The sequence below is a fragment of the Mchenga conophoros genome, linkage group LG16, assembly GCF_057382185.1.
Source record: "Mchenga conophoros isolate Kocher_MC1m ecotype Shallow Benthic linkage group LG16, M_conophoros_male_GT1.1, whole genome shotgun sequence".
Classification (NCBI taxonomy): Eukaryota; Metazoa; Chordata; class Actinopteri; order Cichliformes; family Cichlidae; genus Mchenga; species Mchenga conophoros.
Window position 1 is genome coordinate 19,386,322 of NC_140541.1, and position 232,292 is coordinate 19,618,613.

Below are 232,292 nucleotides of genomic sequence, written 5' to 3' on the forward strand. Positions count from 1 at the left end.
CTTTCTTAGAGCTTGTGCAATAGTAGAGAAACATCACAGTTAAAGCTAAGCTAGTGTTTTTCCGCACTCATGTGGATGAATATCTCCGTCATTACCGTAAATCTTGACACAGGATTGCAAACAGTGACGAAATATGTTTAATAAAGGCATATTTGAGGTTTGCGGTTGTTCCTTTTGTAATGTAAAGTAGCATCCCTTTGTTGTGGTGCAGTCATTACACTGATCCATCACTTTCATGCTCACTTACACATCTGCATGCAACTATAGCTGTTTGCAGGCCATAATCATCAGGAGTGTCCAGAATTATACATTCTAAAGTGTCATATTTGACATTGCACAATGGCGCACACGGCGCTCTACAAAAGGCAGAGGATCTGATGCCAACTAACAGCTGAATCACTAGTTTAATCATTAGAGCACATTGATCTGGCCTTGTTGCATTTAGTTTCATCCGTTTACTCCCTTGCTTAGTCACAAAGGACAAGGACTGGCTGTACACTCGGGGAATATGAGTCCATCAGTTGGGAAATATATACAAAATACTTGCTAAAACTACCATAAAGTATTTCTGTTGATCTAGAACACAAGTGCAGTAATCCAGATTGCTATAAATATTGTTTACACGGTTACATTAAAATCATCAAATTCAAATAAAACCACCTAAATAACTTAACTTAAATCTAGGGATGAATGTTTTAAAAACACACTAATGCAGTCTTGAGCTACGGGCAATACTGAAACAGGATTCTACTCCACAGTATTTCTCCTCTTTATCTTTCTATTGTGGAGTTTGCGTGTTCTCCGTGTGCCTGCATGGGTTCTCTGCAGGTGCTCCAGCTTCCTCCCACAGCCCAAAGACATGCATGTTAGATGGTTGTTCTAAACTACTGACTGTGGGTGTGAATATGTAAGTGAATGAAGTCTTTCTCTCTGTGTGAGGCCTGTGATAGACTGTCCAAGGTGTACTCTACCTTTCTCCCTATGACAGCCGGAATAGTCTCCAGCTCTTCAGCTCTCCTGTGATCAGCATTGTATTGGATAAGCAGTGAAAAAAAGTAACGAATGGATGCAAAGTCCCTAAATCCTTTATAAAGTATTTGTTACATCTATACACAAACATGTTTATTACCTGCCTTAATATGATCCACACTGTGGCCAGCTTCGGTAACATAAAACTCCTCTTTGTGAACATAAGCGTGTGCATGGACAGTAGTGTATTCTCTCATCCATGTTCATTAATGTGTGTCTATGTGTTATACGCTGTGTTATTTCAGGAAAGGGAGGAGGGACATTACTAGAACAGGGAGTGGTTGTACTTGCAAAGTAACCCCTCGCTGATCAGAATGCGACTTACTGTTGCTTTCTGTCACACTGATTAATGTCCACATGAACGCTGACCCTGATGTCACTTGTTAAAGGGCTCTTAATAAGGAGGTGATCTGGGGAAACTGGGTAATGAAGTGTGGACCAGAGCATGGTAAATGGCTAAAGTGGAGCATGACATCATCGCAGTGATGTCAGGGTGACGCACATCACAAAGCTTCATTAAAATTCCCCTCATTCCAAAGCTTTTCTCATGAGTGAAAACAGCTCTGGAGCTTGGTGCTGCATGCTGGGACAGGCTCCGTGGAGTCTACATGGCAGCACTAAAAGCTGGAAAACAGCACTATTCGGTAATGGCCAGTTAATAAACACATTTAGTAATCGCTGAGTAGACCTATGTCTGTTTCAGACATCGGTTCCACTTCAGCTGAAAGGCAAATGTTGCACATCTACTTTTTGTCCTTTGGATAGAAATAGATGCTGATTATTGTATTATTGTAGCTGTGAATATTTATATTTGGACTTATATTCACCATATTTGTCATTCTAATAGTTTACTAATGCTGAAGATACAGTGGTAGCAATGCCTGTTTTCTTTGTTAGTGTGAATAAAATTCTACCTTTTAATGAAGTCCTGAAAATGTACTACTAATACTATTGATATTATTATTATTATTATTATTATTATTTATTATTATTATTATTATTATTATTATTATTATTATTATTATTATAGTTAATAATTGTGAATATTTACTGACCTGGTGCTCTAAACTAAAGGGATAAACTGGCATAGATATATTGAACAACCATAATGCTCTTTATGTGGTTCAGGATTGTCATAAACATGACATCATGCGATAAACCTAGTGCGCTGTGGTCTATAGCTCCCCCCAGTGTGCGGAAATAATACTTCAGAAACAAGCCCAAATGATTTGCAGTATATGGAGAAAGCACCTGCCCTGTGTTTGTGTAGACAATAAAAAGCTGTATGGGTTTTGAAAGGATAATAATTATAATGCTAATAACATTAAAACGTGTTTTTGTTTACTTGTTTGTTTGTTTTAAACTAAGTGTGTTGGTAGCTGTTTGTACCTGTTAACAGCTGTCAGCGCTGTGCCTGTATGTATAAGTTATTGTTATATGCTGCCATCTAGTGGTAAGAGTAAATATGTGATAAGTCTTCTTTCTTTTTCTTTTTCTTTTTGCCATTTCAGTGATATATTTACCTAAATTCTAACGTTAGACGTAAACTATTTTGGATACAGCGTCTTTAAAGGTTGTGGTGGGTGGCTATAATCATTTTGTACTTATCCCTATAGTTTAAAACTATACTATAATATAGTATTTTATTTTCATCTGGGCCACCCTCACTTACAGACTGAATTAATGAAAAAGTACTAACTATTAAAGGCTGGCAAAGAGTAGTGTTGGATCTCGTGCCATTGGAATATCTTACAAGGTGTGGAAACCATACTTGAAGTATGTGGATCCTCATGTCTCTAATATTATGCTACAAGGATTCTCTTGAGTGTTCAAACTGCATTTTACTACTGGGACCACAGGTATTGTACTGTATTGTATTTCTTTTTTCTTTTTTTAGATGGATCTGGGCTGGTGTTTTGTTTTGTGTTTAGTTTTTGGTTTGTTTGTTTGTTTTGTTTTTTATTGCTCTCAACTGTACACTATATTATGTTATGTAATTATGGATTGTTTGTGAAAATGAAAAAACTAAAAAAAATATTGTATTCATAATAATAATAATAATAATAATAATAATAATAATAATAAGGTAATACTAGAACTAATAATGCTTAAAAATAAAATGAAATATACAGCTTTAAAGGAAATCATTTGTTTCAGTCATTTTTGTCAACACAAAATGCATCTGTTGGGCTGTCACCATGATACTGGATTAATTGTTTGATCTGTCTATTTGTTGATGAATTATGCCACATAATCTATATAAGAAAACCTACTGGAAATTTAGTGACACTAAACAGAACTGAGAAAATAAAGTGTGGCACTGAACTCTTCCACACCCTTCAAATCCGAACCACTCATCCCAAAACTGTATGGCCACTTCATTCCAACCATGAGACAAAATTACATTGGAAAAAAGCATTATCCTCCTCAGTGCTGCACTGTAAATATAACTGATGTTAAATACTATAATAAGGTGCACTGAAAGCTCTTGTGCTAATTATAGCATGGACTCTCCTACATTTGCCTCACAGTGGTTTGGTCCATTGCCAGTCATTCACCAGAGCCCTTGAGCAGAAAGGGAAGGGAATTAGATAGAAATAGTTCCTGTATACGTGCTCAGCAGGAAATTCAGGAAATGAACAGAGTTGTGATTTATTTGTAACTCTTAGTAGTAAATAAATCCACAGTGATATTCACATTTAATTACATCTATTTACGTGTTAACTATTTGAAAATAAGTAAGAACAACTAGCCTCACTTGACCTCATAATGTGTGTTACCATGGATTAAAGCATGGTGCTGGGTTTTTTTTGGTGGGGGTGGGGGGGAGGGGGTATCGTGTTTTTGGTGATCAATAGCTGTCACACAATGACAGGAAAGGATTGTGGAAACAACAACCCTCCTCACCCACCAAGATATTTTAGTCCCATCCACAGTTTGGCAGGCCAACGGGATTCTGGCCCCTCGTGCATGTCGTGCTCTGATTTATGCTGATGAACTTTGGTAGGAGTCACAGCGTCCCTTTGTGTAAATATAACTGCTATAAATGTTCATTTGTCCTTCTGTCAGTTGAACACCAAGAGGAGTAGAGAAGTTTTTAAGAAGGTAACTGGTTTTTAAGTCCTTATTATTGCTTAATTTATTTTAAGATAGGTATTTCCTGAAAGTGTGCTCATTTCTCCTGTGGGAAACAATGAAATCATCTTATTTACCTTATCTTATCCATTATTGATATATTGTGATGGATACTAATAATTTATTTCAAGACTGATTCATTTCTGCCTACCCGTTTTTTGTCCATTGTGCTTTAACTAATCCAGTGACTCAGATATACAGAAGGTGGCATAGAGGTGACTGTCAGTGATTGTGAACTGACTGGATAATAAATTCAGTACATTAACGTGATGATAAGTGTGTTAGAGAATATATTCTATACTGTGAATAATAATATAAACATGAAATATTTCAATTTAAAACAACTCTAATATCAGTGATTTGCAGGCGAAAGACATTCATTGGCTGACATGCAGAGATATGTGCTATTATAACTCATCACATCTACTACAGGTAGCATTAAAACACAATAGGAATGTCAACAAGGATGTTCCTAACCCCCCAAAATAATGCCTATGTATATAATTTATATTTTTGGTTTTTTTGGAGAGTTATATGTTTATGTACTATTTGTTTTTTCACGCTGCACTCAGTCATCACAAAAAATGCATTAAGTAAATCTCAGATAACTGAGAAAAATGAATGATATGTGTCCTTTCTCCCATCGTTGTCCTCTTATAGTCTCCACCCTTGTTTACTGAGCTGCGTGGGGATGATCTGCTCACTCAGAGATATGAGTGTGTATGTACAGACACAGAGGGGGAAAATATAGTTTGCATAAAGCATTTGACCTTGACTTTCATTGTTACTGCCAAAAATCAAAGTAGACCTTGAAAAAAAATCATGAAATCATATCTAGTAATATATCATATGACAGAGAAACTGTATAACACAGCTTTTATTTTTTCACCAAAACAGGCTGATGTCAGCAGGCTGTACTAAAAAACATCATAAAACATCAAAGTTTTAGTATAGCCCTTGCTCTTAAGTGGGAATTAAGCTCTCTGAGTGCTCTTGTTGATACAGTCCACCATGTATTACAGGCTCCTGGTCTAACGTAAAATCTGGCACTCGACAGTGACCAGAGAGGAACGCGGGGAAATCGGGAATGTGACGTCCAGTCCGCAGTTTGCGGCTCTCTCAGCGGTTCTCGGGTTTCAGCTCGGCGCGTGCTCTACGCCTCCTGCTTTGTGTTGTCAGGCAGAGAAAGACGCGCCATTCAGGGTGGCGTGTGTCCTCGTGCACGGTCGCAGAGTCGGCGCGGAGGACTGAATCACATCTAGTTAATTTACTCTCTCCTCTTAAATAGTCGACTAATATTTATAATTTCGTTACCATGTCGGTGGGAGTGGAGTCTGGATTCTCAAGCGAGGAGGTCTTAAACAGCCGCTTCCCTCTCCATCGGGCTTGCAGGGATGGAGACGTCGGTGCCTTGTGCTCCCTCCTTCAGTGCACATCAAACCCGGCCGACCTCACGGTGGAGGACACTTTCTACGGCTGGACGCCCATACATTGGGCTGCTCACTTCGGAAAGGTATCGCTTCTGTCCGCCCGGGTTTTAGTTAATGGATATTTTTTTTTGGCGAAATGTTATCCAGAAGGAGCGTCGTCGCTCTTCGACATCATGAGGCTCGTCTCGGCCATTTCCTGATGTTTCCATTAACTGTTAGCTGATGAGACGAAGAAGCAGCCGTCCCTGAGTGCAGGCAGACAATGGACCGTTGAAGTTAAAGCGATACTTTTTAAAGCTAGTTTTCAATGAATTGTATTAGTATGCGCAAAATTGTAGGTACGTTTTTACCTAGTGTTGAACAAGAACCCTATTAATATTAACTAATGGCTTTAGGCGATAGGTTTAACACGAAATTCTAGCATTACAAGAGCCACAAATGTTAGCTAACGAGCAGTTAGTTAAATTGGATGTAGCCTCGCGGACTGTAGCAGGTTTGCGGCTAAAAAGGGCGGTTATTCAAACTGCTTTCAAGCCAACTCCCGGCGCTAATGACTCATTTTTAATGAAGCGTTTGAGTATAAAAAACACTCGTGGTAAGACTTGTTTAACAAACTGCACATTAGAAAAGAATAGGCCTCACGTTTGTACAGAGACTGGATTCATACCCCGAGGCAAAGCTTTGATAATTGTGCCTCGAAAACCCAGTCAGCCCACATAGGAGCGCTTCATTTTTGCCCTTTTTCGGCTGCTGTAACACACTTGTCTGTACCTGCCCTGTCTCAGAATGCAGGTAATGGGCCTGTCTGACTGTATGTGCATTGCACTTGTGTCTTCACAGCTCGATTGTGTGATGCGTCTGGTTCAGGTGGGCTGTGGTGTGAACGCGGTAACCTCCAGGTTTGCACAGACGCCCACTCACATTGCTGCTTTTGGGGGCCACCCTGAGTGTTTGTTATGGTTGCTTCAAGCTGGTGCAGATATTAACAAACAGGTACGATATCAGACCCACTCTCATCCTTTTTCACAGAGTTTCCTGAAGTGACATGTAGACTGCATTTGTTACAAAGTGGGACAAGAGGAAAACATAATTTAAAACAAAAAAAAAAAAGGGACAATGGTTTTTATGTGAAATGAAAAGGAAGCAGGGGAGGGGGCGAGTGAAAGGAGCGTGAGGGGTTGAGCTCAGATAATCCCATTGAAGAGGATAATTCTAATTTGGGGTCACGGCCCTGGCAGTGTTGCTGCTCACTCCTCCATTTGTCCCACCAATGCCCTCACATTCCATTTTATTTATTTATTTCTTCACCATATTTCCCGAAGCAGCCACTGTCAGACTGTTGAGTGCCTCACTCATCCGTCTTTTCCTCTCCGTGGGATTTCATACACAGACAGGCTCATGCGCTGAGGCTATATTTTATGCTCCACTGCACTACTGAGAGGAATCAGATTAGTGGGGCACAGTGACATAACATATTGTCGTAATCAGGAACCACATTGCTTTGCAACTCCCATTGAATCTGCTTAGCGTCTGTGGAAATAAACACAAGGGAAAGTTCTCAGATTTGCGGACCTTTTCCTCTTGAGTGTGTAGCCTTTTAACTTTCCTGGGATTGGGCAGTAGGAAAGTGTGATATTTGAGTGCAGCCTACGTTGCATTGTGGTTGGAGAAAGCTGCCTCACTCCCCCCCCCCCCTCTCTCTCCTCTTTCCTCTGCTGCACTCTTACTAATGTGCAACTGTAAATGTGTGTGGGCGGCAGTAATGTCTGGGTGAAAAGTTCAGGCTCTGCCCTGCAGCGTTACACCCTTTTATAATATCCAGTATGTGCTTAGGATGCAGTAATATGTGATACATTTGATAAATACTTAATTGGTAATGTCTGTCTGATACATTCTATATATAACTGCGGTCTCTTGTCATCACTCAGGACTATGTGGGCGAGACGCCCATCCACAAGGCTGCTCGCGCGGGCAGCCTGGAGTGTATCAACACTCTCTTGATTCAGGGAGCGAAAGCTGAGTAAGTCCTGTGATCAGTCCTGTGTCATCATTTCTTTTCCTCTGTACTATCCAGCAACTTAGTTACACCTTTACAAGGGATCGCCACCAAACTCACATCAGTACAGTTGTTAAGTCTAAATGTTTTATTCAGTTTCTTCAAAGCTGCAAATATGTGATCTGCAAAATTAACAGTGCAGGTCTTAAACATAAATTTGTAGAAGGTGCAGAATGTAATTACTAAGATTAAAATTTTTGATATTATATTAGCTCCAGCCAAAAGGAATGCTGCTCTAGAAGCGGTTACTTTACTTTAAATCAGTTCAGGTTGTGTCTGTATATAACTTTAAACAAGATTTGAGCAAAGGACTGAATTAGTCATTTAGCTCAACAAAATAAAATCAACTTTGTTTTATTGTTCATGGGTTCATTAAAAATGTACACCAGACAACTGTGTAGACAATTACATCCTTGAAAATGTTTTTAGAAGTTCTAGAGATGCATTTTGTGAAACGGTAATAATATAGCAAAGTTAGCTTGCTTGACATGTTAAACATTAACAGAATTGGTGGCGCTTCCTTGAAAATGTGACACATTTTGTTAATCCTTAAAAATTGTTGTTTTTCATTGCAACAATTCGCATTAAGTTGCTCTCTGTGTGTAACATTATCAGATAAGACATATTCCACAAGTGCCTGCTTGTGTACTTGAATAAGCAGACGTTTATTACCTTTATAGTCTGCTACACTTTATGTGTGTTACAGTAAAAGTTGATTATTAACTCTGCACGGCGTCTTTCATCTAGATGGCTGACTTTTTCAGTCCAGCACGATTATTACACAAACATTAGGGCAACTTAATGTAAAGGTTGATAAACTGTTTAATTAGTAGGCCATGTTGCATGATCTCTGTTAAATCTAGAGTGTGGTTTTCTTTGTTAACATTTGTTTTAAAGATTTGTGTCTTAAATACACAGCTTAACTGGGTGACCAAATGCACATTGCTTTTTTATCTGAATACCTCTTTACTGTCATTGTGGAAAGGCTGTAAGGTGTTGCATTGAATGAAAATGCATTGATTAGGTGGCCGTGTTTGGAAATGCAAAATCTTTTTTTTTTTTTTTAAATTTTTGCAAGATTGTTTTGGCTGCTTTCATGTCCACCTTTTTCAAGGATCATTAAAATTAACAATAATATCTGCATTGAGCAGATAACAGAGTTAGATATAATAGATCTTGCACGATAAATTTAGCTTATTATTTTAGGAGGTAGACATAATCTCCTCTTGTAGTAATGATCAGTCACACCTTTACAGTTGTTTTGCCAACATACCCATTTATAGAAAACATTGTTATCACTGATGTTCGATCTGACACATGAACAAAGAAGTGAGGCAAGACTCACTTTTCCTGTTTGTTAAATTTAGCTTCAAGACCAGCAGGACTTGAAATAACAACAGCTATATCGTTAGATCATAGCTGTTACTTTCCTAAAGGTCATGTGAATAAGCCTAATGAATTAGGCACCCAGTTTACATACTCACAGCTTACCTGTGTTATCCAGCTGTAAAACAAACAAAACAAAAAAAAAAGCCTTGAGTTGCTTCTCACTAAAGTAGGTTACCGGGTTTGTAAGTAGCTTTTTAATGCACAAAGAAATTAAAAGTTGCTGCTTACTTTAGTCTTAGGAGTTTAGATGTTAGACTCAACATGTTTTATTTGTTTTTGTTTTTCAATTATGAAGTCTTGCAGCTTCATTTTCTGCAACATACTGCCTGCCTTTTCTTTGTGATCCCATTAGAGAACAGAAACCCCAAGCTACCAAGGAGTTTATATGTATGTTAATTTTTTTGTAGTCTAATAAATCTTTGTGCACCAAAAGCTCTCTGTAAAGAAGGTAAATCCCACCATGAAGCAGTAAAAGTGAGCTTTAGGTATAACCATGACAATACTGAACATAATCTGAGAGCAGTGCTGACTTTGGGCCTTGTTTCAGTAAAGGAATGCAAACAGTGCTCACACGCCTTTTCAAAAGGTCTTAGAGACACACACACCATGCATAATCTGTTCCGCATAGTTTCACAGAGTGCGTGTCCCAGAGTCATAAAAAACACTCGATGGAAATTAAAAACACTTCATTTTCTCCTTGTATAAACACCCTGGTTGCTACGGTTGCCTTGGCAAATTAAATCCACTGCTTTCATGTAGAGAAGCTCAGCAGTGGTTCACGCAGTGTGCATTTGGTTATCAGCTGATGAGTATTATATTTTTTGATGAAAATGATATGTGATTTTTTTGTTTTGTTTTGTTTTTCTCCCTGCAGATCACAGATATTTAGTTTAGTTTATTATCAAGTTTGTTTGTTTTTCATTTTATTTAACTTATGACTCAGAAATGTAGCGGGGGCGCAGCTGGGGGGAAGACTAAGGCACAGCAGGTGGGACTGGGGCTCATGACAAAATAACAAATTTCAGCATCAAAGGGCTTTCAAACATCTGCTAACAAAATATTCCAATGCTAACAAAGGTTGACAAAGAAAATAGTCTGCTGTCATGTGCAGTAAAGATTTGGTGGCAAGGCAGCAAATGAACCTTGACGTGATAATTATTCAGGCAATCAGTCGTTGGTAGCACTCATGGTGCATTATATCTGATGCATAAGAGAGAAAATATTTTGCTGGGAAAAGATTTTTGTTTATGCAGTTTATACTATAATAATACAACTCTGCAATACATAGTAGTCTACATCATATACTACTATATGAACTAAGTTGTGTTCTTATGCTTTTAGTTTTTATACCCTAATTTTTAGTTGTTTAATTCAAAATATGTGTAATATACAAAGTCTAAAATACTGTGTTGATAATCTTCTAATTTGAATCTGTTAGTCAGGACAAATAGCTCTAAATCCACTCATTTAGAGCTTTGGTAATTTTTTATTATAAATGCTGTTATTGAAGTCAAAGTTTCTGCATTTTCTTTTTGGAAGTTAGCTTGAACATTGAGTCTACTCTTTGAGATCTATTACTTGAACATCCATCTCCATGTCACATTTCTTTCATGTCAGATTAAAGCTCCGTGATAGGCATCTAAACACTTCTTTTGCCCTCCGGTCCACTCACTGCATTATGGGAGCGAAGCTTCAATAACAAGCACGTTTTTACTGTGGAGTGTTTTGTACAGGACCTAAGGCAGTAAAATGGATTTAGTGGATTATGAATGGTTTATTCTTAATGGAAGCTCACATCAACATTACCATGGTTATAAAAGAAAAGCAATGCCTCCAAATATTTTCACAGAAGCCTTTGAGAGTACATTTTTACAGCAAAGCGGCTAAATTATATTTCACGCAAACAGGATGTCCTTGTCACATTGATTATATGAACAGTGAATGAATGAATGAGTTTTATTCAGTCGCTTAAATCTACATTTTTCATTGAGGATTTTCCTCAGTGGGCTGTTCATCTTCTTGGCTTTGTTTTATGCTTGCTTTGTATTACATCCTCTTGAACACACTTGTCATCTGAGATTTCCTTTTCAACGGGGAGAAGTAATTCATAAATGATAAAACTGTAAGCTTTGACTATATGTCAGAGCATTTTGCAGCTTTGACTGTTTCTGCTTATCTTCACATTTTCCATGTGGAAGAAAGAAGAGACACAAGAAGAGTGTGATGTACTCATTTGATTCATTAGAAGGAAGTGCTCTTGAAAGGCTTGAATTATGTATGAAATACTTTCATTCCTTTGGCCGTCACCTACAGATGCTTTTATGCACCTTTCTTTTTTTTTTTTCTTTTTTTTTAAATGAGTGGGAACAACATTAAGTCCACCTAAACCTGAGGTTTGTGTTATTTTACTCAGTGGTGTCATGGTTGGATACAACTTGGGTCCTTCTTGAAGCATGCCTTGACGCTCAGCAGGCATTTTGGCAACACCTCTGTGCAAGCGTTTCTGCTTTAGTCTAAAGGATTGGGTTGACAGTCATAACTTTTACATAATTCCTTACTGGAACATAAAAACGATTAAATAAAACTCTTCAAAACTTTCCCCAGTGTCACAGTTCATCATGGTTTTATTTGTAGCTCTGTCCCGAGTGCTGACAGGATCAACATCTTTGGCTGTTTGCGCCAAGTCACTTGAACGAACGCCATCTTAAATCCTATTATAAATACACTACCAAGAAAAATGATAAGGACATCTATAAAGTACTCGTAGAACCACTCATAAAGTAGATATATGGTAACTAAATAAATCGGACCCAGCTTTATAAATATGAGCTTTACTTTTTGAAATCCAGTATTTAATTAGAATCATAAAACCAATGCTCTGATTTTGCTCTAGAACGCTAAAATAAACTTAGCACTAAAACTATATAGACTTTTTGGGGGGTAGATTTCTAAGAAATTCTTTTTTGTCATGAGCCTCAAACTGTAAAGGTGGTCCAGTAGCAAACTAGCAGCAGGTAGGCCAGTGCTTAGAGGCTGCCGGTGATGAGCGTAGTGCAGGCATGCTTAGAGCAGCTGAGTGAGATGGGTTAGATTTGCATAACATCATGTACTGAACTGTCTAATGCTAACATCATCCTGTTGCAATGGTTATTCACTGTCATTTCACTGTACCAAATATTTTACGTTATACACAGAAATGTTTTCTTTTGTATGTCACAGTATTAACCCTATACAATATCATAGTCTGTTTTGACTTCTAATCTTTGTCACCTTTTCCTTTATGAAAGTGACAATAAGTTTACAAAAAAAGTTTTCTATACTGTTAACAGAAACAGAACCGTACATCTTAATGTTTTGCAGCCATTGAATTGGAAATGACTTGGTTTTTTCAAGTAATCCTAGAAAGGGGGAGAATAGACACTGCTGAGTCTGCCCCGTTCCCTGGGATAGCCGCACTGTTGTGGCATTGAGTGTTCTCACTATCGCTTCCTATCTACACACTGGCAAACTGTTGAGGTATTTCTTGCGGTGATTGGTTTTAATGCTAGGTTTTTTAATAAATCAAAACTAAAGTTTTAGACCTGCATGCTTTGCTTATTATCCATGATTGTTCCTGTATTTAGCCTCTTTTTTTTAATTTTATGATTTGTCTTTATTTTGTGAACTAACCATAGGAGTCCTTTAAATGGACAGGGTTAATCACGTGAGTCCCATGTCAACATGTAGCATGATAATAGGCTGCCTCTGGAAGGTTAGACAATAGTTAGAGAAGATGCATATTGTGTGCTTAGGACCGAAAAGCAAAGCATACCAGGCATTTACAAAGAATTAACGCTTCCTTTTTTAAGTTGTTTTTTTGTTTTTGTTTTTTTGTTGTTGTTTTGTTTTTTTTTTTTCTTTTAAGCTATACACAGCTATCCATTTTGTTGGATTAGTGATTACCATAGATGTCAGGTCTCACTAAAGGAATAATGGTTTAAATAATTAAGGAAATAGAAAAGGGGCATATTGTTTCAGTTATGTGGAGGGCGATGTTCAAGCTGAGATTTGGTTTGGAAACAAGTCAATGCTGGAAATGAAGCCAGAGGGTCAAATAAAGAAATGAGAGAATTAATTTGCAGCAGACTTTATCTGAAAACTTGAAATTTGCACTTATAGTCAGGCATTTAAAATGCCTGGCACTCATGAGTGTCTAATGTTTAGCTTCCTCCTTAAGAGATCCACAACATATACAGACACATAAAAAAAATCACTGCACCTATAACCTCCTCCCTATCTTTGACCAACCCCACAGAAGAGCTGCAGTAATCTGCGAGTGTCTCTGCAATCACTCATTTGACATTGGATATAAGATTTCAAAACGAGGAGCAACTTTAATATCTTAAGTGCTTGAAAAGGGAGAGGAAATCTCATTTGGGGATTGTTGAGGTGCAATTTCACCCTTGTCCAAAAAAAGGCTTAACCACTGAGTTCCTCTAGACAAGAATTAGGGCAAGTACTTGTTGTGCCATTATCATACAATAAGTGGACATTAATGATTAAGATTAGAAGATGTTAGATTTTTATCACAGTAACAGTATGTTATTCTGTGTCTATCTGGTCCACTGTTTACTTAGGGAACTGTTTGTGTTCAAAGAGAGACAAATTTTAACATTAAATTCTTATTTAGTATTATACATGAGAATTTCTATTCCTTAGAGTGAGACTGATCCATCTACCATTTAACATGTAAATGATATTCAGTTAAAGTGTAACCTCTTGGATTAATCCTTTGGAAGCGTTAATTTTGAAGGGGACGGGTAATGTGCAACAAGTTTATTGTGTGATTTTTACTTGTTTGATTTTTTTATTTTATTTTTTTTAAATCTTCAATTCTTTATAAAATGTTTTTTTCACATGCACTAGTTCTTGAAATGTTTATTTCTGCACAACTGTTTAGATAAAAATGCAGAGAACGAGCAGTTTCTACACCTCACGAATGACCAAACAGCAGCTGTGTGCTTTAAATCCTGCCTCTTTGTGTGGAAGTTAATATCACCTGGTTTTTAATTTAACACTATAAACGCAAAGTTCAATGAAACAAAATGTATTCCTAAAATTTCGGTAAATCATTTTAGTCATGCATGAAACGACGTGACGATTGCTTTCAATGTTTTTCCTGTCGTGTTTTTAAAAAAAACAAAAACAAAAAAACAGTCCAGAGTCAGATGTGGGCCAGCGCTCCCAGTTCTTTGACAAAGACTGAGCTGTTTGGTTAGAGAACTCATTTCACAGCATGATGACATTTAGGCCCCGAACAACGGCAGTATTGTTTTTGTAACTGGCTGAAACAGACAAAAGAAATTTCCATCATTAAGCTGCAAGAAATGCTTTGGTTGGTCGATTATTTTCTGTATCCTTCAGCAGAATGATCATATTTTATATTAATAGCACCTTTTTTAAAATATAGTTTTTATTTTATTCCTGTGTAGTTTTTTCTCCTTGCTGTCCACATTTTACCTGCAGGTGAAATTGTTTCCACACTTTAATGCTGTTTGAAAACTGTAAATTTGTGAGGGGGAGGGGACACAGTGCTGTTTGCTCATTCATTACTGCTCCCAGAAAGTTACTTTATCACTGCTGCAACTGGCTATGGTTAACACAGAGTGCACAGACTACTTAGAGTTATTTTATTATGTTTTTTTTTTTTTTTTTTTTTTTTTTTTTTTTTATTCTCTTGCTCATTTTTCTTGAAACAACATGAGGACAAGTTCACTTTAGCTTCACATTCTCAACAAAAGAAGAGTGGTGTTGCTTGGGTGCTGCAGTTCGACCTTGATTTGTTCTCGCCCTAATCGTTCACTCTCTGGAGTTTGTTCTGATGATTGCATCATAGTCTTCACCATCTTCTGATTCTCTGACTCATCTCTGGGGATTTCGTCACTTTGCCAGTCTGTCATTTTCTTTGCTGGCTTTTCCACGTGGACATTGACACAGAGAAGACAACATCACTGCGCTTTTGATGCGGCTTTGCAGAAATCCTTGAATTCTATCGGCGCTGGAGACGTGAGATGACAACCACTTCTCATTCTTCGCAGAATGCTCCTTGATGTAGCCCGTTTGACGCGGTCCACGGATGTGATCTCCTGTGGATGCAGCGGATCATTTCATACATGTTCAAGTGCATGTGCTCAGCTGTCTTAACCATGTCCGTTTGCAGCAGACGTGTTTCCTTAATTATGTGGAAACAAGTGAAATCTTTAAGATGCAGATGATCCCAAAGGGATCAGTCGTCATCTGTCATGAAGATGACGAAGAGGATGTGAGAGAGGGTAGAGCAGCACAGGCTATTTCTATACATCTGTGTTCGTGTGTGTGTGCGAATATTTGCTTAATGAGTGTGCGTGCGTGTGTTTATGTATGTATGTGCGTGTGGGGGTGTGTGTGCCTGCGTGTGCGTGCTTGGGTTTGTCTCATTTTGTTTGTGTTTTATTTGTGTAAATGGAGCATACAGTGAGTGTTTCTAACACTCCCTTTTCTGTTGTGCAGTATGAGGAATGCCAGTGGGCTGACTGCTGCTGACCTGGCCCACGCGCAGGGATTCCGGGAGTGCGCTGAAATACTCTCCAATGCCCAGAACTTCCAACAAAACATGGCTCAGTCTCATAACGGGGTTTTTCTGAATGGCATGAGCCAGAATGGGTGCCACACTTACCCCACCATCCAGGGACGCAGCTTCTTGAATGGTATGCCCAACAGAAAAAGGTCTTTCGAAGGCATGGAAGCAAACCCTGGAAAGAAGGCTAGAACTAACGGTAAGTTACTAAGCTGATCAGGTCTGTTCAGATACTTTTTTTTTTTTTTTCTCTTCTGTTACCTTTTAAAGGAAATTGAAACTTTCAAGACATTATTACCCCTCAGCCATAAAAGGTTGATGGCATAGTGTCATGCACACCAAAGTTTGTGAATGCAATAACTCGAGAACGAGACAGTATAGGATTTTGAAATTGATGCCATCGAGTTCAAATCTCAGTGACCTCGACCTCAAGGTCAAAGGTCAAGATAATCTGAAAACCAAGTGAAGTAGGATTTTGAAATTGATACCATCAGTGTATCTAGGAGATTAAGGGGGTAGGTCTCTGCAGGTATTTACTTTTAAAAAAATATTTTCTGAAGTCTTTCCTCCAAAGGGTCTTGTTAGACTTAATTCACATTTTATGTGAGTCACAGCAATAGTGTGACACAGTGACTCTTTATTGATTATAATTCATTTTCCTGATATTAATTGATAATGTTGAAACACCAAAGGATGTTGGGTACTCAAACTTCTTTTTACACTCAGCTGTTTAATTTATTTCTAGCATGAATGACAACAAAAAATAATTCAGTTTTGGTGAATTGGAGATCAGCAAATTGTCATCTACAAACTATATTCTTCCTTTCATCACATGACCAAGTGTCTGCATGTATTTTTAGGACAAAATCTGGGTTAATTGTATCTTCTAAGCAAATCTTTCTTTAAATGGATGGATGGAAACATGTCCTGGCTCTCAGCTCACTGATTTTTCCACTCGTCTTGGCTCTCAGGTTTTTGTGTGGAACCCAAATTGCTTAACGGGAATGGGCCACTAGATGGAGCTGGAGATGCGCAGATGGAGAGCATGAACATGGAGCTGGCAGCGACTGTAACCTCAGGTGGGCCAGGAAGCTTTGCATTTGGGATGAATGGGGTTGCACCATCACAAGGGCCGGGGCCCATGGATCAGGGGGGACCAGCCAGGTCGAGCCCCACAGCTAAAGAGCTGGAGGTCATCACTGTGGCGTCGATGCAGACCCCCTGTCGCTGCACCAACTCTTATGCCTACTTGTAAAGGGCTTGTGTGTGAAATGGCACACGCTAATGTTCCCATTTGTATGTTTGTTGTACGTTTCCTTTTTGAGTAATGCAGATATCGAAATACATTTGTTTTGATTTGGTGGAGAGCTTCCTTTGAAAGATATTTAGCTGTGTGCGTGCGTGCGTGTGTGTGTTGTATTTTCTACTTTTCCATGTACCTGATTATACTCTTAAGGAGAAAGGCATTAATATGTGTTTGTTATACAGATATGTAGTCAGTGCATACGTCGGATTATACTGACCGTTCTCGTGTAATGCTTACTTTTTATTAGGTTTTAAATAAAAGGATGATTTTGTTTTGCACAATTATACCACGTTGTTTGCATTAAAAGTGCAAATGTTTATATTGGCTTCATAAAAAATATTTAGTCATGTCTTATTATAACGCTTATAAACTTGTGCATTATTGTATAATAAGGAAAACTTCATTTGTCACCTGATGTTGTGAACACCAACCTTCTGCTGCCAACACCAAAAAAAATAGTAATGTTTGAGTTTGTTTTTCTCCCAGTTTAATAAATCAGTAAATATTGTTGATTTAAAATAATATTTAATAGGTGACATTTATTTGAAATTGGTACCTAAGCACTTTTTAAAACATACATAAAGAAAGTCTCTGGAAATTTCGCATTTTATATTGAAGAATGACTTTATGCCAAAGCATATCTGAACATGAATGTAGCTTTTAAAATTTACATAATTCACTGTGCAGCTTTCTTGGAGTTTCTAGATGCCCTTTAGTAACATTTACTGGTCCATAAGAGTAGAATTTGTTAACCCCTCTTTTTCACCTTTGTCAATGATTGGTCTGAAATATGATGAATGTTTACTGTGTGTGTGTGTGTGTGTGTTGGCGAACTTTTAAGGTAACTAGCAGCAAGGCTTGCATTTGCGTGTGTTACAGAAGAATACCCAGTGTGTTTTTTAAATTAATATCAGGCCATATTGCAATCGGTTGTTATGTACAAACAGTCCTGCTGAAAAAAAGTTTGCATGGTTTTTTACACTTTGCAAAAAGCCTTATTTGTTAAGCTGCGTTAAGTAATCCAAACGGTAACTTAATGTATGCTGTGTTCAAATTTTATAGACGCTGGGGGGATTCTTTCTGTATTTTGTAGTACTATTTCATGTTGAACATGGTTTTTGTTTTACGTGGCAGAAGGTTTGAGTGTGTAGTCTTTGAATCTGGGGCATCAAATGTTTTGAGTACTGAGCAGATTTAGCTTTGTACTTGACTGCTTGACATCATTAAATGTGTATAAAGTTTATAAATGTGGCCTTTGTTTTCTTGGTGTATCCTTGTGCTCTTTTTTTTTTTTTTTTTTTTTTTTTTTTCTCCTGTCTCACAACATCTGTGTTTATTTATTTATTTTTAAAAATGCTTACATTTTTCAGATGATTGCAAATACAGTGCCTTTGACATTTTTTACAATTCTGCTTGTGATGTTGGGTCGTGGAGCTTAAAAGACTTGTGATTTTTCTTGTGAAATGACACAGAACTAGGTCATGGTGGTACAACGCAAATTGTATGTCAGAATTACTACAGATCAGGACGTGACCTATTTTAAAACAAGGTCTCAGGTCAAAACTTTTGAGATTGCATAAACCCGTGGAGTCTATTTCGCAATTTATTGATCTCTTTTTTTTTTTTTTTTTTTTTTTTTTAAATCCAAAGAGTTGGATACCACTTGATGTGTGTTGAAAGCTGGCCATGTAATAGACATTATTTTTACATGGCTGCTTACAGAATTGTAGTAAAAAGAATTTTAAATAGTTGTGCAAAACAAAATCGCCCCCTGCCTCGTTTGTTCTCTATTAGAGTCAGGAACACGATCAAAAAAATTTGTTTGCCCTTTTGACTATTTGTTTCATTTACAGTGGCAGGTGAAAGACACTGTGAGGACTTTTTCTCAAATGGCCCAACAGCAGAAATCCTCCTTGACCACCACATCCACAGCGGCTCACCTGAGATCATTAGCACTGGAGGCAGTCAGGTGGAGCACCTGAAGTCTGTGAAAGCGGAGCAGTTCTATGACCACACCCTCTTCAGCACCATGCTTCTTTACCATGGATCCTAAAATACAAAAGTGATCTTCCTGACACCTCTTCCTTTTTGCCTGAAACTCATCTAAGCCTAAACAAGCATTCATTCGCCTTAAAGCCACAGAGTGGTCACGATCATTGAATTTCTTTGTTATTAACAGCAGAGCCATTGTTCTGGATGGGTCTGAAACTGCATTAATAAAGCAGCGTAAAAAGTGGATTTTTGTGTTGTTAAAGACAAAAGTTAATGTTTAGTTCTTGTTGTGATTTATGCTACAAATAGCAGTTTTCTTTGAATACACTAAAGTAAGCATTTGAGATGAACCACTGCCAGTGCTGAAATTTTGTTTGTCTCAATATGTTAAAAAATGGAAACACATAAGATGTAATTCATTAAAAAAAGGTTTTCCAAAGTTTGATTTTTCTCCGTACATCTTGTTCTGCTTCCTGCCATAGATGGCTTATGAAATAATGTGTGTAGAGAATCATGGTATCCTACTTTCTTTTTCTATCCATTAGATATATACATTAAAAGTTATTGGTGTGCTCGCTTAATACAGAAAACTGCTTTAAAAGTTGCACTCTCACGTGCTGGCACAGCTGTCATAGGGCCGACCTTCATCATAGCTGCTCAGCACAAACTTCCCGTCATCGAGGCTACGTCACCGTGGCCACGCCCCGCGCCACCCGTAACTCGAATGGGGTGGGAGTTGATTCCAATCAAATAAAATATTGTATTAGATAAATCTATCGTGTTGAAAGGAAGTACCGCGTTTTTATAGAAACTACTTATGCTAACAACACAAAATGTCTACTGACATTTTCATGCTAGAAATTTCAGGTTTGCTTAGTAATAAATCGCAGATGTCCCCCCCCCCCTTCCTTCTTGATGTGGTATCGTCCTGTGTAAATCTATGTATGCAAACCAGAGCGTCATATTAGCTTTATAGGACGACGGAAGAGTCGGGCTCCCATCTGTAAGGTTTCTGTAACGTTCTCAAATTACATTAACTATAATATAGGCAAATAAGCTCCTGTCAACTATTTTGCCTTGTCTGTACGTATTCTTCAAGTTAAGCTATGTCAACCCCGGCCAGAAGAAGACTTATGAGAGATTTTAAACGGTGAGTTGGTGTACAGGAATTATGCCGACATCGTTAGCCGTTTTGTCAGCTTGTGCTAGCCCGACATAGCTAATCGCTGTTTTTTTTAGGATATAGTCAATTTTAGGAGTTTCCTATGTAAAAACAACCACAAGGCAACCGCTATAGATTATCGTATGCTTCTGCGAATGTGAATCATTTATGTGAAGTATTTTTTTTTTCAAAGCGCTTCGTCTTTCCGTGACGCTAACGGATCTAGCTAATGCTAGCAGGTTGGTTTACTAAGGCTTCTGTCAACGTACAGCTCGTAGCTGACTCTTTAAACCTTTTAGCTTTGAATATGCGTGAGAAATGGCCGGACGGACATTTTTCATGGTTTAAACATTTTTTCAACGCATTCAACCCCAGTACTCCACGAATGTATTCCTTCCGTTTATCTTATATTTCCGCTTCATAGTTGCGTTGTTGACCAGCACAAACGGTTCGACATCCCCACGGTCTTAAACTTACAAAAGTTTGAGTTAATGGGGCAAATAATGACGCCAAGAAGCGAAACAGAATAAAGTTAGATTGTTATGTAAATTTCCGAGTAGAAATCAATATGTCAAAGGTGAGAAACAACAGTAAAACAAAGCGAATGCCAGGCCGTGTATTGGCCTTCAGGTCCCTTTATAACCGTAATGTAACACTGCCCACGGAAAATGTTTTGGGTTTTTTTTTCTTTGTAAGCGATCCTAACTGTTTATCGTAGTGAGTTACTGGACCTCTTCGGGGTCCTTAAACGTGTTTTGAGCTCACTGTAGCCTCTGGTCTTTTGATTATGTCATATTTGAAATATCAGGATTCAGGAATGTGAGCAGGTATTTCCAGGTGTTTGGGAGGAATATGGTTTGGTGTAGCCCAAACCTATTACTGATATGGCTTTTTAATTTTTTTCTTTTATTCATGTTTAGTTTCATCTTCAGTGAATTTTGCGGTTTTCTGGGTATTTTGTATTTTCATTGTGTTTTGTATTTTTATCTTTATGTGGAGGGGCCAAGATTTAAGTTCCGAATAAACACAACACTTTGTGAAGGCAGGTGACTCAGTTATGTGGAGATAAGTGCCAATAAATGGGTAGTGATTGAGCATCTCACAGCAGAACAATTATATAATGTTTCTGAGGCTTCATTGCAAGTTAGGTAGTTATGGTAATTTTAAATTTTAACAGCTAACTTTGAGCAGGCACAATATAAGCATCGTTGTCGCTCATGATGTAACTAATTCTGTATTTAGTAAATAACAGTTCCTACCGTTTATCATTAATGGCACTGACACATTGTGTTAGGAAAAGGAAACCATGGCAACAGCTGTGTTTCCAAGTATGGTATGTTTGTTTGACCTTATAAATGTGGGTGTGGTTAGACAATGAAAGGAGACATTTGATTGTGAAATACACCTTTCTGTGGACTCAGTGGAGAAATACAGTCTCTGGTCATTACCTTTGAGGCCTTGAAACTTTGCTTCAGTGTATTTATTTACTTAACCTTTTGGGTATGCAGTCTACAAGAGGATCCTCCAGCTGGTGTCAGTGGTGCCCCTTCTGAAAACAACATCATGGTGTGGAATGCAGTCATTTTTGGGTAAGAAATTAATTTGGTTCTGAAGTGTAGATCTTATTTTTGTGTCTGAACAAATGACAAAATATCGCTTTTCTCTAAATTCGCAGCCCTGAAGGAACTCCCTTTGAGGATGGTAAGTACCCCACTGTATATGGAGATAGATAAAGTTAAATGTAGTAACTTAATCAAAAATCTCACTGAATAGAATTAATTGAAAGAGACTCCTCAAGTCACATCTCCACAGTGTCCTCAGTTGGTCCAAAATCTCATATGTGTTCCTTTGTTTCAGGTACATTTAAACTCATCGTAGAATTCACAGAAGAATATCCCAACAAACCCCCTACAGTGCGATTTGTGTCAAAGATGTTTCATCCAAATGGTAAGAACATGATCACCTGCTGCCTCGTTATAGTGTTATTTGTGGCCTGTTAATAATTGTTTTTTCTCTACAGTCTACGCGGATGGCAGTATATGTTTAGACATCCTACAGAATCGTTGGAGCCCCACTTATGATGTGTCTTCTATTCTAACATCTATCCAGGTAAGAAGTGTCAATATTTAACAATAAAAGAAAAGATTTCATTATTATGGCATATTATTGTTAATTTGATTATGGAAACATTAAGTGCATTTCCAAATCATTGTGGCAATATTCCATCCATCCATCCATCCATCTTCATCCGCTTTGTCCGGGGCCGAGTCGCGGGGGCAGCAGCCTAAGCAAAGAGGCCCAGACCTCCCTCTCCCCAGCCACCTCCTCCAGCTTATCCGGGGGAATACCAAGGCGTTCCCAGGCCAGCCGAGAGATATAATCTCTCCAGCGTGTCCTGGGTCTGCCCCGGGGCCTCCTCCCGGTGGGACATGCCTGGAACACCTCACCCAGGAGGCGCCCAGGGGGCATCCTTGTCAGATGCCCGAACCACCTCAGCTGGCTCCTTTCGATGTGGAGCAGCAGCTGCTCTACTCTGAGCCCCTCCCGGATGGCCGAACTTCTCACCCTATCTCTAAGGGAGAGGCCAGCCACCCTTCGGAGGAAGCTCATTTCTGCCGCTTGTATCCGCGATCTCGTTCTTTCGGTTACTACCCACAGCTCGTGGCCATAGGTGAGGGTAGGGATGTAGATCGACCGGTAAATTGAGAGCTTCGCTTTTACACTCAGCTCCCTCTTCACCACGACGGACCGGTGGAGCGTCCGCATTACTGCAGCTGCAGCCCCAATCCGTCTGTCGATGTCCGGCTCCCTTCTCCCATCACTCGCGAACAAGACCCCGAGATACTTGAACTCCTCCACTTGGGGCAGGAACTCATCCCCGACCCGGAGTGGGCACTCCACCCTTTTCCGGCTGAGAACCATGGCCTCAGATTTGGAGGTGCTGATCCTCATTCCCGCTGCTTCACACTCGGCTGCGAACCGTTCCAGTGCGAGCTGGAGGCCCTCACCCGATGAAGCCAACAGAACCACATCATCTGCAAAAATCAGAGATGAGATTCTGAGGCCACCAAAGCGAAAGCCCTCCGCCACTTGGCTGCGCCTAGAAATCCTGTCCATAAAAATTATGAACAGAACCGGAGACAAAGGGCAGCCCTGGCGGAGCCCATCACCCACCGGGAACGAGTCCGACTTATTGCCGGCAATGCGAACCAAGCTCTTGCAACGGTTGTATAGGGATCGAATGGCCCGTAGCAATGGGCCAGACACCCCATATTCCCGCAACACCTCCCACAGGACACCCCGAGGGACACGGTCGAATGCCTTCTCCAAGTCCACAAAACACATGTAGACTGGTTGGGCAAACTCCCATGCACCCTCAAGTATCCTGGAGAGGATAAAGAGCTGGTCCAGTGTTCCGCGACCAGGACGAAAACCGCATTGTTCCTCCTGTATCCGAGGTTCGACTAACGGACGAACTCTCCTTTCCAGCACCCTGGCATAGACTTTCCCAGGGAGGCTGAGGAGTGTGATCCCCCTGTAGTTGGAACACACCCTCCGGTCCCCTTTCTTAAAGATGGGGACCACCACCCCGGTCTGCCAGTCCACAGGTACTGCCCCTGATCTCCACGCAACATTGCAGAGGCGTGTCAACCAGGACAGCCCTACAACGTCCAGAGCCTTCAGGAACTTGGGGCGGACCTCATCAACACCAGGGGCTCTGCCACCAAGGAGTTGTTTAACTGCCTCAGTGACCTCGCCCCCGGAAATTGGCGGGTCATTCCCCTCATCCCCAGACTCTGCTTCCTCCTCGGAAGACGTGTTAGTGGGATTAAGGAGGTCCTCGAAGTATTCCTTCCACCGCCTGACAATTTTCTCAGTCGACGTCAGCAGCGCTCCGCCAGCACTATACACAGTGCAGGTAGAGCACCGCTTTCCCCTCCTGAGACGTCTGACGGTTTGCCAGAATCTCTTCGAGGCAGTCCAAAAGTCTTTTTCCATGGCCTCTCCGAACTCACCCGAGTTTTTGCTTCAGCCACTGCCCGAGCCGCATTCCGCTTGGCCTGTCGATACCTGTCGGCTGCCTCCGGAGTCCCACAGGCTAACCAAGCCCGATAGGACTCCTTCTTCAGCCTGGTGGCTCCCTTCACCTCTGGTGTCCACCATTTGGTTCGGGGATTACCACCACGGCAGGCACCAACCACCTTGCGGCCGCAGCTCAATGCAGCAGCTTCGGCAATGGAGACGCTGAACATGGTCCATTCGGACTCAATGTCCCCAGTCTCCCTCGGAATGCTGTTGAAGCTCTGCCGGAGGTGTGCGTTGAAGATCTCGCGGACTGGGGCCTCTGCTAGACGTTCCCAGCACACCCTCACTACGCATTTAGGTGCACCAGGTCTGTCCAGCGTCTTCCCCCGCCACCTGATCCAACTCACCACCAGGTGGTGATCAGTTGACAGCTCAGCCCCTCTCTTTACCCGAGTGTCCAGAACATATGGTCGCAGGTCTGCGATATTATAATATATAATAGAAATAATATGTATATATTTCTCTGAGAAACGAAAAGCTGCTACTGCAAATTCAGGCTCATCCACTGAGACTAAGTTTAATGTCAGTGTGTAGGACTGCAGCTGACCACCCACTGATTGAATAATCTCCACTCATATCATGTGAACTAAACAAATGTCCCAAAGTGTAAGCTTAAACATATCGGTAACATCTGAGAATTTCTGAATATTATTTTCTTATATAGCAACTCATTTATAATGTAGTGTTGATTCATTAAGTGCTGTTAATACATGAAAATAATCAATATACAAATGATAGATTTAAATTTATGATTAAATTCAAAAGATTAGAGATTTTAGTTTGTAAAAGTACAGTGGCAAACTGGAAAATTCTCAGTATTGTGCAATAACATTGAGTAGATGAATAAGTTGATTCAGGTTTGTTGTTTTCCATTTAAATATTCTTGCCTTCTGTATTAATCTTCTCTCCCCCTGCAGTCCCTGCTTGATGAGCCAAACCCCAACAGTCCGGCCAACAGCCAGGCAGCTCAGCTGTACCAGGAGAACAAACGGGAATATGAGAAACGCGTCTCTGCCATCGTAGAACAAAGCTGGAGAGACAGTTGACCTGATACTTGTGATTGCTTCTCTCCGTCCATTGTTAAGCTGTGTGTGCTGCAAGTTTTAGTGGAATAACTCTTAATTTTTTGACCCTCCCCTCTTTTAATTTTAAGCTTTTATGCACTTTACCCTCAACTTTCCATCATAAAACATCTTGTTCCTGCCCAACAAAGAGGGCCTTTTTTTTTTTTTCTATTCTCGCCCCCTTTTTAAGTTCATCAGGGGAAATGTGCTGAATCTTGCCTTGATGTAATATCATTATGGACTTGAGGGCCATTACTTAAAATCCTGGTGTGTTCCAACTTGCTCTAATAACTCCATGATTAATTGTTTTGTGTCTCAAGAGGGTACATCGTTAAGTCATGGGTCCTTTTCTGTTGTGAGCCTGATTTGTTGTCAGTTTATTTTCATAAGGCAGTTGGATACTGAGCAGCCTGATTATCACAGACTACAACTAAATCACCTTTACACCATGTCCTTTGCTGTGTTGTGAACTGTTACATGCATGACGGAGTGTATTCACTTTCCCGTTCACTTGTGTATATAAGAAACCTGCAACTGAAATTATGTACAGATTTTGCACTGGTTGTCCCCCATGTCACCTTTTCCAGTACTTGTAAATAATAAAAAAAAAAAAGGCAAAGTCATCCCTGTATGGACATGCATTTTCTTTCAAGTTGTTAGTGCACAAGTTATTTTACTTTCCAAGGTTTGAGCATAAATGCTCGTAGCAACAACGGCCACTTGCGTAGGGTACGTCGTAGGCTCTACGGAGATTCGTAGTCAGTCTAAATCAGGCCTTGTCTGGGAAAGTGGATCACAGTAAAGCTAAAGTTCTCATAAGATCTGTTTCTAGAGATGGTGATGCCAGAAAATCCACTATATATGGTCTTATTTTGAGATCTTTGTTGAAACAGCAAAATAAAATTATATATTCAATATAAGTTAAAATGCACTCTCAACTGACAGTTCTTTATGCAATACTGGAGAATCATTAGCTTTTACCTAAAACTCATTAAATACATTTTAAACATCTCATTTTATCATAAAAGTAGCATCCATGTTGCTCTTGTACAATGTTCTAGTGAAATGCAGTAAGCCGCAATTCAGTTGTAATTACAGATCAATGATTACAGAAAATGATGCATCTGAAATCATCACACAGTGAACTTTGAGTGTTGACTATAAAGTAGTGTTGAAGAACACAGAATTCATGTTTCTACTTTGTTTTTTATTTGAGTTTATATAGTTAAGCTTGTGATGTTGCATGCAAGATGAACACAAAGAGGGATGATGTGCAGGACAGCTTGTTACAAACATGCACATGGTTGTGTACTGTACTACAGCTACTGTTTGTAAACAACCAGGAGATGGCATTCTCGTTTCTCAGGTACACAGCTGTTACAAAAATAACTATTTACAACACCCCTCTCTTCGTGGATTTTTTTTTTTTTTTTTTTAGCAAACTGTTAACTGGAAATGAAGGCTAATATAGATAAAATTAAATTTTTCACACAGGAATGTTCATGGGGCCAGGTGAGCTACCTGTTGTAGGCTCTCTCCTTCTTAGCCCTTTCTAAGGCCTTGTCCATGGTCTTCTCGTTTTCGCCTCTACACTTCGGGCAGTACCACTTGCCTTTAGGCTTATGATGGAGCCCGACGCAGGAGAAATGAAACCACTCAATGGGACATTCGTCATTATCGCAGCCAATCATCTCGCCGTAAGACACCTGTTCGCACAGGCAATATGTTGGCTCATCCGGATCGATGGGCAGGTCTGGAGGAGACACTTCTCTCTCTGATTTTCCTTTTGACCTTTTCTTTTTCTTGGAAGATGTTTTGGCCTTCTTTTCCCGAGACACCCCCACTCCCACTTCCTCAGCATGATCCAGACCCCCGTAGCTTTCCCGATTTTCTCCATTTTTCTGACGTCGTGAGCGTTTCCCTCCCGCCTTTTCTCCACCACCTGAAGATGATGTGACCTCATCACGCTTCTTGTCGTGGTGACTGGGTTTGCCCACAGTAACTGTAGCTGATGTTGAGGACATCAAAGACGATGCAGTGGTTGTCATGGAGGTGGCCGGAGGAATGTGACTTTCTGGGATTTCTTGAGAGGAAAGGAGTAGTTCTGAATGCCAGTCTATTTGTCGCGTTCGGTTCTCAACCAGCTCCACCTGGAAAAAAGAAAGAACATTCATGTTTTGTTTTTTATTTTTTCCAAGTTCACCTAATTTATTTGACAATGTAGACTAAACCATCACACTTAAATAATCCTGAATACAAATCTATGTGAGAAACCCCAAACTACATCAGTATCTGCCATGTCTGTGCCCCGACAGAGCCAATCAACAGCTGAACCTGAAAACACATGAGCCATGTTGCTTGAACTTGCACGAATAAAAGCTTTTTAAAGGACTCTCATTAATCATCGTGAAGCCTAAATCCTTTTTGGTTTATGTTTTTGTGAAGAGACAATCTGTAGCTCCCTTGGATGCACTGTACGTTTTAAAAAGCCAACTCTGATTAAGATTTGTTGAACATAAATTTTGCCTTCTTTGCTGAATTAACTAGAAAGAAGTTCATGCTTTCAGCAGTTTAGGCTTAGCTGACGTCTAGGGGCTTATAAATGTTACTATAAACAGGTTTACACAGGGTAAACCTGTGTTTGTAGAGGGAGGGATGCGTGCCAGATGGACTAAAAGGATTTTAGCAGCTCTGTATCTGTCCTTCCCTGCATGTCATTCCCTCTGTACCCCATTTCCTGTTTATCGCTACTGTGCTATCCATATAAAGGCAAGAGCCTGAAAATAGTTTAAAAATATATATATATAAATGTGAATGTTCATAGAGAAATTATTATCAAAGCTATCCACTTTAATTATGTATCACAAAAGGAACACAACCCAACTGAACTTTGACATACCAAACATGCCAAACAGGAAGGTCAAACATAGTGTTGTGTTTCTGGTAACTGCCTAGCTTGTATCTACAATAGAGTTATTTAATGTTTACTGCTGGAGTCTTGTAAATGTTTAGATTTTTTTTTTCTTTCTTTCTACAACAGATTTCCAAAAAATGTAAACATAAAGCTCATTCAGTCCTGATACAAAAGATCCATAAAACCCATTAATCAGGGTAAGCGTTCTTGTCACAGAAGAAGAGTAACGTAGATTCATCAATACACACATTAAGACCCAAAAGCTACTTTTTTGTCCAGTTTTTCTTCCACGTACCATTTGACCAGCAATCTGGATCTTTTCATCTCCAAGCTCCTGACTGCGAATTAGCGCCCTCTGAATAGACAACTGAAGCTTGCGCCTCTGAAGGGAGTCAGATTCACGGCGATACCGGTCATAAGCATCATCAAGCTCCTTCAGAACATCTGACCAAAAAAAAAAAAAAAAAGATAAGAACAGAACAGAAATACACCCCATGTTCAATAGTATACTTGTTGTTAGTCTTTTTTTTAACCCTCATTAAAACAGACGGAGCAGCAGCATGACTACAGGTTGAAAAGTAAGAAAAATGAATCATTGCAATCTTTTGTATTACTTTGGATTTCTTTCAGACAGTTGACATTATGTCAGGCAAAGTTAACACTCAAGCATTACTACTACATTACAGTTTTCATCATCATCATCATCATCATTTATTTATTTATATAGCACTTTAAAAACACACCTGGTAGACCAAAGTGCTGTACACTACTAATATGCACAAAATAATAAAACCAAACATAGCAATAAAGTTAAAAAACAATAAAAATGTCAGTTACTCACAGAGTTAAAAGCCAGGGAATAAAAATAGGTTTTTAATAAAGACTTAAAAACTGGCACTGATGCAGCCTGTCTAATATGGAGAGGAAGGTTATTCCAAAGCATCGGCGCGGCAACAGAGAACGCTCAGTCTCCTCTAAGTTTCAGCCGTGACTTTGGGACCGAAAGCAGCAACTGCTCAGCTGACCGAAGGGAACGAGTGGGGACGTGGGGCTTCAACAAGTCAGACAAATAAACAGGTGCCAGACCATTTAGAGATTTAAAAGCCAATAAAAGGACTTTAAAACGGATCCTGAATTCAATTGGAAGCCAGTGTAAAGAGGCCAAAATCGGAGTGATGTGATCAAATTTTCTTCTGCCAGTTAAAAATCGTGCCGCAGCATTTTGCACTAATTGCAAGCGTGACAAAGTGCCCTGCCCAACCCCTGTTAAAAGAGAATTACAATAATCTAAACGTGAGGTAATAAAGGCATGAATAACGCTTTCCAAGTCACGCTTGGAAAGAAAGGGCTTAACCTTTGATAAACGTCTGAGGTGATAAAATGCTGATTTTACCACCCCGTTTACATGGTCATCAAAGGTGAGTGCAGAATCAATTTTAACTCCGAGATTTGTGATCGAACTCTTTAGTTGGGAAGTCAAAGCTGCAAGATCAACATCCAGAGTATGAGAAGAACGATTTGGGCCAAATAAAATTGCTTCTGTCTTCCGATCATTAAAATTTAAAAAGTTTTTTGCCATCCATGCTTTGACATCAGTAAGGCAGTCAAGCAGAGGTCCAGTTGGGAGACTATCAGAATGACTAAAAGGTAAGTAGAGCTGGCAGTCATCTGCGTATAGATGGAATGGCACTTTATACTTTCGGAAAATCGCGCCAAGAGGCAAGAGGTACAATGAAAACAATAACGGCCCAAGAATAGATCCCTGTGGCACACCCCAAAGCAGAGGGGCCACAGAGGATGAAGCCGACCCCAACTTAACACAAAATGTCCTATTTAAAAGATAGGACTTTAACCACAAAAGTGCCGAACCAGTAATTCCCACACAGTGCTGTAAGCGGGAGATCAGCAAATCGTGATCCACAGTGTCAAATGCAGCTGTCATGTCCAACAAGACCAGCACTGCATATTTACCACGGTCTGTCGCTATCAGGATGTCATTCATAACTTTTACGAGGGCTGTCTCCGTGCTGTGGAATGGCTTAAAGCCGGACTGAAAGATTTCTGACAATTTAGAGTCATTCAAGTAGTCCATCAACTGAGTATAAACAATCCTTTCCAGAATCTTACTAAGAAAGGGAAGCTTAGAGATGGGTCTAAAATTTGATATGACTGAACTGTCTAAGCCTGGTTTCTTAAGTAAAGGATGTATGACTGCATGCTTAAATTCCCTAGGTACTTGACCAGACAAAAGACTAGTATTAATAATGTTCAGAATATGTGGTCCGATGATAGGAAATACCTTTTTTAAGAAAACGGGGAGGAACAACGTCATTTGGAGAGCCACACGGTTTAGCATTCAACACAAGTTTCTCTAAATCAGATAAAACAATTGGTAGAAAAGCAGAGAACAGACTTGAGCAAGAACCATGCATGGCTGGGTCAGCAATAGGTAGAGTCAGAGGTCTCAAACTAGCAACCTTGTCCACAAAATAATTAAGAAACTTATTGCACATAGCCGCAGAAGAGTGCAAAGAAGAAGAAGAAAATCAGACAGGGGTCTTTGTATTTTCAATGCAACTCTGTCCCTTTTTTTCGTCATTGTGTGGAAAATTGTCCTACTCAAAAGGCTGCCCTCAATCTTTTTTAATAATACCAATATTGACTAAGTAGTTTTTATTTATACACTTAAACTTATTTGACTTAGGCACAGTTGTTACATCAAAGAGTAATCTTTACCTTGATACTTGGCATCAATTTCCTTCATGAGGGACACGCTCCTTTGCAAGTCAAAAGGAAGGGACTCCACAAGGTCCAAATACTCCTCCACATAGTTCACAACAACGTGACCTGGGTCACCATTGGTCGGGTTCAGCATTGCGGATCCGTTTCCCCGCCGGCGCACTCCTACACCAGCACCTGTCAACAACATTAGCTTTTTCATTGATGAATCTAATACTCAAGTTTGCAAGTAAATATTACTTCACTGCCTCAAACGTTTTTGATTGAAGCATCATAACGTGTGTTTTACAGCGTTTTCGTCGTGTTTACTAACACCTGTAATCAAGAATCAGTTCTGGGCTGCAGACATACAGAAGAGAAGACAACTGATCTGCAGTCAGCCATACTGATGAAATTGCTACGTGTACTGCGAATGTGCCAACTGTTAGCTAACTCGAACTACCAATGCAGGATCTGCAAAGAAATACAAGACCCGGTGACTTCCGCTGGATAGCTGATAACTTGAAGTTGCTCGTATGGGGTGTCCTTACTGCAAGGTCTTCACAACTACAACGGAGCAGACAACTGTAATGCTAGCTAGCAGTGTTTCCCGGGGAACTGTAATCATTTTGGCTATGTGGAAGAATCACAGATGGATATGCTAACACAAAGCCTGCCACAAACAACAGGACACAAGTGAACTGCTGTGTTTGAATATTTCATCAAAAGCAGCAGCTGCCCTGTCGTGTCTAATGTTTGCCAAAGCTAACTACAGCAGCTATCCTGCCCTGCTGCTGCTGAGTCCATTTTAACGACAAGTAACGATACCCAACTTTTTCCAGTTTGCAAGTTTATGAATCTCTCAGTCTGCACCACACACTTATGAAAATGGGATTTTCAAAATGTGGCGTTAACTGTGGAACTCGCTGCTAAATGTTTTGGAAAGTTACATCTTAATGTGACAAACAACGCTTTGAACAACGGTCACCGAAGTGAATACGTTTCACCTTCAACACATTAAGCACCCACTGAACATTTACGGACAATTCTAGCTAACACGACGCGGACAAACAGAATGGTCTTTTACTGCTTTGGCACTTTAAAGTGGTCTTGACGCGTTGGCTTCGGCGTGTCTGTTAGCTGGATTAGCCGACTAGCTTATAACAATACTAAACGAAATTCAGCTCCAATCCTTACGGAAATACAGAGCAGATACCTCGCCACACTCATTCAGTTGCCATATAAGCGGAGGGTGAGTAAACTTACCTGTGAATACTCCGAGTTAACCTTACAGACTCTGTGATGCTGCTGTGGGTCTTGTTGCTAACGCTAGGTAGTGTGTGTGTGTAACTACGGTGGACTCGCAACAACGGAGCTAGCTGTTGGCTAATTCAGCTATGCGCATGCGCCGCATACTTTACACGAATCACACACGCCTCACTCTTCTGCTTTTAGGTTTACGATGCTGCAACCAACCAAAACACTTTGTTGTCCAGCAGGTATCGGTTTTCATGGACTTTACAAGTTAATATTCCCCACTGACTCTATAAAAGTCACGTTTTCTGCAGTCACTCACCCAGTAATACTTCCATGATGGCTTTTAAGAACTTTGTCGAAACAAACAAACAAAATCACATTTATAATTTATTTCAAAACGTATACAGGTTTCTGGTTTAGTGTGAGCCCATTCATCCTAATGTCTCAGTCTCTTTGGTGGGCTTGGTGAAGGCATTCATTATTCAACTAGTGGTTTTCTTTTTGTTACTTTTCCATTAAACACAACACAAACAACATGTCAGTGTGTATATTTTGCACCAAATTTCGATTCCGGGTTCAAATCAGTCATTAAAATTCAGCTAAAGAAGAACATTTCTTTCAATCCCAAAAAGGTTACGTTAGGAGCGTAAAATTTATTCTCTTTTTACAACTGTTTGCATCGCTGACTGTTTTTAGCTTTCGAACAGCTTTTTGAAGGCTGAGCTGATCTCCTGGATCATGTCTGACGTGGTGGTGGACCTGCCGTGCCGCTGGAATGCTTGACTGTTGCACTGCCTGGTGAGCGAACAAGCACCAAATGCAGCAACCACTGAGGGATTCATACTATAGGGGAGCAAAGGGAAAGAAGAAGGGGAAACAAAAGAGAGAATATACATCCAAATAAAGTGAACACGTACATTTCTCTGTGCAACATCACACTTTATGCATTCATTACATAGGAAAAGCCAAAAAATCATCGTGAGAAGTGGTCAGAACGTTTGGTGATAATTTTTATACACTCTCAGCATGTAAATCAGTGCACTCTGTAGGTAATGTGTGTAAATATATTTTTAAAAAAAACTATTTTTTATCCATTGAGCCCTGAAAAGCTTGGCCTATACATTCATTCAAACATAGCACAAAAAGCAAAAATCATGCCTTCACCTTCTGATCATTCCTGCTGTGGAAGCAGCATGGGCCCAGTGTGCCAGCACTCCCATAGATCCAGAAAGGAGATCCCCCTGTCCACCGCATCGTCTCCCGCTGCCTTCTAAATTGCATGAGTACACTACAAACAGCAGCACACGACACAGCGTCACAAAAGGAGCTCCGAAGCATCTGAGAATAAACAGAGTGAACGATCAGCCGGAAGAAATTAAAGCACGTTCTGTTTGATGCCAACCTTTGCTGCCATCTGTGATGAAATCCTGCTCCCCCTTCAGCACCAAGGTGAGGTTGCCCATAGCTACACTGAGCTGCATGACGCTCCGCTGATAATCACTGCTGTCCATGGGCTCATGGTGCTAATGCACACAGACAACGTAAAAAGACACACATCAGCATAGAGGATCACATGTTATTTGCTGTCAACTAGTGAGTGGGACTGAAATGTGCCAAGAAACTTACCAATGCCTCATACAATCGAGTGAATTCCATGAAGTTAGGCGTAAGGATGCCCTTCTGGTACCCTTGGATAACAGATGGTTGCTGTGTAACCAGCCATAATCCATCCTGTTAAGAATGATCAGACACACTATGTATGACTTAGCAAATGAAACACCTTCTGCTCCACATCTGGGACTTTATTTTATCAAGACTTACTGCATCAATGACTATGGGGATATCTCTTGCTTTCGACTTCTCAATGACCTCCTGAAATAGAGAGAGAGAGCGAGCACAGGGTCTGTCTTTAATAAGCCTTCCGTTGGGGTGGGGGGAAAAAAAGAAGTAGTAATTTATCAGCCACCAGTAACACTTGTGCTATAACAAGTGCTAGCAATAAGACTAGTCCGCCATGCTTATGTAGAAGTATCTAGCAGAGTAGCCGAGACTGTGTTAAGCGCAAGGAAGAATGAATGTGCTCCACGTGCCTTTGCTGTTTTCAATAATAAGTCTTCTCTTCCTAAGCCTGGTCCCACCACAAGTCCGTGTAGTCTTGGAAGCCATTTTTCTATTTCTTCCACTGCGTTAGGACTGTCCCTTCATTCACACACATACACACAGATTGTCAGACATGCTGGAATGCACAATTAATCCCAAATTTTCCAATTAGTTTGCAAGGAAAACACACACACACACACACACACACACACACACACACACACACACACACACACACACACACACACACACACAAAGTGAAGACTGATAACACTGTAACGGGTCTCTGAAGTGAGCAAACACAAATAGAAAGCAGTCGATGTTAATGTTTTCTGTAAGTGCCTCTTGTAGAGAAATGAGCCTTTTAACATTTTTTTGCTATAACAAGCTAATAATGGCTTTCTAAGAGCACACTGGCACAGGCTCACCAAACTGAAACGCAGTCATTAATGTTACTGTAAGGTTCCCAAGCCGCTCCAGCCACGACAAGTAAGCGTGAGCTGTGAAGGTTTGTACTGTCACACTGACAGAATACCCAGAATTATGACACTACCTGTTCATGATCTGACAAATGTCAGAAATTTAAATATTTAGGACAGTGATTACAGAATCATTGTGAGAAAGCAGCGTGTTAATTATAACACGCAACGTTTAATACAACGGAGTAGAGTGATGATAGTGAAATGCAGAATTTGGCTCCAAATAACATTACAACTCACAACAAAAAAAGAAGACGTGCGCAACTATTTATTTTGAAAATCTTATGCCTCGCCACAAAGCCTGGGTAAACTTTGATGTTTTTGCTTGCAATAACACACTGTGTAACATTTGTGAATGCATCCAAATTGTTTTGAAGGAAGGAAGGTTCAGGGCTGAAGCAATTAGCATCATGGGCTCATCCGGTTAGAATAAGAAAAAGCAGCCAGAATTATTCTCAGGGTTCTCTTTTTATTCTCAAATAAATAAGGCAAAGAAGGAAGGAAGGAAACAAAGACACACATGGACTGCTCTCTCTAAAAAGGACATAAAGTATGATTTAAGTAATTCAAAATGATACATAAACTCAGGAGACTCAAAGAGAAACTCACCTCAGCTGCCGCCCCATGTGGGAGTGAAGAAAGAGTGAGGGGTAGGTGAGTGCAGTCCTTATATACTGTGTGACATATAATGTGTGACAGGTGAGTGCAATTAAGGCCAAGCACCACACCCAATCAAAGGTGAGGAAAAGAAACAAGGTGCATCTGGTGAAGTGAATGTGCTAGAAGGTGAGCCTTTACAACACAAATACCAGTGCATAATGCTAATAAATACACACCATTGCACTCTCAATGATCCAACTGCTACCAGCTACTTCAAATCCTACAGAAAGATTATTATTGGCTCTGTACTTACAGAACTGGATGGACTATGAGCTCAGGGCTGTATGATTTGATTACAACTGCAGCATCTTTGGTGCAGAACACGTGAGACAAGTCAGCCCCCTGGAGATGAGAAAAAAACATGTATATACAATATACAATTAGAAAAAATTTTTTTAAAAATGAATGGACAAAATTGATAGTCAAGCTTTACTGCCTACCACTTTTAAAGCAGAGATGGCAGCAAAGTAAGGAGCTCCAGTGTAGCTTTAGAGATTAGAGATGAAGAGAAATTAGGGCAAATGTTCCACTGAATTTGTTTTTTTCTTTTAAATCATGCAGGAATCTTTTATGCAACATACTCTTGACATCCTCCAATGATCCCAATACGTCCATCTTGTCCCTTGTGTTTTTTGGATGTCAGCGGAGGGACTATGTTCTTTACCAGTGGCAGGATGTCATCCTCCATACCTCTGTGCGACGTGGAGCCCAAACCGTAGAAGCGCTCAAAAACTGAGGAGATAAACAAAGTGAGAGTGTTCAGCGTACGAGCGAGTTTCAAACCACTGTGGTCGACAACAAAAACACACTAACACGATCCAAAATAAGAATAATAACTGAGTGTGATCTTTCACGTTACAGCTAATCTGCCTTCAGGTTTCTCTCCACATCAAGGCTTCACGCGTAGCGCCGGAACTAAATACCTAACGCCTGAGGGTCTGCGCTCAGAAATGGATTCTGCTGTGTGAGAGAGTCTGTCTGGGGCGAAGGGCGTTTGGGGTGACCGGAGTGGCCACGTGTATGCGACGGGGAGGTACTGGAAATGACCGGAGCGCGGCCAGGATTCGCCGTCTTGGACGGAGCGGATGCTGAGCCGGAGGAGGAGATGCTGGCGAACATCTGGCCAAGCATCTGAAGCATCTGCAGTTCCCGGGCATGCTCAGCTTCCCGGCGCCGGTCTTCTGCTTGCAAGCGCTGCTCCTCCATCCGGTAGAAGTTGTCCTCGGCTTGGGCGCTCTGCTCCAGGAACTGCTCCATCAGCTTCTCCATGGGGAAATTGGCGCGTCGCTTCCTGGGCCGTTTGGGCGCTCTGGCTGACAAACAGCTGGCCGACTGGCTGGTGTTAGGCGGCTTCGCACAAGTCCCTGAAGTGGAGAAGGGTGTGACATTATGTTAGCACACATACTCGAGTCACACTCGAGGCACTGAAACATGATAAAGCCACGAAAAAGTGATAGTGGATAACGTTGGACTCACCATTACTCCCCACTGTCACTTTAACCGGAATGGGGATGGGAACAGTTGGGTATTCCAACTTGACTTCAGTCTCAGCGGGATAAGGACACTCCCCTGTGCTCTCAGAGTAAGCATCCTGAGCATCTTCCCCATCCTCCTCCGGGCCATCGACGGCCTCCTCTCCTCCCGCACCGCTGTCTATAAACTCCTGGGCGTCCAGACTCGGCCGGTTACTCAAAATCCTCTCCATGGTGTCATAAAACTTGCAGATCTTGTGATACTGCCCATTATTCCGCAGATTGCCCTCCTTCGCCAACAAGTACTGCCTCTTGAGGCTCTTGATCCGCACCCTACACTGCTCGGGCGTCCTTTCAAACCCCATGGCTCCCAGCCTCCGGGAGACGTCGCGGTACACGAAGCTGTTTCGGAAGTTTCCATCCAGCGCCGCCTGGATGTCCTGCTCTCCCCAGATGTTCAGCAGCGTCCTCGTCTCCACGTCCGACCAGAGGAAGCCCCGCGTTGTGTTCGCTTGCATAGCTGATCCAAAACAGGCCGTCTCCCGGCGTAACCTCCACCCCCGGGGAATAAGTTGATTGGAGATGTTGACACTGCGGATTATGACGGCCGTTTGCTCTGGGTCTCTGCGCTCAGCCGCATCAATGCCGCGGACCACCGTCAGCCCAAACAACGACAAACGGCCATTTCGCTAGCTCAGAAGGACCAGCCGGGGTAATAATTTTGGTCTTAAACTTGAAGATCATCACAACGTGTGCAGGTCAAACTATTTGTTAGCTAGCTAAAAGCCTAGCCTTCTGTGTTTATCTCATTCGTGTCGTCAAAATGCGTAGCTCTGGGATAAACCGACAGGAGATCGGCTACAAGAGCCGTTTTCAAGCGGTAACACTACATCGAGTAAATGTCCAAACTGACCTCTGATCAGTCCTTTGAGGTTAACTTCACCTTTCTCCGCCTGGTCCCCCGCCCCGCGAACGCATTTCTGCGGGGTCCTAGAGACCCACCTTTACAACGAGCCAAACTGTCAGCTGCTCGGCCAACACGGAGAGCACTGGACGACTCTAACGGCTCACCTAACGTTACAGTCTAAGGCTAAGTTTTAATGAAGTAAAACTTTGAGATAACGTCAGTCTTTTTTACCTTTCTCGTTTAAACAGGCCAAGGCGGCGATAAGCGACAGTGCAACTGGGATCGAGCAAAAAGCGAGCGCTTGAATCTGTTGAGGCATGCTCTCATTGTTTGTCTGACTGCAGTCACCCACTCTCGGAGCTTTATCACGGGCTGCACAGCCCTCTGTGGCACTCAGCTGTCCTTACCTAAACTTGAGCTGCGCTTCAACGCCGACAAGTGAACGCAAGTTAGTCTGATCATGAGGCGCCCTATAACCCAGCGCAGTACTACAGGAAGCGTGTGATGCCTTTAAAGGCTGCTCGGACACTCCTACATCCAAGTGGGCTGAGGGTGAAATCTGCTGTCGACGAGCCATCAAACCGGAAGCAGGTTTAAGCATGCGCTGCTTCAGCAGGGCCGGATTCTGAGACAAGCCCTCCTCCATAATAAAATGAAGCACACATCAAAATACACACAGAAGAGTAATAAGGTGCAGATGTTTTTAAGTTTATTTGCAGTTTTCATCTATTTGTGCTGATTTTAAGTTTTTTTCCAGCCATATTGCAAGTATAACCGTCTGTTTGCCTCTGTTTTTAGAAGTTTTGTATTTTTTAATACTCATTATTCAACCCCTCTGCCATAAAGAACTCTTCAGGAGGTCAGTCCTACTATGCACTATGAAAGTGTAGAGGTGGTAACAGGCGAACACACGTGAACTGTCAGGCACGAGATTCCATACACACATAATTTTAGAAGCATGTCAAAAAAAATATTTTACGTAGAAAGTGTAGCCTATTTTTATTTATCAAGTCTTCATTTCTAAACAAATATAATATCACCCTTAAAACTACAATTGAATTCATAGATTTAATGCATAAATTAAAATATTTTGTAACTGTAACTGTTTATCTAACTTTCTTCTAGTTATTGTTATATTTATTGTGAATAGATCACATGTTTCGATCGAAGCAGAAACATGATTGTTGAATATTTTTTACTTTCTTACAAATATCAGTCTACATTTTAGGCAGGCCATTGGCATAAAGTGAATGAATATTTATTTCTCAGCTAATAATTATAATCATCATCATCATCATCATCATCATGTTTTTGGTCCAGATTTTAAAGACCACATTGGCATTTTTTAGCCATTTGTCTCAGCCTGACAACAAAAAAAATATTTTTTAATCCTCCAAACTAACAGAAAAACACAATTAAGCGACACGTATACCACTAAGAGAGCGTAAAATCCCAGAAGAATGTGTGTTATGCTTAGTTTGAAAACTAATACCCGCCCACCGACTAATTACAAATCGGAATTATAGACAGTTTTACTTTTCTCCCTGGGTTTTGTCTGGTAGGCATAAAACAACTTCAGGCTTGACCACTCAAATCACACTTAAGCCTTGGAGACTGCTACTAACACCACACTAAAGGCATAAAGATAACCATAAGGAATGCTTTGAGGAGAGGTATATTATGTAATATTTGCTGTCAGTGCATTTTAATGAAAGAAGAAGAAGAAAATCAGACAGGGGTCTTTGTATTTTCAATGCAACTCTGTCCCTTTTTTTCGTCATTGTGTGGAAAATTGTCCTACTCAAAAGGCTGCCCTCAATCTTTTTTAATAATACCAATATTGACTAAGTAGTTTTTATTTATACACTTAAACTTATTTGACTTAGGCACAGTTGTTACATCAAAGAGTAATCTTTACCTTGATACTTGGCATCAATTTCCTTCATGAGGGACACGCTCCTTTGCAAGTCAAAAGGAAGGGACTCCACAAGGTCCAAATACTCCTCCACATAGTTCACAACAACGTGACCTGGGTCACCATTGGTCGGGTTCAGCATTGCGGATCCGTTTCCCCGCCGGCGCACTCCTACACCAGCACCTGTCAACAACATTAGCTTTTTCATTGATGAATCTAATACTCAAGTTTGCAAGTAAATATTACTTCACTGCCTCAAACGTTTTTGATTGAAGCATCATAACGTGTGTTTTACAGCGTTTTCGTCGTGTTTACTAACACCTGTAATCAAGAATCAGTTCTGGGCTGCAGACATACAGAAGAGAAGACAACTGATCTGCAGTCAGCCATACTGATGAAATTGCTACGTGTACTGCGAATGTGCCAACTGTTAGCTAACTCGAACTACCAATGCAGGATCTGCAAAGAAATACAAGACCCGGTGACTTCCGCTGGATAGCTGATAACTTGAAGTTGCTCGTATGGGGTGTCCTTACTGCAAGGTCTTCACAACTACAACGGAGCAGACAACTGTAATGCTAGCTAGCAGTGTTTCCCGGGGAACTGTAATCATTTTGGCTATGTGGAAGAATCACAGATGGATATGCTAACACAAAGCCTGCCACAAACAACAGGACACAAGTGAACTGCTGTGTTTGAATATTTCATCAAAAGCAGCAGCCGCCCTGTCGTGTCTAATGTTTGCCAAAGCTAACTACAGCAGCTATCCTGCCCTGCTGCTGCTGAGTCCATTTTAACGACAAGTAACGATACCCAACTTTTTCCAGTTTGCAAGTTTATGAATCTCTCAGTCTGCACCACACACTTATGAAAATGGGATTTTCAAAATGTGGCGTTAACTGTGGAACTCGCTGCTAAATGTTTTGGAAAGTTACATCTTAATGTGACAAACAACCAGTGTTGGGAAGGTTACTTTTAAAATGTATTCCATTACAGAATACATGCCCTAAAATGTATTCTGTAACGTATTCCGTTACGTTACTCAATGACAGTAACGTATTCTGAATACTTAATATATTATCATGCTTTTTACAACAACGTGAATGTACTATTGCTGTGTGATTTATTACTATTACTGAAGGTCCGCGACTCCGAACTGTAGTAAAGGGACCTCTGACTGATACGGCGGAGTCCCTGTCGGCTCATAGCCGAAAAATAGCTTTACTTTGTTGTGTGGGTCAACTCTGCTTGCCAGAGACAGAGAGAGGCGTTGAAAGACTGCTCCAACGGAACTTATTGTTTTCGGAGGAAAACACTAACACAGTGTACAGTCGAGCTTACTTACAACTGGGCTCGTCAGGCACTCTTCTTGGCTGAAGTGGTTATTATTATATTTACATGCTTCCAGCTCCCGTTTTTCCTCGATGACAACTTGTACCTTTCCACTCCCCTTTTTCTCACTGCGGTAAAGTGAGCCGTCATTTGTGAGCCGCGGTCAACCCAGCCGCCTCCTATCCGCCGCATAAATTTCCTTGCGCTTTTACACCAGTCTTTACGGTAGCGCCTTTTCGCTTTATATCCTGATTGAAAGCCTAGACTCGCGCGCGCGTGCACGCGCGTGAACAGTCGCACGCGCGCACACAAATTACAATGGAACAGCCCAATACAGCCATCGTGACAGTCTGGTTGTATATTCAAAAATTCATTAAAAATCATTCTTAAAAGTTGATGCCAAGCTTTCAACACAATCCTCTTCTCGGACACCTACTTTACCTCTGGGCCAGGTTTTACCCAGATTTACTGTAATATTACTCAGAAATCACAGTAAACTCAAATTCAATGCAATACAGTCAATGCACTACAATTATGTTTATTTCAAAAATTCATTAAAAGTCATCCTGAATAGTTGAGGTCCAACTTTCAACACATCCCTCCTCTGGGACACCTACTGTACCTATGTGCCACGTTTCATCCAGATTTACTGTAGAATTCCTCAGAAATTACAGGAAACTTATATTCAATTCAATACAGTCAATACAATACAATTATGTCAATTTTCAAAAATTCATTAAAAATCATCCTGAGTAGTTGATGTCCAACTTTCAACACATCCCCCCCTCTGGGACACCTACTGTACCTGTGTGCCAAGTTTCATCCAGATTTACTGTAGAATTCCTCAAAAATTAAAGGGTACTTGTATTCAATGCAATACAGCCAATACACTACAATTATGTCAATTTTCAAAAATTCATTAAAAATCATCCTGAGTAGTTGATGTCCAACTTTCAACAGATTCCTTCTCTGGGACACCTACTGTACCTGTGTGCCAGGTTTCAGCCAGATTTACTGTAGAATTCCTCTGAAACATTTCTTCAATCTAATACAGTCAGTACAATAGAATTATGTCAATTTTCAAAAATTCATTAAAAATCATCCTCAATAGATGAGGTCCAACTTTCAACACATTTCTCTTATGGGACACCTACTGTACCTGTGTGCCAAGTTTCAGCCAAATTTACTGTAAAATTCCTCAGAAATTAATTCAAACTTCTGTTCAATCCAATACAGCCAATACACTACAATTATGGCAATTTTCAAAAATTCATTAAAAATCATCCTGAATAGTTGAGGTTCAACTTTCAACACATTTCTCTTCTGGAACACCTACTGTACCTGTGTGCCAGGTTTCATCTCAATCCGCTGCATCAATAATTGTTTAATATTGATGGATCAAAAGTGCTGCGGAGAGAGTCATGACAGGGACTATAAAGAGACAGCATATTTGCTTGTCTTCACTGACTAGCTTTGAAATCCAGATTTTAATTTTAGAATATTAGGTGTACTTGTGGTTTGTATAGAATTTTAATGTTGAACAGGAATCAGAGTCTTCATCTCCCATCACCAGTGTGTGAATGGGTGGATGACTGGATATGTAAAGCGCTTTGGGGTCCTTAGGGACTAGTAAAGCGCTATATAAATCCAGGCCATTTACCATTCAAAATAAGAACACCAGGAAAGGAAACAGGGAGGGATAACAGAAACACTAAACACAAGACCCAGCCCCTAAGAGCGAATACAAAAACAGAAGAAACTAGAAAATAAACTCAAAACACTGATTCAGCAACCCAGGACCATGACAATTACAAATGTTCATAGCAAAACTAGGTAAGCATATTCTTACTGTTATAACAAACATAACTTTTTAACAAATCTGTATTTTTATTGCAGCGAACAGGTAAGGTTAAAGTTTAACACTCACTTTTGAGATTTGCAGACAACATGAAAAAACGGGGATCCAAACACTGTCTCGCAGCCTTTTCTATTAAAATACCACATGTAGCACTAAATCCGGTATCTGAACATAGTGAAATGTCTTCATTTGTAACATATTTATGGCTGTGATGAACCAGCATCTCTCTCATGTGTTCTACTACGTGTGACATGACGGTCATGAGTCTGCACACAGACGTCGTGTCGATGGCGCTGTGGTGAGGTCAGAATAACTAAGAGCTGATTACGCTCAAAACTGAGACTTTTTTTCTGATTGTAAACAGCCTTGAAAGTTAAATGTTGCTACCAGGGGCGTCATAGTGGAAGCAAAAGTGATGCTCAGATAAAGACACCCAAGGAGCCAAAGGAAGGAGGCAGCCGCAGGTCTCTCTCTCTCAAGGATGTAACACAAGATGAGCTCATACAGTGGAAATTAAACGTTATTAAAACAGCAAATATATTTTATCGGTGTGGTTGGTTTTAAGGCTGATTTAAAAAATTGCGTTCTTTTCTAAACAGAGGAGAGTTAAGCTTTTTTCATTATATATATATAACACAGAAAATGAAGACGTCATTTATTCATTGTTGAAAATCAGCGCAGTTTCAAGTAAACTGTGTGTCGGAAACATTAATAGATCAGTTCGCCCGCTTGTTTGAAATATTATGAGTAAGCCACAGGACCACAGGCAATAATCTGGGAGTGGGCAAAAAGACGTGATAGAGGCGGATGGAAGTGAAGAGAGCGTGGAAAATAAAGGTTTTCTACCACAGAGAAGAGCTTTTGCGTAAGTGGTGAAAATGGTTTTCGGCCTTTTTCAAACATTAAAGGAAAGAGAGAGTCGGGCCATGACGTCAGAAACTCTGACAGCCCGTTCTTTGTGGGCGTTACCTATTTTCAATGAGCCAATATGGAACGCTGTTGTAGGCGGGGCCTGGTTCAAAGATGAAAGGCAAGAGAACCAGGCCGTGACGTCACAGTCAACTCAAGTCTATAAATTGCAGGTGAAACCCACATTGGACCAGCACGTTTCTTACAGTCACGAGCGATACACTGGATGAGATTTTGTTCTGCGACCCTCAGTCATATTTGAATGTCTTTGTAACATCGTAGCTTAAATGTCAAAAACGAGTGACCAACAAGCAAAACCAGAATTAGTGTGCACTCTGCCAGAGAGCACACTGGGCGACCTGGAGGTCGAGGAGGAAGAAAATTTAAAAGTCCCAGAAGAGCAGAAAGTGGTGAAGGACACGAAAGAAATGCAGAACAAAGTGGACGAGCAGACAGAGCCATTAGCCGAGGCTAAGACAGAGAAAAACGACACGGCAACCCCAGATTCCTCCTCAAAGTTGTGTGTCAACAAAGTTGTTCAGTTGATGGTTTCAAACGCCACAGAAAAAGCTGAACTGAACCAAGTGAAAAATGCACTCGAAGAAACGGCCAAACTGGCAAAGAAAGAGTGTGAAGAGGCCAAAAAAGCAGTGAATGAAGCACAGGCAGCACTGTCAGAGGAGAAGACAATGATAGAGGACGCAAAGAGACAAACTGAACAGGAAAAACAAGTGTTAGAAGAAGTGCAGTTTGTATTCAAAGATGAGACCAATCGGGCTTCAGCTTCAGCTTTGGAAAAGACACTGAAGCTGCAGAAAAAGGTGCGCGTCAACTGGGTTATTCAGTTGGTGGTTTTACTGGCCAAAGAAAAAGTCTCCTCCAAATACAAGATCTTCACAGAGCGCCTCACTCCTAACTGCATCAGCCATCGTCTGATTGAGAAAATCTGGCCTGAAGTTGAGGAGAAACACTTGAATTTATCCCACGACAGCATTTTTAATGTGGGCAAGGCCATTCTCAAGGATCTTTGCAACACACACAACTGCAAAGAAAACCTTTTGATTTTTAATCTGAGGGAGCAGCTTGACAATATTACCGTCTCAATCTTCACCAAACACCTCTTGGCATTACCACCAAGAGTACTCAGTGTCTCTAAAGACAGGCAAGAGTACAAGGAAGTTGTAAAAAATGTGACCAAAGATCTGGTAATGCACGCCATGAGCGAAGGAAATGAGACGATGACACTGAATCCAGTAGCATCCGAGTTTATTGTAGAGAGGCTTTTCCAGAAGATCTGGGACAAAATTTTGTCAAAAAAGTACAAAATGTCCTTGGAGAACATTGGAGAACTCGCCCTGACAATATACAATGAACTCCATGACAGGTGGGATTCTCCAATGCTCTTAATGTGGTCAAGAAACCCAGTAATGGATGAAGCAATCGTCAGCAGCTTCAAAAAACATGCAAAATTGAGGAGCCAAAACATCATCTTTAGGGCTTTCTCATGTGCACGCTAAAATCGAACCAACACGTGCATGTGAATATTCATTTCAATTGGGCTTTCTAAATTTAATTTTGAAACCAGAGTGGTTAAAAATCACTACTCTTCTTCTCCCAACTTCCTTCCCTCATCACCAACTGGCCGAGGCAGATGGCCACCCCATCCTAGAGCCTGGGTCTGCCGGAGGTTTCTCTCTTTTAAAAGTGAGTTTTTCCTTCCCACTGTCGCCAAAGTGCTTGCTCTAGGGGATTGGAGTCTTTGTGCATTATTGTAGGGTCTTGACTTTACATTATAAAGCACCATGAGGGAAGTGTTGTTGGGATTTGGTCTGTTTCTTAACTCAAAAAGTCCAGTTACAACAGGACATTTTGAGTTAAAAAACAGAAAAAAAATAAATAAATAAAAATGAAAAAAAAAAAACCTTTGCATTTGTGCTTTGTTTCATTTACTATTTAAGAAGTTTGTTCTTCCTGCAACTTTTAAAAACAACAAACAACAAATAGCTGAGCTGTTGGATTTACTAAGTGCATCCAAGAATACAAACAAGCAGTCCTCACACACATTTGAGAAAAACTGAGAGACCTTTGAATCTTTATAGCTTACTGAATATTCATCTCTTTACTTTGTCTGCATGTGTCCACTTTTTTTCTTTTTCTATTTGTATTATTCTCATTTCAAAGACATTCAAAGCTGTTTGGAGACATGCAGAGTTCCTTAAAGATGAACCTAATATAATTACACGAGTTGTTTAACTGAGGTAATCACTCTTTCCCCCACAGTCCTACGATTTTTCCCTTTTTCTGTAAAGCAATGCAAATACATTTTGAATACTTTCAGTCAAGTATTTAACATTCATACAGGAATAAACTACAACAGAAACACAGTCACAAATATAGGCATTAAATATACAGACACCATATTTACATACACATTTAGTACAAATATAATGTTTAAAAGGAGTCTGATTCTTCAACTGATAAACATTTGTGTAGAATATATATGAACTGGAAGTGCTGGGTATACAAGTCTGGCCTAAGTCTTGGGTCAGAAAGACTGCAGCAGTCCAGGAGTTTAGTTCACCGTCTTTAATGAAGCTTCACAGAAGAACTGGTTACAGCAGGGCTTGCCATGATTAATCCAACCGTGATACAGCCAGATATGCACTTATAATTGTGGCAGATGCAGTATAGGTGACTATAAGCATGGTTGTCTGGAAACAGAAACAGGTAATACTATAATTAGTAGGGTCCACAAGGGGTCGCTGTAAGACCAGAAGTTGGCTAAATAGCACATATCTTCCCAGTTGCTAGTACTAAGGCAAGAATGTGGCAAGCTAACAAGAGTTAAACTAAACAATAAACAACAGAAAAATCCTTTAACCGCGGGATGTAATCATTGGAGGAGATTCTGGCAGCAATAATTAAAGCTGACACGGGCTCTTTCACAAAATCAGGAGGATGTGTGCTCATCTTCCAGCACCACACAGCACAGAGGATGCAAATATCACTCAGTATAAACCGGTGAAACGGCGCAGTCCTGTACCGCGTCTTCACCTCGGCAAAATTAAACCAGTCGAAATACCAAATGAGGCCAACAGTGGCTCGATGAAGCCATTCTCCACAAGGACTTTCCATGAAGTTCGTCTTGGCTGTGCAAGCGAAGAAGAATAAAACTAGCCAAGTGCAGATGAAGTGAGCGAAGATGAACCAGGGGAGCACGGAGGCGAAAAGAACGAGGGCAGTGAGACGACAAGAAATGAGTACCAGTGTCACGGCCTTTTAAGTTCTGGCGTTTATTTCGTTGAAAAATATAAACAAAAATCAACCCAATAATTTCAAACATAAACGAAAGTTAACTTAATCTTGGGGCTCAAGAGTTGGGAGTTCGCCTTGTAATCGGAAGGTTGCTGGTTCGAGCCCCGGCTTGGACCGTCTTGGCCGTTGTGCCCTTGGGCAAGACACTTCACCCGTTGCCTACTGGTGGTGGTCAGAGGGCCCGGTGGCGCCAGTGTCCGGCAGCCCCGCCTCTGTCAGTGCGCCCCAGGGTGGCTGTGGCTACAATGTAGCTTGCCATCACCAGTGTGTGAATGGGTGGATGACTGGATATGTAAAGCGCTTTGGGGTCCTTAGGGACTAGTAAAGCGCTATATAAATCCAGGCCATTTACCATTCAAAATAAGAACACCAGGAAAGGAAACAGGGAGGGATAACAGAAACACTAAACACAAGACCCAGCCCCTAAGAGCGAATACAAAAACAGAAGAAACTAGAAAATAAACTCAAAACACTGATTCAGCAACCCAGGACCATGACAATTACAAATGTTCATAGCAAAACTAGGTAAGCATATTCTTACTGTTATAACAAACATAACTTTTTAACAAATCTGTATTTTTATTGCAGCGAACAGGTAAGGTTAAAGTTTAACACTCACTTTTGAGATTTGCAGACAACATGAAAAAACGGGGATCCAAACACTGTCTCGCAGCCTTTTCTATTAAAATACCACATGTAGCACTAAATCCGGTATCTGAACATAGTGAAATGTCTTCATTTGTAACATATTTATGGCTGTGATGAACCAGCATCTCTCTCATGTGTTCTACTACGTGTGACATTGTTAAGAGATTTTCTACATTATACACTATAACTAAATCTCTATAATACAATATAATCAAGTAGGCCTTATATTCTAACCAAGTGTGCCTTATATTTAGTGTGTTCATATATTTTCACATAACCAAGCCTATTGTTGAAGAATCAGCTAACCAAGTTTATTGTTAAAGGAAAACTGATACATTCCTTACTTAAGTGTTTGAGATGTTTTGACAGCATGATATAATGATGCATTCTTTCCTATAATGTCTGTGATGTCAGATAAAGCATGATATACTACTGTATTTTTAATCCCAGTGTGTGAAAGATCAGATAAGCTGATTTCATGTTTAACCTCTTCCCTGACTGTTAAAAAGAGGAAGTACTATGTAACCCATTTTTGCCTTATAAATAAAGCAGCGAGCCTGTGCTCGGTGTGGTGTCTTCTCAGAGAGACATTCACCCGTGCGCACGTTTTCTAATTACTCTCTGAGTTGGTCTGCAGTTGTCTCATTTCTCTTACTTGTGTTTTGAACAAATGTCTACCCCTGACAGACATGACGGTCATGAGTCTGCACACAGACGTCGTGTCGATGGCGCTGTGGTGAGGTCAGAATAACTAAGAGCTGATTACGCTCAAAACTGAGACTTTTTTTCTGATTGTAAACAGCCTTGAAAGTTAAATGTTGCTACCAGGGGCGTCATAGTGGAAGCAAAAGTGATGCTCAGATAAAGACACCCAAGGAGCCAAAGGAAGGAGGCAGCCGCAGGTCTCTCTCTCTCAAGGATGTAACACAAGATGAGCTCATACAGTGGAAATTAAACGTTATTAAAACAGCAAATATATTTTATCGGTGTGGTTGGTTTTAAGGCTGATTTAAAAAATTGCGTTCTTTTCTAAACAGAGGAGAGTTCAGCTTTTTTCATTATATATATATAACACAGAAAATGAAGACGTCATTTATTCATTGTTGAAAATCAGCGCAGTTTCAAGTAAACTGTGTGTCGGAAACATTAATAGATCAGTTCGCCCGCTTGTTTGAAATATTATGAGTAAGCCACAGGACCACAGGCAATAATCTGGGAGTGGGCAAAAAGACGTGATAGAGGCGGATGGAAGTGAAGAGAGCGTGGAAAATAAAGGTTTTCTACCACAGAGAAGAGCTTTTGCGTAAGTGGTGAAAATGGTTTTCGGCCTTTTTCAAACATTAAAGGAAAGAGAGAGTCGGGCCATGACGTCAGAAACTCTGACAGCCCGTTCTTTGTGGGCGTTACCTATTTTCAATGAGCCAATATGGAACGCTGTTGTGGGCGGGGCCTGGTTCAAAGATGAAAGGCAAGAGAACCAGGCCGTGACGTCACAGTCAACTCAAGTCTATAAATTGCAGGTGAAACCCACATTGGACCAGCACGTTTCTTACAGTCACGAGCGATACACTGGATGAGATTTTGTTCTGCGACCCTCAGTCATATTTGAATGTCTTTGTAACATCGTAGCTTAAATGTCAAAAACGAGTGACCAACAAGCAAAACCAGAATTAGTGTGCACTCTGCCAGAGAGCACACTGGGCGACCTGGAGGTCGAGGAGAAAGAAAATTTAAAAGTCCCAGAAGAGCAGAAAGTGGTGAAGGACACGAAAGAAATGCAGAACAAAGTGGACGAGCAGACAGAGCCATTAGCCGAGGCTAAGACAGAGAAAAACGACACGGCAACCCCAGATTCCTCCTCAAAGTTGTGTGTCAACAAAGTTGTTCAGTTGATGGTTTCAAACGCCACAGAAAAAGCTGAACTGAACCAAGTGAAAAATGCACTCGAAGAAACGGCCAAACTGGCAAAGAAAGAGTGTGAAGAGGCCAAAAAAGCAGTGAATGAAGCACAGGCAGCACTGTCAGAGGAGAAGACAATGGTAGAGGACGCAAAGAGACAAACTGAACAGGAAAAACAAGTGTTAGAAGAAGTGCAGTTTGTATTCAAAGATGAGACCAATCGGGCTTCAGCTTCAGCTTTGGAAAAGACACTGAAGCTGCAGAAAAAGGTGCGCGTCAACTGGGTTATTCAGTTGGTGGTTTTACTGGCCAAAGAAAAAGTCTCCTCCAAATACAAGATCTTCACAGAGCGCCTCACTCCTAACTGCATCAGCCATCGTCTGATTGAGAAAATCTGGCCTGAAGTTGAGGAGAAACACTTGAATTTATCCCACGACAGCATTTTTAATGTGGGCAAGGCCATTCTCAAGGATCTTTGCAACACACACAACTGCAAAGAAAACCTTTTGATTTTTAATCTGAGGGAGCAGCTTGACAATATTACCGTCTCAATCTTCACCAAACACCTCTTGGCATTACCACCAAGAGTACTCAGTGTCTCTAAAGACAGGCAAGAGTACAAGGAAGTTGTAAAAAATGTGACCAAAGATCTGGTAATGCACGCCATGAGCGAAGGAAATGAGACGATGATACTGAATCCAGTAGCATCCGAGTTTATTGTAGAGAGGCTTTTCCAGAAGATCTGGGACAAAATTTTGTCAAAAAAGTACAAAATGTCCTTGGAGAACATTGGAGAACTCGCCCTGACAATATACAATGAACTCCATGACAGGTGGGATTCTCCAATGCTCTTAATGTGGTCAAGAAACCCAGTAATGGATGAAGCAATCGTCAGCAGCTTCAAAAAACATGCAAAATTGAGGAGCCAAAACATCATCTTTAGGGCTTTCTCATGTGCACGCTAAAATCGAACCAACACGTGCATGTGAATATTCATTTCAATTGGGCTTTCTAAATTTAATTTTGAAACCAGAGTGGTTAAAAATCACTACTCTTCTTCTCCCAACTTCCTTCCCTCATCACCAACTGGCCGAGGCAGATGGCCACCCCATCCTAGAGCCTGGGTCTGCCGGAGGTTTCTCTCTTTTAAAAGTGAGTTTTTCCTTCCCACTGTCGCCAAAGTGCTTGCTCTAGGGGATTGGAGTCTTTGTGCATTATTGTAGGGTCTTGACTTTACATTATAAAGCACCATGAGGGAAGTGTTGTTGGGATTTGGTCTGTTTCTTAACTCAAAAAGTCCAGTTACAACAGGACATTTTGAGTTAAAAAACAGAAAAAAAATAAAAAAAATAAAAATGAAAAAAAAAACAACAACTTTGCATTTGTGCTTTGTTTCATTTACTATTTAAGAAGTTTGTTCTTCCTGCAACTTTTAAAAACAACAAACAACAAATAGCTGAGCTGTTGGATTTACTAAGTGCATCCAAGAATACAAACAAGCAGTCCTCACACACATTTGAGAAAAACTGAGAGACCTTTGAATCTTTATAGCTTACTGAATATTCATCTCTTTACTTTGTCTGCATGTGTCCACTTTTTTTCTTTTTCTATTTGTATTATTCTCATTTCAAAGACATTCAAAGCTGTTTGGAGACATGCAGAGTTCCTTAAAGATGAACCTAATATAATTACACGAGTTGTTTAACTGAGGTAATCACTCTTTCCCCCACAGTCCTACGATTTTTCCCTTTTTCTGTAAAGCAATGCAAATACATTTTGAATACTTTCAGTCAAGTATTTAACATTCATACAGGAATAAACTACAACAGAAACACAGTCACAAATATAGGCATTAAATATACAGACACCATATTTACATACACATTTAGTACAAATATAATGTTTAAAAGGAGTCTGATTCTTCAACTGATAAACATTTGTGTAGAATATATATGAACTGGAAGTGCTGGGTATACAAGTCTGGCCTAAGTCTTGGGTCAGAAAGACTGCAGCAGTCCAGGAGTTTAGTTCACCGTCTTTAATGAAGCTTCACAGAAGAACTGGTTACAGCAGGGCTTGCCATGATTAATCCAACCGTGATACAGCCAGATATGCACTTATAATTGTGGCAGATGCAGTATAGGTGACTATAAGCATGGTTGTCTGGAAACAGAAACAGGTAATACTATAATTAGTAGGGTCCACAAGGGGTCGCTGTAAGACCAGAAGTTGGCTAAATAGCACATATCTTCCCAGTTGCTAGTACTAAGGCAAGAATGTGGCAAGCTAACAACAGTTAAACTAAACAATAAACAACAGAAACATCCTTTAACCGCGGGATGTAATCATTGGAGGAGATTCTGGCAGCAATAATTAAAGCTGACACGGGCTCTTTCACAAAATCAGGAGGATGTGTGCTCATCTTCCAGCACCACACAGCACAGAGGATGCAAATATCACTCAGTATAAACCGGTGAAACGGCGCAGTCCTGTACCGCGTCTTCACCTCGGCAAAATTAAACCAGTCGAAATACCAAATGAGGCCAACAGTGGCTCGATGAAGCCATTCTCCACAAGGACTTTCCATGAAGTTCGTCTTGGCTGTGCAAGCGAAGAAGAATAAAACTAGCCAAGTGCAGATGAAGTGAGCGAAGATGAACCAGGGGAGCACGGAGGCGAAAAGAACGAGGGCAGTGAGACGACAAGAAATGAGTAGGGGAGACCGGGGATAGTTGTAACGTGGGTCAGTTGTAACACTTCCAATTTCTCCAATCAGGGCTAAGTTTCAAATAATGTGACTCATCCTGTGCATGCCCAACTCAGTTCTGCTATCACATGTGAAAAATCAGCACATTTCGTCAAACACAGACAATTTAACATGAAAAAAAGTAATTTGTATGCCAAAAAGTAAGTTTTTCTACTTTATTTCAATGTTTAATAGCATTATCTGCTTTGCAGTTAAACTCATCAAACTTAAATTGTGTTATTTGTATGTCTATGGGGATATAATCTGTGTAAGTCTTTAGTGCTAATGTTTTAGCCGTTGGCTGTAATGTTAGCTAGTTCATGGCTGTAGGAGTCTGGGTCAATTGTAACAATAATGCAGATGTTACAACTTACCACACTATTACTTTAACTTATATTAAACAAGTTGGGGCAACGACATCAGCAGAGAGAGGTTCACTGGTCGCATTTGTATATGCGGTTAATGCCATTGGCAACACAATTCCTCCACTGTTTGTGTTCCCACACATACATTATGCAGACCTCTGTGTCAGAGATGGACCAGTAGGAAGTACTGGTAGTGGAAATAAATCAGGATGGATGCAAGAAACAGATTTCCTCATCTTTCTGAAGCACTCTGCAAACCACACCAAGGTAAGCCAGGATAACAAGTAATGGAATTGCGATGCTGGTGAACAACTACATTTTTTCAGCTTCATTGTTATGTTCAAAATTGGTGCAAGAGTTGTAGGTTATAATGCCCACTGAGCCAATGAGGCCAAACTCAAGGAAGACAAACCAAAATTAATGAAATATTCAGTTGCAGAAAATTCCATAATTTGTCTTTTTTGGGGGGTTGGAATATGTTCAAAAGTTAGATTTCTGCATTCTGTCACACACACACAGCTACATAAATGGATGTAAGTGCATTCATGTGTTGAATAAACAAAGATTACATGTTAATGTTTTGTTAGTACCCTTATTTCATTGTGTTACATTTCACCCCAGGATGTGTTACAACTAACCCAGACTATGGGGTTAATTGTAACATTTCACTCTTCGTGTTTGAGACCATACCATGCAATGGGTAATTGTGCTGCAGAGAAAATAGCTGCACTATTTAATAGCCGAGACATGTAAATACTTTGCATTACATTTTGAATCCACTACCTTAAAAGAGCTCCAATTTACAGACAGAAATGTCAAAAATGTTACAACTATCCCCCGTCTCCCCTACCAGTGTCACGGCCTTTTAAGTTCTGGCGTTTATTTCGTTGAAAAATATAAACAAAAATCAACCCAATAATTTCAAACATAAACGAAAGTTAACTTAATCTTGGGGCTCAAGAGTTGGGAGTTCGCCTTGTAATCGGAAGGTTGCTGGTTCGAGCCCCGGCTTGGACAGTCTTGGCCGTTGTGCCTTGGGCAAGACACTTCACCCGTTGCCTACTGGTGGTGGTCAGAGGGCCCGGTGGCGCCAGTGTCCGGCAGCCTCGCCTCTGTCAGTGCGCCCCAGGGTGGCTGTGGCTACAATGTAGCTTGCCATCACCAGTGTGTGAATGGGTGGATGACTGGATATGTAAAGCGCTTTGGGGTCCTTAGGGACTAGTAAAGCGCTATATAAATCCAGGCCATTTACCATTCAAAATAAGAACACCAGGAAAGGAAACAGGGAGGGATAACAGAAACACTAAACACAAGACCCAGCCCCTAAGAGCGAATACAAAAACAGAAGAAACTAGAAAATAAACTCAAAACACTGATTCAGCAACCCAGGACCATGACAATTACAAATGTTCATAGCAAAACTAGGTAAGCATATTCTTACTGTTATAACAAACATAACTTTTTAACAAATCTGTATTTTTATTGCAGCGAACAGGTAAGGTTAAAGTTTAACACTCACTTTTGAGATTTGCAGACAACATGAAAAAACGGGGATCCAAACACTGTCTCGCAGCCTTTTCTATTAAAATACCACATGTAGCACTAAATCCGGTATCTGAACATAGTGAAATGTCTTCATTTGTAACATATTTATGGCTGTGATGAACCAGCATCTCTCTCATGTGTTCTACTACGTGTGACATGACGGTCATGAGTCTGCACACAGACGTCGTGTCGATGGCGCTGTGGTGAGGTCAGAATAACTAAGAGCTGATTACGCTCAAAACTGAGACTTTTTTTTCTGATTGTAAACAGCCTTGAAAGTTAAATGTTGCTACCAGGGGCGTCATAGTGGAAGCAAAAGTGATGCAGATAAAGACACCCAAGGAGCCAAAGGAAGGAGGCAGCCGCAGGTCTCTCTCTCAAGGATGTAACACAAGATGAGCTCATACAGTGGCAATTAAACGTTATTAAAACAGCAAATATATTTTATCGGTGTGGTCAACACGTTCTCACTCCCAACTCGTCAAACGTGTGACGCATGGTCAGGCTCCCTCTGCTGCACTTATGGACGCGCAGGGTACCCCCCTCGCGTCGGGAATTGACGTGAAGGGTCCTCCGATTGAAGAGATTGCCGCGGAAGAGCCTGTTGTCCGTATATTTCCGAAATCACATTGTAGTGACGTATACTGAACACAATAAATTATATAATGTAAACAACTACCTGAAAAACAGGTAGAACGATACTTTTGTATGGTTTATTGCATTTATGGAGGGAGTGATGTATGCTGGGTAATGGCACAGCTAGCTACTGGGTGACTTTATTCACCCACTTCGGCTGTTATCAGTCCATACAATGGGCGTTATTGGCACAAATCAGTCCCATAGATATGGGCCATCTCCTGCTAGATTGTTCAGAAGGTTGTTCTCATCCATCCAGATGGAGGATCACTAACAGGAGCGTGGAAGACTCCAGAATCCACTCTGGCTGGAATCCGGTGGATATGCAGTGTTTACAGGTAAGACCATTTACACGGACAGCATTTATAGAATGACTATTAAAAGGCAGCGAGTGTCAGTAATGTTAATGTGGTTATGTTAGTAATACACAGAGTGCTAATATAACAGCTTTAAGATGCATTTGTAGATATTATTACGTGTTTTACCGTCTTTATGGTGCTAGCTTAAAGTTACGGTGTAAACGTTATTCTCCCTCCTCGCGCTCACAGACACATAACGTGTATGGCAGTCCACTCTCCCTGCAGCACGGACTACACTGCCCACGATGCTACATTCTTTAGAGCTATGCTTGTAGCATTCTGCCCGTTAGCTTAGCACAACAACAACGAAAAGGCGCTCTCTCTCACCCAGGAAACACACAATCGCAGAGAGAGAGAGAGAGCGTCGCCCTGTAACCATGGCAACCGTAACGCTGCCGCCTGGAACAACAGCACGTAGCTGTCAAACAAAACCCAAACAGTCCTGACCCGCGACAATATGAAACAGGAAAGTACCGCCGTGTAATCCATTTATTTCAACAAAGTAACTGTATTCTGAATACCACCTTTTAAAACGTTAACTGTAACGGAATACAGTTACTCATATTTTGTATTTTAAATACGTAACGGCGGTACATGTATTCCGTTACTCCCCAACACTGCAAACAACGCTTTGAACAACGGTCACCGAAGTGAATACGTTTCACCTTCAACACATTAAGCACCCACTGAACATTTACGGACAATTCTAGCTAACACAACGCGGACAAACAGAATGGTCTTTTACTGCTTTGGCACTTTAAAGTGGTCTTTACGCGTTGGCTTCGGCGTGTCTGTTAGCTGGATTAGCCGACTAGCTTATAACAATACTAAACGAAATTCAGCTCCAATCCTTACGGAAATACAGAGCAGATACCTCGCCACACACATTCAGTTGCCATATAAGCGGAGGGTGAGTAAACTTACCTGTGAATACTCCGAGTTAACCTTACAGACTCTGTGATGCTGCTGTGGGTCTTGTTGCTAACGCTAGGTAGTGCGTGTGTGTGTGTGTGTGTGTGTGTAACTACGGTGGACTCGCAACAACGGAGCTAGCTGTCGGATAATTCAGCTATGCGCATGCGCCGCATACTTTACACGAATCACACACGCCTCACTCTTCTGCTTTTAGGTTTACGATGCTGCAACCAACCAAAACACTTTGTTGTCCAGCAGGTATCGGTTTTCATGGACTTTACAAGTTAATATTCCCCACTGACTCTATAAAAGTCACGTTTTCTGCAGTCACTCACCCAGTAATACTTCCATGATGGCTTTTAAGAACTTTGTCGAAACAAACAAACAAACAAACAAACAAAATCACATTTATAATTTATTTCAAAACGTATACAGGTTTCTGGTTTAGTGTGAGCCCATTCATCCTAATGTCTCAGTCTCTTTGGTGGGCTTGGTGAAGGCATTCATTATTCAACTAGTGGTTTTCTTTTTGTTACTTTTCCATTAAACACAACACAATTTTGCACCAAATTTCGATTCCGGGTTCAAATCAGTCATTAAAATTCAGCTAAAGAAGAACATTTCTTTCAATCCCAAAAAGGTTACGTTAGGAGCGTAAAATTTATTCTCTTTTTACAACTGTTTGCATCGCTGACTGTTTTTAGCTTTCGAACAGCTTTTTGAAGGCTGAGCTGATCTCCTGGATCATGTCTGACGTGGTGGTGGACCTGCCGTGCCGCTGGAATGCTTGACTGTTGCACTGCCTGGTGAGCGAACAAGCACCAAATGCAGCAACCACTGATGGATTCATACTATAGGGGAGCAAAGGGAAAGAAGAAGGGGGGAAAAAAAAAGAGAGAATATACATCCAAATAAAGTGAACACGTACATTTCTCTGTGCAACATCACACTTTATGCATTCATTACATAGGAAAAGCCAAAAAATCATCGTGAGAAGTGGTCAGAACGTTTGGTGATAATTTTTATACACTCTCAGCATGTAAATCAGTGCACTCTGTAGGTAATGTGTGTAAATATATTTAAAAAAAACTATTTTTTATCCATTGAGCCCTGAAAAGCTTGGCCTATACATTCATTCAAACATAGCTCACTCCTTGGCGGCCGCTTATCGGGGCTTGGAACCTGGGGCTCGCTCGGTCCACTTCGGAGGTGGGGTGCCCCCGGCCTCTCGGCCTGGGGCTCGGTCACTCAGGCACAGCTGGCTGCCGGCGGAGCTCACGGGCGCGTCACTGCAACTCCCCCTAGCTTCTGCTCCGCGGCTGCTGAGTGAACCCTCATCTGGGACTCTCCTCAGCTCTTACTGGGACAGTGGCGCGGCTGCCCCTCTGTTGGTCTTCCATGGTCTCTTGTGTTCTGGGGGCCTCTGGATATCTGGAGTTTTGATCTCCTCCATACCTGCTTCATACCCTGGAGGACGGGGCTGTGGCCCCTCCACACTCCCTAGCAGATCGTTACATGGAGAAACCTTTGGAATACAAGCACGCTGATCCACACAGGTATGCACACGGGTGTTCACTGCTCGTAGACTTAAATTACACCTTTCTTGGCCGCTACTTCGAAGCACAACTGTCCTGCGTGCTGCACAACAACATTGAATATTTAGTATTTACTGCTGTTTACACTTAGCTAGATTAATGCGATGGTGTTGTGTTTAGTATGTTGCTTTGTTTTTTTTGTTTTTTTGCTTGTTTTCTATTCTTCTCTCAACAGGTGATCCAGGAGATTTTTACTTTTTTTTCTCCCCCCCTTTCTCACTGTCCCTCTCCCCTTCTGTTTTTCCTTTCCTTCCTCTTTCTTTTCCTATCCCTCACGCATGTCTGTCCCGTCTGTAACATCTGAAAATAAAATATAATAAATAATAAAAACAAAGATCGACCAAATGGACCAATACGGCAATGCCACGATGATCCATTTGGCAAAGTAAATCCATTGGGTATCCTTGTTGGTCTTCAGACAACAATTCTGATGGCTAAAGAACCAAATGGGACAGGCAAAAAAAAAAAAAAAAAAAAAAAAAACATAGCACAAAAAGCAAAAATCATGCCTTCACCTTCTGATCATTCCTGCTGTGGAAGCAGCATGGGCCCAGTGTGCCAGCACTCCCATAGATCCAGAAAGGAGATCCCCCTGTCCACCGCATCGTCTCCCGCTGCCTTCTAAATTGCATGAGTACACTACAAACAGCAGCACACGACACAGCGTCACAAAAGGAGCTCCGAAGCATCTGAGAATAAACAGAGTGAACGATCAGCCAGAAGAAATTAAAGCACGTTCTGTTTGATGCCAACCTTTGCTGCCATCTGTGATGAAATCCTGCTCCCCCTTCAGCACCAAGGTGAGGTTGCCCATAGCTACACTGAGCTGCATGACGCTCCGCTGATAATCACTGCTGTCCATGGGCTCATGGTGCTAATGCACACAGACAACGTAAAAAGACACACATCAGCATAGAAGATCACATGTTATTTGCTGTCAACTAGTGAGTGGGACTGAAATGTGCCAAGAAACTTACCAATGCCTCATACAATCGAGTGAATTCCATGAAGTTAGGCGTAAGGATGCCCTTCTGGTACCCTTGGATAACAGATGGTTGCTGTGTAACCAGCCATAATCCATCCTGTTAAGAATGATCACACACACTATGTATGACTTAGCAAATGAAACACCTTCCGCTCCACATCTGGGACTTTATTTTATCAAGACTTACTGCATCAATGACTATGGGGATATCTCTTGCTTTCGACTTCTCAATGACCTCCTGAAATAGAGAGAGAGAGAGAGCACAGGGTCTGTCTTTAATAAGCCTTCCGTTGGGGTGGGGGGAAAAAAAGAAGTAGTAATTTATCAGCCACCAGTAACACTTGTGCTATAACAAGTGCTAGCAATAAGACTAGTCTGCCATGCTTATGCAGAAGTATCTAGCAGAGTAGCCGAGACTGTGTTAAGCGCAAGGAAGAATGAATGTGCTCCACGTGCCTTTGCTGTTTTCAATAATAAGTCTTCTCTTCCTAAGCCTGGTCCCACCACAAGTCCGTGTAGTCTTGGAAGCCATTTTTCTATTTCTTCCACTGCGTTAGGACTGTCCCTTCATTCACACACATACACACAGATTGTCAGACATGCTGGAATGCACAATTAATCCCAAATTTTCCAATTAGTTTGCAAGGAAAACACACACACACAAAGTGAAGACTGATAACACTGTAACGGGTCTCTGAAGTGAGCAAACACAAATAGAAAGCAGTCGATGTTAATGTTTTCTGTAAGTGCCTCTTGTAGAGAAATGAGCCTTTTAACATTTTTTTGCTATAACAAGCTAATAATGGCTTTCTAAGAGCACACTGGCACAGGCTCACCAAACTGAAACGCAGTCATCAATGTTACTGTAAGGTTCCCAAGCCGCTCCAGCCACGACAAGTAAGCGTGAGCTGTGAAGGTTTGTACTGTCACACTGACAGAATACCCAGAATTATGACACTACCTGTTCATGATCTGACAAATGTCAGAAATTTAAATATTTAGGACAGTGATTACAGAATCATTGTGAGAAAGCAGCGTGTTAATTATAACACGCAACGTTTAATACAACGGAGTAGAGTGATGATAGTGAAATGCAGAATTTGGCTCCAAATAACATTACAACTCACAACAAAAAAAGAAGACGTGCGCAACTATTTATTTTGAAAATCTTATGCCTCGCCACAAAGCCTGGGTAAACTTTGATGTTTTTGCTTGCAATAACACACTGTGTAACATTTGTGAATGCATCCAAATACCAGTGCATAATGCTAATAAATACACACCATTGCACTCTCAATGATCCAACTGCTACCAGCTACTTCAAATCCTACAGAAAGATTATTATTGGCTCTGTACTTACAGAACTGGATGGACTATGAGCTCAGGGCTGTATGATTTGATTACAACTGCAGCATCTTTGGTGCAGAACACGTGAGACAAGTCAGCCCCCTGGAGATGAGAAAAAAAATGTATATACAATATACAATTAGAAAAAAAAATTAAAAAATGAATGGACAAAATTGATAGTCAAGCTTTACTGCCTACCACTTTTAAAGCAGAGATGGCAGCAAAGTAAGGAGCTCCAGTGTAGCTTTAGAGATTAGAGATGAAGAGAAATTAGGGCAAATGTTCCACTGAATTTGTTTTTTTCTTTTAAATCATGCAGGAATCTTTTATGCAACATACTCTTGACATCCTCCAATGATCCCAATACGTCCATCTTGTCCCTTGTGTTTTTTGGATGTCAGCGGAGGGACTATGTTCTTTACCAGTGGCAGGATGTCATCCTCCATACCTCTGTGCGACGTGGAGCCCAAACCGTAGAAGCGCTCAAAAACTGAGGAGATAAACAAAGTGAGAGTGTTCAGCGTACGAGCGAGTTTCAAACCACTGTGGTCGACAACAAAAACACACTAACACGATCCAAAATAAGAATAATAACTGAGTGTGATCTTTCACGTTACAGCTAATCTGCCTTCAGGTTTCTCTCCACATCAAGGCTTCACGCGTAGCGCCGGAACTAAATACCTAACGCCTGAGGGTCTGCGCTCAGAAATGGATTCTGCTGTGTGAGAGAGTCTGTCTGGGGCGAAGGGCGTTTGGGGTGACCGGAGTGGCCACGTGTATGCGACGGGGAGGTACTGGAAATGACCGGAGCGCGGCCAGGATTCGCCGTCTTGGACGGAGCGGATGCTGAGCCGGAGGAGGAGATGCTGGCGAACATCTGACCAAGCATCTGAAGCATCTGCAGTTCCCGGGCATGCTCAGCTTCCCGGCGCCGGTCTTCTGCTTGCAAGCGCTGCTCCTCCATCCGGTAGAAGTTGTCCTCGGCTTGGGCGCTCTGCTCCAGGAACTGCTCCATCAGCTTCTCCATGGGGAAATTGGCGCGTCGCTTCCTGGGCCGTTTGGGCGCTCTGGCTGACAAACAGCTGGCCGACTGGCTGCTGTTAGGCGGCTTCGCACAAGTCCCTGAAGTGGAGAAGGGTGTGACATTATGTTAGCACACATACTCGAGTCACACTCGAGGCACTGAAACATGATAAAGCCACGAAAAAGTGATAGTGGATAAGGTTGGACTCACCATTATTCCCCACTGTCACTTTAACCGGAATGGGGATGGGAACAGTTGGGTATTCCAACTTGACTTCAGTCTCAGCGGGATAAGGACACTCCCCTGTGCTCTCAGAGTAAGCATCCTGAGCATCTTCCCCATCCTCCTCCGGGCCATCGACGGCCTCCTCTCCTCCCGCACCGCTGTCTATAAACTCCTGGGCGTCCAGACTCGGCCGGTTACTCAAAATCCTCTCCATGGTGTCATAAAACTTGCAGATCTTGTGATACTGCCCATTATTCCGCAGATTGCCCTCCTTCGCCAACAAGTACTGCCTCTTGAGGCTCTTGATCCGCACCCTACACTGCTCGGGCGTCCTTTCAAACCCCATGGCTCCCAGCCTCCGGGAGACGTCGCGGTACACGAAGCTGTTTCGGAAGTTTCCATCCAGCGCCGCCTGGATGTCCTGCTCTCCCCAGATGTTCAGCAGCGTCCTCGTCTCCACGTCCGACCAGAGGAAGCCCCGCGTTGTGTTCGCTTGCATAGCTGATCCAAAACAGGCCGTCTCCCGGCGTAACCTCCACCCCCGGGGAATAAGTTGATTGGAGATGTTGACACTGCGGATTATGACGGCCGTTTGCTCTGGGTCTCTGCGCTCAGCCGCATCAATGCCGCGGACCACCGTCAGCCCAAACAACGACAAACGGCCATTTCGCTAGCTCAGAAGGACCAGCCGGGGTAATAATTTTGGTCTTAAACTTGAAGATCATCACAACGTGTGCAGGTCAAACTATTTGTTAGCTAGCTAAAAGCCTAGCCTTCTGTGTTTATCTCATTCGTGTCGTCAAAATGCGTAGCTCTGGGATAAACCGACAGGAGATCGGCTACAAGAGCCGTTTTCAAGCGGTAACACTACATCGAGTAAATGTCCAAACTGACCTCTGATCAGTCCTTTGAGGTTAACTTCACCTTTCTCCGCCTGGTCCCCCGCCCCGCGAACGCATTTCTGCGGGGTCCTAGAGACCCACCTTTACAACGAGCCAAACTGTCAGCTGCTCGGCCAACACGGAGAGCACTGGACGACTCTAACGGCTCACCTAACGTTACAGTCTAAGGCTAAGTTTTAATGAAGTAAAACTTTGAGATAACGTCAGTCTTTTTTACCTTTCTCGTTTAAACAGGCCAAGGCGGCGATAAGCGACAGTGCAACTGGGATCGAGCAAAAAGCGAGCGCTTGAATCTGTTGAGGCATGCTCTCATTGTTTGTCTGACTGCAGTCACCCACTCTCGGAGCTTTATCACGGGCTGCACAGCCCTCTGTGGCACTCAGCTGTCCTTACCTAAACTGGAGCTGCGCTTCAACGCCGACAAGTGAACGCAAGTTAGCCTGATCATGAGGCGCCCTATAACCCAGCGCAGTACTACAGGAAGCGTGTGATGCCTTTAAAGGCTGCTCGGACACTCCTACATCCAAGTGGGCTGAGGGTGAAATCTGCTGTCGACGAGCCATCAAACCGGAAGCAGGTTTAAGCATGCGCTGCTTCAGCAGGGCCGGATTCTGAGACAACAAGCCCTCCTCCATAATAAAATGAAGAACACATCAAAATACACACAGAAGAGTAATAAGGTGCAGATGTTTTTAAGTTTATTTGCAGTTTTCATCTATTTGTGCTGATTTTAAGTTTTTTTTTCAGCCATATTGCAAGTATAACCGTCTGTTTGCCTCTGTTTTTAGAAGTTTTGTATTTTTTAATACTCATTATTCAACCCCTCTGCCATAAAGAACTCTTCAGGAGGTCAGTCCTACTATGCACTATGAAAGTGTAGAGGTGGTAACAGGCGAACACACGTGAACTGTCAGGCACGAGATTCCATACACACATAATTTTAGAAGCATGTCAAAAAAAATATTTTACGTAGAAAGTGTAGCCTATTTTTATTTATCAAGTCTTCATTTAAATTAAATTAAAATATTTTGTAACTGTAACTGTTTATCTAACTTTCTTCTAGTTATTGTTATATTTATTGTGAATAGATCACATGTTTCGATCGAAGCAGAAACATGATTGTTGAATATTTTTTACTTTCTTACAAATATCAGTCTACATTTTAGGCAGGCCATTGGCATAAAGTGAATGAATATTTATTTCTCAGCTAATAATTATAATCATCATCATCATCATCATCATCATCATCATCATCATCATGTTTTTGGTCCAGATTTTAAAGACCACATTGGCATTTTTTAGCCATTTGTCTCAGCCTGACAACAAAAAAATATTTTTTAATCCTCCAAACTAACAGAAAAACACAATTAAGCGACACGTATACCACTAAGAGAGCGTAAAATCCCAGAAGAATGTGTGTTATGCTTAGTTTGAAAACTAATACCCGCCCACCGACTAATTACAAATCGGAATTATAGACAGTTTTACTTTTCTCCCTGGGTTTTGTCTGGTAGGCATAAAACAACTTCAGGCTTGACCACTCAAATCACACTTAAGCCTTGGAGACTGCTACTAACACCACACTAAAGGCATAAATATAACCATAAGGAATGCTTTGAGGAGAGGTATATTATGTAATATTTGCTGTCAGTGCATTTTAATGAAAGAAGAAGAAGAAAATCAGACAGGGGTCTTTGTAGTTTCAATGCAACTCTGTCCCTTTTTTTTGTCATTGTGTGGAAAATTGTCCTACTCAAAAGGCTGCCCTCAATCTTTTTTAATAATACCAATATTGACTAAGTAGTTTTTATTTATGATTATTTCCCAGCAGCATATACAGCCTATACACTTAAACTTATTTGACTTAGGCACAGTTATTATTATTATTATTATTATTATTATTATTATTATTTTGTTCCCACTGTCCACTAGAGGCCGCCCACGTCCTCCACCTGGAAGACACGGTTCAGAGCAAATTCTCCTCGTTGGTCTGCGGCTCGTCATCTACTTCCTGTTTTACCTCAGTGACTTTTTGAAGTTCGGACTTGGACAGCAGATTTGAGAATGAGCTAACACCGGATAGACACGTTATCAGAAGTGAACTTTCGTTCAGAAAATGACGTTTGTCAGAGGAATTCGCGACCAGCCTGCGGTGTTTTTCACGAGTTAGAGCGTGTCTTCGCTCCGAGCGTCAGAGAAATAAAATAGCGGGACCCGAACAAGCCAGCGTCATGCCCGAGGTGTCGAAGATGAAGAGGCCTGACGTCAAGGTTGTTCTCCTGGGAGACATGAACGTGGGGAAGACGTCGCTGCTCCACAGGTACATGGAGAGGAAGTTCAAAGAGACCGTCAGCACCGTCGGAGGGGCATTTTTCCTCAAACAATGGGGACCTTACAATATCTCAATATGGGACACAGCTGGTAATCCATCCTTTACTCTACCCTCTTTCCCCAATGTTTACTCTAGACTCTTAACGTGCCTTCTTCCGGTGGTTCAGTGCCTTTGTTTACCTGATAAGGAATGATCCGTTCATCTGAGGTAATCACTGCCATGTGACCTCTCTGTCTGTTCAGACGGCCTAAGCTTTTAGTCTGACTTTTATTCGCTTTAGTCACTTTTTAAAAATATTTCCAGAGTCGATCTTATCGTAAAAGCTGACCGAGTTCCTCAAAAATAAGCATGGTATTTATTGATCTGTGGGTAGATAGGAAATAAGTGGAGTTTTCATTTGGTCTGCATGGAAAAAAAGTCCGTTTCACTTCCCCTTCAAGGGACTACTTTAATATTTAAAGAAAATACGACTTTTAAGTGACATATTAAAGAGATTTCTACCATTTAAAAAAAAAAAAAAAAGTCAAGATAAGGAGTATTTCATGTTACAGTACAATCATGATGCGTTACTCACTATTATGATGTTATCACAATACTGCACTGTAAGCATGATGTATTAAAAGCGACACCAGGATATCTTTGCAGTTAGTTGGGCTCAAGGGAGAAAAATGCTTCGGGGAAAAAAAAAAAACTAAAAGTAGGGATTAATTTCTCATTTATTCATTTATTTGAGAATCTCAACCACGAGGAATCCTGAAGAAGTAACTTTCGTATATATGGTCCCACCAACATCAGAAACACGGACATCTGTTCTGGGTATTATGCAGTATTAACGGTAATTGTGACATAAAGATCTGTCAGTCAGCTATTCTGGAAAACAAACCAGTTTTTCGTCTTTCTTTCTTTTTGATAAGTGGGCTTTCAAAGAGCAAGAGAATATCAGTTTTAGTTTGTTATCATCACAGGTAATGGCAGATATTTTAGTCATGAAGAATCAAAAGTGTATTAATAATGAATGTAACTGATTAAAGTAACACACACAAAAACTCCCCCACAAAAAACAACTTCTCTCTTTAAAACTCAAAGGTGCTGCCAGAAAATCACCCACTATGCAGACAAACACCCCCTGGACAAACCCCACATGTTTTTACATGCTGGCCTTTGTCCTAATTTACCGAAAATGCTCCATTTCTTAAATCAGTTCCCATGTTCACCTCCTTTGTGCTGAACAAGGAAAGAAGCATGTTTTGTCTTGACTTGTGTTGCTCAATTTGTGCAAGTGTGACCCGATAGAGAAATATCATCTGGGTACTTCTGCAGAAATGGTCACATGTATTTGTACGAGGCTTCAGAAAATACAACCACTGCTTTTCTGATTTGGTGGAAAAGTGTGAATAAATTTGGAGCCCCTAAAACTAGACTGTGTGTGTTCAATTGTGCTTTGGGCTCCAGTGCTTAGGGTATTTTTCTTTATTTTTTTTAATAGTAATTTTTTACCAGAAAATTAAACTTTACATTTTATATGAAGAATGTCAAACTTATTTTACATTGATTTTAGCTGGGCAAGACCAGTGAAACTCCCTTTTCTGTCAGTGTAAAGAAGCTTAAGTTTACATTACTGAGCTATTTTAACATAAGAACAAGAACTGTGATTTTTTTTTTTTTTGGGGGGGGGGGAAATTCTCAGTTTTTCTGTTTGATTAAAAAATGCTGCTTTGGGCTTAAATTATAAGAAATAAATGTGTGAAATTATAGAAAAAACTCCATTAGCTCAGTGTGCAGACTAATGGACACTGTAATTAGAAAATTAGAAAAAATTTTGTTAATTGATAATTTATTTTTTTAACGCAACATAAAAATCTGAAATTAGTATAGTAAATATTGAAAAAAAAACCTATAGCTTTCTAGTATTTCATTGTTTATCTATTACTTACTTCCATTGGTGTAGTATGAATCGTCATGGGAACGTCTTTTCTTTACAGTAGGAAAAGCTGAAAAAAGAATTCTAAAGTCTACAATTTATGTCATCCTTCAAAATTTCAAAAGCCGTTCAATAGGAGTGTTTTGCAGGCTGATTCTGGACCTTGAGCCTTATGTTTGGCACCCCTGTTTTACATGTTATGTGTCTGAAATTGTTCACTTATTGGACAAACAGCCACTGAAGTTTTGATTTGAAATCAAAAGGAAAGTTTTTATTGTGACTCTGTAACCTGAAAATGAAAGTATTATTAGTACAACTCCAACAGTTTTCCTGCTGACTAAACTAAAATGATTACTGATTGAGTTAAATGTAGGTCAGTCATTATATTTCTGTCTGTGCAGTGAAATATAGGTCAGTTCTTCAGTTATTTGTCCTTTAATAATGCACCAAGTGAATAACGCCCTTCATTATAGAGGGTTTCTCATAGGCAGAGCCAGCTTGTTTTTTCTCTGTGATATTGAATATTGTGTCACAGTGTATTCAGATAAACTCATTTGGCCTTTTCTGTTGGTCGTGACAGGAACAATCCAGTAACTGCTGGTGAATAAGCTCGGTGCTGACTGTATTCAAGTGTTGTGTAAACAAGAATTAGGGCAAACCTTCTTAGGCAAATATGTACTTCACAGAAATGGAGCTGGTGAACCATCGAGATAAGGAAAGTCTGGCCATGTCACCAGTGAGCCATTTCCTGGCTGTGTTCCCCAACTCCACAACCTCTGTGTCAAGTCCCTGTTGAGTGCAGTTAGCGCTGAGTCGTTTCAGTTGTTGCCGATATTTCGGTATACACCACAAAGCTGTGATAGTGTGGAAGTCTTGAGTGCTGTTGTTCTTATTTTTGTTAATCCGTGAAACTCTAAGCTGGTTGCTTCTTTACTAGTCTTTTCAGTTACATTCTGTTGTGCGGGCCTTCATGCTGTCGGGCCTCTTCCTCTTAAAAGTCACATGATGAAGTTATGACAGGAGGAATTGAGTCCCCGTGCTTTAACATGTCTTTTCCAAAGTTACATGTAGCAGTATTTTCCCAGAGAAGCAGGGGAGCTGAGTAAGTTGTTGTACATTCCTGCCATTTGAGCTGACGAAATAAAAAAGAAATTTCTTTATTTGTCAATGAGAAGGGGGGTGAAAAAAAAGTACCGTTTGCTGCTTTTCTTTTTCATATATGAGTCTGTCATCAGTATCTTTAAATGATGGCTAGGGAAAACAAACTAATAAATCATCAATCACTTGATAAAAAACACAGCAGATGCATAAATACTGCTTCCAGGTTTTGTATAGCAAAGTAAGCACACTAACAAAACAGCTTTGCTATAAATCTGTCTTTGTGAGGGTTAGCATGTTCAGTTATTTCCTGGAATGGATTGACAAAGGCTGCAAAGCACGGTGGTTAACACTTTCACCTCAAAGCAACAGCAAGGAGGTCTGCATGTTCTCACCGTGTCTGCGTGGGCGGTTTTTTAGCCCCGCGGTCAACATGCGACTTGTCCAGGATCTACCCTGCGCTCTCGCCTGTGATAGCTGGGATGGGCTCAAGCCTCACTGTGACCCTGAACTGGATAAGCAGAAAAGATGGATGAATGGGTTTGATTGGGGCACTTCCTGTTCTTGATGGTAACTTTTAAGGCAGTAGATTGTGGTGGTGTTGAAGTGCAGCATTTGCCTTCAGCAGCATTACATTCCAGACCGTTTAAATCCACCCACTCCTGTCAGTTGACTGATTGGCATTCTAATATAAAACGACTGTTTGTGAATGGAAAAACACACACACACACACACACACACACACACACACACACACACACACACACACACACACACACACACACACACACACACACACACAAAAACTGGTCTCAGCGATCTTTTTAAGAGGAGTTTGGGATTAATACCTTTGTCAAACATTGAACTTACGACGCAGCCTGGCTTTGGTTGCCTTGTCATATTCCATCTTATACAAACATATTTTTTATGTCGAAGTACTGCAGAACCACACTGTTTAGCTCGGGTGTCATCTGTTTACTTTCCCCCCTCACTTGTTTACAACTATCAGAGGGAGAGAGAGGGGGCTGCAGTTATCCTTGAACCACTAACTGCCGTTCTGCCATAACAAAATAAGAATAATATGTTCAATCAAATATTAATTATGCAAGTTCATTGATGTTTAAACATCTAGTTACGTACATCTTACTAGTCTCTAGTAATGAAGTTAAATTCAGTTTTATTTATATAGCGCCAAATCCCAACAGTCGCCTCAAGTTTCATTATATCCTAAGGTAAAGACTCAACAATAATATGAAGAAAACCACAATTAGTCGACCTCCTGCCCTTAAATTGTGGGTTAGGCTAGAAGGAAATATGAAAAGCTGCAACATGCAACAACAACAAACATCCCAAAATATCTCAGTGCACTCACTTGTAAAACAGTGCCCCCCGGTGGGGAAGGTTTTTGTTAAAGTCTGTAGAGGTTAAAGTGCACTGGATTCACACAATGCGCCCTTTCAAGCATTCTGCATATTTCAATAACAAAGATTGTTTCTGTTTTCAAACTGCTGACTGTCACACAATGTCTTTCCGTTGCTCGTACAGAAAATCTTTTTTCCTTTTTTTAAAAAAATGAGTGCTCGTGGTGAGTCGGTACTCACTCTTTTGACCTGCCTTTGTCTCCTCAGGCCGGGAACAGTTCCACGGTCTGGGATCCATGTACTGTCGAGGTGCAGCCGCAGTCATCCTCACTTACGACGTCACCAACTGGCAGAGCCTAGCTGAGCTGGAGGAGCGCTTCCTGTCCCTGACTGACACCGCTAACCATGACTGCATCTACGCCTTAGTGGGAAACAAGGCGGATCTCACAGACTCCAAAGCCCAGCTATGCCACGACTCAGATGGCCTAGTCAAGGACCGAACTGAGTGCAACCAGGAGTGCGAGGTGCTGTCTGGTTGTCCCACGCCGCCGGCCTCCCCTACATCCCTACCTGGCGTGATGCTTCGCAAGCAGGTGATCAATGAGGATGCAGTGGCTCTTTATGGGAGAATACTGCGCTATAAGGGCCTGGAGGAAAAGAACAGCTTGCCAGCAGAGAAGATGTGCTTCGAGACGAGTGCCAAGACCGGCTATAACGTGGACACCCTGTTTGAGACGCTGTTTGATCTGGTGCTGCCTTCCATTCTAAGGAAGAGGCAAGAGAATCAGAAATCTCCTACTGTGGATCTAGAGGAATGCAGGATGGTCGGCAGCAAGAAGGGAAGATCTGGCTGCTGTTAGGGGCCAAAGAGAGGTGAGGAAGAGGAGGCGGAGGCGGAGGCCACCTGTAGGCTCATTTTTAACCAAAGGCAATCACCAGGATAGTCTGATGACCAAATGCATACTGTGATGGTACTTTTCCTTTCTTTTTTCTTTTTTTCCCCCCTCTTGCCTTAACTGAGACCAAACCGTGTTAATGACCTCTTGGTAAAACACAAATCTACACTTCTGATGCTGTGAAGATCATAGTGTCCAGAGAGATTTTTCCCATGTTTCTTTGTAAGGAAGGGACATAAAATGCACGGCGCATTATCACTCTTTGTTTCTGAAACTTTCCACTTTAATGACTCGAACTGCACTAATAGCCCAAACGTGCTCGTGAGGACAGACATCACTGCCGTTTGTCAGCGTTTCGCCACCAGAATTTCACGCACATGTAACAGCACTAATTAGTTAGGCTGCACGTTGCACTGTTTATGATGAATTTTAAGGTTTTATTAATCAGACTTTAAAGTTCTGTCACTGTTGAAACTGATCTTTATATTTTATCTGCACTTTTTGGAACTTTTCGATGAGTGTATTTAAAAATAAATAAATAAATAAAAATACAGGTGTTCGAATTTTTAAGCATTCTGTCGTAATAAAGATTTTTTTATTTTGCACTTTGCAGTCTGCTTTGTGAGATTCAGAAGGACAATGACACACAAGTGTAACAAACAACATTTAATCTTTCCGATCCGATGAAATAATCATGTTATAAAAACACTATAATTATATTACAATTATATCAGATGTTGTCAGTATTTTTCTGGTCTAATAATTATTTCTTAAGAAGTGCATGTAGATGAAATAGAATCTTTTCTAAATTCTGTGAAACGCTCCTATCTAACAAAGGGTCAGTGACAGGAGCAAGGATCGGCTATGGTCAGACCTCTGTGTTTACATTCTGTCCTGATGGCGTAATCCAGAGGCTAAAAGTGTAAAGGAAAATGATGTAAGTAGTACTAGATTGGATATACATTTAAAAAACTTGCAGGGATGGGGTCAAGTTCATTCAGATAGTAAAAACGGTATCAGTGCATTGTACGAACGCGTCAGGAAAAGTTACGTGGCTCTGCAGAAGTTGACAAAAGCAAGCTAACAGTGCATGGTAATTTTATAAAACTCGGCTTTGTAAGAGTAACTGAAAAGAAGCAGGATAACCCTTTCAAAAGTATCTACAAACACGTGTTCATGAGCTCCAATAAAACCCTTCTCACCTTCATGTGGCTGAAAAGCAGTGTTAGTGTCTTTATGTCGGGCTTTAAATCCTAAACAATAAGAGCATGTAGTTAAACTAAGCATTGCATACATATGTGCATCTTTGGTTCAGCTGTAGTGTATGGTCTCTGATAGTTAACAATGTGTCATAGTAACTGAGGTAATAAGTTAAAAAATGAAGCACCAAACTACATTTAACACAAAGATGATGTTTCTCCACAATACTGCCGTTCTCACCGCCTCTTCTTATTTATCTACAGTGTAACTCAAAGCTCGAGGCATCTCAATCATCAGTCATTGCATATCTGAGCTCTGCAGCTCAGGGAAACAAGTTTCCCCATTGACAGTGATCTACATTTTCTGGATCCCCTGTTATCTGATCGGTTTTAGTATTAGACCGCTGTCAATGTGAAGTCTGCTGTTGAGTCTTTCACAAGTTCTTCATGCAGACCTGGCAACGGCTGATGCGTGACAGGAGCTGGCCTGCTTTTAGCGTCTCTGATGACGGCTCAGAGTGGAACTGCTGATCTATGGAGGTTAGCCAGAAGCTCTGCTTGTTAGCAAAGTAGTGGCAAGTGCCTTTGGCCCCGTTGCACTCGATGAATGGTGTTGTGCGGAAGTCCTCCAGGCACGAACCGGGCGACGACAAGGACTGACCTCCGCCTTCGTTTCCCGCTGCGGTGTGCTGCAAGGACAAAGGTGAAAGGAAATTTTAATCAGGCAGATGAGAAGTCGAGTTGAACAATTGAAAATGTGTTTTCTCTGTCAGCAAATCCAATAATATTAAAATAAAGTCAACCAATACAATTGTTTTGGGGCCAGGGCTGATACTAACACCAGTTACTGGGAAAATAATTATGTGTATTTCTGTAGAAGTAGGACAAGATATACATCAATCTGTTCTGTTAAAAATATTTCCTACATATTCTGACTTTTAATTATAGAATTTAAACATATATTGGAAACTCTGATTTCTTGTCATATGTGAAGAATGGGGCCATAATTCAGAAAATAAACATCCTGCTGCTTTTAATAAGACTTAAAACTAGAAATTCAGACCATGAATGTAACAGAAATATTTACTAAGGTCAAAGTTCACACTTTTCTGCACAATTTGACTTCTTTATGCTGGCTATTAGAAAAAAATGCATGTTGGTTGCAAGATGGTTTAGGAATTGGATTTATGGTTCAGAAAGCCACATGCTACTCTACAACTATGCTACTTCTCTGTCTGCACATTATCCCAGACACACACACTGTAAATCAGACTTCTGGAACCTGAACCTGAAACTCACCATGAGGAAGGAGTAGCCAATCCACAAGCTGCGCCAGCCTGCAGGACACTGTGGGATGGTGATGTCCTGACTGTGCACTGCTATTGCAACTGATGGAGCTTCACACACTGAGCAGCGGCTGATGTATGGTTTTATGCCGCCCTGCTCGACAGGCATCATAGGAAGCGGGGCAGTTGTTGACAGCCAGTAGGATTTGTCATTTCTGCTGGCGTAGTAACAAATGTCTCCTGGATTGCAGTAGAGGAAGGGCATGGTGCTGAACTTTGAGAGGCAGGAGCCTGCCAAACCTTGAAAAAACAGAAAATACAAACACTTTATAAAAATTACAGGAATTTCTGGCTCCTTTGAAGAAAAATGTAAAGAAATTAAATCACTAAATATCACACAAGTGAAAAAAAAAATCAAGCTATTACATATTATATAAATATATAAATTTACGAACTTGTCATGTATAATAAGAAGATGGTATTTTTTTCTTCTTTGAAAGGTTCTGTCTGTGTGGTACACTTTAAATCTGCTAAATAAAACTATTTAAAGTAATCTGACAGAATCTGTTGGTCAACATTTTAAAAGCAGCCTTAAAATAATCAAGAGGTTCATTTCTATCATGCAACACCATCAGGAAGTTACAAATAGTGAAACATTGCTTCTGCATGACAGTGACCACAAACATGCAGCCGCAGTTGTAAAGAACAACATTCAGCACGAAGAAGCAAGTAAAACTTTAACACACATTAACACATGTAGAGTAATTTTCACACTTAGGATGACTTACCAAGGTCCTGGTTGTGGGCCTTTTCCTGGCCCTCGAGGTACAGCAAGCTGTAGCCATCCCACAGTTTAGCCATACCCACGGGACACATGGGTATCTGATCGGACTGACTGTGTTTCACCAGCAAGTAACCCACACTGACACTGCGGCCAGGCATGCCAGGTAAACCGGAAATTCCCGGGTTACCGTGGTGACCTAATGAGGAATGAGGAGTTCATTCGGTGGTCTTATAACCTACTGAGGTGATGCATTCACATACTCAGTATACCTGAATCATTCAGTATTTCATATATGGCCTCAAGACCTGTTAACTATCTACTCTATGATATTACGATAATCCAATCAGACATTTGACATTTTTTCACTAAATCAACACTCACACAATGTTATAGTTCACACCTACTTTAAATCTTTTAATCCAGGTTTTATTAAGCTAATTCCAAAATATCAGAGTATCAGACGCACCTTCCATGCCCTGTAGACCAGGGTGGCCAATTTGTCCACCTTCGCCACGCAATCCAGGGATTCCCGGTCTACCACTGATCCCTGGCATTCCTTTTTGTCCAATGGGTCCCACGAACCCTGTACAGAAACAATATCTATATGTATTAATTGGGCCCGACAATTTTTAGGAATGGTCAACAGCAAAAGTTTTACAATAACTAACCTTGATCTCCAGGAAGACCTTGTGCACCTGGGTCCCCTATATACCCCTTGGGACCTCGGATACCCTGTGGTCCAGGAAGTCCCCTCTCTCCTGGAATTCTGATGGAAACTGGAGGAGGACCCTGGTTTCCTGGAGGCCCAGGAAGACCTGGAAAACAGATCATATAACAGTGAAGACAAAAAGAAAACGAGCATACATGTACCCACACAGGGTATGATACCTAGAGGTCAGTCAGTATATTATGACTCTATAATTAACCTGGAAGTCCAGTGCTTCCTTTTGGACCGACTGGCCCTCTTTGTCCCTTTACACCAGTCTTGCCAGGTAATCCCATGAATCCTTGCTCTCCTTTCATTCCTGTAACAAAAAAAGCAGATGAAATTAATCATCATAATATGCCTTAGCAGGACCGTATGGGGCATCTTTGGCACAATCTTTTTGTAACTTAAGCTTCTTTGTGTGATTTTTAGGTAATTCAACAGTATTTCTTTGACCTAAATTACTAGTAAGAAGTCTACCGTCCCAAAAAACTGATAGTCATGTGAAAAAGAAACTTTTCACAGGAGTGCTGTGAGCACCATTACTGCTTCCATAGGAATTAGGAGGGTAAGTAGCAAATGCACTTGATTAACTGATCACCGGGGAGTGTGACCACCTCTAAAAAGCAGACATTTAGGCAGTTTGCTGGAATGGAGTTTGAGTTAACACAATCTTCCCAGGAGTGGGCATCCCTGCAACTTTATCCTGTTTCAGACTGTGCAATGCTTAGAGAAACTCCAAAAAAACAAGACTACATCTCAGACCTCATTTAGCAAGCTAAATGTTAAAGTTAATGGCAGAATAATTAGAAAAAGACTGCACTAGTATGACTTGTTTGGTTGCCAGAGAAAAATTATTTTCTCTAAGAACATCACCATATGACTTAGGTTTGCAAATTTACCTCTGAATGCACACAAGACTTCCGGAACAATGTCCTTTGGACAGCTAAACCCAAAGTGGAAGTGTTTGGCCATAATGCACGGCACCACATTTGGTGATAACCTAACCCAGCATATCAACAAACACCTCATACCCACTGTTAATCACAGTGGTGGAGGGGTGAGGATTTTGGCTTGTTTTGCAGCCATGACGCCCTGTTACTTTTCAGTCACTGAACTCCTCTGTGTACCAAAGTATTCTAGAGTCCAATGTGATGCCATCCGCCTACCAGCTAAAACTTGGTTGAAAGTGGGACATGCAATAGGACAATATCCCAAGCAAACCAGTAAAGCTACAGCAGAATAACTAAAAAAAAGAAAGAAAAGAATCAAGGTGATAAGTTGGCAACACAAATGGAGAGCTTTGCATTAATGAATACCTGCAAACCTGAATGAACTGAAGCAACGTAAAGAAGAAGGGGCCAAAAGTCATCCACAGCAATGTGTGAGACTGATATAGTTGCACAGACAAAACTGTACTGTTGTGACAAACTCTAGAAATTAAATAATACTGTTGCAATTCCATTAGCTGATTATTTGACCATGTACACTCATGCAGTACTAATTTAAACACAGTTAAATGTTTTAATTTAATCCGTACCTTTCTTCCCAGAAATACCATTTGACCCTATGTATCCAACTGGACCTTGATCTCCTTTAATTCCTTTCCTTCCTGGGAATCCAGGAAAGCCATTTATTCCTGTTACACCCTGCTCTCCTGGGGGAGCGTCCACACCAGAAAGACCTCTGTTTCCAGTGAAACCTGGAAAATACGTCAATACGGGTTAATAAATACAGATAAATTGAAGACAAAGCATCCCAGTGTACTGGTGTGAAATAACAATGGTTTCCTTTCACAAAACTGAATCTTTTTTACCTTGGTATCCTTTAGGTCCAGCAAAGCCAGAGTCCCCAAGGGGTCCCCTTCTGTCTGAGTTCCCATTTAATCCTGGGGGGCCACGGAATCCTGGTGGGCCAGGTTGTCCTTGATCACCTGAATGGATGAAACATGGGATTGTGTCAGCTTTAAGAAAGTTGAATTGTATTACAAATGGGTCTTATTAATGCATGGCGGTAGAGACTAACCATGAGGTCCCTGGAAGCCTTTCGAACCCAGTGCACCTGGAGAACCTGGCTGGTTATTAGGGTCACCGCTGTCTCCCTTCTGTCCTTTAATTCCCGTCTCCCCAGCAGGTCCAGTGATGTTTGGACCTGATGGAAAAAGCCAGGAAATGTGGGGTTACTAAAGTTTTTGCAACACAGAAAAAGCAAGACATATCTTTCATTCTGTTTAGGCTGGATTTAATTGTTGCTTTAATGTCTATGAATACACAACCAATGAAAGACAAAGACACATTTTGATATTATGTTTAGAGTCTAACCCCCAGCTTGTGATGCTATTTTTTGCTATTTTGGATGTTCTTTATCCACTATCCTTTGTGTATCTGAAGTAGTGGTTGACCTTTATTTTGAAATATTAGTGGTATATTCCAGTAGAGGTATTATACTCTATATGTTTTAGGATTGCACACATGGAAAAAATGTCCATGAATTCTTGGAAAATAGTACCTGGTGTTCCAGTGAAACCCTTCTGCCCTTTCAATCCATCTAATCCATCAAGACCTTTTGGGCCAGGAAGACCTGTACACATTTTCATAGTACAGAATAATATTGGAGAAAACAGGCATGTAGTTTGAAGAGAAAGAACAGGACAGTTATCTGACCTTTGACACCCCGGAAGCCAGGAATGCCTGGTTGGCCCTCTTGCCCAGGAGAGCCTGGAAGGCCCTTTTGACCTTGATTACCAGACGTTCCCTTCTGCCCATCCGATCCTATGAAATATATACATGTAAATGCAGTGTCATGCATATATAATATCTAGCATTCAAAACTGTACAATTAAGTGGTCAGTGTGAGTGTGTGTTCTACCTGGAAATCCTGGTAATCCCAGAATGCCTGCCTCTCCCTTCATGCCTTTAATACCTTCAAAGCCAGGTATACCTCTGTCCCCAGTCGTTCCAGTTAGTCCTGTCTGGCCTTTAAGAGGGATATTAAATCATTTAATTTCAGACCATCACTAGTTAACAATTGCTAATCAAAACAAGAAAAGAAGAAATTTGATGAGCTACAGTTTGTACCTGGCTCTCCTATAAATCCATCCTCTCCTCTCAATCCAGGAACTCCAGGAAGGTCTATACGAGGGCCTTTCTCACCTGTGAAATTTATTACAATTTAACACCACATACAAATTTCCCTCATGATCACTATAATCAGTGTTTAAATCTCAGAATGTCTGAAATTAAAGTTCCTGGTTGTACCTCTGTCTCCCTTCCTTCCTGTTTCACCCGATGAGCCATAGGCACCAGGACTCCCTTTAGTTCCCTAAAAAAGTTATATGTGGACAATTAAAAACACATGCGCACACAGGAATGATGTCTGCGAGAAAAGAAACGCGCTGAACATGCAGGTAAAAAAATGAATTTTTACAGACGAAGCTGAAAATATAAATTTAGGATTTAAAGAAGTTCTCAAACCATTCAGGAAGGGAAGATAGAGAAAGAAATTGTAAAGATCAGAGGGTCAAGATACATAACTAGACTTTATCCTGGATCAGTTTATCCTGAATCACTTTACACCTGTTTTTTTTATATTGCACTCCAATAGTATCCTTGAGCCTCACTGTCTCTAAATCACACTCAATTATATAAAACTTTTAAACAATATTTTTCTTTGAAAAAGTACTACTTCTATAGGAAGTTTAGGGAACTTTAGCTTTTAGCTGCTAACTGCTCCACTATATCCACCTACTAGAATCTAGCTGCACCTGTCTGCTGTTTAGCACTGATGTGGTGGGAGTGGGGGGTGTTCTGTGGCTACATAGAGCTAAAACACAGACATAGAGCTTGATCGTGTTACTGTGAAGTAAAATCTTTATATACAGGGAGTGCAGAATTATTAGGCAAGTTGTATTTTTGAGGAATAATGTTATTATTGAACAACAACCATGTTCTCAATGAACCCAAAAAACTCATTAATATCAAAGCTGAATGTTTTTGGAAGTAGTTTTTAGTTTGTTTTTAGTTTTAGCTATTTTAGGGGGATATCTGTGTGTGCAGGTGACTATTACTGTGCATAATTATTAGGCAACTTAACAAAAAACAAATATATACCCATTTCAATTATTGATTTTTACCAGTGAAACCAATATAACATCTCCACATTCACAAATATACATTTCTGACATTCAAAACAAAACAAAAACAAATCAGCGACCAATATAGCCACCTTTCTTTGCAAGGACACTCAAAAGCCTGCCATCCATGGATTCTGTCAGTGTTTTGATCTGTTCACCATCAACATTGCGTGCAGCAGCAACCACAGCCTCCCAGACACTGTTCAGAGAGGTGTACTGTTTTCCCTCCTTGTAAATCTCACATTTGATGATGGACCACAGGTTCTCAATGGGGTTCAGATCAGGTGAACAAGGAGGCCATGTCATTAGTTTTTCTTCTTTTATACCCTTTCTTGCCAGCCACGCTGTGGAGTACTTGGACGCGTGTGATGGAGCATTGTCCTGCATGAAAATCATGTTTTTCTTGAAGGATGCAAACTTCTTCCTGTACCACTGCTTGAAGAAGGTGTCTTCCAGAAACTGGCAGTAGGACTGGGAGTTGAGCTTGACTCCATCCTCAACCCGAAAAGGCCCCACAAGCTCATCTTTGATGATACCAGCCCAAACCAGTACTCCACCTCCACCTTGCTGGCGTCTGAGTCGGACTGGAGCTCTCTGCCCTTTACCAATCCAGCCACGGGCCCATCCATCTGGCCCATCAAGACTCACTCTCATTTCATCAGTCCATAAAACCTTAGAAAAACCAGTCTTGAGATATTTCTTGGCCCAGTCTTGACGTTTCAGCTTGTGTGTCTTGTTCAGTGGTGGTCGTCTTTCAGCCTTTCTTACCTTGGCCATGTCTCTGAGTATTGCACACCTTGTGCTTTTGGGCACTCCAGTGATGTTGCAGCTCTGAAATATGGCCAAACTGGTGGCAAGTGGCATCTTGGCAGCTGCACGCTTGACTTTTCTCAGTTCATGGGCAGTTATTTTGCGCCTTGGTTTTTCCACACGCTTCTTGCGACCCTGTTGACTATTTTGAATGAAACGCTTGATTGTTCGATGATCACGCTTCAGAAGCTTTGCAATTTTGAGACTGCTGCATCCCTCTGCAAGATATCTCACTATTTGTGACTTTTCTGAGCCTGTCAAGTCCTTCTTTTGACACATTTTGCCAAAGGAAAGGACGTTGCCTAATAATTATGCACACCTGATATAGGGTGTTGATGTCATTAGACCACACCCCTTCTCATTACAGAGATGCACATCACCTAATATGCTTCATTGGTAGTAGGCTTTCGAGCCTATACAGCTTGGAGTAAGACAACATGCATGAAGAGGATGATGTGGACAAAATACTCATTTGCCTAATAATTCTGCACTCCCTGTAGGGACTGGCTTCAGCACTACTGATGGTAGGTGCATTGTCTGCTAGCAAATGCTGCTAGCACTAGCCGTGGTGAAAACAGTGCATGATGAGCTGAACGGGCCTTTTACATCACCTGTACACTAGTGCAAGGGGATAATTTTTTTAGAGCCAGGGATGCTAGTATTAAGTCTGCAGTTTCAAACTTTTTTTCACAACTTAGATGAGCGCAGGAAATATAAGCGAGTTTAACAAAAGCATACTTATAGAATGTTCATGTACAGCACTAGCAAAGTGTAAGGTGCACGGGATAGATGTCTCATAGAGATAAAGTTGGACATTCCAATAAGTCAGTTACTTCAGCTGACTTGCTTTAGAGCCTTCCTCAAGTGAGTATTGGAAGACTTCCACATCTTGGTGCTGACTTCTTCACTCAGACCTGGATGTTGCCCCTTGATAACTGAATTACATTCATTTTATTGATAGTTTCACCTTTACACCATGCATTCCCCCGAAACCAGTAATTCCTCGGTTTCCAGTTATCCCTGGCATTCCTTTGATTCCTGGTAGCCCCTGTGGACCTGGATCTCCTTGATATCCTTTCTCATTGCTGGGGTCCCCGGGGAAACCATGGGTTCCCTCCTCCCCCGGCACACCGGGAAAACCCTTAGAGCCTTTGGAAAAGAGTAAGATGTGCCAAAGTTAGGGGTGAGAGAGCAGAGGAACTGAGACAAAAGGAGGAAATGAATTTTGATTTGAGCTTCACACCTCTTGCCCCAATGAAACCTTGATTTCCTACAGGTCCACCCTCTCCCTTGAGTCCTTTCATTTCAACAAGCATCTGTGGAGGAACTTTTGGTTTCTCCCCAGGAGGACCTGTCAGACCACGATCACCTAGCAGACAGTTGTGGTCAGTTGTTGAGTTTTTGTCCAGTTTCAAAACAGCTCAAGGAATCTACAGGTGCCAGTCTCACCTTTTTCTCCACCTTGGCCTTTTATTCCTTTTAGGCCTACTTCACCTTGCAGTCCCGACTCTCCTTTCAGTCCACTGTGGCCCTTCAATCCGAGATCACCACTACGACCCTCAAAACCTGACATGCCATGTGACCCTTTGTATCCTTAAAATGGAGGAACCACAGAACATTTTGACAAATGGTGGGCATGTTCACATAATTTATTTTGTGTTTCTTTATGGTCTTAAGCATTTGATTAATTAAGAAACAAACCCTTCATTCCTGGAACGCCAGGGCGTCCATTTAAACCGGGAAATCCTGGATCACCAGGTGGACCACTCTCTCCGATGACGCCATCATTTCCAAATTCCCCTGGGATACCTTTTAAACCAATAGGTCCTGGAGGACCTGGGTCTCCTTCATTTCCCCTCTCTCCAGTTAAACCTAGACAACAAGACATAAGAGGGATGTCAGACATAAATGTGAAGATTTGTGGAAATGTACACCTGTGTGTATATTCTTCTAACCTGGGTGTCCAACTGCACCATGTAGCCCTCGGGGACCTGTCCTCCCAGGATCACCAGGATAGCCAAAATTGCCATCTGGTCCAGGCTTTCCTTCCTCCCCCAGCAGCCCTGGAGGGCCAAACTTACCCTTTAAGCCAGTCATACCAGGCATGCCACCCATTCCTGGAGAAGTAGATGGATATAAACCATGAATCATACCTATCAAATTAGGGATTTGAAAAAATGAAAAAGAGAAACTGCTTACCTGGATAACCTGGTTCTCCTTGTTCTCCCGATAGGCCTTTAAACCCTCGAAGTCCAGGCAGTCCTGGGTCTCCAGGTGATCCAGGCATTGCATCCAAGATTTCTCCATGAACACCCTTTTCACCCTGTGTTCCATGCCGACCAGACATACCGGATGAGCCGGCCACTCCTACGGAGCCTTTACTGCCTGGGGTTCCCAAGTCTCCACGAGGGCCTGTAAAACCTGTTTAAAGAACCAACAAAAGAAAATATAGACTAAAGATAATATTTCAACCAACAATTAGAACAGTTCTATCTACAGGACTATTGCACAGTTGGGGCCAGATTTACTAAACGGGGAAAATTAGCATGATGCTACAGTACAATCTCAAAAAAAAGGGCTGATGGGAGTGCAAAGGTCTGCAGATGATCTCCTAAAAATGCACAAATTAATAAAGTCATAGCAAGTTCATCAACAGCAACCAACACAATGAACAAAAAGCAGCTCAAATTAGTGGGTCAAAAACCTGATAAGAGAAAAGGTTCAAAGAAACTAAAAGACTGACACTATGCCTCTTAAGGAAGTACCAACAGTAGCCTTTTAACACCAAAAGAAGGTTTTGTGCAAGTGTATACTGTTACTAAAACTGGCCCTTGGGATTTTCTTATCAGTCTTCACCTGGTGGTCCAGGGGGCCCACCAATGCCTTGATCTCCTAATTCTCCTTTCGTTCCCCTTACTCCATAGAAACCCTGTGGTCCTTTTTGGCCAGGAAGACCTGTTGGATTGAGGGTAAAAGAAGGTATCAAAACATAGTTCCCCTGCAAGGAACAAAGCATAGCATCAGGGTCTTGATATTTTACCTTTAACTCCTGATAATCCAGTAGGCCCTGGAAGTCCAGGTGATCCAGGAGGTCCTACAAATGTATCGCAAGGGCCTGAGAAGAAAATAACAAACACGATATTCAGGACAAGATTTTAAATGTGCGTCAAAGTGTTTGGAAAGAACTACTTTGGTGAAGGTGAACTTTTACTGCTGCCCAGCGTGAACGGTTTTGAGAAAGTGACATTATCTTTATCCTTACATTAGCTGGTGTCTGGACACACTGAAATATTTTAAACATTTCATAATTCATCATGCATCCCAAACAAATAACCTAGAAGCAAAGCACAACAGAGTAGTCACAATCGAAGCAATAAGGTGAAAACGTTGTTATGCCAGCTACCTGTTACATCCACCTGTCCTTCTCCTCCTGTCAGACTACAGCCGCCTTTCAGTTGCAAATGAGGGAGAATGAAAGAGAGAGGCATTCGAAATAAGAGTTATTCAAAAGCACAAGCATTATCTCAAACAAGCTCGGCTGCAGCTGGTTTGAGAGATGGAGCTCCTGCAACAAAGAGATAGCACGAGGCAAAGGAAGAAAAGTCAATAAAATGGAAAACAATCTACATGCATCGTCCTCTTTTAAACACCGGCCATTAATCGTCATTCCCATTTGACTTCCTTGCATTAAGTGACAAAAGAGAATATTTTAAAAAAGACAAAATAAAATGTAATATTTAGTAGAGTGAAAATGAGTAAAATGCCTGTAAGGAGACAAAGCCTTAGAGGAGATATATGCAACACCACAAATAAGACAGAATAGAAGTAGGTAAGGAGGCAGCTCATTACCTGGACTGCCTGGTGTTCCTGGACTTCCATCATAGCCAGTGAGACCGTCGTCACCAGGTAAGCCACGCACACCTTTGACACCCTCAAGATTTAGACCTGGTTCTCCGCTCAACCCTACAGTGCCCGGTCGACCAGAAATACCTGGGAAACCTTTGTCCCCACGTTCTCCCCTGGGTCCTTCTCCCTATTTATATGGACCATCACAATCACTGCATTTTAAGATTGTTGGTACTCAAGCGAGGCAAGTAAAGGGAACAAATGAGCAACAAATAGTTTAGGATAAGATGCAAATCACAGAGTAGGAGACTTTTTTAAAGGTAAAGACAATGTGAAATAGTGATGGACTCACTGGAGAACCTCGGTTGCCAGGCAAACCAGCCTGACCGCTTCTGCCTGGAGCCCCAGGTGCTCCTGGCTCACCATCTTTTCCTAAATCTCCTGGGTCACCGTGATGTCCTGTTGGGAATACAAAGACATTGCCAGGCATGCAAACAACCACAAACACAAATAAACATGGTATTTCTTTTCTTGCTCACTTGTAACTCTACTGTTGATCTGAAATAAGACAAAAATAAGATAAGAGGCACCTTTCTCTTTGGCGATAGTTGTGTCCCCCTTACGACCTTTTGGGCCTGACAAACCATCGAGCCCAGGAAATCCCTATAGCACAAGAGAACAAAGCGGAGGGGAATAAGGAGATGTTTGGGGTTTTTTTTTGTCTGTACAAGTAGAGTTTGTCTTTTTTTTTTATTTTGCCTTACTGCGAACCCTTCGTCTCCTTGGAGACCTGGATCTCCTGGATCACCTTCCTGACCAAACTCTCCAGTCATCCCCGGATCGCCAGGATCACCGGGACGGCCGAGTAAACCAGGTATAGCATTTACAACGTTGCACTGACATTCTCCATGATCACCTAAACGTACACAGGAGGAAATTGTTCTGATTAAATGACTGCTTTTTTATTTATTTAGAATATTAACAGTTTAGAAAACTACTACTTCACCTTTTGGTCCTTTGGAGCCTGCGTTTCCAGGCCTTCCTCTCTCACCTGGGGCTCCCTTGTGGTACTCTCCCCCTAAAGGCAAATAAAACTATAATACATAAAGATGTAACAGATTTTACAAACAGAGACAACAATAAAAGTAACCTGATTCCCTCACATGTCCCTTTTGGTCCAGGAGGGCCCATCTCCCCGCTGCGCCCCTTGACTCCCTGTGGTCCTGCACTGAGAGCAGGGCGTCCTGGTTCACCTTGTTGGCCCTTGTCTCCTTTATCTCCAGCAAAACCTTCTGGCCCGAACAAAACGAAGACTGATGGAAACAAACAACGTTTTCAGAAGTTATTTCTGTGGTTATAACAACAGTCCAGGAGTTTTGACATCGGCACACGCCTCCTATCACAGTGGTACAAATATAGTGTTAAAGTTGCTTAAATCAGGGGTGTCAGGCTCCAGACCTCAAGGGGAGGCGTCCTGCAGGTTTTAGATCTCACCCTGGGTCAACAAACCTGAATAAATGATTAGTTCATTACCAGCCTCTGGAGAACTTCAAGACACGCTGAGGAGGTAGTTTAGCCATTTAAATCAGCTGTGTTGCATTAAGGATACATCTGCAGGACACCGGCCCTCGAGGTCTCGAGTCTGACACCCCTGGCTTAAATCATTCCAATTTCTATTAACTTTGGAAAGTCAAACAAGGAATTCTCAACCTATAACATCAAATAGGGTTACCTAGTAGTTTCATATGTAAAAAAAAACAAAACAAAAAAAAACAACAGCTATTTTCCAAGTTTTAGTTTTAAGTATCAGGACATGATAAAAAGCAGGGCTTTCCAGATTGATTTATTGATTTATATACAACCAAAGATGAACAACAACATAGCATGTATTACAGAAAGCAAAAGCTGCTGTGTGAAGAACTAAGTACAACCTTACTGCCTCCATAGGAATTACAAAGGTAAGTAGTAGGCAGGAGCCAGCAAATTAACCCGAATGTCAGAATACAATGTTCAAAGAATCAAACAAACCCAAGAACTCAGCCTCCACAGACCTCAGTTAGCATGTTAGCCGTTAAAGTTCATGACAGTAGAATAAGAAAAAGACTGCAGGTTTCTTTGGGAGAGTTGCCAGGAGAATGCTTTTCTCTTTAAAAAGAGCATGGCCGCATGACTTTGGTTACCTTATCATTGGGTGTACTTCATCACACACTGCTTCTGTATTTTGGCTCAGTGAAAGAGACCTGGACTGCATGGCTATTTATATCTCTTGTCCTTCATCCGAAGCACTGAGACGATATCACTCATTTTGATTGACGCTACTTTTCAGAAGTGAGCACAGCAGGGCAGACAGTTTTCTGAAGTATGTAGTAGGAAACACTGTCATCAAAAGGCAAGTGGAGGTTAACCCATTCCCATCTTTTTCTGCTTAGGCTACGCCCAAGGGGAAAATGTGAGTCACCACAAAGTCACAAGTTAGGCAGATTTTGACAGATGGTTCCTCCACAGTGAAAACGCAACTCCAACAAGGCCTGGGAAACTAATACTACTACTGTAACTGGGTGAAGGTGAAGGTGGTAGAGGTGGAGTTTTTGGCCATTTTATTTCTCCATATGACGTGAAAAGGGAAACTACTTATGAGTCTTACAAACAACGTGTGACTCAAAAAGGCAAATGCTGATCTTTTACCACATCGGTAGAAACCTGGTGGTGCTTACTAGAGAGAACAGCAGCTGAAATGATAGTTTTATTTTTTACAGTTGTTGGGATAGAAGAAGGGAGTACACAGAAGATTATTACAAAGGCCCATAAGACCAGCTTCCTAAGTTTGTGTTTATTGATGTTAGTTATATCAAACTCCAGGCAACCGGCCAGGGTTTTTAACGTTTCCCACACTTTCCCGTCAAAACACAATAACAGAATCTTTGCCCCACATAGTTTTTTGGGATCTGTTCACATGATCCTTTTAAGGCCTGAACCATGAAATAATTGCCAGAAAATGCAGGCATTTTTTTTTGCAATTTAGTCCTTAAAATCTATTGTGCTGTTTCTTTCGATTTTTCAGGGAGAAACAAAAATCACACTGATAATGTAAAAGCCTCAAAAGCTCATATGTCAAATATGATATACTTGGCTTTAAAGGGCTGTTCACGTGTTAGCAGGTCGAGCCACAAATAACCAGTATGAACGTGCAGCAGTCAGCTGCTCTTTTCATAACAACTGCGATGTTGTTTAAGTCAAAGGTTTCGTGTCCTTCGAAAGCTTCTGTTTACATACCTTGTTGTTCTTCAGAGGCAGGAAGTCCTGGCAGACCAGGAACACCTTGGTCTCCAATCGAACCCCTCTCTCCAGGTAAACCTTTCTCACCAGGAGGACCGGCTTATAAAGTCAAAGAAAACACAGGAAGCATTTTTTAGCATTTACGCAAAAGGTAACATCAACAGCTTCCAGGCATGGTTTGCTAAGAAATCATTCAGACAATGGTAAACCAAACTCTGTAACACTGTTCGTATAGAATTAGTCTTTGTTGCGTTACTTAATAATACTGATTTCAGTGTCACTTTATTAATGTTGGACCATCTTTGTTTCCATGTCAGTATAACTAACATTTCTAATGTACCCTCAACCAGATGCCATGAACAAATGTTGTGTTGACATCCCTCCTGGACAAGAGCCTTGACTGAAATCTGAGCTCATGTAGACTACAATAACCTTCTTTAGAGTCACTTGACCTTTGACCTTAGTAAACTTGCCTCATTCCATTGAGTGGCTTATCAGCACAGTTTCGGATTTATCTTAATCAAAATAATTTTTCTGGTTTCCACTGACTCATTATTTGACTGTTTCTCTTGTGTTAGTTACTTACCCGCTGAGTCCCAAAAAGGCCCTTGTGAAATCACCTCTCCTGGGTCACCAATAACACCCTGAAACACAAATGCATCCTAAGTCTTTCTGTACTCCTCGGTACTTCAACTAATAAGATATTTGACTGTCTGTGTGTGACTGTCACGTGCACATTGTGCTGTTTTTAATCACAATATCATAACTAAGCCATTTATTCTAAATAACTGTCTACACCTTCTGTTGACCAGTCATTTAGAAAAGAAATGAAACAGCATCAGGTGCTCACCTTAGGACCATCTCTGCCTCTTGGTCCTCTTTCACCGTAATCACCCTACAGAGAGATGTGATTGTCAGATTAATAAACTGTGTTTTATATTATTTTAAGAATACAACCATAACGTGACATCTCTTTTTACCTTTCGTCCAGGTCTTCCATTTGCACCAGGTGGACCCTAGAACAGAAACCAAAGCAGCAGATGACATAACAGCAGGACAAAGGAAAGTGGTTTGATAGCATGTTTAGAAGTATGCTGAGCTAACCCGTGGTCCAGGCATTCCTTTTATTCCACGCTCTCCTTTGTTGTCTGCCTGAAATCACACAAAATAAATCCAGTTAATTAGAAATAATAATAATGATGAACATCGCACTTACGTGGATGTGTTATATCTGTGTTTGTGATCTAAATGTGTATGATGAGTCATTAGTGGTAACATACCAGCGCCCCTCTTTCTCCTTTTACACCTTTGTCTCCAGGATGACCCTAAAACAAAGTATTTTTATGATATATGTTAGTGCTTGTGACGCTCCCTCTTATTTTATCTTCAAAGGTTTATGAGCAAAAATGAGGACCTGAAATTCAGTTGCATTGAACAGAACTTGCTCATGTGTATCGTTTCCTGGAGGCCCTGGGGGTCCAATTTCTCCCTGTGGTGAGAGCATACATACACAGAACTGTTAGCAGCAAAATATATGAAAAATATAAAAATATATTATACTTCATCCTTTTCTCGCCGTTTCCCCTTTCTTAAGAATGGCTTCTTTACAGCCAGCCTGTTTCTTAAAGATATGAATTTTGTTCACCTCCTGCAGGCATCCTATTTTGTCCTCCACTAGTCCAGTTTCTTAAAATTTTTAAGGACATCCTGCTGAGATATGACACGTAATATTTATTTGGTAATAACCTTGCTGATGCAAAATAAACCCCAAACTGTTATGCCTGGCAAACTGTTTTATCTTTGGCATTTTTCTTCATAAATCCATTCAAAGAAAAAGGAACAAACGATGTGATTTTGTGGCAGGTTGTTAGTAACAAAGTGCCTAAACATACCATTACAGTTGGTTCTCTGCTACATTTTCTGTTATGTGTAAACACAACAGTGTCATGGCTCCTGTGTCATTGACACAGTGTTTTGAGTTTTTTATTCTTTGTTCTGGCTTAAGAGATTTGCTGCTGCGTTTTCGGTGTTCTTGTAGTTATGTTTTTGGTTTTGCTGGAGCACTACGTCTTTGATGGTGATTGAGTCCTTGAGTTTCTGTAAATTTCTATTTCCAGTTAGTGTTCTGGCTTTTGTTTTTTGTTACTTTTTTTTTTTAGCCAGCCTGTGTTTCCTGAGTCTTGTCTTGTCTAGTCTGTCTCTTTGTTTGTCACTTCCTGTTTTATTTTGCTAGTCTTCGTCTCATGTGCTTCACGTTCAGTTTTGTTCCCTCCGTCTTATTAGTAGATTCTATTCAGTTGTGTTCCCTGGTGTCGCTTTTGTGCCTTATTGCCTTGTGTGTATTTAAGTGTTCAGCCTTCCTCTGTTCTTGGTTATGTTGTTGTCAAACCTTCCCATAAAGCTGTGTTTCCTGTGTGTTCTGCGTCCCATTACAGATGTATAGGTTAATTCAGTGTTTCCCAACCACTGTGTGAAGATTATCCAACTTCACCTGATTGGTATTATAAGTGAATGGTGTGTAGTGACAGGCAGAACAATTACATTATCTTCCACTTGAGGGCAGTACAGCTGCTTGTTACAGTTAGGTGGGTAGCCAACAGAAAAGACTGTTTTCTACAGTCATTGGTTGGCAACTGCCAGTAAAACAGAAGAAGGCGACTAAGAAATACAAAAGTACATAGCCATGCTGCGAGTGAGACAACGTCACAGGTAATGGCGATGGATAATTATTTGAAGATGATGTGATTAGTCTGACCTGGCTCAACTAAACAGGCCCAGGGTTCACACCAAGTAAGTAAAATGAGAGTAAATTTTCATTATATTTCAATAAATATACTTTTTGTGACATTTTTGTTTGCTTGTGTGCCGTGTGATTTTTCCAATGTGAAATATGTGTTGTGGCTCCAAAAGGTTGGGAAACACTGGGTTAGTTTACGCTCCAGAGTTCGCCGAGTGTCATAGTGTAATGTTTTGAAGAGATTTCTGCGTTAAAGCCACTTTGGGTCCACCTTTACTTGCCTCACTGCTGTTAGGTGTCTTTTTTATGTCTAATTGACTAAAAAACAGAACCACATTCCTCTGAAAATGGTCAGGTAAGGAGATTGAGTGAAAACGCAGCCAATGTCCCAAACAAACAAACAAACAAACAAACAAACAAACAAACAAACAAACAAACAAACAAACAAACAAACAAACAAACAAATAAATAAATTTCAGAGAGCCTGGTGAACTCTTGTTCAAGACTATTTTAATAATGAAAAACAAAACAACCTCTAGCTTCTTGCAACACAAATATAAAGACATCAGTGGTGCCACCAGACTGTTGCACAGTCCTACTTAGAAGATAGATTTACTACAAAATACCTTTTTTTAAAAAAAACTTTTTTCTTTGATTTTCATTGTTTTATGATGTAACACTGGATATTTTCCCTATAAAAGCTTTTAAAAATCGATCACTACCTCACACTCTTAGAGCAGAATTGCTTCTGTAGCTGTGCTGCTAACACTTCACCAACATCTGTCCCCAGTTTGAAAATGAATCTGTATTTATGTAGCTGCCAGACAAATATTCAGGAATTAAAAGAAAAAATACTGGGATGCATATACGTTTTTCACACATTTACAGTTATTGAAGTAGCAACACACACACACACACACACACACACACACACACACACACACACACACACACACACAAATGATCACTCACTAGATCTCCTCTGAGTCCCTTAATGACTCTGGTCATCGTACCCTGTCAGAAAGAAAACATAATTTGAATGTTTATTTTAAACACATTACATTCACTCACTGGTCACTTCATTATGTGCACTTTATCCAGTGCTCATTAATTAAAACATCTAATCAGCCAATCACATGCCAGCATGTATTCAAAAATGAAGACATGACAATCTGCTCAGATATAAATGTGTGATACTATCATATCACTATGGAGCAAAATCTCTGAGGGATGTTTCCAGCACCTTGTTGAATTTATGCAATGAAAAATTGTGACAATTCTGAAGGCAAAAAGCCTAATGACGTGTCTACATAAGTGTTTATTTAATATTGCTGCCTTACCTTTGGTCCAGGAGGACCTGGAGGACCTGGGGGACCCTGGGAGAAGACAGAAGGATATTCGTATCAATCACGTTACATAATAACAGGTCGGAAACTATAAAATAACAACTAAACTAATGAATTGAAAGATGTGAACCTTTGGTCCTTGCACGCCTCTGTAACCTCTTGACCCTGGATCTCCTGGAAACCCCTGAATAAAAAAAAAAGGATCAAATCGCAGATCTTTGGGGGACACTGCAACCAGATAAAAGTAATTTTCTAGGTTCGTTAAAGGATCTTACAAATGCTCCATCAAATCCTGGTGTGCCGGGATCACCCTGAGGAGGGACGGTTAAAGATGCATAAAGTTAGTAAGTTTGATATTATATGGATTAAGTCTTGTCACGCCATGAATATAATGTGTTACACTCGGATGTTCTCCTTAAGAAAAGGCAGGTTTGGTGTGGAGTCCTCTTTCTCACCCTGAATCGCCGCATGTACACACTGATCTCCAGATTGTCTCCCTTCTCTCCTTTCCTGCCTGGTTGTCCCTGAGAGTTGAAAACAAAATATACAGTAACTTACGGGACATCAGTCTCTTTGTATTAATAACTATCTAAGCAGACTTGGCATTACGCACAGGAAAACCTTGGGAGCCTTGAGAGCCGGGAAATCCTGGTGCCCCTGAATCTCCATGAGTCCCGTTACAGCCATCTGCACCTGGCTTCCCTCTGGGCCCAGCTTGTCCTGGGTGTCCCTGCAGAGAGAGCGACACAAGCAGAATCAACACTGTTTTCCTTCTCTCACCCCAACCAGTCGCGGCAGATGGCCGCCCTCCCTGAGCCTGGTCCTGCTGGAGGTTTCTTCCTGTTAAAAGGGAGTTTTTCCTTCCCACTCTCGCCAAAGTGCTTGCTCATAGGGGCTCATATGATTGTTGGGTTTTTCTCTGCATGTATTATTGTAGGGTCTACCTTACAATATGCAATAAGTGCACTGAGGCAACTGTTGGTCTAATTTGGTGTTGTATACATTATTTTGAATTCAATTAAACTGAACACTCTCCCACAACGTTCATCCCGACAGCATGGTGTACTCACAGGAATACCGTTGATGCCAGAGAAGCCAGGTATGCCAGTCATTCCCTGTGGAGCAACAAGAATTGCACATTAAACAAAATAGCTGTCATTGTCATGTGTTTAATAGTTTACAGAGATGAGACATGAGCACTTACCACGCTTCCTTTAGGACCTATGTTTCCATCACGACCACGGTCGCCTTTCTGCCCCTTTGGGCCTTGGATGCCTTCATCTCCTGTTCGCCCAGGTGGCCCCTGTGGGCCCTGCGGACCAAGAGGCCCAGGACGGCCCTGAAATTGGAAAGATAGGAAAAACAGAGTTGATAAATTTGAAGTCAAGGATGCAACACATCAAATAAACTTCATATATGAAAAAAAAACTTTTAAGAATAAATTGTCAGTTATCTTCTTTTGTTTCAGTCATGACTGTTAAAGCTAACACTGGTCATATCTCTGTTAGCAACAAGGGTGAGAGCAAAGAAATCGCTTACTTACCTGGTTTTAATTCCATAAGGAAACAAAATAATGAGAATAAGACAAGTGTTATCAAGAGATACAAAAAAAACAAAGGCACCAAAGCATCACAACAATGCAACAGAAATGTGTCAAGCTGCATTCTGATTCAATAATAATTCCCAGTGTTTCTCTTCTCCACACTATTTTTTATTTTTCAAACTTCCAGTTGGAATTTTGGTTTAGATCACCAGGGGGAGACATACACTTCCCCATCTTTTTCCGTACCTTTCCCCTTCTCTTTACACCCACCCAGTGGCTAAACTTTATACTGCAAATACCCACTAACATGCCTCTTCACTCATGTTAGCTCTTTTTAACTTTAAATGAACAGACTAAACCACACTCACAGAAATATCTGCCTGGAAACAGTTCAAACATGATAAACATCAGCTGGAAATGTGGCACGTGCAGGACCTTCTAAGAGAGCTTCTAAGAGCTGTGCACACTGTTATTTTAGGACAGCGATAGGGCAGCGAGGAGATTAAGTTAATGTAAATAAAGCCAGACTCTGTTGTCAAATGTCTCAGTAATGAAAAGAGAAAGGGCAGTTGAAATGGCTGTTCAGCCATATTCAGAGCGTTTGAGGCTGCAGACATCCCCCTAATCTGCAAGCTAAATATAACAATTTGATTATGATACCCAGAGTGACGAAAGGGAAAAGGCAAGCATCTCTCTGGGAGAGCCTCCCAGAGGCAGAAGCATCTGCAGCTGAGAGTCTGCTCCATTATTATTATTATTTATATTCCTATCTCCTGAAAGTGACCTCAGAATAACTGTTCACGTAGGCGTGTTAAGGCACCCTTAAAAAAAATGGAAAACACAGCACTTAATCTCATCACAGTGCATCATTACAGTTATTCACACACTCGAGGGAGCTGCTCGATGGACCCGCAGAGTCAACGATTATTGGTGGGAAGAAAACTGAATAATATGAGAGGAGTACTTTAAGAAGGGGTCATAAAACACGTGAGCATGGGGATACTATGGGAACTTGCTGTTTTTGTATGATCCTGGAGTTCTGGGTCAGTAAGTGGTGCTCTCAAAGGTTTGGAGGCCAAACAGTATCCCTGTGAGAACCAACAAACACAGTGACGTTGTTTGTCTGCTGACAGAAGTCCTTCGAGCGGCGTTACATGCAGCTAGAACCAGCGAGCCGAAAGGAATTAATAAAAACGCAGGGAGCCTAAATAGTGTCGCACAAAAATTCAAACAAGCTCAAATCAGATGCAGAGAGTGTGAGAAAAAGCCTCGGCCGAACTCGTGTAATTGCAACCGTAAACATGCAGCATGTGCATCCAGTGTGTGTGTGTGTATGTGTGTGTGTGCGCGCGCTTTGCCTGTGGGCGGATTTTTTTAAGCAACCAGGTGTGTGCTTTGTCTGTGCACATTGATGACCCAGCAGGTGTTGCCTATAGAGCACAGCATCGACGACAGTCCTGTCAAAACCATTCACACGCAGCCTGAACCAGGGCCAGCGTGATAAACACTGCTCTGAATTTTACATTTACTTTTTTTTGTTTCCATTAACTCTGCACATACACACAGATAATAAGCATAGTCCTCATGAAATGAAGATTAACTAATTTTCTGAAGACAAATGGTTCTGGCAAACCAATAGCTGTCTCAAATATGTGTGTGTGTGTGTGCACGAGAGGTCCTTGTCTAGAAAACTTGTATAAACTTTGTGCTCTGCTTTGTATCTGTCAGCATGGGCTAACAAGAGAACCGATAAAGGATTTTTAGAGATCGAAGAAGAAGAGTGGTACAGTGAAAAGGATGCCACCATAATGCTTCTCACTTTACCTTTGAAAAACTGGATCAGGTATACATTTGCCTTTAGATGTGGTTGCGTGGTTGTCAGAGCTTGTCAGTTGTAGGGATGTTAAAAACTCGCGTAAAGCAAACAAACCACACCTGTTCCACATCACATACAGTAGCCAGTTCATTTGGACGGTAGAACTACGCCATTTCCTTTCTCCCTAATTCTCAAATGCACTAAAAAGTCTCCCTTCAGTCCTCCCCACTTGTTAAGGAGAGGTCCTCCACACTGTACCATTTCCTTCACACATCCATACTCCCCATTCTTATCTACTCTCACTACTTCCACCCTTCACTCCCTCACCTCCTCTCCAAAGCTCTCGAGTGTTCTCCCTTTGCATGTCTTCTTCCCCTGCTTTGTCAGTCTGCCTGCCCTTCCTGTCTCCACCGGGGGAAGAATGACCAAGAAATCAGCCGCTGATAGAGACCATGAATACATGCACAGGCAATGCCGGTCAGCTTAGTTGTCAACTCCTCTCCCTTTGAAGGCTGGTCATAACTTCAGCAGAATATGAAGCTCAGGAGACCTGTCTCTGAAATAATGGCCGTCTGCGCTGCTTTAGTTTTCTTTCTATCACAGACATACGTCATACATCTGGACTCTGATCTCGTGAGCTCCACAACGCAACATGGATCACAGCTGACAAGTATTTCTTTAACTTCTGATTAGAATACTCTACACCTAAAAAAATAAATAGATACTGCAATGAACTCCCCAGAAACTCTGTTGTAGTGTGAATTAAACATACACGAAAGACCAAAAGATTAAGTTCATTAGTCAATATCAGAAGAGTTATTTCTACTCAAGTATTACCAATAATAGCAGCAACTATGAGAGTTCACTCTAAATGTAGTTTTTTTCTACTGTGGCTCAGGTTCAGTTATTAAATGATCAAATGAGGTCACAACAACAGATAACAGTGAACTCTGGAGGTTGTTAGAAGAACTATTAACTAAAACCACTTTGACTGTCTACAAAATTTAAGTCTTTCAGTCGTATTATTAGGCTCCTTGTCTTTTATTATATCCTCTTGTTTTTAAAAAAAAAACCACACAAACAAACGGCAGATTAATTGTTAAACTAACTGCATTAATTTTATTCATTTTTATGAACTGAGCTGAATTCTTCACATTAAGCTCTGTGCCTTTCTTTGTGTTATCTGTGTTTTGCCCATTTTTGCTTGATGATACAGCATCGACTCTAAATACAGCTTACTACGCTGTATGTGGTGATTTTTGAAAATTCATGGAGCAGGCGTACTAGGAGGCTGAATACCCTCATTATTCTAATTAGAGGTAATACAGCAGATCTAAACCACCAGAGCAAGAGCCTTGGTTTAGATGTACGTGTAGTTTGTAGCAGTTAGTGTAAATTATCGTCGTCAAAAGAAAAGATTTCATAGGGTCAAATAAACAACAGAAACTGAAACATGGGAAAACAGGTGAAAAGGAGTTGAAAGGAAATACAGACGACAAAATACAAAGTAAAACAGTAACACAAAGAGTGATAACGAGAGCGCGCAAAGAAACTGTGGTTGTCAAAAATTCCAAAAGGAAAACTGTGATAAGCAATAAAAACCTGATGGCTTCAGTCACTTCCCACATCGTTTAAGGGGCATAAACTCATTTGCACGACTGGAAACAAACACACACACATGCACAAAGCAGGTCATTAAAACATGTCACATCAGAATCTATTTGGAGAACCTTTGTGCTCAATCAACAGCAGAGACTTTCTAGAGGTTACAAGCAAACCTCAAAAATATGCAATGCACCTGATCATGAGGCGCTGTTGACCTGCGGAGGTGCGGGTGTGGATCAGCTCGTCTTGGTGAAGTCTTACAGTCAGAAACAATTAAAAGCAGCTGTTCACATAATTTTTTACACAAAAACTCATTTTCCCATTCGCTTTGTGAACTACTTGAGCCCCTTTGGGTGGTTTTCAAGAAAATTTAACAATGCCCCTGTGCCTCGCTCTCAGTTTTATTGCATTGTTTTCATTGGAAATGCTTCTTCAGCTGAAGCTGATATTCATTAAAACCTGTTCACAATGAAATTGTGGAATAGAAAATTAAATATAAATTAAATGAACACCATCTGAATTGATGAAACTACAGGTGAAAGCTACACTCAACTGCTCTCTTATTATTTTATGCCAAGTGGCCTTCCTTATCCAGCCCCAAAAGTGATTTGTGTCTTTGTGTCCCAGGATCAAAAAAAGGATCGCCACTTAAAGAGCAACTACCTGATCTTTGGTAATTTAGCATATTTCTTGCTGCAGTTATTTAGTGTACTATGCACTTCATGATGTCATCTCTCCTCTGGCCATGCCCACCCACACTCATCAGCGCTGCAGACTTCAGCCAGAGATGTCAGTGACACCTGGAAAGTTTAAATATTCATCAGTCACGTTCTCCGGCTTCATTCCCACTGCCAAACATCTAGCCTGTATGACACTTCACATGTGTTTTTGGATTTCCCATTGCCATATTAGCATCCACATCTGCTCCACTGCTTTATCTGTGTAAGCTTCAGCGAGCAACTTTATGATGTATCACTTGTATCAAGAAATCTCTGAGAAAATCCCTCCTCTTCACATGCTGTATAAAATGCCGTAACCCCGTCTGCGTGCACGGGTGTGTTTACATTTCTCATTCCTAAACCACAGATCTATTAAAAGTTCCCCCGTCTGACACCATAAATTTCATCTGGGTCCAGACTGTCCCCTGGGGTGGACAGTTTTGGAACGACCCATTAAGAACAGGATGGGAACGCACGGCCCGATATGCAAACCTCTGACATCCGAGAGGAATAAAACAATCAAACAACTGGCCGGAAGCTTGCCCTGTTATTCCATCTGTTTGTCCGTCCGCAAAAACTGGGAACTACGAGGGAGATTCCCTAATTTTACATATGAAAAGAACATCTAATTAAAGATGAATTTTTAAGACAAAAATCATCAGCAAAGTCATGACCAATGACACGAACAGCAGTTACAGTTCGGCTCTTAAGTTTCTGGACAGTTCACGGTTTCTGTACATCACCACACTGGATTTTAGATCAAACAGCCAGGATGTGATTCAGACTGCAAAAGTAATGCAGTGATTTTATGCATGTTCCCTTTCTTCATAGCCTCACAATTTATTAAACAAATTCATAATGTTTTTAATATTTGAATGAAAATCATTCGCTGTCAACGACTGCCTCAAGTCTACAAACCAATGACATCACCAAATACTGCGTTTCCTCCCATGAGACCCTCTGTCCGGCCTCTTTTTGCATTAATTTTGTATCTAATAACTGAGAAGCACGCTCTATTTGGGTTAAGATCAGTTGATTGCAATCAATCAAAGGCTGTAACCTTTCTTTGCCTTGAGAAGCTCTTGGGCTGCTTTTGCACTTTACTTTGGCTCTCTATTCACTTGGACTGTGAACTGCAGTCTTATCAGTTTTGCAGTATTTGCCTGAACCTGAGCAGAGAGTATATCCCTGCTACTTCTATTATTAATATTAATAAACACCACTGACACGGTTCCACTGGCAGCCATAACACTGCACACGCCCATGCCATAACACTGCCTCCACGATGTTTGAAAGATGATGTGGTATGCTTCAGATCACAAGCTGTTTCTTTCCTTCTCCATAATTTTCTCTTAAAATCACTCTGGTACAACCCATGCGTCCTCTTTTCAGAGTTTTTCTGGCAAAATCTAATCGGGCCTTCTGGTTCATGAGTGTAAGTGCAGTGCGTAATTGGTGAACTTTCAACCCTCTGAAAATGGAGGACTGTGTGTGTGGCCCAGTTTCCTAAACAATGAATACAAAAGTTTTATAAAACCTCCATGAATAATGATTATAAACCCAGTGTGGTGGTGCACGGATGCAAAACTATGCCATTATCACCAAACCTATGGAGCTGTCATCCCTGATGGACAACATCTCCCACCCCATGCAGCAGACTGTGACAGCACTGAGCAGCTCCTTCAGTGGGAGACTGCGGCACCCACGGTGTGGGACGGAGAGATTTCGCAGGTCTTTCCTCCCCACTGCTGTCAGACTCCATAATAAAGACTTTAACTGATCAAGCACACACATCCATACATATGCAATAATACTAAGTGCAATAATCCTTTCTGTCATCGTTGTATTTTTACTCAGTTGTATATAGTATTTGTATTTGTATTCTATTTTTATCTTATTGTATATTTATTTTATTTTATTCTACTGTATATAGTATTTTATTTTATTCTATTCTGTACAGTTGTGTACTGTATTTATTCTTATTGTATTCTAATTTTTGCCTCATAACTTTTGCACTGTCCACTTCCTGCTGTGACAAAACAAATTTCCCACGTGTGGGACTAATAAAGGTTATCTTATCTTATCTTATCTAACTCTACGGCATCTTAGAGGAAAACAACAATGAACAGAACGCCACTAAAAATTTCAAATGTACCAATTTTACTTAAAAGCTTCCTGTTTCATTCTTAGTTTCCTGTCATGCTGAAGGTACAAAATGCTGCAGATATTTAACAATAATCAACGGCTGCTGGGTTTAATGAAAACCCTTCTATCTGCAGCTTACATGTGCACATATATTAGCAATTTTCCAAATGAACTGTTCCCACACTTGCTTCCACGTCTGTTTTTCATCTACACTGGGTATCCATTGAGTTCTGCCTTTACACCATCACCAACACTGTTAATGTCTCATGTCTAACAGTTGGCTTGCCCTCCTGATGGTTGTATATAATGTATCTTCTCAGAAATAACACCGTAATCCAAACAGAAACTGTTGTGGACGATGCTATGCAGCACGATCTTTTCCTTCTGACGTCGACGATGGGAGCTGACAACCGTGTCCTGCTTCTGAAACATCTACGGGTCCTACAGAGTGGACTTTTATTACATTCACACAACACTCATTTATATAAACTCTCCCTGGCGAGAGCAGGTATCTACGCAAGCTGCCTCGAGCAGGAGTGCCAGAGTAATGAAAGTCTGCAGCGCTAGAGAAATAACAGTTGGTTCTGAGGAAAGGGGATGGATTAAGGCCCGGGTTTGACGGAAACAAACAAATTTGTATGTCAATCAAAGATATCTAAAGCCAAGTTTTTGCAGCTGTTCCTGAAAACATCAATGTGGCTCACTGTTACCACCAAGATTTGTAGTCTAATGTAGTCTAAACTTTAACAGAAACTGGCTATAGAAAAGTCAAATGGATACATATTTCATACTCATAGGAATATAGAATAGATAACTACTGGTGCTAATGCTCCATTATTAACTTTTCCTTTAAAGCATTCACGATATCACACAGCTCTCTGCAACAAATGACAGAGGATCTAAAACTGTCCAAACCCTCCTTATTTTCTCACCACCTTAAATGGCTAATCGCTCCATGAGAGGAAGTGAGTGTTAGATTGCTAGTTTTAGAAAGATCCACAATTCTCAGATGCGGCCCTCTTAACTCAAGTGTCCGACAAGTGTAAGAACAAGTGGTTTACTCCACCCCCATTCACTTTGTTTTTAGCACTCTGAAGGAAATGAGCAGCTGCTCAGCCCTTCTGAACTTATCAGCTATAATAAAGGAATGAAAGAAGAATGGAGGGAAGGAATTAAGGGTATAGTACAACAGCTAAGAAGAAAAGAAGGAAGGAAAAGTGGTGTGAAAAAGGGAGGTAGGAGGAGAAAGGTTAAAGAGTGATTTAAGAGCAGAAGAAGAATGGAAAGATGGTGAAGTTTAATGTTAGGGAGTAAATCATTTAGAGCATGTAAACACTGAAGTCTGCCCTCTTTCTCTGACTCCCACAACTGGACTCAGATACTTCAGTTGATTCAGTCCCTCTTCTGTTACCCTCCTCGCTTGTTTTTCTTGGACACGTTTTTCCTGGACTCATTTCCTCAGGAGTCGCATCCCTTATGCATGATACCCCGGAGGGAAGCGGGGCCCGGTCTGTGGACAGGGATGAGGGGCTCTGCTTGGAGGACAGAAAGGGACCAGGAACTGGATACCCTGAGGAGGAGTCAGGCAGAGTAAATAAACATCTGTAGATGATGTTTAGATATCTATTAACGTATGTTTGGATCTCCTGGCTGCAGTCAGGGAGGTCAGCTTTTTGTAGCCCCTGCTGGAAGAAAACATCCTGCATCTAAAAAGCCCTTATGGCCACTTTAGATGAGAGCGGTTTTAAAATGATGCATTAGGAGTTAAGAAAGGGTTCACGTGGTGCAGCGACATGTGAAAAAAACAAAACAAAACAAAAGTCTAATGAGGTCTTTTACATGAGAACGTTACAAGCTTTGCTGCAATGGAGACAAGCCTCCAGCCAAAATTCAGAGGACATCTAAACTCGAACCCTCATGTTCTCAGCTGGTCTCCGTGACTCATCCTCTAAAAATGTCTCTTACGCTAAGACAAAGAAATGAAACAGAGGGATGAATACAGATGACGTTCGGAACATCGGTCATTTGTTGTCATTTGTTTTGTTTCTCATGGCTCCTCTTTGTTCAGGACAGAAGACCAGTTTACATTTGAATTAATGTGTTTAGACTCTGAGATAATTTCTGCATGCACATGGGTCCCTCTTTTGCTCTGCACGTGCATGCAAATGTGCCAGAGATCTGACAGCATCCAGTCCATACAGGGTATTGCTAATGACCACTGGTTAAACTGTGTGAGTGTGAGAGAGAGCTTGCATGTGTGCTAAAGGGTGTATGGTGAAGATCAAGACTTGAGAGAAGAGGAGGGGGGGGGATCTCAGGCTGAGAACAGAACAGCCCAGACCTTGCGCTATCCCAGGGGTCTCAGGGGCCCGACACCTGCGCCATTGCCTCATATATAAGGAATGAAACGTCTCCAATCTGCGGTCCAAGCTTCGTGTGTGTGAGCCAGACACAGCTGCAGTCTGTGTGTTTGTGTGAAAATGCATGCGTGAAAGAGCAATATTGGGTCTGCAGTCTTAAACGAGGTGTTGCCCTCACCTCAGAGATCAACCACCTGTGTGTGTGCGTATCGTGTGTCTGCCTCACTCTGACCGCATGTCTGCCACTAATGAGGTCCATCCCGGGTGTGACACCCCTATAATCCCACTGTTACATTTATCACTATGATTATAATGCCATTACAGCTTCCACACAGTGGACTTCCCAAGGTGCACCATGTGTGTATAAAACTTTAGAAAGGAAAAGTCAATTTCCTCAGAAACGCTGCTGTCTGACAACGTCTAACCCCAGGGCACAAAGTTATGTACAGAATATTTAATTATATTTGCAGTCTGAGAGGCCACACGAGCGATAATAGAAGCAAGAAAGTTATTTTACCCCAAAGTTGACATGACTGATAAATAAAACTGATAATAAAACATATTACTGAGAAATCAGGTAGGGTACAAACAGCAGTCATAACTTCTAATTCTAACCAGCGCAGGAATGATTGGATGAACATATCTGTTGCTTGGACAAAATGGGCATTTTCATGATGCTCTAACAACATTATCTAGGGGGGATGCTAACATCTATCAAAACTCATAGTTATTAAGACATTTAATGGAAAACTGACAATGTCTGCTACACTACTCTGGTATACTCGAAATGTTTTCTGGTAGGTCTAAAGAGGAAACTCTATCGAATGGCCATATTATATACTCACCAATCACTTTGTTATGTACACTTGTTCAACTGCTTATTAACTCAAGTATCACATTAGCCAATCACATAGAAGTAACTCAATGCATTTAGGCTTGTAGACTCGGTTAAGACTACCTGCTAAAGTTCAAAGCGGCAGAAGGTTGATTTAAGTGACTCTGAATATGGCTTGGTTATCAGTGTCAGAGAGGCTCACACCAACAATGGCTGGTCAGAGTAATTCTGAAACTGCTGGTCTACTGGGAATTTCCCACACAACCATCTCTAGGGTTTACAGAGACTGGCCCAAAAACGACGAAATATCCAGTGAGCGGAAGTTCTCTGGGATTTAATGCCTTGTTGATGCCTGAGGTCAGAGGACAACTGCCAGATGTGTTTAAACTAATAGGAAAGAAACAGTAACTAAAATAACCACTTGTTACAGCCAAGTTATGCAGAAGAGCATTTCTGAGGTCACAACTTTGAAACAGGTGGGCAACAGCAGCAGAAGACCACACTGTGCCACTCCTGTCAGCTAAGATCGGGAAATTAAATTGAGGCTACAGCACAGGTTCACAGAAATACATGCATATATGGATAATAGAAGATTAGAAGATTTGAGAAACGATGGCTGACCTGATGAGACCCTGGTGCTGCTGCAACATTCGGATGGTAGGATCCGAATTTGGCGTAAACAAAATGAAACCAAGGAAACATCCTGTTTTGTATCAGTGGTTCAGGCTGCTGGAGGTGTAACGATGTGGGGGATATTTACATGGCACACTGTGGGCCCCTAAGTACCACCTGAGAATCATTTAAACATCACAGCATACCCAGGTATTATCATCACAGTGTACCTGTCTTCTGATCCTGCTTCCAGCAGAATAATGCACCATGTCACAAAATTCAAAACATCTGAAACTGGTTTTGATGCGTGGCAGTGAGTTCACTGTACTCAAATAGCCAACACAGTCACCAGGTCTCAGTCCAGTAGAGCACCTTTGGGATGCAGTGGAAAGAGAGATTCACATCGGGAGTGCATGTTATGATGGGCTCATCCAAGCCAGTGAGTTCAAAGTGAAAGATCCCAGGTTTGATCCCCAAAGACAAAATCCCTGAGGGTCAGAAAGGGTACTTGGGATAGAAAGCAAATATGCTAGCTTAGCAGTCTGGTTTGTGGACAGATGCTTTCACGCTGTGTGGTTCCAGTTTTACCTTTTTTTATGGGACCACGAAAACCAACTTTTTGAGCACATCAGCTCTTCGTCAGACTGGAGGACAGATGCTCGCAACTTCTTCTGTCTGAAACAATATGTTTGCAACTTTCACGATTTTTGTCTACAGTAAGAAACATAAACGTTTGCTCACATTTGGAAGTCTCCCGCCCCCGTTTGAGTGTTTTTTCATGATATTTGGAAACGTGTGAGTCCACTCCGAGCCAGTAAAATTGACTGTGTTTATTGGATTGTGCGTCCACCTGCTTTAGATCTCAGAGAACAGAAGGCGGGCAGGAGGAGGTTGGAACTGGCACAACTATTATCCCATTAGCTGAATAACACCACTCTTAACTTTTGTTTGGCTAACCAAATCTACAGTTAGACAAAGAAAATCCTAAAAATAATTGTTGTAACCTCTGTGTATTGTGTGTATGTTTTAGCTTAATGGATATAGCATTTTTCATAAATGTTATGAGTGCTGATGAATAGTTAAATACTAACAAAAAAAGACACAGAAATAGAAGGTTCCAGATCTGCTAAATTAGATTTATAGTCAAACTCCCAGCTGTGATCTTGGCCTTAGCTGACATGGCGGTCAGCCAGTCAAATAACTATCAGGGATACCCATGTAATCCTCAGGGTCTCATTCTGCACCTGCAAAAAAATTTCCAATTGGCTGAGCCCAGAATCCAATTTGAACTGAAGAATGGAAGATTTTTTTTCTTTCTTCATTTTCCCACGTGGGAATCTAGCACCCGCTGCCATTTCAGCTGCATTTGGTGGATAGGGCAAAGATCCATGCATGTGTGTGTGGTTTACTCACTTAATAGTTTATTGCATAGGTTTACGGTAAATTATAGCAATTTGAGAGCCTGAGTATGAGTAAAGGATGGGAATGTACCTTGACCTTAGGTTATGGGGGGGGGTACTCATATATTACACAACATTTACACTGCGATGTGGGGCCAAATTTCTCACATCTCTGGACATGTATTTGTCTTAGAAAATGCTGTAGGAATAAATATGAAACTACTTGGAGGAGATCTAATAGTTTCCTCAGCAGCCCACCCCCAGTGTAGGTTTCACAACAAGGCCTGATGGAGAACACATGGCATCGTTGCTGTGACCCAGAAAAACTGGTCACATTTTTCCTACAGCCCTGAGACCTTTCATCGCCAACCATAACAATTCCTGACCCCGCGTTCCTATCATGAGATTACAGTCCAGACAGATGTGATCGTGGTGCGAGTCTGAATGTCCTTTTCAGTGTAACTCAGCAGGGGATGGACGGCACCGGAAAGTGTCCACTGGAAAATAATTGTCCCAAAACTGGTATGAGGCTTATTTCAAGACACAAAGTGACTCTGATGTCCAAAATTTTAGAAAAAAGGGTGAAAGTATGCTGAAGTTCACAGTTCCAGCAGCAACATGAAACAGAATATCTCAAGGTAATTTGTCCTTAGGTATACTCAAACCATGTGTTGGCTGGTGATAACACAGTCAAGCTACAGATGGCAACTAAAAGAGCACTAGGAGGGAGTGTCTTCTTACCAAGGCCAACAACCTATAGTGAAAATTAATTTCATAAGACTGTGATTTCCTTCCATGATGAGGAAACATGACCTTTGAATGAGTTCAATTTGCCAGAGGTTTTATGCATCTGTCCAAATAATTCCTAATCCTTCTGTTGTTCCCTTCTCATGCCGTGTAGATGGACTTTCCAGTGATGACAGAAGAATTTACTTAATTTCTTTAAATTTATTGAAAAAGTGAACTTTTGAATTCAGACTGAGGCAGAAAAAAGCAGGATTTCTTAGCTTGTTTACTAAATACACTCAACAAAAATATAAACGCAACACCTTTGTTACTGCTCCCATTCCCCATGGGATGGACGTAGAGACCTAAAATTCATTCCAGATACACAATATAACCATCCCTCCCAAACAGTGGTCACAAATCAGTCCAAATGTGTGGTAGTGGGCACATCTGCTATATTGAGATAATCCATCCCACCTCACAGGTGTGCCACATCAGGATGCTGATCTGACATCATGAGTAGTGCACAGGTGTACCTCAGACTGCCCACAACAAAAGGCCACCCTGGAATGTGCAGTTTTGTCTCACAGCAAAATGCCACAGATGCCACAAGCAATGAGGGAGCGTGCAATTGGCATGCTGACAGCAGGAATGTCAACCAGATCTGTCGCCCGTGCATTGAATGTTCATTTCTCAACCATAAGCCGTCTCCACAGGCGTTTCAGAGAATATGGCAGCACATCCAACCGGCCTCACAACCGCAGACCTCGTGTAACCACACCAGCCCAGGACCTCCACATCCAGCAGGTTCACCTCCAAGATCGTCTGAGACCAGCCACCCAGACAGCTGCTGGAACAATTGGTTTGCACAACCAAACAATTTCTGCACAAACTGTCAGAAACCGTCTCAGGGACGCTCAACTGCATGCCCGTCGTCCTCATCGGGGTCTTGACCTGACTCCAGCTCGTCGCCGTAGCAGACTTGTGTGGGCAAATGCTCACATTCGATGGCGTCTGGCACGTTGGAGAGGTGTGCGCTTCACGGATGAATCATGGTTCACATTGTTCAGGGCAGATGGCAGCTGAGAATGTCCCAGTTCTTGCATGGCCGGCATACTCACCGGACATGTCACCCATTGAGCATGTTCGGGATGTGCTTGACCGGCGTATACGACAGCGTGTACCAGTTCCCACGAATATCCAACAACCTCGCACAGCCATTGAAGTGGAGTGGACCAACATTCCACAGGCCACAATTGACAATCTGATAGACTCCATGCGACGATGTGTTGCACTGCATGAGGCAAATGGTGGTCACACCAGATACTGACCGGTTCTGGGTCCCCAGACCCCCAATAGCGCAAAAAACTGCACATTCCAGGGTGGCCTTTTGTTGTGGGCAGTCTGAGGTACACCTGTGCACTACTCATGATGTCAGATCAGCATCCTGATGTGGCACACCTGTGAGGTGGGATAGATTATCTCAATATAGCAGATGTGCCCACTACCACACATTTGGACTGATTTGTGACCACTGTTTGGGAGGGATGGTTATATTGTGTATCTGGAATGAATTTTAGGTCTCTACGTCCATCCAATGGGGAATGGGAGCAGTAACAAAGGTGTTGCGTTTATATTTTTGTTGAGTGTAACTGCCAATAGCAGATTTTTCTGTCCTGTAACAGAAGTTACTACGGTGGCATATATTGTTTCCTGCAACTGGTCCGTCAGGGTTATTGCTTTCCCAGAAACACTTCCCTTGTGCTTTTGGAAATCTGTTTTTTTCCTATTTCTGTTTTGTTTTTTCCTATTTCCGTTGCTTTTGCAGCGTTGTTCTTATTGCTGGTGTTTTCTTAAGCTGCAGTCTGTTTGGCCTCTCAGGGCCACCGTAAGTTACTATGTACATGTGCTCAAGAATAAAAGCTGGTAAAGCTTCAGGACAAAGTCAAAAATGAACACTCTTGCTAGAACACAAGGAAATATTTCTTCTTGGAATTTAGTACATAGTTAGATTTACTACTGAAAGGTAAACTTTTCTGTTAAGATTGGACTCTTTCTCATCTTATCTGTGTTTATTAGTATACTATATATAGCTGGTCACTAAAATAAAGGGGTTAGATGTCCTTTATTTTATGTTTTTCTCCAAACGGTACATTTTCACTCCACCATTATGGAAACAAAGACATGTTTTTTAGGTTTACGGGTGATTCTGAATTGGCTGTAGGTGTGAACGTGAGCCTGAATGATTCTCTGTCTCTCTGTGTTAGTCCTGTGATTAACTGATGACCTGTTGAGGACGTACTCACACAGAAATGACTGAAATTAAAGTTATTTTGGTCCCTGCCCCCCCCCCCCCTTTTTTTAAAGATAGTGGTTTCAAAATAAGTAGCAAAAACCTCCCTTTTCCCACATTTGCTGCCAACTGGCGAGACTCAAGGAGGACTCTGTTACTAAGGAATCAATCAATATCTTCCTCACTGCAATACTTTTTAATTTATACAGGTATATGAGTAAGTATGTGTCAGTGTTGATGTTTCGCCCTGCCTTTATGTATGTGCACAGTATGTGTACACGAGGCCCTCCTTTGTACACAATAGACATCCCATTCCTAAAAGCAGTTATCTTCCCAAAACGTGAGAGTGAGACACGTTTTAAGGCTCCTAAAACTGGACCCCGTCTGGTTAGAGGACAGCGGGTCAGTAAAAAAACAAAAAAAAAAAACAAGAAGGAGACATTTTTGTTTTTGCAGACCCAGAGAGAGACTTGGTTAGAAAAATATGATTTGATCTTGTGATGTTCATTATGTGAATTATAGACCGCATGTTTTGTCCTGTTCGTTGTCCATCAGAGTTCTCTTTCTGCTGTGAAAGTTCGGATAGCTAATTCTGAATGAAACCATCATTTAAAAACTGCACTTTGTTTTTACTTGCCTTACCCTTGTCTAATGTTAAAATTTCTTTAATGACCTGAAACATTTAAGTGTGACAACGATGAAAAAACTGGAGTCTGGATTATTTTGTAACCATGTGTCAGCTACATACAACAGGTGGTTGTTGTCTGTTTGTCAGGCTCTTTCACACAGGGCACTCGCAACCTGTGATCCCTGCTGAATTCCTCTTTCCAAGAATCTTAGGAAAATAAAATCCTCCCATCCAAGAGTTTTAGTGATAGCAACAGGTTTTTGCTTCCCTCCCCTCCCATCTACTGCACCATTACTCCACAGTTAGTAGCTCTTTCTTTGACAAGGTCAGGGCCAGTGGAGAGGGACTGCGGGCATGGATGAGGCTCCTGATTGCAGGTTTGAGGAAAAACTGCCATTACAAATCATGTAAGAAGCTACAGCATGTTACTAATATATACTGGAAAGATGCCTCTGCCAGTAAATATGCTCACTAACTCACCTCCCATATCCTCCTATCATTTAGGCAGTCATGTTTGATCTGTGTTACTGACCACTGCTGAAAAATTCAGCTCTGAGAGCTCAAATAGAGTTCATAATTATGTAAGTTCAAGAGTTTATTCTGAAGACAAGGTGCAAGAAACACATCCTTGCTTTTACCATGAAAGTGTGTGCAAATGTCATGATATTGAGGAGTCACAAAATGATGATGACGCCTGCAGCATTCCTGTCAGTGGCCATCCCTAAGCAGACAGGAAAGTATAAAACAGGCTCGGGTACTAGATTAAGAATGTAGGTATGCACTTGTTTTCATGGAACGAGGAAATCTTAACCATTTATAGATGAAACCAAACAGAGACCAACTTGTTCCCACCGACACAGAGGGCGTCTATATTAAAAAAAGATCAGTGGACTGTCATTGTGCTCAGTTTCCTCAGAATATGTCATTTCCTTTCCTTCTTCAACGCATAACAGTGTTTCTTATGGTGGAAAGGACACCATGTCTCCCAGCATACTGCCTCTAATGGTTTCCAAATCGTGGCTTGTCTTTTTTTTCTTTTCGATGCACGTGTTTCTCCATGTTCATCCCTCCCAGCACTAAACATATAAGTGATCTGTTAAAAGTGAGCATGTGTGTTCAGTTTCTAATGTCATCCTGGTTCTCGAGGCATTCAAAACCATAAAATGGATTCTTTATAACCCCAACTAGCTTGCACAACTGCTTACACCTTTATTTGATCACACTGTGATTACACTTGTGCTCATGTTCCTCGGTTATAAAGCCAAGTCTTGGGAATTACTTCAAACGCTTTGCGGTCCTAACTTATTTCCTCATTACTAAAATTTAGGGTACTTATTTGCCAATTTTATTACCATTCTCATGACTGGAAATGAAAAAAAAAATCCACTAATGACGCAAAAGAACAATGAGGACTTTTGGAAGCACGCCGTCTCCGCTCTCAGAAAAGCCCTGAAATTAGCATATTTAGTCTAACCCAGAATCTCTTTCATTCTTTGAGTCTCTCTCACGCTCTCTCTGTCTCTCATGTCTGTCTGAACTTTAACTTTATTGTTTCCCTTTTGCATTGCTTTCATCTTCTGTTTTTATCTTAAAAGATAGCATCTAAAACCTCCATTCTATCTGAAGCCGCCAGATGGCGATAGTTATGGTTGGAAGAAGACTTTTGCTCCAAGGGTAAACGGTTTTCTGATGCGACTTAACACTTTCCTGCTGAGTTCATGGGCTCAGTTATTCATTTTGGGTCATACTGAATTAAATATTAAGTCGGTTTTTATAAATTTAGTCAACAAGTTTTAAAATATGAGGATTATGTGAGGTATAAAACACACACACAGCATGCAGTTTCACAAACACGTCCTGGTTTGGCAAATACGATGGCGTACAAACGTTACCGAAGTGAGGCTTTGGCATTTGTTTAGTCCTGTGATGAAATCTGAGATTCAATTTTTATTTTCTTAAAACTAGAACACAAACAACACTGATGTCACAGGAGAAGTTGGACAAAAAATGATTCTGCTCCACTAACGCATCATGTTGACGCAAATGGCCGCCATTTCTCTGTTAACAACCATTGTCCAATCGCGACAGCTGTGTGAAATCGCAGCCAAAGCAGACAGCTGCACAGGATGACTCGGACCCATTCAGTGAAGCGCTCTTCTCCATGACTTGCCTCAGGGGGACGTTTTCGGAAGAAATGTTTTTGGAACGAGATGCAGGAGGGAGAAACAGATCTGAGGGGGCCTACCTACGTTAGTTTCTAGTATGTTCATAGACAAGTGCAACAACTGGGGTGAAGCAAAAACCTCTGCAACATTTTGGATGTGTTACAATATGCACAAAACAAAAACAAGGACAACGTAAAATGCCTGTGTTCTTGGAAGTGGAGTCTAGTTTCCTCTGGCTTAGAGACCGCTTGTCTTTGGCGAATGTTTGTGTAGTTCATCTCTCGCAGACCAGGATGTCTGATCTGTGATATTTTTTCTTGTTTTTACAGTCGAAGCACAAACTATGCCAAGGAAGGAAAACAACTCACTGTCTTAGCACTTACAGCAGCACTGGACAATGACAGTTTTTTCCTTCGCTCCTGGTTGGCACAGTAAATCAGTGAAAGACAGGAGGAAGCCAAAGTGGTCTGCTGATCGTCAGACTTATGAATCCTTCAGACGCGGAATGTGGAAGTTCCCACTCTGGCTTCTTACAGGCTTTCCTGCATCCACAGCAAAGGTCAGACCGACTGTAAAGCTGGTCTGGTAAATTCTTAGTGGATGCCAAAGTCAAGTTGCATGAAATTCCTGTTGTCAGGTCCTGTTGTCATCTCCCTCAGGAGGTGTTCTTTCTCGCAAGGGGGAGGTTTTACAAGTCTGGATTTTCAGTAAATGGTCTTCACCACATTAGAGAGCTAAGCTGGGACGTTTATGGATCCTACGAGCAGTCTTCGGAAGAACAGAGAAACAAAAGGAAGCTGGCCAGTTAATCATCTGGAAAGTTCGTCTTTGAAATGCACAAAAATCCGAAATGTCTTTTGAGTATTTAAAAATGCGTTCATGGGCAGGATGGTGTTCAGGGAGAACTTTAACAGGGGGGTAAATGAACATTTATGAACTTGAACACACTTGTGTCGCTATGATGGATGTGGGTGAACAGAGCCCAGGACAGAGATTTGAGTGCACATCTGTGGTTAGGTGAAGGAGACAAAAACACTTAACTGAGATGGGGAAATACTGTGGTTTTGTTAGTAAAATGATCTCAGGTCACAGTTCTCAACCAACAGATCCTTGTTTGAGGATCTCCGGATGAGCTCAGTATGTAACTAAGATTTTAGAGGAATATATGTTGATTCCTCTCTAAGCTTGTGGAAGCTCAGATAACCCATGAAGCATATCTTTACATCCCACTTAATCCAACTGCTTTATTATTAAAAAAAACTTTTTTGCAGAACAAATGAAATCACGTCTCTTTCAACACCCAAATATGTGTTTTCGTTTGCTGTGGAAAGTAGACGCTGGTTTTTTCAAAGCACTGATATTTTAAGAAGGTAAAGCCCCTGGTGTAATAATCAGAAAGCCATCTGATGATTTGTGCAGCATGTGTCAGAAGCAAAAACAGCATTTAGTCATGCAGAAACCCCTGACACGCTCTGAGCGTGTTATCTCAATGTGTTTAGTCTATGTCTGTCTCTCTGATTTAAAACCCTCTCTCATTTTTCTCTTTTGCTCTCCCTCACTTCAGACACTTCTTCTTCCTCTCTGACCTTTTCTTTCACAGAGGTTAATGATGTGAAATTCAACTCTTAGACTAGAAGAAAGGGTGATAAATATGTCAAACTAATGACTTACAGCAGTGCGATCCTCCATACGGTGAAATAGTCTTAATAGACTGATTATCTGATATGTTAACTTTGCATTGTTGTGACACTTTGATTCCCCACAACATGACTAGAAGGCTATGATCGGGCATGACACTGATGTTGAGTTGAGCTGGAAACAGTGACCACCTCACATGACACAAGGGTTATTACCCCATCGTGGCTGCTGTGCATCCACAGCACCCAAATATCAGGCTAACCTGATATTTATTCAAAGTTGAATTGATGCTTGTGGTCCAATTAAAGGGAACTTGCTGGGGGTTCATTTACAGCCCTGATTTTCACAGGATTCATAGGTTAGAGAAAATCATATTTATTTTATACTGGCCCCTATGCAGCCTGTCAGTTCATCGTTTCCTGAGACTTAAATACACCATCATGTGTGATCATGGCCTTAAATGGTATTCCAGATTGAAAAGCAGCTGGTAGAGCTGGTTAACACTGAAAATAAAAAGGGAAAAGACAGAGACAGAGAGGGAGGGAGAGAGCGGTCTTTGCAGAGCTACTTGGAACAGTAGTTAATGTAGGAAACTTACCCTGGCACCCTTCTCTGGGAAACATTTACAGCCTCCGCTGCAGTCTCTTCCACCACAGGGGACATTGTGCTTCTTCCCACCCTGCAAAAAAACAAAACACACAAAAAAAAGCCCACATTACATATTGTGCACTTCAGGAGTGACTATCTGTGTTTGTGTACGCTGCTGATCACGCCAGCACCTCTGTTATATCAGCACGGATGACTGTGTATACTACTGTCTGCACAGTTGTGTATCTAAGTGTTTTCTGCAGAAAGGGTATTTTGGAAATGGCTCGAATGAGTCACAGAGGACATTCATTCATAATGGATGGTCGTCTGTTTATGAGAAAAAAAAAAGAAGGAGAAGAAGCTGGGTCCAGCCACAGACGGGAACAATCTGCCCTTAGATGTCTGCATACCAACCAAGCCACCCACCATCACAGGCTCATCTGTCCTAGACATGACACAAGCACAACACAGACCAGAAGAAAGAAAGTGAAAGTAGCCACTCCCCAGCTTTGCCAACCCACAGGTCAGAGGTGGCAAGACCCTAAGCTAACTGAGAAAGCTTGAGGCATTAATCAAGTCAGAGCTGAGGCTGATACAACTTCACATTTATCTTGTGCTTTGAATAAAATCCCCATTCACGGTCTAATTCGAGCACATATTGCCTCTGAAGCAGAAACATTTGAACTCCCGACAAAACCATGAACACAACATAACATGTACAGAACCACACCTCAAGCCTCGATACCTCAAAACGTGGACTTTAAAAAAATCTGCTCAATTTGAGATCACTAATTCAGCTGCTCTTTTTATATATTTTCAAGTTCATTTGTGATGCCTTAAAGCACCCAGCACTGCTTCCATTGAACTGTATGATATGAATAGAGCAGTTTAAAACGTTCCATTAAACTTCTACCCAGCAAGGCCGAGAGTAAAACAAATCAAACCAACACAGAAGGCTTGGTTGCTGTATTAACTCCAAGGTAGCAATGTTTAGGGAACTAGGGTAAAAGGCCATTCAGTGGCATTTTAGTAGCACATACAGATGTTACAGAAACTGCCATGTAGCTGATGTATTTCATGACGTCTCACACTCCCTACCTACGTCCTCCACCCACACACCCATACCATAGCCTGCTTAAGCCTCAAATGCCTCAATATCCCCCCTCTCTGTCGTAAAAAAAAAAATCTAAATGAGGACTTTATGCCCACAATGGCAACAAAGTGGCAGATAAAGAATCAGAATGATTCTCCTCCTTAGTTTGACAGCCGATCCCAGCAGCCCTATTTACAAAGGCCACATTGAGACCTTGTTCATGCACAAAGACCTTCTTTTACCATAGAGGCATCGTCCTTTATTGGTCCCCTATCTCCAACAAAAAGACCCTCTTCCTCTCCCTTATGGAATGCACAAGGCTGCATTTCTTTGTTAACAATCAGTGGATCTGAGGAGTTCCTTTCAAACCACTGTTTGATGCCTCAATGGATTTAATTTAGCCTGCATGTGGTGTCAGACTCCAGCAAACTGCATGCTTTCCTTATGCCCCACATTTCATCTGATTATTTGAAACGCAGTATATCCACATCAATCAATCCCATGCAGAGGGATTACCTGTATGACAGGAATTTTTTTTTTTAATTTTAGGAAAAGAGACATGAAAAAGGAAGGTGATTTCAATCAGAATAAGGATGTAACAGAGTCATGGAATGACCTTTCTCCACATTAGGGTGGAAGTCCAAAAGCACAGACAATAGATTGCGTCATCTCCAGATAGACTCACAAAGGAATGGGTCCCATATAGGCAATTACACATTGTGGAGCAATGCACTATCAATTCAACCTTAGGTTACAGGCTCAAAATAGCTGATGGCCGTTTCAGCAGAGGACAATAGGATTGCGCTACAGTATCCTGTTTTCTCCACCCACAGTCACAATAACCCGCAGTTTGTCAAATCACCTTTTCCATAGCTTTTGCACGCCTTGGAAACTGAGTTCATGATAATGTGCAGGTGCATTTGTTTGTATCCGTTCAATCCCACTCGAAATAGTGGAACAATAACTCATCATATCAAAAAATACTGAGACATGCTTGTCTCAAATTATATTAAGAAAAAAACAAATGCAACATACTTTCACTAAACCAGTAAGTTGATAGCAACGCTATCCCAAAGTGTGTTTGGGCTCACTGTGTTTGGACACAGCCAAGCTGTCTCTAGACTTGCCTCTAAAAGTCATGTGCTTCCAAAATAACTGTGGTGTAGTTCATTTGTTTTTCGAAAAGCATAAAAGAAGAAGTGCAAAGCATTAATTTGTTGTAGATTTAAGTAATATTTAAAATCTACTACTCCTACTGCTGATGGACATGGGATCTCTTTTAAGAAGCAATCGACAGAATATAGTAGCACAAATAGTAACATATGAAGACAAAAACCAACAATTCCCTATTTACCATATGAAATGTTGCACTAGATCACACCATATCAGAAAAGTAACGGATAAATCCAGACCACCATGCAGCATGGCCTACGCATGGAGAGAAATGATCTGCCGTTCCATCACCTTGAATTAATGAGCAATCAAATCTGATAAGCACATTAATACATATTAGTGTCGCATGAGTTCTTTGATGTTACCAAATAATGTCATCCCAGTGTCGTAAATGGTAAAAAAAAGAAAAAAAGGTAAATGGCCTGTATTTGTATAGCGCTTTACTAGTCCCTATGGACCCAAAACACTACATTCAGTCATTCACCCATTCACACACACATTCACACACTGGGGATGGCAAGCTAAATTGTAGCCACAGCTGCCCTGGGGCGCACTGAGACAGTAAGAAAGACAAATTCAATTCTGATATATTTTACAGCAACAATTTACTTCAAGCAACAGTCACCTCAATGGGGTTTATGTTGTTTGGCATAGACCCAACAGTATTAGAAAGAAACCCCCCAAATTACACGACCCCGTATGATCAAGCAGTTGGTGACAGTGGGAAGGAAAAACTCCCTTTTAACAGGAAGAAACCTTTGGCAAAACCAGGCTCAGGGAGCAGCAGCCAGCCACTGTGACTGGTTGGGGGTGAGGGGAGGAAGAAGCAAGGAAAGGTAAGAATTTTTCAAAGCAAATCAGATATCAGATATTGGATCTACACATGATGTGTTGCTGAATTGTGTTTTGCAAAACACAATTCGAGTTACAGTAATGAACTATGTTGGACTGGTGCAGAGCAGCTGGTGGTGTTCATGGCCATTTTAGGTGGCATCAAGGGTAGCAGACCTCGAGGTAAATTTAAGATGATAAAGTTGGTTAGATTCACAAACTTCCTTGTCGATCTTTTTACAATTGCTTTATTGTGCCTAGGGTTTGTTGCGGAAATTTTGCTTATCTTGTATAATTCAGCTCCACAAAGACCAGTGAGCATCAGAGCGCAGATCAGCTCATCAGAGTCTGCACACAAAGAAAAACTGACTGGTTTTTGTTATAAGTAACTCCTTTACTGTAATCATAAGTCTCACACCCAGGCATGATAAGCAAGAATGAAACAGAAACAGCTCTGCACATTCAAAGAGCAAATGTCTCTCATTAAAGAACACATCAATTTTATTCCTTTTTTCAATTCACAAAATGCTTTCAGAGTACAGATGAAAACCTCTTCCCATGCCTTTGTTATGAGTGCTGTCACACAACAGCACATATGACATGAAACAATTCCCGTGAGCCACAGCTGTTCCTTGAGACCCGGTTTACTTTGATTGGTGATCCGCGGCTTCTCGTTTATGACTGCAGTCATGATCATCTTTTATGTTCTGTGAACTGCTTTCAGTGGTCTGCTCAGCTTCACAATTACAATCACGTGTGTAAATGTAAACAGTGGTTCCGCAAAAAAGGACGCCCTCTTAAGATATAAATGAAGTTCTGCATTTGTTTATAACACTCAGACCACACACGATTGAAAAAACAAAAGGTTCTGTCTGACCGAGTAGTAACAGACAGTTTTCCACTCCTGGTCCTTTGTCTCTATGTGCCAAACAGAGCCCGACATTTTAACGTGACATACAATTAAGAGATCTTTCATCAGAAGTAAATGATCAATTTGTGCTTAAAGAAACACATTTAGTAAAAGCCACTTGCCTGGTGTCCTGAATTACCAACACTCAGTACCTTAAACCAAATTTATAAGAATAAATAAATCCATATAACTTGAATCAGTCTGGAGCCATTGATGGCTTATTTTCATATGTAGATCAAGTTTCAGTGAACAGAGCTTTAGGGGTGAACATGCAAAGCTGCTGTGTTCATAAAAATATTTTTTTCTCTGACGAAATTTGTAGTTCTTGTTGCCTCCCTCTTCTTTATGGAGACTGCAGAATTGCATCACTCTAATTGTGCACCAACTCCTTCAAAATATGTGAAATTAGTGAAACTGAACCAGCTGGGTCAACATCACCCTATCATGCTCATGTTTTTCTCTCATACTTTGGCTTGGATTATTACATACACAGTATTTTCAGAGGTATTTTCATTATTTTAGCCTATTTTCAGAGGCTCAAAATCAACTGGATAGTTGACCGATGAGCAGTTTCATGGCCAGGTGAAGAGCTGAATCTGATTGTTTCCTGTTCCCTCATTATTTCTTAACAAATGAAGCAGGTGAAGGACCTGGAGATGATTCCAAGAGCTGGACTTTCATTATATCAGGTTTTTACTGGAATTTTGAAAAGGTCCAAAAATATATAAGATCCAAAAACAGCCAATATAATACTTTTGTCAAACATCTAGGAAATAAAGCTGAAAGTTTGCACTTCGGTCTCATTTTTAGTGATTTAAAATCCACTGTTGTGGTGTGTAGAGGTCAAATTTAAAAAATAAGTCATTCTCCAAACCTAAACAACCTAAACTATAGGTAACTATAGTTTAGGTTGTTTAAGACGACACTACAGGTTTAAGACGACACTACAGTGGTGGGTCTTATCACCAACAGTGATGAGACGGCTTACAGGGAGGAGGTCAGCGCCCTGACCCACTGGTGTCAAGACAACCATCTCACCCTCAACGTCGCAAAGACAAAGGAGTTGATAGTGGACTTCCGGAGGTGCAGAGAAGTACACACCCCCATCACCATCAACGGCGCTGCTGTGGAGAGAGTGAGCAGCTTCCGGTTCCTTGGTGTACACCTGGCTGAGGATCTTACGTGGTCAGTACACACAAACAAAACAGTGAAGAAGGCGCAGCAGCGCCTCTTCTTTCTCAGGAGACTGAAAAGATTCGGCATGAGCCCCCGCATCCTCAGGACCTTCTATCACTGTGCCATTGAGAGCATCCTCACTGGATGCATCACCACCTGGTATGGCAACAGCACCGCCTACAACTGCAAAGCTCTCCAGCGAGTAGTGCGGTGCTCTGAACGGATAATTGGAGGTGAGCTTCCCTCCCTCCAAGACATCTACAGGAAGCGGTGCCTGAGGAAAGCGGGGAGGATCATCAAGGACTCCAGTCACCCCAGCCATAAACTGTTCAGACTGCTTCCATCAGGAAGGAGGTTCTGCAGCATCCGGTCCCGAACCAGCAGACTGAGAGACAGCTTCTTCCATCAGGCCATCAGACTGCTGAACACGTCATAGACACCTCAGCTTCACTACTGGAACTTCAACATTATGCACTCCATACTGTATATAAATGCCACTTGTTTTGCACATATTCAACTCTGTATATTTTATATATTTTATTATTATTATTATTATTATTATTTTATTTTATTTTTTTACTATTTAATTTGTAAAAATGTGTATACACACACACACACACACACACACACACACACACACACACACACACACGTAGGAAAATATTTAGTATACACATCCAGAAATGCATACACTATTATATATTGTACATATATTTATTAGTTTCAGGTTGGCCATTCTTGTATTTTGCTCGTTTGTGTTGTTGTGTTTGCACATCTCTGTTGCTTGTGGGGCTCGCACACAAGAATTTCACTCGCATGTGCTGTGCCAGTGTGCCTGCACATGTGATGTGACAATAAAAAGTGATTTGATTTGATTTGATTTGTAATGTCTATGCGGCTTTTACACATAGTCACTGCACTTAATATGTTGTTGCATTTCTACAGCACCACACTGTGGTCCGCCAGCAATTCAAATGTCGTTTACATGCATGTCTGTCCTGAAAAATACAAAGTACTCTGCTTAGTAAAAACTCTGAAGACCGAAGATTAGTGTCATCCATTCACTAGTGTTGAATAATTACCATGAGTGGTTTTTGGAGAACATTACTACAACAAACTTGATCTTTGTAGAAAAGTTCACTTCATTTTACCCCAGACATTACTGTGAAAGTTGGATATGATTAGCATATGAATTCTTGGGTTGAGCAGAAGATTAGGAAGAAAAATGATGAAATCTCTTCTATGTCCTTATAAAATTTGATGTTAATGCCATTCTGAAGTAGAAAACAAGATTTTTGATAACTGGTTTAGTTGTTTAATTAATATTGAACTGTAGTACAGAGAAGGTGAGATAGTGTAATGTGCCGACCCTCTTGCCAAACTTAAAAATTGCTATGGTCAAAAAGTCAAATTGCATCATTTAGTTAGACAACTTTTAATAACTGCAATTAATTGCATTAACTGAATCTAACAGATTTCTATTTGTGAGCATTTCCTCTCATCTTGTTCACTTGTGTCGACTACAAAACAATCAAATCCTGTGTAATCAGTCAACACACTTTTTTCTAAACCACTTATCATCCTGTACTTTATAAAGAAAGCAATCAAAAGTCATCACAAATTCCCAAGAACAAACCAGATGCTTTAAAAGTCATGCTTTCCTGAAAACCATCTGTCCAAATCTCGTAATTCAATGAACTGTAACAGTAAGTAATAAAATCAGTTATCGAAAACGTCGCTGATTAATTGGTGAATCTTTTAGCTTCCAGCAAGTCACGCTGCACCACAATCTCACAGCTGAATCAGATGTGTTGTTGGTTGGTTTGTGGGCAGCTTGACTCACCACAGTCTCGGTTTTTCCCCTGTTCCGTATATGTTAGTTTTACCACAGACAAAACCGCTTCTTAGCACTTCCTGTGAACGCCAGACGCAGCCAAAATCAACAAAGAAACTCAGGCGGGAGGACAGGATGATGACAAGACAAAAAAAGATGAAGGAAAATACAGACAAAACAAACTGAAGGCGAACTATAAATAAATATGCAGAGAAATAATGTCGGACTTAGGCTGAAATTAGAGACGCATTCTTATCATTTTGGCCTCCAACCTGCAGCACTAAAGAAACCACAAAGATCAGGGGTTGATTTGTGGTATTTTAAAGCAATCAGCAGTCCACGTGACTGATGCAATGAAACGCAATGGACTACTAAGCTCTATAACCTTGAGACAATTTAATGTGCCCCCAAAACAGAAGGAAACAGAGAAATTCAAGTCGAGATAATCTTTTAAACATAAGTTAGTGCAGATAAGTGCATGAGGCAAGCATCAGCGGATTCCAAGAAATGCAGCATGAAGGCAGACGTGAGTGTGCACAGCTGGACATTCCACTTCTCCCTTGCATATTTTCCAGTGAAACATGCAAACAGAGTATTAATAGGAAAAAAAACATGAATAAAAATACGGTGAGAGATGTTGCCTGACTAGAGCAAAAGTGATAAAGCAGAAATTCTTCTAAAACATACTTTTTACACTAAAGGGTTTTTAGCACTCTTGCTTATTAGATCGCAACTATTTCATTAAAATATCTAAACATCAACCAGTCACCACTGATGGCACAGGAAGATTTTGGGTAATAAAACAGCAAACTCCCTTTGAGCTGGTTTCTCTGTATCAGAGGTATCAGATGATCAGAGGTCACAGCCTGCTGCAGGATGAGCCTTTGATCTTTGGCCTTGGGCTGGTGTTAACACACTATGAGGAAAACTGAGGACAGAGGTATAAAATATGGCTGCTGTGATCACAATAATGAAGAGTCAACAGAAACTAAATCCTCCCAAAAGGGCCATAAGTGTTTTTTTTGTGGGATGTTTAACACAGGCTTTGCTTATTCTTAATATTAAGGATTTGACCTTTCCACTTTGACCTTAGCCAAGGAGCCAGATGCCCGATCCCACTACTGAACTTTGTAGATGCTACACTCCTGTAATTACTGTCTGCTTTGTTAGATATTCAAACAGATGCCTTAACTGCCACAGATATGACTGATATCTCAGCGTCTGGGAAAATACACTGATGCTCACGATAGTTTTTCAGTATAAAAAGAAAAACAGATCAAATAACATCCTGAGCATTGTGAAATTTCCTTAGCAGATAAGATGAAGATCACACATTAAAGCATGTTCCAGCTGCTTATGTTCATTCTTTAAGAGTTTGTATGCAGATCTTTCAGTTTGCTCAAAATAAGCAGTGCATCATGGTGCTAAGTGCTTATTTTAAGTGCTTATTTTCCCTCATGCACCTAAATTTACAGAATTCACTTCTACCACTGGACATGAGAATAAAGAGGACTATCATCACCAGCAACAGTGCAAAGTGGGGAAGGTGGAGTCAATCTGCAAGATGAGCAATTAACTGGTGGCTTATTCTTTTATTTATTAATTACAAGTACTTGTCTATTTTGCAGAAAACGTAGTTCAATCTCTACTTTGAGTGCTTTAAACACATTCAAAGGTCTGGCTTTATTAAGGTATCATCTCAAACAAGTAATTCAGAATAACTGTTCACTGTTAAGATAAAAAAAAAGAATTAATAAAATATAGTATATTTTGTAATCTAGTGTTTGACGTTGGTGTAGACAAGACTGGTTCAGACCATCCTAAACATTAAACAACAGCTATAGCCAGCCATCTCTGACCAGTGCCTTCATGGCATATTACAAACATGTTGTATATATTTGAATTCCAATAAAGTGCGTGGCTACAAGAATGCTGTAATATCATTATTACACGTAGAGATTAGATATAATATGTGTGACCTAGGAAAGAGCACATCTATAGAAATGCATCTGTTTTCACTACTTTCATGCTTCTGCGCTCCCTCCTGTGTGTCTGTGTGTATACATTTGTACAGTGTCTAATCGCTCACTGTTACGATTCCTCAAGGTTGCAGCTGCCATTCATCACACTAATGATGGTGACGTTAAAGAGAAAGCTCAAGCCCGTGAACTTGAAACACCTGGCCATAAGTTCACATGAATCTGTGATGGAAAGATGCTGCGTGAAATGCCTTGATGCATATTTGTACTATATCAGTGCTTGCTGTGATACTCCCTTTGCCAGCAGAGAACCATCTCAGTGACGGATTCTCTGGAAGCACACAAACTGGAGTCGACCTTTAAATGAAGAGCAGAGCCCGACTGATATACATATGATACCATATATCGGCTGAAGAATTTTTTTTTTCATTTCAGACACATGAAACACAACAGATTTTCCTAACGTTTGTGATGAGTATTTATTCATGATTCCTTCCGAAGATAACTTTTTAAATTTAGTTTATCGGCTGTTATAAATGTCAATACCAGCATATCGACAAATCATATCAGTTGATATCAGAGCTCAAATCAAGCGGTAACTTAAAAGGAGACTTAAAAGAGGACAAAAAGTTGTGTTAAGGACATGTTATGGAATCTTGTTTACAAAATTTTAGGTTTTATTTCAAAATTGCAACTTAAAAGCACAAAATTTGTATCTATTTCAATCCAAAATCTTTGCTTATGACTGGCAAAAAACATTTTTTCTTCAACTAAATTAAAATTTTGTAGTCATTTCATCGTGCCCAGAGTTTTGGTAAATACTTGCATTATTAATGAGTGTAACATAGGTTGCTGATACATAGAAATGTTTTGCTAACCACTGAAGTAAATGAAACAATAACTTGTTCATTCATTCTTTAAGTTGAATTGCAGTCTCTTTGGTTATTTCACAATCTCTGTAGACAGATATCTGTGTATGAATATGTAAAGTTTAGCAAAGATCAGGATTTTTTTGCCTTCTGTTTGTGTATCTGTCAAATATCCACTGAGCAGTCATGTGTGAGCAGACTTTGGTTGCATGCAGGTAAACGTGTGGAGACCAAACGGAGGATACAGTGCAGCGAGAGTAAAAGAACAAATATTCAAATATTCGGTGGTCTATCATCTGGTGACAATTTAAGCTTTTATTTGTTTTTGTTTTTTAAATTAATCTGCTTTTATAAACAAAGCATGGCACACAAAAAGGAATGTTTTCATCAGATATCCGCTATCTGGATATCCTCAGCTGTAATCTCCAAAGACCTTAGTTATAACTTAACTTTTCATGTCAAGGTCAAAAGTAACCATCCAATTTTAGCAGTCTACCACATTAAATGGTCAAAGTGTAAAGAGTAGCATTAAACATCAGCACGCTAGCATTGTCATAAGGATTTTAATAGCATGCTAATAATAGTTGTCAGGCAAAGCTCCAACCTTACTGAACCACGAGACTGGCTCTAGACTTTAAGTCATGTTAAAAGTAATTTAGATGAAGAGTACGGTAGCACAGCATTTGTTTATATTCAGCCTTTTCTTGTTATTTCATCAGCACACTAATCCAAACACTGTAAAACTATTTAAAATCAAAATACTTCTGTTAGTGCTCAGTCTCTTAAAGATTTCACATGTGGATTCTTCTGTGGAGTTTAAACCTCCAGAAGTGCTTAAAACACTATCAGTGTGGGCCGATTCCATCTGGCTAATGCTACGGCCTGTTGAGAGAAGCTGAACAATATCTTGATTCACTGCCACGCTGTTTGAAGCCTCCCTGTAGTGTCAGTGAATCCAGGACAACAAAAGAAAGAATTTGGGTGAAGACATTTGTGATTCACTGGATAAAAAGAGAAAAGACACATCTCCAAAATAACGCCCGTGGCTGTGAATGGGAAGGTCTAAACATAAAAAAATCTGAAGTGGGCTCAAACATAAAAATGAAAACCAAAGACCAAAACATGCTGGCTGGTGCTGCTGTCTGGCTGTGTGACTCCTATGTGCTGTACTGTTCATGAGTCTGTAAAATTCTAAATGAGCTTAATCTCTGTTTAAATGAACAATACAGAAACTTTCCTCTCTATTTTTTCTTCAGTCAGGCTGTTCTATTTTACCACAGTGCAGTTTTAACCAAAGATCTGATGGCTTAAAAAGTAAGGCAACATGTCAGCAGGGCGAGTTTATACAGCCAGTGCAGCTTTGTCTTCCGGCAATAGTCCAGCACTGAACAAAATCAAATAATCAGATTTGAACTGTAACACAAACACATATACATACATCACATCCAGAAACAGGAAAATCAAAACATCAAACATCACCATGTTTCTTTTGGCATAGTGATAACATTGGCATGTCTTGATATAACACTAAATGTCCCAAAAGAACAATTATGCCCCAGTCACTGTTTCTTTCCTCTTCAATAAACACTACAACTTGTATACATTATCGCATCTCTATAACTAACTGTGCTTCCTGTTCCGTCACCAACTTCCTGCAGCAGAGCTAAATTCCCCCGTGTGCACTCACAAACCCCCAGAGGACATGTACATCTACAGAACAGGAAAAATTAAAAGAAAATAGGAACATTTTAACACCATAGATCTGTGAGAGCAATGAGCAAAAAGAAAGATAGGACAAACACTGAGAAGAAATAAAAGAGACAAGCAGTAGTAGTCTAGTACAACAGGTATAGCACAACAATACATTTAAAACTGAATAGCAACTTTGTCAAAAACTTGTTAAAACTGAGGTCTTTTGATAGAAGGCCTCAAATGGCACCAGCTAAAAGACAGAGCCAACATAATCAAAGGAAGGGCAAGTCAGCAAGTTCATCTGGCTACAGAAAATCCAGATCCTATTTCAGAATCAGAATCTGCCATCACCAGCTCCTTATGCGAGCCACATCTGGAACCTAAAACAGCAACTGTTTTACCTGGATTTCACCAATCGCTGGAATGTCAGTTACACAAGAGAAGAAGAGAGAATAATTGCACTTGATGGAATCAGTATATAACTAATAAATGTGTGACTGATTGATTTTAGAAGCATGCTACACAAATGGAAATTCAAGTAGTGCAACAGTGAAAATGACATGCAGGGGCAGAGGGACAGATCACTCAGCAGAGAACAGGATGTGAAGGAGAACATGAACTGAAGCAGGGGGACCTGAAAGCAGCAGGACAAACTCCCACTATGAGGCTGGGATCCAGTGTAAACACAGCTCTGGTTTCTGCTCCATGCTTGACAAACTGGGACCTTCCCCCTCCTTAACTGGTCTTGGGTCAAATGCAGGCTTAACTCCATTTCCCAGTGGGCCACTCTCCTAATCAGAGCTTCCTGCTACATACTGAGCTAAATCAACCTGGGATTATTCCAATTTCTGTTCTGGACCTCAGGGCTTACAGGTCAGGCTTTCAGACTTTGGTGTGTTGATACTTGTGCTGCTCATCAAATGACATCAATGACAGACATCCAGATGGGGAGATCCATGCAGCAGCGTCATCGCTCGAGAGGATTGAGAGTAGCAGGGTTTGTTTTCTTCTAGTTCTTTTTATGAGGAGACCAGAACCAGACTTAGTGTTAGGATGAAGGACAGAGGAGGTAAAGTGAGGAATAAAAAAGCCAAACAGAGTGTAGTCACGCTGAATAAAATGATAACTATACATTTAACAGATTACATGTACAACATTTAAGCAGAGAAGAATCTTTGTTAATAAGTAAAAGGGTAAGAAATTATAAGAATTTTAAAGGAAACAAAAATGCAAGTATCAAACTGCATTGCATTACAGTATATTCATAAGTTTCTGAGACATGTCATGCACTGGTACAACCTTAGTGGTTTCACTAAGAGAAAAGTGAGATGATCACTAAAATTATCAAGGTTCATTTTCTGGGAATTATGCATATCTGAGCCAAATTACACGGCAATAATATCCCAAAAAAAGAAGAAGAAGAAGAAGAAGAAAAAAAAACACAGACAGGGCATTGGAGAGACAGACAAAATTGGACATGGTCATGTTATCACAAAGCGCATTAACTTTGCTAACATTCTTCCCATGACATGAAGTAATGAAGTCTAATCAATTACTGCACAGCTGGGATGGAAATTAATTGTCTATGACTTCCTGCCAGAAGACAAAACACAACAGTGAGATCAGAGGCTGGAGATGCCTGAGATCATAGTTAGATACCACCTGCAAGATTTGATCAAACCTACACTTCAGTGCTTTACCCCCCCACCCCCCTCCAAAAAACCCATATATCAAATCTAAGAGTACAGCTCATTGTCAGCTCGTTGAGTAGCACTACTTCTACAAAGAGGAAACAGATGACTGTCACAGTTCTGGGTCGGTTCGACCCAGCATTTTGAGTTTCTGATGTTTTGGTTTATTTTTGCACTATGGGCTGCCCTTTGATACTCTTGTGCTTTGATTGTTATTGGAATTCTAGGTTTCTGTTTATTCGTGTTTAAGGATTTGTTGCCTCATGTATAGTTTGGGTTCCATGCGTTATTTTCTGTCTGCCTCTCAGTGTTGAGTCTGTGTGTGATGGTTTCTGGTTTCCTGTTTTACTTTGAAAGTTCATGTCTCATGTCAGTGTGTTCAGTTTTACCTCTCCCCTTTCTCGTTAGCCTGATTTCTCCCAGCTGTGTCTCCCTCTTGTTGCCCATTCCCTGATTACTCCCCTGTGTATAAAAGCCCTGTGTTTTCCTGTGCTCCCTGTTGTGTTGTACCTTCAACTTGCTGTGTGTTCATGATTTCCAGTTCTCCAGCACCTCAGTTTAGAGTTTTGTTTTGCTTTTCTGAGTCTTATTTTATGTAGAAGTTTGTCCAGCAATAAAGCTGTGTTTTCAGTTTAAATCTCGTCTCCAAAGAGTCCTGCATTTTGGGTCCACCACTCCTGCCTGCCTGCCACACAGCCAACCATGACAGACGACAAATGTAGGAGGAGGGCACAAGGGGGTGGGAGATGAAATGTGAAGAAGATAAGCTCTGAGAGGAAGAGCGAGGACAAACTGCCTGGCAAGGGTCCCTTTCAGAGATGGATGAAGAGAGGAGACAGAAGACAAGGGAGATGAAAACCAGGAGCTGGATGAGGCTATAAAAGGAAGTTAGGGACAGAGTTATACTGAGAGGATGAATTCTGGGAGGACGAAGGCTTTAGAATTCCTTCAGCACAGCCTGATTGGACCCCTGTGCCCCTCAATTAATCACTGCAAGATGGAGTAAGGGGCAAAGGACAGGGAAGATATATGCACAGTGTATAGGGACTTTCCAGAGACCACATCCAAACTGAATTGATATCCAAACATTTTCTTATGGTACCGCTTCCTCTGTGGCATAATCTTATACAGACAGTATTATTACTGGGCCAAATTTTAGAATATACTTCCACAGTAAATATATTGGAGGCATCTGGAGATACAGAATAAACCATTTGTGAATGCTACTGTAGATCTGTGAGAAAATCTGACGAATACAGAACGACAGCGAGTTTGTGTTCGAGTCTGCACTGTAGTGTACACGAGTCGGGTTTGTCTTCACGCTGTCACGCATGACTGGGATGAAAATGAAGCATGACTGGTGATTATCCATGTAATCAAACCACTGGTATCCCTATGTAGCGTGGCTTGTATATTGAACTTCTTCGTCATTTAAACGTCTAAATAATCAAACACACACATAATTTAAAAATTTGTTGTGCCAACAAAAGCATCGAAGGTCGGTATAAGACAACCTTTATATGCATATGTATACTTAGTAAACAAGTAATTTAAGTCATTTCACATTTTCCCACAGTTTAGTGCCCTTAGTTTTTATTAAGAGAGGTCTGGAAAGTCAGTGAAGCAGCATGGATCGGTGTTCAAAACTGAAATCACCACATGAATATTTCAGAAAAAAACATCATTTTTTTCGGCCTACTTTACAAACAAACTGTGATTTAAGTGTGTTTAAAGAGTGAGAGAATTCCTTGGATTGGGAATTTGTTTCAAAACTCTCACAGTAGTTTATTAACCATAAAGTAATCTTCACACTACTAACTCAGACTCCTCTTCTGTTTTGCCTGATGCGTAATGTAAAGCATGAACAGGACAGAATTTATGCTGCGAATATGTTTTTTATAAACTCTGGAGTCCCGAAACTATGTGGGGTCCAGCAGGGCCGTAAAGAAACTCTGACATATTCAGCTCCACCCGGCTTGCTTTTCCTGTTTAGAGCTTCTCTGGATCATCTATTTTCTCTTCGCTCGATTCTGAACTGAAAAAAACTTTAGTCTCACACATTCACACACTCCTGCCAACGAGAGATAGCAAACTGTCTGACTAATTTAAGACATGTTCCACCGCCCCACAAGCATCTCCTTCATACTTATTCACTGTCCTTGTAATCGTCTACCACTCTGCTCTCCTGTTTACGAAGGAAAGCTGAACACCAGTGGTGCAAGCAGCCAAGCGCACCAGAGCTTTCCTCATGCTTACAATGCACAAATGCAAAGGCTAATAAAACAATCACCAACATAAAGCCACATTTTTGTAAGGCCAACTTCAGAGGAAACAATACTTAAGCAAACAAAAGACCCACGTACTCTGCATCCACTCACATGTGAGCACACACGCACATGTCTGCCTATCAACACGAACCCAACACCATACAAAGGCAAGGAGGTCACGAGATGTGGAAACCACTTGTCACCTCTGCTTCAATCTTTCTTGGCACATGAGACAAACACACACACACACACACACACACACACACACACACACACACACACACACACACACACACAAACAGCTGTGACAGGGAAGCCCCACACATGGACTTCTCATCTGAGACTGTGGCTTCCTGCTTCCAGCACAATGGGCTCTTCCCCTGATTGTTACAGCCGGGCACCTTCTATGTCAAAGCTGCTATTTTGGCAGTGGATGTGTTAGCCATATTTTCAAACCCTTATCACAGGCAGACATCTTCTCCTGGCCCGGACACCCACCTTCCTCTCCCGTGAAACAATCCCACTTGAGAGGTCAGTCACGTGTCCGCATTTCAGTCACGTGGCAGTCATTTATAGCAAGCTTAAAACCTTTCCTTGACTGTCATGGCTGTATAAGTATAAGTGAAAAAGAGGGGGTAATTGGAAAAGCAGATGGTACTGCTGGGCTTCCAGGTACCGCAGCAGTGTGGGGCCAAAGATGTCTCCTACACAGTCACACATCCTCTGCCAGCATCAGCCCCCGAATTCCATCACATGTTGAAATATATACTCAAACACCCTGGAATGAAACCCTCTCAAAGGGACGTATTTGAAACATCCTGTTAACATTACTCTCTCAAGAGCCTTCCTTCTTCCACCAGCAGATCTGGTTAAAAAAAAATTGTGCGCAATATTTATCTGCATGTAAGAAGCCTGGGCTGTAGCAGTGACTGCCCGCGCAATTCTTTTTTTTTGCACTCATAAGTGTGGAAGTTAAATTTTCCCACCAAAGGATGTGACCTCCATGTCCAGTTCATGAAAATAATAATAATAATAATAATAATGGATTGGATTTATATAGCGCTTTTCAAGGCACCCAAAGCGCTTTACAATGCCACTATTCATTCACTCGCACTTATAAAATAGAAACTGTCCCTGTGCAAGGTGAGAGGACATGTGTTGTCCAAAGATATTTAAAATGAGATTAGATGCAATAAAATGCAATAAATGCACAGGCATGCATCAGTCTCTCCAAATGGGCTATTTTGATAATTATTGTGCCAGTGTTTTGAAGTTTCCCTTTCAAGGTCATCTCCAGGTGCAGCTCTGGACAACTTCCAAATCACTCCACAGAAGTCCTGTTTTTGTCCACTTGCTTGAGACCTCAAACTAATGCAGGGAGGTAATATGAACTTTTGTGTCAAACTGACTGATCATCTCTTTGTGGATCACAGTGATAATGAGTGGATATTCAGTGGCTAGGCCCGAAGGTGGCCATCAGACCAAGAGTAAGACCTCCAGCGTGCTGGAGCCAGCATTGTTTTTGACATGAATATGTCACAGTGGTGACCTACTGTACTCTATCTTCTAGAGCAGGGATGTCAAACTCATTTTACATCATCGCTCATGTATAGCTCACTTTGTACGTGGAGTGAACCAATGAAATTCCCCTTTCTGTCAGTCTAAAGAAGTTTATCTACAAATTTAATCCTTGAGATATCTTAAAACAAGAAAAGGTTTAATTTCAATATTAAATCTCAGTTTTTCTGTATGATGAAGAAATGCTGCTGCAGTAAAAAAAAGAAATCAGTCAGGATGACTCTTTGGGACTACATTGTAAGAAATAAACTTACTGCAGACCCATAGTTAAAACAAAACAAGAATACAGTTTTTTTTATAGTGGATATTTTAAATTAATTCCTTCAGTGTAGTATGAATGGCTGGGCTGTATAAAGGTCCAAACTTTATGAGATTCTTCACATTTTTCCTAAATCATCCTCTGGGCCAAATTGGAGTCTTTTCCAGGCTGATTCTGGCCTCTGGGCCTTATGTTTGACACCACTGTTCTAGAGGCATCTGAGGGACAACGTTGTGTTCGAACATCTTGAACTGTGGTCACCAGAAGCCAGATTAGGCTCCCTGCAACTTTTTTCTCTTCCACAAAGTGAATTAAATTTGAAATGTCTGAAGACACTGGAGATGCAGGACTTCCAAGGAGAAATATAAAAGCAAAAGCTGTACAAAAACAGTGCAGGGTGGATTAAGGCGACTACCTTGGAGGGGCCTTTAGGCTTTGTGTTCACACACTGATGTTAGGTAACCTAAATCTATGGATCTTGAAGAAGCACTTACTGAGTAATAAAAAAAAAACTCAACAAAAAATATGAAATGTGATTTTAAAAAAATTGAACAGTGTCCCCTAAAACTCAAAAACCTTAACTTGGGTGATCCCTCTTTCACGATCTCCTTCTCAGACATGTCCAGACAACCTCCAGCACAGATGCTATTTTTAGATCACTTCCACTTGACCTACATGTGCTCGCTGTTTTGCCTGACATTCACTGTAATGTCCTGAGGCATCTGGGGGAGAACATTCAGCAGAAACAGTCTGAATTCGGGTGCCTTTTCAAGATTCTCTTCCCTGCCACTTGGTATATTTCGAAAGTGAATGAGTGGAAGGATCATTGGTTTGACACACTGAAGGAGATACAGCGTGCGCTACAGAGCCACAAGTACACAGGAGAATAACAGGACTTCTGTGGAATGATCTATAAATAGCAGCTGTTCTGGAAACTGTGCAGAGGTGCATGAGTAGGAGATCTTGAACAAGTGGTCAAATTTAGATCAGGCAAGGTTTTTGATTTTTCAAGGGCCAACATTTTTGATTAAACCTTATATTGATGAATAAGAACTGTTCGCTCGCTGCAAGCTTGCAGTTTCTCATTACAGCGCGTCATGTAGCTGGAGTCGAGTGTTTTAACCAATGCATGAAACTATGCATTTTTAGACATAAGTTGCAAAGGCCGCCGTTTTCTTTGTGAGTATTTATTACACGCGTACTGCGGGGAAAAGCCTGTTCTAACGTTTGAGTCTAAGGTTTATTTTTTAGCACCTGGCGGCTCTTTTTTTAAATTCTCATCCGTAAATAATCTGCTCTTTCACGTGATTCAGTTTATTTTGAAAAGTCTCAACAGGATCTTGAGCTTTATTGTGAAAGGTTTATGTGGAACATAAACAAGCGGACATGCGATGCTGTTACTGTCGTTGTTGCTAACAACGATGCATAAAAACAGGCACTTGTCTGTCTGTAGTGTGGTTATACAAAATATAAGAGAAAGAGAGAACTTTAAAAAATTAATATAGCCACTACAGTGACCATCAAAACGATGAAAAAATATTGCCGTAAACAGTTTATTTTGCGACACCACAAAGCAAACGATAGCGTAAAATGAAACAGACGTTTTTATATCGTCATCCGATATATATCGTTATATCGAACAGCCCTAAGACAGATTGTGAAATAATGCACTTCAATTGCATGGAAAGGTAAGAATGATTTGCAGCAGTGACTTTCAGAATGTATGCTTTTATCATCATGGCAAATTAGATCACGCCCACGTTCCTCTATCAGGGAGCTAACACAACACCACTGACTATAACGTTTGCTGGTTTAGCATACCTTTGCCTTTAGTCACACCACAACTTAAGGAAATCTGCTTATTTGCAAGCAGAAAAACACAAAAACTCTGGGAATAGCAAACGAAATCTCATGTACCAAAGTTTTAACAGGCTGGGGAATTCCAAGTGCAAACGTAACATGGAGACAGATGGTGGGAATCAGTTGTACAATGATTTTGTTTAAAGGAGTGAAATAGTCCCGAGGGTGCGATTTTCATATAATATTAAACAGAAACATATTTTTCCAGATCTAGCTGGGATTTGGGGAATTCTGTGTCAAATGGAAAACATCATAGTGACATGTAGTTGGTAACCGTTTCCCCTAAACCTCGAAAGATGTGAAATATCTTCAAACACCTCATTACCTACAAGCTATAGCTACTGACAGTGACTCCTTACTATGTTTTCAAAAACTTCTGTAATGTTTGAAGATGGAAATATTTCGCCTCAAAAAAATGTTTATTGCAAACTGTTTATCCAGTTTACTCGTCTGCAAAGAAAACATGGATATCGTCAAACTAAAATTAGCCGGCTGCAGCCCAGCATCCCTGCCTCGGAGAAAAAGCCTGACAATACACAGAGGAGCTGAGCCGTGTCACACGCTTCTAATCAAGCCCTGACCAAATCTGATAAAAGCGAAAGACAACGGGACCTTTTCATCACTCGATAAAATAACCTTTTATCTGAGTGCCTTGAGTTTGATATTAAAAAACTCAGAGAGCCGCCAAACATCTGATATCATGCGCCAGCTGAAGTCAAAAGAAACACACAGACACACACGCGTACCGAACGCTTACACAAACAGTGTGCACATGGACTCAGCATCCCAATGGTGCACTGTAAAAAAAAAAAAAAGAAAGTTGCAAAACGTTTTAAAAAGGTTTTTAAAAAGGCCAAATTAACCAACAATGAAAGTTTTTTAAATGTACTCTGCAAAGTGATGATTTGGTGCTTTTTATAACAGTTGCATTTAAGATTAAGTTAAGAAAATGTGATTTGTTAAATTGTTGTGTATCTTATTCCAGAAGCTAATCAGGGACAGCTTGCTCTCACTGGGAGTCGAACCCACGCTCTGATCTTTGAAAATGAACTCACCAACCACCTTTATCGTCTAAACACATTCACTTTGTCTCAGCTCCCAGCTCAACAGCTCTAGTTCCAGATAAATGCAGTGCAAACACAATGTGCAAAACTCACAAGCGTAAAAAAATTCAACTTTTAATTTGGGTTTTTAAACAATGAAAGAAAAAATAAAGCAGACCCCGCAAGGTCTGGAGAAAGAAAAGTAATATGTGTTATTGTGGAGTCTTCGCCCCTTGAGGCAACTGTTGTTGTGATTTTTTTATAGGCTATACTTTGGCTCTGGAAAATCTGGGTGATGGTGTTCACTCGTAGGCGGGTTAAAGTGTGAAGATGCTTCCTTGCCCGTGTCAGCAGCCAGGTGCAGATCAGATTTGCACGTCTACATTTAGGAGTAGGACAGTAAGAATGATAGTTCCTTTCTTCGATCTCAAATTCTGGACTAAACATGGAAGTCCACGGAGGATCCACAGAATGGGGCCCCACTGACCAAAGAATAAAAGTGCAGATGCTGACATTCATGTCATGTCCAACGTCAAGACCTCACACACGCAGAAATTATGAAGCAGTGTTTAAAACTTTACCACAGAACCACAAGCATAATTTTAAAAAGTGCTTCCTGCACCACTGAGTTTCATAGGCTTAAGATAAAATGACAGCTCTTAGGAAGTTGCTCTGCTTATAGTTAAACCTGATGAAACTTTATATTTGTTTTAGACAACTCAAAGCAGAGGCTGAGGTTTGTGGCTTTTACCCCAGATTTCGTAATAGCAGAGCAGCATTAGGAAGGGATCCCTTTACAGTCACTATTTACCTGAGGAATAATCTGGTAGTAGAGCTGACTGTACACTGACTGCAGGTTTGGGAGTTTTCATGCCCCTCTGTGTGCATGATCTTATTGGGCCATAGCAGATTCAGACACTTGGAATAGTAGTAGTAGTAGTAATAGCCTTGTGAAAAAGCTCTGGCTTTTTAATTTTTCATAGTTTAAGCCTTTTAATGTATAACATGTAGATCCACTATGATTAAAATGTGCTGTATAGCATTTATCATTAAAGTAATGAATCTGTTATGGGCTGCAGTGGTGGTGGTGATGGTGTATTCTTGATTAATTAAAAAGAAATGGACACAAAGTGACACATTTAAACCCATAAAGCTCATACTCAGCATCATCCTGCTTGCAGAGGTCATGGCCCCACTTCTCAATCCGGGGTCAAGAAAAGCATACCATATGCCCATATTTTAATCCTATTCCTGTTTATTTGTTTTGCAAGAGCCAAAAATGTGGCTGTCCCAATTTAAACTTTTAAAATTGCGACACCAGTAATCCCACTGAAAATGCTCTTTGCCAAGATCCCTCCTACCGGAGAAACCCTCTGGTGCTGACACGCCCATTGTTCACACACCGAGGTCTGCGCGTTTCTGCTGCTTCAGACAGCAACTTCCAAGTCGAGAGACGCAATCAGCATGACGCTTATGCTTTAATTCTACAGATTGCACATGTCAAGTGAACTCTCATAATCAGAAATGAAAAGATCGCGTTAAATTTAAACTTACTGCGTGCACTTCTGAGGAGAGGATGGCAACGACGAGGCACAGAAGCAGCAGCCTGTTCACAATAATAATTTAAAAATTAATAAAAAATAAAAAACGCGTAAAAATCCTGATCAATGAATCATGTGGTAATCATGTGCTGCCTTCACGCTGTGCTTACCTCAGGTTTTTCTGTCCTCTCCCGTGTTGTTCTTGCATGGTCCCCACTCACGCGGACCGCAAACTCAAGTCCCACACAGTTTCACGTGAACACGCTTTACAGCATGACTGTCCGACCTGAGGCACAGCGGAGACGCACGACGTTAATAACTCTGGTTAATCACGAGTGCATACATATGAGACTTTCTGTGTCAATATTCATTCATTTTTAGCACTTTCACACTCAGTTCCAGTTTCGTAAAATGCACTACTTACGGTCACTCCGGTCTCTGTGCGATGGTTAGACGAAGGAAAAAAGTTGGGTATCACGAGATGCCCAGGTTCCCCGTTTGAAAAGTTTAAGATCAGCTTTATGTTCCACGAAAACCTCCTCAAATATTCTTGCAAAAGCACAAATGTGTGCCGACTAGTCCCTCTGCTTACCGAAAAGAGTCGGAGTGTTTGTAAAAGCAAGGTGGAAACCCTTTGCATGAGCGAGGGTGGTCGTTTTGGGTGGGGGGTGTGGTGCATCACAAACAAGACCAAGTTACACTGATCAGATCCTCATAACGCTTCGGACAAAGATGCAGCAAAACGTGCTGTCCGTGTGCTGCCGATAAACTTTGAATTACCTGGAGGAAGAAGGCTGCTTTTGTTGGCACTCTGCACAACTTTTGCGCACAAAGCTTCCAACGGCGCACAGCCACGATGCTGTTACCGTCCGGCTCGCTCTTAATGCTGGCGGCTCTCTACTTGTGTGTGGATCTGACAGAAGCTGAGGTGAGTGGAGGGAAAGTCTCCAACATTATTTTTGGTGAATGCACAGATTCTGTATCGTTTCTGTCTGATTAAGGATAAAGACCAGACTTTATTCATAAAGACCATGCGTCCCTGCGGTGTTCGGAGACCAACACACTCATATCTCCAATCTGGACTGATTTGTAATACAGTCCATTTATTCTGTTTATCCATGTTACAAACATTTATTTAGTTCTTTCTTGTCAGATATTTGTACGCGTTGATTTTTTTTTTTAAATTTTTTATCAGAAATATACTTTTCGGGAGAGCTCACGCTCTGCTGTGAACATTTTGGAGTTGAGTTCCAACATCCTCTATGTCTGAGGAGGAGGGAAAGGGTGGAGCCAACTCCATCTGAAGAGTTGAAAACTCTGTCTCTCAGGGCGTGTGTTGCGTATGCACTCCGAAAAGATTATGGTACATTTACATAATCCATTTAAGACACATTGTAATGGTCTTGTGGTCAACAACCAGAGACTAACTGTTCTTTCATAGGCATCAGATTGTCCGGGTTCCTTGTTATACTTTGAGTGAGGCACTCATTACAAGAGAATGTATTATGGGATACAAGTAATGACTATAAGAGCTGAATGATTCCATGAATGAAAGTGTGCAACTTTTTAAAGACAATAGCCTACATATCCCTCCGATGTGTATAATCTACCTCAGATATTCTGTCATATAAATTCATTTTTGACATCAAAATGAAAGTTGGCCACTGTATGATGATGATGATTACATTATTATTATGATAATGATTTTTTTTAGTTTGGGCTTCATAAAACTGATTCCTTTACTTAAAATGATACCGAGTCCAAATCTTATGCAGGTGATGTCATTTTTGTGCTCTATGTAGAATCTTTTTGTTGTTGTTTTTTACAGTAAATATATTTATACATTGTTTACATGGTTGGTGCATGGATGTTAATGGGACGCTGTATTTTAGAATTACATTGATTAAAACACTGCACAGTGTGAATTGGCAGCAATGATGATCTGGCACATTGCAGTTGGTGTTTTCCTCACAATGGTGAACGTTGAGCTTTTTTGTATGGCTTTACAAACAAGGCAGACTCAAGAAATCAGTAAGAACCTTTACATGAGCAACTTTTAATAAAAATATCAGTTCAAAGTAGATAATTAGTGAGTTTAACAGGCCATAACAACACTGTACATTTCTATAAGTCTCCTCTAAGAATTTGTTTTTTTTGTATTTTAAAGTGTGCTGTGGTTTCTTGTAATTTTGTTGAACTACTGCAGTTTTTGGCTTCTTTTGAGGCTTTATTTTTAAGTACAGCTGGAGTTTCCAGCAGAAATATCGATTACACTTGCAGCCGAGTGAGGAAACAAGGTGGACTTTTATTACGTTTAAAGATGAGGAGGAAGAGGCTGGACAATGCAAAGTAGCTTAAATTTATCATTTGGTCAACTTGGGGGTCCTTTTTTAAATCTTTATTATTAGAAAATCTCTTTTACAGGGATGTCCTGGCCAAGATGAGAAGCAGTACAGTGTGAAAAGTGCAAAGGAAGCCAATTCATATAGAAATGAAACAATGTATAAAATTATTCACATAACTTTTAGTCATAACTGACAGATATAGGATTTTTAAGTCTGATTCCAGTATATGGCGATTTACAAATCTGATATTCCAATATATTAAATAATAATTTATTGTAACTTCAGACAGACAAAAAAAATCCCCAAACAAACAGATTTCTCTGATGCTTGTTATGTTTAGTTATTTATTTATTTACTGTCCAGTTCTGCCCGCATGTGAACAGTCTATCAGAGGTGTACAAACTGGTGAACAAACTGCACAACATCAGTACTTGTGAGCAAGGTCGAAGCGTGCTTCTCCCATCTCTTCTTTACTTTTATCTGCTGTTACAAATGACGCCAATAACAGATCAGCTAATAGTTAATCGCTCCACTGATAAATTAGCTGGACTCTAATTTTAGTTGTGATGGATTGTAACAGTAAGCCATCATCATGTCTCATAGACACGGTTAAGTATATTGCAAATTACAAATGCCAGCTAATAAAACCTTCCAGATATTATGGTGAAGATGTTATCTGCTTTGATGTCTTCAAGACGTACTTTTTCAGTTCAGAAACGCCTACTCTAAGTTTCATATTGACCATTATCTTGGTTGCTCTGACAAAAAACAAAGCACTTTGGTTTTGATGTTCCTTTCTCCAGATGTTTTATTGCTAAAACAATCATTATTCACTTTATTAATCACGTTAATCTTCAGCCCTTCACTCAGAGTGACCTTTGATTCAGGGAGCTACGTGGGATAAAAGTGTATTACATTGCAAGCCAATATATCAAGTTAAACAAAACAGCGGAGTACACGTTTTATCCACTGCAAGCTTGGATTTGGAAGCACAAACCACAGGCTGAAACAGAACATCTGGACAGAGGCTGAGGAGGTGGATATCTGGCTGAACCAGTGAAATCGAAGCAGGTCAACACTGTGGATTTAATCATTTGAATATTTTCCCATCGCCCATGAGAGGTCGGCAACAGGAAGTTTGTTATAATTTCAGGACATTTATCCATCAAAAGCTGCAGAGTGAACAGGAAGAGGATTTCCTGATCTGTTATCCAGAACAATAAAGCCAATGACGAGTTGACCTGCATCCTACCGACATATTTAACATACAGGGACTACCAACTGGGGTCTCTCGAGATCCCCAAAGAATAGTTTACTGCAAGAGGCAAATATAATAGAAAAATAATAATTCTCAAAGTATAATTCATTTTCATATTTTGTGCAGCAGAAAGTTTTAACTTTTCTTTAAGTCTTAAAAACTTAGAGCTTTTATCCAAAGTACAATCCACACTATTGCTTTAAAGATTATTTACCATGTTTTCATTCAAATATCTCTATTTTCAATAGTTTCAAGTAAACATTTCAGTTGTATTTCTATGATGAAACTAATCTGGGTCACTCTGACCCCAATATAAAATAACCGAATTCAAAACACAACCAACCAATCCGCAGACATAATCTTTCCAGCATGTCACTATCCAGCAGTGGATAAACCATGCGCTCCACTCGATCTGCTCTGGTGCATCCTCCCGGGATCCCGCCTGACTCTGTTCTGAGTCCCTCCTGATTGACAGAGCTCCTCACCCTATCTCTGAGGATGACCTCAGATGACTCATTTTTCCATTTGTATTGCATCTTATTCTTTTAGTCCCTACCCACAGGTTGTGGCCATAGGTGAGGGTAGGAAAGGAGATTGACCCATAAATTGACAGCTTCGCCCTCATGCCCAGCTTTTTCTTCATCACAACACAGCAGTACAGCATCCCAATTCTTGCTGCACTGACCTGTCTGTCAATGTCTGGCTCCCCCCTCCTCATTGGTGAACAAGAGCCTGAGATATTTAAACTCCTTCACTTGGGACAGCAACTTGCCTCTGACCCAGAATGAGCACTCCACCCTGTTCCTGTTGAAGACCATGGTCTCACATCTATCTCCAAAGAGCAGAGATGTAATCTTTAGGCCACCAAAGTGGAAACCGTGTGCCACTTGGCTGTGCCTAAAGAATCTTTCACAATAGGCTGTATACAAACAGGAAACAAGTAAAAACAGCTAAAGTTAAAAACACATCACAAGCTGTTAAAGCAAACTGTTTCCCACATGCTATGCTTGGGGCATGCTGGCATGTGACAGGAGGAGCAAACAGTTGCTACCCTGTGTTTCAGGACCAAAGGTAACAACTTTTACAAGCACATTGGGCAGTCATATCAGCAGGTGGAGTTTTCCTCACTCCGAGGAGGGTATTCAAGGGTTTGCAGTATAGAAGTATTAGCTCTCCTTTTCATATGCGGCATGACCAGGGTGCACCCCAGCTGTCTCAGGTAGAGCCAGTGACTTTCCAATAGTTTCCAGTCTGGTAAGTTCTCCATCTGGATGGCAAATACCGCAATGGAGGCTTTACTCTTTAAATGACTGACAGAGTACCCCTCCCCTCCTCTAATGCTGTGTGATACCCATGACAATAATGATCAGGAGGTGGCACTGGGTACTTTTAACTGGGATCCCCTGGGTCTCGAAACTATTTACATTTTTAAAAAGTCCCAATCAAGGCAGAAATATAAAATGGTGTGACATCATTAGGAACAAACTGATGGATAAAGTCATAAAAAAATTGGAATTATAGAAGAAAAAGCCCTGTGAGATACGATCTGCACAGACCCTAGTCTATAGGAAGGTTTAAATATGTCAGCAAACATTTTAAAATGTATAGAAATTGCTGTTAATGGTGCCTTTGTTGATGCGTTTTTGTGTATGTAGCAGTTCTCTTTTTTTGTCTCCACAAATTAAGATATGAAATTAAGACAGTCTGAACTGAGAGTGGGTCACGATGACTTTAGAGAAGCTGCTATGATCATTCCTCTTGTGTGGATTGAGCAACGAGCTGATACTCGGCTCTATGCAGACCTTTACTTCTTTATTTTTGTAATGCATCATCTGCTTTGAGTAAGTTTCTCAATTGTTTAGCAACGCAAGAGTTTCTCTCCCTTGGCGGTCATTTAATCTGGTCAGAATGAGTCATCGGTAATTCCTAGAAGAGAATTAGGAAGAAGAGGGAGGAAGAGAAGCAGATTCCTGGAGTGAGAGATGGTGTGTGGGATGTTAGATGGAAGGTTTTCGGAAACACGGTAAGTGGTGGGAAAGTCATGGGTTCCACCTCCCAGCTTGGCTATGATGTGCCAGGATGGGGTGAATCCCAGCAAGGATCAACTTGGATCCGAGATGAAAGACAGAAGCAACATTTACAGCTGCTGCTGAGGAACTTTCTCCACTTTGAAAGCTAAGAATCCATATCAAGACTCAAATTGGGACTGCTGCTGCCCAAAGTGCCAAGAAGGCTGCATGTAGTTTTGTCTAGGCAGTGGAACAACCTCCTTTCACACAGACATGACAGCTGACTCTGCCTCTGACTGACCACCAGCCAAGCATTGTGCCCTGGGAAGGTACAACCTGTCTGACCCCTGGCATTAGCGTTGTAAAAATGCCTACATTTGGAAGATTTGCAGTCATGTTGGTGTCTTCTTATTTTGACAGGCGTCACTGCGTAGCAAAGAAAATTCTCCCCTGACCTTCTTAGTCAAGTACTGTAGCAAATGGTGCCCCATTTTATGTGTGTGTGTGTGTGTGTTCCCTGTGCCATGTGAGTTGGGGATTTAAGAAGTTGGCTAAGCATGGAGAAGCCCTTTTCAATTCCCTGTGGTCCAAGCATCATCAAGGAGGCCATTCTTTAAGATTTGTCACAGCTGGAGTTGACTTTTGGCACATAAAACATTTCTTTTGGTGTGTTTTTTTTTTTGTCCCATGCTAATACTTTCTGCACTTTAACTACTTAAGGATCACTATGTATGTTTTGCTTGAGACTGGTCACTTCCCTTAGGATTCCTGCTATGGTGAAAGTGCAATTAGCCATATAAGTGTGAAATTGCTGAGTCATAAATGTCATCTGTGGTTTGGGCAGAGTGTAATGGATATATCTGTCTAACAGGGAGGTGCGAGGTGGTGAGCGATTGAGGTTAAGGGGAGGAGGTAACAAGGCTACGAGCCCCAGAAGTGGAAGAATGTGTCTCGGAGCCAGTGATGATACCCCGTAGCAAACAGTTTAGTCTCACTTGATATCCCTCGACCTGAACTTTCACCTACTGCTGCCAAATTGTCCAGTATTGGACAATGATGATGAGATCATTAGATTTATGTTTTTTTTCCTAGCCTGAACAAGTGTTGTATCCCATCCTTCAGCTGTTCATTTTTTGGCTCCAAAGGCTTCTGTCTTATCGCTCTTTTCCACTGGCATGGTGCTGGTGCCTAATCTAGAATTTATTTCTCTAATTTCCACAAAAATGACTCATGCTGGTGCCTAAAAGCTGGTACTGATTCAGCTGCAGCTCCCAAAGCTGGAACAACTGGTGGCAGTGGCTATTGTGGGGCTTTCTAGACAAAGTCCAACAGTCATTAGATGCAGTCTACAGATTCTGTCTGCCATGATTTTTTTCCAATGGAAATCCCCCAAGCTTCCTCCATGTAAACCTATATAATGTTCTGCAGTAAAAGTGTGGTCTTTAAAGGCACCATTGCAAAGCTGGTTTTGCACCATTAACAGTACTACTGCTTAGGTGGAAATGAGGTATTTGTATCTCACTTTAGAGTACAAAGAACAGATGCAAGACTCAAGTCATTGCTGAGCATGAACAAATACTGCCCAGTAAAGATATGCAGACCCAACAGACCGTGGTGAAGACTTTGAGGCAGTACCTGTTTGTCGTGGTCCTGAGTCTGATGACTCAGTGTTTTGCGTTTCTTTTTTATGATCTTGTTTATTCTGATTGTATTTTCCATTAAGATTTGCCATTTGTTAGGTTTCTGTTCTGTGTCTGCACTGGTCTCTCTTTTCTGTGTTCCCTCTGTCTGCCCATGATGTTATTATGTCTGCTCATGATACTGCGCATGTTAAGTTCTGTGTCTTGTCTGGATCTCCGTGTCTGTCGTGTACTTCCTGTTTTACTTTGTAGGTCTGTGCCTTATGTCAGTGTGTTGAGCTTTGTGCTCTCCCTGTCTCGTCAGCCGTGTCTCCCAGCTGTTTCGTCTTAGCTCTGTTCACCTCTTGTATTTAGTGTCTGCGTCGTCCCCTGCTTGTTGTCGCATCGTACCCTGACTTTTGCTGTGTGTTCTGTTTGCCAGCCTGCCTACCTGTTTAGTTTGTTCCATATTCCCAGTTTAGTTCGTTTTTTGTTCAGTTTCTTCCCAGCAATAAAGCTGAGTATTTTGAGTTACTTCTGCCTCCGCGAGTCCTGCATTTTGGCTCCTCTCTTCCTGCCTGCCTGCACACAGCCATGACAGTGTTGGTCTGCTTTGGTTGCTGAATTGCTTCTAGAATTAAATACTTCTGTAGTTTTAGTGCCTCTCCACACTCTCTTTTTTGAGTTTTTTTTAACTCTACTGCAGAGCAACTGTTGGAAAAGCCTTAGAGCCATGCTATACTTTCGTATTGTTTTACTGATAAAGATATGTTTTGTTTCAAGTAACGGGCAGTGTTGAGTACTGATCTAATACCACTGTTAAATCAATAAACTGTAATCACCTATTGTCAGAAAGAGAGTGGGAATCAGTCTGTCAATTATTGGAGTGGAGATCCTCAAGCTCAACTTAACATTAATTTCTGAGCTTTACGTCATAGTAAATAAATGCATCCACTAATATAAGTTAATTGAATTGGTATTGTTTAGTAAGTTGATAATGTATAATATATAATAATAATAATATTAAACTCAGTTTTTCAATTACCAGGCTACTGTGTACTTCCTCTCGTTCTGAGTGTGCCTTTTTTAACTTTTTATGTTAGCATAAGTTCAGTTATGACACTGATCATTATGACAGTGAGAGCGGACAAGAAAAAGCATGGCTGTGTTCTAAGTCTTTTGAGTTTTGTCAACCCAGCTGTTCAGAGTTTGTGACTTTGGTGTAGCTAAACTTAAAGAAAATAAAAGCCCTCTTAGCTACTGCTGCTTTGCTCTTAGCCTCCATGCTACATTAGCTCTCTTGCTAGGAACTGGTGCTGCTGCTGACACGTAGTGTATTTGGTTAATTATTTAGAATCACCAGTTAAGCTAACATATATATCTATGGGAGGAATATATATATATATATATATATATATATATATATATATATATATATATATATATATATATATATATATGGGAGGAAGCTAGATCACCCAAAGAAGAGCCACACTGGCACGGGAGGGACGTGCAGGTCCCACAGAGGAAGGCGCTGACTGGGGTTCAAACCAGGACCTTCTTGCTATGATGTTAGAGGTTACACTTGAAATTAATCACGTGCTTATTTTTAGTATAAATACACATCTATCAGCTTATCTGCTGTGTATGTTTTTAATGATCATCGTGTGCAGCAGATATATTTATAACAAAACCTTCTTGCGTTACCTCACTGAACAAGACTCCAATTTCTGAAAGGATATGTTTGTTCTTATAAAAAATCCCTCCAAATCAAATAAAGATCCCATCAGACCTGACTCACATGAACAGTTTGTTTTATACCAGTGTGCAGAACTGAGTGTTCCTGAGCCTCTTTAATCTTAGCAGAGGTAAAAAGTTGCAGATAACAGATACGGTTTTGGCAAAATATTTTAGTTTTGATTTTGATAGGTAGTGTTTTCTACACTAGTTGCTCCCGGATTTGGGACAACGTGTTATTTTCTTTATCCATCCAATCTTGAGTTTCATTGTTAAATCAGTTACCACCAAGCCCCTTGTGGTAAAACCTGCCAAAACATAAGCAGTCCAATCATAGAAATGGGCTTAGACATGCAACAGCTGGTTAGGATCGTGGTACAGATTGCCGTTTACTCTCTGATAACCTAACTTTCCCTCTCCAGAGGGATATAAGGGATTTAGGGCTTCGCTTGGTGCTTAAGTATCAATCAATAAATCCTTTTACAAATTGCCTGTCACAGTTAACTCAAAGAGCTGTTTTCCCCCCTTTCATCTTTTACAACTTCACCTGAAATTTCTTTATTAGTTGTTCAATATTCAGATTTAATACTGCTTTATACTGCTTGAACATGATGGGTGTTAAATATCTCCTTAATATGAAAGATAAGCAACACTGGAAACATTAAAAATATATAGTCTTAATTTATTTTTATTAAAAACTTTTTAAATTGATTTTAAGTTGAATTTATTATTATGTTTTAAAACGTCTTTTTGTTAGTTTCATATAATTTAAAAAAAATTTTTTAAAATTTTATTATTTTGTAAACTGGCAAGCATACCTAAAACACCTCTTGTCAGTACGTAGGCATCCTTTGATACTGCATCATGTTGCTGTGGTTAAGTGTTTTGATGCCATCCCCAATGAAAATCCCCAGCAGAGGCCTCTGCTGAGAGCTGCAAATAAGAGTTTGCGAGAACTTGAAAACAACAGCTTGTATGGTTGGTGGGGTAACTGATTTACTGAGTGATGGCAATCTAGCCCAGCATCTCGGTGCAGATGAGAGAGGCACATGGCTCATATTTGTCTCATTATAAGTTATGACAATAAAGGGGATTGACAGAAATTGCAGATCCAGCTGCAGAGGACCCGAAGTTCTCCCGTATCCATACTTAGAGCCTTGAACCCCTTTCCTGGAAGAACGGATGAGTTATCCCGTGTTGCCCTTTTATGTGGCTGCAGATGCTATGCTTGAGCTCTGACATATTGCTGGACAACAAGAGGTCATCCTCCTGAAGTTTTCCAGAAAAGGCCTTAATCAGATAAAATTGAGTAGCAAACAAGCTAAGGAGGTCTCATGATATGGTTCACAGGAGAAGATGAGACATGCCAGTCTTTCAATGCGTAGGGGCAGTTTAAGGCATTTTTAACAGATATGAGGTCAGATCTGTCGCCGGGGTTCTGCATCTTTAAAGCCTCAGAGGGGTGTAATCTGTAAGCTGTAATCTCACCATATGTTCAAACAGTAGGGATGTAATGACGTTATGGAAGATAAGGATTGGCATGGATGTAGGAGAACAATAGAGAGAAACTCTCTCAATTAGCTGGCTATCAGATGAATAGTGTGGTATGATAATGGGCCTGAAGGGCTCAATTAGGCCTTCATTAGTTTGTGAAGTACAATAATAAAGGCTTTCTTTCTCTTGTCCTTGGAATTTCCTCTTCTTCTTACACTCAAGTTGTGCAGCTTCACGTACTGCACAAATAGAAATGCCTGTGTGAAACAGACCTTAGAGCTGTACATGCTCCATTCAGGTTTTCCGAATATTATTATTATTATTAATAGGCACTTCTTACAAGGGAGAAAACTTCCCCATAATTCCAACATATGGTTGATTTGCACTCTACAGTATTTGGCATGCTGATACTATTCAAGCCTAATATTTTGGCCTAATATTTCAATGCTTAATAAATGTATTAGACCATCATCTGATGTAAGGTTTATGCCACAGCTGCTCTAAATTAACAGTATTGGTAATTACCAAAATATTTTTATGCTTCAGTAATGGTTACTCCACCAGTAAGCATAAGCTCTTAAATCGAAAAGATATTTTCATTCTAATATGCAGTTTTACAGTCTAATATACTGTTCTCATTTCTTTATATTTCACTTGGAAAGGGAAGTAGGTGGAGTGATTTACTGAAATTGACAACCATGCATGGAACTACAAGCAGACAGAGTTTGTACATGAGTAATGAGCTCTAAAGTCAATATTTGGTATGACCACCTTATTTCCTCAACAAAGTCTAACTCACTTAGGCAAGCTTTCTTTTCATTTATTTAAGTCTTTCTTTAAATAGTCTTCATGAATAGATTTCCAGACTTTTTGAAGGACATTCAGAGCTGTTCTTTGGATGTTGGACACCTTTTGTTACATTCTGTTCCCAAACGATCCCACACTGCTTCAATAATGTCAGGGTCCGGGCTCTGGGGAGCCCAATCCATGACTGACAGTGGATCATTGCGTTTTTACTGCATTGGCAGTGTGTTTGGGATCATTGTCATCCAGGTGGTATCACATGATGGATCAAAATCTTTTTGTGTCAGTCTTGACAAGATCAATTTTGAGAAGATGATAGGGTACAAGGACAGGACGGAAAATGCGTGAAAAAGAGCCGATGACCAAAGAACAACTTGACCTTCAGGAAGTCTGAAAAAGCATCCACTTTAAAAAAAACAACAAAAAGCAAGCAAGCTCAATATCACCTCTGTAGCTAATGTTAGCTCATAGAACTGCTGTGCCTATAAGGTAGATCTTCACAAAGAAGACTTTAAAAGCTAATAGGCTGTGATGATTTCTTTCATTGTTCTTTACGCGTGCTAATTTGTGTGAGAATGTTCCAGGCTGAGAACAAAACCAGTGAAACTTAAGTCACAGGGGTCATTGCTTGTCCTCACGTCCTGACGTTATTCCCAGATACCAGAGCACTCTTGAGAGACAAGTAATGCTGACCCAACCCCTTCTTGTCTTTGTGAGCATAAAAGGCAAGGAAGAGGCCTTCCTCCTTTGAGAAAGAATGGCTTCCCAAAGCCTATATCCGGTGTCCAGCGCTGCACATTCACAGAGGAGGCAGGCAGAGTTGAAGTGAGCATGAACAGAATTGGCCCCTTTTCAAAGAATACAAACGCCTTAAAAAAAGTCATTGTTGCCACCCCTTCATCACCGCCTTATGACCAGTTTCTTCCTCTGATTGCATCAAAAGCAGATTTGCTGGACACAATGTTTAAACTCTGTTTCTGTAGATTGTCATATTTCACTTCCAGGGCACAGACACGTCAAACTGATTTAGGAGGAAGCAAGAAAAGAAGTGCAGCTTTTGATTTGATGTTTGTGACCATATTCATTCCTGTGGGATTGTAGAGGAATTTATTTTGTTAACTTGTGCGTGGAACAATAACTGCCAAGACAAGTGATGTGTGGGCACGTGAACAGAGCTCTGCATAGCAGCCATAAACACATTTCTCACAGGCAGAGATGAGAAAACTGCAACAAGATCTCACAGTTAGCTTGCCAGAGTTCTGATTTCTCAGGCTACATTTTTTTTATGAGCATGCCACATAATCTTTTGCATTTGAGTGTTAAAAGTGTCCTCTTTGCTCAACAAAGAGCCCGCTTGTGGGCAGACGTGGAGTGTGTATGTGTGTTTGTTCGGTAGTTAGAGCAGGAAAGTCCCCTCTGAAGGAGATTAGTAGGAATCTGACTTAATTTGCTAACAAGGTAACATTTGATCCACATTCACATCTCCATTCGCATACTCTAACACTGAGGAAGAGCTGATTTATCAAGATGACCTTTGTATGGAAGTCTTGTTTGGGCTTCTAAATCCCCCACTAATGGCCTGAGCAGATGTTACAGGTCATTTGGGTGTTGCTGTCTGGGTCATGTGACAGGTCAAGATGGAAGGCCTGTCGACTAGCTGATTAAAAGAGGTCATCAACTCTTTGTAATCTATGGCAGGAATATGGGATAGGATGTGTTGGAAGCATTAAGATCTGAAGTTGAGTGAAAGGTGACCCGCTGAGTCTGAGTTGGAAATGATAAGTAAAGCACTGCAGTGATTTATGACATTGTTTAAATGAAGTAGTAGACCTCGTGGCTGTTTTTGGCTTTAGTCTAATTCATAAAACTATCAAAAAGGACTTTGTGATTTCTCAACATGTGCAGGGAGTGATCAACACAAACTTGTACAACTCAAATCCACATGTACACACACACACACACACACACACACACACACACACACACACACACACACACACACACACACACACACAACATTTTGGGACTCAGCAAAGCCTGACAAATTGTATAAAGCAATTTTCCCATTAGCTGAGTTAATTTTGCGTGTGACAGTTCCTGGATGGCCTCCATATGGCTGGTGCTGGACCGGTCAAATGGACTGCACAGTGTTAATAATGCATGTTTTATGTGTGCTTACATGTTCAATTTCTGAGGCTCCATAGCATGAGGTGTGTCTTTGTTAGGATGCTGGAGTTAAAGTGATACTCTGGGACAGAGATGCTTTACTATAAAACATACACATCTTTGCTCCCAAACTAACCTTGGCCACACATGCTCATGCATCAGCAGGGTAACAACTGACTGGTGTGCAGGTTAATGTTTGTTTATACATTTGTGTTTGCCTGTGTGCCTTTTAGCAGAGACTTGAGTGTTAAGTCATTTTCATGCATTTTCGTTCAGCTCTTCCCAGCAAGCTCAGGCATGTGATATCATGTTTGCCAAGGTTTCCGATTTCACAGATTTTCCTGCGTCTGTTTCTCATTTTGTTTACATCCATTGCATGTGTGTATGTTTCTAACAGGCTAATTCATTTGGCTTTTTGTGCGGGCATGATTGAGTTCATGTGTGTGTATGTGTGTGAACTAGTCTCTGCAGATGCATCTGCTTTCAGTTACAGAAGCCTTGAGCTGGTTCTCTGGTACAGATGAATACCTGCTCCCTGTGGCCAGAACAGGACATGCTTTACATCAGGCTGGTATCGGCTAATAAGCGCCGCGGGAGTCTTTAAATACAGGAAACAGAAACCTTTGTTTGTTTTATTGCAGAACGTACATATAACATATCTCCAAGTATGACTCTTATTTAAGATGTAGTCATAAATTAAGCTCATCTGATAACGTAACAATACAAAACAAGAGGAAAAGTAGATTTGGACTGTTTTGTCAAGGTTTTTTTTCCCTTCAAATTCATCAAATAAATACATTATTAGGTTGGCATGGCATGGTGGTACAGCAGCTGTGGCCTCACAGAAAGAATGTTCCTGGGCTGATGCAGATGCCTCACTGTTGGACTTTGCATGTTCTCCTTGTGTCTGTTTTTCTGAATACTCCCCTCAGAGTGCAAAGTCATCATGATAGTCCAGTGAGAGACCAGTCAGGGTGGAGCCTGCCTTTCACTGTATGACAGCTGGGTTAGGTGACAGTCCCCTACAACCCTGAATTGAATAAGGGAAGGTAATTGGAACGAAGGTTTGTTTGTTGATTTCTTTTTTGACTGAGCCAGATGTTTCCCCTTCCTAAACTGGCTCACAAAGCTAAGCTAACTTTCTTTTGCTTTAGCCTGGGTATACTTTATTTGTAGCTGAATGTTATTACTGTGGCTAAATGTCTTTCACAATTTGCTTTAAAGCAAAAATAAATAAATAAAAAAATACAAATTTTAAAAGTGTTTCCAAACATTTTATGAATTAAACATGATTTTTGATATTGAATTAGAAAAAAAAAAGCTCTTTCAGTTGGTGCACGTATTGCTGTCTCTCACACAGACACGCTTGTTTACAGAGCGGGTTGCACCAGGAGCCTCGTCTTCCAAGTATGGCAGTAAGATAGAAATTTCCCCTCCTCCACTTCTATTCTCCCATCCTTGACTCAGTACCAGAGAAGGCCAGGAATGTTAGAGGAGCACGCTTCAAACCGAGCACATGCTGAAAAAGCTTATCAATCCTCCTCCGCTCATCTCTTTTAATATTTCAGGTTTTTTTTGGCTTTATATTTCTCTCCCTCATTTTTCAGCGTGAGGAATGCTGAGAGGACGAGCACCTTTGTGGACAAGGGCACCTACACAATTAAGTAAAACCACGAGAAAGACGAGTTGGCACCACAGAGATGCTAATTTTGTGCGGTTATCTAGACATCAAAATCAGCTGTGCCCAGAGTGTTGTGCTGACTGTAACGCTCTGTGCTCCATAACTGTCTCATTTAGCACTGCCTAACGAGCCCTGCTGCCAAGTGGGCTCCTTCTAACATTTATGGAGTAAATCTATCCTAATTGTCTCCGTATGGAAGCAATGATCTGTGGTTTAGTGTCATGAGCATCTCTTTATTGGGTTACACAGGTTAAACATTGATGCCACTTTGCTAAATTGACCGAAACAGAGGAGGATCCTGTTTGATGGCTCATAATGAGGAATGCCTGTGGACGCACTTCAGCACACCGAAGGGGGGGGGGGATCTTGCAAAACTTTATTTTAGTTACTTCACGAAAGAAAATTCTCAGCTGTTTATGTGAAGGTTGCTCGATATGTTAACATCTTCACTATGTTGCATAATATTTACGGTTGTGACACAAAGCCAGATCATCTCGGATGCGATTACGAGTAATTAGCGGAGCCAAAACCCAAACAGTTGAATAAAACGCCCAAAACACAGTTGAGAATATAAATACAAAGCAAAGTGATGCAACAGCATGACTCACCTCACATGCTGAATCTGGTGTTTAGGTTGAAATAGCTGAGAAGTGCAGCAGTTTCCGTTTCCAGCCGCAAAACAACTGACTCAGGGGAGATAGTGGCACCCTAGATCGCAGAGATTTTAGGGTTTTTGTTTATCACAGCATGCCAAATGCGACTCAAGTGAAGGACTAAATGTGCAACTGATGACAGGAATAGTGCGACAACCACATTGGATAAAGTTTATGTGAGGAACAGCAAATTGTCCTGCCGAGTTATCAGCTTTGCCCCTCAGTGAAATCCATATCAATGTGGAAGGAAGGCTCCTCTCTGCTCCCCCCGTAGCCGGGGAGATAACCAAGGGGGAATAACTCCTGTCACGCTGCTGAACTTGTGTTTTTCTTGTGTTTTTTGTTCTGAAAAAACGAAAAAACAAACGAAAAAACAAGCTGCAGACTTTCACCACATAGTTGATGTCTTGATGTGAGCTCCCAGGGCATTTGTGCATGACTTTGGTTAAAAACCTTAACTCGTGGTCAAAAGGACAGATGTGTGTAAGCTGTTTGTGTATTTTGATGCTGTATGATAGCTATTAAGTTTATCCTACTGTTGGGGCTTTGTTAGAATTAATTGTTTGCGTTATTTAAAAAAAAAAAGAAAGTGTGTGTGTGTGTGTGTGTGTGTGTGTGTGTGTGTGTGTGTGTGTGTGTGTGGGAGGGGGGCACCAAAACTGCCTACACACTGCAGCATTCACCCCCCACCAGAATATCCTGGGGGTGGGATGTTATGAAAGGAATGTGCTGGGAATGTCACGTCGTTTTAAAAAGAAGATCTGCAGATGACACTGACCAGATGTTTCTGTGATCTTCAGCTCCCCTTAACATGGAGCGAGGCGTGCAGTGAAACTGTTACAGCTGTTGTAAATGTATAGTCAGTGTGGAGCACTGCAGCGATGGGAATTTTTCTGCCCTCATGAGGTAATAGCCAGTACTGCTCCCTTCAAAAACACTAAAAAAGTTCAGCTCACAAGATTTGTGCAAACATTGGTTAAAACTTATACACATGAGGTGCACTTGTTGTGTTTGGAAGCTGGATGTGGATATGCCCACTTTGGAAAGAGGAGCTGAGGTTCTGAATCGCAAAGCCACAGAGGAAAGCCGGACGACTCTAACTGTGCAAACCAAACCTTAAAACTATAGCTTCTTTCCCTCATTGTTTATCCTTTGTTTAATGCTGAGTGAAGACGTTTGTATGGAGTCTGTATGGGAGTGTTTTATGAAAAATGTGCGTTCAGGAATGCATTTCAATGCAGCATGGTTAAGACAGCGTGCTGCACTGATTGGTTGTGGAAAAGTTATGAAATTCTTTTCTCTGATGGCAGATTATTTTACTGAGCGATTCAGTAAAGATTTCAACATCAGTGCAGCACAAATCTACACAAAACACTAGCAGCAAAATAAAATAACAGCCAGAGATCAAAGTTTGCTGTTTGAATGTGCAATTTCAGATTGTATCACGCAATCAGCACATGTAAAAAAAAAAATCTCTTTAAGCTGTCTCCTGAGGACATTTGTGAGATAAAATCAGAAGCCTAAGAGAACCTAAGAAATGGAGTGTGTCAAATGATAGCTTACGGGTCTGATGTTCAAATCTTTTATGCCAACATGTAAAAAAAAATTCTGATAATGGAGACAGAGGCAAATACTGAAAGCCCCTGGTGAAAAAGAACCTGGTGGTGGTAAGAAATGTAAAAGTCTGATGCTTGGAGTCTATCTTTTAACAATTTGTGCTTTGCTACATTTGCTGTTCTTTTTTTGGCTGCTCTCTGGTTTACATTGAGAGAGTTTGTGTTATTGTCAGGATCTCCGGAGCGACATCCTCACAGAGGCTTTTAATCTCTAAAGGATACATTACTCATCACTTCCTCTCTCACAGGTTTGTCTCAGTGTCTCTCGCTTGCGTATGTAATGATGTCAGACATATCGAGCAAGTGCTGTCAAAAAGTTAGGCCTTCTGGGAAGAGGGTTGGCACAATGTGTTCCCTCGAACCTATGACACGTAACACCGTGGATACCTAGGCTTGTGAACGTGACTAAGTGTACCACGGAAGAAATCTTTTACTTGGATCCACTCCATCCTTCTTAAAGATGTTAAAAATCTGTGTTTCTTTGCTTGCTCCAACTTCAGTAAACAATTACAAACAATTTGTCATATTGATGGAGTTATGAGAAAGCTCCAGTTTGTGCTTTGCCCAGTAAACATACACAATCTGCCAGGGTACATCATATTGATTTTTCACAGTCTGGACACATTCACACCTGGCATCCAGGCTTAGCAACGACATAAACACGAGTCCAGAGACACGTGAGGCTGTCTGCTGCAAAGAATCTCAGACGTTTCTTGTCCAACGCTGCATTTTGACAGTGAACATTAACACCTCACTCACCTTCTGCAAAAGATCGTGCTCTCTCTGCAGAGTAACACAATCTTCAGTGTTTATTTGGTGAGTTTTTGGTCACTCAAAATTACAAATATCGACAAATATATACAGTGGGGCAAAAAAGTATTTAGTCAGCACCGATTGTGCAAGTTCCCCCACTTAAAATGATGACAGAGGTCAGTAATTTGCACCAGAGGTACACTTCAACTGTGAGAGACAGAATGTGAAAAAAAAATCCATGAATCCACATGGTAGGATTTGTAAAGAATTTATTCGTAAATCAGGGTGGAAAACAAGTATTTGGTCACCTCAAACATGGAAAATCTCTGGCTCTCACAGACCTGTAACGTCTTCTGTAAGAAGCTTTTCTGTCCCCCACTCGTTACCTGTATGAATGGCACCTGTTTGAACTCATCATCTGTATAAAAGACACCTGTCCACAGCCTCAAACAGTCAGACTCCAAACTCCGCCATGGCCAAGACCAAAGAGCTTTCGAAGGACACCAGGAAAAGTATTGTAGACCTGCACCAGACTGGGAAGAGTGAATCTACAATAGGCAAGCAGCTTGGTGTGAAAAAATCAACTGTGGGAGCAATCATCAGAAAATGGAAGACATACAAGACCACTGATAATCTCCCTCGATCTGGGGCTCCACGCAAGATCTCATCCCGTGGGGTCAAAATGATCATGAGAACGGTGAGCAAAGATCCCAGAACCACACGGGGGGACCTGGTGAATGACCTGCAGAGAGCTGGGACCAAAGTAACAAAGGTCACCATCAGTAACACACTACAACGGCAGGGAATCAAATCCCGCAGTGCCAGACGTGTTCCGCTGCTGAAGCCAGTGCATGTCCAGGCCCGTCTGAAGTTTGCCAGAGAGCACATGGATGATACAGCAGAGGATTGGGAGAATGTCATGTGGTCAGATGAAACCAAAGTAGAACTTTTTGGTATAAACTCAACTCGTCGTGTTTGGAGGAAGAAGAATACTGAGTTGCATCCCAAGAACACCATACCTACTGTGAAGCATGGGGGTGGAAACATCATGCTATGGGGCTGTTTTTCTGCCAAGGGGACAGGACGACTGATCCGTGTTAAGGACAGAATGAATGGGGCCATGTATCGTGAGATTTTGAGCCAAAACCTCCTTCCATCAGTGGGAACTTTGAAGATGAAACGAGGCTGGGTCTTCCAACATGACAATCATCCAAAACACACCGCCCGGGCAACAAAGGAGTGGCTCCGTAAGAAGCATTTGAAAGTCCTGGAGTGGCCTAGCCAGTCTCCAGACCTCAACCCCATAGAAAATCTGTGGCGGGAGTTGAAAGTCTGTGTTGCTCGGCGACAGCCCCAAAACATCACTGCTCTCGAGAAGATCTGCATGGAGGAATGGGCCAAAATACCAGCTACTGTGTGTGCAAACCTGGTAGAGACCTATAGTAAACGTTTGACCTGTGTTATTGCCAACAAAGGTTATGTTACAAAGTATTGAGTTGTATTTTTGTTATTGACCAAATACTTATTTTCCACCCTGATTTACGAATAAATTCTTTACAAATCCTACCATGTGGATTCATGGATTTTTTTTTCACATTCTGTCTCTCACAGTTGAAGTGTACCTCTGGTGCAAATTACTGACCTGTGTCATCATTTTAGGTGGGGGAACTTGCACAATCGGTGGCTGACTAAATACTTTTTTGCCCCACTGTATGACTGAGAGAGCGATAATTGAAGCCGTACCGGCTCAGATGTTCCCCAGATTAACAAGGTCCAAGGTGTTGAGGAACCAGGACACGCTGATGAGAAGCGGGCTACTGCAACAAGAAGGCATAAGTGGGTGAGGGATGAGAGGCTGCTGCTGGAATGCTACTATGCAACTAACCCCAGTGGAAAGGATTACATGAAGAGGATGTGGGACTGTTGGAATGTTCGATACCCAACATCCAGATTGACAGCAAAACAATTAGTAGCTCAGAAGAAGCAACTGCTGGAGATGGATGAAGTACAACACAAATGCTACGGCAACAGGTAGCCAGGATGTCAGGTCAGGGGGGAGATACCATGACCCCCACCAGAGATTGGGTACCACTATAATGTCTGAATATGAAAGATGAATGTATATTGTGATGTGACTGTGATGTCCCCCTTTGGTTAGTGATGCTTCATCTTTAAAAAAGAATACAATTAAAATGGGGCGATCGTGGCTCAAGAGTTGTCAGTTCATCTTGTAATCGGAAGGTTGTCGGTTCGAGCCCCGGCTCCGACAGTCTCGGTCGTAGTGTCCTTGGGCAAGACACTTCACCCGTTGCCTACTGGTGGTGGTCAGAGGGCCCGGTGGCGCCAGTGTCCGGCAGCCTTGCCTCTGTCAGTGCGCCCCAGGGTGGCTGTGGCTACAATGTAGCTTGCCATCACCAGTGTGTGAATGGGTGCGTGAATGGGTGGATGACTGAGTGTGTAAAGCGCTTTGGGGTCCTTAGGGACTGTAAAGCGCTATACAAATACAGGCCATTTACAATTAAGAGAATTAAGTAAATAAAAATATATAAGAGAATAAAGTTCTTTAAGTATTATTGTTACTATTCCACTGCAGTTTGTATGTTTATTTCATCTCATATTTTTTGCGCAAGTTCTGTGTTTTGATTTCTACCTTGTGGTCCAGCTCGATAACCAGAACCCTCATTATGATGTATAGCTGAGGATTTATGATAAGGTCCTTGAAGGATCCCTCTTCCCTCTAAGGCCCAGACAAATCAGACATGTGTGCTATCTCTGTTTAGGTCATTAAAAGGCACTCTTTTTTTCCTGATTTCAGTTGGGTCTTTCTCCCATCATTCCCATCTGATGTTTGGGTTAATGATGATGCATAATGGGCGTAGAAGGAAAACAAGCCCGAGAAAGCAAAGACTCACCACTTTTATCTACCCGCATATCCCAGTGCTGTGTTTGGAGATGCAGCGGTGGATATCATAGGGCGGTGTTGGTCACTGGTTTGTGTGTTGTGGTTTGAAGCTTGGGTTTCCTGGTGATGACTCCAAAAGTAGTTGTGTCTTAAAAACAGCAGACAAAGAGCAATTCTGAGACAGACTGAGAGAAGCAGGTGAATGAGGCAACACATACCCACAAACAGCTGTGATCAGCAGTGCTGACAATTTGCAAGTGTATCCGGCCACTCCATTAGCATGCCTCAACTTCCTTGTTGAAATCCCCAAAAATAAAAAATTAAATCATATTAATATAAACACTAGAAGCTCTTATTCGTGCGAGCCAGCACATTTGCCATAATAAAACCCACATGTTCATCTCCCTAAGAGTCAATATTCTTTTCCCATGTTTGTCTTATGACACTAATCTGATCTAAAGCAGGTGTTCGTTACGTTCTCCTGCGGTGTTGCAGAAAACTTTTCAGCAAACAGAGGTGGTGAAGTGAGACGGGCTTAGGGGGAGTTGTTTTACAGCAAAGTAGTGGGAAACTGCAGGCCACACATGTAATGCGCTGCAGGCAGAGGAGAACAAGTGCACTGTGGAAGGGTGTGGGCTTATAGTGCTGAAAACAGTCGCTGTTGTTCCCTGTCATTCTTTGAGCCACTTATTGATTTAAAGTGAAATGATTCAGACAAATGGCTGAATTTGATATCAGTAAATAGAGGATTAGACATGACTCAGGTATTTAATGTTGGGCTGACAAAGTTGTACTGTAAATGGCAATAGAGCTATTTATTTGTTGTGACTGCGAGAGACAGACAGAAATGCATGGAAGCAGAGTAGCTGTGGAGTGTCTGCCCAAGTCTCCAGAGCTGGTCCAAAGCCCTGACAGGCTTTTGGCTGAGCGCCTTACACGTGAGTCTAGCAACAGCTGGAAGATGGGAAAAGAAGGAAGAGAGGAGAAGTGAAAGACAGAGCCAAGGCAGTGCAGGCCAGTTCCCAGGCTCTGGCCTCTGGAGACCCCCGAGAGGAGGAAGCATGGGGGATGGAGGGCCGAAGCCAGCTGCATTGATGTCCCACTGCCAGCAAATAGTTCTACAAAGCTACTCGTTGAATCCTTGATGTGGCTTAAAAGAAACCCGACCTTCCTTCAATGTCAGGAGTATCATCAGTACATTTAAACCTGCTACAACCAACTTCTTTCACTAGTTAAAAGTGAAGTCGCATTTTTATTTTTAAAAACTGCAGATAATTTATGGTCAAATCTGCACAAGTCTTTAATTCTGTGAGTCCTTTTGGCATCTTTCAGCTAAATTGTGGGTTTTGAGGCCTTTACTGTTAGGAGACACAGCTGGCAGTTGATTTCAGCATAATCAAATCTACGGCACAAACCAAACAGCGGAGCTAGGAACTAGCTTGTGAATACATGTGACTGTTTATATATTTTAAATAAAAGGAGAGCACAGCTGAGACATCTTAAAATGGCCAGATTTCTTGTTTCCCACCCCCAGTGGCCAGAAAAGATCCACCTAAACCCAGTTTCACAAACATGCATTTCTAAGTGATTTTTCCTCTAAGTTACGGGTCGTTTGTTTTTATGTTTCTCCTCATCCTCAGGGCTGTGGTGCATCATGTGGAAAATGTGACTGCAGCGGTGTGAAAGGAGCAAAGGTAAGATTTGTTATTGGATTTTTCATTTATCTCTGTCTATAAACATTTAGATACCGTTGCCCACTTTTCCTTTTCACTTGATGTGATTCATTTGGATGTCAGTTTCCATTTACAGATGCAGTAATTTGACAGCAAATAGAAACAAAAGCCTCTTTTACATTTCAATGGGGTCAGCTCAGAGGGACAAACTGGAGCTGGAGTGCAGTAGGTTCAGTCACGGAGCAAAGACCAGGATGGGAAACAAGAGCAGTTTGAATTAGAGCATGTCCAGACACACAGCTGGCCTGAAGGTCTTATTCCCATCAGACGGATGAGAGCCTTGAGTTGCAGAAACACAAGTGGTGGGGACACCAACCATAAACTGGCTGTGAGCCTTAAAGCTGTCAGTGCTCTGGTATTAGTGTTAATCATGGACCGGAAACATGAAAAAGTTGTATTAGCTGTGTTGGGCAGGGTTATTTTTTTAGTAATTACATGCACTGACCAGCCACTTTGTTAGGTACGCATGTTCACCTGCTCATTAATGGAAATAACAGCAGTAACTCAGTCCATTTGGGCACGCAGACATGGTCAAGATGAGCCGCTGAAGTTCAAACCGAGCTCTTGACCATGTTCATCCATCTTCAATTGGTTTCTTGAACATGAAAATGAGTTCATGACGCTCAAATTGCCTCCACAGTAACCAGGTCTAAATCTGATATTGCACCTTTGGGATGTGGTGCAATGCGAGATTCACAATCACATCTGCAGCAACTGTGTAATGTTGTCGTGTCAACATGGACCAAAATCTCTGAGGAATGTTTCCTGCACCTTGTTAAATGTATGCCATGAAGAATTAAAGCACCTCTAAAGGCATATAATGGTCTAACCCAGTACAAGCAAGGTGTAACTGATAAAGTGGCCAGTGAGTGTAGTTTTTCCTCTCAATAAAGATTTTCTTAGACTTAATTTTCTCTCACCTTAATTAACTAGTAAGGAAAGTCTCAAATATAAATAGCAAACTGACCTTAAAATTCCCCTCCATTGACTCAAGAATCAGCTTAATCAAATCAGGGTTGCAGGGGCGCTGGTGCTTATCCCTGCTGATGGAGGGTGAAAGGCAGAATACACCCTGGACAAACTGGCTGGCCATCACAGGGCTATTACGTAGAGACACAAAACCATTTAAACTAATGTTTAGACCACCAATCAATCAGCGAGCAACGTAACATGCACGTTTTTGGATTGTGGGATGAAGCCTCTGGAAAAAAACCCCGCATACAGGCACAGGGAGCACATGCAAACTCTACACAGAGCACTGTTGCCAATGTGAATGACCAAAGTAATCAACAAAGTCAGCCTACTAGCAGGTATTTCACTTGGAGCCAAATCCAAATATCCAAATTTAACATTATTTGTGTCTGTGATCTATAAATAGATACCTTACTTGCATGCTAACGTTAATCCCGACACACACCCTCTTTCTCCAGAAGAAAGGAAAAGAGGATAAAAATATCTTTTGGACTCTTATTCAATTGAACTATGTGATCCAGTTCAGCACCTTAAAGCATTTAAAAACAAATAAAATAATATCTACAGGTAGCCTAGACTTTGTTTTCTTTTTAGTGCAGCTTGTGGTGCGTGAGCGTACATGTAAACTGTTGGCTCGGTTTTATCAGAGGACTGCAATGTTATCAATCCTCTTAGCGCAACAGTCTGGCCTTTTAAGGCTCACGCTAACATCAACAGTAGCCAAACATTCAGCTGGCTCGACGGCAGCAGATGTACTGATTGTTGTGTTCTGTGGAGTCTGGCCAATCACTGTTGACTCAAAGCACCTCTGTGGTTTGAAAGTTGCTGAAAGGCCTCAAACAGTCTTCCCAAAGTCTCATGCGTGCCTTATTTCCACTGATATCATTTCCTGATGAGGGACAGGAGTTGCTGTGGTAACCCTTATTGTTTAGCATGCAGTGTTTCTCCTCACTGTGGTCAGAGAATGAAAATCAAAGCTAAAACAACAGTTTGAGGGTTGTGCCCTTTTTATTTGTTCTACACTGCTCACTCCTCTCTCCACTGTGAAGGCTCTCTCTTCCTGATGAAACAATGCTGCCATCTAGTGGCAGATAGTGTAATATTTCTGTGTCCATTTAAGCACTGCCAAAGATAACATGTTGAAACCTGCTTATAAAACTACTAAATATAAAAGCAAAATATATTAATAAAAATATACTTTCTTACTATTTAAATAACATTAAATAAGCTCTCCCATTTGAAATAACTGGTTTAAATATACACAAGCGCTTGAATTTGATTACTTTGGCTGTGTTTCTTTTCAAAATATCATACACGTAAAAATAGTTTTACTACAACCGTGTATCCATACACTGAATACTGTGTATCCAACTACTCTTAACTTTCTGTCCGTAATGTAACGACAATGTAATAACTCCCTCGTAGAGACAGACAGCCTTTCGTGCTCATATTCATACTTAGAATCGCTCATTATTCTATCCCACTGCATGTCTTTGGACTGTGAGAGGAAGTCAGGGTACCCAGAGAACATACAAACTTCACACAGAAAGGCCTCAGGCTGAATTTGAACCCAGTACTTCCTCTGGCTCCCTCTCACTAACTATGTTAGTTGATTTCATCTTCAGTGAGGATTTAAGGGAGTTTATTTATGTGTGTTTTACTTAACTTTGAACTGACTATAGTATTTATTATTTGGTAAATCAAATAATTGGCTTCCCATTGAATTTAGGGTTCGTTTTAAAGTCCTTTTATTGGTTTTTAAATCTTTAAATGGTCTGGCTCCTGTCTATTTATCTGATTTGCTGAAGCCACATGTTCCTCCTCGCTCGCTCCGTTCAGCTGAGCAGCTACTGCTGTCGGTCCCTAAGTCGCGGCTGAAATGCAGAGGAAACCGTGCCTTTTCAATTGCGGCTCCGATGCTCTGGAATAACCTTCCCCTCCAAATTAGACAAGCGTCATCAGTGCAGGTCTTTAAGTCCAGATTGAAAACCTATTTTTATTCCCTGGCTTTTAACTCTGTAGGAAACTGGCACCTTCTTATTTATTTTATTGTATGTAATGATTTTATGGTATTTTTAATTTGGTTGTTGTTTTGATCTGTGTTGTTCAGCACTTTGGTCTGCCTGGTGTGTTCTTAAAGTACTATACAAATAAACGATGATGATGATGATGATGATGATGATGATGATAAATCATGCAATTTTCAAAATGTCTTGGAATCTATTGTTGAAACAGTTTGAGCATGAAAATAATTCAAAGTTAATGTGTAGGTTTATTTTTTTGCACTTGTGTTAAACTTTTACTATAACTGTGTGCATGACAGGGTGAGCTTGGGTATCCTGGTTCTCAAGGTAATATGGGATTCCCAGGGACTCAGGGACCTGAAGGGCCTCCAGGGCCAATGGGCCCCAAGGTTAGTACAAACATTTACTGAGATACTTCAAGGCTTCATCTGGTTTGTATGACCAGTTTTAAGCTGCTGTTTTAAATGAAATGTGAAAATGTTTATATTTTGCATGAGAAAAGTTAAGATCTTTAAAATGTGTTGTTAAAATCTTAATATATGAAGTCCAGAATCATGTAGGGAAAGAAAAGCTTAAAATCCTAAATATGCCAACCAATTATTGTTATCTGTCATAATATAAGCTGATTGCTTAGTACCTGATGTAAATGCCTTTATTAGCCTTAAGTAACCCTAATGTGGCTTGGCTTAACTAATAAATCACCTAGTTGAAAGAAAAAACACTAGATTTGTATTCCATAAAGGGTTTTAAGTCAGATTTTTATATAATTAATTTAACTGTGATGTTTTTTGGGATTTTTTTTGTCTCTTAGGGAGATGTTGGTGAGTTCGGGGCTCCTGGATTGAAAGGAGTCAGAGTGAGTAACTAACCGTTAAAACTGTATAAAGTATACGGTGTCAAGTATAAGTTGCACACTCTAAAGTTGTCATCCCAACATTTAGAACGTGTTGCAGTTGTTGTCTTGTCACTAGAGGGTAAACCTATCTCATGTTTGTGACTTTGCAGGGACCTACTGGTCTGCCAGGTTTCCCAGGCAACCCAGGACTTCCAGTAAGTTGCTTAGATCTGCTTCCTGTTTCACACTCTGAATGCTGCCAAACAAACTCTCTTAAACTGTCTGTTTCTACCCCTCCATTCATAGGGCATCAATGGACACGATGGTCCACCCGGTGCGCCAGGTATCCCAGGATGCAATGGGACAAAAGTATGCCATTTATATACTTAAATACTTTTCACACACTTGTGTATTTGTCACATTATTTTCACCCTACTTGTGCTTTCTGGCTTTGCTGTGTTTCTGTTTCAGGGAGAAAGAGGAAGAGATGGAACTTCAGGTTTTCCTGGTCCTCAAGGGATACCTGTAAGCACTGACGATCGGCCTCCATAGATAGTGAAAACTAGACATTTTTCTAGGAAAAACCAGATTTATTTTGATTGAAAAATAAAGCCAGTTGAGGTGGTTCTTGGATATTCACGAGTTGAAGTATTCCAGGGCAGACCCAGGAGATGTTATATATCTTGACTGGCTTAGGAATGACTTGGATGAGCTGGAAGAAGTGGCCGTTTGGGCTCAGAATCCTGCCCCCGTGACTTTAACTGGAATACGATAGAAACAATCTAAGCATTAGTTTCGAGTTACAAATAATCTACAAGGCAGCAAAAAATTAAATAAAAATAAAAATGACAAAAAATCAACAAAGTAATGTTTCTCAATGCAAATAGTATCCCTGTGAGAAAATACAATTACTAGATGATTTATTTCTTTTTCATTCTTTTCTCAGGGAATACCGGGACTTCCTGGAATGAAGGTGAGCTAAAATTTATTTTTCATGTTTTTGCTTATGAGTAAATGTGTCAAACACAAAAAGTTTATCCAGTTTTTCAATAAGACATATTCTTTCAACTATATAAAATTCTTTTGTCTCCTGCAGGGTGACCCTGGTGGTTTGATGGGAATTGTTCCCATGAAAGGAGAGAAAGGATATCCCGGCACACCTGGCCGACCTGTGCGTAGTGCACATGTGTTTGTGAACATACAGTCATGTGTTCATATACGCTGAATAAAAGTAGTAACAGCCTGAAGTAATACAATGAATGTTCTTCCCACAATATTCATTCCCAGGGACAAACTGGCAACCCCGGACCTATTGGGCCTACAGGACCTCCTGGCTATGAAGGACCCAGAGTAAGCAACCTGTGCAGTGATGCCCATCTTAAAAAAGCCATTCAAAGACTTAACTTTCTAAGAAATATTAGAAGCACATCTGTGTTCCTAATTATACAAAAAGCACCTTTAAGAAAACAGTCCTTCTAGATTTTCAATTAAATGCAATTACTGAATGTGTTATTACAATTTTTCTTTGACTAACTTAATAACTGTTTTACAGGGTGATCCTGGCCCTCCCGGCCCTCCTGGACCGATGGTGAGATTACTGATCAGTACACTGTCAAGACTGATAAACTGTACAATCAAGGTTTCTGACTTGAGAAACTGCATGAGAGTGTAACTGTTTGATCTCCTTATAGGGAGATAAGCTGGCCTTTGAGGGTGAGAAAGGAGAAAAGGTAAGATTTATGTTTCAAATAAATAAGAAGCAAAAAGTGTTAAATGTCAAAATAGCATAGAGGAATTTGACCTTCAGCAGAAAGCATTCTGTTTGGCTTTTTCATGCAATTTTCTCGTGCTTGCTGCACTAAATTAAGAGGCAAACTCGGGTCAGCATTAGCAAATATACAAGATATAACAAATATCTCATTACAACTGTTGTTAATGATAAACTGTTACATAGCACGCTGAAGTTATTGCTGTACCATTTAGCATGTCTTTTTATTAACCTTATTTTTGTAGGGTTCTTGTTGCCCCAGTCACATCCTGTTACAGATGTTTCTTTCTGTGTTATAACTGTATACTACATATGGAGTCAGAAATGGCGCATTTAGACGAGAGCATAAAATACACCCAATGTTAGCAAGAAAAACTTGAATTTCGGCTTCATAGGTACTCTTAGACTTGGTAGACTACACTACACAGTGAGTCACATTAAGTGTCCAATAACTGCACTGCAAATGCTTCAAAAACCTCCAGTACCACATCTGCACAGTATCTTTAAAATGAGAAGCATCCTGTCTGACAGTGATGCTGAACAACTAGTTCATGCATTTATTACTTCAAGGCTGGACTATTATAATTCATTATTAGCAGGTTGTCCTAAAAGATCTCTAGAAGTCCAGCAGTTAATCCAAAATGCTGCAGCTCCCTGAGTGCTTGAGGTGACAGCTGTTGTGAGATGGCACTATATGAATCTACCTGAACTGAACAGACACATTAGCAAAAAAAAAAACCAAAAACCTTTGTGCCCGGGGCTTCATGGCTTTTCAGTGGCTGAGCAGCTCCTCCATAGTCAATTACTAACTGAAATTACAAGTTTTAATTTGTTTTGATGTTTGACATTTATATTCTTAACTATTTGACTGTGGCCCTTATTTTTATCTCCCCTGCAGGGGGACAAAGGACTTCAAGGCCCACCTGGCCCTCCTGGACCAACATCATTCGAACAGAAAGGATCACAAACGGTTGTTCGTGGGCCACAGGTACTCAGCCACGCCACAGATATCGCTCTGTTCTTGTCTGTGATTAAACAAATCATTGCTTGAAATGAAAAAACAAAGATGACATAGATTCTGTTTTGTCTATTCTGAATATTGCTCTGTTTTAATTCTTGAAGGGGTTCAAAGGAGAAGCAGGAGAGAAAGGCGACAAGGTTAGTATTTTTACTTCAAAGACTAAAGTGTAAAACTTGCTATTATATATGCAAGCTATTTGATATCTATTACATTGCTTTTGACACACTTGACTCCCTTTCAGGGCTTCTGCATCCCATATCAGCACGGAGTCAAAGGCGATATCGGCCCAGATGGACCACCGGTAAGTGGAAATTTGTCTGTGTGTGTCGTTACTGTTGGATGGTGTAATTGTGTGATACCTAAACTTTTTTGTCCTAAAAAAAGAAACAATAAAATATTTGTTTCTGTAATTAAGGGTAAACCTGGCAAGGATGGAGACAATGGGCTACAGGTAACAATAATTTACAGCAATAAGCACTCTAAATGCTGTTATCTTTTATTACATAACATATAATTCCTAAAGTACAAGATATTCTCATACAGGGAGAAAGAGGCTTTCCTGGAGGCCCAGGATACCCTGGTTTACAGGTAAGTATTCCAGCTAATTGGATATTATAGTCAGTGCTTTAGTCTGGAATTATGAATGAAGGGATTATGACTGTTTTGGTTCATTTTAGGGCGAAAAAGGAGAAAGGGGACCACCTGGTGAGGTATGTGATTCTTCTCTTTCCCATTTTTACTCTTTAAGTAAGATTATTGAAATGGAACAGTCCTTTCTTGTTTTGGGTGGTTGTGGTTGAGGAAGTAGAGCAGGTCATCTACAAATCGGAAGGTTGGTAGTTTGATCCCTGGCTGCTCCAGTCTCCATGTTAATGTATCCTTGGGCAGGACACATCAGAGTGTGAATGGTAGATAGAAAGTACTTAGATGCAGAAAAATGTGCTTAGGTGAGAAATGAGACATGTTGTGTAGAAAAGTGCTATCGAAGAATGTCCAATTCACCGGTTTTAAGGGCCACTGGAAAACCCACGCTTCAAGCTGCTTTTAAGGCTACATATAGTCTGTTGCAAAAGTTTTCACTGGCCCATCCAAATCATTGAAAACAGGTATTCCACTCACTTCCATGGCCACAGGCATATAAAATCAAGCACCTAGGCATCCAGACTGCTTCTACAAAAATGTGCCAGAGAATCGGTCGCGCTCAGGAGCTCAGTGAATTCCAGCATGACACCGTGATAGGACGCCATCTATGCAACAAATCCAGTCATGACATTTTCCTCACTAATACGTATTAAACAGTCAACTGTTATTGGTATTATAACAAAGAGGAAACACCTGGGAATGACAGCAACTCAACGTAACAAGTTCTCTGGAGTAATGAATCACACTCCTACAGATAGCAATCCCACGGACTGCAGTGTGCCAGGTGTAAAGTTTGCTGGAGGGGGGATTATGGTGTGGGGTTGTTTTTCAGGAGTGGGGCTTGGCCTCTTAGTTCCAGTGAAAGGAATTCTTAATGCTTCAGCACACCAAGACATTTTGGATAATTTCACACTCCCAGCTTTGTGGGAACAGTTTGGGGATGGCTTGTTCTTGTTCCAACATGACTGTGCACCAGTGCACAAAGCAAGGCCCATTTAGACATAGATGAGTGAATCTGGTGTGTGAGAACTTGACTGGCCTGCACAGAGTCCTGACCTCAACCCAAAAGAACACCTTTGGAATGAATTAGAGCAGAGACAGTGAGCCAGGCCTTCTTGTTCAACATCACTGTCTGAGCTCACAAATGCACTTTTGGAAGAATAGTCAAAAACTCCCATAAACACTCTTAAACCTTTTTGGAAAGTCTTCCCAGAAGCTGCAAAAGGTGGACTGATATCACATTAAAGTCTATGGATTAAAAATGTGATGTCACTCAAGTTCAAGTGAGTGAAGGCAGTGAATATGATAAATTGCAGTTGTACCTTATAGCTCGTACCCCTCAGAACAACACTGTTATGGTCATGTTATGTCTCACATCAACTAGTGTTAATTTTATGTGTAATATCTTGTCTGTTTGGCAGCAGAGCTCGGCTCTTCTAGAAATAATCTGCCATCCTTGTGTAGCCTCTGGAGGTAGATTCATAGCATTGACCAAGATCTAGCTGTTTGCATTGGAAAATTTGTGATTTTAAGAGTGAAGAAGAGCTTTTGTAATAGTACTTTGATCACCGTATAAGGAGGTACAATTTAGAGAGGCGATGACGGATCTTTCGCAGGTGTGGTTAGATGTGCATGGTGATTTTTGTCTTATGATGACTTCCACAAACTATTATTTGGATTTATGTGGAATGATTGTACAGCGTATACCTTTAAAGATTTTAGAAGATAAGATCTGTGTGGATAAGTTTGAATCAATTTTGATTTTTCTCTAATCCACACAGAGTCAGAAGTACATATTGAGGGTCAAACATATACAAACCGTCACTGAAAACCTTTAATAAGCAGTGTTGATGCTTCTCCAGTGTCTTAACTTGACAAGGCCTATTAACTTCCCACGTTGATCATGACTGGCTACAACTGTTAGTTTGTCTTTGAAGCATAAAAAGGATTAGCATAGATGTGGGTTCACCTACATAGATTTAAGTGACATGAAAGTTAAATAAATCCTGACATTATGCAATTTTATTAATTATGCAGGGTGTTGGCCCTCGTGGCGCTCCTGGTTCCCCAGGTTCAAAAGGAGAGAAAGGTAAAAGCATGATATAATATGTTATCAAATCCACTAAAGCACACTCATGAACTCCATTGTGAATCTGTGATCACTCCGGTGTTTTCCCTTTCCTCATGCTTTCTTCTTAATCTATAGGTTTTCCTGGTCCTCGGGGAGAGCCGGGTCTAACAGGTATAAATAAACTCATAATCTTTTTTTAAACAGCAAAACATGAAGCCTTCACATCTTAGTTATAAACACGCTAATCTTAATAAGACACCTGATGACTTTCCTGTTCTGTATTTCAGGCAGACACATTGAAGGGCCTCGTGGAGAGAAGGGAGACAAAGGAGAGGTGGGTGAAAAGGGAGACAGAGGTGTGGAAGGAGAGCCTCTTGTCGGACCTCCAGGACAACCGGGGAACCCTGGTCCTCCTGGACCACCCGGACCACCAAGTATGTCTGATCTTTGAATGATGCAATCATTTTATTATATGAGAATAAGGGAAACGTCAATACAATCTGTATCTGCCAGTTTTTGTTAAACAATCTAATGTGCGTGTGTGTGCCTTTGTCTGTGTGTTTACAAGTCAACCCTGGTGAATGTAACATTCAGAAGGGGAATCGTGGCCTACCTGGACCTCCAGGGTTACAAGGGGAAGTGGGACAGAAAGGTAAGGACAGCAGCTGCTACTGGTGACATATCTATTTAGATTAAATATAAATGTGTCTGTTTCCAAGGGACTGCTGAAAAACGCTTTATGTAAAACATAATTTTTTAAATTGCTGTTTCTGCAAACTGTTTCAGGTGACAAAGGGGATACGTGTGTTCAGTGTGAAGGCACTGTCACACCTGGATTACGTGGTCCTCCAGGTCCTAAAGGAGACACAGGTGAGTTAAATGTGGTCACATTCAAATTTGAAGTATATTTTTAAAAAAATGGTCATGTCCAGTCTGCAAACTCTGCAGACTCGTTTGGAAATGTAAAAAGCCAGAAGCAGCAGGAGTAAAACACTACAAAGAAAAAACAGAAATAAAGAGTAAGGGCAAGACAGACATGTTATATACACACAGAAGGGTAATCAAGAATTGGAGCTAGGTGAGGAAAACAAGACATAGCTGAACTAAATCAGAAGAAGTGTCAGGAAGCGCTGTGTGGCAGGCAGGAGTTGGACTCAAAATGCAGGTACTCAGGCACGAGGTTTAAACACAAAGAACTCAGCTTTATTTGCTGGCAGGGAAAAAGCATACAAAAGCAAACTAAACTGGAAAAATCACAACCCAAACTCACAGGGAGACACAAGGCGATCCACACAGCATGAGGGACGACACGACACAACACTGACTCAGAGAAACACAGGGTTTAAATACACTGGGAAGTAACGAGGGGAATGAGACACAGAAGGAGGGCACAGCTGGGAGAAATCAGAACTGACGAGACAAGGAAGCAAAGCAGAACACATTCACATAAGACACAGACCTTCAAAGTAAAACAGGAAGTATAACACGGAGACGCGAACTTGACATGGTGGAGACAGCAGCTAAGAAACAGACATACAGTAACCCATAAAGCAGAGGACTCTAAGAACCAAAATACACAGAGGGAAATACTAAGCTTGGAACACAAGAAACTAGACTCGAGGGAGTAACAAAAGACCAACCATGAGAACATAATTCACAATACAGAGTGACAGAAAACACAAGAAACTCGAAACATGCAAAGACACAGACCAAGAAACATAGACTTACAAAGAACAGAGGGGGCACAGAGAAACAGTAAAGTAAGTAAAAAAACAAAACAAAAAAACAAAAAGCAGATAAAAAAACAACAACAAACAAAGACTCAAGAAATTCAGGTGAAACTAATAAGCACAGGAAAGACAAAAGCTGCAGGCAAATAGTCTAAAAAAAGATCTCTTTTGTCTTTTCCTTTTCCTTGGACTTGAGGTTAAGGAGAAACGTGAAGAAGAATGAATAAAGAGTTGGGAAAAGCAAATTCAACAGCACCAACACGCATGCTCATTTTCCTTAGATGCTTTGTTAGAGGTGTTGTTACAGTATTGTTTCATGCAGGTCAAATAAATGGGAATCACCAATGTTGAGGTTGAAATATTAAAATGAAATATATGTACTATGAGCTGAAATGTTTGCCCACTCTGATGATCACATTAGATCTGACCAAGACATGAGCACTCTGACGAAAGCAAGAGTATCACTGTCAAAGCCTGTAATTAAGAAAACGCTTTCATAAATGTAAACAAAGAGTGTTTACAACGACAGTACGGAGAAAGAGACAAATGGCTCATGAAGCACAGTGGAGGCAACGTTAGGACTGCCAGCTGAACCGGGTCACTAACGTTTACTGATGATGTGACTGCTGATAGAAGTAGCTGGATGCCTTCTGAAGGCTATATCCTCTGCTTAGATACAAATGCTAATGTTAGTGATAAAATGCTAAATGCTGCAAACAGTACAAAGCAACCAGTAACTGAAATCAGCTGCAGTAAAGCTTTATGCAGCTGCAGTATTGTCAAGAAACATCTGGCCCTAACTATATTTTTGAACATTTATTTTGTTTTCTCATTTATTTTGTTTTTTTCCTCAACTTTTCACAGTTGTGGCAGTCATTGGTTTCACTATTCCTTTTTTCTGTGTTTTACCCATTCAAATGAGTATTTAATAAATTAAAGATGCACAATGTCCATTTTCACTTCAGGACCTCCTGGTGTAGTAGGCGGTAAAGGACAAAAGGGTATTCCTGGACAACCTGGACAACCTGGACAACCTGTGAGCAGAATATTATTTGAGACACCAATGACAGAATCAGCTTAGGCTGATTTTTCTTTCACAGTTTCACTGAGAAAAAAATAGATCATGAACAGCAGTGTACTTTTTTCCCCCTTTTTTCTTTTTTTACCTGTCTGCAGGGTGCTCAAGGAAATCCTGGATTAAGAGGGGCTCCTGGTGCTGTTGGTGAACCAGGGGACATTTTTGTTGCTCCTGGTCTGAAGGGGGACAAGGGTCTGCCTGGTCGTAATGGATTACCTGGACAGCCCGGGCTGGATGGAATACCAGGAAGAGATGGTCCCACAGGATTTCCTGGCCTGAAAGGAGAACCTGTAAGTGACATCAGTGTAAAATTGCTGTGCAACCTTTTACTATCGTCTCTGGCATTATTCACTATAACTATGTGACGACAGGGCTTGGAATAGAAACCTAATTCTGAAAAAGCTAAGATGCTATTTAAAATATAAGGAAAAATAGAATGCAATGCAAATCTCATAAAGGGGATACAATTTTAAGAAAAATTTGACCTCATTTTTAGTTTTAGTTTGATGGAAGCAACACGTCTCAAAGATGGTGGGGCAGGTTCACATTTACCTCTGTGTCGCATCATCTGTGAGGAGACCAGCTGATGCACTTTTGGGACTTTTGTTCCATTATTGTGTCATATGGGATTGCAGCTGCTCAAGAGTTCTGGGTCATTTTTGTTGTACTTTTCGTGACATTGTACTCCAGATGTTTTAAACTGATGAAAGGTCTGGTCTGCAGGGAGATGAGTTCAGCACCTGGACTCTTCTACTAAGAAGCGATGATGCTGTAATAGATGTGGTTTAGCATTTTCTTGCTGAAATATGCAAGGGCTTGTGTTGCTCTACAACCTTTTAGCACTGATGGTGCCCTTTCCAGATGTTTAGTTTCCCAATTTTATAGGCACCAATGCAACTCAAAACCGATCAAGATAAAGTCTCGATCAGATAACACGCCAGAGGACACAATGTCCATGACTCTCTCTCTCTAACGTGTCCTTTTTATACCCGGTCATGTTGCTGACCGGTTGTCATTCAAATTGATTAGTTGCAAAATCATGGTACATCTTTTTTGTACCACTTGCTTTTCCTGCCTTTTTCACCCCCTTCCTAATTTTTTGAGATTCTTTGCTGCTGTCAAATTCAAAATGTGAGAGCAGGTCACTCTGTGATTGCTGCATTCTCAGTGAAGTGTTTATTCGTTTTAACTTGTGGTTGGCTTTTCTAAAAGAAAAGTGACATACATTTTCACCAATCTTCTCCTCAGGCCAGAGAGGGCATCAAGGGTGAACGTGGACCAGATGGTGATCCCGGTCCTATTGGCCCTCTAGGAGAGAGGGGTCCGCCTGGTCTGCCAGGCTTTGGCCGACCAGGACAGACTGGAGATAAGGGCAGTCAGGGGAATCCAGGAGTTCCTGGACAACCTGGACGACCTGGTAAGCATGAACTCTGAAACCCAGGTTTGTGATACTGCACTTGCACACTGATTGATAACATACCTTGTGTCCACCAGGTACGAAAGGTGAGCCAGGGAAAGGTGTGAGCACTCCTGGTCCTCAGGGCGTACCCGGACCACGAGGAGAACCAGGCAGAGAGGGACCTATAGGTGAGCAACATAGTAAACATGATTTCATTTAACTCCAATTAAAAACATGTTTTCTGTATTTGTTTTTAATTTTGTGTTAATTAATACCATGGGAGGGCAAAATATGATCCCAAAAAATTCATGTATATGTAAAAATAGTTTGTTTCGTTTACTATACAATTTGTTGTTGGCTGCAGGTGACAAAGGCCTTCCAGGAGACGAAGGGTTGCCCGGTTTTCCAGGAGAAAAGGGTGAACAAGGACCTCCTGGGATTGGATTTCCAGGCCCAACTGGCCCTAAAGGTGAGTTATTTCATAATATTGACTACAACCCTCCTTTCTAAGTATCATGGAGCAAAATGTATACAGGGTTTGTACATGAGGTAAGAGAACTTAGAGAAACATTTTTTTTCATGTTTGTAGGAAGCAGTGGAATTCCAGGAGCCCCCGGATTACCAGGAGAACCAGGAAGATCAGGAAAGGATGGCACAACAGGATCTCCTGGTCCACGTGGACCAAAGGTTTGGATTTGTCACTATTTATAAATCTAATTATACTTGTAGAAAGCAAAAGCAAAGTATCACTGGATATAGAGCGACTAACTTTAGAGATTTAACTCCCAGGTGAATCAGTGTCAGTGCTTATTTGGATAACTTACAGGGTGAACCTGGACGGGGACTTCCAGGTCCCAAAGGTTCACAAGGCCACCAAGGAATTCCTGGCTTCCAGGGAGAGAAGGGCAGCATTGGATACCCTGGTGTTCCTGGACGAGAAGGACATGCAGGCCCACCTGGACCTCAGGGTCTCAAAGGTATGGCAGGATTATTACAAATTTGCTCTGAAGCTATTTTTGCAATTAATTGATGCTGAAAAGTTCCATCTTCGGTACCAAGACCATTATTTTTTTCTTTTTAAAAATAGGTGATGTGGGACCTCCTGGACTTCCAGGACTGGTTGGCAAATCCGGTCCTCCAGGAAAAGGATTGCCTGGACCTCCTGGACTACAGGGACCTCCTGGAGAGCCTGGTCCTCTTGGTGAGCTACAACTCAGCAGAAAAAAAATATTATTTTTCTTGCAAGATAATCTGTACCATCTCACAAAGAAATCCATAGGGAAAGATAATAAAACAATCATGGCTGTATATGCAGTTTCAAGTCCTGTGCATGCTACTTTGACACCATAATAGAAAGCTGAAACTCAGAACAGAAGCAAAGCAAATTAATGTGATTAGTGCTGTAGAAATCAAATGTGTTTATGTGTGTGTCCTGTCCAGGTGGGGAAGGTGTAAAGGGGGAGAAGGGCTACCCAGGTCCTCCTGGTCTAGACATGCCAGGGCCTCAGGGAGAGAAAGGGAACCTTGGGTTTCCAGGAGTACCAGGTACTAAAGGACTGCCAGGGCCTGCAGGTTTACCAGGCAGGGATGGACTCATTGGAAACCAAGGTAAGACAAACAATCCTTTTGGACATTTGTGTGGCGGGATTTGTATGACAGTATTTTTTTTTTGCTCATTATACTTTTTATTTAAAGGGTCAGTTTGTGAAAAAGTAAAAAATATATTTTTTAATGAACATAATTTACAGTTTACCATCTTTACTGCTCCCACAATGAACTAGATACACTGAGGTTGTTTCAAGGTGTAACTGCTTACGTGTCAAGCTGTTGTCAGTAACTTTTAACACCTTCTGTGCATGTTTCAAATTAAAAATCTTCAAAGTAAGGATATAAGGATAACAATGTTTTTAGTATGAAATATATCCACAGAAATGTTGAGCTTTACTGCCAGTTTCCCCACTAACTAAAGAAAATAACCACAGAGCTTGGAATTAATAAACGAATGAGAAACTAATGAGAAAAGGGTTTCTGATGGAAAAGTTGAAGCTATATCCAATGCATCACATTGCATTTATGTCATTTTAAAATTTGATTACGATGTAGTGTGTTTTCCTGACGTGACACAAGCTTATTTAAAGCATTTTCACCCATTTAATCTTTTAGGTGTTAAAGGTGAAATGGGATTAATGGGAACACCTGGAATACCGGGATATCCTGGGCCTCCCGGTACACCTGGATCTACTGGTCCGAGAGGTGAGGAATGCCAAATATAAAAACTCATGTTTTTTCTATTCCATGTCTCACAATTTAGGCCAGGGGTAGGGAACTTCAGGCCTCGAGAGCCAGTGTCCTGCCAGTTTTAGATGTGTCCTTGATCCAGCACAGCTGATTTAAATGGCTAAATTACCTCCTCAACATGTCTTGAAGTTCTCCAGAAGCTGGTAATGAACTAATCATTTGATTCAGGTGTGATGACCCAGGGTGAGATCTAAAACCTGCAGGACACCGGCTCTCGAGGACTAACGTTCCCTACCCCTGATTTAGGCTATTTGTGGTTTATTCATCAGTAGCAGTTCAATTAAATTGAGTGTTTTGTATATATAGTGCCAAACCACAACAACAGTCACCACAATAAAAATGTCTTTTTCCTTCCATTCCTCTCAGGTGATCCTGGTCTTACTGGACCAAGAGGTGATATTGGAGAGCCTGGACTAAAAGGTGACAGAGGAGAGCCGGGTGTTCAGGGACCTCCTGGGAACATGAGTGATGTTGACATGGAGCACATGAAGGGAGTGAAGGGAGACAAAGGAGACATAGGTATAAAACAACATATGCGTCTTTTTAGAATTTGTTCACATTTATTTATTTACAAACAAACCCATTTTTGAATCTGTATATTTGCCTATAGTTTAAGGAATACTTTTTTTACTTTTAGGTAGCCCAGGGACCAGTGGAGTGAGGGGCATACCTGGATTGCCAGGAGATCCTGGAATGCCAGGGAAAGATGGAGAGCCTGGATTACCTGGAAAACCTGGTGAGTTATCTGACCAGAACTTCAATTTGTGCTATTGCATTATTTTTATATGTGCTAATTTTTAAGCAAGTGTAATTGTAATGTTATTGATATTTTTCAGGTGACAAAGGAGACTCTGGCGAACCTGGAGAGCCTGGTGGTATGGGACCACCTGGACCGAAGGGTGGTGCAGGGGAGATGGGAGTACCAGGTAGAGGCACACGGATAATACACAAATTGTGAGAATGAATGTATGGGTACAAGCCTGTAATAAATGTGTTACAGTCAGTACAATTTAAGTTCTATAAAAACACAAGTGCGAGCACCTGTATTAAGACCGTTTCAGGCAGGGGAAAATCTTAGCTTACATTTCACTGTGACGAGCAACAGCTATGCACATTAAATTAATTGATTGTTAATGGACACATTGTCTGCTTTTGCAGGTCCAAGTGGTCCAAAGGGTGTCAAAGGAGATTTAGGTACACCTGGACATCCTGGATTCAGAGGCACGGATGGAGAAAAGGGAGACACAGGATTACCTGGTGAGCCGGGTATTGGCGTCCCAGGATTTCCAGGACAAAAGGTATTCCACTATTAAAAAACCTTTGATTGTTACAACACTGATTCTACAGATACAGGCAGAAATTTGAGTCAGCATCAACTCCACAGTACAATACATATTAATAATTATTATATAAGTAGACAAGACCTATGATGGGCTTTGGTAGCAAGTGTCATTCAATAATAAAAATCATTTCCAGTTTAACAAATACCACTGTGATTTATAGTGAGGGATTCTAATCCTATAATATTCTTATAATTTCAGTACTACAACATTATTCCACCTTGGCTGATTGAATTTAAAATGTGCTGACTTACAAAAATATGAACAGATCCTAATTGTTTATGGTAGTTTCATTTTAACTGAGAGAAGCAGAATATCAACAGCTTCTTCTTTAGCCACTCCTTTGTTTCCTTGCTGGCATCTTCAGTGTTCTGGCTGAGGGAAGGAGGTTCTTGGCCAAGGTTTTTATGATACACGGCCCTGCCCAAGGCATAATGTTTCTAACTCCATGCTCGACTGTGGGGATGGTGTTCTTTGGTTCATGTTCAGATTTCTCTTCCTCCAAACACAGTGGGGCAAGCTTACATCTAACCACGGCGCTTTCTCCCAGGCCCTCTCTGAGTCACTAAGATGTTCAGTGGCAAACTTGAGACGGGTCTTGTACATGTGCCTTTTTATGTGCAAGATTTAACCCATTACGGCATGGTATACCAATGATTTTCTTGGGGACTGTGGTCCCAACTGCCTTAAGATCATTAACAAACTCTTCCCATAACGTTTGGGCTGATCCACAGCCTTTCTCTTGATCATCTTCATGCCATAAGGCAAGATCTTGCATGGAGCTGTTGGTCATTTCCTATTTTTTCCATTTCAGAATAGTCACATCAGTAGTTGTCACCTTCTCACCAGTCAGGTTTACAAATCTTGTTCTTGGTATCCCTTGCCAGGGACAAGTCCAAAGCTCACCTCTCTGGTCTTGCACATGGTGGTGGAGAGGCTGGAATGGGACAAACTGATTCTGTGGTTGTGGTTTATACACATAACGATCTGAGAGCAGGAGTATCTGTAAATGATTGACTGATTGATTGTAATTTGTGTGACACATGGGTACAGCCAATCTGTGGGAGCCAGAATTACGGGTGGTTTTTAATGTATCGGATACTTCATTCAATGACATACAAATCAATTGAAAACTTTTATGTGTTTTTCAGGATCTTTGATTGATATTCTGTCTCTCTCCATAAAAGCTGTTAGAGAAATGAAACACTGTTTATTTCTTTGGAAGTGAACAAACTTAAAATTTAAGGAAATCAAATAATTAAATACAAACTGTATTTGTCAAAAGTGTGAAGATGAAATGATCAACACACTCTGCTTCTCATGTCCAGTGCAGGTCTGGTGTTATTAACAGGTCGTCATTACAAGGCTGTTAACTGACACTCAGCAGAGGTGGAAAGGCAAACATCGCAGTAGCTGCCGTTAAATTTTCAAAAATAGTCAGAGTAGTTCCTTTATATTAATGAGCCCTTCCATTTCTTTAATTAGAATTCCTGCTTTATTTGTACAGGGTCAGACTGGCGGGCCAGGATCCCCAGGACAAGCTGGAGATAAGGGTCAGAAAGGCCAAGAGGGCATGCCTGGCAAGCCAGGACTGCCAGGACCCAAAGGAGAACAAGGCAGTCCTGGGTATCAAGGTCGGATTTCAGTCTGGGTTGTCAATTTAGTTTTGCTTACCTGGTCAAATCAAGGTACAGTAGTCATACATGTTGTGTTTTAAGGTGTATTGTGATCTGTGTGTTGTACAGGTCAGTCAGGTAGACCAGGGGACAAGGGTACCCCTGGACTTCCTGGGTTTGTAGGAGAGCCTGGTCAAGATGGCCGGCCTGGTAAGTAAGAGGCTTGTTTATCAGGCAACTGTATCCACATATTTACATTACACAAATTTATTCATGGTTTGAGGCAATCTTGTGGGACACATTTGAGGTAAAAAAAAAAAAAAAAAGAGTAATCACTGAGTTGTGATTTTTGGATCAGTAAGGTGAGTGTGCCACTTCTCAAAACTCTCAAAGGGTGGTAACCTTGCTTGACCGTTTTTCACATCAATTATGTTAAGAAACCACTTTGGCTAAATTCTGAGTTTAAATATAAGCTTTTTTGTTTTTTCTGTAATGAGCACTGACAGCTAAATGATGTACGTGTCCCAGGCAAATTAGTGTTTTTGGAAATCAGCAGGTGAAAACTGTGACTCTTCCAGTTTGACACTGTAGTATGTATACTTGTTGTTTTCCAGGCGAAGTTGGCCGGCAGGGGTCTTCTGGTCAAAAGGGAGATAAAGGAGATTCTGGACTTGATGGAATCCCAGGGTCCACAGGAGAGAGAGGACAGCCAGGTTAGTCTGTAAGAAGTTACAAGAAGACTGCCAACCATCCAGTGAGAGAGTTTTTTACTCCACTGTAGGAAAAGAGCCTTCAATCATTTTTTTCAACATCAAAAGCAAAAAAAAAAAACCCTAAACAAAAAAAACTCAAAAAACAAACAAACAAACAAACAAAAATCACAGCTGTTGTAAAAATAGACGTATCCTTTGGACTACATATATTGAAGGATCAGTATTAGCACTGGGGCCATGGCTGTGTTAGGAACCAAACTTGCCTTATTTGGATGAAAGGTTGCTTAGACAACGTTAGCAAGACACATAGGCTAATTCAAGGTAAAGGAATCTCACTGAAAAAAATCTGAGGCAGAAATGTGATGGATGGTCTGTGCCACACAACAAGTCATAAAATTAGATAATCCAATAAAAATGCTCCAAAAGGCACCAACGGCACACACTCAGTGAAGTCCAGTTTAATGATGGAAAGTTATAGATCAGGCCTTGCAGACATAATCAACCCCAGCTCCCTGTCAGGTCACCTATCAGTCTCAAAATTCACTCTCCTCAGATTTTATATGAAACTATAAAAAAAACCTTTTTTTTGTACAAATGTTTTTAATGCTTTGTTTAAATTTTGAGATTTTTTTTACATGCTGGGCTTTTTTGGCTCTTACATGAAACCTTCATTTTTCAGTTCTTTAGGTTGCATCTTAATCATTTTCTTTGAACTTGTGTGAAGCTAAGCTTTAACCTCTGAACCTGAAATTGTGTAGCCATCTTGTACTATATGTCATTCATAAAAAACTAACACATCAGGAAGTATACAAAGAATGAGAATATATATATATATATATATATATATATATATATATATATATATATATATATATATATATATATATATATATATATATATATATATAAAACACCCAGCACGCCCCTGCGGGCGGTTTATCCTTCAAGCTCGGGTCCTCTACCAGAGGCCTGGGAGCTTGAGGGTCCTGCGCAGTATCTTAGCTGTTCCCAGGACTGCGCTCTTCTGGACAGAGATCTCCGATGTTATTCCCGGGATCTGCTGGAGCCACTCGCCTATCTTGGGAGTCACCGCACCTAGTGCTCCGATTACCACGGGGACCACCGTTACCTTCACCCTCCACATCCTCTCGAGCTCTTCTCTGAGCCCTTGGTATTTCTCCAGCTTCTCGTGTTCCTTCTTCCTGATATTGCTGTCATTCGGAACCGCTACATCGATCACTACGGCCATCTTCTTCTGTTTGTCTACCACCACTATGTCCGGTTGGTTAGCCACCACCATTTTGTCCGTCTGTATCTGGAAGTCCCACAGGATCTTAGCTCGGTCATTCTCCACCACCCTTGGGGGCATCTCCCATTTTGACCTCGGGACTTCCAGGTTATACTCGGCACAGATGTTCCTGTACACTATGCCGGCCACTTGGTTATGGCGTTCCATGTATGCCTTGCCTGCTAGCATCTTGCACCCTGCTGTTATGTGCTGGATTGTCTCTGGGGCATCTTTACACAGCCTGCACCTGGGGTCTTGCCTGGTGTGATAGACCCCAGCCTCTATGGATCTTGTGCTGAGAGCTTGTTCTTGTGCTGCCATGATTAGTGCCTCTGTGCTGTCTTTCAGTCCAGCTTTGTCCAGCCACTGGTAGGATTTCTGGATATCAGCCACCTCCTCTATCTGCCGGTGGTACATACCGTGCAGGGGCCTGTCCTTCCATGATGGTTCCTCGTCTCCCTCCTCTTTCTTGGGTTTCTGCTGCCTGAGGTATTCACTGAGCACTCGGTCAGTTGGGGCCATCTTCCCAATGTATTCTTGGATGTTCCTTGTCTCATCCTGGACTGTGGTGCTGACACTCACCAGTCCCCGGCCCCCTTCCTTCCGCTTAGCGTACAGCCTCAGGGTACTGGACTTGGGGTGAAACCCTCCATGCATGGTAAGGAGCTTTCTTGTCTTTATGTCAGTGGCTTCTATCTCCTCCTTTGGCCAGCCTATTACCCCAGCAGGGTACCTGATCACGGGCAGGGCATACGTGTTGATGGCCCGGATCTTGTTCTTACCATTCAGCTGACTCCTCAGGACTTGCCTGACCCTCTGCAGGTACTTGGTGGTTGCAGCTTTTCTAGCGGCCTCTTCATGGTTCCCATTCGCCTGCGGGATCCCCAAGTACTTGTAACTGTCCTCTATGTCTGCAATGTTGCCTTCTGGTAGTTCAATCCCCTCAGTTCTGACTACCTTCCCCCTCTTTGTTACCATCCGACTACACTTCTCCAGTCCGAATATATATATATAAAAAAAAAAAAAAACACCCAGCACGCCCCTGCGGGCGGTTTATCCTTCAAGCTCGGGTCCTCTACCAGAGGCCTGGGAGCTTGAGGGTCCTGCGCAGTATCTTAGCTGTTCCCAGGACTGCGCTCTTCTGGACAGAGATCTCCGATGTTGTTCCCGGGATCTGCTGGAGCCACTCGCCTAGCTTGGGAGTCACCGCACCTAGTGCTCCGATTACCACGGGGACCACCGTTACCTTCACCCTCCACATCCTCTCGAGCTCTTCTCTGAGCCCTTGGTATTTCTCCAGCTTCTCGTGTTCCTTCTTCCTGATATTGCTGTCATTCGGAACCGCTACATCGATCACTACGGCCGTCTTCTTCTGTTTGTCTACCACCACTATGTCCGGTTGGTTAGCCACCACCATTTTGTCCGTCTGTATCTGGAAGTCCCACAGGATCTTAGCTCGGTCATTCTCCACCACCCTTGGGGGCATCTCCCATTTTGACCTCGGGACTTCTAGGTTATACTCGGCACAGATGTTCCTGTACACTATGCCGGCCACTTGGTTATGGCGTTCCATGTATGCCTTGCCTGCTAGCATCTTGCACCCTGCTGTTATGTGCTGGATTGTCTCTGGGGCATCTTTACACAGCCTGCACCTGGGGTCTTGCCTGGTGTGATAGACCCCAGCCTCTATGGATCTTGTACTCAGCGCTTGTTCTTGTGCTGCCATGATTAGTGCCTCTGTGCTGTCTTTCAGTCCAGCTTTGTCCAGCCACTGGTAGGATTTCTGGATATCAGCCACCTCCTCTATCTGCCGGTGGTACATACCGTGCAGGGGCCTGTCCTTCCATGATGGTTCCTCGTCTCCCTCCTCTTTCTTGGGTTTCTGCTGCCTGAGGTATTCACTGAGCACTCGGTCAGTTGGGGCCATCTTCCCAATGTATTCTTGGATGTTCCTTGTCTCATCCTGGACTGTGGTGCTGACACTCACCAGTCCCCGGCCCCCTTCCTTCCGCTTAGCGTACAGCCTCAGGGTGCTGGACTTGGGGTGAAACCCTCCATGCATGGTCAGGAGCTTTCTTGTCTTTATGTCAGTGGCTTCTATCTCCTCCTTTGGCCAGCCTATTACCCCAGCAGGGTACCTGATCACGGGCAGGGCGTATGTGTTGATGGCCCGGATCTTGTTCTTACCATTCAGCTGACTCCTCAGGACTTGCCTGACCCTCTGCAGGTACTTGGTGGTTGCAGCCTTTCTAGCGGCCTCTTCATGGTTCCCATTTGCCTGCGGGATCCCCAGGTACTTGTAACTGTCCTCTATGTCTGCAATGTTGCCTTCTGGTAGTTCAATCCCCTCAGTTCTGACTACCTTCCCTCTCTTTGTTACCATCCGACTACACTTCTCCAGTCCGAACGACATTCCAATGTCATTGCTGTATAGCCTGGTAGTGTGGATCAGTGAATCGATGTCTCGTTCACTCTTGGCATACAGCTTGATGTCATCCATGTACAGGAGGTGGCTGACAACTGCTCCGTTCCGTAGTCGGTATCCGTAGCCAGTCTTGTTAATGATCTCACTGAGGGGGTTCAGGCCTATGCAGAACAGCAGTGGGGACAGAGCATCTCCTTGGTAGATCCCGCACTTGATGGTGACTTGTGCTATGGGCTTGGAGTTGGCCTCTAGTGTTGTACGCCACATCCCCATTGAGTTCCTGATGAAGGCTCTTAGGGTCCCATTGATCTTGTACAATTCTAGGCATTCCAGTATCCAGCTGTGGGGCATTGAGTCATAGGCCTTCTTGTAATCAATCCAGGCAGTGCACAGGTTGGTCAGTCTGGTCTTGCAGTCTCGGCTGATTGTTCTGTCTACCAGTAGCTGGTGTTTTGCACCTCTGGTATTCTTGCCAATTCCTTTCTGTGTCCCGCTCATGTATTGACCCATGTGCCTGTTCATCTTAGCCGATATGATGCCTGACAGGAGCTTCCATGTAGTACTGAGGCAGGTTATATATATATATATATATATATATATATATATATATATATATATATATATGTAGAGAGAGAGAGAGAGAGAGAGAGAAAAGCTCTCTTCCTCAAACGATTTAAGTAATTTATTTTAAGAGCACATGCTTTAACAAGCAAACACAATTAGAGGATGCAGTGGGCAGTGAACTGTGGTGAGATTATTTCTGTTTGGAAGTAAATTTTGCTAAAACAAATGTTGTTTGCAGCAGTAACTTTAATGTATTAAAATATATCCTGTATCTACCCCTTTCTGCAGGTATGGCTGGAATAGGTTTTCCTGGGCCGCCTGGCGAGCTTGGCAGCAAAGGTGTGGGCCTCTACAACACTGATGTTTATATTGATTCAATTCATAGGACAGCAAAGTTTCATATGTTTTTTTCCCCTCACTGCAGGAGACAAAGGCAGTCCTGGCTTTCCTGGCAACCCAGGTATTCCAGGTGTCCCTGGTGTGAAAGGTGATAAGGGATTTTCCGGCCCACAGGGACCTCAAGGACAGCCAGGAGAACAGGGTCCCTCGGGTTTCTCTCTAGAAGGACCTAAAGGAGATAGGGGAGAAACAGGACAACCTGGAGAAGCAGGTACTGTGAGAAAGTAAAGATGCAGATAATTTTTTGCTTCATGGTGATGGTAAAAAGGACTACTTATACTTTATACTCTGTTTAAGCAGTCGAAGCACTTTCAGCTACAAATCTCATTCACCTAGTCGTACACACATTTTCTATACCTAAGCAGTTTTATATAATGCTCACACACTTCCACTCTGATGGATGCATCAGGGGAAACTCCGGGGAAGTCAGGGCATAAAAAGTGCATAAACATGGTTATTTATTCCAGATACAGTAGTTGATAGATTAAAAAAAACAACTTTCTTTGTCTTTATCAAACAGGAATCAAAGGACAACCAGGACCTGCTGGCTTTCCAGGCAGAGATGGACAGAAGGGAGAGAAAGGAGATCAAGGTCTCCAGGGTTTCCAGGGAGAGTCGGGAATAAAGGGGGATTCTGGATTACCTGGACTGCCGGTATGTCATAAGGCTGTTTTCAATTTGAGCTTTCCTCTTGCTGTAAACATTAGATAGTGTTCCTTCAGAGGAGAGAGAGCCATTACAATATTTATGTTTTTGATTACAGGGAGCACCTGGGCTTCCAGGTCTTGATGGACCGAAGGGAGAGATAGGATTACAGGGTGTAACTGGCTTCCCAGGTGAGTGTATTCAGAGTGATATATTTGTGTGTCATCTGCATCTGTTCAAGCAATTATGGAAAAAAATAATTATGGTAAAACAAACTTTTACCAACCCCAGGACAAAAGGGTGTTGCTGGAGACTTTGGATATAGAGGTGAAGCTGGAGACAGAGGATTCCCAGGCGAAAAAGGTAACACAAGAATGAAACAAACTTAGCTGTGGTAATATTGATGTTATTAAATGTTAATGTATTAAACGTCTTTAAATTAAATATTTATGTCTTATTTTAGGTAACGAAGGCCCTCCTGGTCCTCCCGGCCCTCAAATGTTCATAAAAGGAGACATTGGCTTCCCAGGAATTCAAGGTTTACCGGGACCTCAGGGGCCATCTGGGCTTCCAGGGCAGAAAGGAGATAGAGGTGATGGTTATACCCCATTTAGACCGCTGTCACACAACAGCTCACTCCTGCTCGCCTTTCACCCACACCCTTTTCAATAACGCTACCATTTTCATTCATTTTTCTCAGGTGTGACAGGTTTTCCAGGGTCAAAAGGCGAAGAAGGTCTCCCTGGATATAATGGTCAGAACGGGGTCAAAGGAGAGCCTGGCTTTCCAGGGCCACAAGGTGAGACACTCCACGTGATTAATGCACGGTGTTGGTGCTCTTTGCTGTGCTGGCATTTTTTTGGTTCTACTGATTTCTTCATATCTTTAGGACCTAGAGGACACCCTGGCCCGCCTGGACCTAATGGTGTTCCAGGCCCAGCCGGTCCACCCGGCCCCTCGTCCATGGATCACGGTTTCCTTGTAACACGTCACAGCCAATCGGTGGACATCCCACTGTGTCCCGAGGGAACCTCTCTCATATATGATGGCTACTCCTTGCTCTACTTCCAGGGCAATGAGCGCTCTCATGGGCAAGACTTAGGTGAGACGATATGAATAGAAGGAAGGCCTCAATATAAAGCAGGGACATAACGGAAAAGATCTGTGGGTTCATTTGATATTCTTTTGGCTTTGCATTTTAGGTACGGCAGGCAGCTGTCTAAAAAAGTTCAGCCCCATGCCCTTCCTCTTCTGTAATATCAACAATGTGTGTAACTTTGCCTCCCGTAATGATTACTCCTACTGGCTCACCTCACCTGAGCCCATGCCCATGAGCATGGCACCCATCACTGGTGAAAGCATTAAACCCTTCATCAGTAGGTAAGTCACGATTTCTTTACACTCTGCTGTTTCACATGTGTTTGATGCTTGATTTGACTCGTGCTGTTCTCATATGAATTTGTGCACAGGTGCGCTGTATGTGAAGCTCCAGCCATGGTGATAGCAGTTCACAGTCAGACCATTATGATCCCACCGTGCCCCGAAGGCTGGGACTCTCTGTGGATCGGCTACTCCTTTGTTATGGTAAGACAGCTCTGGTCTCTCAAATATATTTGTCCACCATGGATGAATAAGTCATGGCTATATAATAACGACTCACCATGAGCATTTCAGAAATGTAATTATGAGTAGTGCAAGGTTGTAATTGCTGCACTGTGACAAAGAGGGCTGATATGTGCACAAGTGTTGAATCAGTTAGTGGCTGTGAAGCAGATCACAGTCACCCAAGGGAAGCACTTCTGTTTTCTGTGCTGTCTATATTTGCTGACTACAGAGAATGAGATCAAGCTGCGTTCCCTGGGTGTTGGCTCAGTACACTCCATTATAAACTGCAGTATTATTCATTGCAGTCAGTACTCCTTCAATCAAAAGTGGATTGTTTTTCCATTTGTAGTAATTTATATTTGGCAGGGTGAATCAGGTGGAGATGAGTGTCATGGGGTGATTTGTGACAGAAGGATAGCAGCAAGAGTGAAAGGGAATGTTTGCAGATGGTGGCACTGACAAAGAGGGGGGGTTGCTAGCTTAGGATGCTAAGATGTTAATTGGGAGTGACCAGGATGATTAGAAATTCTGTTATCAGAGTTTGAGAAGAAGGCGACTCTCATCCAAGAGGCTTCTTCGGTCCTAAAACCTCTCGTCAAGTTCCTAAGACTACAGTACCATGACCTGGATGACTGAGAACCCACTGAGACATATATCAGGGCGACAGTTCAGGGTGAGCAGCTTGGGGACAAAGAGAGGTAAGGCTGAGGCTTGTGCAGAAGAGGAATAGGGCAGTTTTTGGACAAAGAATGTTAAAGATGGAGCTGCCAGACAGGAAAAGAGGAAACCACAGAGAAAATTCATGAATGTAGTGAATGAGGACATGCAGAGAGGAAAGAGTGAGATGGAGGCAGATTGTTCACTGTGCTGACCGCTAAATGGAGCGACCAAAAGAAGAAGAAATAATTTATATTTAGTGATATGCCTGTGTTCTGCACATACATGTAATGCTAAACCCCTGAAAGTTAACAGAATTACTTAAGTGAGAAATAGTGTGAACTTAAAAGAGCTGAGGCAAAGGCGGGTTGCAAAGCAGCTTTCAAACCCAACAGCATCTGTGGAAAGATGCTTAAGTAGCGTGCTCTATATGAGGTATGACAAACACATGTTATCAGCTGATGTGGGATGGCAGTGAGATCAGCTGATACTAGACTTTGCTTGTTTTTGTAAATAAGAAACGCCAATAAAACTCTGTTAGTTATTGTCTTATAGATGTAAAAGGCCCCTCATTAATTTGCATTGCATGTTTGTGTAGCACACCAGTGCTGGTGCTGAGGGTTCGGGCCAGGCTTTGGCTTCTCCCGGTTCCTGTCTGGAGGAATTCCGTAGCGCTCCATTCATCGAGTGTCACGGTCGAGGAACCTGCAACTATTACGCCAACTCCTACAGCTTCTGGCTCGCTACCATTGAAGACAGTGAAATGTTTACGTAAGGCAGAACTCTGACACGCAGACATTGACTTTCTTGACTTTTTAAAAAAATTCAAATTACTCAACAACTTTGAGAAATGCTTTTTTTTGCTGACCTTTAAATTCATGACCTTGCTCCAGTTTATTGTAAAACATCCAACAGTATTTTTGGATCTGCTTATCACTGTAACAAACTTCTGACAACACTCAAACAAAGCTTTTAGTAATTTTGTGTGTTGGTACAGGGCAGTGAGACAAGCTCATCTGCCTGCTGTTGTTAAGTTATCATCACATTTCCCTCAAGTTTACATCATGGGTATATAATATTTTTTTCACTCTCCCTCTTTTCAGGAAACCCGTCCCAGCAACGCTAAAAGCCGGCAGCCTCCGAACACACATAAGCCGCTGTCAGGTTTGCATGAAGAGGACATAAGCAGCAATACCAAAGGCCTCCGAAGAGCAATAAGGCGTGCGCTGACGTCATCAACTTAGCTTTATTTCCCATTTTCTAAAGGATGGTGCTATTGCCCTGCCTGGCATTTAGGATAGGATCATGGCCAGAGACTGAAACCAAACCACAGAGACCAAGTGGCCGCTTGCTCCATGCAGAAACACACAATCACAACATGTTAAGTGTGACACCCAGTTTACCACTGCACTGACATGCCCCCTGAACTGGTAAACTGGTGTTAATTTTGAAAGGGCTGTGTGTGTCAGTCAGGTGCTATTGAATCTTATGTGCCTTTTTCTTTTCATTGTTTTTATTTCCATTCCCTACCAGTGTTTCAAAGATATAGCAACACAATATGATATACGTTCACACCTTAGTTAAACCCTACTAATGTAAAAGCTAGGACTTACCACTGGTTACAGATGCTTGCCATTTATACCGCCATAAAGTTGCAGACACAGATGTACAGTATGCTACTCACTCTGTTGTAAATACAACACATTCCTTCTTAACATAGTTCAACATACTCGCCTCAGGTTATTGATGAGTTACTTTGTGTGTTATTAATCCCATTTTTATTTATAAGAGTTCTGAGAATATGTTCGACGCGAGTGTATCTGAGATGCCATATATCCGAAAAGAATGTGTTAATGCGTGAAAACCATCGCCTTATTAACATACAAAACAGCACTGAAATAGCATTACCAGGCATGTGACTGTGTGTGTGTGTGTGTGTGTGTGTGTGTGTGTGTGTGTGTGTGTGTGTGTGTGTGTGTGTGTGTGTGAGAGAGAAAACAAGATTTGAGTGGCTTGGAAATGGCATGCGTGTTGCAATGTCTACATATATATTGTTGCACAACCCTGTTGTTAACATGACAAATGCACACAAAGAAATAGCCAAGAAAAAATCATCCTTCTTGTGTTTTTTCTCTGTACAAACCTTGTTTATAACAGTTGTTTCCAAGATTTTACCCCCTTAAGTGAAACATATCCTCATCATCTGTGATCCTAAGGAGATGCACGTGTATAGATACATAACTTGTATTTGCAGTTTTGGATGTGTACTTGACTGTTTCCCTTTGTGAAATGCTTTTTTGTTATTCCTGTTTATTTAGTGCAAAGTGTAATCCTCTCTAAAGGTCATGATGTTACTTCTCTCCGAGTACTCTGGCTTCCTCCCACACTCCAAAGACGTGCACGGGGTTCGGTTAATGGGTGATTCTAAAGTGGCCATAGGCGTGAATGTGAGTGCAAACGGTTATCTGTTTCTCTGTGACAGACTGGCAACCTATCCAGGGTGTACCCCGCCTCTCTGGGATAGACTCCAGCCCAGATGTGACCCTGAATTGGACAAACTGAAGGACCACGGATGGATCGATGAGTCATAATGTGATGGTTACGCAATCAGGTCGAGGACATATAGTGCCTATGCAGGTTAAAATCCTTTAAAAGGTCTTAGCATAGAGTTGTGTAGATTTGTTTCTTTATGTACAGCATCTGGAGAAAACTTCATGCGTATATTAATCTTAGAAAGCCTGTTGGACCTCAAATGTTCTCCGGAGCTCCGAAATAGCTTCAACAGCTCTGAAAGGGACATTTCTGTGTCCCTTTAAGAGCTTTTGAAATATGCAAAGTTAAGGCAATGACTGTACACTGACTGCAACCTGTTTTTGTTTGAATATGAGCCCTACTTGGGATAAAATGCTCAGACATTTGTAGAGTATTAGAATTATTTTCCAGCGTTAAACAAGCCTTTCCTAACAGTGATTACCAGAACAGAAAATACTTTTTAATATTTCACTTCCAAAACTGTGTAATTCCTGAAATAAAATGATTTGTAGGAATTGTTTAAAAATTATTATTTTGTGTTTCCTGTTTCCAACATTTTTAACGCAGTACTCCAGAAATGTCACTAGAGGGCAGCATCAGCATACACAGAGCAAGTTGCTGCTTTCTTATATGAAAGCTCCCAGTATGTGTGACTCCAAAGCTCATTTTGTTTTTACTAGTCACTAGGCAACAGCATGCAGCAAAAGCTTACTCCAGATATATTATGACCAATAAATTAAATGCAACGTTTGTAGCAACCCTTCTACAGTGTGCTGCAGCCACTACCTCAGCACTTCTGCAGGGACTGTGGCCAACAAACCCATTCACCCCACGAAAACACAAACCGATCAATACATTCTGCAGAGAACCAGATAACCCCCCCTTTCAACTCGCGTCTCGTCTTTCATTTATTACCGGAATCCTATCCCTTCTTTCCTTTCTTGTCACCAGACAGACAAACACAGCCCATGACCCCTGGCTGTCTTCATAAACATGTCAAACGGGGCCTTGACCTCTGACCGGTGACAGCAAGGTCATTCAGGTGGAAGTCAGGCTGGATGGTCACAACACACTGAAAGGTCTAATGGTCAAATGGCACACGCAACATGGAGCAACGGGCCGAGGAAAAATGATTATTTGTTACAAAGATAAGAACACGTGCGCACTTTAGCCTCATTGAGGAGAAGTCACTGGGCTTTAATATAACCCACTAAGAATTTTTGCCACTGGTTTTTCAAGTAAAACTAACACTTTATTTTACACATTCACGGGAAAGAACAGAATAATTTTGTTTTGGAATTGAGAAAAAACTGTTGTTTAATAGCCTTTAATTAATGCAGTATGCAAAGTAAATAGTGAAAATTGGTTCTTCTGCATTTAAGTTAACATATCATTATTGCCTGAATTGATCTATCATTTTTGTTGAAGTTAATTCTTAATTTTTGGAGACTGAATCAACTGGTTGTTGGCGATATTCATTTATTCATTTATTATTCATTCATGACTGAATGTCACATACAAATAGAAAGATACACAAAGTCAATGTCATGTGGTTGGGGAAGGTAATCAGCCTTGCTAAGGAGCTTTAAAGTTCAAAATTAACCCCTTTAGGTTTCTTAATACTGCTTGTTGTTTGCTAACACTGCTTGAGACTCAACTTAAGAGTTACAATCTCCTGCAGAGAGCTGGGCTTTGTGCCAGCTTAAACTCCAGCTTAAACTGTATGATGTTTTTTTTTCCATAGAGACAGTGTCCTGCTAATATATGGTTCCAATGAACAAGGTTCATTTTAAATAATGTGTTTTGTTAGCACCGAAATGTTAGTTTGTGAGGAATGCATGTTTTCTTGTACTTAAATGTGCCGTGTTTGGGAACCTGTCCTGATTCATCACCATGACCTTTCTCCGGAGTGGATCAGTGGCAGAGTTCAGCAACTTTACAAGCCTTTTGACCAAAGCTTAGCCAAATACAGATTAGGCTCAAAAGCCATGCAGGTGTCTCAAACATGCTACTCGTGCAGCTGCAACACACTGTAAACCAAGAATGAGATTGTCTAAAAAAACACAAACATCTTGTTAACACTGCTTGCCTTTTCTGCAAAAAACTAGAATGCATTTCCGTTTTCATTTCGGGAACAAAGAGTCTCAGAAAATGATTTTAAATATAGGTCTCTATAACGCTGCAGGCTACAGTTTGATAAGTTGGGATGATTGCACCGTCCCCCTGCTGAAAACAATAAAAAAAAAAGCTCAGTAAAACTCATAATAATGTTGTTTTTTTTAACTTACCATATATTTAACAGTAAATTAAGGACTATTTATCATGTTTCTCATGACAATTGTCTCTTTAGTCGCTGCAATCACTGAAGCTTTTCATTCAAAATAGAGCTCTAGACCAGGACAAGTGCCAGTGATTGCTCTGTTTTTTAAAAAAAATTGTTCTAATCATTTATTTTTTACTATTGGCTGCTGATGCTATTGATGGCTTCACACCGGCTGGACTCTTACACAAATCACACAAAATAAGTTCAGGACTTCACATTTGAACAGCTTAATTGTGTTTTTGTTAAAAGCTCTGCCACAAACTTGTTTTCATTGCTCTGCCTGATTAGACCTCCAGTCAGGTGGAAGTTGAGTGGAGCTATGCTGGGAACTGTTTGAAAACCACCTTAATTAGAATGACATTGTAAAAGTGGTGCAACAAAAAGTCAACACCCAGTCCTGACTGAGGGTGTGATCTGACTATTTATTTCATTATTTAAGTTACTTTTGTGTTATGGCATAAAGCAGCTTGGACAAGAACTAGAACTGGCCATAGCACAGCTCTTAGGTTATTACCAGCTTCTTATCAAGCTGTCACTGTCCTCCTCCACTGCAGCCATCCTTTTGTTCTGCTGTGAAAGACATTAAGGTATCTCTTGAGTGAGGGCTAATATATATATACTCCTTTAAATGGCTGTACTTTGGAAAGCCTTGCAAGTTTGAGTGTCAGACTGTGTGGAGAGAAGAATAACAGCAGAAAAGTGTCACTGCTCTTTTATGCGGTCGTTTATCTGACCCTGCTTTTAAAACAAGCGAAGGATGGACGTCAGGAGATTCAAAGAACAGAGATTCAGAATTTGATTTAATGTGCATATAAATCACTAAACCGTGCATGCTGTATACTTAATGCTCACCGGCCACTTTATTAGGTCCACCAGTTCAGTTGCTTGCCAGTGCAAATATTTAACCAGCCAATCACATGGCAGCAACTCAGTGCAATTTATTCATGTAGACACCTGCTGAATTTCAAACTGAGCATCAGAATGGGGAAGAAAGCTGATTTTAGTGAGTTTGAACATGGTTGCTGGTGGCAGATGGGCTTGTCTGACTATTTCAGAAATTGCTGATCTATTGCAATTTTCCCACAAAACCATCTCTATGGTTTATGGAGAAAGAAAATATCTACTGCGCGGCAGTTCTCTGAGAGCCAGAGGCTGAAGGAGAATGGCCAGACTGGTTTAAGCTGATAAGGTAACAGTAACTAAATAACCACAAAAACAAAGTGTGCTGAAGAGCATTTCTGAACATGCAACACATTAAACCATGAAACAGCAGGAGAAGACCCCACCAGGTACCACTAGTGTCAGCTAAGAACAGGAAACTGAAGCCACAGTTCACACAGGATCAACAAGATTGCACAACAGAAAACTGGATGAGTGCTGTTGACTGGACAAATTTTCATTTCTGCAGTAACTTTTGGTTTGGATTGCATTTACATAGCGCTTTTCGAGAGCCTCAAAGCGCTTTACAATTCTACTATTCATTCACACACTGGTGGAGGCAGCTACAGTTGTAGCCACAGCTGCCCCAGGGCAGACTGACAGAAGCGAGGCTGCCATATTGCGCCATCAGCCCCTCTGGCCATCACCAGTAGGCGGTAGGTGAAGTGACTTGCCCAAGGACACAACGACCAGGACAGACAGAGCAGGAGATCGAACCGGTAACCTTCCGGTTACAAGATGAGCTTCCCAACCCCCTGAACTAACAGCATTGTTCAAATGCTGTTGACAATCAAAGTAATTTGGTTTATTTATGAGAGACAACTAAAGGAAAACAAAGGCATTATCTTTTTATTTGTGGCCAAAGTTTAATCCCAACAAGAATTCTTTGATGTGCAGTTTATCATATTGCTTTATCACTTTTTAAATTTACAGTCTGCATCTTTTTGCAGCTCCAGTCATCTAGCAGTGGCTTTGTAATGCTGGGCAACTCCCTGATTCCCATTGACAGCTGGTTTATGGGGAAGAGGATCAGGTGTTAAGAGGCATGATCCTCCTTGATAGTGCGTGGTGCAATCTTTGGTCTGCATGGATGCTTTAAGCTCCTGTGTTATACCCTCTTGTTGGTGAGTGCACATATTGAAAAAAGAAAGGTGCAATGGAGGTAAAATATAGTCTCCACTGTCAACAGTTGTCATCAGAACTAGTTTTTCCCTTTTCTGCACCAATGGTATTGCAGCTAGATGTTATGTGCCCTGGGGAAAGTAATAATTTTGCCTCACACTCAGCTATAGGGAATCTGTGGTTTAACATCTATCTATCTATCTATCTATCTATCTATCTATCTATCTATCTATCTATCTATCTATCTATCTATCTATCTATCTATCTATCTATCTATCTATCTATCTATCTATCTATCTATCTATCTATCTATCTATCTATCTATCTATCTATCTATCTATGGTATATGTATATATTGCTAACATAAGTTGTTATTAATTTTTGTTGTTTATATTTTCTTGTACCAAATTCACAGAGATCAGCAAACACGTCCACCATAACACACAGACACGCTCATCTCTCAGCACGATTACTGGAGCTGTAACTCCATCTGTAGAGCCTGGCACTCATGTGAGGTCTGATCACGATCTCAGCATGATCGGAAATCTGATGTTCTCACATGGAGCCAAACATGGTGCTTCCTCTTCCTCCACAGACATTTTTAAGTCAATGCACAGTGTCCACTCAGAAATATGGAAATAGCGTGGCAGTGTATGAATGAGAGGAGAACAGTACGCCTCCACAGTCAAGCGGAGGAGTAAAAAAGAAGAGTGAACGTCACAGTAACAGAGAGTGCGTGGGCGCAAGAGGAAGAGTGGGAGTGAAATTGTGGGAGGCATTCCAGTACTCTCTCAATCTGTCTTTTATCTTTATTCATCTCAGTTAAATAACTCTTACACATTTCAAATAACTCTTCACTCTTCTCTCACTGCCATACTCTTCGTTTATTGCAGAGCTATCAATTAATTAGTACTTTGAAATAACCCCCTTTTGGCTGCTCACTTATTTCCCATGGGGTTGCCACAGCGGACGCATCTACATGTTTTGGCACAATTTTACATTCCTGACAAAACCTTCTCATTTATCCAGGCTCAGGACTGATAAAAGGGCTACAACAGCTTACGACCCCACGAGGCTGGGTTTGTGCCTCATGATTCCGAATCAAGGATATTTGGATATTTTGCGTATGGTTAACTATCGTGGAGCCAAGTATTAAACCAGTATTTTCTTTTATTCATTTACTTGTTTCACCACAACTTGTCAAAGAGAACAAAACAAAAAAAAAGGACAAAGGATTTTTGGGTGTGTTGCATTACAAATGAACATTCTCCTGTAAATACACTTTTTATGTGACAGAGTAGCATAGTAAATGAACATGTTGTCAGTTGCATAAATTCTTTGATTTTCTCCAGAATGGATGAACAGAATCAAACATCAAAGATGCCCTTTCGTGCTTGCTACAATCAGCTGACTTCATTTTTTATGGGTAATGAAAGTTGTGGTAATTTGGGGCTTTGAATGATTTCTTTGAAATGTTCTTTTTCCAGGCTGGAATGATTGTAGAGTGTCTTTATTTTGAACTTTCTCTAAGCCAAAATATACATACAGGTTCAAATATGTGCATACATTCACTGAACTATTGGTGCTCAAAGTTCTGCAATGTCTTTTAGCTTGACAAGACCAAAGCTTCTTGTTAGTGCTCACTGTTAACGACAACTTTTAGTTTCTTTTTTTCCAGTATAAAAAGGATTTGTTTGACAGTGGATTGACCAATACTCAGAATAATGGGAAACTCCACAGAACTCAGTGAAGATCTAAGAAGGAGAATTGTAAATTTACATAAGAAGGTCTCTTAGAGCCATTTCTAAACAACTCCAGATTCTAAGATCATCAGTTCAAACAACTGTATGTAAACAAGTTATTCAGATGTGTCACCACTTTTCTGGTGGAAGAAGATCCAAACCTTGGATGAAAGGGAAATGTTCAGGAACAACCGAGCAACCGCCAGGGCAAAAACCTGCCACGAACTGGAAACTGCTGGAACACCAGTATCACTGTCCAGTGAGCGAGTATCATGTCACCATAGACTAAGAGTACTAACCAAGAAAGAAACCTGACACCTACAAGGTCAGCTGACATTTGCAGCTACTTATATTAACAGCCAAATGCTTTCTCAAGAAAAATTCTAGGGTCAGACGAGACGAAGACTGAGCTTTTGGTCGCGAAGACATGAAGTATGTTTGGAGAAGTGAAGGTGAAGTTTTTCAAACCTAAGAACATTATATGACCTATTAAGGATGGTGGTGGTAGCATCACAGTTTAAGACGACTTTGTATTATTTTGTACAAATATTAGTGGGGATATATTTATATATTTCAGCCTGCATTTTTACTTTTGACGCTAAATTAGTGCAAAATGCAAAACCTGTGTTTGCTGTACAAACATTTCACTCTGAAAAACAAGCAGTTCAACGAAATCATTAAAACCCACAAATTACCGTGACATTCATACCCACGATGAGTCTATGCAAACGTCTGACCGTGACTGTGCGTCACAAGGCCTCTGAGACCATGTTGTGGCATAATGCAAAAGAAAAGCAGCAAGCATTCTAACCAGAGGTGGTAAAGTCCAAAGAAAAACAAAGGGAGTTAAAAAAAAAAAAAAAACTCTGTTTACTCTTGCCTACGCTGCAGATTGGGGACTTTGCCTGCGCATCTAAACCGGAAAATGAGTGGTCTGGGTAAAAGAGGAATTCTGGAGGTGTGGGAGACACTAAGGTTGTTTGCAGTGTGGCATAGGGAAAATAATCACTTCAGCTCAATTTACCAGAAATAAGCAGATGAGCTATTATGGCTGAACGCCCAACACTAAAGTCTGTGAAGCTGGTTTAATTCAGTGATGTCTGCTACCCTTGATGTAAACTAGCACTGAACATGAACACCAAAGCTGCTGTGCACCAGTCTAACACAGCGCATTAATGTAAACTTTACCACAGTACTGGAAACTGACATGTATAACCTGCACTAAACTGTGCAACTTTTGAATAACAAAATTTTGTTTTGCAGGATATTTCACAATAAAAACTTTAGCAACTTATCATGTATAAATCTGATATCTGATCAAAATACTCTAAAATATTACATGTAAGATTTAAATTTCCATTTTATCAAATGTAACTGACCAGTCCTCAGCTTTCAAAATAACCCTCGTCTTCCTCTGCTGTCCTGTATATTTTTTTGCATGTTTCTCCATCTCAGAGTGAACTTATCTCATATTCTGGGAAATGCAGCAGCTGTACATTTATAGCAAACACACTGTGTGGAAAACTGCACAAAGAAACTGTCTGTCTTTGCGGATATTTGCTGTGCTGTTTCAAATGTTGAATTTGTACCTCCTTAAAAATCTTAAAAAATGTTATTCTTTTTATGCTTGGTCCTCTTCTGTAACACCAGCTGGATCCTGAAGTACAGCGACCGCAACTTATGAACATCTGCACTACAAAAACAATCTGGACGATCCTTTTGTTTCATCTCTTCATTTGTGATAAACACTAGTGATGAATAAGCCAATAAGTATGTCTTTCATGTGATATCGTTCCCTTCGTTTAGGCTAAAATCAATTTGATGTTTAAAGGGAATCAATTACACAATATAACTGACCTCAAATCTATAACACCTCAAAAAAGGTGTAAAATGGTAACGCTTAGTGTTGGTTTCCAGGGTGTAAAAAGGCAGCACCCAGTGCTCCTTATTTCAAAGATCTTGGCTTCAAAGGATTGTGCTAAAGCTGCAAATCAGAGCTTTAAATGAGCTTCCGAATAAATCAGCTGGTGAAATCACACCTCTCAATGTCCATCTTTATATGCGGCCTATGCTTGGCAGGAAAGTGAGCATAGTTCCTAAAATGGTGAAAGCTATTGTCACAAGTATGTTAGAATTTACTTGGAAGAAGTGCAACATTCAGGAAAACTATTGTGTAAAATGACTGGCAGTCAACGCACGACGGTCTGTTTGGCCCTTCTGGACCACCAGCATGATCAGATGGTTGGCATTTGTGGACTGCCCATGTCCAGCACAGGGAACAGAGGATGGGACATAGTGTAGGTGGGTGTCAGACAAAAAGGGGGACTAGAGAAATCTCCACAGGAATGAAGGCATGTAGGAAGAGATGGCCAAACGAGCCACTTTCAGAGACTGCATGCTATCCAATTTAAACCTGGATCTGGATTAGACTCCATTCCTATGCATGTGATCTGAAATATGCAGAGGAATGCATCTATATAATGACATCCTTACAGATGCCTCGTAAACAGGGACAAGAGCATAGGAGTTTTGATGCATGCATCTTCTTTGGTTACAGAGACAGGAGGGAAAAAGGTACACTCTGTACAGTCCAGTCTTCACACCAGTGAGGAATAGTGATTAGGTACTAATCTTTCCTGGTGCGAGAAGGGATCGTGGGTGAAGTGTGAACATTAGCAGCCAAGGCTGTGAAGACTCAGTTAAAATTACATTTTTAATAAAACACAAGTTTTCCTTCCTTTAATATATATATACAAAATTAACAAGGACATGTAAATAAATAAAAACACATAGCACTCTGACATTCTCATTTTCATCTATGTCTAACCTTTGTTTCATTCACGGTAAAACAAAAAGATGGCAGCACTATCGTCAGCATTTGTAACCTCTTCACGTCACGATGTTAAAACGATCGGTAATGATAATTCAACTGCCAGCTAAGGAGAAATTATATCTTATTAAACATGGCACTGGCATCTGTCTTAATGTCGTTTTCAGCGTAAAAGGTTGGGGTATAGGTCTTGGCTTACTGCACAATGTGCACAGTCTGTTTAAAAGACCACGCCATCCCTTACATTTCAATTTATCCGTGGCCAAAAAAATGTACAGCCGCGCATTGTACTTACTAATCACCTTTTTACAATGTTTCATGCTAAATTACCTCGGTTAATACTATCAGCGGGATCTCTTATTGACTTGGCTGCTTCATTTACACGATGAGTGAAGTCTTCATCGACCTCAAGGACCATTAAAAAAATGTGTTCCTACTAACAGAGCTCCAGCTACAGCAGAGAAAATGGCTGTGTGTGTGTGATACTAACACTTGCACTAATCTTAGGACATACTTAAAGACAAAGGTGAAACAAAAAGATGCGTTCTTTACTTTCACTTTAATAATCTGTACGTTGGACTAAAAGCTGCACTGATATATAAGCAGAGCTACACGAATGACACGAAATCACGAAATCGCCAGTGTCCTGTGCTATATTGTGTTGTGCCCCGTGTTATCTGATGGCATTGCCTACAATATTATTTGCTCTTTCGGGATTGCTGATTTTCTCAGCAGCTGCTGAATTATTGAACAAAGCTATCATTACACCAGCAGACCAAGTATTTACAATACTATTAGGGCCTGATGTGCCGTAAATGGACCTTTCCATTAGCTGCTGTGAAGGCCAGAGTAACACCTGCATCAACAAAAACACACGCGTGTGCGCTTGCAGACACGAATGCTGTCACACAGTTGTTGTGGGGCGACCCCCATGGGAGTTGGTTATTTTTCAACAGCAGCCTGAGTACGTCAGAAAATGTGCTTACACTGTGGCGACACATGCTGGCTCAACAGTATTACGCAGCGTGGCTGTCCTTCAACATCTCAGGAGACTTCATGTTAAACACACAATCGCATACAGAAGCCCTGCGGTGACAGCGAGTGTGAAAGATATAAGCCTTTACCTTTCTGGATTACCTTCGCTTCGTGCTTGCATATGTGCTTTGGGCATTTCATATTTGTGTTCCGTGAGTCTTTTCCATCATTTTTCCGTCATGATAGGCCATGAAGGGAAAGCTATAAAGAGACCAGTAACTGCAGCCGCCCTCCAGAGAGATAAAGGATGCCTTTGGCCTTTTCACTGTGGAAACTTCCATGTTTACAGACTCCACCACCGATTTCCGTGTGTCTCAATCAGCTGACAAGCTGTTACATGAAGCAATAACATGGTTTGCCAATACTTGATTCACTAACTGACCCAGTTACCCTTATCATGCATACATACACACAAGCGCGACTGTTTCCACACCTGCAGGTACGAGCTTTTTTACATTGCCTTCCTTGCAATTTCACTTTCCCAAAAAACTTTTTATAGTACAAGTCCAGTTTGAAATTCACGGAAAAGCTACTTTAAAACTGACATTGGCTAAGCCCTACGCCCCATTGTTTGACTGTTTCACAACATACTCTAAAACATGTGGCACATTTTAAAATAATACTTTTTTTCATGCCATTGCAACCAAAAATAGTCTCATTTTGATTCATTTGGTGTCAGTATTTGGCTATTTAGCTTCTTGCAATGGCTAAAAGTGCCCTTTACTATTTAGTTTTAAGTGCTACGTTCTGACCCCGGACTAACCGTCAGAGGATGCTAGCTTTCTACAATCAAACATTACAGTTTTTCTCAGTCGCTTTGGTGCGTTTCTCAGATCAGAATTGAAATTCTCATAACTATTAGTTCAACCTCCACAACACTCAGTCATTTGTGCACATCGTAGTAGCAATTTCTCCTCTCTCTGAACAAGCTGCAAATGATTTTGGACATGAATCAGTTGCTTCCATACATTTCCCTGCTGCTTTCTGACATTTCCATTTGCTTATGTCATGTCAGTCAAAAGTAATCATACCTATGGATGCTGAATAGTCGTTCCCAATAAAACTAATAGTCATACATCCATTGCTTGAGTCTTCACACACAAAATTGTTGAACTAGTTATCACATGCCAAATATTGGCCATCTGTCAAGCAAATCCTATACCTTTCTGTATCATTTTTCCTGGAAATGTCTGAACAATTGATCTCAGGTGAATTACAGCTGTCACTCATGAGGTTGTTCACTGTCAATTATGGATGAATCCTGTGAATCCCCAATTGGCAAGCATATATAAACTGCGCAGGAGCTAGTGTGTAACATTTCTACACTTCTGTGACACAAACAGTATACACTGTAATGTACTGTGCCATCTCAGACAACGGCGTCCTCACCCATACCCCCCTTCTTGGTCCATACAATACCCAACATCTCCTGACATTTTTAGACACTCTTTACAGGGACCTAGTCCCTGAGAATGAGAGAGGTGGAGGCCAACTCAGCAAGTATGTTGTTGTCTGGGATAATGTCCGTTTTCACCACTCCCATCAGGTCAGAGAGTGGTTTGCAGCACATGACAGAATTCTGGTTGAATATCTCCCTCCATATTCCCCATTCCTTAATCCAATAGAGGAGTTTTTCTCTGCCTGGAGGTGGAAAGTTTATGACTGGCATCCACATGAGCAAATGGCCCTGCTAGCAGCCATGGATGCAGCATGTGACGACATCACAGCAGGGTCCTGCAGAGGATGGATTCGCCACTCCAGAAGATACTTTCCTCGCTGCATTGCGAGGGATAACATCTGTTGTGATGTAGATGAAAATATGTGGCCAGACAGACAGGAACGTCTGGATGTGCCACAATGATTTACTGTACTGTTACATGTGCTGTTTATTGTTCACATTAGTGCACAGCTCTACCAAATGGGTGATTTTATGTTTACATGTATTCTACAGTGCACAAGTGACTGTAGCATATTTGTCTTTTGCACAAGCATTTTCAGGTGTCACCAATTGTTTTTGCAATGGGAAACACTGAAATTATAAACTGTCATAGTGGAAACATGACAATGCCATTTGACTATCTTGTTCATAAAGATGGTGTCAAGACTTTTCATTTTGATGGCACTGACAGTTTCATTGACATGGATACTTGCTTTTGAGGTATGGATAATCAATTCTGTGCATGTGACGTGCTTTTGCAGGCTATCCACTAGGTTTTGCAGTTTGCACTAATTGTTTTGGGAAATGCACTAACTGCTGTGCAAATGTTAATGGTGTTCTGAGGAACGCACCAAAGTGACTGAGAAAAACTGTAACATTCTCCATCCAATGCAGACGAGTCAAAGGGCTCCCAGTTTTCTACAAGATGCTCACAAAATAATTTACTGTGAATCATAATATTTTGCCATATAATTAAAAATCATATACTCACCAGATATTTGCATTAAGTTGCTCATTAATGCAAATATCTAATCTGCTAAATACACTCAACAGCATGAAGACAGTCAAGATAAGCTGCTGAAACCGAGTTCAAACCGAGCAACGGTGAAGAAAAGTGATTTAATAAAGTGGCTACTGAATGTCAATTATAAATTCAGTCATTAGGCTTACATCACAGCGACCGATATTCTCTGGCAAACCTATCTTCAGTTTGATTTAATGGCAATCAAAGGACCCAATTATTTTACAAAGCAACCTTCTGCATTGTTTTGCTTGCATTAAAGGCCCAACTGACTAACTATAACTTGGCAAATGATCTCAAACGATGCTGACAGACTCATGCTGTGTCTAGTCTGTGTTCATCAAAGGTTGACAGAGTGTAACTGAATAAAGGCAATGGTGCTGATTAAAAAACTGTGAAAGATGGTGGCAAACTCTTCTCCAAGTACCGTCACGCACGAAAGCTCAGATCATCGGCCACTTAATTTCTCGCATATCAAAGCTCCCTTCACACACTATCAGTGTCAGGACTCATCTGGCGAGGATGCAACCTACGAGACTATTATTTCTCAGATTCTAAAGACTGTATGTCCAATGACTTCGCTTCATAGCTTGCGTGTAATTTAGTATGTACATAAGGGCATCTATGCATTGACCAAATGCAGATCTCACTTTAATAATTTTCTACACATCACACAGATACACTCTATGCTCAACTGTGCTTTCAGTTCCATCACCCACATACATGTAAATATGTACATACACCCACGAATTCATGTGCAGAAAAACAATGCGTTAACTGAGCAGTTATTAATGTTATTATCTTGTCAGAACCCAATTAAGCAGAGAATGTAATGAGTGAATTGTTGGTATATAATTAAATATAACTGAGGAGCACTGATACAGCCTCGCTCAATCCGAATGGCTACAGACGTTTTCAGTGTTGTGCTCTCTACAAAAAGAAAACATCAATGATGTGACACTCGGGCTCCCTGCCCCCTCAAGTCAAAGCCACAGATGGGGTTTTGTTTACAGCCTGTTCCTCTCTTCATTCTGTTACAAAATCATTATATCGAAAAACTAGAATCGCGCTGAAGGCACAATTAGGCCCTGTCTCATCTTAATTAGTTATGGTCATATAAATGAAGCTATTATTGAGTAAATGATCCAATGTCCAGTGGTAAATGGATCTAGGTTATAGAATAGTATAACCCATATCCATTTACCACACTGCAGGATGTCTATTGCCAAGATCATCTCCATAATTTTTATTCACTGACTTAAAAAGTGTGTCTTTAAAATGACTTTAAAACATAATAGAATGATTAGATAATTTTATAAATCTGACCAAATTTAGCAAAAAGACTAAAACCAGGAATGTGTTGATTAAATAGAAAACCTGTCCACTTACCTTGGCTTTTCTATGGTTACAGCTAGGGATGGGTACCGGTATCCGGTGCCATTATTGCCTGTTATCGGACCTGGAGTTAGCAACATCCCCCAAGAACCCGAAGAGCAGAGTCCTGGCCCCTAGCCCTGCCAGTGTAGCAGAAACGATGACGGATGATGATGGCAGCAGCAGCAGCCGTTCTTCTCTGCGTGAGTAGCTTAATGTTGTTCGTGTGTAATTTACGTTGAGTAGGCTAACCACGTGATTAAATTAATGCATGTAAGGTGAACTAGCAAACATCATCATAGCTACATGCGGCTGTCTTCTTGTTTGATGGCAGGTACTCCCTTCACCCTGGTCAAAAAGGCTAAAATGACCAAAGAAAAAGTGGGAAACAGCTAAACATGAGAGGTTTTTGGACAAAGTTTGTGTTTTCCATTGATTAAGCGCTGCTTCCAGCCAAGAGTGATACCATAAATTCCCTATAGCTGCAGGAAAGGCTAACATTGTTATCTTTGTACCAAAAAACAGCTGAACATGAGAGTTTTTTGGACCAATTTTGTGTTTTCCATTCTTTAAGCACCGGTTCGAGCACCGTTTAAGCACCGACACCATTTCAAAAGTACCGGTTTGGTACTGGTATCGGATAAAACCTAAACGATACCCATCCCTAGTTACAGCTGAGGACGTAAAGTCTTTGAAAACTGGTTAGAAAAAGTTCATCTTTTTAAGGCGAGGACAGCTGTGCACTGTAGTTTTTGGCAAACCTTTTGTTTGTTAGTGAAGGTTTTGATGGAGTGTGCGGTATTTATGATTTTCACAAATAACATTACCATCTGGTGCAATGATGTGGCTCACTGATGCATTTTTTGGAAAGCAGCATCAGCCAGTCAAGCCACTTCACTTTGGATCTGCCTGAAATATCTCAACAATTGGTTGGATTGCAGTTAATCTCACTGACTTTGGAGATGCTGTGACCTTTCAGCTTCATCATTAGGCCTCGGTTTGTTTTATAAACCTTTAAAAGTGGTGGTCTGTGTCAGAGTGCTGCTTTACACAAGCAAACCATAACCATGCACTCTTGCTGTTGTTAATGGGAAAAGCAGATGCTATCGATCCAAAAATTATCAGTTCAAAATCTAGCCCAGAGAATTCCTTCACAATAACACGTCCAGCATCTTAAGGATTACTGACTACCTGACAGACAGACTGCAGTACGTGACACTGGGCAGTGCTCTGTTTGGTTTGCTGTGCTCTCTCCATTCCTGTTCACCTTCTGCACCTCTGACTTTCTGCACAGCTTCGAGTCATACCACTGACAGAAATACTGGTTGGATGTCTTAGTGACAGGTAGGAACAGGAGGAGCAGTGGATGATTTTTAACCTGCCTCTGCATATGAATAAGACCAGAGTGATAGCGATCAACTTCGGAAAGAAGAGGATGGCTGCTGATGTTGATGTAGTGAAGGAGTTCAAGTACCTGGGCGGCCACATCAACATCAGACTGAATTGGAAAACCAACATCAAAGCCGCGGTACAAAAAGACTCTACTTCCCAGGGAAGCTGAGGTCCTTCAGTTTGTGATGCAAAATGATGTAGATTTCCATTTGCAGGTGTATTTTACTGTGGTCCAAGAATCCGAGCTTATGCCACCAATTGACTGGAAAAACTGGAAAGCATTAGAAAGGCTGGCTCTGTCAATGGTGGCAAATAGGACACTTATGAAGGCCACTGAACAAACTGCTATCCATCATGAATAGTCCCGACCACCCTCTCCACCACTCACTGGACAAGCAGTGAAGCATCTTCTCTATCAAACTGATTCAGCTCTGCTGGCACAAGGAGAGAAACATATTCATGTCACAAGTATAAGCCTCTATAATAGAATATGTCTGTCTGGCAGAGAGACATTTTATTCTTATTTTTAACCTTAACTGCTGTAACAAATTAAGATCCCAAATACAGGCGATCATATCAGTATTTAAAGTTGAATCATTAACTGTTTGGGTGTTTGTGGATGGACTCATTCAGATTTACTGCTCAAGTTTTTCTCACAGATTTCAAGAATTCAAAACTTCTCAGACTTGACTGATCTTTACATTTTACTACAGTTAATGATCACTTGATATGTATGGATGTTTTTCATCAACCAGCAACAGTTTTACAGATTGAAGACCATCAAAGTTGTCCGTCCCACAGAGAGTGTCCAACGCCTGTGGACAATATTTCCTGTGTTCTCTGGTAAGTCGGTCCACCTCCTCATGTCCTCCACCCCCATGGTTCCACAATCACTCCATTACTCCTCTAGTCGCTACCCACACAGACAGCCTCTGACTGACGATGAGGCAGGCAGACAGAATGTTTTACCCTACTACACACATGTGGTCCTCTGTGATCTCCACCCACCACATGCTGAGATAAATATGCCTTTGAATCTTCCAGACTGTTTAAAGATAACGTGTAAGAAAAATCATCTTATTTCTCTGTATGGATGGTGAGTGTCTGGTTCACTGTATGGAAAAGGAAGATGGATGCCGATAATTCTGAAATGTTAAATATTTAAGAGCTGCAGGCCTCTGAGCAATAGAGGTGAGGGAAGAGAGGAAATGGGGGTGGAGAAGTGAGAAAGATGAAGAAGGAGTGGGTATTAAACGCCATCCGTCTAATTTCAGTGTGAACCTCATAACGCATTCATGTGATGGTGTGGTCATTATATATTATGGAGTCCAGCCAGTCGTCTTACATATCACCGTCATATTAATAATTCTAATGCGACATAAAAGCAAATATTCTCACTTTTTAAATTATTTGCTTGAATGCTCTCTCTGGAGTGTTGGATGAATATATTTGCATATGTATGTCTGGTATATGTTATGAGGGAATGAGTGATTCTTTCATTAGCAAAGCTTTCACACATACAGCGACTTGTTTCCATGTGTGTAAATGTGGTCGAGCGCCTGTGTGTGTGTGTGTGTGTGTGTGGGTGGGTGCATTTTCCACCACATCTGTTTCTCTTCATATACATTTTCATTGCAAATTCTATCAACATCCAGTTTATTAGATAGCATGTTGCTGCTGTGTGTGTGTATGTGAGGGACCCTGAACAAATTATTCGTAACACTGTAACAGCATAACAAAGCAATAATGATTAATTTAAGTTAAAAAAAAACCAGACTGGCTTGTTAGGTAGTAAGTTGCCTGCCTTTTGCCCTCATGCATATAATGCTGGAGAATAAGAAAATACAGTAACCCTGCTCCTTGCTAACTGGTGGACTATTTTACATGTTTCTGAGACAATTTTGTTCTTCTTTTGGACGCTCTCTTTGAGCCAAATGTCACCTGTTTGTATTACACATGGTTGTATACTAAAAATTCCCTGAGCATTTCAAATGGAAATGAATGGAAATTTATTGTATGTAAATACACTTCTCAAAGAAATTACAGAAAGACTCGAAAGATGTCAATCATGCTGTGTTGGAAATAAAAAGATGCAACACTGTTTGATGGAAATGAAAATTATCAGAGGGTTGACTTCACAGACATCCTGAAAGTCAAAGTGAAAAAAAAAAGATGAGGCAGGTGAGTTTATCTTACTGGAATTTCATTGGAGCAACTCAAAATTGTACTCAGTAGGTTTGTACATGTGTGAGCCTCAAACTCGGGTCCTCTAAAAGAGTCCTGATAGTCTGAGAGTTCTGTGAAGAATCTCAGCTGTTCATATAACTTCAAAGCAGCAGTGAAGACCACACCACGTGCCACTCCTGTCAGGTAAGGGGAGATAACTGAGGCTACAGTTCACACAAGCTTAATAAAACTGGACAATAGGAGGCTGGTAGGTTCAGAATTTGCAATAAACATGAACTGTTGCCTTGTGTCAACAGAGTGGTCATGGTGGTGTAATAGCAGGGGGGATATTTTCTTGACACACTTCACAGTCACCAGATCCTGATCCAACAGAGTGCCTCTGGGATGTGGTTTAATGGGAATCTCCCATTACACCATATCCCAGAGTGCCTCTGGGATATGGTGTAATGGGAGATTCCCATCTTGGATGTGGAACTGAAAAGTCTCAGATAAGCTCTTCCAAAAACCACACTGCTTTTAAAGTGACTTTCTTATATTGACTTTCACCATTTTTCCTCATTCTTATTCTCATTTTGAACTTCAGCAGGATGTCTCGACCAAGAGAATCTAAATGAATGCCCTGTGACTGGCTGATTAGATATTTTAAGAAGCACTTTAACAGGTTTAGCTACTAAAGTGGTTAGCGAGTGCAGATATAAACGCACACACACAATCCATTAACTTGTACAACCAACTTTAGCAGCAAGAACTTGGGGTAATTGTTTCCCGTATGACTTTATAAGTCTTTCATATGATCATGGAGGAATTCTGCTGACTCTTCTTCACAATGTTGCTTCTGTTCATTGAGGTTTGCAGGCACTGATTCACACTCAGCTCTCTAAAGGTCTCATCACAGCATTTCAATTGGGTTTAAGTCTGGACTTAAACGGATTGGACCATTACAATATTCTTGAGTCTTTTCTTTTTCAGCTCTTCTGTTGCAGATTTGCACCTGTGCTTGGGATCATTGTCCTGTTGCAAGACCTGGTTTAGGCCAAGCTTTAGCTGTCGGACAGATGGCCTCAAATCTGACTGTAGAATACTTTGGCATGCAGAGTAATGCATGGTCGACTCAAGGACTACGAGGTGCCCAGAACCCATAGCTGCAAAGCAAGCTGAAATCATCAAGCCTCCATCCCTGATCTTGACAGCTGGTATGAGGTGTTTGTGCTGATATGGTGTGTTTGATTGTGCAAAGTGTGGCGCTGTGCATTATGTTATCATGACTTTTGTCTTGTCTGTCCAAAGGACATTGTTCCAGATTTCTTGTGGTTTGTTTAGATGTAAACTTAATCCATGTTACCATGTTCTTTGGTAGCATGGAGAAAAAAATACTTTTTTCTGTCAACCCTTACAAAAAATAAAAATAAAAATAAACAAGCTATTAAGTCTTTTTCTAATTGTACTGTAATGAACTTTAACATTAAACATGCTAACTGAGGCCTAAAGAATCTGACACTAGGTCTTGGGGTTTTTGTGATTTCTCTGAGCATTGCATAGTGTAAGTTTTCTGAGTCAACCACTGCTGGGGATATTGTGACACTGTTAAAAGACACCTGAGTGCTTCAGACCAGCCAGAACGTATGTTTATAGAGGTGATTACGCTCCCTGATGATCAGTTTATCTATTGCATATGATTAGCAGTAACTAGCTGCTTCTAATCCTGTTAATACGCATGTAAACCATGAGGTTGTACTTAAGTCAATTTACCTAAACCTACTGCTGAGTTAAAGACGACCAATCATCTGTCAAAGGCTTACTGTGGGATCACAAATGAAAGATGTACTGTTAAATCACGTGCCTTTAGGAAATAAGTGGCACTGACGAATGGGCTGTGCTCAAATCAGAATGTAAGTTAGTTCAAGTGAAAGCATTTTTACTCCTTTCACTGGGCTTCAGATCATGTGTTTTAGAAGCAGTCTATCCTGGAGCAGTCTAGGCGACAGCGTCCTAAACGCCGGGCAGGCATTAAATGTCAATTTACCAAATTGCCTCACTGTGACATTTGCGTGCAAACAAATATATTCTGGTGCATGTGATGCTTTTAATGTGGAAATGGGAATGCCCGATGGGTTTTCTTTTTAGTTTTTTGCTTTTATTTATTTATTTATTTTTTAAATGAAGTAAAATTAATTCAAACGTAATGGCAATGTCGGTGAGCAAGTTCCTGAATGTGATGAGGCTGTAATTAAAGCAATATATCAGACGAGCTAATAACCTTCTAATGACATCATTAAAAAAACAAAACAAGGGCTAATTTAAGATAAAAGCATTAACAACATAGTGTACTTCACGATTACCACTGTTTGTTAGTGGGACGGAAAACACGTGCACGAGGCAGATGTAACTGTGTAGATTTCCAGGATGATTTTCTTTATGCTGGGGAAAGCCCTCTTTGACTTAAGACTGCCGTGTTCTCATTTGTGACAAAGACCCATCAACATCTAATAAAAACACTTGACTGGCTAATTACACAACATGCATAATTTAACTTTATGGCCTGTCTCTTTCTTTTTTTTTCTTCATTAAAACTAGGTCCACATACACATGTGCAGGGGTTTAGTGGATTGTAACACCATTCCTGCGCGTAGCAATACATTAGTTTAATTATCATGCACATATACACACATACTGTATAAACAGATGTCGTGTTTGAACAGTGCACTATGTGTGCATTATGCATGCCTTATGGTCAGCCAATTCTCATATGTTTATGCCATGAGCTACATTGTTTTAATATGGTAGCAGTAAGTGAAGGTCACAGAAAGAGCTGGTGTGAGTGAATGCCTGTGAATATACACATGTATGAAAAGCAGGGCAAATGTGGGAACTCAACAGCCTTAAACCCCTTGTAGCTTTGAAAAACCTCAGAAAACTCAAAACCAAAACGGTGTCCTTTTGCCCGTTATGTTCACTAGGAGGCCTGAGGGAACTCGTCTTCTTTGTTCGAATTAGCAAATAAACAATATATTCATGTTCAAACCAATAATCCTGACAGCTGTTGTGACTGGTTAATGAAAGTAACAGAGTTACAGAGTTGTCACAACGAGCACTCCATATGCTGACGCCTTAAGCCTTCAATTGTACATCTGAAGCATCTGGTACAGAGGTGGTAAACCTTGACCTTTAACATCATGAGAGCCTAGCTGCTGAGATCATCCTTAACTAGTGCTAACCAGCATAACCTACATGTCTTTTTTGAGCAAACTGCTTGGTTTTACAAGCCTTAGACTCTGCACTTAACTCGTGGCTGCCAAACAAAAAAAAAGCTGTAATCCACATGCAACACTGTAATAACCTTGCAATGTTCCGCATTTTATTATGTTTTTGTGTCTGTCTGTGTCTACAAGATTTATGGTAACTGGGCTAAAATCATAACAGAAAAACAATAAAAATATACCTTAAAGTGCAACTTCCCACAGAAAGACCTGAATCATAGTTTCTGTTTTGAACCTTTAAGACCTTGTCCTCCATAACTGTGTACATAGTCATGTTTTACACAGCAGCGCAAAATGAGCTAAACCTTCCATCTACAACTGGAATGCTTGTTAAATGTGTCTCACCAGATCATCAGTGATTGATTGCATCAGTGAGAAAATGGGACTTTCACTTCTAACAATAAGCAAAGCACATTTGCTCTGATCCATTTATCTAGACAGGGGGTCTGTGGGGATAGGTTTCGCGTGAACACAGGTGGGTCTGGGGGTCCTGCATGAGGTACAGGTTAAAGCATGCTTAAACACTCATTACAGTTGACGTAGTTGCGTTTGATTGCAGGGGATTCAGCTGCTTTCGTGCTACATCAGTAGCTTATTGATGGCGACTGATTTAAAGAGTTCTTTTTTGGAAGAAAAACTATAAAAACGAACAGAGCAGAGGGCTGACATATGCAATTGCATTATCACATTCCTTCAACAAAAATAACACGGGAAACCAGGATTGAAGCGTTTAGTTCCACAGTCACTACCTGCCTGTGTTTTTCCATTGTAGTAAAGCTGAGGTATACTATGACAAACAATCAACATGAACTGACATCGAGTATTTTTCCACTGCACCTCACAGCAAGGCAACAGTGTTTACTCTGATCACACGTTGGGGGTGTACTAGTGACAAGCCGCAGTAAAAGCGCGCCACCTGTGCAGCCCCTTCAGCTTTATCAATAATACTGTAAGGAAAACAAAGTAGAAGACTCCTGATTCTATCACAGTATTTAAGCCTTCAACTGCAATGATAACAGCACTGATTGATCAGCGTTAAACACATCTGTGGTGAACATGTCAGTGTTAAAGACATTGTATTTGATGTGTGGTGTATCCTCAACAGCATCCATTTCTCAATCAAAGGAGAAAGTAGTGTTAACTGTAAAGCAGCAACAGCAGGGAAGGTTTCATATCAGCCGTAACTTCACACAGCTTGGAAGTACAAACAGGAACACAAACTCCTAACCACGAGGACTCACTCAGGAAATATAAAAGTAGTGAGAGCTGGACACAGACAGAATTTTTAGAAACAGACCTATCTCTCGCCAGCCTCAGACACACAGAGAGCACAGACGCACAAGCGTAGCTGCTGCGGACGCGGCTAAAGGGGTAATCATGGGTTTGTCGTAATCTGCTCCTGCTGCCAAGCAGCACCACGGGAGAGTGGCTCAACTTTCCCCTGCTGTGAGGCTGTTGTGTAAATGCTTGTTATTATGTCTGGTTTGGCTTAGCACGTTGCAGCTAAAACAGATTGACCCAGACCTGCAGAAGTCTGACTCGACTTTGATGTCAAAGATCAAAGTTTGAATGTCATCATGCTACTCTGTGCCCAATCACACTGTAAAGGTGTACAGTTTTTTTGGCTTTTATTGTCCACACCAACACAAATTTCACCCACAACCCACCTGGCTAGCCAGATGTGAGTTGCTGCAACTTTATCCACTTCCCTGAAATGTCACTTGTTTTTACATTGTGTCGAGTGGAAAGCAAAGATATGTCTATGGGAAAGAAAAATACAGTCAGCTGCATCATGATAGAAAATAAAAACACTTGTCAGGTTTCTTTGTACAAAAGTATTCAATTAAAATCTATTTTATTTATATAGCACCAAATCACAACAACAGTCACCTCAGGGCGCTTTATATTAAAAGACAAAACCCCAACAATCCATCGACCCACTTTGAGCAAGCATTTGGTGACAGTGGGAAGGAGTAAACCCCATTCAACAGGAAGAGACCTCCAGCAGAACCAGGCTTTGGGACGGTCAGTCATCTCAAAGATACACTGTTATTTTCTCAAGAGCTACTTTTTTCTTTTATACTTTTATACTCTTTTTAAAACAAGTATCTGTGTTTCTACTTGAGTGATAATTTGTGTGCCTCTGATGGCAAATGTAACAGCTCAGAATGAAACTTCCTGGGAGAGTTAATAAGTAACAGGAGAGGTAAAAGTAGCCCAGGGACACGACCTTTAGGGGAACAAATTTACATAAGTTCACAGAATTTATTCACAGAACTTTTTTGGTGAAGTTTGCAAACTTTTTTTATGTATTCAAAAGAAAAAAAAATTTGGTGAACCAATTTGCATGCGCAAGTCATTCATTTCGACAGGTACACTCACACGGAGGCCACAGTGGAGCTGGGAATAAACAGTCACCTTAGCAATAAATTCTTCACATAGTTTCTTTACAAAGTTACACCAACAGAAATGCACATCTTTAACTTCCTGGTTGTTTTACAACCAATTTAACATCATCTGGAAATGCTGAGCTGGTCCATGTGAGAGGAGAGTGCTGAGACTCATCAGCGCTGTGATTTACTGCTACAGGAGAGGCACATGCTCAGTAATTTCTTCACTGAAAGGGGCACGCAATGAATATGAGAAGTGAGTGAGAGTGATTCAAGCTGAATTGGCTGCAGCAAGTTTAAAAGCCAAAGCAAACTGTCAGTCAAAAAGCTACAAAGTTATTCACGTCCAGGGTTCATCAACAATACTGAGAACAGGAAATTTTATAACACTGTATTACATAATAAAAGAATTTACCATGTTTTAAAAGTGTCAGCATTTCCTTGTCTGACGTCCCATTCATGAGGAATAAACACAATGCAGTCTTTCTTCAGGCAATTGCTGGGAACACCTTTAAATATGCAATACTTACCGTAATCAGCTTTATTCATATCTGTGCTTTTGCAATTTGATTAGCCATGACACAAAATACTTGTTTGTCTGAAAATAAACCCCAATGCATATCCCTCTATATATGTGGGTAGGGGGTATTTTTATCCTTCAAGCTCGAGCCCTGGGAGCTTGAGGGTCCTGCGCAGCATCCTTGCTGTTCCTAGGACTGCACTCTTCAGGACAGCGATCTAGGAGTTCTTCCTGGGATCTGCTGCATATATATATATACATACATATGTGTGTATGCATAATGTTCTTCAGCATCTTACTCTGCTGTACTTCTATCTTCTATGTTTATTTATTCATGTTTCACTTGAAACTGAGTCTCTGTGGGATTTTGTCCTGTTAAATAAAGGTTACATTCCAATGCTCTTTGTTTTGGCGGTACAACAGCTTATACTGGGTTATGGTTGGCATTTCTCTGCTAAGATATATGTTTGTAAGCATTTGTGTGCTTGAGTGTAGCATGAATGTGTTTGTAGAGTGAAAAAACAAAACAATAGAGTATGTGTGAGAAAGGAATGAATATTAGATCCGTAAGTCAGATGAGGCTTAGTTGAAAAAACAATCAATGCATGCTACGCTCACACACACACACACACACACACACACACACACACACACACACACACACACACACACACACACACACACACACAGAGGAATGAATAACTTCCTACACCCTCCTACACAGTTCCTTTTTAAAAACTGCTCTGTTCATTTTTGAATAATGTGTACCCACTGTACATTCATTTATCCTTCATTCACTAATATACGTGTGAACTCTCTCTCACTGACCCAAATTAAACAATATCTGCACACTGATGTGTCGTTACGCCATTGGAGGATGACGAAAAGAAATATGCTCCTATTAAGCAAACAGGCCTTCAGCTAATCAATAAATTGCCACATATCACTGTCAGCTGCCTTACTCTCTGGCCTCGGATGATCCAACTGCAGTCTGTTTTCCAAAAAACTGATGATACATTTTCTTGCATGTGAAACACACACACGCACACACATGCACACACTTAATCTGTTTATTTAAAATCCTCCTTCTGTCACAATCACTGGTTTCCCCTGTTCTGACTGAGGCAGACAGACTCATGTATCATTGTCATTTATATCTAAACAGCGACTCCTGATAATGTATAATTATGACAAATAACTGATGATGACATTGCATCTGTTTAATCAAAGCTAAACACAGCTGAGTTTTAGATGGCAGGCCGTGTGTGGCCACAAGAGTAATTTGCCGGGGGACGTGGTGCTCGTTAATAAATATGTTGCCTATGTGTCTCCGGCCTACATAAACATATTATCACTGGTTTCTCTTCTACTCACATATGCACGCTAGAGCTGCGTATGCGCGATATGGCTTCTGCCCTTTCTAATTAGCATAATGAATAAATACCAGTGTCAGTGACCTGTGAAATGAGAAAAACCCTTGTCATTTCTGAGTATCTGCACAACTGAGGTTTAAAATGAAGTCATAACAATGTGTTGAGATAGGGCACGGATCGTGGCAAAGAGGGAAATTTTCACTCTGCCGTGGAGCGCCACGGTTCTTCATCAAACATGCACAAGCAACATTACACAACACAAGTGGCACATTGATTTCAATATAGCAATCTAGAACTCGAGCGCCACTCTACACATCCATGCATACCCTGTGTCCAACTTGCAGACTGATAATAACAGATAGAACAAGTCCATACCGATGAATTGGCCCACTGAGGTAATCAAAACAGTAATCACTTTTGCCGTAGCTCAATAACTCAAAGATTTCCATCAGCGCACGTCATCCTTCCTACGGGTCAGCCCGCCTCAGATCAATCCCCGCAAAAATTAAGAACAAGAGAAATTTCAATTTTACTGAAATTGCTGTATTGATTAGAGAATTGAGTAAATTACTGGTGACAACATGAGACTGAGTGCAGCAATCTATACGATGCGCACCTGAGAGGAGAAAAAACAGCTTCCATTATCATTTCTTGTTAAAAGCATTGGGTTTAAGAAATTAAAGGATCAGTCGAGAATGATGTTTGTAATTAAAAGAAAGGGCAAGTTACCCAAGCTCGACAAGCTAAGAAAGTGATGACCAAGAGTGTTATTTTATTTTATTCTTAGATATTTTTTTAATTTTTCAGTCATTTAAAGGGCTTTTCTGACCTCGTTATGGTAAATATAGTGGCCCCTTCCCCTGTCGCAAACACACCTTTCTCATTTGATGGGCAACATATACCAGAGGTCTTTCAGTTCGTGTCATGTTGCAAAAGAGACTTATGAACAAATGCTAACTGATGCAGCAAGATAAAATTCACCTCAGGAGAAAGCCATGTGAAATATGACTTTCTAATTGTTATAAAACTTGAATAAGAAGTAGATCTATTCACTGTCTCATGAAAAATAGATTAGCAGATGAGTCTCAGTCGCACGAGTTGGAGCAAAGCTCAAAGTATTCAGTGGCTCACACAACAACTCATGACAAGAAAACAAACAAAACTAAAACCAAAGAACTGTCCTTTACTATGAACAATAAATGACATCAGGATTATATTCAGACCACAAACATCAAAACAACACCGCCACAACAATATGAGCCAGACACTCCGGGCTTTGACTGTCATCTGTTTTGCCTTTTGACAAATAAGATGAAGCAAAGACCGGGTGAGGAGTGTGTGTGTGTGTGATGTTTAATAAACAGTGTGTGTTTGTACTGTTCATTTGATCAGCTCTTATGTAGCAGTGACTGGAGTATGACTGATCCTAATCTTTACCCCCTCCTCTCCCTCTCCCCCGATCCCTCTCCAGCGCTTGCCCTTAATCCTATCTCGTCATTTCGGTTATTGTAATCTACTTTACGAAAGCTTATGAAACTAATCGTTGCACATGGTGACAGTGCTGTGGGTGACTGAGACATTATGAGCTTCTTACTCAGCAAGGGGGCCAAGCAAAGCTGTTTGTATTTGAAGGTGAGCTGAAAGAGTCTAAATGAGATTAGGTCCTCAAAGGCAGTGGCTTCTGAGTGAACTCAGACAATCTATTAGACTTATACTCTATAAACTAGACTGTATTATGTCAGTCTTTATTTAACCTCTTGCTGTTGCTTGCTCACTGTTTACACGAGGCAAGGAATATATATCCAGAGGAGAAAGAACCACTCTGCTTGGAGAGTCACGACCTTTTCCATGCCTAAATAAATAAAACTATAAAGATGCAATAGGTCCATTGCAGGAGACGATGAGAGGGCCCATTTAAAGCTTTGTAAATCTGATTGGGTTGGCCCTTTAATTAACTTGTAAATTAATGCACCGTGCTGTGTAAATTGGAAGGTGATAAATATTCATGTAGTTACCTAAGGAAAAAGGGCAAGGACATACCACAGACATCACCAGATTGAGTTTGTGAGCAGCATGCTCGGTAAACACCCCTATTGGTATTTTACAGACAGCTAATTTGCATTTCTTATGCTTCATGGGTTTTGCAAAAAAAAAAAAAGAGTCACTCTGTGCCCCTGTAGTCACTTCATACCACCCCCACTCGGCTTCTGTTTATCTTTCCAATGTCAGGTCAAGCTATTATACAAGGAAAGCTGTCCTGCACTTGAAACACTTCTGAGACTCGATTCATAATTTATCTGAGATTTAAGCAACAGTAAATACTGTAAATGTTACTCAAATTGGCCGTGAAAAGTGTCCATTTGTGTGTGGAGTGTGTGAAAGTTCAGAACCAAGTGTGTGTCTGTCATGTAGGAAACCTAATATCAAGAGCCAGGGAACCCTCCTTATCCAACTGGGAGATATTTGAGCCTAGGACGTTCAGACACTGGACGCTGTTACATCTATTTATATCTATGTCTTCATAGCTGAGGTAAACACAGTTTAGAGTTCAGATAATGAAAGGAACTGCACGGAACACGCACGTTAAAGGTAATTTGAAGGACAGATCACTTGATTTGGCTGCCTGATTGGAATCTTCTCCTCATGGCAGCAGTAAAATAATTTATCCTGTTGGCATAATTGACCTTGCCGCTAAGGAGAGGGTGTTGCTGAGCCAGCACTGTGGGATTTGCAGGAAAACGGGAGTATTAACATGAGGTGGGGGGTAGATTTCAATAAGTCATCATCGTGGGATGTGCAGCTATTCAAAAGTGTTACTACAGTGTCACTTTTTACTGTGTTGGCCCAGGATACATAGCTGTCAGGACACACTGTACCTTCTCTTGGCAGCATGACGTTCCTGCTGGACGAGAAAAGAGGAGTTTCAGTCCCACAGGATGTCAAAAAGAGAATACTGGCTATCCGCAGCAAACTCAGATCACCATCCCGCCACGGTACCCAGTTTGCTCCCGCGTTTTATCATTACGCACATTACCAGCCGCTGACGCATTGAGATCAGGAGAATTTTTTGCGTCATCATGACTGCTGTGTTATATGACCATATATGGGGTACTTTTAGTTTCGTGTACAAGGAGTACTTTTAAGATTTTGTACGCTATAACCTCCTATCGCCTTAGATATTTTGGGCATATGTTCACCCCAGAATAACTGTTTTCACACCGCCACGCTCTGTTTCTGAATGGGTTAAGACAAACACGGAGATGAAGCAGTAAAAAACCCACCAAAAAACAAACAAAAAAATTGCAACTGAGCAGCTCTGGCAAACATGAATAAATCAGCAAGCAACCGCATTATGCAATAAAACACACTGCATTCTGTGCGCTCTTGTCATTTCTTGTACTAGTTATTCCGCGCGAACAATTGGGTGCTTTCGCTTAAGAGTAAAAAAGGGGAAGAGGACGGGGGAGAATATCCCGCTTACACTGTGAATGCAGGCTTTTCTGGCTGAACGGCTCATGGGGAATATTAAATTCATGTGCCAGAGCTGCAGAGTCGACCAGGTGATGCTTGTTTACCAGTTGGAGAACACTGGAACGACTCCCTCTAGAGTTTAAATATGGTCAAAGTGTAGTGAGAGAAAAAACAAACACCCATGGTAAGAAAATTTCCGACAGTGAAACAATACCTGTAAATTATACGTGTATAAAACCAGTTACGCGTCATATATTCGGTCTGTGCATATAACGGATCTATACTCAGGTTATATTTTTCATAATCCACCCCGTAACGCCTTAAATGACGCAAATGATGGTTTTCTGAATCGGGGACATCTCGTTTGAGTAGTTGGGACCGGGCTATATCCTGCTAAAAAAAACGTACACTGAAGCCAAACGAAGGATCATAGGAATAGGGATGCTATAAATAAAGCTACAGTCCTAACTGACTACACGCAAATGAGTCGGAAGAGGGCAGTGATAGTAGGAGGGCTCTCTCGCTCTCACTCTCTTTCCTTTCTCACTCCAGCATTCATCCCTTTTCCACCAATAAACCCAATGAGCTGAGTGCGCACCGCCCACTGTTGGTGAGTGCGTATTTTTTTCGTCTCCTTTCCCTTCTTTTTTTTAAAACCGGAGCTGAATGTGTAGATCGTCACATGTTGTTTCACCCTCTTCGGCCCGGACACCAGCAGACATGTGTTATTTATCGCTCGGCTGTGGGAGAAGACGAATTAACGTGAAACCGGCTCTGGAAGTAGAGGATTAAAAGAAAGCGAGTCGTTTCTTTTTACAACTAAAGGGAACGGAAGCATTGTGTCTGATAAGAGGAGGACGCGAGAATGGCGAGTCCGCCGAACACCGGTGATCAGTCGTTATTGGCCAGTAACGCAAACAGCGGCATCAAGAAATGCGGATATCTGAAAAAGCAGAAACACGGACATAAGCGCTTTTTTGTTCTAAAGGAGCCGAGCGAAGGTTTCCCTGCCCGGTTGGAATACTACGAGAGCGAGAAGAAATGGAAAAACAAATCGGCCCCGAAGAGAGTCATCCCTCTGGACTGCTGTCTCAATATCAGCAAGAGAGCAGACGCAAAATACAAATATCTTATTGCTCTTTATACCAAGGATGAGTATTTTGCTTTGGCGACGGAAAACGAGCAGGAACAGGAGAGCTGGTACCGGGTGCTGACGGATTTAATGGCAGAGGGGAAAGTATATGACGGCTCGGCGTCTAACTCTGCGTCCTCGCTGGTTGGCTACGACGAGTCGAGCTACGGTGTAATAACGCCGGTGACCGCCGCCTACAAGGAGGTATGGCAAGTAAATCTAAAATCTAAAGGTCTCGGACAGAGTCGAAATTTAACAGGGGTGTACAGGCTGTGTCTCTCCAGCCGGACTATCAGCTTCGTTAAGCTTAACTCTGATGTTGCCTCAGTCACCTTGCAGCTGATGAATATCCGGAGGTGCGGCCACTCTGACAGCTTTTTCTTCATAGAGGTTGGCCGATCTGCATCCACGGGTCCGGGGGAGCTGTGGATGCAGGCGGATGACTCTGTGGTGGCTCAAAACATTCACGAAACTATCTTGGAGGCCATGAAAGCCATGAAGGAGCTGTCGGAATTCCGCCCGCGCAGCAAAAGCCAGTCCTCTGGTACAAACCCCATCTCTGTACCCTCGCGGAGGCACCTGAATAATCTACCCCCGAGGCAGACCGGGCTTCCCCGGCGGTCGCGTACTGACAGCATGGCTGCGACCTCTCCTGTGAGCAAATGCTCCTCGTGTCGATTACGCACTGCGAGCGAGGGCGACGGCACCATGGCACGCACTATGTCAGTCACCGGGAGCCCCCTTAGTCCAGGGGTCCACAGGACCCTGCTGAGCAGATCTCATACCATTACTGCACGCCCTTCTCTGACGTTTGAATCTTCCACCCTCCAGCATAGTAAGTCCATGTCTATGCCTCTGTCTCCTTCTCCACCTGTGACCACTGCTTGTCCAAGCCATGCATCTTCCTGCCAAGACAGCGGTGCCCCTCGCCCCTCTAGCTGCAGTGCATCCTTCTCAGGCTCTCCCAGTGATGCTGGCTTTATATCATGTGAGGAATTTGGCTCTAGCCCTGCGGAGGCACGAGACCTCAGGTTACCGCTTACTCTCCGCAGCAACACTCCAGAGTCCCTCAAAGCAGACACCCCCCCATCCCGGGATGGCAGTGAGCTTGATGGCTACATGGTAATGGAGCGTCAGAACCAGAATGGTTACCGGTGGTTACCAGAATTTGACAAGGTGTATCGAAAGCGCACATACTCCCTCACCACCCCCCGTCAACCGAGGGGTGCCCCCCAAGTATCTTCAGCCTCCCTGGATGAGTATACTCTTATGAGGGCAACATACACCAGTGGAAGTCAGTCTTCTCGCAGGTGTCACACCGCGTCTCCTAAAGGGATAAGTCTGGAGGATTACAGAGATGTTCAGATTGCTTCAAATGGTCACCAAGGCGACAGTGGCTATATGCCCATGATGCCTGGTGTGGCTCCTCTCACACCCGGGTCTAAGGATGACCCCTACATGCCCATGAGCCCTATGTGTGTATCTGCTCCAAAGCAAATCATCAACCCTTGTACAAAACCCTCCTCAATGGGGCTGGCCACGCGCATACACTCCCCCGGGGGTGTTTCTCTGGAGGACAGTGGGTACATGCCCATGTGGTGTGCAACCAAGATGTCAGTGGACAGCAACGATGGGAAGCTCGCCAATGGAGAATACCTGAATATGTCTCCTGTTGACACACAGGTGTCTTTTACACCCCCAGATTATATTCTCAGTCCTACAGGAGATCCCAGCCTCCCGCCAAGCCACAGGCAGCCTTATTCTTGCAGTTCTCTACCAAGATCACTTAAAGGACATTTGCAGCGCAGTGGGTCCACTGACACAGATCAGTATGTGGTGATGAGTTTACAGAGACAACGGATAGAAGAGGAATCCAACTACTGTCCTATCTCTTCAGGAAACTCTGCAACCAATGGCACTGTGGCAAGACCAGCCACTCCATCTTCTACTCCATCTCCTCTCAGAGTGGCTTGGATAGATGGAGGTCTGGTACACCGGAGTAGAGTCTGTCGGCCTACCCGCTTGGCTTTGGAATCCCTCAAAACACTACCATGCATGAGTGAGCACCCTCTTCCTTCAGAGCCACGCAGCCCCGGAGAATACATTAACATAGACTTTAGCAGTGTTAACCACAACACAACCACAGAGTCAAAGAGCCCTGAGTCCTCTGTAACCGCAGAGACGGGATCCCGGTCACTCTCAGGCTATGCTAATATTGATGTCAGCTCCATGGTTCAGCAGGTATCACACCAAACTAACTGTACAGACACAGCTGAACTGTTGACATGCCATAGTCTAGTTACCACTCAGCAGGAAACACAGGGAGTTGAAGAGGAGGAGGTGGAGGAAGATAAAAGCACAGAGGGACAGGAAAAGGAGAGGGGTGTTCCACAGCAAGGAAGCCTTAAGTGTCAGCCTGGTCCATTCAGTGACGACTACACTGAGATGACCTTTAGTCCTTCTGACCCTTTACCTGCTCTATGCACAACTCCCCGCCCGACCAGCCCTACTGCTTGTGTCCAGAGACTCAGCCTTGAGAGCAGCATAGTAGATGTGATGCCCCCTGTGCCCGTGGACTCTTTTCTCAAGGGAGGTCCTTCATTATCTGTTACAGTTGTAGATCCACACAGGGGGGCTAAAGTTATCCGGGCCGACCCTCACGGACGTCGTCGTCACAGTTCTGAGACCTTCTCTTCCACAACCACTGTCACACCCGTGTGCCCATCCTTTGCCAACGACACTAAACGGCACAGCTCTGCCTCTGTGGAGAACGTATCTCGCACAGTTCGTAGCTCTGAAGGACTCGGTGAGGAGTACAGCAGTCCCATGTGCAGGGAAACGTCAGCTGGCTATCAAAATGGACTTAACTACATTGCCTTAAACTTGATGGAGGGAAACCTTGGGGGATGCCGGTTAGGGGGCTGTGATGAACTCCTGAGGCTCAAGACAGCTTGTGGCTGCAAGGGGGGGCTGAATGGTTTCAACTCTAGCCCCTATGCCAGCCTGGGATTTAAGGAGACTGCTGCTGCTGCTGTGAAAGGTGAGCATTGTCACACATGTCCCACACACTCATTCATTCAGTGCATTTTCATTCATGAAGGGAGTGGCGTCAGGGTTGGAGTAGGATAGAGATCCGCCTCAGGGCAACTGTGTACTCTGCAGAGATAGGCCACACGTAATGTTGTTTGCAACACTTCTGGGCTCGTTTTCAGTCCCAAAGTTGATGATAATTACCTCTAGAGAACAAAAACAGCCTCAGTGGTTTGTCTGCAGGAGCGTCTGTGTGTCTGCCCCTTGCTGTCAGTTTGTCCTTTCCACTGCGAGTTAAAAAGCTGACACTTTATTTTTCTTGAAAGCTCTTTTGTGGCCATATAATCGTGACTGACCATCACTGCAATATCCGAGATAACAGCCTACAGATTTATGTAATCCGGTGTAGTAAACTACAGTAGCTTAGAGAAGCAAACTAGTTGTCAAGATTGCTATTGGGTGTAGGCTGTAATGTTTAGACAGGATTAGTCACCTACTTGTCACACCCAGGACACGCTGACAAATCTCGAGGCTGTGATGTTGATCCTGTTTTTAAAACTGCTTTTATTTTCTCTCAAATAAAAGCCCTGAATTAGACGGTTGAATGAAAGCGGTGCGGCATGCTGAATAACAAATGCATTCTGTGGAACATGTTGCCTCCTTGTCTTCCTCCCCTCCACACATCCCAGAGGACGCAAACTCCCCTTTATTAAAAAGTAATCTTTCTGCATCATCGCATTTTTTTGAAACGGTTTTATTTTAAAAACTTATGGTTATCTGCCTTCACGTTTGCTGTTCCGTTTATGTGAATGGTCTGTCCTGGTTTCCTCTCAGTGACGCAGTTTTGCACCGCGTCAGTGTTTCAAAAAAACATCTGATCTGATTCAGTGACGCATGCAGCGCTACACATGATGCCTCTATGGAAGCCGCTCGAAGGCGGCAAAGAGCACTCGCTATTGGTAAATCTGAAACGGTGTGTTACACAGACCTCAGAGAACAAAACGAATAAGCAGCAAAATCCCTGAGACTCGAAGGGGAAGAGTTGTTATCAAAATATTACCTTTCGCCTCATTTTCTTTCCTCTTTCTGCTGCATCAGGGGCTTTTCATCCATCTGTAAATGCCAAGGATTATTTACACGGATGGATGACATGGCAGGGACATGTCAGAAGTTGCTGTTGTTTCTAAAGAAAATACAAAGTGTTAAGATCATAGTGACTCAGGAGTCAGTGTTCCTGATGGTGAAATACAAGAGTTTAATTGCTGTTTGCAGTTTCACAACTAAGTTGTCTCTTTGTCTCAGCTGGCTCCCCTGCTGTGAGAGCGCAGCCAGTGTGGAGCTCGGTGCAAGTCATCGGGTTCCCCAGAAAAACAAGTGAGTCAGTTGTTTATCAATTGTCAGGTACTGGGTTTCAGGACTGGAATGTGGGCAGTGTGCAAAGGTTGCTGGGAGAGGTGAACGCTCACTTGTTTTTCTAACCTGCTGGGATGAAATCGGGAGGGGAGGGGTTCTTTTTTTCACTATGAGCAACTTCACAAATTGTAAAATGAGCTGGTGGTTTTGTTGTTTGTTTCTTTTTCTTTCTTTTTTACACAGGAGACTTGTCTGAACACATGTGACTCGTGTGCACCTGAGGCACGCACAGGTATCCGTGAGAATTCGCTGTGATCTGTACATTTATGGGATTTATGGAATTTTTTATGGAATTTTTTTTTTAACCCGTGGTGCAAGGCTAGAAGAGCAGGGGTGGAGGAAGGAGGGAGGTGAAAGAACAATGGTGATGGATGGTTGACTTGTTTTGTTTTTCATGTATAACAAAATGGACTATTGAGCTGCTGGCAGAAGGCAGAGAGTGGGTGAGAAGGAAGAATGGAAGAAAAAGGCTGAATGACAGAAAGATCAGTGCCTTCCCAACAAGCAGCCGCTGGCCTTTGCTTCGGTAACTTTAGTACATGTGGCTACAACAGCGAGGAAAGTTGTTGATACTCGCATCCAAATACATAGCATTCCGATACGAGAGGAAAAATAGGGCCCGTCTGTTTACTACAAGATGGCAGGCTATACCACATTCTCACCTTATCACTGAGTGAACCATAGTTTGCATTCCCGGTTGTATATCACACTGTCACAGGTAGATTACGAAATCACCTGTCCTCATTTGGCACTGTGGTGTGAAGGGGAAGCTGAGCGGAGGGAGGGCGTTATAAAAATGCTTGACTTTCTGTATGAAAATCCTAAAGTATGGCTCAGTTGAGTTTGTGTATTTTAAGCGTTAGAGAGGGAGCGAGAGAGAGAGAATGGGGTGGTAGTGGTGCAGTGTGGTGCGTGGCTTTCAGTGCAAGCTTTGGACTAGTGTCAGCTTCTTGAACTTTGGGCTAGTTTTTGTGAGTGGGGGATGTTACCACTGGAGCATTACCACTAATCTAAAGAAAAAGAGAGGCACGTGCACTCCTTTTACAGCTTTTTTTATTTTTGGCTCGTCCTCATATCTACTTTTAGAGTATCTACACTGCCACTTATCATATCACTATAAAAGCCTCTTTATTATCCGCCTGCCGTCTTCTTTTCCCTAACCTGTCCTCATTTATCGAGTGCTCGTCTCTCTGACTGTAAGCAGTCTTGCATGAATGCAGACAGCAGAGAAAGATTCACGCTTTCCATTTGTGGGCCCAGACCCCCCTGCAACCCCCCGAAATACAAACACACGCATTTTGACTTTGTGTGCCTCTCCCATGTGCGTACACACACACACAGGCGTCAGCAGATGGTGGAGGGGTTGGGTGTGGGGTCAGGGGGTTTGCACCTGCCTCGCCAAGCAGTGCTCACTGGTTATCTGGCCCTTCAGAGGAGAGTGACAATACGCTAATGACTGGCCGCCATCTGCTACGACAGCTACGGGAGAAGGTTGTGGGCGTGGCCAAGCACTCTCAAGGAGCTACCAACCCCCCCCCACCTCATCCAATGCATCCCTCCCCCAACCCAAACCCCTTCTTCCTCTCTTCAAGCATTGTTTTTCTTTTCAGTAATCATGTGACACCCCACGCCACACACCTTCTCCATATTGGGGCGTTCACAGGCCTTTTGTTTTTCCTGTTGTTTTGCGACCTCAGTGGGCCGTGTCTGATTGCTGAAGGCCATAAAGGATTACCTAACAATGCACTAAAAAAATTAGCTAATCATGTCTGAGTAGAGCAGCTGACAAGACACTTTACTTCTCTTGCTGCTCGGGAGAAATCCATTACATAAATACTGCAGTTTTTTACGACTTTTATGGCTTTTTTTTGTTAATTCCAGTGCATTTAAAAGATGTCATGTGTGGCTCTGGGAAACAGTGGTGACTGTTTTCACTATGAGAAAGAGGAGTTAGTCATAAAAATAATAAACAGTTATAGCCTTAGGACTATGTTATGTTTATGAGCTGGTGGAAAAGTATGACATCTTCATGTCTGACATTTTTTTTGTTGCTGATAAAATTAATTGTGAATCATCATATACATAAAGAATTTCCTGTAGAAAGTGCACAGAGAATACCTTTACTCGGGTTTTTGGCTCCACGCAGCATTTTGAGGAACCCACAGTCTCTGTCCTCACCTGTCCTGTACACCCCTCCCATCTCCTCCCCACGCACATACGCACACAGACACACATGCACAGTGCTCCAGGCTGTCTGATACATAACTCTTTGAGCAAACTAGGGCGGGATGTTCTAGCGCTAGATGAAAACAAAGTTAACCTCCCGTATCCTCAGTTTAGCTTGGAGGTAAGAAGGATTACATTCAGGTCAGGATTAAGCATTGTTTAGTAGCTTGTGTTTTTTTTGCTTTTTGTTTTTAAATGCAGAGGAAGAGACAGATCCTCTGTGACTGTGAGTGGACATTTTATGGTAATTATACCCACAAGGCACATTAAGTGAGTTTAGTCTTGGCTGCTAGCTAATTATACCTTTTTTTTTCCCCCCGTCATAAGCAGACCGGCTACTCATGAACTCTTTCCCAACTTTCTGACCTCCCCACTTGGTTTGTTAATGCTCCTCTGTAGAGCTGATAGTCGTACCGTTAGTTTCGTTATATTCAGTGGCTTAATTATATAAGCTTTATTTTCTGGTGCTTTTATAAAGGAGTAGTTGAAATAATTCACAAACACGCAGTTTCATATTCTCACAATTATTATTATTATTATTATTATTATTATTATTATTATATTCGAGCTAACCGTAAACTGAATGGTTTTGCATTTTTGACATGCTAAGCAAAACATCCAAATGTGTCAGCGGAGCTTAGGGAAACTGATTTGCTTTGGTGTTTTTTTTTCCCCTCCACCTTTTTTTGTAGACCAAATGATTTACTGAGGAACTAATTGCCGGATTAATCAATAATCCACGTGAACTGCTGCAAGTGGATAATGTGACACGATGAGGAATGCCAAAGCTCTGTATGCAATAGTGAGTCAGCTGGATTGCCGAGTTGTGCAGCATTGTTTTTCTTTTTGTTGTTGTTTAGCTGGTCAGACAAAGGTGTGGGAGGTCAGAGGTGAAGTCAGTCAGTCAGTGTTTGTTCACTGAAGATTAGAGAGGAGGTAGTGGGGCAGGAATGTAAACAGAGCAGATCTGAGCCTGCTGATCTCTCCTTGTTTGTCTGTAGGTTCGTTTCCAGTCTACCCCACAATAAAAGCAAAAACAGTTTGCAGTCCACTTCCTTTCTCTTGAATGTTGCTCAGAGTTGCAGTTTGGAGTAGTTCCCTTTAAAGCCTGTTCATTTATCTCATTGACAACATCAAGCTACTCAAGTCTGTGGTGGTTACAGACAGAGTAACTTGTTTACTCTGACTCTGAAGCTCTAGAGAGGAGGCTGCTAATACATGCCTGTGTGTATGTGTGTGTGTCTTATTCTTGAATGGAGCATAGCTAAATTTAGCCTGTGAGAACTAAATAAATAATGAACAGAGCCCAAGTCTATGTGTGTGTGTGTGTGTGTGTGTGTGTGTGCGTGCGTGTATGTGCTTGTGTGTGTGTGTGTGTGTGTGGGGGGGTTGGGACAGGGGGCACAGACAAGAGTTGTTGGGAGGGGCGGAGGAGGAATGTGTGTCTGTGCTCCAAAAAGAGGAGGGGTAGAAGCCATTGGGTTCATTCCCCCATTAGACCTCTGTCCTCTTCTCTCAATAACATCCCCCTCCCCAAATCTTCCTGCCCACCCACGCTTTCTTCACTCAGATTCTATTTAAATCGCATGTTTCGAACAGAAAATGTGTGTATGCGCAGTCCCTATATGCACTTGCAAGATTGTCCACAAACAAGGAAGTGTGTTTATGTTCATGGCTACACCTGGTTGCTAATCTGAGCTGTTAGTGATTCAACAGTCCTTCCCGGCAGATCTCAGTCATTCTCACCTATGTGCCTGCCTATACAGGCCGTCGACTGGCCCAGCCCCTCCAGAAACAGACACACACACACACACACACTTGACTGTTATGGTCCATCGGTCCCATGACCTCACTGCATTCCCGTTCCTCTCTGTCAGGTTGATTCTGTTACTGTGTTTTTTCCACCCCGTCCCAACACGGCCTTTCCGCTGTATTCTGCCTCTGACACCCGTGGCGATAAAGACACAGAGCTCGCTCAGCGCCAGGTAGCCTCAAGAGTGAAATCATCTCCTCTGTTATTCAAATGAACTCAGTGGTTCCACGGTTTTGCATCACAGACGTCCCCGAGCAGCAGTAAAGGTGCCCTGGCATTTCCAGTTTAGTTTTTTTTTTTTTTTTTTGGAAGCTTTTGATTGGACATCAGGATCAGCATCAATTTACATTTATAGCCAGTATGTATAGGGAAAAAAGCCCAGAACAGACGTGTGCCTGTTTGCGGTGAGAATAGCTGAGGAGGGGGGCTGCAAGGGCTGAATGAAAGGTTTGTTTTAGAGAATGACGATCACATCCAGCTTTGTGAAAACGGCTCTTGTTCACGACTGGGGAAGAGGGAGAGGAGACAGCAAATGAGGGAAGAAATGCAGCTACAGACCGTGTGTGTGTGTGTGTGTCTCTGCGTGTGTGTGCGGGTCACCCAGCCAAGACTTCCGCTCCCATTTGATAGCTCTGCATGCAAATGAAACCTCACAAACATGTACACAGGGGCAAGGGTCAGTGCAGCTTTCCACTGGGAGAAAAGCAACACTCTCAAAGACTCTGGGTTCATGGTATTTGAAAGTACATAGCTGCGGTATGTGTGGGAGCAATTAAGAATACCTGTTTGTTAGTGTGTGGGAGTGTTGTTGGCGTGACGTTTGCCATCACTGGCCTGTTTCAGCTGCACAGTGCTAAATGCCACTCTGCTTTTTTTTCCCCTGCTGTAAAAGCACCTGCCACTTGAGTGTCTACCAGCTGAGGAATACACACACAGACACACATACTCATACACGAAAGCAGGCCTCTTGAAATGCACTCATTCCTTACTTGGTAGCAGAGTGACCTTCCCCTCCCCTCGATTGTTCTGTCCTACATAATAAATGATGCAAACTGTATGTACACGCTTAGATTAAGTTACTGGGGGGAATATTGACTTTTTTTTAACTTATATTTCATTTCATTTCTATAAATTACATGATAAGAAACTAACTCTTTTCTTCTTCTTCTTCTTCTTTCAGAATGAAGGCTGATGGGTCTTCCCAACTTGCCTCCCCCCCCCCCACCCCTTCCTCCTCTTCTTCTTCCTGTGAATGTAGGATTTCACTTCAGCCAGATGCCGAGGTCGCCAGAGCGACAGCTGGACCTTGCGCTGTAGCCCATGTCCTTTGACCCTTCTGCCGCCTCTGGGGGTTACGGGGACAGCCATCGCCATGGAAACACGGACATTTGACCCTCCCTCCTTTTTTGTGGCACCTAAACATTCTGGTGCCATTGCTGCTGTAGTGCTAGATTTAAACAAACAGAAAACTAAAAACCGACTTTTAATTCTAAGCATAGTTAGGTAACTATGTGTCTAGGTACGTCAGCCTGCAGTATACTATGTTCATCGCTGGTATTGTTATTATCAATTATACAATTTCAACTGGCTTTCTAATGGCTTCGACCAGTAGTTGCCAGACATTCACACCTGAAAACCTGTGAACCAAACTTGGAGAGCATGCGTGCGCAAACATGCACGCAAAACCCTTCATGCATACAGATGACATGTATTTATTTATTTATCGTGTATGTGTGTATGCATTCATTGAAATGTCTGAGAATTTGTAAACAGATTGTACTGCAAAAAGAGACGGCATTTATGAACATATTTAAAATCAAAGGTAACATTTGCTAAAAAAAAATAAACCCTACCTCAGCACCAAGTTACACAGTAGAATTCTATATATATATATATATATAAAATATTTATTTTCAAAGGTGAATGTTTTTTAAAAAGTCACCGATCCAAAGCCTTACTCCAGCCATCAGCCCCCACCTGATGGATTTTCTTTTCTTTTTTTTTAGGTTGGACCTCTAAACACGCAGTATATCAAAGATTTAACTGATCATCACAGAGACTGAATGTTCATTAGAGCCGAATGAGAGCCGACCTCTCTGAGATTAAGTTCCCTCTCTCCCCACATTTATGACTAGATTATGTATTAGAAATCCAGAGTAATATATTTATTATTGTACCTTTAAATGGAGGTATTCATACACACTAAAATAATACTTGGAGGATGTTGGAGAAATAGGTGACGTTGCATTGCAAATGCATGCAGCTGTGACAAATGTAACTGCAGCATGAGCCAGGTCCACCTGGACCTGATCATGTGAAATGTGGCCTGTCTGAGTAAGAGTCTCAGCACCTTTTAAACACTACACCAACTCACCCGCCGTTCACCTAAAATATCCTGCACACCTGACAGGACAAGGGACTGAAACGTGAATGTTTGAAGTTATTTATACAGAGCAACTGGACAGCCCAGTGTCTCACATTTTCTCACCTGATGCCTCATTGTGGAGCTCTGTCACACCACGCCAGGCAGCACTGAGCAATGTGGTACATGCAGGACTGCAGGACTGAGTCTAACTGGCTGTTCAAAAAGCCACTCGATAGCTTGAATCCATGGCCTCCACTGCATGGTCTTGCATTTACAAACTTGTCTAGATTGTAACACAGGACACACTGAATGTAGTACATGCTGTGTTCCGAGACTGGGAGCGCGCAACCCGACGAACACAACAACAGCAACAGTGAAACATGCAGAGGTACCGAATGGGAACTACAACACAGACACAAGCCGAATAAACGAAAGAAACCAGGGGAAGTATCTTATTATTTATCTGAACTCACAGGTACTTAACCTTTGCCTATATACTGTAAATAGCGCAGCGTTACATCGAAAATGTGTAAGCAAATCCTGAGAAACTTCGAGTGTTAAGTTAGATAACTTATGTTATTTTTAATGTACATAGTTAAATATTTGAGTGAACTTTCTGATACAACAGAAGCACTAATTAAGTTATAACGCTAACCAGTATGGTTTGGTTTTGATTTTTTTTTTTAAAAACTGATTTGGGATGGTCTTGTAAAGTGGATGCCACCATGACGACATTTTCTAATGCTGTAATTCTAAAAAACAAAAACAAGAAAAAAAAGATTTTAAAGAAATCAATAATACTTGACATAATTAATTCTTGATACTTAGGTACACCACAAATGGCTTATATGCAATATTTACACTTTTAAAAAGAAATTAGTTTACAAGGACGAACCAAATGTATAAATACTGTTAATAATGTTTGTTAAACCTTAATTCAAATTTTTGCTGTTTGTACATTTTTTTTCCTTCAATTTTGAAACGGAAACTTTTTCCTGCTTGTTTTTGCTAATCGAGCCTGTTGGTGTTTTGAGCAGTGTTTTTTGCATTTGGATAATGTTTCCAGTTTTTAATTCAGCATCAAGGTTGCGATATGGGCAATGGCTTACTCTGCTGTGGCTTTTCATTGTAAATATTTCATATCATGCACATTGTGATACTACTAAATGATAATTTAAACTTAGTTCATTGCTTTAGACAGTGTTGATTCTTTATAGACACATGCAATAAATAATATTTAAGAAAGCTATTTCTCTCTGTTGCTGTTCTCTTTCACACCCTGCATGAATAAGCGCAGGATGTTTCCTGCCAGTTTAACAGGAAAAGCTCATTATAAATGAGAAAAGTGAAGAGTGGATACTGTATATCTCACTTGTCTTTCACTTCTCCCCTTGTGTTCTCTGAGTGTATGTAAATCCATGCTTCTCTTTGAGAAAGACTGCGTCAGAAACCGGGTGTAGGCCTAATCTGGTGTTGCCTCCAGCATTAGCATTGTTATTGTTTTTCTATGCTTTCCTCCCAGTCCCCACCCCCAGCTATGGTAATTAGACCAGCATGTTGAAACAGCCCCCCTGTAACTGGGAGGGGATAAATGACACAGTAGTAAAAGAAAGATTTCTCACCCTCAGCCATATGCTATCGGATTATACATTCTCAAAGATTTGCTAATTAAATGGGTAATTAATGCTGAGAAATAGGTGTGATTGTCTACTGTGACGAGTCGTGTGTCTGGAAGGGAAGGGGTAGTTGTTTGTGCAGTTGTAGGGATATGACATGTTTGCAGAGCAAGTCATAAAGCTCAAAAGAAGGGGCGGGTTACAGAGAAATGCACAGGTAGACCGAGAGAGGCAGAAACAGAATGATAGCCTGAAGGTAGATCGCTCGTCCCAACAGCATAAGCAGAGGCTACAAGGCTAATGAGAGCAAAATTGTAGAGACCAAAGTGTGACATACACCTATTCCCTGTAAACCAAATCTCATCCATCACCGAAGTGCTCATTGCTCCTGTTCTCCCTCTTGCTTGACTTGCTCCTAACGTTTAATTAAAGACTGTACTTTATCTCATTAAATAGTAAAGAAGGGATAAAGCGTAAAGCTGCAGGCCAATTGTCCCTCCCTTTCTCCTCTGTTCTTTGCTGTCACAAGAGTCATGTTGTCACTTGAGAAAAGGAGAGGGGAAATAAAAACAGTCCGGCTTTTATTACTGTGTGCTGAAAACGCTGTACACGGAAGAAAGCCTCTCAGCAATACGGGAAACTGGCATGTGCATCCACGATAAAGATGCAAATCACAGTTACAGTAAGATAATGCAAAGTCAATGAACTTGTTTGTGAATATCATCTGCATACTTGCCCTGTGGGTGCATGTGAATATGCATTCGTATCAGCTGGGGTTGAGGCAGCATGTTTGTTCAACAATCAATAGGTCCATATGAGTAACATAAAATATCTAGTTACCCCAGGGAGTCATCAGGCTTATGGGCAGGGACCTGCAGCCGCTCCACAGGAAATGGCTCGCTTCCGGAAAGCTGTCCGGGACACCACCGCTGCATTAGTGGTCGTGTGTGGGTGATTTTAAAAGCTTGCACAGTTTGTGGCCATTTGTGGATGTGTCCCCCACAACGGTCAGGCTTTAATTGGTTCATGTGACCATCTTTGGCCAACATGCAACATATTTTCATGTCAACATAGACAAAAAAAAAGAACAAAAATACAGTCACAATGTTACCTAACTAGAAGTGAAGTCTATGCAAAACAGAAGCACGTCACATTGCAGATGCTGCAATAAATTCAGTGTCACTAGCATGGCACATGTATTCACGCGTGACATGTGTTGACTGCGTGTCATATTAGTGATTCGTGTTTAATAACATGTGTAGTGATCTGTTACAGGCTGTATGTCAGACGAAAACAAGGAATACCTTGTGCTATAATGCAAACCTGTTCACTCATTTACTAAGGTTGGATTAGCCAGTGTACTCTGCATCATTAATGATAAACATGCAGATGACTAATTGGTTTGTAGGCACGGAACATTACAACAGTCACATTTATGCAATTTCATCTAAATAAATGTTTTGACATTGTTTTTTGTACCTTTCTCTGTTTTTTAAAGCTCCAAATCTGTTTGTTGTTGTTACCATGTTTTAAACGGACCTTTCCAAAGGGAACGCTGGCGTGCACTGTTAGATATTTAAGATTTGTAATATTTTCTCAACTCAAACTTTTAAATACGAATCTCTCTTCTGTAATTATCACTGAACTATTTGGATTTAATCAGTCTTTGTCAAGGCTCCCTGTAGATGCAGTCAGGTGCTGCATGGATTCATCCATATTCAACATCCTGGATGTTTCCCACAGATATAATAAGAAGGAATATGCACGTCTGCATTCAGCAATATTTTTTTTACCATATTTGTATATTGTGTGAAAGATAATAGATGACAGGCTCACGAGAGAGACAGAGTTCATACTTCGAGTTACGGCGCTCCCGTTTTACACTTGTGAGTGTTTAACTGTACGCTTGGAGCCCTGGAACACATTAACACAGTCGAGTCATCCTCTCTGTGTTTTCTGCCAGCAAACCTGCAGTAAACAAGGGATTACTTCCTCTTTCGAGTGTAATGTGAGAATGCAGAAGCGGTTTCTTCCCATCCACTTTATTTACCGTCACACAAACAGCTAGAATTGACATCCTTTGGTTTTTCTTGCCAACTAGTCAAACTGCAGTTTGCATCAGTGATATAAATAAGACATTTTTGAGAAGTTTGGAATTCTTCAGTTATATTCACAAAGATGTTTTCATTTGAGTTGAATCAGTTCATCTTAACAGTTGATGCCAAATTTGAAGAAACGATATCGGCTTCTTTAGAATGAAGAGGACCATTAAACAACCTGAAAAACAAAAAGTAGCTCCAGCCATCACTTTGAGCATAAAAACAAATGTATACTGTAGAGAACTTGTGTCAGACTTCATATAAACATATAATCAGTATTTGAGACTTTGCAAAACCAGCAAAGTCTTCATTAAGACAGTCCAAGTGTAGAAGGAGAGGGTATAGTGCTGCTAGAAAGTGGGAGTTATTTGTGAATTAGTTAACCCATAATGTTGTTGGTTCATTCAGAATAATTTCTTTCTCAAAATTACAGGAATTAAATGAAGTTCTGTGCCTGATAACTTAAAGAGAACTTTCCAAGAGGTTCCCAGACTGTGATACAAATAATAAATGTTCAAATAATAAATGAGTCAGTACGGTGTGTGTGTGTGTGTGTGTGTGTGTGTGTGTGTGTGTGTGTGTGTGTGTGACAGAAGGGGGTTTGCCTGTTGCTTACTCTTCATCTATTACTGTGTGTCTGTGTTTGTAACTATATGCATGTGTGCTTGGTCAGCTTGTTCACTAGAAATTCCCAGCTGTTTTCCAGGTAATGTTCTCACGCTTCTTTTGCATCTCCTGTTTCTCACACTGGCTGCTTTGACTATAATCCCTTCCTACAAGCACACATGCACGCATGCACGCACGCCCGCATGCATGCACTCACACATGGCCCTGCCTTTTTAACTGGCCACCAGGTGAACAACAACAACCCACCTGACACACTCAAACAAACTCACACCCCTTCCTGCCTCTGATGATAGAGAAGAAGCCACAACCAAAATGGGATGGGAGCGGGGGAATGAGCACACAAACAAACAAACAAACACACGCACGCAAACACACACACACACACACACACACACACACACACACACACACACAATGGGGGACCAAAATGTGAAGCGGGTGAAAAAAGGAAGAGGCAGATGGGAAAGGTGGAAAGACAAAGACTGGGACAGAAGAGAACGTGCGGGAACCAACAGGATGAGCTCATGCCCTCTCCTGGCACTGCACACTTGGTGTGACTCATACCAAGCAGGTGTGTCTGCATGTGTGTTTACATCTGCCGATCAGCTCAGGGTGTGTCCTCACATTATCGTGCCAGTGAACATGTTTTTTCAAGCACAGGTAGAGCTATTCATTACATGAGTGTTTCAGCGGGTTGACTTGTTTATCGTCACTCCGCCTGCATAATCAAAGTGACAATGAGGATAAAGAATGGCTTTTAAAATAGTTTGTCCTTTTCCCCAGAACACAAATTTAGAAAAACAGCAGACCAACAGAGGGTATGATGTAAGGATTACCAGTTTAGAAACCCCTGACTACTATGTACTTCCTTGAAAGTAACCGCATCCTCCCCGAGAGCAGCAGTATGAGAGAGAGTTTTTTTTTGGGAGTGGGCCCCTGCTAAAAGTCTCCTGTTCCCCTCCCTGCTTTTGCCTCAAAGTGATGGATGTGGTTGGTGGAGACAGCACACAACCTGCAGACAGCCGCCAGCTCCTTAGAAGGAAACTCCATCTGCGTCCGTGGTCGCTGAGTGTCAGCAAGCAGCACGTATACATATGCGTTGAGAGAAAGTTTGATAACGGCACAAGAATCCAAAGTCTGCTGTTCATGAAGTGAGTAAATTTGCTGCTCAGATTCATCCCATGGGAAAACGAAAAAGTAATTGTACGACTCTTCGCGGATCACCAGCACCGATGTGTTGAAAGCCCAAGTCACGTATACGGACTTCAGTGCATCTCTCAGCACAAGATCAACCATGATGAAATTCCTGTTGGCTAACACTGTGATAATTCCATGTTTTACACACCTCGATAGAACTCATTTATTTAACATCAATATGAAAAATGCATGCTTTCTATTGTATTATAATGGTACAACAGAAAAAGAAGCAAACAAAAGGGTGCACACACCACTGCTAAACCTTCTCATGTGCAAAATGGGATGTTTCTCTTTGATGTTCAAAACACTGAAAAAGGTGTACATGCTAAAGTAACTGCAACAAACCTTCTGTATAAATTCTTGTAAAAAGCTACTTCAGGACTGACAGGACGACCGGAAATAGAGATTAACTTAACTTTTTCTAACATTTCCTGTAGATAATCTGGACCATTGTTCTCGCTTTTTCGGCATAACCTGTAAATAAAATGACCACTAATGTTTCACGTCCTCTAATCTGCATGTCGCCTCCATCTACAGTTTTCTTTATCTCTGATGATATTCTGAATTCTCCGGGTTCGTGTCTTATCTCACCCGGTCTCGGCATGACGCACAGAGCTGAGCAAGGTCATACAATTTCTATGCCACGCTGAGATAATGTCCTTGAATAGGAAATCTCAGAATAACTCCATGCTCTTGCTGAATGTTTCTATATTTGAGAGCAATGAATGGACAGCAACAGAGATAGAACACGAGCGAGAACCGAAGGACATTAAATGCGTTCATGTGTCGATTTATACGTTTTTGACTCCTCTGGTCAAAGAGATGTATTGAACATGTGCTGGCCCTTATGCAAGGTCACTGGTGAGCATGTGACAAAATCTTCTACAAAAACATGAATATCAAACCAGCAGTAAACACAGTAGGTAAGTTGATACAGAAAGCAGAGCTTGTGGCGTGTTAGAGGAGATGTGAGGGGGATGGGAATCTCATTTGGGAATTACCTCATTACTATATGAATGATGTAGGCTGGTAGTGGTGAGGGTAAGATAAATAATTAGCGAAACACACAAGTGAACACAAAAAAGGCTTCTTGTTTTT

At 41.3% G+C, this 232,292-nt stretch overlaps 9 protein-coding genes across 23 annotated transcripts; 5 read left to right on the forward strand and 4 right to left on the reverse strand.

Annotated features, from left to right (window-relative positions):
• The first annotated feature begins 5,333 nt into the window (after positions 1-5,333).
• ankrd10b (ankyrin repeat domain 10b) lies at positions 5,334-19,371 on the forward strand. The gene is made up of 6 exons (XM_085248661.1): positions 5,334-5,677; positions 6,435-6,587; positions 7,523-7,614; positions 15,568-15,833; positions 16,606-16,713; positions 18,794-19,371. Exons 1-6 carry the CDS (start codon positions 5,480-5,482, stop codon positions 18,991-18,993), a joined length of 1,017 nt encoding a protein of 338 aa, XP_085104787.1. The 5' UTR covers positions 5,334-5,479; the 3' UTR covers positions 18,994-19,371.
• A 479-nt stretch (positions 19,372-19,850) lies between these two features.
• Positions 19,851-26,764, forward strand: ube2al (ubiquitin conjugating enzyme E2 A, like). Of its 2 annotated transcripts, XM_085250516.1 has the most exons (7): positions 19,851-19,935; positions 20,032-20,082; positions 21,603-21,683; positions 21,770-21,795; positions 21,952-22,041; positions 22,115-22,203; positions 25,098-26,764. In XM_085250516.1, the coding sequence occupies exons 2-7, from the start codon at positions 20,039-20,041 to the stop codon at positions 25,224-25,226; spliced, it is 459 nt and encodes a 152-aa protein (XP_085106642.1). In that variant the 5' UTR covers positions 19,851-19,935; positions 20,032-20,038; the 3' UTR covers positions 25,227-26,764. The 2 variants fall into 2 exon arrangements, with proteins under 2 accessions (XP_085106642.1, XP_085106641.1); XM_085250515.1 differs by having other exon boundaries at positions 19,885-20,082.
• ing1 (inhibitor of growth family, member 1) lies at positions 26,762-56,347 on the reverse strand. Of its 4 annotated transcripts, none has more exons than XM_085250510.1 (5): positions 56,203-56,347; positions 39,670-39,849; positions 30,895-31,074; positions 28,454-28,602; positions 26,762-27,394 (listed from the first exon to the last, which is right to left on the reverse strand). In XM_085250510.1, the coding sequence occupies exons 2-5, from the start codon at positions 39,806-39,808 to the stop codon at positions 26,762-26,764; spliced, it is 1,101 nt and encodes a 366-aa protein (XP_085106636.1). In that variant the 5' UTR covers positions 39,809-39,849; positions 56,203-56,347. The 4 variants fall into 4 exon arrangements, with proteins under 4 accessions (XP_085106636.1, XP_085106637.1, XP_085106638.1 ...); XM_085250511.1 differs by lacking the exon at positions 56,203-56,347 and adding an exon at positions 39,986-40,304; XM_085250512.1 differs by lacking the exons at positions 39,670-39,849; positions 56,203-56,347 and adding an exon at positions 32,143-32,361.
• Positions 32,508-39,626, reverse strand: LOC146556629 (ATP-dependent (S)-NAD(P)H-hydrate dehydratase-like). Of its 3 annotated transcripts, XM_085250502.1 has the most exons (11): positions 36,849-37,975; positions 36,296-36,736; positions 35,954-36,104; positions 35,813-35,858; positions 35,626-35,714; positions 34,224-34,332; positions 33,955-34,005; positions 33,760-33,864; positions 33,536-33,656; positions 33,298-33,421; positions 32,508-32,976 (listed from the first exon to the last, which is right to left on the reverse strand). In XM_085250502.1, the coding sequence occupies exons 1-11, from the start codon at positions 37,360-37,362 to the stop codon at positions 32,826-32,828; spliced, it is 1,902 nt and encodes a 633-aa protein (XP_085106628.1). In that variant the 5' UTR covers positions 37,363-37,975; the 3' UTR covers positions 32,508-32,825. The 3 variants fall into 3 exon arrangements, with proteins under 3 accessions (XP_085106628.1, XP_085106630.1, XP_085106629.1); XM_085250504.1 differs by lacking the exons at positions 36,296-36,736; positions 36,849-37,975 and adding an exon at positions 38,159-39,626; XM_085250503.1 differs by lacking the exons at positions 36,296-36,736; positions 36,849-37,975 and adding an exon at positions 37,983-38,152.
• Positions 56,348-56,595: 248 nt separating the features above from the next.
• Positions 56,596-62,799, reverse strand: naxd (NAD(P)HX dehydratase). 5 transcript variants are annotated; one of them, XM_085250509.1, is made up of 12 exons: positions 62,665-62,719; positions 61,355-61,870; positions 60,802-61,242; positions 60,460-60,610; positions 60,319-60,364; positions 60,134-60,222; positions 59,230-59,338; positions 58,961-59,011; positions 58,766-58,870; positions 58,542-58,662; positions 58,304-58,427; positions 56,596-57,044 (listed from the first exon to the last, which is right to left on the reverse strand). In XM_085250509.1, the coding sequence occupies exons 1-12, from the start codon at positions 62,717-62,719 to the stop codon at positions 56,894-56,896; spliced, it is 1,959 nt and encodes a 652-aa protein (XP_085106635.1). In that variant the 3' UTR covers positions 56,596-56,893. The 5 variants fall into 5 exon arrangements, with proteins under 5 accessions (XP_085106635.1, XP_085106634.1, XP_085106631.1 ...); XM_085250508.1 differs by lacking the exon at positions 62,665-62,719 and adding an exon at positions 62,491-62,658 and having other exon boundaries at positions 61,355-61,986; XM_085250505.1 differs by lacking the exon at positions 62,665-62,719 and having other exon boundaries at positions 61,355-62,482.
• Positions 62,778-70,428, forward strand: rab20 (RAB20, member RAS oncogene family). The gene is made up of 3 exons (XM_085250514.1): positions 62,778-62,951; positions 64,204-64,692; positions 69,251-70,428. Exons 2-3 carry the CDS (start codon positions 64,503-64,505, stop codon positions 69,841-69,843), a joined length of 783 nt encoding a protein of 260 aa, XP_085106640.1. The 5' UTR covers positions 62,778-62,951; positions 64,204-64,502; the 3' UTR covers positions 69,844-70,428.
• A 102-nt stretch (positions 70,429-70,530) lies between these two features.
• Positions 70,531-148,771, reverse strand: col4a2 (collagen, type IV, alpha 2). Of its 4 annotated transcripts, none has more exons than XM_085250497.1 (48): positions 148,592-148,771; positions 133,041-133,156; positions 132,884-132,935; positions 111,085-111,165; positions 91,206-91,340; positions 91,072-91,116; positions 90,615-90,731; positions 90,457-90,525; positions 90,277-90,312; positions 90,132-90,185; positions 89,996-90,031; positions 89,628-89,669; positions 87,333-87,407; positions 87,199-87,243; positions 87,023-87,070; positions 86,899-86,934; positions 86,769-86,813; positions 86,505-86,562; positions 85,916-86,017; positions 83,806-83,955; positions 83,649-83,720; positions 83,407-83,558; positions 83,233-83,305; positions 82,995-83,101; positions 82,646-82,829; positions 82,200-82,244; positions 81,837-81,911; positions 81,653-81,751; positions 80,996-81,217; positions 80,752-80,913; positions 80,498-80,668; positions 80,246-80,389; positions 80,040-80,165; positions 79,764-79,945; positions 77,112-77,175; positions 76,932-77,006; positions 76,723-76,830; positions 76,518-76,625; positions 76,363-76,434; positions 75,880-76,005; positions 75,671-75,787; positions 75,395-75,556; positions 74,075-74,173; positions 73,817-73,963; positions 73,615-73,731; positions 73,153-73,344; positions 72,378-72,664; positions 70,531-71,767 (listed from the first exon to the last, which is right to left on the reverse strand). In XM_085250497.1, the coding sequence occupies exons 2-48, from the start codon at positions 133,076-133,078 to the stop codon at positions 71,513-71,515; spliced, it is 5,007 nt and encodes a 1,668-aa protein (XP_085106623.1). In that variant the 5' UTR covers positions 133,079-133,156; positions 148,592-148,771; the 3' UTR covers positions 70,531-71,512. The 4 variants fall into 4 exon arrangements, with proteins under 4 accessions (XP_085106623.1, XP_085106622.1, XP_085106624.1 ...); XM_085250496.1 differs by lacking the exon at positions 148,592-148,771 and adding an exon at positions 133,295-133,540; XM_085250498.1 differs by lacking the exons at positions 82,200-82,244; positions 148,592-148,771 and adding an exon at positions 133,295-133,540.
• col4a1 (collagen, type IV, alpha 1) lies at positions 133,568-187,467 on the forward strand. Of its 2 annotated transcripts, none has more exons than XM_085250500.1 (52): positions 133,568-133,798; positions 155,548-155,601; positions 158,936-159,025; positions 159,448-159,492; positions 159,642-159,686; positions 159,778-159,840; positions 159,943-159,996; positions 160,418-160,444; positions 160,568-160,642; positions 160,759-160,821; positions 161,024-161,059; positions 161,163-161,201; positions 162,138-162,227; positions 162,362-162,397; positions 162,502-162,561; positions 162,676-162,711; positions 162,804-162,848; positions 162,938-162,970; positions 164,940-164,991; positions 165,109-165,144; positions 165,261-165,407; positions 165,542-165,625; positions 165,760-165,843; positions 167,669-167,739; positions 167,880-168,071; positions 169,030-169,198; positions 169,276-169,368; positions 169,545-169,649; positions 169,770-169,867; positions 170,007-170,157; positions 170,268-170,381; positions 170,621-170,788; positions 171,344-171,433; positions 171,845-171,997; positions 172,116-172,214; positions 172,315-172,404; positions 172,637-172,776; positions 174,326-174,452; positions 174,564-174,644; positions 175,049-175,147; positions 179,713-179,763; positions 179,849-180,034; positions 180,344-180,477; positions 180,587-180,659; positions 180,760-180,831; positions 180,932-181,060; positions 181,169-181,267; positions 181,358-181,570; positions 181,671-181,848; positions 181,938-182,052; positions 183,329-183,501; positions 183,834-187,467. In XM_085250500.1, exons 1-52 carry the CDS (start codon positions 133,727-133,729, stop codon positions 183,913-183,915), a joined length of 4,911 nt encoding a protein of 1,636 aa, XP_085106626.1. In that variant the 5' UTR covers positions 133,568-133,726; the 3' UTR covers positions 183,916-187,467. The 2 variants fall into 2 exon arrangements, with proteins under 2 accessions (XP_085106626.1, XP_085106627.1); XM_085250501.1 differs by having other exon boundaries at positions 169,030-169,195; positions 169,273-169,368.
• A 26,414-nt stretch (positions 187,468-213,881) lies between these two features.
• irs2b (insulin receptor substrate 2b) lies at positions 213,882-226,904 on the forward strand. Its single transcript, XM_085249111.1, has 2 exons — positions 213,882-217,848; positions 224,471-226,904. The coding sequence occupies exons 1-2, from the start codon at positions 214,542-214,544 to the stop codon at positions 224,473-224,475; spliced, it is 3,312 nt and encodes a 1,103-aa protein (XP_085105237.1). The 5' UTR covers positions 213,882-214,541; the 3' UTR covers positions 224,476-226,904.
• The last annotated feature ends 5,388 nt before the right edge of the window (positions 226,905-232,292 follow it).

Bases quoted from the DNA above. Each gene is read 5' to 3' on its own strand.
- ankrd10b (XM_085248661.1), top strand. From the start codon at position 5,480: ATGTCGGTGGGAGTGGAGTCTGGATTCTCAAGCGAGGAGGTCTTAAAC. The intron at 15,834-16,605 runs GTAAGTTACTAA...CTTGGCTCTCAG, and splicing joins AAAGAAGGCTAGAACTAACG to GTTTTTGTGTGGAACCCAAA. The intron at 16,714-18,793 runs GTGGGCCAGGAA...TTTCATTTACAG, and splicing joins GGCAGCGACTGTAACCTCAG to TGGCAGGTGAAAGACACTGT.
- ube2al (XM_085250516.1), top strand. From the start codon at position 20,039: ATGTCAACCCCGGCCAGAAGAAGACTTATGAGAGATTTTAAACG. The intron at 21,684-21,769 runs GTAAGAAATTAA...CTAAATTCGCAG, and splicing joins TGGAATGCAGTCATTTTTGG to CCCTGAAGGAACTCCCTTTG. The intron at 22,204-25,097 runs GTAAGAAGTGTC...CTCCCCCTGCAG, and splicing joins CTATTCTAACATCTATCCAG to TCCCTGCTTGATGAGCCAAA.
- LOC146556629 (XM_085250502.1), bottom strand. From the start codon at position 37,362: ATGCAAGCGAACACAACGCGGGGCTTCCTCTGGTCGGACGTGGAGACG. The intron at 34,006-34,223 runs GCACGTGGAGCA...TCTCTATTTCAG, and splicing joins TATTATTGAAAACAGCAAAG to GAGGTCATTGAGAAGTCGAA. The intron at 33,657-33,759 runs GTAAGTTTCTTG...TGTGTGCATTAG, and splicing joins CTCGATTGTATGAGGCATTG to CACCATGAGCCCATGGACAG.
- ing1 (XM_085250510.1), bottom strand. From the start codon at position 39,808: ATGCTGAACCCGACCAATGGTGACCCAGGTCACGTTGTTGTGAACTAT. The intron at 31,075-39,669 runs GTAAAGATTACT...TGTTGTTGACAG, and splicing joins AATTGATGCCAAGTATCAAG to GTGCTGGTGTAGGAGTGCGC. The intron at 27,395-28,453 runs GTACGTGGAAGA...TCTTTTTTCCAG, and splicing joins TCCAGATTGCTGGTCAAATG to GTGGAGCTGGTTGAGAACCG.
- naxd (XM_085250508.1), bottom strand. From the start codon at position 62,576: ATGCCTCAACAGATTCAAGCGCTCGCTTTTTGCTCGATCCCAGTTGCA. The intron at 60,223-60,318 runs GTAGGCAGTAAA...TCTCATCTCCAG, and splicing joins CCATCTCTGCTTTAAAAGTG to GGGGCTGACTTGTCTCACGT. The intron at 58,871-58,960 runs GTAAGTCTTGAT...CATTCTTAACAG, and splicing joins TCCCCATAGTCATTGATGCA to GATGGATTATGGCTGGTTAC.
- rab20 (XM_085250514.1), top strand. From the start codon at position 64,503: ATGCCCGAGGTGTCGAAGATGAAGAGGCCTGACGTCAAGGTTGTTCTC. The intron at 64,693-69,250 runs GTAATCCATCCT...TTGTCTCCTCAG, and splicing joins CTCAATATGGGACACAGCTG to GCCGGGAACAGTTCCACGGT.
- col4a2 (XM_085250499.1), bottom strand. From the start codon at position 117,032: ATGTGCAAACACAACAACACAAACGAGCAAAATACAAGAATGGCCAAC. The intron at 91,341-111,084 runs GTAAGTTTCCTA...TTCCAATTTCAG, and splicing joins TCCCAGAGAAGGGTGCCAGG to GGCCGTCCTGGGCCTCTTGG. The intron at 86,814-86,898 runs GTAAAAAGAGAT...ATCTCTCTGTAG, and splicing joins ATGGAAGACCTGGACGAAAG to GGTGATTACGGTGAAAGAGG.
- col4a1 (XM_085250500.1), top strand. From the start codon at position 133,727: ATGCTGTTACCGTCCGGCTCGCTCTTAATGCTGGCGGCTCTCTACTTG. The intron at 167,740-167,879 runs GTGAGCAGAATA...ACCTGTCTGCAG, and splicing joins CTGGACAACCTGGACAACCT to GGTGCTCAAGGAAATCCTGG. The intron at 170,158-170,267 runs GTATGGCAGGAT...TTTTAAAAATAG, and splicing joins TGGACCTCAGGGTCTCAAAG to GTGATGTGGGACCTCCTGGA.
- irs2b (XM_085249111.1), top strand. From the start codon at position 214,542: ATGGCGAGTCCGCCGAACACCGGTGATCAGTCGTTATTGGCCAGTAAC.